The sequence below is a fragment of the Cololabis saira genome, chromosome 7 (assembly GCF_033807715.1).
Source record: "Cololabis saira isolate AMF1-May2022 chromosome 7, fColSai1.1, whole genome shotgun sequence".
NCBI lineage: Eukaryota > Metazoa > Chordata > Actinopteri > Beloniformes > Belonidae > Cololabis > Cololabis saira.
Genome location: NC_084593.1, coordinates 41,770,588 through 42,041,210, shown reverse-complemented (window position 1 = coordinate 42,041,210; position 270,623 = coordinate 41,770,588). Strand labels below are relative to the sequence as shown.

Sequence of the window (270,623 nt, the reverse complement as noted above, 5' to 3'; positions counted from 1 at the left end):
AGACCCGGAGCCACCCAGAGACCCGGCTCACCGTGTGAACCCGGGGATCTGCTGTTAAGCTCCCCCCCCACCAGCCACCGGAGTGAAAGAGCCAGCCCGCAGAAAGCCACTCACCAACCCGGCTCACCACCCCGCTGCTCAGCAACTCACCTTTGACTCACCGTCCAGACCTGGAGCCACCCAAAGTATTAGGGCCATGCAGGAGAAAAAATATTTGAGAGGGCAAGATTTCTTTTTATTGTGCACTTCGAGAAAAAAGTCCAAATGTCGAGATTAATGTTGAAATACAATTTCAAGAATAAAGTGTTAATGTCTCTTCTGGCCCATCAAATCCAGTTAGCAGAGTGACTGACAGCTCTGCAGCAGCAACCGTAACTAACTAACTAACTAACTAACTAACTTACATCCTTGGAGGGTCTATAGGCCTACATTTTGGAAAGACAGTCACATGCGCCGTTTTCTACGTATAGTCTCAGAAGGTTGACTTTATTCTCGAAATTTTGCTCAACATTTCAACATTATTCTCGACATTCCGACTTTTTTCTTGAAATTGTACATGGACATTAATCTCAGTGCATAATGAAAAAAGAATCTTCCTCCTCTAAAATATTATTTACATTTTTCTCCTGCTTGGCCCTAATACTATTTCGTACTCCAGAGATTTGTTCCTGGTGTCTTTATATGTGAAGAAAACTACATTTATTCTTCTTTGAAGAATAAGACATTTAAAAAATGCTAAAGTTGAATCTGAATGTTCACATAAAATCTTGCTGGAGTGTTTTGGATCAGCTGGATATTTCTTTGTTGAGACGTCCTGATAATACATTTAATGCAGAGCAGACGTTTATTAGTAGAAACATTATTTACTGAATGAACCTGATGGACATGTAATGATGTTGTTGACTGTCAAGGTATCGTGTGTGAAAACGAGACTTACCTGGTAACCAATCAGGGGACATGTTGAACGTGTATGCGGAAGTAACTAGGCACATGTGAGAGCAGTCGGATAAGCCATGCTCGGTTAAACTCCTGATGTTAACTGAATAAATAAAACAGTTGTTGAGCACAAATAACAGAAGCGGACATCAGTTATTTGACATGGTGTCAGAAGTGGTCTGAGGGAGACCTACGGCCGACACAATGGCGAAGTTTAACCCGCCGGAGCACTTCAACTTTGAGCGACCTGGAGACTGGCCGGTATGGCGACAGAGATTCACCCGGTACAGGTCGGCGGTGAAGTTGGGAGAAGAAGGCGGTGTGGTTCAGGTCAGCACGCTAATCGCGATGGGCCATAAAGCTGAAAACATTTTCAAGTCAGTCATTTTACGTTCAGACGAGCAGCGGACAGTGACGACTACGATACGGTACTGGCTAAATATGATGCATACTTTATGCCACAGAAAAACACAATACACAAGAGAGCGTGTTTCTACCAACGAGCGCAGAAGCCGGAGGAAATGGCTGAGACGTTTATAAGAGCCCTCTATGAACTGAGTGAAAATTGTGACTTAGGAGACAACAAAAACGAACACATCAGGGACAGGCTGGTTGTTGGCATACGGGACAGAGAGCTCTCAAAAAGACTGCAGCTTATGCCAACACTCACTTTGGAAACGGCAGTGCAGATGATACGGCAAGCTGAGGATGTGGAACAACAGATAAACCAGCAGGAGCGACAGACGGCTACCGTGCAGGAGGTGACACATCGGCGACCATCAAAGAGAGGCGGTACACCGTCATGGAGGCAATCTGCAGGCGAGAGAAGTGGCGGACAAGGAAATCGCCAGCGGGACTATACGTGCAACCGGTGCGGTAAAGAGAAGCACAAAGACACTGCTAAATGCCCAGCATCAGACACAGTATGTAGAAATTTTGTGGGAAAAAGGGCCATTGGGAGAGAAAATGTTTCTCTAGGTCAGTAAGAGAAGTCATACACAGTGAAGATACTGAGGAGGGAAGCTTTTACTTGGGTGCAGTGAGTAAGGCAAACCAGAGCAGTGCTGAATACTGGACTGAGAAGATAGCTGTAGGATACACTCCTGTTAAATTTCGTATTGATACAGGTGCTGATGTTACAGTGATGAACCTTAAAACATTTAAGGCACTTAAGCCAAAAAGAAAGCTAGTTAAATCTATTATTCCTCTCGATAGCCCAGGTGGAGCGCTTAGCATTGTGGGACAGTTTACTGCTAGTACACTCCATAAGCAGAGAAAGTACATATTTACAGTGCAGGTAGCAAGAGGGTCTACAGTCAGCAACCTACTAGGAAGAGAGACGGCGGTAGAGATGGGGCTTGTAAAAAGAGTAGAGCATGTTAAAGCAACAGCAGGACAGGAAGGGACATTTAAAACAGAGCCAGTGCAGATCCACCTGAAAGAAGATGCTGTGCCCTACGCTGTACATACAGCCAGAAGAGTTCCTCTACCTCTCCTTCCTAAAGTAAAAGCTGAGTTGCAACGCATGGAGGAGCAAGGCGTGATAGAGAGAGTTACCCAGCCAACAGACTGGTGCGCACCGATGGTGCCAGTCATGAAGCCGACAGGAGCAGTAAGGATCTGGGTCGGGCTGCAAAAGCTGAACGACAACATAAAAAGGGAGCGATACCAATTACCGACTACAGAAGAGACACTGGCTAAGCTGTCAGGGTCCACAGTCTTCACCTCCCTGGATGCAGCTTCAGGCTTTTGGCAGGTGCCGTTACATGAAGACTGCAGCCTGCTGACTACATTCATCACTCCTTATGGGAGGTTTTGTTTCAAGCGACTGCCCTTCATATATCCCTTCGGGATAAACATTGCCCCAGAAATATTTCAACGCAAGATGAATGAACTGTTGGAGGGGTTGGAGGGTGTAGCCGTGTACATGGATGATGTCATTGTCCATGGGAAGGACATGAAGGAACACGACACACACCTGCAACGCACGTTGGAGAGAATGGAGCACACTGGACTCAGGCTCAACAAAGAGAAGTGTGTGTACAGACAGTCAGAGCTGCGCTTCCTGGGTCACATAGTGGACGCCACCGGAGTCAGAGCAGACCCAGCTAAAGTGTGTGCTATCAATAACTTACAGGAGCCCAGAGATGTTCATGAGCTTAAGAGAGCACTGGGCATGGTCAACTACATGAGTAAATACATACCGGACTTGGCAACAGCAGCAGCTCCTCTATATGACCTGCTGAAAGGAGATACAACGTGGACATGGGATCAGCCACAGCAATACTCGTTCAGACGTATAAAGGAAGCCCTCAGCACCTCACCTGTATTAGCTCACTATGATGCACAACGACAGACTGCAGTCTCAGCCGATGCGAGCAGTTATGGCATAGGAGGTGTTCTTCTCCAGCTACACAATGACAGCTGGAAGCCAGTTGCATATTGTTCCAGGAAGCTGTCAGACGCGGAAACCAGGTAAGCGCAAATTGAGAAGGAATGCCTGGCAGGAGTGTGGACCTGTGAGAGGTTCCAAAAGTACCTGGTGGGCATGGACAGATTCCGACTCATTACAGATCACAAACCGCTGGTGCCACTGATAAACAGCAAGGATCTGGATATGGTACCAGTGCGATGTCAAAGGCTACTAATGCAGCTGATGCGGTTCAACGCCAAAGCAGAATACGCTCCAGGAAAGACACTAGTTATTGCTGATGCTCTGTCACGCAGCCCTGTAGGAGAGAGCGGGGGACAAAGATAACAATACAGAGAAGATCATTGCTAGTCATGTTGATGCTGTCATCCACAGTTGGCCTGTATCAGAGCACAAGCTAGACATGATAAGGTCGGCTACACGAGAGGATGAGCAGCTGCAGACCGTACTCAAGCTGATCAAAGATGGATGGCCTACACGTGTAAGCAGCGTTCCAAACAGTGCAAAGGACTATTATACATTCAAGGACTCATTGTCAACATCTGAAGGCCTCATCATAGTGGGCTGTCGAATTGCAATTCCACAGACAATGAGACAGGAAATGCTGGAGCGTCTACATCAGTGATTCTTAACCATAGGGCCCCCTAGTGGGCCGCGAAAAAAATTCTGTATTCTACGTTTGGGCCGCGGGGGCCGCGGGACTGCATCCCGACCATGTGGTGGCGCTGTTACTGACTGCCAGCCGGTGGAGGAGGGAACCCAGAGGAAGAAGACGGGGAGCTCTATAAAAGAGGAGAATAATGCTGGGGCACGTTCTATTTACCTCGGACACTCATCTAGCTGCTTTATCCTTTATTATTTTAAGATCCTTTATTTTGAACAAAATAAGTTTAAATCTGCCAGGATAAGGGATCGTTTACTTGGTCTGCGCTCAGAGTCGTTCTGGATATGCCAAGATCAAGGATTGATTACTGGTCTGCGCCCAGCAACGGGGGAGAGCAGTGTGATCCTTTATTTTCCAGGTATGTTTTAAATTAGTTTAACTGTGGAACTGGTACTCAATAATTTCTTAATATGTTTTAGCTTTGAGGAGAATATTTTTGTGATGTTTTATTAAGTTAAAAAGTATATTTTCTTTGTGTTCAAGAGTAAACATGTGCGTTTGCCGCCATCTTGTGGAATTACTCAATACTGACATGCGTTGTGCATGAGTGAATGTATTTTATTACATTTCGTTAAGGCAAAGACCATATTTGTTCATGTTAATTGTTTAGTTACTATGTATGTAGCAATTTTTGTATTAAAAAGGTGAATTTCCCTGAGATAAAGTTAATTTTCACAAGACTTATTGAAGGTAATGAGCTAATAAGAAATTGTTTGATGCTTGTAGGCTATATTATTTTGTAGCTTTATTAAGATTTTGGTTTGAATGTATTTTACCATTACAACTGGCTCTGCGCCTTCGGCCAGACCAAGGATCCAGTGGCCCCAATCCTCAAAGAGAACCGAGTGGCAGCAGTTTGATGAGGATGTAGATCGGATCCTGGTGTTGTGCGTCTCGGGTAGCTTGGCTGTCCAGTTATCAAGGCTAATGATAATTCTATTAAAGAATTATTAATAATTAATAAAGTGGACTATTTATCAAATCATATTATCAAAATGATAATTCTCGGGGCACCACCGCCGGGCCTTACTTCCGGTGGGATTCGATAACTAAAACAGCAGAAAATCAGTCTCATATGATTATGGTTTATCCTGCAGAACAGCAAATCTTACAGAATAACAGTGAAGGCGTGATGTCCGAACACTAGGCTCTGCTTAAACAAATCAATTTGTGACCAAATCTTGCATGAAACAACAACCACTCATAAAGAAATCAATCAGAGTTTATTTACATACGGGTATCAAAAGAGATGTAAATAAATACCTGAATAAATCTGATGGCACACGACATTATTATAAAACCATTAACTAACAAGAAAAACAACAATCAATAAAATGAAACATAAACGTTAAATGCATGGAATGAAAACAAAAAAAGAAATCAAGCAATAATAACGAAGATACAGAACATCTACAGTTCAAACGGGGCTCCTGTGGTCTTTTAAAGATGGACGCGCCCTCTGGGCCACGTGCAATCGGACCGGATGGCGAACGCAGCATTTAAAACGTGCCTACGGCAGAAAACAACGACTACCAAATAATCAAACATGATAATGATAACAATGATGATGTAATCTCAGCTCTGAACACAGATTTAGCTCTGTAACACTCTTAAGTTACTGATAACCCAGGTCTCACAATCTCACACACAGTTCTGAACACTCTTAAATCCTACTGATCACTGCTACGCGGGCTCACGTCTCCTCTGGGATCCGGATTCGGGTGCCTGCGGGTTTGTCGACTGGGTTCGCGGTCCTGCTGGGGTTTCGCAGTCAGGCTATCGCGTCCCGTCCCTTCCCCTGAAACGGATTAGACAGCGGCGGGGCCGCCTCGTGCCGGGCCGTGGTTCCGGACCAAAACGGAGGCTCACACGCATTCCTAGGCGCGGCGGGGGGACCGGTCTCTCCGCCGTGCTTCCCTCTCTGCGCCGGTCGCCGACGCGCGGCCGTCCGGGCCCCGGGAGAGCTCACGCCGGGCGAGACGCCGGCCGTCCGTCCCCGATCCCTGCGCCGGTTCGCAGACAGGGGCTCGGAGCGGGGAGGGGGGGTTCAGTCTGAGCACTCAATCGCAGCTGTGTCCCGATCTGGTTGCCGGGAGCGCGTGGGCGTCGGAAGCTCGGATCTGCAGAAACTTAAAGAGGAACAGAGTTTAGTGAGAAATCGGAGCCTCCCGGGGGACCGCGGCTTCAACGGCCGGACCCCGCAGGGCCCGGTCCGGTGCGGGCCTCCTGCCTCCCAGCCCGGGGGGAGAGAGAGGAGATGGGATCCTTTGGCCTGGCCAAAGATCCAGCGCCGATGAGATGAAGTTGAGAAGCGAGTTAGAGGAGGAGCAGCGGCAGGGGTTTTGATCCTACGCGCGCTGCGGTGACGTCATCGGTGCCTCGTTTGTGATTGGATGCGCGCCGCTTGTGGGCGCCGCCCCATCCCGCAAGGCATGCTGGGGGGTTGCTGGTAGGTTTTGTGTCTGTCCAAAGAGGCCTGGTTTTAGGGCTCCGCTGCGTCCCGACCCCTGCTTAGGTGTCATAAAACCCCAAGGAAGTCTGTTTTCCCTGGCAGAAACCCTGCTGGGTCCTTGTTTTGATCTCCGGCCATGCAGTGGGGGTCGTAAACGGACTATCTCGACCCAGGCCGAGATAACCAGGAGTTAGCAGCAGGGGGTCGCAGGACTTCAGGAAGAAGGGGCAAAGTCTGGTTTTACAGGTCCTCATAATCACAAAAATATACATTTATAAAAGTCCACATGATCACTGGGTGCGGCCCAACACTGGAAGTGACAGCCAAAGGGGATGTGGACCGTCGGCTTGAAACGATGACCACCCTCATAGTTAACATCGCGGCTGAGCGCTTCGGAACAGAGGCACCCAAGCCCACGCCATTGGCCTATGCTCCAAACCACAGAGCAAGGAGAATCCAGAGTCTTCGGGAAGAGCTAAAGCTGCTGAAGAGGCAGTACAAGACAGCAGGGGAAGTTGAAAGAGCTGGCCTAGCGGATCTGAGAGCAATTCTAAGGAAGCAACTCCTGACCCTGCGGAGGGCGGAGTTCCACAGGAGGAGGCGGAAAGAGAGGGCCAGGAAGAGAACCGCTTTCCTGGCCAATCCTTTCAAGTTGACCAAGCAGCTTCTTGGTCAAAAGAGGTCTGGCCGCCTTACCTGCTCCAAGGATGACATCAATGACCACCTCAAGGCCACGTACAGTGACCCTATTAGAGAACAGCCGCTGGGTCCATGCGATGCACTGACAATGCCACCAGAGCCTACCTTGGAGTTCAACCTCAAAGAACCCTGCCTTAGTGAAGTGGAGGAAGTGGTGCGGAGAGCACGGTCAAGCTCAGCACCAGGTCCAAGCGGAGTGCCGTATAAGGCATATAAGAACTGCCCAAAGCTACGACATCGGCTTTGGAGGGCTCTGAAGGTGATATGGAGGAGAGGGAAGATCGCCCAGTCATGGAGATATGCTGACGGAGTGTACATACCAAAAGACGAGAAGTCTCAGAACATCGACCAGTTTCGTGTCATCTCCTTGCTCAATGTGGAGAGCAAAATCTTCTTCAGCATCGTAGCTAAGAGACTCTCCAACTTCCTGTTTAGCAACAAGTACATTGACACGTCAGTGCAAAAGGGAGGAATACCAGGAGTTCCTGGTTGCCTGGAACACACAGGCGTGGTAACCCAACTCATCAGGGAGGCGAGAGAAGGCAGAGGGGATCTTGCGGTGCTATGGCTGGATCTCACCAACGCCTATGGGTCGATACCCCACAAGCTGGTTGAAGTGGCACTGGAGAAACACCATGTTCCCCAGAAGGTGAAACACCTCATTCTGGACTACTACAGCAAGTTCAGCTTGAGAGTCTCCTCTGGCGAGATGACATCTGACTGGCACCAGCTGGAAGTTGGCATAATTACTGGGTGCACAATCTCAGTAAGCCTCTTTGCGCTGGCAATGAACATGCTGGTCAAGGCAGCCGAACCAGAATGCAGAGGTCCCCTCAGCAAGTCTGGAGTGAGGCAACCTCCCATCAGAGCCTTCATGGATGACCTCACGGTGACAACAACAGCTGTACCAGGAGCCAGGTGGATCCTCCAGGGGTTGGAGCGCGTCATGTCGTGGGCACGCATGAGCTTCAAACCGGCAAAGTCCCGGTCCTTGGTTCTGAAGAAGGGGAAGGTCACGGACAGATTCCGCTTCAGCCTGGGAGTACATCAGATCCCATCAGTCACTGAGAGGCCAGTGAAGAGCCTTGGAAAGGTCTTCAACTGCAGCCTGAAGGATGCAGATTCCATCAAGGCAACCAGTGCTGACCTGGAAGGCTGGTTAAGGACAGTGGACAAGTCTGGGCTCCCTGGAAGATTCAAGGCCTGGGTCTACCAGCATGGGATCCTCCCAAGAATTCTCTGGCCTCTCCTCATCTACGAGGTCCCCATGACTGTGGTGGAAGGATTTGAGCAGAAGGTGAGCAGCTACCTGCGAAGGTGGCTGGGATTACCGCGCAGCCTAAGTAGCATTGGGCTGTATGGGAACACCAACAAGCTCAGGCTCCCTTTCAGTTCAGTAAGAGAGGAGTTCATCGTGGCACGGGCACGGGAACACTTGCAGTACTCTGGATCCAGAGATGCCAAAGTGTCCGGGGCAGGGATCGTTGTGAGGACAGGGAGAAAGTGGAGGGCAGCCGATGAGGTCCAGCAAGCAGAGTCACGACTGAAGCACAGGGCCATCCTGGGAACAGTGGCGCAAGGCAGAGCCGGACTGGGGAGACAACCAGCAACCCGCTTCGACCGTGCCAGCGGAAGAGAGAGGCAGAGGTTGGTGCAGGAGGAGGTGCGAGCTTCAGTCGAGGAGGAGAGAACCAGCAGAGCAGTGGCCATGCGGCAGCAGGGTGCCTGGATGAAGTGGGAGCAGGCGATGGAGCGGAGCGTCACCTGGAAGGACATCTGGCGGTGGAATCCCCAAAGGATCAAGTTCTTGATCCAGGGGGTTTACGATGTCCTCCCAAGCCCATCCAACCTGTGCATATGGGGCAAAATAGAAACACCTGCTTGCCCCCTGTGTTCCAAAACAGGGACACTGGAACACATCCTGAGCAGCTGCTCCAAGGCGCTGGGTGAGGGCCGGTATCGATGGAGGCACGACCAGGTCCTCAAATCCATCGCTGAAGCAATCAGCAAGGGGATAGAGGGAAGCCGATACACCCAAGCCACAGCTAAGGCCATCCGCTTTGTCAGGGAAGGACAAAGGCCGGAGAAAACACAGAGAAACTGCTCTACTGGTTTGCTCTGCACGGCCCGAGACTGGGTGATGACAGTTGACCTTGAAAGACAACTGAAGATTCCACCACACATCACCCAGTCGAGATTGAGACCTGACATCATCTTGGTCTCAGAGGCAACAAACCAACTCGTCTTGTTGGAGCTGACGGTTCCCTGGGAGGAGAGGATGGAGGAGGCCCATGAACGAAAGAGGGAGAAGTACCAGGAGCTGGTGGAGGACTGTCGGAGAAACGGGTGGAAGACCAAGTTAATGCCAGTGGAGGTGGGCAGTCGGGGGTTTGCCAGCCACTCCCTGAGCAAAGCCTACAGCGCACTAGGCATAACGGGTGCCAACCGTAGAAGGGCCATAGGTAACAACGTGGAGGCAGCAGAAAAAGCCTCCAGATGGCTCTGGTTGAGGAGGGGGGAGCAGTGGTTGTAGTGGGGGTAGCATGCCACTTGGACACAGGCCGAGACTTGATCACCTCGGCCGGGTCGCCTGGATGAGGGTGTCTGTTGCAAGACCCGAAACACCCAGTGAGTCCAGGATACAACACTGATGATGTGTCCAAGATTGTGCATCAGCAGATGTATTGTTAACTACCATTTGTGTACTGCAGGTTAAACCTAAAGTAACTTAAGTGTGCAGTTTACAGATATGATTTAAAATATGGTTTAAACTTAACAGTTTGCACAGAAGTGTTGATGTAAAATGTGATTTAAAAAGATAACTAAAAGCTCTGGTTTGAGGAAACACTGTATCACTGGCCTGATCATTTATCCTTTATTTTTCCAGTGCAACATACGCCAACACGATGGAGAAATACCTAAAACGGAAAAATGAAGACGACAACCCCACCAAAAGTAAATTCATGCGCAAGTACAATCCGGACTTCATCAAGTACGGCTTCGTAAACGGAGGTAGCGCGGCGGTGCCGAGAGCCCAGTGTGTGGAGTGTGGATTAACTCTATCCAACGAAGCAGTGAAGCCCTCAAAACTACAGCGGAATCTAGAGACCAAGCATCCGACGCTTGTGGGAAAGCCGGTGGAATTTTTCAAGAGAAAAGAAGATAGGTTGCAGATGCAGAAAAAATCTATCGTGTCACTGACTGGTACCTCTAAATGTGCATTGAAAGCTAGCTACCTTGTTGCCAGACATGTGGCACAGAGGAAGAAAGCTTTCACCATAGCAGAGGAGTTGGTTCTGCCTGCTGCTGTTGATATGTGCCGTGAGATGATCGGAGAGGCCGCTGCAAAAAAGTTGCTGACCATCACACTCTCAAACGACACTGTGAGTCACCGTATCGTGGACATGGCCTCAGACATACAGCAACAACTCATTGAAAGAGTAAAAAGTAGCCCATTTTTATCTTTGCAACTTGATGAGTCCACTGATGTCACGAATGCTGCACTGCTGCTGTTTTTTTTTCGCCATCGCTGGGACAATAGTTTGCACGAAGACATACTGTTTTTTCGAGAGCTACCAACACGGACTACGGCTCAGGAATGTTTCCGCTGCATGGATAACTTCTTCAGTGAGAACGGCATGGACTGGCAGAACTGTGTCGGGGTGTGCAGTGACGGTGCAGCATCAATGACTGGCAAGCATCGAGGCGTCATCAGACAGATTCTGGATCGTGCACCAGAAGCTAAATGGACACACTGTTTTCTCCACCGTGAAAGCCTCGCAGCAAAAAAGATGTCAAAGTTCCACGAGGTGATGGATGTAAGTGTGAAAACCATCAACTTCATTAAAAACAATGCTGTGAACTTCAGATGTTTTGCTAAACTGTGTAAGGACATGGAAGCAGATCACATCCAGCTGCTCTATCACAGTGAAGTGAGATGGCTCTCAAGAGGACTGGTCCTCAACCGTCTGTTTGAACTGAGGAATGAGGTCTTCTCATTTCTCACTGAGAAAAAATATCATCTTGCACATCACTTTGCAAACAGAAAGTTCACAGCAAAACTTGCCTACTTCAGTGACATTTTTTCACGACTGAACCAGCTGAACATCTCCCTTCAAGGAAGAACCAGCCACATTTTTGTTGTTGCAGACAAAGTTCAAGCGTTCAAGAGGAAACTTGCTTTGTGGACCAAGAGGACCCAGGAAAAGAGAATGGACATGTTTCCACTTTTGTCGGGTATTTTAAAAGACTTCCCCCATGTGAACATCAGTGACTCAGTCTCTCAGCACCTCTCACAACTGGCAGAGAAATGTGATGACTACTTTCCTGAGGATCCCAGAGAGGGACACATGTGGATTGTGGACCCGTTTTCTGTGGATCCCACTGCAAATGATGTTGCTTTGCCTTCACATCTGGCCAATCGGAATCCTGAAAAAAAGGGTCGACAAATGACACGTGTGCAGCCTGAATAATATGGTCCGCGTTAAAGCGACGACGTAGCCTACGTACGGTGCGCGTCGCCACGTACCCTACGCCGTAGGCTCTGCGTTGGTGTAACGCAGAACCATAAATCAGCCTTGACTGCAGTTACTTCCAAGACGGAACGAGAGTCTTTCGTTTGGAGTGACAGAGAAGTGGAGTTACTTAAGTGTGACTTTAGAAAATAAAACAGGTAAAATACAAGAAAATATTTGCGGTGACTAAACAAATTGTAAACACAGGTCGCACAAATGATGCTGGTGACGTTTCTGTGGCATAATGTGACGTTCTGAAGCCTAAATCTCTGTTTCCCTCTGTTTACAAGCAAACATGAAAACGGAGTTTTTGAAAATCTCCACTTTGGCCGGAGTTTTCAGGAATTATGTTTTTTGGTGACTTTGAGCTTCGTTTTCGTGTAAACGAACGGCCAAAACGCATGAAAACGCCACTGTTTTTGCTCCGTGTAAACGGGGCCTCAGTCTTCAAAAACCTGTGGTTGACGTCACCGAGAGCTTGTCCACTTCTTATAACATTTATGCAGAGCAGAGATTTGCGAGGCCCTGTGCAAAATGGCCGGGGAGGGTCCTCGCGCGTGAGTGTAGCACAGGTTTTTCGGGTCGGATCGGGTGTCTATATGCGCAATTTTAAAAATACTGGATACCTTCCCCTGCCTCATCATCATCTCTTGCCTCGACGCGGGGCCCCACGGCTGCTTGAGACCCGGTCGGATCGGTGATTTTTGTAACAAATTTATCAAACGAGCCTTTCAGAGAGGGATTAAACTCTTCCATTTTCTTTAGTTTTTTTCTTTTTTCATTCCCTGATGGAAATTTCCTGAGTCTGTCTGGTTCTCTCGACATTGTGTGACAGTTTGTTCCACACTCCACCCGTCTGGATCAGAGCAGCTTGTGTCTGCGCTTGGTCCGATCAGTTGTATTGAACACGCGTCATCATTGCACATATATTTATTGATACGCACAGACTAGCACACATTTAGGTCTGTAATGGAACATGACTGTTGATATTTATAAGGGTAAAAACGAAAAAAAAAAAATGAAAAAAAATGTTTTTGAAAAAAAAAAGGCCCATAGCGCGAGGCCCCTTGCGGTCGCACGGTTCGCACACCCCTTGCGGCGGCCCTGCATTTATGATCTGATCTCCTTCTCCTGTCTTGTGGCTGAAAACAACTTACATTCATCGTGACGGCGAATGAAACCTGTGGTTTCAAACTGCAACACAGATCTTAAAGGTGACCTATTATGGCATTTAATGTATATTTTAAACAGGCCTTGAATGTCTTAAAAACAATCTAAAGCTTGTTTTTTCTACATAAATCATAAATCCAGCCTGTGGGCCCTGTCACTAGTTTTACCGCTTCTAACCTCTTTTTCTGCGCCTCATTTTTAGGGAAGGGGGGGGTATGATAATGAGGCTCTGTGCTGATTGGCTCCCTGAATGACGTGTAGCAGGGGAGGAGCATAAACCTCGCTCCGCCAGAGCAGCCCGAGCCTGTAAATAAATCCCAACACTGAATTTTCACAAATGGAAACTTTATTGTTAAAAAAATAAAATAGGAGTTGTACATAAATAACATTTATGCACTATTTAAGCCGGATCTACCCGGCGGATGCTGAACGCTGGCCCCGGAGCCACGCCGGGCGCCCGGGAGCAGCGCTGCTAGAGCAGCGCGCATCACCGCGGCTTTAACGGTTCCGACCGGCCGGGACCGCAGGAACCGGCCTGGACTGGTAGCAGGGACTCCCGGGGACCGACCAGCAGAATTTCAGCCGGATCTACGCGGCGGATGCTGCGCGACGGGCGCTGCAACCCCACGGCCACCGCACAGATCCGCTCTGCGGCGCATCCGCAGCGCATCCGCTGCGCATCCGCTGCGCATCGCCCGTTATCGGGGATCAAACCGACAGATTTGCCTGAAAATCTCGGAGGGTGAAGCTGGTCCGACCTGGGACGGACCCCCGAGGACCCAGCTCCCAAACCATCCGGGAACCTGGATGATTTAACCCGGATCCGCTCCGCCGCGGCGCCGCATTCCGAGTGGCTGAAGTAAGCACCGCTCCAGCAGCGGAGAGAGCTGGTTGTGGGCGTGGTTTCAGCAGCGGAGGCTGAACCTCTGGAAATCTGCTCCCGTTGTGACGTCACGACGGGAGCAGATTCTAATCGGCTCAAAAAAAGGTCACGTGACACTGGGGGACTCTGTAAGGCGGGGGTCAGAGACCCTGCAGAAATTCATGGTATTTTGTCTCCCCTGTGCTGGCAGGGTGAGGGGAGACCACTTTATATATGTTAAAACAAGAAAAAAACCTGTTTTTCATAATAGGTCCCCTTTAAAGACACTTCCTGAGTATTTCTTTTTTTTTTTCCTCCAGGGTGAGAGGTCAGAGAACAACGTGACCTACGCCTCTATTGATCACTCTGGAAAGACTTTTGCTAAGAAAAATGTAAGTAAATATAGAACAGGTGATTACACGGGCTGATAAGCAGGATTTCTGATGAATCGTGATGTTTCTGGTTTGTTCATTTCAGGTCAAGGAGGAAGATGTGGTGACTTATTCTGCTGTGAGGATCAACACCAACCAACAGTGACCCCAGCAGTCTCTGCAGCCGCGTCTCCAAACCCAAATAGAGGATAAAATACCTGGAGGACGTCCGGTTGTCCAGCTGCTGACAGGAAGTGGACAGTTGGACTCATGTTCAGTCACATTAGATGTAGTTGTTCAGCAGGAGCACTTGTTGATCACTTTTCTTCTTTCTCTGCTCTACCCTTCATTTGGACTCTGATGGTAGAATCTGGTCTTTTATATCTGGAACTGTTGATTGCATTTTAGGTTGAGTTTTTTAATAAGTCTTATCAGTGTCTCATCAACAGTTGTGTCTGTTTTACAAGCTTCATTTATTCCGTATCAATAAACTGGACTAAACAAGTGTCTCACTCTAATATTTATTTGGACTTCCTTTAGTTGTCATGTGACCGTGTCCTTGTTTCAGTCAGATCATCATGTATCTAAACATTCATTTCCATCCAGAGCTGCATTTCTATTTCCACCAAATGTTGTGTTGATGATGGGGGAGTGGGACTGATGTGTAAAGTCTTCTTCAGCCGTCCTGAAGATCGTCACTGGGTGAAGGTCTGGATTTAGATTTGATTAAAGCAGCAGCGCGAGTGCTGACAGGAACCAGTAAGAGACCATCTCTCTTGTGTTGGCCTCCCTTCATGGGTTCTCCAGAACATCTACAATCAAAGTCAAAACTTTATTGTTATTTGCGTATAAAGTCCTAAACCAGGAGTGTCCAAACCTGGTCCTTGAGAGCTACTGTCCTGCATGTGGACACCGAGGACGGGGCTGGTGTTGGTCACAAAGGGAGCGCTGGTTCAGTTATTAGAAAGTTATTAATAATTGTCTTACGGTAGTTATAATTAAAGAAGACGATGACTTATCAAAATGAATCAATTAAAATGGGCACCAACTGACTTATCAGGAAATAATAACTAAACAGCAAAATCAGTCTCAAAGTAGCTGTTATTCCCTACGTGCCAGCCTGTTGCCCGGGGGGGGCGTTACAGAATAACAGTGAAGGAAGGAGTCTGAGCACAGACCAACCAGCAGCTGTGACAAATATGGATAAAATAAACACAAACAACTTCTCTCATTCAAATTAATCAGAATTTATTTACAAAACTAAACTACACATGAACAACAACTAACTAAACACAAACTTCTTTCAAACTTCTTTGGTGCATTTTAACTCCATCCATCCATTATCTATACCTGCTTTATCCTTTGCAGGGTCATGGGGGTCTGCTGGAGTCTATCCCAGCTATTTTCAGGCGAGAGGCAGAGCCACATATACAGACCAACAACCAGACACACTCACACCTACGGGCAATTTAGAATCACCAATTAACCTAGTATGCATGTTTTTGGCGTGTGGGAGGAAACCCATGCAAGCACGGGGAGAACATGCAAACTCCACACAGAAAGACTCTGCTGGGCCCAGGAGTCGAACTGGGGACCTTCTTGCTGTGAGGCAACAGTGCTTACCACTAAGCCACCGTGCTGCCTAACTGAACTTTAAAAATAAATGATATCAGTACTGATTAGGGCTGAACGATTAATTGCATTCGCGATAATATTGCGATGTGATAAAACAAGACTTTCTAAGCACAAAGGCTGTGATGTGATCTGGTCACGTGATCTGGTCACGTAATGTGCGAGTGAGCAGAGCGGTGCAGCATAACCTAAATCTACCATGGCCTTAGCGTTAGGGCTCGGCTGGTGCTGGGCGGTATGACCAAAAATTTATATCACGGTATTTTTCAAAACTATATCGGTTTCACAGTATATCACGGTATTTTTTTTTTCATGCACAACTGGGTCATATTTTTTAATGATTTGGAAAGGAATTGCTTCAGTAAATTGGCTTAGAATGGCCTATTTTACTGTCATGAGGAGGAAATATTTTAGAAAAACATTAATGTCCACACTAGTATAAATACAGGTTTGCATGGCCTCACAAAATGATGCCGTTTACAATGAGGTGGTGGCACTTATGATTCTAATGAAATGAGAGAATCAGTCAGACAACACTTAAAGACTAAGTGTTGTCTGACTTGACTTTTCTCCCGCACTTCTAGTGTTACCTGTAGACGTGGTGGACGCAGATCTCAGCTTCATGCATTCTTGATATTCTATCACGTTTGCAGCTGAGGTGGTGGAGCAAGTTGCTAGTGTTGCCTCCCGCGGCTACAACTTTATCTTTACAACAGTTGCAGATGATTGTTGTTTGAGGACGTCGTCCACACAGCCGACACGGCTCCTCTTTTCGGAACAAGTTCCCCTGTGTCATGTTCTGGAACAGTTGTGGGACTTTCGTTTTCAGCCATCTTCACCCACATGTGTCCGCTGTAAACAATACAACTGCTAAATAGTGATGCACCGAAATGAAAATTTGTGACCGAAACCAAAAATAATAATAAACACTTGGCCGAATACAGAACATGGTTCTTCGCAGTTTTTCATTTATTTTGCCAATTTTTTCATTGCATAAATCAAATAAATTTGATTTAGGCTTTTCAAAGAAAAAAAATCTTTTACAAAATTACAAGGTAGAAAATATTTATTGAACATAAAAAACTGAAAATTTTTTAATTTCCCAGCATTATGTTGTTTTGGTTCCACCTCCTGGTGAATGTTAGATAAAATTCTTATGTGGTTACTTTTTGGTTGGCCAACGATTTATGTTTGTGGTGCGCAACAGTTACGGGAGCGGCCAGTCTGTTACTGTAGGTAAAATTCTTATGTGGTTACTTTTTGGTTGGCCAACGATTTATGTTTTGGTGCGCAACCGGGTACGGGAGCGGCCAGTCTATTTCCTTACATTACAACGCCGTTATTAATTGTTCGGTTTTTTCCCACTTATTCCACCGAACACCGAAAGTGTTTTTTTGCCATTTTCGGCCGAACAATTTCGGTTACCGAAGAATCGGTGCATCACTACTGCTAAACAGTCCCCTCACAAACAGTGTCCAGCGGCGCTACGTTCCGCCGCGCGGCGTTCCCAACGTTGTGTACGCTACTGTACATACTCACCGGTATTACGGTATATGAAAAATTCATAAGAAAAATAAACACCGGTATTCGGTATGAACCGGTATACCGCCCAGCACTAGGCTCGGCCACGCAGCGCTTTATAAATTTATTAAATATATGAGCGCAGAGTCGGCGCGGCGAGGAGCACGAGCCGGCGGACAGTGAAGCCTGAATTATGGTTCTGCGTTAAATCGACACGTTAAATCGACGCATAGCCTACGCCGTAGTGCACGCGTCGCCGCGTACCCTACGCCGTAGGTTCAGCGTTGTTGTAACGCGGAACCATAAACCAGCCTTGAGTCGTGCTGTGAGCCTGAACCTGCAGCTCGTCAGCTCATCAGGAGGAGAGGTTAGAGAGCGGGGCTGCCAGTTGTTCATTGCTGGTTCGTTTTGTTAACGCTGAGCTTTGTTGGTTTGTTTGTTAGTTTTTTTCTCCCTGTGATTTTTGAGTTATTTGTGAAGAAGTTCTGAGTTCCTTGTGAGGAAGGTTTTTTTGTTCCCTGTGGGAGTTTTTTTATTAAACTACGCCTTGTTTTGGCTAAAGTTTAACCCGGTTTGGTGTCGTGCGATTGGGTTCAGAGAGAACGACCCATAACACTCGTGTGTACAGACGTGTTAAAGAGGTAAAGCCACAGATTTGTTTTCTTTATTGTTGTAATCTGTCCTTTAAATAAATCTGACATTGTTTATTATAAAACAGACTGATTTATTGCTTGTGTAGTTGAAAAATACATGAGAACAGGACCTTGAAAAAAAATAATCGCATATTAAATCGCAATCGCAATATTGAGGAAAAAAAAAATCGCAATTAGATTTTCAAAAATCGTTCAGCCCTAGTACTGATCACAGATGTATGCTTTTTATCCAGTGTGAATACTTTGATGTCGCCTTAGATGACTTGATGTGGCGAAACCTGCTCCACACTGCTCACATCTGTGAGGCTTGTCTCCAGTGTGAATACGTTTGTGTCGCTCTAGCTGACCTTGTTGGACAAAAGCCGCTCCACACTGCTCACACCTGTAAGGCTTGTTTCCAGTGTGAATACGTTGGTGAATCTTTAGAGAACTTTGGTGGGCAAAAGCCGCTCCACACTGCTCACATCTGTAAGGCTTGTCTCCAGTGTGAATACGTTGGTGTATCGTTAGATAACCTAATGTGGCAAAAGCCGCTCCACACTGCTCACATCTGTGAGGCTTGTCTCCAGTGTGAATATGTTGGTGACTCTTTAGAGAACTTTGTCGGGCAAAAGCCGCTCCACATTGCTCACATCTGTGAGGCTTGTCTCCAGTGTGAATATGTTGGTGTTGCTTTAGAGAACTTTGTCGGGCAAAAGCTGCTCCACACTGCTCACATTTGTAAGGCTTGTCTCCAGTGTGAATATGTTGGTGTTGCTTTAGAGAACTTTGGTGGGCAAAAGCCGCTCCACACTGATCACAGCTGTAAGGTTTGTCTCCAGTGTGAATACGTTGGTGACTCTTTAGAGAACTTTGGTGGGCAAAAGCCACTCCACACTGATCACATCTGTGAGGCTTGTCTCCAGTGTGAATACGTTGGTGTTGCTTTAGGTAACTTTTGAGGGCAAAAGCCGCTCCACACTGCTCACATCTGTAAGGTTTGTCTCCAGTGTGAATACGTTGGTGATCCGTTAGGTTACTTTGTCGGGCAAAAGCCGCTCCACACTGATCACAGCTGTAAGGCTTGTCTCCAGTGTGAATACGTCGGTGACTCTTTAGAGAACTTTGCTGGGCAAAAGCCGCTCCACACTGATCACAGCTGTAAGGCTTGTCTCCAGTGTGAATAAGTTGGTGACTGTTAAGGTGACTTTGTCGGGCAAAAGCCGTTCCACACTGATCACAGCTGTAAGGCTTTTCTCCCGAGTGAATAAGCTGGTGTCGCTTTAGGGTACCTTTCTCGGCAAAAGCCGCTCCACACTGATCACAGCTGTACGGTTTATCACCAGTGTGAGTTCTCTTATGGATCTTCAGGTTTGCTGAAGTGGTGAAGACTTGCTTGCAATCATCACAGCAGTGTCTTTTGGGTCTTCCTTTAGGATTCTGTAACAGAGAGAATGACTTACATTACCAAGGATGCATTATCAAAAGCCTTTTCAGTCTCAATCAAGTGCTGCCTCTCAGGTTGTTTTCCGTGAGACAATTAAGTTTATGTTCTGATGAATAATGTTAAACATATTTTGTTACAACTAGTTCTAAACAGTACGACACCTTCAGATGAGACTTCTTATACATCTACGTAATAAGTGTAAAATTTGAGAGCTGCTGAAACACACACTCAAAACCCATTCATGAACTATATATATTAAACATAATATTGAACATGAACTATTGTGTTTATTAGGGCCCGAGCACTGAAGGTTCTGTGGCAGGGTGGAGGTGCAGCCACTCTGGTTGATTGGGTCACAGGTGTGTCCAATCAACCTCTCCACCCTGCCTGCCTTCATAAGGCATGGCTCTGCTGGGAGAAGGGGCTGCTGCTGTTGGAGAGGCTGAAGCTGAAGCACGTGTGTCCTGTGTGTTGGATGAAATAAAAGGTTCCTGCACTGAAACTCCGTGTCCTCTCTATCCTGTCGGTCGGGCCCCGTGGCACTCGCCGTGCTACACTGGCGCCCAAGGTGGGGCTCGACAGGATGGAGAAGGGAGGCACGGAGCGGGCCCTGGAGGCGCCTTTTTGCCACCCTAAACGTGTCCAAAAAGCCACCAAATTTTGCACGCAAGCCAGGCCTGGCGAAAAATTTTATATTTAATGGTTTGCATTAATGGGCGTGGCAAAATGGCTCAACAGCGCCCCCTTGAAAACTGTGCCTCAAGCCCCACAATACGGTTTGACGTACATGCACAAAAATCGGTACACACCTGTATCATGGCCCAACTTAAAGAAAAGTCTCTTGGCGTCATGCCCGAAACCGAACAGGATGTCGGCCATTTTGAATTAGTCGTGTCATTTTGGCAAAATTTATGCCATTCCTTCGGCAGTTAATACGGCCCGAACCGTAACGTGCACCCAGGTGTGTTATACATCAAAATGTGCGTCTCCATCTTGTGACGACGCGCATTACTTTTTCAGTCAAAAGTGTTACTAGACGCCAAAAAGCGCACCCTCTTCATCTGATTGGTCCATATTTGATAGTTCTCCAAAAGTCACCAAATTTTGCATGCAAGCCAGGCCTGGCGATAAATTTGATATTTCATGGTTTGCATTAATGGGCGTTGCCTAACGGCTCAACAGCGCACCCTAGAATACTTTTCTCTGCCATAACTTTTGAAAGGTTTGACATAATGAGTAGTGGGTGGTGTCATCGGACTCTGTATTGAGTCCTTGACCATAATTGGTGAAAATTAGCCCCCCCTTTCTTCTGATTGGTTGTCCCTTTTTTCTGCTAACTTTTGAATGGTTTGACATAGAGGGTCGTGGGTGGTGTCAGGGGACTCTGTAATGAGTCCTTGAGCTTCTTTGGCCTTAATTAGCCCCGCCACTTCTTCTGACTGGTTGTCCCGATTTTCTGCTATAACTTTTGAATGGTTTGGCATAGAGAGTGGTGGGTGGTGTCATCAGATTCTGTATGGAGTCCTTGACCTTCATTGGCCTGAATTAGCCCTGCCCCTTCTTCTGATTGGTTGTCCCTTTTTTCTGCTATAACTTTTGAATGGTTTGATATAGGAAGTCATGGGTGGTGTCATTTCTAATATGCTTATGGGGGCGGTGGCCGTGAGTGCGAGGGCCCGTTCATCGCTGCTTGCAGCTTTAATTATTATTATTATTCTCGCGAGAAATAAATTGCCTTTTTGGAGGCCTTAATATGCTCGAAATCTCACCAAATTTTGCACACGCTTCCAGAGTTGCGAAAAATTACGTATTTTATGGGCGACAGGCATGGGTCGACAAGAATGGCCTCTATAGCGCCACCTATTTTATATTTTTTGAAGAGCCCCACAATATGGTTTGACTTACAGCAATGACCTTTATGTGTCTATTGTATCAGACAAAGCTCTACGAAAAAGTGTGTTGGACCCATGCTCTAAGTTACACAGGAAGTCCAGCATTTTGAACAGAAAATTGCATTTTTCATGAATTCTGGTCATTTCCAGGCCTCGTACTTTAACGAACTCCTCCTAGAGATTTTATCGGATTGGCTCACAACTTGGTTTGTACAATCTAGACACAATGGCCGACGCTAAATTGCGAAGCTTTTACGTTTTCACCAGAGGGCGTGACCGTAGTGATCCGGACGAAGCTTGAGGTCATTTTTAAGGCTCGCCATGAAACATCAATTGGATGTAACTCAGCAATACATGATTGGATGTGGTCGAAAACGTATGTGCACGATTGTAGACTGAGCCTGAAGACATCTATGGTGGAATATTCAGGATCGGTTGTAGCGCGACCTGTTGGCACCAGGAATTGTCATGTCTTCTAGTATGCATCTGTGCTCCAAGAGAGATGAGCGGATGGATCTCAAAGCTGGTCACATAATAGGTAAGACATTGACGATGACTGACAGAGAAAACTAACTTTTTATCAAAGCGCGTCGCCGTTAGAGGTAGTCATTTTTCGGTGTCTCGCCATGAACATCAAAGTTGTTTTAACTTTCAAATACTTTGTTCAATTTGACCCAAAATCTATACATATAATCAGGCTTCCATTCTGAACAAGTGGATATGACAATCTTGGATGAACTCCATAGCGCCAGCTTTTGGTCAGGTATACATTTTTAATCAAATTATGTGCTGTAATTGCAGTTTCGTTCATCCATTCACAATGAAATTAACACATTATTTACATGTACATGTAATAATTATGTACATAAGGGTCCTTATTGACTGCGTATCGTGGCCATAACGAAATTGCCATTTTACGTCACTCTGAATTTCTGGTAAAATAATCATTAAAAATCACAGTTTTTTGTCTTAGGACAATTAAATGTCAGATTCAGATATCTTTCGACAGGACTCAAAAAACATATGCTGGTACATATCGGTTTTGGAGAACTTTGTCACTCACTTTAAAAAAAATATGAAATAATAACTAAATAAATGATAGCTTTGTCATGCCATGTCCAATTAACTTCAAACTTCGTAAAGATATTGTTGACTGTGATATAAAAATATGTCGATTTGAGCAATGTATGTGCAACGGGCAATTTATAATTAATTTTTATGTTAAATCCAATGGACAGCTGGCTCTGAATCTCTCTGTGTCTGTGTCACGCGCAGCGGGAGCACAGGGGGAGGGAGGGGGAGGCTGAGGGGAGGGGGAGGCTGAGGGGGGGGGGGGGGGGGGGGAGGCCGAGGGGGGAGCGGGGGGAACGTTACTGCGCGCGCAGCATGGTGGCGTCACTCGACGTGCACTCGCGGTGGAGAAAGATTCACCTAATGTAAGTATTTTGTGTTATGTGCATAATTGTAGACTTAGTCTGAAGACATCTATGGTGGAATATTCAAGTGGAATAGTTGTCACCAATGTTTTTCGGCCGGTCGGCGCATGTCTGTAAGCCCACAATGCACACTTGCCTTTTTTTTTCCTCTCTACCGAACAGAGAGCCCAGTTAAATAAAACCACACTGATTTTGAGACAAACCCGTCTTTTTAAATTCAATTTTTATACAGAAAATAATTACAGTACATTTATTACACCATATTACACAGCAGCTTTGTAATCATTTTATTATATTTTTTAGGGATGCCCCGATACCGGTATCGGGGCCGATACTGCCCTCATATACTCGTACTCGCAAAAAGTCTCCGATACCACGCACCGATACTTCATTGTTGTTGTAGTTACTGGTTAGTGCCGCTAGGGGGAGATGTTGAGCCGCCCCGCGGGTCCCCGGGTCAATCTGCAGCCTGGCTGAGCAGCAGCAGCAGAGCTGCTGCTCTGTGGTTGTAGCCAGCTGTTCCATGTTTCAGTAGATTCTATCTTCCTTAATTATACAAACTGGACGGTTGAGTATTACCCTTACTCACAGGGAACTTTATCAAACCAGTGTTTCCCCTACCATTATATAGGCCTGGCGGGGCCGCCAGGCCAACGGGACCCCCCGCCAGGCCTAAAAAAAAAAAAATCAATAATCATTTACGTTAAGGAGCCTCTGCAGCGCTGTTCTGCAACGGGAGTCAACCTGCTACGTTGCCTAGTAACGTGCTGAGAGCGCGGGCATATTATCATATATTATGGGATGTATAGAGTTTGTAGCTAGTCAAAAAAAAAAAGAAAAAATTTCGACAGACAACATGATATGAAGAAATCTTTCTGCAGGTCCGTGTGTTTGTGTTTGCATGAGACGCTGCAGGGAAGCATGAAGGAAAACACAGCCTGACGACGCACCATGCGTCCGCCGGGTCCTAGTGCCAGCCATGTATGAGCGTCAAGGCTGATTTATGGTTCTGCGGTACACCAACGGCGTAGGGTACGCGGCGACACGCACCGTACGTGCGCGTCGCCGTGTACCCTACGGCGTAGGCTCTGCGTTGGTGTAACGCGGAACCATAAATCAGCCTTTACCGTCGCTGACACCGGTCCGACTGGTGACCCAGTAAAAAACAACGCATCTAAACACAGAACATCTGGCTGGGATCCCTAATGGCTTAATAACCATAAATACAGCCCTTGGTTGTACCACAGTCCCCATGGTACACTTCCAATTTGTTGTTTAGCTTACATTTTTGTTCTGATTGAGCTTCTTTTTTTGGTAAGCAATAATGATGAAAATAACACAGACAATAGATTGTCTTTCCACTAGAACCACTAAAGGTTCATTTTTTCCCCAGTCAAATGCATGTAACTCTATTATAACAAAACGGGTAAAACAAATCTACAATGTTTAAATTATTTATAACTGATATAATCTCAATTGTGAATAGGGATGTTTGTCTTGTCTCACATGCCGTCAGCACAAGCAGCCGTTAAAAGAGGACCATCCCACAGGGTTTTCATAGAGATCCCTCTGAAATATATAGAAAAGATGTGCTCAATGCTCATATGGGTCAGACCTTTCAGTCCCATGACACTTTGGTTAAAGGTTAGATTAAATCTAATTATTTCATTTAAGTGATATCATTCAGCAATATAGGCATACAATGATGTTTAATGTAAAACTTTTTTATATTGCTACATGTCCAATATGCCGTCCCACGCGCCTCGTCTGTTTAGGATGTTTTCAGTGGGTACCACCGGGCCTGAAAAAAATTCTAGGGGAAACACTGCAAACACTCCACATAACTCACAGTACAACATAAACAATCCCATTGTTACATTCCGGTTAGCCGCGTTAGCCGATTAGCCGCGCCGACAGCCGGCAGTCTGTCTTGCTTCTGTCGTCGTCCCTTATTTTGAAATATGTCCACCCTGCTGACATCCCGCTTACATTAATTGTCACTATCTTGCCTGAAACGGCACTGCCAGTCACACCCACGGGTATCACTCTATATAACCGGACTGTAACAATGTCATTGTTTATGTTCTTCTTCTTCTTCTCTGTTTTATTAGCGGATCGCAACCAACTTTAAGGTGCATACCACCACCTACTGTACAAGAGTGTGTAAAATAATTTCATTTAGCCTGTTTTTTAAAAATTCTATTTGATTGTTTATGTTGTTTCACACGGACGGCTTCAGGTGAAGCACCGCACATGCACAGTTGATGTACCTGCGATGAGACAGCGTGGAGGAATAAAACCTGTCTTCCAATTCATTGCATTTTTAGCCTAGTTATTTTTGTGTTTCAAATATATTTATTGGGAAACCACAAATTTAACAGAGGAATTAACAATCAACAGTTATGTTTCCTTTTTTTTTTTTTTAAACAGAAGGTGAGAAAAGTAATCCCTGACAGAAAGGGACAGATGACAAAAAATGAATAGCAAATAAATAAGCAAAGCCCTGCATCAACAAAGCAGATGAAACAAAAATTGACAGGACAAAAAAAACAAAAAAAACAACAAAACAAAACAAAGAAGGCAACAGTGCGTACCCTAAATCAGAAAGTAAATTACAGGGTTATGTTTAAAACAAGATCTATTGACTGGGACAGGAGATAACACAACAGCTCTAATAGAATGCGGTAGACAGTCTTCTCGTTCCATCTCTAGCCCGTCATAGGGTATCGGGTTGTCGTCTAACCAATATACCATAGAGCGTATTCCAGTGGCCCAGTAATATAAAATAAAATTAGGCAGTGCTAGACCCCCATTAGTTTTGTGTTTACAAAGATGATCCTTCTTTATTCTATGAGACTTGTAATTCCATACAAAGGGGAGAATGATTGAGTCCAATTTAATGAAAAAAGATTTGGCAAGGTAAATAGGTAGGTTTTGAAAAAGATAAAGTAGCTGAGGGAGAAAAATCATCCTAATAGCATTCACTCTGCCCAGCAGAGAAATGGGGAGTGTTTTCCAAAATTGTATATTGTTTTCTAATTTATTTAACAGGGTGGGAAAATTGGCCTTGTAAAGATCATTATACTTCTTGGTAACTACTATCCCCAAATAAGTTAGACTGTCTGATGCTATTCTGAGAGGAAACTGTTTGAGCCAATCTTGATCTGTTACATGTATTGGTAGTAGCTCGCTTTTGCCCCAGTTAATTTTGTACCCTGAGAAACTACCAAACGGTTGAAATGTTTTCAAAATCGAGGGAATTGTAATCCTAGGCTGCGTGACAAATAACAAAATGTCGTCCGCGTACAGCGATATTTTATTCTTAGTGTATTCTGTATTGTAACCATGTATATCTGGATGCAAACGGACAGTCTCGGCCAGCGGTTCTATGGCTAGGGCCATAGTAGTAGAGTAGAGGGCTAAGTGGGCATCCCTGCCTCGTGCCCCTACCTAGCCGGAAAGGATCAGAAAGAGTTCTGTTAGTAAGAATTCTGGCCCGGGGGCTATTGTATAAGAGCTTAGTCCAGGACACAAATTTATCACCACAGTTGAACTTCTGCAAGACCGAAAATAAGTATACCAATTCGACCCGGTCAAACGCTTTTTCGGCATCCAGACTGAGAATAATAAAGTCCTTTTGGGGAAGCCTGGGAGAATGCATGATATTTAAAAGACGTCTGAAGTTATGGAAAGAATTTCTCTGTGGGATAAACCCAGTTTGGTCAGGGTGAATCAGCTTGCACATGAATACGTTAAGTCTTCTGGCCAATGTCTTGGCTAGAATTTTTTGATCCGAGTTTAATAACGAGATTGGCCTATAAGAACCTACTTCTTCCAAATCTTTCCCTTTTTTGGGAAGGAGGGTGATAGTGGCCTCGGTCAGCGTCTGGGGCAGTACTCCATCCCCATACGATTGGATGTACATTTTGCGCAGATAAGGAACCAGCAATCCCCCAAACCTCTTATAAATCTCATTGCTGAGTCCGCCTAGTTATTTTTGTGGTCGAAGTATCGGATCGGTACTCTGTATCGGCAAGTACACAAATTAAAATACTCGTACTCGGTGTGAAAAAAATGGTATCAGGACATCCCTAATATTTATTATTATCGCGCTTTCATCCGAGATCTGGTCAGGAGCGTGCAGCGCCGCGGCCACGCGCAGCCGAGAGAAGGGACGTCCCGATTTCAGCCGCAAAATCTGCCTGCCTTGGCCAGTTTAACAAAACCGTAGCCTTCGCGGACCAAGCGGAGCAGGATGAGATTCATTTAACCGTCGGAATTCTGAAACTGCAGATTATTTCTCCTGGTGCGTTCAGGGACAATTGGAATTTACTGAATTTGGCGAGAATTGACCATTGCTTTATTGTATTGGTTCAAAATTATTTAAAGAGGGATAAACCTCATTTATAGTTAGGAGAACCATGAACATTTTCAATATGTTTTGCAAGACATGGACCCACATTTAAAAAGAAATCATTGAATTTATTAGCAATTTGTGTACATGCTCTGTTATCCTATGTGCCATAAATGTAGACTGGGCTGGAATAGATGATTTTTTTTTCTTGTTGAGTAATTCTTTCAATATTTTCCATAGATTATTTCTTTCTTTCTAATTAGGTGGTTGTATTTATTCCTATAATTTTTGTATGTAGCACAATTTAAAAGGACTAGGACTTTGTAAATACCTTTTTATGAAGCTTGTTATTCTTTAAAGCAGATTTCCTAAATTCTATAGTAAACCATGGTTTGTTAAGGTTTTCAGAGCTTCCTTTATCTTTAGAAATAAGATAAAGCTTGGTGGGAATTTCTTAAAGTAGCTAAAATTTCACTTTTTCCATGTGACCGTACACCCATATGGAACAACCCAGACATCGTGAAAAATGATAAAAAGGTGGTTAACTTCGTTCAATGGAGAGATCAAGGAATACGGTATTTACAGCACGTAATTGTAGGAGGACAGTTTGTACCTTTCAATACACTTATGGTTCAATACGGAGTTAGCAGGAGTAAATTTTTAGAGTATCAACAACTTAAGGCCATAATAAATAAAACATACAAAATTAGACAATTAGACTTACAACTTCCCGCTAAGATAATAGATTTATTGAATCTAAGCACTTTAAAGTTGTTATCAAAACTCTACAGGTTAGTGTCTAAACTGGACGATTCAGTCTCTCCTCCGATCTCCAAGTGGGAGGCGGATCTCTCTCTGAATACCGACCAGTTTTCTTGGTCACAAATATGCTTAAATACGTTTACTATGACTAAAAACCCAAACTTACAACTTATACAGTACAAAGTTCTTCATAGAATACATTATACTGGACAAAGGATGTTCCAGATGGGCTTTGTCACCTCTAATATCTGTTCACAATGCACAGAGAACACCCCAGATAATTATATGCATGCTTTATGGTTCTGTACACCGGTACAGAGGTTCTGGAAGGAGATTTGTGAGGATTTATCCACATGGATCAACCACAGAATCCCAGTGTGCCCCACGGTATGTATATTAGGTGACCTGGGAGACACTCAAATAGAACCTAATTGGACATACCGGGTTCTCACTGCTTTATGTATCGCAAAGAAAACCATTCTAGTAAATTGGAAACAAAAATCCAGTTTATGTATCAACCATTTTAGGAATCTTTTATCAGATCATATTAGTAGTGAGATAATGTCTGCCTCCACTGAACAACATTCGGCTGAATTGCACTCTCTGTGGTCCCCGATTATTGGCTTCGTTACCTAGTGGGGGCGGGGGGGTGGTGATCTCGTAGCCCTTGGGGTTGGGGGTCGGCTTGGGGGGTCTGGGGCGCGGGCCTCTGGTGGCCCCTGGGGGGCGGTGGGTGGGGCCGCGGGGCCCTGTCCCTGGCCGGTGGGGGCCTTGGGGGCCTGTGGGGGGGGTTGCCTCATGGCGGTGGGGGGGGTGGCTGGGGAGGGCCCGGGCGGGGGGCTGTGGCTTGGGCGTCTCCGGGCCTCCCGGGGGGGGCTGGGCCGTGGACGTGGGGGTCCCACCCGGAGGGCCCGGCCCTGCCTGGGTGGGGGGTGGCTGTCTGCGCTGGGGGGGCATTGCTGCCTTGGTCCTCCGTCGCTGGGCGGGGGCCAAGTGCCCCTGCGGATGTGGGGACTCCGTGACCCTTGGGGTGTCCGCCGGGGTGGCCTCGGGGGGGGGGTGGGGCCGGGTCCGGGGATCGGGCCTCCCCTGACCGGGGGGTGCACGGGCGGGCGCGACGGTGGGGTGGCACCATTCCCAGGTATCTATGTCTTATGTTGTCAGTAGGGTTGCACGGTATACCGGTACCAGTATAGTACCGCGGTACTAGAGTTTTGAAAACGGTACTATACCAGCATTTAAAAACAAACTGTACTTTTATTTATTTTTTCTATGCAAACGAATTGGTAAATTGGAGCATGTCTCTTTAAGCACGGCGAGCTCAGCGAGTGTGACGTAGTTGCAGAAGCAGAGCCGCCTCCCCCTCCCACTCGCATGTTTAGACGGAGGAAAAGAGAGAAACGAGAAGTCGCGTGTTAGACAGACAGAGCGGGTTGAAATAAAGTTGAAATAAATAGAGATGGCAGCAGCAGAAAAGCCCGTACTTGTGGACAAAATGGGGGCCCGGAGTACGGTGTGGAAATATTTCGGGTTCAAACCGAGCGATAAGGGCGAACCACTGAACCCAGATGCACCGCAGTCCGAGCGGTGCGACAAAGTGAGTCTCGCAAAAGGAGGCAACACTTCAAACTTGTCCAAACGTTTAAAAGGACAACCACGCGGACTTGTTCCCCGACTTCAGTCAAGAACGACAGCTGATAACTTTGTTCACCAGTTCACTGCACTGTCATGTCAATGAAAGAAGTACAGAGGCTCTCCCAGCCCGTAGTAAACCTACAGCAGCCTACATACAGAGTTAAAACATGTCCATGGTTAATAAATGCAATTCTTAAAATATTTAAATACATTCCACAGACTAGAATATAACTTAAATATATTTGTATATATTTTAATATTATTTAATGTTTAATATATATTATAAACCATTAAAGGGGACCTATTATGAAAAACACGTTTTTTCTTGTTTTAACATATATAAAGTGGTCTCCCCTCACCCTGCCAGCACAGGGGAGACAAAATACCATGAATTTCTGCAAGCTCTCTGACCCCCGCCGGACAGAGTCCCCCAGTGTCACGTATTTTTTTTTTAGCCGATTTTTAGCCGATTAGAATCTGCTCCCGTCGTTGTTGTAGTTAGATTTCCATAGGTTCAGCCTCCGCTGCTGAAACCACGCCCACACCCAGCTCTCTCCGCTGCTGGAGCGGTGCTTTCATTGAGCCAGTCGGACGCGGCGCCGCGGATCCGGGTTAAATCATCCAGTTCCCGGGTGGTTTGGGAGCTGGGTCCTCGGGGGTCTGTCCCAGGCTGGACCAGCTTCACCCTCCGAGATTTTCAGGCAAATCTGTCGGTTTGATCACCGGTAACGGGCGATGCGCTGCGGATGCGCTCCGGAGCGGATCTGAGCGCCGCCGTGGGGATGCGGCGCCCGTCGCGCAGCATCCGCCGGGCAGATCCGGCTGAAATTCCGCTGGTCGGTCCCCGGGAGTCCCTGCTACCAGTCCAGGCCGGTTCCTGCGGTCCCGGGCCGGTCAGATTCCCCCGTTAAAGCCGCGGTGATGCGCGCTGCTCCAGTAGCGCTGCTCCCGGGCGCCCGGCGTGGCTCCGGGGCCAGCGTTCAGCATCCGCTGGGCAGATCCGGCTTAAATAGTGCATAAATCTTATTTATATACAACTCATATTTTATTTTTTTAACAATAAAGTTTCCATTTGTGAAAATTCAGTGTTGTGATAATTTACAGGCTCGGGCTGCTCTGGCGGAGCGAGGGTTTATTCTCCTCCCCTGCTACACGTCATTCAGGGAGCCAATCAGCACAGAGCCTCATTATCATACCACCCCCTTCCCTAAAAATGAGGCGCAGAAAAAGAGGTTAGAAGCGGTAAAACTAGTGACAGGGCCCACAGGCTGGATTTATGATTTATGTAAAAAAACAAGCTTTAGATTGTTTTTAAGACATTCAAGGCCTGTTTAAAATATACATTAAATGCCATAATAGGTCACCTTTAAGGCAATGAATTATTATTATATTGAAACACACTTTGGTAAAACATTCCATTAGCCCAAAATATCTAATCCTATCCTACAGGACTGTCTCAGAAAATTAGAATATTGTGATAAAGTTCTTTATTTTCTGTAATGCAATTAAAAAAAACTAAAATGTCATACATTCTGGATTCATTACAAATCAACTGAAATATTTCAAGCCTTTTATTCTTTTAATATTGCTGATTATAGCTTACAGTTTAAGATTAGATTCCCAGAATATATTTGAGTTTTCTTAAACTGTAAGCCATGATCAGCAATATTAAAATAATAAAAGGCTTGCAATATTTCAGTTGATTTGTAATGAATCCAGAATGTATGACATTTTAGTTTTTGTAATTGCATTACAGAAAATCACAATATTAAAATTTTCTGAGACAGTCCTGTAGATGATAGAATGAGCCTCAATTTATTTTTCTAGTTATGCCCATTTAATGTTTCATGTGGCCTATACTTTCAAAACAAAAACCTTTTGAACAATGAGAACAAGTAAAATAAAGCAATGGCATTCAAATTAAAATGACCATGTTAATTAAAATACTGTACCCCCTCCCTCCCCCAATTACAGAAGTCTAGTGCTCCTTGCAGTATCTGTGTATTCCAGCATCAAGCTGTGCATCTGAACGTGTCTTCAGCACATCTGGGAATATCTGCAGTCCAAGGCGTTCTAGACTGACCGAGGAAAATGTAGACATTCTTGTTTTCTTGGCTAGGAACCTGAAAAATGAAAAACAGTGATAGCCCGCCAGCCACCCTAGGAGGACTTTTCGCTGCTACAGTATTTTATTTAACATGGTGACTTTAATTTGAATGGCATTGCTTTATTTAACTTGTTCTCACTGTTCTAAAGGTTTGAAAATTGTAATATACCATCCCAATTATTTATTTTATTCATTGTTGTTATTGTTCCCAAAGTCTGCTTTAAGATAAAGGAAAATATTGACATTTGAGAGTGTTCCACCTTTTTACAAATAGTATCGAAAAGTATCGAAATAGATATTGGTATCGGTATCGAAACAGAAATTTGGTATCGTGACAACCCTAGTTGTCAGTATGAATGGGAGGATGTTGGACCGTTTCCCCCTCCGTCTGGGGGCTCCGGCGGCGCCGGGGGCGCCCGTGGAGGTACGGTGGGGCCCTGGCCCGGCTCGGAGGGCCGGCCCCCGTCTACTGGATGGCCGGTGGGGGGACGCGGGTGTCTTATCAGGGCCGGCTTTGCTGGTCCTGCCTCCTGGCTTCGGCCTCCGCTCCCCCTTCTTCCCCCCCTACACGATTCATACGCACATAGGCGAAGGGCGGGGGGTCCGGGTCGTGGGGGGCACTGTCCCGCGTGGCCCGGCACTCCCCGCCTCACGGTTTTAACAGCAAAATAGACACTGCACATTCAACACTTAATAAATACATTTGACAAGGACACGTAGTTCGGGAGGGGGGGGGGGTCGGTGTCAATCGATACTTGGCCCTCCCCCCTCCCCCCTCCCTGTTTTTATGGCATTAATCACATGCACTCAACACCAGGGGCGGGAGGGGGTCCCACATCACCCGCGTTCCCTCACCGGCCTGGGACAGGTGGGTCGGGTTACCCGGGCCTGGCGGGGCTCGCCGTGCAGCCTGTGGTGCCTTCTGGCGGTGCTGGACCCCCCCGGGGAGGGGGAAACGGTGCGTGATTGTATGTCTGTGTCGGTGAGAATGCGGTATGGAAGGGTCCTGCCATGGAGGATTTGAGCCTCCATTGGCAGGACATCAAAACTTAATAATTTATGAATATTATATTATACAAAGATGGTTATTATTATTATGTATAGTATATTATATTATTATTAGTATAGGTATCGGATAGGTGAATGGATGAATGAATGGGATGCCTGGGTCTGGGGCCCTCAGTTGTCGGGCCTGCACGGGTGTCGCCTTGTTGGGGGGGTTCCCTCTCTCCGGGCCCGGCTCCGGTCCCCCCCGCTGCCTCTGCGTTTTGTTGCAGATTTCTAGTGCTTGACGTGTCTGTCCGTGTGTTCCTGCTTCCTGGATTGGCAGTGGATGTCGTCTCAATCCTGCGATGACGCGCATTACTTTTTCTCAGTCAAAAGCGTTACCGTGGCGACAATAGATGCCAAAAAGCACGCCCACCCTTCCTCTGATTGGTCCATATTTGATAGTTCCTACTTTCTGGCATAAATTTTGAATAGTTTGACATAGAGAGTCGTGGGTGGTGTCATCGGACTCGGTTTTGACTCCTTCACCTTAATTGGTGCAAATTAACCCCGCCCCTTCATCTGATTGGTTGATATCTAATAGTTCCTACTTTCTGCCATAACTTTTGAATAGTTTTGTATAGAGAGTCGTGGGTGATGTCATCCGCTAAATGTCCAGGCCTGAATACATGTATGCAAGTCATACAAGCGCTTCCACTGCAGCGCGCCTGAACGTACACAAGGGTGCGAGGGCCCATTCATTCACTATCAAACCTCACCTTGCTCTCAATCGAGAGGAACTTCGCCATTGATGAGAGCAAGTTTATTGTGACCAAAAAGATGATTCATTAAGAAATCCAGTGCTGCGGTTGAGGTTGCCAGATCTGACAGGTTCCGGCCCAAATGCAACGTAAAACCCCCGGAAATAATTAAAAATCAGCCCGAATCTTACATTCTCTCTTAAAACCATAAATTATTAAATGCATAATACATTTCATCTTCACATTACTAAATAACCTAAAAAAATTCAGGCTCCAAACAAAAACTGCAATAAAATTGAGTAGATTAAAGCAAATACATTATCAGTGAGTTTATTGTGTAAGTTTCTACTTTCCTCTGCCATAATGTAAACTTTTTTTGTTAGTAATTCCTCCTAAATATTTAGTAAAAACCAGGAAAAGCAGCCCAAATATATATTTTTCAGCCCAATTGGGCTGAAACCTGCCCAACCTGGCAACACAGATTTAGGACATCCGCAGGAGATTCTCCTCAAAACGATGAAATAAACTCTTTAATGATTAAAATGAAGACCCTTGGATTGAGACTTAAGACAAATTAAGACATTTAAATGCCTTATTTTAGCAAAAATGGAATTTGAGACTTTTTAAGGGTGAGGCAGCATGGATGAGGATTTGATGACTATGAAACTCCACCTTGCTCTCACAATCGAGAGAGACTTCGCCATTGATGAGACTCGAGAGCAAAGTGATTGAAAGGTTTGCGGCGATGAAGGACCGGCTGATGGTTCGGAAATAGTTCGGATTTGAAAAAGTTTTAAAATGAAAGTTTTAGCATTTTGGGTCGTTCAATGTGCTACCCCCCACCCCAGATGGAAATATGTTCTGTTGTGGTTCTCCGTCCACCGCTGGATGAAACCATCATTGGTAAGGCTGTCATAATATTAATTATTTCTGATAACATTGTCATAATGCTGAATATATGGCCTTTCATATATTGTTTGTTACTGTTTGACCGCTGTGTCTGATTGTGTTGAATAGCCTACATGTCATTGCACATTGTAACTGTTGTCGTGTTGAACACGTGTGTCTGAATTGTGCAACTTGGTCGAATCCGACATCTATGGCTAAGATGAAAACTTAGCCTTAAAAATAAATATATCCCCACGATAAGTCATAATTATGAGATAAAAAGTCGAAATTATGAGATAGAAAGTTGAAATGATGACTTTTTATGTCATAATTACCGTGACTTACCGTGGGGATATTTTTATATTTAAGGCTAAGATTTCATCTTATTTTTTTCTTTTACTGGTGGAAATGAGCTTCCATAGACATCACTGGATGTCATTTGATTTTTATCTCCAGTTTGATAGTTATATCTACGTCTGCATTAAGCTTATAATTAGGTTTGACATAATGACTGGTAAATCCCTGGCGCTGAAACCTCAAGTGATGGTTCTGACCGTGTCGCCTGCTGCTGTGGTTGTGTGTCAGAGACGCTGATCTGTGGCATTCTTTTAGCGATTATGTTTTAACGGGGATGTTTAGGCCACAAGGGCCCATCTAGAATGCTTCGCCCCCCCTAGGCTGGGACCCCTTCTCCGCCCCTGATTGTTATACTGGGTGAAATGGTCCTTCCATCCTGAGAGTAGCCAGTGAATACTGTGTTCAGAAAAAGAAAAGAAAAATATCTGACCTCCCTGACAGTTTTAATCCTGTAAAAACTCTGACCAATCTGTTTTTGCGCTCCGAATGGCACGGATTGTGTTACCAGTGTTACTTTTAACGGCTCGCCCTGCTAAAAAGGCTAAAAAAAGAAAGCCAAAGTGCGATTCTGCGGCACAGGTTGTCGGCTACCTGGGGTCTGCCACGGACCAAGGACGCAAGAGAAAGGCCTGACGATCCGCGTCAAAATGGGGTTCTGTCAGGTGTCCCTGCCCCATCAATGCAGGAGCTTTTGCAGAGTCAACTCAGCAGAGGTCTAGGTGAGTTTTCTTACAGTATTGTAGCTTGATCATGAAGTGCTAACATACTTATGTGGAAAAGGTAATTTGAAAAATCCATATCATAACTTATGATCTAAAATACAGGTGCATATCCAAACATTTGAATATTGTGGAAAAGTTCAATATTTTTTTGTAAGATATTTCAGGAAATGAAAAAATAAAATATGTATACATATTTTCAGACACCATGAAAATATTTATATTTTTGTTTTCTGTACTTTCTAAAATATCTTACAAAAATATTGAACTTTTCCATGATATTCTAATTTTTTGAGATGTACCTGTAGTTATCTAAACAAAGCCAAGGATAAACCACTTAGAAAACTGTCATGAATGTTTGTTACTGTGTGAAATGGAAACATAGTTGAAGTGTTGTCATTCATTGTGTCTTTGAAATGCAGTAATTGTTGTCAGATGTCTAATTGTGATATTTCCCCTAAAGGTAAATCACTGCCCAAGGACTAGATGGCCACAGCTCACAATGACACCTCATGCAAAGCCTGATCTGTCAGCCGTCTCTGGACATGGCTTTTCTTGTGTAAATACAGATTGTTTGACACCCAGAGGTGGCAAAACTATGGATACTTGTGTAAAAATAGTATTTGATTGTTCTATTTTGTATTTTTTTAAATAAAAGAAAGTGTTATACCACATTCGTTGTCATTATTCATTTAGCATGTAAGAAGGTAAGAAATGTAATAGCTTGTTTATGCTGAAATAGTAAAGGAAAGGCATTTATCGTTTTCTATTTTTTATTCAAATATGACAAAATATAAATAACAATAAACATGAAATGTGCTGTCCAAAATGTCCTGGAAAACTCGCTCTCCTCTGCTCTGTTGACTCCTGCAAATGCGCATTCCCCAAAGTTTGTGGGGGCGTGGCTTTGGACGGAGCGCTGACGGGAGGGGGAGGAGGGGGCGGGGCTTAGAGGAGGTGCCACTTTCAAATCTTGCTAGCTCTCCAACATTACTGAATATACCTTTAAATGCTGTTATTAAAATGCATGTAAAATATACTTGAGATTTACGTTATGATGCTGAACAACTTAACAAGCTTTTTCTTATGTGATTAAAGAAATTATCTGACAAAAACTGAAATAAATATAATCAGATGCGAAGACAGCTTAAAGTGAGCCTCATTGTGATGTCAAAGAAGTGAGATAGGAAACAGGCCTTAATTTGCTTCTCAGGAGAAAAAAATAAAAGATTTTTGCTACTGAGAAGAAGCCTAGATAATTACGAGGGCAATCTGTCATGTGGAGGTGGTTCTTTATGGGACAATGTCCAAAACGTGGGTGACAAGCAGCTGGGCCCCTGGTATTTTCATTAGGCATCCTGGTTCCACAACCAGCAGAATACTTTGTATGACATTGTTGAAGCTGTCCTATTACTACAATCTTTCACAGTAAAATTAAAAAAGAAAGAGCAAAATTACAGTCACAGAAAAACAGCCAAACAAGCATGATAATTACCCGTCTTGGGTTGTCCTCCTTAGCAAGAACCTGCTGTGAGGCCTTGCTTGGTGAATGAACTGCCTCCATTGTGGGTGTAATCTTTGGAAAACTACCTGCAATAAAGAAAAACATCCATTAAAGACAAAACGTAAACACACGGCCATGGAACTTCAAAATAAAATAGGACGTAAATACAAAAACCATGACAAAACCCGTAGACATGGATGGGACATGGACGTCAACAGGTTTAAAAACATTCAACGTAAGAGTTTTGGGGAGATTTTAGTTAAGGATCTGCGCTGTCATTGTTAGTAATTTAAAACGGCAAAATTAGGACGATATTTCAACCGTTTTAACACTTAACTTTATACTAAGCAATATTTTCAATGACTGATGTGTGTATACGTGTACATATTATAGATAGGACTAACGTGGAACCGGCTCATCCCTCAGTAGTTTGTGTCCAGTTTGTTGGGGACTCCCCTACTGGATGGCTGGTTGCCTTAAATGGGCTGAACAATGCACAAAGGTGATAGTTACTGCAAACATTAAAACGTCGAGTCTCAAATACCACTAGCAGCCAAACACACGACCGATGCGCAGCCGCCCCCCCCGTCAAAAGCAGACACCGCTGGATAGATGTGAGGGAAGGAGGTTCCTCACCTGGATACATTAGATGAGCAAAGAGAGATCTGTTCCAAAGAATCTGAAGTATTAGCTTATTATAGCCTAACTGCACTTTATAGGTTGAGTTACACTCGCTGCTGTTACATGTGCACTTTATTTTTTTTATCCCCCTGTTTTGATCCCACTGAGGAGAAGGGGATATTTTTTGAGCCCTTTATTTTCCTCCATATGAGGTTAGACATAGTTACATGGAAAATGTAACTGACCAATGCACTTCTTGTACAATGTGTGTGATGCATATGGTTCATTGTTTTACATTGAGCTGCTTAAAAAAAAAACAAGGAATCTTAAGTTAGTCTTTACAAGTAAAGTTGGGGACTACATTGTGTTTGTATTTATGAAGGAATGTTACATTCAGGTTTAAAGCTTTTTTTGTGGAAAGTTGAATAAACATTGGCATAAAGCAGCATATTTGCCCTTTCTCATGTTGTTAACAGTATTAAAAACATAAAAAAAATACCTTAAGGTAATTTAGAACAGCAAAACAATGTGTGAATAAATGTGCGATTAATATGCGAGTTAACTATGGACAACATGTGATTAATCGCGATTTAAAAAATTAATTGTTTGACAGCCCTAATTTTATATATATATATATATATATATATATATATATATATATCAGGTTCAGGTTACTTTATTGATACCCAAGGGTAAACTGGTTTTGCAGTCGAGAGTTAAAACAAGCAACAGAAAACATACAATCAGTTCAGGAACAAGACATTTAAGAAGAACACATACACATAAAACAAGAGACAGCTTCGGCTCGACAAAAAGTGCTGCAGCATATATATATATATATATATATATATATATATATATATATATATATATATATATATATATATATATATATATATATACACACACAGGGCTGCACATAAGTGGGCCGCCAGAGCGCATGCGCCGTCAAAATCCACAGTGCGCTGTCAATCTTGTGCTGCGAAGCGCTTTTGCGTACCAACAGCTGGGGCTCATATTATTGGTTGTGGCCAGACCAGAATACTAATATTAAAAAATCTATTGGGAGAGCTTTTCCCCAAAACTGCCGCTCAAAGTTTGTACTGGCCAATCACAGCGCGTCCTTACTCCCCCTCCATGCTCGTTGCAGCGGTAGGTTGGGGAGGAAGAAAGGTAAGGATCAGCTTTACTGAACAAACCCCGACACGTCTCGTCAAAATGTCCAAGAAGAAAGCGCCATTAAGTAATTATTTTGGCGTTCCACCACCACCAACTACAAAGAGACGCCAAACTAAATCACTACCCGAACAGAAAACATGTGTTCGCCGAGAAGTGGCTGCATGATGTTACGCGGCGACGCGTACCGTACGTTCGCGGTCCCGCGTATCCTACCCCGTAAGCTCTGCGTTGGTGCAACGCGGAACCATAAATCAGCCAGTGTCCGTCACTGCATGCAGCAGCAAGACGCTGCTCTCTGATTATGGCTCACAGTTTATGAAAACCCCAAATAAAAAATAAATTAGAGAATATTTTATGAAATCAATAAACAAATCCATCATCAAAATTGTAACAAATAAAGGTTCAACATATCTTGCTTTGCATGTACAGTAAGACTAGGTAATATATTAGTTTCACCTTTTAAGTTATTATTATTGAAATAGATTAACTTTTACACCATATTCTAGTTGAATTATTGAAATAAATTAACTTTTACACCAAATTCTAGTTGAATTATTGAAATAAATTAACTTTACACCATATTCTAGTTGAATTATTGAAATAAATTAACTTTTACACCATATTCTAGTTGAATTATTGAAATAAGTTAACTTTTACACCATATTCTTCACCTGAAGCAATATTCTACACCTTGGCTGATGTGGACATACAGAGCATAGGCGGCTATTTCAGCTGCTATATGGTTGGCTGTCTGTACAGTCATGCAAGTTAGTTTAGAAGTTTTAGGGCTTTTTTTTGGCTCCTGCGCTGCTGAAATCGGGGCGTCCTTTATTTCTATTTCTGAAAGTTGGCAACCCTAGGTGCAAAATATGCCGTGAGCATCCCAATCTGGCCGATAAAAACTGTAACTTACTTATACTGACTCTACAGACTAACACGCACCATAATTTGTTACTTCATCTTTATAAGTGAATAAATATCGTTTTGCCTATAACTTATTCCTGCATCCCTCTTTTATCGATCCAGCGAGACGGGTCACCGCATTTTTGGAGGCCCAAGTCACATATCCAGGGGCTCCTCTGAGCACCATACCAAAATAATTATGTGCAGCCCTGTATATATATATATATATATTGTTGGGTCCAAATCAACATTACATAAATTCATAACGAGGAAAGACACAGAGACTACCTTGGAATGGGCTTCTAGCGCACTCCTGCAGGAGGGGGATAGCAGAGGAGTGCAGGGCAACGTGGCCCTCATTGAGAACTCCTGAGCTTCCCCCAGATCCTCCTCCCAGAAGATGCTTTTATTAAGAAACTTTGACAGGAAATTATCATATAAGGACAATGAACAGTAAACAATTAGACAGTAGACAATGGGGTGGAAGTGATAACGTGTGATTGAGTCCTGACATTACTGTGGTCAGCTGTCACCAGGACAGTCCAAGCATGTGACAGTTTCATAATGACAAAACAAGTTCAAAAGGTTGATTAACCTCACAATATATATTCAATTCAATTTTATTTATATAGCGTCTAATACAACAGATGTTGTCTCTAGACGCTTTCCAGAGATCCAGAACATGAACATAAACCCCGAGCAATTATTATATAAACAATGGCAGGTAAAAACTCCCATAGTGGGAGGAAAGCCTTAAGCCAAACAGTGGCAAGGAAAAACTCCCCTTTAGGAGGGAAGAAACCTTGAGCAGGACCAGGCTCATAAGGGAGGACCCTCCGGCCGAAGGCCAGACTGGGGGAGTCAGGGACGTCAGCAGCACACAGCAGGCAGGTGGAAGCAGCAGCGGGATGACCATATACACATATATATATATATATATATATATATATATATATATAGGGGAGCACTTAAAGCGCATATGTCAAAGTCAAGGCCTGCGGGCCGGATCCGGCCCGCGAATGAATTATCTATGGCCCCCGGGATGATATTTGATTAGTATTAGAACCGGCCCGCTGGCTGTAGCTGCCCGCTGGTGTTTTGCACGCACCAATACTACATTTCCCACAATGCAACAGTAACCCGCAAACTCACTACAGCGCAACAATGTAACAAAATCACTGCAGCGCAACAATGTATCGGTAACCCGCGAAATCACTGCAGCGCAGCAAGCGGCTTCACCATTCATTAGCAGTCAGAGCAGATTTAAACTTTCAGCTATATACCTCCTCCCTAAAAAATGGCTAAATGGAAGGTGGACGCTGAGAACAGGGGGTTTCAAGGTAGGTGGGAGGCAGAGTACATGTTCACTGAGGTACATGGCAAACCTGCGTGTCTTCTGTGCGGAGAAAGTGTAGCCGTAATGAGAGAATACAATCCAAGAAGGCACCATGAAACGTCTAAGAAACACACAGACAAAGACAAGAATATGGACACGGAACAAAGGCTACAGAAGGTGGAAGAATTAAAACGAGGTCTTAAGTCCCAGCAGGCTCTGTTCACAAAAGCAAAATCACAAAGCGAAGCTGCAGTAAAGGCGAGTTTTATTGTGGCAGAAGAGGTCGCAAAATCCGCGCGGCCATTTACAGAGGGAGAGTTTATAAAAAACTGTATGCTTTAAGTTTGTGACGCAGTGTGCCCAGACAAAAGGCAACTAATTTCAAACGTGAGCCTGAGCAGAAACACTGTTGCTGAACGTATAGACCAGCTTTCCACCAATATAAAAGAACAGCTTGTGGGAAAGGGAAAAGATTTCATAGCATATTCCCTTGCTGTGGATGAGAGCACCAACACATCTGACATTGCCCAGCTGTCAATTTTCATTCGTGGAGTGGACTCCAGCCTGAGCATAAACTTTTGGCATTACATCCTATGCATGGCACAACTGCAGGACAAGATCTGTATGAAGAGGTATCCAGATGTGTAGATGAGATGGGCCTGCCTTGGGAAAAACTCGTGGGATTGACAACAGACGGAGCACCCGCGATGTGTGGGCACAGGAGTGGATTGCTGGCAAGGATGCGTGAGAGGATGCGGGAGGAAAACGTGACAGGTGAGCTGACAGCTTATCACTGCATAATACACCAGGGGCCTCATGTACAAAGACTTGTGTGGATTTCCTACTGAAACATGGCTTACGCTTAAATCCAGAAAACGTCCTACGCACAAATAAATCCAGATGTATGAAACTGTGCGTAGGCATGAATCCAAGCACATTTCCTTTGTACATCCCATTTAAATAGGCCCTCGAGGGCCGGTTTCCCTGTTTAATTGCACCATGATACAAGGAGCTGTGTCATCAACAGAACTATCCAGACTTTGATGACAAGCTGGTGACGATCATTACCGTATTTTCGCGACCATAAGGCGCACATTTTTTTTTTTTTTTTTTTTTTAAATGTGCCGGGCGCCTTATGAAACGGTGCGCCGTGTCTGTAAGGCCGCCCACCATGAGAACGGTAAAAAGAGAAGGGGGCGGGTGAAGCCCCATTGAGTTGCGACGTGAATGAGACCATCCACTGAGCTTTTTAATGCAAAACAGATGATGAAGACTTTTAAGGATTTGCTTGATGTGTAAAGTGAAATAAAATACAATCAAACTAAGTTTTGCTCCCGCTATATTTTTAAATAAGCACACTTGTTCTGCAGCGCGTGTGTTTTGCATGTCGGGAACCGAAGATGCAGCTGCCGTCGGGTTGCGGGTCCGATCGCCGCATCCCCGGGGCAGATCCGGCTGAAATGCCGGTGCTCTTTCCCCGGGAGCCCCTGCTACCAGTCCATGTGGGCTCCTCCGGTCCCGGCCGGTCGGAACCGGTCACGTTCTCCGGTTAAAGCCGCGGTGATGCGCGCTGCTCCTCCCGACTTCCTGGTTCCCAAAGCGGGTCCGACCGACCTGGTTCCCGCCCGCTTTGGGAGCAGAGATTTCTGGGGTACGTCTCAAGTCGGATCAGCTTCCCCCTCCGAGATTTCCAGCGAAATCTGTCGGTTACAAACCCGGTACCGGATCTCCGACATGCGTGTGTGTGTTTTTCGCGGCGCGAAACACACACATTCTCATTTATGTGGCGTTTGGCTGCCGCGCTGATGGACAGAAACCTATGGTGATTTTTAAAAGAAAAACTTTGCCTAAGACGTTTCCAGCCGGAGTCATAAGAACGAATGAAAAGAGGTGGCTGGATGAAGGGATGATGATAGAGTGGCTGAGACAGGTCTGGAAATTCGGACTGGCGCAGCTGAATTACCAGAGCGGAGCTCCGCGGATACAAACCCCGGTCCCGACATGCGTGTGTGTGAGCGGGACCAGCGCGGGTGTCCCGGGTACCGGGACCCGGGACCCCCGCGGGGGAGCGGAGCGGGACCCGGGAGCCGGAGCGGGACCCGGTCCAGCGCGGGGGAGCGGACCCGGTCCAGCATGGGGGGGGGAGCGGAGCGGGACCCGGGACCATCACAACGGGGTATGAAAAGTTTATTTAGTCTTGTGCTTGCCTGCCACGCTGATGGACAGAAACTGCAGGCTATGGTGATTTTTAAAAGAAAAGCGTTTCCTAAACAGACTTTTCCAGCCAGAGTGAAATGAAAAGGGCTGGTGGCTGAGACAGGTTTATGTGCGGCGCCCCGGTGTTTTTTTTTAATTCTTTAATGCAGAAACAGAAGATGAACCTTTGAAGGGTTTGATTGATGTGAAAAGTGAAATAAAATATCAAACTAAGTTTTGCTTCTGCTCTATTTTTAGCGCGTGTGTGTTTTGCAGCGCGCGTGTGTGCAGCTCCGTCTCTGTAGACGGCGCCTTTTGGGTCGGTGCGCCGTATGTGTGTTTTAAAACCAAAAATGACACACAAAACTGAGGGTGCGCCTTTCCACACGGTGCGCCGTATGGTCGTGAAAATACGGTAATTAGAATCAGGTGTGTTAAAGCAGTGAAACATCTAAAACATGCAAGACACCGGCCCTTCTGGGATTCAGTTTGACACCTGTGACATATTTTTTTATTTTTTTTAAATATTTTTTATTTCATTCAAAAAATTAAAATAATTCAATACAAATAAAAATGTTCTTAACTCGTGAATGAAAGCAAGCAGAAAGAAGAAGAATCTTATCTGATCTGCCACTTTTTCCAACAAATAACTTCACAAATAACATAAATTAATCATATAATCTGTACATTAATGGAATGAAAATGCTTCCTGTTAACGTACACATATTCATCCAGTGATGGTGCTTTTATAGCAATGTGTGTGCAGTCGATAGCTCCCATTACATTAGGAAAACCGGCTAAATATTCTTTCTCTTCTTACTGCGCCATTTGCGATATCTTCTAACACTGCCAAAGCTGCCATTGTTGTTAACGGTATTTCTGCACCACTTTGCTTTTATATCCACTCGTGTAATTGCAGACAGTTGAATGTGTTAATTGTTCATCAGTGTGTCTCTGATGTGCACATCACTCTGAGGGCTAATTGTTTTCACATTATTAACAGTTTCCCAGCATCGCCACTAAGTGTCGCAAACGGACCAATAGCTGTGGAAACGTGCGTATGCCAGCCATGAAGTTGGCGTCGGGCACCGCACATTTCCACGGTCATTTCACTCTTGATACATCTGAACGTTTGCGTGGAAAAGGGCGTACGCCATGTTTTTGTGCGTACGCACCCTTTGTACATGAGGCCCCAGGAGTCTGTGTGGCAAAGCCTTGAAAATGGAGCATGTAATGGGCACGATAACGCGGGCAGTTAACTTCATCAGAGCAAGAGGTTTAAATCACCGCCAGTTCAAGGCATTTCTGGGCGAGTTAGATGCACATTATGGTGACTTGCCCTATCACACAGACGTGCGATGGCTAAGCCAGGGAAAGGTGCTGCAAAGGTGTTTCGAGCTGCGTGAGGAGATCTGTCTGTTCATGGAAAGCAAAGGGAAAGACACAACAGAGCTCCGAGATGAAACCTTTCTGTGTGAAATGGCATTTCTGTGCGACATCACGAGCCATCTGAATGTGGTGAACCTGCAGCTGCAGGGACGGGGGCGTGTCATCTCTGATATGTACCGTACAGTGCAAATGTCCCAAGCTGAGTCTGTGGGAGACGCAGGTGCGGAAAGAAAACTTGAGCCACTTTCCCAGTTGCCAGACCATGAAAGAGAAGCTCTCTACCGCTGTGTTCCCGAGTGCACGGTTGGCTGACAAACTCAGCATACTTGCCGCCGATTTCCGACGCCGATTTGCTGACTTTGAAGCCCAAAAATGCAGGTTTCAACTGCTCGGCAATCCTTTTGCAGTTGCCGTGGAAAGCGCACCACCAAACCTACAAATGGAGTTGATTGAGCTTCAGTGCAATGACACACTGAAGGAAAAGTATGAGAGAGTGGGTGCTGCTGAGTTTGCACGTTTCATCCCCGACACAATGGCCGAGCTGCGCATCCAAGCTGCTCGGATGCTCTCTATGTTTGGCAGCACATACCTGTGCGAACGAATGTTCTCTTTGATGAAGCTAAACAAAACAGCACACAGGAGTTGTCTTACTGATCAGCACCTTCACTCAATCCTGAGTATTTCCTCAGCTCAGAGCCTTACCCCAAACATTGATGAACTTGTACAAAAGATGAGACACCACCAAGTATCGGGCACATCCTTAGACAAGTGAGCATCGCAGAGCATTAACATATTTTTAGTTTTTTTAATTCAGTTAAATTTTTACATTTGTTTCTACAAGACATGTGATTTTTCTTTGAAGGAAGTATTGTTCTGTCTGTGTGCCATATAGTTTTGCATTTTATTATATTTTATTTATTTATATTTATTTTTCAGTTAATGGACTCGGGGGAAATTGCAGATAAGAGCTATGAGAAAGAATACAACTGATTTGATTTATTCTTTATTTTCTCATTTTACTATTTGAAGCAGTAATTGGTTGGATAATAGAGTATGGGCTCAAATTAATGCCATAAATATTTTGTATCTGTAAATAAACTTTGTACTTGTAGAAATATTTTGTGCTTGTGAAAAAAAATATTTGTACTTGTAGAAATATTTTGTGCCTGTGCAAAAAATATTTGCACTGGCAAAAAATATTTGTACTTGTAGAAATATTTTGTGCGTGTGCAAAAAATATTTGTACTTGTAAATACAAAGCTACAAACTTTTTTACAAAGCTACAAACTTTTTTACAAAAAGTACAAACTTTTTTTCAATATAGCTGATATAACATGAATTACTCCTATGTGGGATCAATAAAGTTCTTATTTTTGCCATCTGAGAAAATTAAATATATTTGGTGCCTAACTGTTTCCCAAGTATATTAGTGCATGTGTGAATGAATAAATGAGACGTAAAATGTAAATGTCTTTGTAGAAAGGTGCTTTATGAAAATAAGTCCATTTACTATTAGTTTACAGCGCAGTCATTGGGCAATGTAATGACTGCGCTGTAAACTAACCAAATATAATATATTTAATTTTCTCAGATGGCAAAAATAAGAACTCTCCAGAAACGCTTTGAAACCCGTGCCAAAGATCGCTGATTGGCTCTTATTATTGGCACGTCAAAACAGTGCCATAATTTGCCATAATTCGTAGTTGTAAAAAAAGTTTGTAGCTTTTGAAAAAAAGTTTGTAGCTTTTGTAAAAAGGTTTTTAGCTTTTGTAAAAAAGTCTGTAGCTTTGTAAAAAGTTTGTAGCTTTTGTAAAAAAGTTTGTAGCTTTGTATCTACAAGTACAAATATTTTTTGCAAGTACAAATATTTTTTGCGCACGCACAAAATATTTCTACAAGTACAAATATTTTTTGCACGCGCACAAAATATTTCTACAAGTACAAAGTTTATTTACAGATACAAAATATATATGGCATTAATTTGAGCCCATAATAGAGCAGCATAATCAGGGCTGCACATAATTATTTTGGTCTGGTGCTCAGAGGAGCCCCTGGATATGTGACTTGGGGCTCCAAAAACGCGGTGACCCGTCTCGCCGGATCAATAAAAGAGGGATGCAGGAATAAGTTATAGGCAAAACGATATTTATTCACTTATAAAGATGAATTAACAAATTATGGTGCGTGTTAGTCTGTAGAGTCAGTATAAAAGTTACAGTTTTTTTTTTTTTTTTTTTTTTTTTTTAAATCGGCCAGATTGGGATGCTCACGGCATATTTTGCACCTAGGGTTGCCAACTTTCAGAAATAGAAATAAAGGACGCCCGATTTCAGCAGCGCAGGAGCCAAAAAAAAGCCCCAAAACTTCTAAACTGCATAAAAATGTGTTTATTTTATATGAAAAAACGTGTTCTTTAATAGCATTGAACTTGCATGACTGTACAGACAGCCAACCATATAGCAGCTGAAATAGCCTCCTATGCTATGTATGTCCACATCAGCCAAGGTGTAGAATATTGCTTCAGGTGAAGAATATGGTGTAAAAGTTAATTTATTTCAATAATTCAACTAGAATATGGTGTAAAAGTTAACTTATTTCAATAATTCAACTAGAATATGGTGTAAAAGTTAATTTATTTCAATAATTCAACTAGAATATGGTGTAAAAGTTAATCTATTTCAATAATTCAACTAGAATTTGGTGTAAAAGTAAATCTATTTCAATAATTCAACTTAAAAGCTGAAACTAATATATTACCTAGTCTTATATTACATGCAAAGCATGATATGTTTAACCTTTATTTGTTATAATTTTGATGATGGAATTGTTTATTGATTTCATAAAATATTCTCTAATTTATTTTTTATTTGTGGTTTTCATAAACTGTGAGCCATAATCAGAGAGCAGCGTCTTGCTGGTGCAGGTAACTGCTGCACGCAGTGACGGACACTGGCTGATTTATGGTCCGCGTTGCACCAACGCAGAGCCCACGGGGTAGGATACGCGGGGACGCGAACGTACGGTGCGCGTCGCCGCGTACCCTACGCCGCCGATTTTACGCGGAACCCTAAATCAGGCTTAACGCGGGCGCATTGTCAGTTTTCTTTTCGTCTTTTCAACTGAGCACGCAAACACAAACTGAGGGTGCAATGCTTGCTTATGCACCCTCGTGGAACCGGGCCTGGAATAATATATGTCCGTATTGGTTCAATACGGAACTTTTAATTCCCAATTCCCAACTCCTACCTGGAAGTGAAGCCCGAGTCCTCCCCGCAGCGCTGTCTGGCACATAGAAAGATCTGGGCACAGACGCAGCAGGTCCTGTTGTCCCGCCACTAAGATTTTGCTGGCCTTAATATGGCGATTAATTTCCTGTGTTTTATTTTGTTATTATTGATCAATTTAGTGTTGATGTGTGTGTGAGGAGGAGTAAGAACGCGCTGTGATTGGCCAGTAGCAACTTTGAGTGGCAGTTTTGGGGAAAAGCTCTCGCAATAGATTTTTTAATATTAGTATTCTGGTCTGGCCACAACCAATAATATGAGCCCCAGCTGTTGGTACGCAAAAGCGCTTCGCAGCACAAGATTGACAGCGCACTGTGGATTTTGACGGCGCATGCGCTCTGGCGGCCCACTTATGTGCAGCCCTGAGCATAATATTGCATTTTCAGTTTATAATGCATGCAGTTTCATTTATGCATTTATCTTGATATAAGGAACATATTTTGTTTTTGAAGGAAAATTGCTTTTTTGCTGTTTGCCTGTTGAAAATGTTTTCTCTTTAACTTACTGACAGAGCCATAAGAAAATATTAATTTATTTATTTATTTATTTAATGTACAGGACATGTGATTTTTCTTTGAAGGAAGTATTGTTCTGTCTGTGTGCCATATAGTTTGCCTTTTATTTATTTTATTTATATTTATTTTTCAGTTAATAGACTCAGGGGAAATTGCAGATAAGAGCCATGAGAAAGAATACGACTGATTTGATTTATTCTTTATTTTCTCATTTTACTATTTGAAGCAGTAATTGATTGGATAATAGAGCAGCATAATATTGCATTTTCAGTTTATAATACATGCAGTTTCATTTATGCATTTATCTTGATATAAGGAACATATTTTGTTTTTGAAATAAAATAGCTTTTTTGCTGTTTGCATGTTGAAAATGTTTTCTCTTTAACTTACTGACAGAGCCATAAGAAAATATTACTTTATTAATTTAATGTACAGGACATGTGATTTTTCTTTGAAGGCAGTTTGTTCTTGTCTGTGTGCCTGCTGAAAGTGTTTTCCTGATTATTAATTTAATCATTAAATAATACACTGTATTAGGTCTTGGTTCAATAGGCTACGTGCAATAATTTCAATATGTTTTAATAAACTTTGAACCAGTCCGGCCCTCGGCTTATAGACAATTTGTTTTTTTGGCCCTCTGTGTATTTGACTTTGACATCCCTGACTTAAAGCTATAGAGGATGGGTAAGGGTCTGACATATAATAGCTGTAGTGTCACTAACCTGATTTCTTCAATCAGTGATGATGTAGGGAGTGACAGAGGGGTGGAAGCCTCAAAACCAGCTGAATCTTGGATCGTATCTTCTGCTTGTTTTTTAGTGCTGGAGGTAGAAACAGAGGATGGTGAGACTCCAGCAAAGACACGGCTCTAAGGTCAAACACCAGGGACTTCTGCACATCCAAGCCAGCACCACACCTGCTTCCAGTACAATCCCTCATTTCAAACAGGAGAAATACACATCTGAGACATTGATCCGCAGAAGAATAAAAGAGTAAGTGAGTGAGTGAGAAACAGCCACTGCAGGGAAGTTGCTTGTTGCAGCTCAGGACAGTCCCTGTCTGTCTCATGTCCGAGACAGGGACTTAGTGATACCACTTCAGCTGCTGCAGAGACTACACCCGCTACCTGGACACAAACTACACTCACAAAACACAAAGAAACTTCCATGAAAATGGAGACCAGTATTAGTGTGAAGCTGATTGAAGAGAAGCTGTTAGAAAAACGAGAGGCAACACCAGACTCATGCAGCTCCTGCAGCCAAATACAGCAGGATTCAACCATTTACGGTGTTTACACCCTATGTAGGTGAATAACGGTATATTATTTCATTCTAGACAACTATCTAATGAGAAAAACCGTTAGATACAGGCGAACCTGGACTTCCCTTCCCCCGCATGAAGCTACCTAGCGAGCTAGCTGGAAAAGATAACTCCATCTTTACACCAACTAAACGTCGTCATACGTTAGAACAAAATGTACCAAAAACAAGTTGCAGAACTATTATTTTCCAATAACATTAATACTTACCCTCAAACGTCGAGCGGTGCTGCCGATGGGGTCGAGAAACGAGCTCAGTCGTTTCTTCTTCTTCTTCTTCTCTCAGTTTATTGGCGGATCGCAAGCAACTTTCAGGTGCATACCGCCACCTACTGTACAAGAGTGTGTGAAATTATTTCATTTAGCCCGGTTTAAATTCTGTTTATCAGCCTAGTGTTTTTTAGGAAATAAATTAGTGCCTTTCTGGTGATTTCACCCCCTCTCCCTCTGTTCCCAGTATCCCCTTCAAATTCCACTCACGTCCTGCCTCTCTCACTTTTTCCTGTAGCCGCTCTCTTTCTATGTTATACCTGTTACAGTGCATTAGGATATGTTCACCGTTTTCTTTTATTCCACAGTTCTCACACTTATTACTGTCCCTTTTTCCCATTACATGCAAGGTGCCATTTAGTCCTGTGTGGTCCAGTCTGAGTCTTGTTATGACCGTTTCCTCCCTTCTGTTCCTTTCAGTATAATTCTTTGTTATTAGGCTATAGTCTTTTGTATTTTGTGATATCCCTGTCCTTTCTGATCTTCCTCCCACCTTTTCTGCCATATTTCCATTCCTTTCTTCTTTATTATTGCTTTACCTTCTCCTTTTCCTAGTGGAACTGGTAATGTTATTTCCTTATGTAGAGCCATTTTTGCTAGTTTATCAGCACCCTCGTTCCCTGTTACTCCCTCATGTGCTGGTACCCAACAGAACTGAACATCTATGCCACATCTGTGTAATCTTAATAAACTGTGAGAAATATCGATGAGTAAGTCTTCTCTGCACGTTGTTGTTGATTTTATACTTTCTAATACCGCTATTGAATCTGTGCATACCACCACCTTATCAGGACTAACCTCTTCCACCCACTGTAACCCAATATAGACTGCCACCATTTCTGCTGTGTATACTGATAGTTGGTTGGATAATCTTTTAGAGATATTCACATCAAACTCAGGGATATATACACCTATTCCCACACAATCCTTTTGATTTTTTGACCCATCTGTGTAAATTTCCAGGTAGTTGTAGTAACTATTTCTCAAGTAAATACTCGCTTTACCTCCTACTTCGTTCATTCTCCATTCTTTTTTCCGTTCCAGTATGTTCATGTCTACTTTTGCTTCTGGGAATAGCCAAGGAGGTACGTTACTCATAGGTGTGTATTTAGTGAATTTTAATGTCTCCATTGCATATCTTCTCAACCTTTCATCCCTTGACCACCCAAACCCATGTCTCTGGAGTATTCCCAACAGTCCTTTATTGTCCTCGTTGTAAGGTTTTCTTCCCCACTCCCTTTTAATCTTATCCAGTATGTAAGTGCCAGTTTATCCCTTCTTAAATCCAGTGGTGTCTCTCCTGCTTCTATTAATATTGCGTTTATGGGTGTTGACCTAATGGCTCCTATGCAAATTCTCAGTGCTCTATACCCGTGATTCCCAACCCCCGGTCCCCGGACCGGTACCGGTCCGTAGAGCCATTACTACCGGGCCGTGGAATGGCTTGTGTTCCGATCATAATTAGGGCTGCAACGACGTTGTCGACAAAAAGCGATAATCAAAATTGTCGGCAATTGTCACCAGACGGTTTTTTCCCAATGGAGTGAGGCATCTCCCTTCACTTCACCTCATACAATCTCTGCCCAGAGCCGCGTGTCAGCGCAGCTTTTTTGTTTTTTTTTCTTTTTTGCGTCTCCCCGCACCAGACGACTGCGCTCACTGATCAATACTGCAGATGCTGATCAATGATGAGCAGGGGTCCGTTTCACAAAGCAGGTTTAGTGAAAACTCTGAGTCTGTTAACCCTGAAATGAGGGAAACTGAGTTTTCCGTTTCACAAAGGGAGGTAACTCAAACCAGAGAAAGAGAGGTAACTCTAGCCTGTTTCACAAAGAGAGGTAACTTAAGCTCTCGGTCAGTTACTGCAGTAACAGACTCTCTGAACCTAACCTGGACCAGGTTTATATCAATGAACCTGGAGTTTCTCTGCGTCTCCGCCTCTTTCAGAGACACACGCACATTTGATTTCCTCATTCATTCAGTCAGCAGGCGAGTTTTGGCGAAGTTCTGCCGTCTGTCATTAAACAGAGTCAGTATTTTAGAAGTCCATTGTCACGAACATGGCGTGTCCTTTTGATGAAGACACAATTGATGAAGGTGCAGAATGAATGCGCAGAGAATTAAATATTCGTCGGGATATGGTTATCAGACCACGTAATACATGTACATTACAGTACATAGTCTCATTACAGGCAAAGCAATATGTGTTAATCCTTTATTTGTTATAATTTTGATGATTGAATTGTTTAATGATTTCATAATATATTCACATTTTTTGAGATTTTTTATTTGGGGTTTCATAAACTGTGAGCCATAATCACCAAAATTATAACAAAGGCTTGAAATATCTCACTTTGCATGTAGTGGGAAATCATATTTGTTTCACCTTAAGTTGAATTTACTACGAATGAAGTTTTGCAATATATTCAAATTTTCCGACCTCCACCTGTATATTATTACATGAATAAATAAGAGCATAATACAGGGGTCTCCAACTCCGGTCCTGGATCCACCTATCCAGCATGTTTTAGGTGTCTCCCTGCATGAATGACAGCAGCAAAGTTGAATAAAATATCTATTTTTCATTGAAGTACCCATCTTTCTCGTGTTTTGCCACATAATTAAAGCAACCTCATACTAAATTTAAGAAAACAATTTTTGCATTTTTTTGTCATATCATTTCATCCAAAACTTGTCGAAATGTGTTTCTTTGAGTGGCAGCCCTGTCATGGCTTGGCGGACAATAAGTTCTGGTACCCGACCGGACTGAACAGCGCCATGCACAGGTGCTGTATGCAGGTTAGGTACAGTCTGCTGCAGAGATGAGCGGACCTCAGCAAACCTCCATGAGCCGTTTCTTTACTAGTTGTTCGAGTAAAAGAAATAGTGATGAACAAGTGGAAAATCCTACCAAAAAGAAAAGCAAAAGCTTTAATCGCAAGTACGACATTATGTATATAAAATACGGATATGTTGCAACGGGCGATTTGGAGGCGCCAAACCCACTATGTATTTAATGTGGAGAAACGCTCCCCAACGAAGCAAAAGAAGCCATCCAAGCTTCAAAGACACTTAAATATAAAACATCCTTCTCTCAAAGACAAACCAGTGGAAGGAAAAAACGTGACTTAGATTTGCAGAAGCAAGTTTTAAAGGCCACAACATCAGCTAACGTCGCTGATGATAGCCTGCATTTTAAAATGCATTGTTTTTTTCTAAAATGTTTATTAAAATTGACATAAATTGTCAACCGGTCCCTGAGCTTTTTGTTTATACTTCTGCTGGTCCTTGGCACAAAAAAGGTTGGGAACCCCTGCTCTATACTGTAGTCTGTCTACTTTTTGTAATGAAGTTTTAGCTGCTGCTCCGTAAACTATACTGCCATAATCTATTGTTGACCTCATAACTGCCCTGTATATGTCAATTAATGATTTTTTATCTGCCCCCCAGTCACAGCCTGCTACAGCCCGTAGTAAATTAATAACCTTTTTGCACTTTGTTGCCAAATGTTCAATGTGTGCTTTCCATGTATATTTGTGATCTAAATATAGGCCCAGGTACTTGAACTCATTCACCCTCTCCATCGGCTGATCATAAAGTGTTAGCTTCTCAATGTCTATCTTACGCTTGTTTGTAAAGATCATGTAACATGACTTGCTGGTTGACATTTTGAACCCCCATTCATACGACCACTTTTCCACTTTTTCTATTGCTTTCCTGATATTCCTGAAGACATGTGACACATTTTTTCCCCTCATCCATATGGCCCCATCATCTGCGTATAGCGCTGATTCGATGCATCCATCTAACTTTGTAAAAATGTCATTGATCATTACATTAAACAGAACAGGGCTGATTGCACTTCCCTGGGGAATACCATTTTCAATTTTATAATCTTTAGAAACTTTTGTTCCAACCTTGACATTAAATTTCCTGCCTGTTAAGAAGTCCATAACCCAGTTATATAATCTCCCTCCAATACCCATTCTACTTAGTTTGATAAGCAACCCATCCCTCCACATGGAGTCATATGCTTTTTCTATATCAAAATATACAATTATCATTAACTCTTTCATTTTCATTGTCTTTTCTACTTCATTACTAACTCTAACTAGAGCATCCATTGTGGATCGTCCTTTCCTAAATCCACTCTGAGAATTATTAAATAGCCCTCTCTGTTCCAGAACATATGACAGCCTCATAACAATTATCTTCTCCATCCATTTACATAAGTGAGACGTCAAGGCTATGGGTCTATAGTTACTAGGATTATTAGGATTCTTCCCTGGTTTATTAAATGGCAATATTATTGCTCTTTTCCAGCCACTGGGCAGCGTTCCCTCCCTCCATATTTTATTAAACAGTCTCAATACCATTTTTAAAGATTCCTCTGGTAGCTGCCGGAACATGGCATAACATAACTGGTCCTGTCCTGGTGCTGTATACCCTGTACCTTGTAAGGCTATTTTAAGTTCTGGACTTGTTAGGTCCATATTCAACGTTGACATGTCATCTTCTTTCTTCTCTCTCACTTTCTCATTTTCTCTGAATATGCAGTCTTTCTGCTGCCTGTGTAATTCACCAATGTGCTCCCCATTATGAACTGCAGCAAATGCTGTACCTAATACAGCCTTCTCTTTGTCTGACACTGCCATTTTCTCCCCATCTACTAGTGCTGGTATTACAGCTGACTTCCTTTTCCCACTCATTCGCTTGAGCATAGACCATACATCCCCCAGCTTGACCCCTCTGCCTATGGTGGCACAAAAATCTCTCCATGTACTCTTTTTAGTGTATTTAATGATCCTACGAGCCACTGCCTTTTTCCTTTGATAATCTATAACATTCTCTTGTGATACAATTTTCTTCAGTGCTCTGAATGCTTTGTTTCGTTCTTTAATTGCTCTGCTGCATTCCTCGTTCCACCACGGTACCACTTTCTTCCTGCCCTTTGTAGTTCTTTTTGGTATGCTCAGGTTTGCTGCATTTAGAATATGTTCTGTAATCTGATCCGTGCACTCCTCTATGTCTCCTTCTAGTGTAATCAAATGTACTGACTCTTTACAACACATCTTACATTTTTCCCAGTCTGCCTTAACAAAGCACCACCTGGTGAACGTATTCCCTTCCTGAAGGCATACACTTGTATTTACAATAGTTAGCACAGGGAAGTGATCACTTCCTACGGTTGAATTATTCTTAACATACCCAGGGCTCCAGACTGCGACCAAATGCTCGCATTTTGCGACCAAAATTTGAGTATGTGCGACTGAATTTCATGTCCACTCGCACACGTGCGACCAGTAAATTTGCCAGTGTTTTTTGCCAGCGTTACACCAACGCAGAGCCTGCTGTAGGCTCTGCGTTGGTGTAACGCGGAACCATAAATCAGCCGTTAGACTATCCAATTAAATCATGTTGGACATTAAACTGACGCTGTTGTAAACCAATAAAGCTAGCCAGAGCCTTGGTATTATCCAATCAGAACCAGAGGAGGGCGGGTTCGCCCCCGTCCCTCAGGGAAGACTGACTTGTCAGAGACTGGGGGACCAGTAGTCACGTCATTTAATTCACACATGCGCGTGGTGTGAAACTATCAAACAATGAACACGGCGTCAAAGAGCAGCGGTAGCGTTAACAAAGCGCTGGTTTTTAAAACTCGAACTAAATTAAGTTTTCTTTTGAAAAAATGCTGAAAAAAAGGGTCACTAAGAGCTGGGGACACTGCGCTTCTCTGCCCCGCCCGCCCCCGCTGCCCTCGTGAACAAAACAAACATGTCGAAGCGTCCGCCTGAGAAACCAGCGCAGAAAATACAGAACCCCACTTTACTCCGTACAGACAGCGGGCTGAGCAGGACTGTTAATGCTGGAAATTACTTGCTGTTTGAGCCGGTGTTAATGCTGCCATATGCGTTAATATCCGCTCACACAGACAACCAGCTGCGTTAAGAAACAGACCCCGCTCTCGCGCTCCACGCGAGGAGAGCGCGTCGTACTGTAATACAAAATTATGATTATTACACCTACTACAGACGTCGCCGTTAAAGTACATGATCTTTTTTCGCATGTATCTTTTCGTGTCCAGTCAACTGTGTGCGGGCAAAACGTGCAGATCATTGAATCGCCAGGCACGTTACGTTACACACGGACAAGTACACACTCAGACACACCCCCACCCGTGCAAAACCAGTGTTCAGTGTTTTGGATATTTCAGCTTAAATGTCAAAATGTTATATAAGTTCAATGAAGTTCATAGCTTGTTTGTTTTTTTCTGTTATTGGACACACAGTTTGTCATGAAATACCTGAAAAATCCCCGATGCTTCATTGCAAGCTGTGTGTCTGGTGACAGAATAAATTAGACAAGCTAAAATTATTTGTTTACTGCATGAGCTGTTGATATTTCCTTCTTTTTTGCACTTTAAATGGATATTGAAAGACCCATTTGAGTTATTTATTTTTTAGTTATTTCACAATAATTATTGTGAAATTATTATTTCACTAGTTATTTTACAGTCGTATAATTCAGGCAACAGCTCAAAAAACATTTTTAATAACACTAACCCACATTAATATCGGATCGGATCGAATCAAATCGTGATAAAAAAAACAGAAAACAGAAGGGCTAATACAGCATTTAACTTTTTTACTTGAAACCTTTGGGAAACGACCGCACGGCAAAAAAGGGGCCATTCTTAAAGTGTGGTGCAGCGCATAGATGGAGGGGGAATACATTTTTTCAGTCAAAAATATTTTTTTTGCTTTAATCCCTGAATTCATTAATCTATTATGAAATACGTATTACTAATACACTGAAACGTAGTAGAAATGTAAAAATTTGGTTAGCGTGTCGATAAACGATGTGCGCTCCTAAAATTTCTGATTGTGCCCCTAAAAATTTTCAGTTAGGGGCTACTGTGCTCCTAGTGAAAAAAGTTAGTCTGGAGCCCTGATACCACTCACACGCATTCACCAGTCTATCTGACACCATTGTCAGATCCAAACATGACATTCTACCCCTGTTCACATCCACTCTTGTACCTATTCCACTGTTAATGTCAGGCACACAAGGAATGGACACAAATGCAGACAAAGGGAAAACGGTTCAAAAGATTTATTTGAGTAAATCTGAGCAGGCAAGGGTCAGGCAAAAATCCATCCAGGGGCAGGCAAAGGTCAAGGTCCAAAAAGGCTGTCAGCGAAGGCAGAGGTACCGGCAAGGGCTAGGCAAAAATGTGGTCTGGGGGCAGAAAAAGATCAAAAGGTCAAAAACTTGAAAACTCACTTGGCTTGGTAAACGGCTTGAAGGCTTGGAGAACACAAGACAATCTGGCATGGGCTGAAGAGGGACTGAGGCTTAAATGCTGTGGGCATGATTGCACCAGAGTGATTGCAGGTGTTGTCAGGTAGGGGGGAAGGAGCCAGACACACCCACTCAACCTCAGGCCGTGACAGGACCCCCTCTCCGACGGACGCCCCCTGGCGTCCCATCCAAGGCCCCAGGATTGTCACGGTGAAAGTCCTTAATGAGGGAACGAGCCAGGATGAACCTGGAAGGGACCCAACACCGCTCCTCAGGCCCATAGCCCTCCCAGTCGACAAGGTACTGGAGGCCCCTGCCCCTGCGGCGAACCTTCAACAACTTCCGGACAGTAAACACCTCACCACCACCAACGACCCTGGGAGGCGGAGGGGGCTTGGAGGGAGGGGACAAAGGGCTGAGAACCACAGGCTTGACTTGGGAGACATGAAAGGCAGGGTGAACACGTTGCATGGGCCGAGGCAGTGAGAGTCGTACGGTAGAAGGATTGATGACCTTAGAAATTGGGAAGGGTCCAACAAACCTGGGCGCCAGCTTCCGGGACAGGACCCTCAGAGGTAGATTCCTGGTGGAAAGCAGGACCTTCTGTCCAACACTGTAGAGGGGGGCTGCTGAGCGACGTTTGTCAGCCTGCTTCTTAAAGTAGGTCACTGACCTTAGCATACGAGCTCTGGCCTGCACCCAGGTTCGCCGACATCGCCTAATAAACCCCTGAACCGAGGGAACTGCCACTTCCTCCTCCTGTGCCGGAAACAGTGGAGGCTGGTAACCCAGGCAGCACTGAAAAGGGGAAAGACCAGTAGCATTAGTGGGAAGGGAGTTATGCGAGTACTCCACCCAGGGAAGCATCTTACTCCACGATGCTGAGTTGGCGGAGGTCATGCACCGGAGAACCACCTCCAGGTCCTGGTTGGCGCGCTCCGTCTGGCCGTTGGTCTGTGGATGAAAACCAGATGACAGGCTGGCAGTGGCACCGATTAGTTTGCAGAATGCCTTCCAAAATTGAGCAGAGAACTGTGGACCTCTGTCTGACACAATATCCTGGGGTAAACCATGAAGTCGGAAAACGTGGGTGATCAGTAGCTCCGCTGTCTCTTTGGCTGTGGGTAATTTGGTCAAAGGAATGAAATGAACTGCCTTAGAAAATCTGTCAACAACGGTGAGAATACAGGTGTTTCCTTCGGACACCTCCAGACCAGTGACAAAATCGATGGCAATGTGGGACCAGGGTCGATGTGGGACAGGAAGGGGTCTGAGAAGGCCAGCTGGGGGTCGGTTACTGTGCTTGTTCCGGGCGCACGTATCACAGGCCGCCACAAACTGCTGCACATCTGTCCTCATAGATGGCCACCAGAAGCGTCGTCTTATGAAGGCCAGAGTCCGCTTCGTACCCGGGTGACACGCCAACTTAGAATCATGTCCCCAGGTCAGTACCGCAGGGCGAACAGCTGTGGGGACAAACAAGCAGCCAGTAGGCCCATTACCTGGGTCGGGTTCCTGATGCTGGGCCCTCCGAACCTGGGACTCGATGTCAAAACTTGCAGCTCCGACTATCAGCTCGGGAGACAAAATGGGCTTAGGAGCTACAGACTCCTTCTCTGGTGAATAAATCCTGGACAAGGCATCAGGCTTAGTGTTCTTAGAACCAGGGCGATAAGAGAGGGTAAAATTGAAGCGTGAAAAGAACAGAGACCATCTAGCTTGGCGGGAATTGAGGCGTTTAGCTGACCTGATGTACTCAAGATTCTTATGATCCGTCCAAACGAGGAAGGGCAAGACTGCACCCTCGAGGTAGTGCCGCCACTCTTCAAGGGCCAGCCTCACAGCCAACAGTTCGCGGTCCCCTATGGTGTAGTTGCGCTCTGTAGGAGACAGGCGATGAGAGTAATAGGCACAGGGGTGCAGTTTGTTGTCCTTGAGGGACCTCTGGGACAGCACTGCACCGACTCCGGTCTCTGAGGCATCCACTTCGACTACGAACTGCAGAGAGGGATCAGGGACAGTTAACACAGGTGCAGTAGTGAAACAATTCCTGAGTTTAGAGAAAGCATTCTCCGCCTGGGAATTCCAGAGGAAAGGCACCTTGGGAGAGGTCAGCGCTGTGAGTGGGGCCGCAACCGTGCTAAAATTGCGTACAAACTTGCGGTAAAAATTGGCAAAACCTAAAAAGCCTTGGAGGCCACGCCTCGTGGTTGGGGTGGCCCAATCAGCGACTGCCTTAACCTTGGAGGGATCCACATGGACTTGGCCTGCACTCACAATGTGTCCCAAAAATGACATTTTGCTTTTGTGGAACTCGCATTTCTCTGCCTTCACAAAGAGACGGTTCTCCAGGAGTCGTTGGAGGACCTGCCTGACATGATGTCTGTGTTGTTCGAGGGAGGAAGAGAAAATCAAAATGTCATCTATATAAACGAAAACAAAACGATTGACCATGTCTCTCAGCACATCGTTGACCAAGGCCTGAAAAACAGCAGGGGCATTAGTCAAACCAAAAGGCAAAACAAGATATTCATAATGCCCTGTGGGAGTGTTGAAGGCTGTTTTCCATTCATCCCCCTCCTTTATCCTCACCAGGTGGTAGGCGTTACGCAGGTCAAGTTTCGTGAAGATTTTAGCACCTTGTAATAATTCGAAGGCTGTGGACATGAGTGGCAATGGGTAACGATTCTTCACAGTGATATCATTTAAACCTCTGAAATCGATGCATGGCCTGAGTCCTCCATCCTTCTTTCCAATGAAGAAGAACCCTGCACCAGCTGGGGAAGACGAGGGGCGGATTATGCCAGCGGCCAGGGACTCTGAGATGTACTTGTTCATCGCCTCCGTTTCTGTAGGGGAAAGAGAATAGAGGCGCCCCTTGGGGGGCATGGCTCCCTCCAGGAGGTCAATCGAACAGTCATAAGGCCTGTGAGGAGGAAGGGAGACAGCACGGGACTTACTAAAGACAGTCTTTAAGTCCAGGTACTCAGGAGGGACCGATGACAAGTCTGGGAACTCCTCAGTCCTATCTGGCTCCAGGGAGAGAGAGGTGGCAGCAGAGGTTAAGCAGTGAGAATGGCAAAATGGACTCCAACTCATCATTGTGTTATCAGCCCAGTTAACATGAGGATTGTGAACTGACAGCCATGGGAAGCCTAGGACAATGGGGACATGAAGGTTATCCATTACATGAAAAGATATGTGTTCATTGTGATTACCCGAAATCCGCAATGCAACAGGCTCTGTGACATGAGTGATATGCATGAGACTCCGTCCATCAATTGCACGAGTCAACACGGGCTGCTTCAAGGGAAGCACAGGGATCTTTAACTGACGAGCTGTGGCAGCACAGATGAAACTTTCATCAGCGCCAGAGTCTATGAGAGCTGTGAGGGGATGAGCACCATCCGACAGCAGCAGCAAAACAGGCAAAAAAGAACGATTAACAGGGAGAATTACCTTGAGCAGTGCCCATCAGAAGCCCTGTTTCTACTGATGGGCGTTGGCTTTTAACGGACATTTGAGGCAGAGATGACCCGTCTGGCCACAGTAGAAACAGGCATTCCGGAGGCGGCGGCGCATGCGTTCCTCAGGAGACAGCTTAGCATGATCAAGCTGCATGGGTTCTGGAGGAGGGGCTGCCTCTAGAGGTGCTGGTAATGAGGGGGCAGCGGTAAGCCAGGGACGAGGGCGGGATGAACCTCTCTCAGAGCGCCATTCCCTTAGTCGAGCATCAATCCTGCCAGCCAGCTTCACCAGCTCCTTGAAGTCGTCAGGCAGGTCCTGAGACACCAGTTCATCCTTTACAGTGTCAGAGAGTCCATTCAAAAAAGCATCAAACAATGCAGTATGCCCCCAGCCACACGAGGCCGCCAAAGTACGGAAATCAATGGCATAATCAAAAACAGACCTGCTGCCTTGCTTAAGTTGGAGTAGCTGCCTGGCAGCATCTCTGCCCGAGAATCAAAAAACACTGGACGAGATGTTAATGTCCCTTGTGCCAATAGGTGGTGAGCACTCATTAAAGATATGCCATGTTGTTGGGAGTGGTATGTAGTCAACAGGTCAGGGTTCTCCAAGTTGTGTGGGAGGGGAGTCTTGGTCAGGGTAGAATTTCAGGACAGCCGGGCAAGAGACACATCTTCAGTAGTGTATGCCCTTGCATCATTGGGTGTTTCGGCCTTCCAACACTATACACCCTCCACAAGGGTGGCCCGCCGCAGGATGATCAGTCCTCAGCTTGTGTCCCATGCTCAGCCGCCACCGAAATCCATCCTGTTAATCTGATGTTGGGGCCCAGCACGAGTCCTTCCGCTTGAGCCAAATCCACTGGCTGCTTCTTTCAGCCGCCTCTGAGACTGCTCTGATGGTCCTCCGAAGAGCCTGGCCGTGGCTTCCGAGTTCCTTCAACAGTCTGATGGTAGACGATGCCACAAATCCTCTGCATCCCACTTCAACTGGATAGACTTTGGTGTTCCAGCCACGCTGCCTCGCATCTGCTGCTAGCTCTGAGTAGCGCAGCATCTTACGCTCATAGGCCTCCTCAACAGAGTTCTCCCACGGGACTGTGAGCTCTATGATGTACGCAGTCTTCAGTGAAGGGGACCAGAGCACCAGGTCTGGTCTGAGGTTGGTGGCGGCAATCTCAGGTGGGAAGATTAGTTTTTTGCCGATGTCTGCCAGCATCTTCCAGTCGCGGGCCATGTGTAGGTGTCCTGCTTCTGGCTTGGTGGAAGGATGTTTGGGTGTTTTCTGTCCCTCTCGGACAAACCTTGTTGTCTTCGGGGGATTGGTTGCTCTTGGTGGCAAGGCGTTGGTCACACTCCGCATGCTCTCCAGGGCTGATGCCAGGCTTTTGAGGACCTGATTGTGCCGCCAGGTGTATCTCCCTTGCGTGAGGCTAGTCTTGCAGCCTGTCATGATGTGTCTGAGGGTGGCTGGAGTTGGACAGAGGGCGCAGGTTGGATCCTCGCCGTACCATTGATGGAGGTTCTTTGGTGATGGGAGCATGTCATAGGTTGCTCTGATGATAAAGCTGATCTTATTTGCTTCCATTTCCCAGAGGTCCCTCCAGCTGATCTTTCTCCTCTCCACACCTTCCCACTGCATCCATTGACCCTGTTTGGCAAGAGAGACAGCCTTCGCACTCCTCAAGACCTCCTCCTGTCGACGCACCTCCTCGACCACCAGTGCCCTCTGCTCTGATGTTGTAGCCTTTTTCCAGGTTGGTCCTCTTGTGGTCAGGCCTAAGCCTCCTCTCCCCTGCTGGACTTGTCCCACAATGTCTTTGTGCCTCAGGGCTGATGTAACTTGCTGCACTGCATCGGATGGTGTCCACTTCCGTCCAGTTGCTAGGGGCGGTGCAGCAGTACTGATGGTCTTGTCTCTGGAGTCCTTCAGTGTCATCTGGAGTCTCACTTTAGAACACTTGTATTCCTCAGTTAGACTAGTGAGAGGTAGCTCCAGGATCCCTTTGCCATAGAGGCCGATGTTACTGAGACATCGTGGGACGCCAAGCCACTTTTTTGCATATGAAGTGATGGTTCGCTCCATCTTCTCCACAGTTGTTATTGGGACTTCATACATGGTGAGTGGCCACATTGTTCGGGGGAGGAGTCCAAACTGTAGGCACCAGAGCTTCAGTTTCCCGGGCAAAAGAGTCTTGTTGATGTTCTCCAGGCCATTAGCGATCTCTTGCCTTAGTTGTTGCACCTGCTCTTTGTCCTTGAGGCTTGCGTTGTACCACCTGCCCAGGCTTTTGACAGGCTGTTCAGACACTGTTGGTATTGGGTCTTCATCAATGTAGAACCTTGTGTCTCTAAGCACCCCCTTGACTATGGAGATGCTTCGAGATTTGGTTGGTTTTATTTTCATTCGGGCCCACTTGATGTTCTCCTGAAGCTTTCCAAGTAGACGCTTGGTGCATGCTGCAGTAGTGGTCAGTGTTGTCATGTCATCCATGTAAGCCCTGATAGGTGGAAGACGGAGCCCAGCCCTGGTCCGTTCACCGCCTACCACCCACTTTGAGGCCCTCATGATGACTTCCATGGCCATTGTGAAAACCAAGGGTGAGACTGTGCAGCCTGCCATGATCCCTACTTCCAAGCGCTGCCATGTTGTAGTGAAGTCGGCTGTTGTGAAGCACAGTTGCAGGTCTTGGAAGTAGTTCTTGACCAGTGTGGTGATGAGTTCTGGTACATGGAAGAAGCTGAAAGATTCCCAGAGAAGTTCATGGGGAACTGAGCCAAATGCATTGGCCAGGTCGAGGAAGATCACATGTAGGTCTCGCTTGTCCTTCTTGGCTGCTTGGATCTGATGCCAGATCATGCTTGTATGCTCCAAGCAACCAGAGAATCCTGGAATTCCAGCTTTCTGTACAGATGTATCGATGTACTTGTTTCTTTCCAGGTAGGTGGACAGCCTCTGTGCTACTATGCTAAAAAAGATTTTCCCCTCGACGTTGAGAAGGCAGATTGGCCGGAATTGGCTGATGTCTGATGCATCCTTTTCTTTTGGTATTAGCACGCCACCAGCCCTTCGCCAAGCCTTGGGTATTCCTTGCTTCTGCCACACTACCCTCATGAGTCTCCACAGAAAGCGTAGCACATCCGGTGCGTTTTTATAGAGCTTATATGGTACTCCGTTAGGTCCCGGAGCCGATGCTGCTCTTGCTCGCCGGACTGTGTTCTCCACTTCTTTCCATTTTGGAGGGCTAGTGTCCAGGTTGGATACAGGTGGATGTAACAGAACGGTCAAAAACCTCCTTCATTTCATCAGCAAATCTGTTGTAGTCATCACAAACAGGGTCTTCAGAATCCCACATAGCTGTTCCCCACTCCCTTGCCTTGCCAGTGAGTAACGTGATTACATAGGCTACACGTGAGCGCTCAGTAGGAAAAGCAGAGGCCTGCAGCTCAAAAATCAGTGAACACTGAGACAAAAAGGAACGACAGGTTCCGGGCTCACCATTGTAAGGTTGAGGTGGGGGTAGCTTGGGCTCTCTGGCAGCAGGCTGACGTACATAATGCTGACTGGAAGGGGCGTGAGCAGCAGCAGCAGAAGACGAGGAAGCCTGCAGTTGTTGTATCTGAGTGTTGAGAGTTTGAACTGAATTAGCCAAAGAAGTCAGGTTGTGGTCTACCTTACGTAGGGTTTGTTGTTGGGATCCCAGAATGGCTCCATGTTCGGAAACCGCTGCTTGCAGGGTGTTCATGTCTGCTGTGTCCATGGTGGCCAGATTGTTCTGTCAGGCACACAAGGAATGGACACAAATGCAGACAAAGGGAAAACGGTTCAAAAGATTTATTTGAGTAAATCTGAGCAGGCAAGGGTCAGGCAAAAATCCATCCAGGGGCAGGCAAAGGTCAAGGTCCAAAAAGGCTGTCAGCGAAGGCAGAGGTACCGGCAAGGGCTAGGCAAAAACGTGGTCTGGGGGCAGAAAAAGATCAAAAGGTCAAAAACTTGAAAACTCACTTGGCTTGGTAAACGGCTTGAAGGCTTGGAGAACACAAGACAATCTGGCATGGGCTGAAGAGGGACTGAGGCTTAAATGCTGTGGGCATGATTGCACCAGAGTGATTGCAGGTGTTGTCAGGTAGGGGGGAAGGAGCCAGACACACCCACTCAACCTCAGGCCGTGACAGTTAAGACATACTAAAGACCTTTCATCCATCATTTCTTCCACTACATCCCCATTGTTATCCGTGTGAGTACTACCCCATAAACTGCTGTGTGCATTGAAGTCTCCACACCATATTTCTCTCTTAGCTACGATCCCTGCCAATTCCTTGAAGCTTTCAACAGTTAAGTTTCTACATGGATTATAAAAGTTAATTAACTTAATGTTTCCTTCTTCTCTTGGGCTATACATTTCTGCTACAGTACATTCAATATCCTCAGGGGAGGGAATCTCCCTATAGGCCAGTCCATCTTTGAAAAAAGTAGCACACCCTCCTCCATGTTGGTTATTTCTATCATGTCTTATGGAACTGAACCCAGGAATTATAAAATCTAGCTGGGGCTGTAGCCAAGTTTCCTGTACACATATAATATCTGGAACTGTATCTAAATCATGTATGAACTTTTCAAATTCTTGTCCGTTTGCTATAAGACTTCTTGCATTCCACTGAAGTATGTGTAGAACCATCATCAATATATTAACCCTCCACATGTGTATTTCCTGCAGCTTCATTTTCTTTTAGTAGTGCATGTATCTGGTCTGCTTTCACATCTTTCATATCCAGAAATGTTTCTGCTGCTTCCACAATGGCCTTGATCCTGTCACTTTTCCTTTTCAGTTTTGTTGTAACATTAATGGTGTGGCAGATGAAGACCACAAAGTTCACTTTGTTCACCACTAGTGTTTCATCATTAACTTTACATTTGTGCGTGCAGACATTTTGGGCCATCACTGGGGTTTGGGTTTTGTCCTGATTATCTGTTGTTTTACTGTCCCTCTGAACTACATGTCTTTGTGTCATTCCACTAAATCTTTCATCATTTGTTCCTGTCCCCCTAACTTTCTTCAGTGCTTCTGCATATGAAACTTTTTCAGTTATTTTAATTCTCTGGGCCTCTCTGGCTTCCCTCTGCACTACACATCCTCCATAGGCAGCACTGTGCTCTCCTCCACAGTTACAACATTGTATCTTGGAATCTTTGTCACATTTTCCATACTCATGTGGCCCTCCACATTTTGCACACCTTAGTTTACCTTTGCACTGTTGCGCTGTTTGTCCCATTCTCTGGCAGGCATAACACCTGAGTGGCTTTGGTATATATTCCCTCACTGGGTAATTCACATATCCCATCTGTACTGTATTTGGTACATCTTTTTCAAACTGAAGTACTACTGACAGGGTTTCCTTCAGTGTGCCATCCCTTTTACTTTTGAGCCTTGTGGCCTCAGTCACTTTTCCTCCTTTTATCTCTTTTTTCACATCTTCCATTGTCATGCTTAGTGGGACTCCTGAGATAACTCCTCTCACGCTTGCCATTGCTCCAGGTATATGAGCCTTCATCCTTTCTCCTTTAAGTGTTGACATTCTAAGTATTTTTTCTTGTTGTTGTTTACTGGTTGCATGTATCAGCACTCGTTTGTTGTTCATAAACCTGGCGAATTTTATTCTACCAATTTCTTCAGCTCAGTCGTTTCATCAGCTGGTCCTGAAGATGGAGCTCAGAGAGCTGCATGGCGCATGCGCCACCTATGGCTGCTGCCGGAAAGCGGTTTTCCAAACTTTATTGAACAAAATTCTGTAGGGTTTACAATAAAAGGAACATGAAACAAAACAATAAATTATCTACAGATATTCAACATTTGGGGGGTTGAGAGCAAAAAGAAGAAAAGATACATTTACTGACAAGCTATGGGAAGTGTAATAATAAAAATTAAGAAACAGACATCGTTTCATATAAGCTTTTGGCAATATCGTTTTTTTCACACATCAGTTTAAGAGACTCTAAGTACAGTTTACATTCATTTTTCAGATGTACAATCAGGGTCGGACAGGGAAACCTTTTCAGGCCAGGAGTCAGTCATGTAACCAGGCCACCTTGGCCTTGCCCACATGCACGCACACACACACACGCACACAGTAGTATGTTTTTGGCTGATTTCAAACAAAATGCACTCCAATATAAGAATAATAGCCACTAAAACACTCACCCTAACGTCACATGGACATTTTCAGGCCAGGACTCAATTGTGGAGGTGTTGACCCATCAAATATTTTGAAGCAAAATATGAAATAGACTGTCATTACAATGTAAAAAATAGGTTGGAATATACAGTAACTTTACTGCTGTATTTACGATGGTACTACTTTAAGACAAGAGAATAAAGGTTTTATATAATACGTAATGTCAAGGTTAAAGCTATACATAAATAGCCATGACATGTAGAATATCAACTGCCTCAGTGGCACATCGTCATACTAATGAACCCCAACCTACAGTAAATCCAAGGTTTCATGTTTGTGCTGGGATACATGACAGCAAGTCAGCAACAGACAGAAAAATTCAAAAACACAATCGCTTAATAGAATAATGCTGTAGTGCCAAGAAAGCTATTATTACAAATGAGAGCTGTTTATGTCAAAAGGCCGTGTCTGGTGGTGTTCATATGTCTGCAACTTTTGCATGTTGTTGCTTTACTGTAGAAATGCTTCTGTACCTTCTGCCAATTGCTCTGCACTGACTTCTCCTGAAGCAGCAGCAGGACTGGTGTCATCACCATCACCATCACCATCACCAGCAGGACTGGTGTCATCACCATCACCAGCAGCAGGACTGGTGTCATCACCATCACCATCACCAGCAGCAGGACTGGTGTCACCACCATCACCATCACCAGCAGCAGGACTGGTGTCATCACCATCACCATCACCAGCAGCAGGACTGGTGTCACCACCATCACCAGCAGCAGGACTGGTGTCATCACCATCACCAGCAGCAGGACTGGTGTCATCACCATCACCAGCAGCAGGACTGGTGTCATCACCATCACCAGCAGCAGGACTGCTGTCACCACCATCACTAACACCAGCAGCAGGACTGGTGTCACCACCATCACTAACACCAGCAGCAGGACTGGTGTCACCACCATCACCAGCAGCAGGACTGGTGTCACCACCATCACCAGCAGCAGGACTGGTGTCACCACCATCACTAACACCAGCAGCAGGACTGGTGTCATCACCATCACCAGCAGCAGGACTGGTGTCATCACCATCAACATCACCAGCAGCAGGACTGATGTCATCACCATCACCAGCAGCAGGACTGGTGTCATCACCATCACCAGCAGCAGGACTGGTGTTACCACCATCACCAGCAGCAGGACTGGTGTCATCACCATCACCAGCAGCAGGACTAGTGTCACCACCATCACCAGCAGCAGGACTGGTGTCACCACCATCACTAACACCAGCAGCAGGACTGGTGTCATCACCATCACCAGCAGCAGGATTGGTGTCATCACCATCACCAGCAGCAGGACTGGTGTCACCACCATCACTAACACCAGCAGCAGGACTGGTGTCACCACCATCACTAACACCAGCAGCAGGACTGGTGTCATCACCATCACCATCACCAGCAGCAGGACTGGTGTCATCACCATCACCAGCACCATCACCAGGACTGGTGTCATCACCATCACCATCACCAGCAGCAGGACTGGTGTCATCACCATCACCAGCACCATCACCAGGACTGGTGTCATCACCATCACCAGCAGCAGGACTGGTGTCATCACCATCACCAGCAGCAGGACTGGTGTCACCACCATCACCAGCAGCAGGACTGGTGTCACCACCATCACTAACACCAGCAGCAGGACTGGTGTCATCACCATCACCAGCAGCAGGACTGGTGTCATCACCATCAACATCACCAGCAGCAGGACTGGTGTCATCACCATCACCAGCAGCAGGACTGGTGTCATCACCATCAACATCACCAGCAGCAGGACTGGTGTCATCACCATCACCAGCAGCAGGACTGGTGTCACCACCATCACCAGCAGCAGGACTGGTGTCATCACCATCACCAGCAGCAGGACTAGTGTCACCACCATCACCAGCAGCAGGACTGGTGTCACCACCATCACTAACACCAGCAGCAGGACTGGTGTCATCACCATCACCAGCAGCAGGATTGGTGTCATCACCATCACCAGCAGCAGGACTGGTGTCACCACCATCACTAACACCAGCAGCAGGACTGGTGTCATCACCATCACCATCACCAGCAGCAGGACTGGTGTCATCACCATCACCAGCACCATCACCAGGACTGGTGTCATCACCATCACCATCACCAGCAGCAGGACTGGTGTCATCACCATCACCAGCACCATCACCAGGACTGGTGTCATCACCATCACCAGCAGCAGGACTGGTGTCACCACCATCACCAGCAGCAGGACTGGTGTCATCACCATCACCAGCAGCAGGACTGGTGTCATCACCATCACCATCACCATCACCAGGACTGGTGTCATCACCATCACCAGCAGCAGGACTGGTGTCATCACCATCACCAGCAGCAGGACTGGTGTCATCACCATCACCAGCAGCAGGACTGGTGTCACCACCATCACCAGCAGCAGGACTGGTGTCACCACCATCACTAACACCAGCAGCAGGACTGGTGTCATCACCATCACCAGCAGCAGGACTGGTGTCATCACCATCAACATCACCAGCAGCAGGACTGGTGTCACCACCATCACTAACACCAGCAGCAGGACTGGTGTCATCACCATCACCAGCAGCAGGACTGGTGTCATCACCATCAACATCACCAGCAGCAGGACTGATGTCATCACCATCACCAGCAGCAGGACTGGTGTCACCACCATCACTAACACCAGCAGCAGGACTGGTGTCACCACCATCACCATCACCATCACCAGCAGCAGGACTAGTGTCACCACCATCACCAGCAGCAGGACTGGTGTCACCACCATCACTAACACCAGCAGCAGGACTGGTGTCATCACCATCACCATCACCAGCAGCAGGACTGGTGTCATCACCATCACCAGCAGCAGGACTGGTGTCACCACCATCACTAACACCAGCAGCAGGACTGGTGTCATCACCATCACCAGCAGCAGGACTGGTGTCACCACCATCACTAACACCAGCAGCAGGACTGGTGTCACCACCATCACTAACACCAGCAGCAGGACTGGTGTCATCACCATCACCATCACCAGCAGCAGGACTGGTGTCATCACCATCACCAGCACCATCACCAGGACTGGTGTCATCACCATCACCATCACCAGCAGCAGGACTGGTGTCATCACCATCACCAGCACCATCACCAGGACTGGTGTCATCACCATCACCAGCACCATCACCAGGACTGGTGTCACCACCATCACCAGCAGCAGGACTGGTGTCACCACCATCACCAGCAGCAGGACTGGTGTCATCACCATCACCAGCAGCAGGACTGGTGTCATCACCATCACCATCACCATCACCAGGACTGGTGTCATCACCATCACCAGCAGCAGGACTGGTGTCACCACCATCACCAGCACCAGCAGCAGGACTGGTGTCATCACCATCACCATCACCAGCAGCAGGACTGGTGTCATCACCATCACCAGCAGCAGGACTGGTGTCATCACCATCACCAGCAGCAGGACTGGTGTCATCACCATCACCAGCAGCAGGACTGCTGTCACCACCATCACTAACACCAGCAGCAGGACTGGTGTCACCACCATCACTAACACCAGCAGCAGGACTGGTGTCACCACCATCACCAGCAGCAGGACTGGTGTCACCACCATCACCAGCAGCAGGACTGGTGTCACCACCATCACTAACACCAGCAGCAGGACTGGTGTCATCACCATCACCAGCAGCAGGACTGGTGTCATCACCATCAACATCACCAGCAGCAGGACTGATGTCATCACCATCACCAGCAGCAGGACTGGTGTCATCACCATCACCAGCAGCAGGACTGGTGTCACCACCATCACCAGCAGCAGGACTGGTGTCACCACCATCACTAACACCAGCAGCAGGACTGGTGTCATCACCATCACCAGCAGCAGGATTGGTGTCATCACCATCACCAGCAGCAGGACTGGTGTCACCACCATCACTAACACCAGCAGCAGGACTGGTGTCACCACCATCACTAACACCAGCAGCAGGACTGGTGTCATCACCATCACCATCACCAGCAGCAGGACTGGTGTCATCACCATCACCAGCACCATCACCAGGACTGGTGTCATCACCATCACCATCACCAGCAGCAGGACTGGTGTCATCACCATCACCAGCACCATCACCAGGACTGGTGTCATCACCATCACCAGCAGCAGGACTGGTGTCACCACCATCACCAGCAGCAGGACTGGTGTCATCACCATCACCAGCAGCAGGACTGGTGTCATCACCATCACCATCACCATCACCAGGACTGGTGTCATCACCATCACCAGCAGCAGGACTGGTGTCATCACCATCACCATCACCAGCAGCAGGACTGGTGTCATCACCATCACCAGCAGCAGGACTGGTGTCACCACCATCACCAGCAGCAGGACTGGTGTCACCACCATCACTAACACCAGCAGCAGGACTGGTGTCATCACCATCACCAGCAGCAGGACTGGTGTCATCACCATCAACATCACCAGCAGCAGGACTGGTGTCACCACCATCACTAACACCAGCAGCAGGACTGGTGTCATCACCATCACCAGCAGCAGGACTGGTGTCATCACCATCAACATCACCAGCAGCAGGACTGATGTCATCACCATCACCAGCAGCAGGACTGGTGTCACCACCATCACTAACACCAGCAGCAGGACTGGTGTCACCACCATCACCATCACCATCACCAGCAGCAGGACTGGTGTCACCACCATCACTAACACCAGCAGCAGGACTGGTGTCATCACCATCACCATCACCAGCAGCAGGACTGGTGTCATCACCATCACCAGCAGCAGGACTGGTGTCACCACCATCACTAACACCAGCAGCAGGACTGGTGTCACCACCATCACTAACACCAGCAGCAGGACTGGTGTCATCACCATCACCATCACCAGCAGCAGGACTGGTGTCATCACCATCACCAGCACCATCACCAGGACTGGTGTCATCACCATCACCATCACCAGCAGCAGGACTGGTGTCATCACCATCACCAGCACCATCACCAGGACTGGTGTCATCACCATCACCAGCACCATCACCAGGACTGGTGTCACCACCATCACCAGCAGCAGGACTGGTGTCATCACCATCACCAGCAGCAGGACTGGTGTCATCACCATCACCATCACCATCACCAGGACTGGTGTCATCACCATCACCAGCAGCAGGACTGGTGTCACCACCATCACCAGCACCAGCAGCAGGACTGGTGTCATCACCATCACCATCACCAGCAGCAGGACTGGTGTCATCACCATCACCAGCAGCAGGACTGGTGTCATCACCATCACCAGCAGCAGGACTGGTGTCATCACCATCACCAGCAGCAGGACTGGTGTCATCACCATCACCATCACCAGCAGCAGGACTGGTGTCATCACCATCACCATCACCAGCAGCAGGACTGGTGTCACCACCATCACCACCTTTGAATAGCAAACATGTGCCAGTGATTTTCATACACTATAGTTCTTACAGGAAGATAGTGTAGCCTATGTCTCACTTGATTTGGCCTTGTATTCATGTATATAATGGAATGATTATATCCCATTTGTTGCACAAATAAATAATTTCAAAATCAGTAAATAATAATTATAATTATAATTATATCTTGTAAATCAGTAATTTTAAAATGTCAATCCTTATTTTAATTTCAAGGCCAGGGCTTATAGGCTACATATTTACACTGTGTAGCCTGAACTCCCGGTTCTCCCTAATTGATTGATTTGTTTCATGTGTCTTTTATTGTAAACCCTTGTTCAATAAAGTTTGGAAAACAAAAACTCTTTACGGCAACAGGCACTAGGTGCGCATGCGCCGTGCAGCTTTCTGAGCTCCATCTTCAGGACCAGCTGATGAAACGACTGAGCTCGTTTCTCGACCCCATCGGCAGCTCCGCTCGACGTTTGAGGGTAAGTATTAATGTTATTGGAAAATAATAGTTCTGCAACTTGTTTTTGGTACATTTTGTTCTAACGTATGACGACGTTTAGTTGGTGTAAAGATGGAGTTATCTCTTCTAGCTAGCTCGCTAGGTAGTTTCATGCGGGGGAAGGGAAGTCCAGGTTCGCCTGTATCTAACGGTCTTTCTCATTAGATAGTTGTCTAGAATGATATAATATACCGTTATTCACCTACATAGGGTGTAAACACCGTAAATGGTTGAATCCTGCTGTATTTGGCTGCAGGAGCTGCATGAGTCTGGTGTTGCCTCTCGTTTTTCTAACAGCTTCTCTTCAATCAGCTTCACACTAATGCTCAGGGCTGCCAAGTTTCAGAAAATGACAAGAGTGAGACTTTAGTGTCATGATGCGTTCGGCCGCGAAAAAAAAAATTGGCCTTTTTTTTTTAACATCGATTTCGCCCGTTTTAACGACAACCAAGACTGATGTCCTCACCTCCATGCCAGCTGCTCCCCCTGCACTGTGGCCTCCTAATGCTAATCTCAATTAACCAGAAATTAGAAATGAAAATCGTAACAAGAATTTTGACAAAAATAGATTTATTTGTCAAGATTTCATATGCTGCATCCTTTAGCTGTTATGTTTTTTGTTGTAAGTGTTGGTCGCTGATTTGGAAGATGTGATGATGGAGGAAGAAACCTGCCAACAGGCAAAAGAGCTGCAGGGCTAATGTTTTTTTTTTGTTTTGTTTTGTTTATAAAAATTGTTCTCCCATTTTTTTTTCCCACAAAGTTCAGGTTATAATGTTTAAATAAATAGTTCTATGTTCAACACTGAATGCTTCCTTTTTTCAGGCATGTGGTAACAGCAAATATAATTTATTTTAGTCAATACAGCACCTGAGTAATGGAAGAGTGAGTAAATTAATTAATGAGACAATATAAGCATGTAGAAGACAAAATGTTCCGTACATAGCTGTGATAATAATCTTGTAAACACAAATAGGAAAATATGCTGCTTAGTTTAATGTGGTTGGTTCTTAAAAGAACCTTTGGTGGAAGATCATTTCCTGGGCTGCCACGCTACTGCACCCTCAGCTGAAAAGTAGGAAGCGTAGACCTCCCTCACGCGGATGGCCTCCCGCGCAGCATTGTTGCTCCCTGCTCTTCTCAATCCCTGCAGCACTGACACGGGTTCCCTCCTGGTCCTGCTGTTTCTCCTGATGAAATTAGGAAGAATACAGGTAGCCTTCACACATGCCTCCACATTTTCAGGGCTCATATTGATGACCCGCCGGTACATGCGCCACTGAGAGGACAGAATACCAAAGGTATTCTCCACAATCATCCTTGCTCGAGACAGCCTGTAGTTGAAGACCCTTTTCCTGGGACAGAGGTTGGCTCCGGGAAAAGGCCTCATCAGGTCCCTGCGGAGGGGAAAGGCTTCATCTACCACAAACACATGGGGTTGCTGTTCCAAGTGCTCAGCTCCTGGAAGCAGGGCGTCTTCAGGGATTTGAAGAGTACCATCGATCAGTGCCTGACCAAAGGTGGAGTTTGCCAGGATCCCGCCATCACTGGTCCTCCCATAACCACCGACATCGATAACACGGAAGCAGTATTTAGCATCCACAACTGCCAAGAGGACAATAGAGAATGTCCCCTTGTAGTTGTAGAAGACTGATCCAGAGTTATCTGGAGACTGGATCACTACATGCTTTCTGTCTATCGACCCCAGACAGTTTGGAAAGTTCCAGCGTTGGAAGAAGTCAGCTGAAATGGCCCTCCAATCTTCAGTGGATGGAACAGGCATGTAGTCTTCCACCAGGCAGTAGGGCTGAACGATATGGACAAAATTTCATATCTCGATATTCATGCCAGATATCTCGATATCGATACGATACGATATGACTTTGGTTCGGTGAAAACCAAGCATTTTTCAGAAAAATAAAAACATCAGAAATCAAGAGTCCAGTTTTATTGATTAGAATTCACTGCCAGTCATCAACATTAACATAAAGTCACTCAATAATAAATAATAATCAAAATATTTTACTGTAGCTCCGCTTTAACAATAAATAACCAATGCAGTTAGAGTTAGAGTTCAGTACATGTTATTGATTATTGATTGGACGCTGCAGCTGAACGGACTGTCACAACATCACTGCAGTTTCATGACGGAGTGAAGACAGATTACAGATTAAACTCATGTTTCACTCCCAGGTTTCATATTTGATTTATTTTCTGTTTCAACAATTAAATATCTAAAAATGTTAACTTTCAATCTGATGAACAAAAGAACCAGAAACAACTTTCTTAATGTATTACTGCGCATGTGCAATCCCCCCATTTGTCCAATCCTTGTTTTTCAGTATCCTCCAACGAATAGGAAATAGAGAAAAGAGTTTTCCACTCGCTGTTTTAATTCCCAATTTCGATTTTCAAACACATCAATGAATTTTTTATTATCAAAACAAAAGATGGGGAACGGATTATTTTGGTTTATTTCTCTATTTTTATTTTGTAATTTCAAAACTAAAAACGGATGGCCGCGAAATACACGTCGCAATTTTCACCAAGCACGACTTGCACAACACCTCGCTCTGGTCGACATCATCCTTTCTAAATCCAAAATACCTCCAAATAATGGAGGATGATTTATGTTTTGGCACAAAATTAGATTCAGCACCGCCACCGGCCGCATTATCCTCCGCACTCATGTCTCCTTTCTTCCGTTTGGATTTCTCCGCTCTTCTCCGGTGTGGCTGTGTGCGTCTCAGTCTCCCTCCCTCCCACCCTCCTATGTTTGTCATTGGTTGGCTTCAGCTGTCGATCAACAGCAAGCATGAAATAAGCTTTGTGGTTGGCTGGCCGTAGTGGTGCGTTCAAGGGCAATCTTAAAAGTAGTGTTTATGGAGACTGCTCGCGCTGTACAAGCAGGGCGAGCGGAAATATATCGTTTATATCGTTGCTTTTCCGTTATTAATGTCTTGAATGTTCATATCTCGATATAGATACGATAACGGTATATCGTTCAGCCCTACCAGGCAGTCCCATATTGCCCTCGATACTTCTGCCACAATACTGCACACTGTGGAAGGCCCCACACGGTAGCTGCATGCTATTGTGCGAAACAAATCCCCAGTTGCAAGGTATCTGTTGAATGAGAATATATTGATTATGTAACATGCCATACTCAGGCAGACTTGTATTATTATATTATTTATTAATATTATTTTATTATTACTTTATTTTTTTATTACTATTATTATCTTTTATTTTCAATCCCATACATACTGTCTGGTCTACAGATTAGATTCATCATCAATGCATTCATTTTACTAATGTCAACAAACTCATTCACATGCATACACGGGCATAGCTGTGCACTAAAGTTTTTTTTTCCAGGAATTCCAGCAAACGGACATTTTTGCAGATTTAACTGCCGTTTTTACCTGAACTGTTCATGTGAAACACCGTGCTTAATAATCAGAAAACACAGTTTAAATAATATGAGTCTAAGTTTACTTTATAATGAGAGTATGAGTTTACCTACCGTCCGTCTCTCTAGCAAGCAGGAGGTTTTGAATGTCGGCGCGGTGGTGTGTGAAAATAAAGGCTGATTTATGGTTCCGCGTTACACCAACGCAGAGCCTACGGCGTACCGTACGCGGCGACGCAGACCGTACCGTGCGCGTCGCCGCGTACCCTACGCCGTGTGCTACGCCGTTGATTTAACGCAGAACCATAATTCAAGCTTAAGACGCAAAGATCTGGCCCGTTGCGTCTGATTGGCTTATATGGCGTGGTGCCTCTTCCGTGGTTGGTTAGATGTCGGCACCAAGGACTGATGGATTGGTTATGTCGGTCTGTCAATCAAGAGTCTTGAACTACGGCAAGCCGCGAGGACGAAAGTTTATGATCATGAAAAAAAATATATATATATATATATAGTAGTGAATGGGGAAATAAGCGTGAGGAATGTCAAGTGTGGCGTGTGGTGTGAGAATGGGTCAAATTGTGTGACTGTCACACTCAAAGCGTGAGACTTGGCAGCCCTGCTAATACTGGTCTCCATTTTCATGGAAGTTTCTTTGTGTTTTGTGAGTGTCTTTGCTGGAGTCTCACCATCCTCTGTTTCTACCTCCAGCACTAAAAAACAAGCAGAAGATACGATCCAAGATTCAGCTTGTTTTGAGGCTTCCACCCCTCTGTCACTCCCTACATCATCACTGATTGAAGAAATCAGGTTAGTGACACTACAGTTATTATATGTCAGACCCTTACCCATCCTCTATAGCTTTAAGTGATCCCCATATACAGGGCTGCACATAATTATTTTGGTCTGGTGCTCAGAGGAGCCCCTGGATATGTGACTTGGGGCTCCAAAAACGCGGTGACCCGTCTCGCCGGATCAATAAAAGAGGGATGCAGGAATAAGTTATAGGCAAAACGATATTTATTCACTTATAAAGATGAATTAACAAATTATGGTGCGTGTTAGTCTGTAGAGTCAGTATAAAAGCCTATTTTGCACCTAGGGTTGCCAACTTTCAGAAATAGAAATAAAGGACGCCCCGATTTCAGCAGCGCAGGAGCCAAAAAAAAGCCCCAAAACTTCTAAACTGGATAAAATTAATAATAAATAGCTATGCTATGTATGTCCACATCAGCCAAGGTGTAGAATATTGCTACAGGTGAAGAATATGGTGTAAAAGTTAACTTATTTCAATAATTCAAATAGAATATGGTGTAAAAATTAACTTATTTCAATAATTCAACTAGAATTTGGTGTAAAAGTTAATTTATTTCAATAATTCAACTTAAAAGGTGAAACTAATATATTACCTAGTCTTATTACATGCAAAGCAAGATATATTGAACCTTTTCAGGGCTCCAGACTAACTTTTTTCATTAGGAGCACAGTAGCCCCTAACTGAAAATTTTTAGGGGCACAATCAGAAGTTTTAGGAGCGCACATCGTTTATCGACACGCTAACCAAATGTTTACATTTCTACTACATTTCAGTGTATTAGTAATACGTATTTCATAATAGATTAATGAATTACCACAATGTGCTGTTTCAAATGCAGTGTTACATTTTATTGTGCATTTTTAAAGATGCCGCAACATAAAGTAAACTGACAGCACCATTGCTGTCATTATATATAAAAAAAACATACATTCACATGATAAAAAAGTGCTTGGTAACAAAGTGCTTAGTAACCTTTCAGCCATGAATGTAACTGTTAAACACAGTACTTAACAAATGTACAAATATTGGGGGTACTGGCCAATAACATTTCCCTACTTGTGTCTTTACTAAAACCCTGAACTTACACCAGTTGACCAAATTCACTGCCTTCACTCAAATAACTAAGGATCTTATCAAGAAATATTCTTATTTCTAACCTAAAAATGCCATTACACCTGATAACACACATCACTTAAAAGGTTAGGTGTTTTTCCCACGTGTTCAAATTTAACTTTCATTTGTGTCAAGCAAATTTTAAGCAGTGTTCAAAATAAAATGATGAGCCCTGCTGTATTGGAGCACATTTTCTTTTAGTTAAAACTGTAGCGGGGACAGATGTTTAGAGAAACCTATGTATGTACCGGGTGAAGGCTGATTTATGGTTCCGCGTTACAACGACGCAGAGCTCTGCGTCGATTTAAGGCGGAACCATAAATCAGGCTTTAGAGGGGGGAAATATCGGAGAACAACCAGAAGAATATAGAGTGGATTAAAAATAAAAGTTAAGCACTGAGCTACATGTGTCTCCCGTCTGGGCCATTGCAGACTCATTGCCTGAGCATGATGTTACTAAAACCAAACATACCCGCCGCCTCTTTCTTCTAACTTTATGTGCGCGCCGCGGCGGCAGCGAGTTGTGTCGCATTAAATATGGTCCGGGCGTAATACCTGCTTTGAGCTGGTGGAATTAAATGAAAAAAATAAATAAATAAACAAATAGATCCCCCAATTCATTCCCTTTCACACTCATTGGCCTGCAAATATGGGGGTTCATTGAGGCACTCCTTCCACGTTTAACGTGTAAAAAAAAAAAAAACACTGGCAAATTTACTGGTCGCACGTGTGCGAGTGGACATGAAATTCAGTCGCACATACTCAAATTTTGGTCGCAAAATGCGAGCATTTGGTCGCAGTCTGGAGCCCTGCTTTTACTTTTTATAAATTTGATGATGGAATTGTTTATTGATTTCATAAAATATTCTCTAATTTATTTTTTATTTGGGGTTTTCATAAACTGTGAGCCATAATCAGAGAGCAGCGTCTTGCTGGTGCAGGTAACTGCTGCATGCAGTGACGGACACTGGCTGATTTATGGTTCCGCGTTGCACCAACGCAGAGCTTACGGGGTAGGATACGCGGGAACGCGACATACGGTACGCGTCGCCGCGTAACATCATGCAGCCACTTTTCGGCGAACACACGTTTTCTGTTCGATTCGGGTAGTGGTTCAGTTTTGCATCTCTTTGTAGTTGGTGGTGGTGGAACGCCAAAATAATTACTTAATGGCGCTTGCTTCTTGGACATTTTGACGAGACGTGTCGGGGTTTGTTCAGTAAAGCCTCAAGTATGGTTCCGCGTTAAATCGACGCAGAGGCGACGGCGTACCTACGGCGTAGGTTACGCGGCGACGCACACCGTAACCTACGCCGTAGGCTTTGCGTTGGTGTAACGCGGGACCATAAATCAGCCTTAGAACTGATCCTTACCTCTCTTCCTGCTCAACCCACCGCTGCAACGAGCATGGAGGGGGAGTAAGGACGCGCTGTGATTGGCCAGTACCAACTTTGAGTGGCAGTTCTGGGGAAAAGCTCCCGCAATAGATTTTTTAATATTAGTATTCTGGTCTGGCCACAACCAATAATATGAGCCCCAGCTGTTGGTACGCAAAAGCGCTTCGCAGCACAAGATTGACAGCGCACTGTGGATTTTGACAGCGCATGCGCTCTGGCGGCCCACTTATGTGCAGCCCTGCCCATATATATATATATATATATATATATATATATATATATATATATATATATATTAGGGCTTTCAAACGATTAATTTTGTATTAATCGCGATTAATCACGTTTTCCATAGTTAACTCGCATATTAATTGCACATTTATTCACACATTTTTTTGCTGTTCTAAATTACCTTAAGGTGTTTTTTTATGTTTTTAATACTGTTAACAACATGATAAAGGGCAAATATGCTGCTTTATGCCAATGTTTATTCAACTTTCCACAAAAAAAGCTTTTTACCTGAATGTAACGTTCATTCATAAATACAAACACAATGTAGTCCCCATCTTTACTTGTAAAGACTCTAAGATTCCTTGTTTTTTTTTAAGCAGCTCAATGTAAAACAATGAACCATATGCATCACAAACATTGTACAAGAAGTGCATTGGTCAGTGACATTTTCCATGTAACTATGTCTAACCTCATATGGAGGAAAATAAAAGGCTCAAAAAATATCCCCTTCTCCTAAGTGGGATCAAAACGGGGGGATTAAAAAAAATAAAGTGCACATGTAACAGCAGCGAGTGTAACTCAACCTATAACGTGCAGTTAGGCTATAATAAGCTAATACTTCAGATTCTTTGGAACAGATCTCTCTTTGCTCATCTAATGTATCCAGGTGAGGAACCTCCTTCCCTCACATCTATCCAGCGGTGTCTGCTTTTGACGGGGGGGCGGCTGCGCATCGGTCGTGTGTTTGGCTGCTAGTGGTATTTGAGACTCGACATACTTCGATGGCAATTAATTTCAAATCAACATGTAAATAACTTTAGTCTTGTCCAGTGAACCCTCTGGCATCTTTTTGAAAGTGAACTAGCCGTTCAAAAGTCCCTTTTTTGGCCTCAGTGTTAGGGCTCGGCCAGGCAGGGCTTTATAAATATATGGGCTTTATAAATGTATTAAATATATGAACGCGGAGTCGGCGTGGCGAGGAGCTGCACGCGGCGCCGAGCACGAGCCGGGCAGACAGTCGCGCTGTGAAGCCTGATTTATGGTTCCGCGTTAAATCGACGCAGAGCTTACGCCGTAGGTTACGCGGAGACGCGCGCGGTACAATGCGCGTACCGCGTACTTTTCGGTGTAGGCCCTGCGTTGGTGTAACGCTCAACCATAAATCAGGCTTAAACCACCTGCAGCCCGTCAGCTCATCAGGAGAAGTTAAAGAGCGGCTGCGAGTTGTTCATTGCTGGTTCGTTTTGTTAACTCTGTGAGCTTTATTGGTTTGTTTGTTAGTTTGCTGGTGGTTTTTTTTTCTCTCTGTGACTTTTGAGTTATTTATGAAGAAGTTCTGAGTTCCCTGTGAGCAGTACTCGAGTTGAGGGGGGATGAAATATAAAAAACGGTCAAAATCATCCCCCCTGAAATAAAAACGGTCCAAATCTTCCCGCCCTGTAAAACTGCCATCCCCCCTTTCCATCCCTTATGTGATTTCATCAATGAATGTGGTTTTACTGCTATTTCAACATTTAGAGTCATCACCAGAAAAATAACTTATTTGACAATTTTCACCTGTTTCAAGTACATTTTCACTTGAAATAAGTAGGAAAATCTGCCAGTGGAACAAGATTTATCTTCTTATTACAAGCAAAAAAAATCTCAAGTGTAATGAGATTTCTTTTTACTAAAATTAGACATTTTAACTAGAAGTAAGACAAATATTCTTATTGTTGAGATTTTGAGTTTTTGCAGTGATCCATGTTACTTATCCTGTGAAGGACAGAGTCATATTGATAAGTTCAGAAAACTTTTTTTTATTGTTGTGTTTTGATGTATTTGATGTAAGCCCAGTGGATATTTAAAGCTTACAGAACTGCTGCTATGTCATTCCTGCAGTATTTCTGCAGGTCAGTGCTATTATTTGTTATATATTTTATTATTTGTAATCAGCACAAATTATCTGTCCCCATATGATAAAATCCACCATCCCCCCTGATTTTGTTTTTTACAACTCGAGTACTGCCTGTGAGAAAGGTTTTTTGTTCCCTGTGGGAGTTTTTCTGTGTTTTTCTATTAAACTACGCCTCGTTTTGGCTAAAGTTTAACCCGGTTTGGTGTCGTGCGATTGGGTTCAGAGAGAACGACCCATGTGTAGACGTGTTAAAGAGGTAAAGGCACAGATTTGTTTTCTTTATTGTTGTAATCTGTGCTTTAAATAAATCTGGCATTGTTTATTATAAAACAGACTGATTTATTGCTTGTGTAGTTGAAAAATACATGAGAACAGGACCTTGAAAAAAATAATCGCATATTAAATCGCAATCGCAATATTGAGGACAAAAATCGCAATTAGATTATTTTCAAAAATCGTTCAGCCCTAGTGATTGTGCGCCTTTGTCGGTGAGAATGCGGTATGAAAGGGTCCTGCCATGGAGGATTTGGGCCTCCATTGGCAGGACAACAAAATGTAATAATGTATTAATATTATGCTATACAAAGATGGTTATTAATATTATTATTATTATATTATTATCATTATTTTTGTTATCATTATTGTGTTTAGTATATTTTATTATTGGATATCGGATATCGGGAGTCGTTGGCCTGGAGGGTGAGGGCCTCCTGGCCACGTGCCCGGTCCGGGTGGCACACACACACTCCCATACCCACACACATACATACACATACCGTAGATGACCAAATAGTCGCCTGCGCGCAAATACGCGGCTGTGCTCTAATAGCCGCCGGGGTCCGAGCCCATTTGGCATAATAAACGCCGGTTCAATTAAAATTCAACCAAAATATCTGTACCGTTTCTGATTGGGTGGGCACTGCGAATCATTTTTAGACACAACAAAGAACGCATACCGCAAAAGTTGTGTCTCGGCGGAGGAACCCGACGTCCCAGCAAAATGAGAAGAGAAAAAAGAGGTTTTCTGAAGAGCAGACAGCGCACACACTGAAGGCTGATTTATGGTTCCGCGTTACACCAACGCAGAGCCTACGGTGCAAGGTACGCCGTAAGGCTGATTTATGGTTCCGCGTTACACCAACGCAGAGACTACGGCGTAGGGTACGTGGGGACCCGCACCATACATGGAAATGCGCTCTTTTTTTTTTTGCTATTAAAACATGATTTGTAATGTGAATTTGCAAAACTTAAACTACAAATAATAGTTTTTGACGTAACATTAGAGATTGCGCATGCTCTCTGTGAAAGGATGAGGCAAATCGGGTCGCAGCTGCTTCAACTGTGATTCCTTCACGAGGAGCGACCAGGATTTCAAACACGCTTGATTTTCTTGCGACCTCACGATTTGTGATCGGGAGCTCGTCGTGAGGTGTTGTGTACAGTGTGTACAATTTTAGTTCCAGTGGTACTATGGTGATCTCATATGTTCTTTGTAAGTAATGGTCTGGTGCTGCTCATTGCAAAAATAAATAGTAGCCTGGTGCAAATACCCGCCTGGTTCTTATAAACGCCTGGGGTCCATGTGGATTTAGCATATTAAACGCCCGGGCTACTAAATGGTCATCTACAGTAGCCACATATACACACACACACTCACTCACGCACACATATATATATACATACATACATACATACATACATACATACATACATACATACATCCGGCAGGCCTGCCTGCCTGCCTTTTATGTTACAGCCCTATTGATAATAGGAATAAATTCATTTTTTTCTCAGAATTCTACACAAAATACCCCATAATGACAACATGAAAGAAGTTTTGTTATGATTTTTGTAAATTTATAAAAAATAAAAAACTATAATTTATATATATTGCCATGAAGCTCAAAATTGAGCTCTGGTTCATTCTGTTTCCACTGATCTCTCAAGTTGTTTCTACAGCTTAATCGGAGTCCACCTGTGGTGAATTCAGTTGATTGGACTTGATTTGGAAAGAGACACACCTGTATAAGCTCTCACAGTTGGCAGTGCATGTTGCAACACAAACCAAACATGTCAAAAGAATTGTCTTCAGACCTCCGAAACAGGATTGTTTCGAGGCACAAATCTAGGGATGGGTACAGAAACATTTCTGCTGCTTTGAAGGTCCCAGTGAGCACTGTGGCCTGCATCATCGTTAAATGGAAGAAGTTTGGAACCACCAGGAATCTCCCTAGAGCTGGCCGCCCGCCTAAGCTGAGCAATCTGGGAAGAAAGGGTCTTAGTCAGAGAGGTGACCAAGGACCCGACGGTCACTCTGTCAGAACTCCAGTGTTCCTCTGTGGAGAGAGGAGAAACTTCAAGAAGGACAACCATCTCTGCAGCAATCCACCAATCAGGCTTGTATGGTAGAGTGGCCAGGCGCAAGCCCCTCCTTACTAAAAAGCACATGGCAGCCCGACTGGAGTTTGCCAAAAGGCACCTGGAGGACTCTCAGACCATGACAAAAAAAATCCTCTGGTCTGATGAGACAAAGATTGAACTATTTGGCATGAATTCCACGTGTCGTGTTTGGAGGAGACCAGGCACCGCTCATCACCTGGAGAACACCATCCCTACAGTGAAGCATGGTGGTAGCAGCATCATGCTGTGGGGGTGTTTTTCATCAGCAGGACCTGGGCGACTAGTCAGGATTGACGGAAAGATGAATGCAGCCATGTACAGAGACATCTTGGATGAAAACTGATCCAGAGTGCTGTTGACCTCAGACTAGGACGACGCTTCATCTTTCAGCAGGACAACGACCCAAAGCACACAGCCAAAATATCAAAGGAGTGGCTTCAGAACAACCATGTCAATGTCCTTGAGTGGCCCAGCCAGAGCCCAGACCTGAATCCCATCGAACATCTCTGGAGAGATCTGAAAATGGCTGTACACCGACGCTCCCCATCCAACCTGATGGAGCTTGAGAGGGTCTGTAAGCAAGAATGGGCAAAACTGCCCAAGAATAGTTGTGCCAAACTTGTAGCAACCTATTCAAAAAGACTTGAGGCTGTAATTGCTGCCAGAGGAGCTTCTACAAAGTATTAAGCAAACGTCATGAATACTTATGCTCATATGATTTCTTGTTATTTTTATTTTTAATAAATTTACAAAAGTCTCATCAAAACTTCTTTCATGTTGTCATTATGGGGTGTTTTGTGTAGAATTCTGAGAAAAAAAATGAATTTATTCCTATTATCAATAGGGCTGTAACATAAAAGAATGTGGGAAAAGTGAAGCGTTCTGAATACTTTCCGGACTGTGTGTGTGTATGTATGTATGTATGTATGTATATATATATATATATATATATATATATATATATATATATATATATACACGCACACATAGCTACACATTTGCACGCGCACACACGCTTAGCCACACATACACTTAGCCACACATACATATACACGCGTACGCACACACATACAGCCACTTAGTCATATACATACACACACACACACATAGCCACACAGACATGTGTACACACACACACACACACACATAGTCATATACATACACACACACATAGATATTGTTAGGTTCCTAAATCATCACAACATAAATAACTTGGAAAACGACACCAGAGACTGTTAGAAATGATTTTTCAGGCGCTCCTGCAGGAGGGAGAAGCATACTGACAGAGGCAGACCCCCTGACAGCAAATGCTTCCCAAAGACCCTCCCCTTGCAGGAAGCTATTCATTCGTAAACTGACAGGAAACATGACCATATTTGGAACAGTGAATGTATAGATGGACAATGGACAAAAACAGGAAACAGATGGTCAAACAGATCAGATGATGGTTGAAAAGTCATACCTATGACTTTTCAGTTAATAAGTAACTTATCTGTGGTGTGCAGAGCAACAGACATCCTTTTAAGAAATGGTCTTGTCATCAGATGGTCCAACTAACCCTTAGAGACAATGAGATGGCTGTCAGTCGACCCCCCCCCTGACAAAAACAGATAACAGGCTTCCCTGTTATCTGTTAGAGCATGTGATTGGGGTCTTGAAACAGATGTGTCTAAAGACAATGGTTAATTTACCAACGAGGAAATCAGCAGTTTTAACCTCCTGCGTGTGTCAAAGAATGTCACAAACACAGTCAGCTCTCTGACTTGACTTGATTCTGATTCTCATAAGAACAAACTTAATTCAGACTTTTGATTAATCTGACAGATATATATACACTGGCTTGTTCACCTGCATGCTTGCTCTGTAGTTTTTGGGGTTAGTTAGCAGTAGCATAGCTCAGACCGTGTTCGGATCTCGAGATTTGGGTCAATCGGTGCTCGTGTTTTGGTCGGCTCCGTGTAAGTTTTGTGTTTTGTTTGTGGTTTTTGTTGCAGATTTCCAGTGCTTGATGTGTGCCTCCGTGTGTTCCTGCTTCCTGGATTGGCAGTGGATGTCACCAAACTAGACTAAAAACCAAACTAAAAATGTATTTTCTTGAATCGAAATAAAACATATTTCAGAAGGTAGGAACCAGGAGACATTTGAGTACAATAATAGTTTTATTGCAAACAAAAGAACAAAAAAAAAGAGAATATACCACCCGCTTATCTCTGATTCCTGAACAACATACAAAATAACTGGACACAAACTGTCAAGAACAAATATAAAATGCAGTGAAAATAGAACCGCTGTCTACTTTATCTCTCCTTTTTAATGATATTAATATCCTTTACATGAATGTTTGCAGTAACTCTCACCTTTGTTCATTGTTCAGCCCATTTAAGGCAACCAGCCATCCAGTAGGGGAGTCCCCAACAAACTGGACACAAACTACTGAGGGATGAGCCGGTTCCACGTTAGTCCTATCCATAATATGTACATGTATACACATCAGTCATTGAAAATATTGCTTAGTATAAAGTTTAGTGTTAAAACGGTTGAAATATCGTCCTAATTTTGCCGTTTTAAATGACTAACAATGACAGCACGGATCCTTAACTAAAATCTCCCCTTAACTCTTACGTTGAATGTTTTTAAACCTGTTGACGTCCATGTCCCATCCATGTCTACGGGTTTTGTCATGGTTTTTGTATTTATGTCCTATTTTATTTTGATGTCCCATGGCCATGTGTTTACGTTTGTTCTTTTTCTTTATCACAGGTAGTTTTCCAAAGATTACATCCACAATGGAGGCAGTTCATTCACCAAGCAAGGCCTCACGGCAGGTTCTTGCTAAGGAGGACAACCCAAGACAGGTAATTATCATGCTTGTTTGGCTGTTTTTCTGTGACTGGAATTTTGCTCTTTCTTTTTTAATTTTACTGTGAAAGATTGTAGTAATAGGACAGCTTCAACGATGTCATACAAAGTATTCTGCTGGTTGTGGAACCAGGATGCCTAATGAAAATAACAGGGGCCCAGCTGCTTGTGACCCATGTTTTGGATATTGTCCCATAAAGAACCACCTCCACATGACAGATTGCCCTCGTAATTATCTAGGCTTCTTCTTAGGAGCAAAAATCTTTTATTTTTTTCTCCTGAGAAGCACATTAAGGCCTGTTTCCTATCTCACTTCTTTGAGATCACAATGAGGCTCACTTTAAGCTGTCTTTGCATCTGATTATATTTATTTCAATTTTTGTCAGATAATTTCTTTAATCACATAAGAAAAAGCTTGTTAAGTTGTTCAGCATCATAATGTAAATCTCAAGTATATTTTACATGCATTTTAATAACAGCATTTAAAGGTATAGTCAGTAATGTTGGAGAGCTAGCAAGATTTGAAAGTGGCACCTCCTCTAAGCCCCGCCCCCTCCTCCCCCTTCCGTCAGCGCTCCGTCCAAAGCCACGCCCCCACAAACTTTGGGGAATGCGCATTTGCAGGAGTCAGCAGAGGAGAGCGAGTTTTCCAGGACATTTTGGACAGCACATTTTCATGTTTATTATTTATATTTTGTCATATTTGAATAAAAAATAGAAAACAATCAATGCCTTTCCTTTACTATTTCAGCATAAACAAGCTATTACATTTCTCACCTTCTTACATGCTAAATGAATAATGACAACGAATGTGGTATAACACTTTCTTTTATTTAAAAAAATACAAAATAGAACAATCAAATACTATTTTTACACAAGTATCTATAGCGTTGCCACCTCTGGGTGTCAAACAATCTGTATTTACACAAGAAAAGCCATGTCCAGAGACGGCTGACAGATCAGGCTTTGCATGAGGTGTCATTGTGAGCTGTGGCCAATGGCCATCTAGTCCTTGGGCAGTGATTTACCTTTTAGGGGGAATATCACAATTAGACATCTGACAACAATTACTGCATTTCAAAGACACAATGAATGACAACACTTCAACTATGTTTCCATTTCACACAGTAACAAACATTCATGACAGTTTTCTAAGGGCCTGATTTACTAAAGGTTTGCGTGTGTTAAAACGTGTGCAAACTTGACAGCACGCGCAAACCAAAGTGCCAGCTGATCTACTAACAGCGTGCAAAGACGTCTGCGTCTCTGAAATGCGCAAAATTGCACACACAATTCAGTTAGTACTTTTGCCCTGATGAATAATCAATATGGGGCGTACCCGGCAGAAATCCTAAATACTGGGAGGGGACAATGCAAATATGTCCATTTACCACGCGCAATGAGATTTACCAAGCCTGAAAGTAATTGCGCGTATTGTGATTGCGTCTGTATTTAATACGTTCGAAAGGAAGGTGCTAATCGGCTGCTGCTGTTATTGTGGCAAGGAGGCGACATCCAAAATCAAAGAATATGCAGAGAGAGAGTCTTTATTCTGCTGCATGCTATTTTAAAAATGGTTGCACAAGTTTTATTAAAGGCCACTTTGTCTTTAGTTCTCCGCCTTATATCTTGCCACCTTCTTTTATTGTGCCCCCCTCCACTCGCCCACAAGCAGGCCAAGCCTTTGTGCCAAAACTTTGTATTTTATTGATTACTTATCTTATTGAACGTGAAATCATCCTTCGTAAATTACATTTAATTAAAACCCGTGCTTATTAATCACAAAACACAGGTTAAACATCATGACCAAATCCGCTCCGACCCGGTGTGTAGTGATCAGCGCAGAGACTGCAGCTTCGCCTGAATTATGGTTCTGCGTTAAATCGACGGCCATGGTCCCGTCTGTCACACATTTACTGTCAGTGTTTGCTATATAATATATAATATTTGCAATATACTGTGGACATCTGAATAAAAACTTAACTCATAAATATATTGAATCAAAGCGCTCTCCAGCTCTGTGTCTGATTGTCTTTTTCTCCTCAGATCATGCCGAGCACCGCGGGGTCACGCAAACCCGACCAATTCAATATTAAAATCAAATTCGGTCCTGTGGCCCGTTTTTCTATTTCGTATTTTTGATCTGTGCCTAAAATTGAAATATGAAAAACCAGACGTTTTTCCGTTTTTTGTGTTACCAACTGCATTTATTCTATCGCAGGTTTTCTCCGATATTGCGTTTCTTTTGGTAATGTTTAAATTTCTTTGCTGTAGTTCATGAATGTGTTTATTTGCCTCTTCCACTAATATCTCTAACTCCAACTCGTCAAATTTCATTTTGCGCTTGTGACTTGTGACTGTGCATTCCATCCAGACTCTCCATGGCGTAGAGTTTGCGCTCGCAAACCTTAAGACACGCAACACCTCATTTAAATACTGCTGTTTGCACCTGTTATCAATTGCGCACGCAATCTTAGTTGATAACCCGCAAACCACACGCAAACAGCACGCGCAAACTTTTTCAGTGCACACGCAATTTAGATAACTAAAGGTGCATCTCAAAAAATTAAAATATATCATGGAAAAGTTCAATATTTTTGTAAGATATTTTAGAAAGTACAGAAAACAAAAATATAAATATTTTCATGGTGTCTGAAAATATGTATACATATTTTATTCATTTTTCATTTCCTGAAATATCTTACAAAAAATATTGAACTTTTCCACGATATTCAAATTTTTGGATATGCACCTGTATTTTAGATCATAAGTTATGATATGGATTTTTCAAATTACCTTTTCCACATAAGTATGTTAGCACTTCATGATCAAGCTACAATACTGTAAGAAAACTCACCTAGACCTCTGCTGAGTTGACTCTGCAAAAGCTCCTGCATTGATGGGGCAGGGACACCTGACAGAACCCCATGTTGACGCGGATCGTCAGGCCTCTTTCTTGCGGTCCGTGGCAGACCCCAGGTAGCCGACAACCTGCGCCGCAGAATCGCACTTTGGCTTTCTTTTTTTAGCTTTTTTAGCAGGACGAGCCATTACAAGTAACACTGGAGGTGGTATTTTTGGCTGCGTTCTCTCTGCCATTCTTCAGCAAATGTGACTCGAGTGTGTGAAGTTTTCCGGCAAGATTTTCGACGTGACGAGTGCGCGCATGGGACAGAGGGGGGCGTGGGCAGGACTTAAAATGAAGACATTTGATTGGTTCTTTCCCCCTTGCCAATCCTCTGGTCCTCTGACCAATCCGTGCCATTCGGAGCGCAAAAACAGATTGGTCAGAGTTTTTACAGGATTAAAGCTGTCAGGAAGGTCAGATTTTTTTCTTTTCTTTTTCTGAACACAGTATTCACTGGCTACTCTCAGGATGGAAGGACCATTTCACCCAGTATAACAATACATGTTTTTGAATACGATTACAGACTATACCTTTAACGTTTTATTCAATCTAAAATAAAACTGTTTCCACTAGTTTCTGTGGTACTATAACTTAGTTTAGCAGTTTATTTCCAGATCTGTGGGCTACTTTCAGACAATGTTCTATGAACACGTCATTTTGGATTATTATTAGGGCTCGAGCACTGACAGTGCGAAGGCCCTATTGTATCTGTAGGAATTGTTGTTTATGAATCAAGTGTGATGATGCAAGGAAACATCTAAAACATGCAGGACAGGTTTTCCCGAGGACCAGGGTTGGAGACCCTGCTGTATATTATCATGTATTGTCCTAGTGGCTTTTCAACTTTACTCAGAGGCTGTAAATCTCCAACAATGTGGTCCCCTATCAGTGTTTCTACCTGTTACTGGGAAATCAACCCCCTGAAGCTGCAGCAGTGGGACTGGGGTCGTTTGGGGCTGTTGGGTCTTCTTGCTCTTTCCTGATGACTTTTTTTGATTGTCGAGGACTCGCAGATATTTTCTCACATGGATGCTTTAACTCCACATGACGTTTCAAATTTGAAGTTGACGAGGCAGACGCTCAGACTTGTTTTCTCAGCGCAGGTGGACATAATTTGCACAGAAAGGTTAGATTTTTACCATTGGACTCTTTGGGAGACGGTGTGTAAAATTCCTGCAGTTCATGTTCAATATATAATAAACACAATAGTTCGTGTCAACTCAGCAGAGGGCTAGGTGAGTTTTCTTACAGTATTGTAGCTTGATCATGAAGTGCTAACATACTTATGTGGAAAAATCCATATCATAAATTGTGCTACATACAAAAATTATAGGAATAAATACAACCACCTAATTAGAAAGAAATCTATGGAAAATATTGAAAGAATTACTCAACAAGAAAAGAAAATCATCTATTCCAGCCCAGTCTACATTTATGGCGCATAGGATAACAGAGCATATACATAAATTGCTAATAAATTCAATGATTTCTTTATAAATGTGATTCCACGTCTTGCAAAACATATTGAAAGTGTTCATGGTTCTCCTTCTAACTATAAATGAAGTTTATCCCTCTTTAAATAATATTGAACCAATACAATAAAGCAATGGTCAATTCTCGCCAAATTCATTAAATTCCAATTGTCCCTGAACGCACCAGGAGAAATAATCGGCAGTTTCAGAATTCCGACGGTTAAATGCATCTCCTCCTGGTCCGCGAAGGCTGCAGTTCTGTTAAACTGGCCAATAGAGGCAGATTTTGCGGCTGAAATCGGGACGTCCCTTCTCTCGGCTCTCTGCTGCGCGTGGCCGCAGCGCTGCGCGCTCCTGACCAGATCTCGGATGAAAGCGCGATAATAATAAATATGATGAAATGATTACAAAGCTGCTGTGAAATATGGTGTAATACATGTACTGTAATTTTCTGTAGAAAAATTGAATTTAAAAAGACGGGTTTGTCTCAAAATCAGTGGTTTTATTTTTCTGTTCGGTAGAGAGGAGAAAAAAAGCAAGTGTGCATTGTGGGCTTACAGACGTGCGCCGACCGGCCGAAAAACATCGGTGACAACTATTCCACTTGAATATTCCACCATAGATGTCTTCAGACTAAGGCTGCGTCCCAATACTCCCCCTCGCCCTCGTTTTCTTCACTAACCCTAACTTTTGCGCGTTCCCGTGAAGGTAGTGGTGTCCCAATTCCTCTTTTCACCTAGGGGGAGGGGGCATAACGAGGGCTAGGGGCTGAGAATAGCCCCTTCAAATCGAGGGATTTCAGATGCTCACTTGGCGAGCGAGGGGGTAAGAAAATTTCCCAGAATGCTTTTGCCGCAGGCTCTGCGTCGATTTGACTCGCCGACCGAAGGCAAACAGGCAGACTCGTCTCAGAGAAATAGAGAGAAATAATCCTGTGACTCGTCAGATTTATTTTGGATGTTTCTGATATAATAGTCTTCAGAAACCACAAAGTAATCCAGCTGTTATCTGGGTAATTTACACACTTTCAGATAAAGTTGCGGAAGATCACGCCAGAATAAAGGGATTTATGGTCCGCGTTACACCAACGCAGAGCCTATGGCGTAGGTTACGTAATCTACGCCGTAAGCCCTGCGTCGATGTACGCGGCGACGCGCGCCGTACGCCGTACCCTACGCCGTAGGCTCTGCGTCGATTTAACGCGGACCCAAACTCCGGAGCCGGCAGACAGAAATCTCTAAATTTCGGAGCAAATTTCTTAACAGGCGTAGCTACAACTGTTAGATTTAATCTATTAAACCAACATCTTCCTAAATGATTTATTTCAGCCAGCATAATTCTCAACAGAGCTGCGTCCCGGGAGAGAGTTTCTCTCCCGGGACGACGGAGCAGCCTGACCCGGCGGACATGTCTGATCTCGGGCTGTGAGCTGCTGCTGCTCCCCGGGGGCGGTGGCTCTTCTCATCTCCGAAAACATCGGAGTTATTTGGATAAACTGAGCCCAGGTTGCGGATCTTAAGGTTACCTTTATGCCTGAAAAAATATTAAAACTTAATACAGTGCCATATTAACAGCGCTACAGCTGAAATTAAAACAGCTTTTGGCTCTCTGCTTCCTGATCAAGTTGGGGATGAAAACGAGGGGTAGGGGGAGAATTGGGACAGGCACCTGGGCCAAGTGCCCTAGATTTCAAGTGCCCTAAAATATCCCCCTTCTTTTTTAGGGGTTAGGGAAGAAAAGAAGTTCGAGTGGAGAAAAGAAGGGCGAGTGAAGTTGAATTGGGATTGGCCCTAAGGCTGCGTCCCAATACTCCCCCTCGCCCTCGTTTTCTTCACTAACCCTAACTTTTGCGCGTTCCCGTGAAGGTAGTGGTGTCCCAATTCCTCTTTTCACCTAGGGGGAGGGGGCATAACGAGGGCGAGGGGCTGAGAATAGCCCCTTCAAATCGAGGAATTTCAGATGCTCACTTGGCGAGCGAGGGGGTATGAAAATTTCCCAGAATGCTTTTGCCGTACTCTGCGTCGGGACAGGCACCTGGGCCAAGTGCCCTAGATCTCAAGTGCCCTAAAATCTCCCCCTTCTTTTTTAGGGTTTAGGGAAGAAAAGAAGTGCGAGTGGAGAAAAGAAGGGCGAGTGAAGGAGAATTGGGATTGGCCCTAAGTCTACAATTATGCACATAACACAAAATACTTACATTAGGTGAATCTTCTGTGAAAACACTGGAGAACTCTTTCTCCACCGCGAGTGCACGTCGATTGACGTCACCATGCTGCGCGCGCAGTAACGTTCCCCCCGCTCCCCCCCTCCCCCTCGGCCTCCGCTCCCGTTTTATAATACATCCATGCTCCGCTCCCGCTGCGTGTGACACAGACAGAGATTCAGAGCCAGCTGTCCATTGGATTTAACATAAAAATTCATTATAAATCGACTGTTGCACATACATTGCTCAAATCGACATTTTTATATCAGTCAACAATATCTTTACGAAGTTTGAAGTTAATTGGACATGGCATGACAAAGCTATCATTTATTTAGTTATTTCATATTTTTTTAAAAGTGAGTGACAAAGTTCTCCAAAACCGATATGTACCAGCATATGATTTTTGAGTCCTGTCAAAAGGTATCTGAATCTGACATTTAATTGTCCTAAGACAAAAAACAGTGATTTTTAATGATTATTTTACCAGAAATTCAGAGGGACGTAAAAAGGCAATTTCGTTCAAGTTATTGCCACGATATGCGACGCAGTCAATAAGGACCCTTATGACAATAATAATTTCATTGTGATTGGATGAACGAAACAGCAATTACAGCACATAATTTGATGAAAAATGTATACCTGACCAAAAGCTGGCGCTATGGAGTTCATCCAAGATTGTCATATCCACTTGTTCAGAATGGAAGCCTGATTATATGTATAGATTTTGGGTCAAATTGAACAAAGTATTTGAAAGTTAAAACAACTTTTATGTTCATGGCGAGACACCGAAAAATGACTACCTCTAACGGCGACGCGTTAGAGATAAAAAGTTAGTTTTCTCTGTCAGTCAATGTCTTACCTATTATGTGACCAGCTTTGAGATCCATCCACTCATCTCGCTTGGAGCACGGATGCATACTAGAAGACATGACAATTCCTGGTGCCAACAGGTGGCGCTACAACCGATCCTGAATATTCCACCATAGATGTCATCAGGCTCAGTCTACAATCGTGCACATACGTTTTCCACATCAAATCATGTATTGCTGAGTTATAGCCAATTGATGTTTCATGGCGAGCCTTAAAAATGACCTCAAACTTCGTCCGGATCAGTACGGTCACGCCCTCTGGTGAAAACTTAAAAGCTTCGCAATTTAGCGTCTGCCATTGTGTCTACATTGTACAAACCAAGTTGTGAGCCAATCCGATAAAATCTCTAGGAAGAGTTCGTTAAAATACGAGGCCTGGAAATGACCAGAATTCATGAAAAATGCAATTTTTTGTTCAAAATGCCGGACTTCCTGTGTAACTTAGAGCATGGGTCCAAGACACTTTTTCGTAGAGCTTTGTCTGATACAATAGACACATAAAGGTCATTGCTGTAAGTCAACCATATTGTGGGGCTCTTCAAAAAACATAAAATAGGTGGTGCTATAGAGCCCATTCTTGTCGACCCATGCCTGTCGCCCATAAAATACGTAATTTTTCGCAACTCTGCAAGCGTGTGCAAAATTTGGTGAGATTTCGAGCATGTTAAGGCCTCCAAAAAGGCAATTCATTTCTCGCGAGAATAATAATAAGAATGATAAACATCACAGATACAATAGGGTCCTCGAACCTTCAGTGCTCAGGCCCTAATAAACACAATAGTTCATGTTCAATATTATGTTTAATATATATAGTTCATGAATGGGTTTTGAGTGTGTGTTTCAGCAGCTCTCAAATTTTACACTTATTACGTAGACGTATAAGAAGTCTCATCTGAAGGTGTCGTACTGTTTAGAACTAGTTGTAACAAAATATGTTTAACATTATTCCTCAGAAGATAAACTTAATTGTCTCACAGGAAACAACCTGAGAGGCAGCACTTGATTGAGACTGAAAAGGCTTTTGATAATGCATCCTTGGTAATGTAAGTCATTCTCTCTGTTACAGAATCCTAAAGGAAGACCCAAAAGACACTGCTGTGATGATTGCAAGCAAGTCTTCACCACTTCAGCAAACCTGAAGATCCATAAGAGAACTCACACTGGTGATAAACCATACAGATGTGATCAGTGTGGATCGGCTTTTGCCGAGAAAGCTACTCTAAAGCGACACCAGCTTATTCACTCGGGAGAAAAGCCTTACAGCTGTGATCAGTGTGGAGCGGCTTTTGCCCGACAAAGTCACCTTAAGAGTCACCAACGTATTCACACTGGAGACAAGCCTTACAGCTGTGATCAGTGTGGAGCGGCTTTTGCCCACCAAAGTTCTGTAAAGATTCACCAACGTATTCACACTGGAGACAAGCCTTACAAATGTGAGCAGTGTGGAGCGGCTTTTGCCCAGCAAAGTGCTTTAAAGAGTCACCAACGTATTCACACTGGAGACAAGCCTTACAGATGTGAGCAGTGTGGAGCGGCTTTTGTCCAACAAGGTCAGCTAACGAGTCACCAACGTATTCACACTGGAGACAAGCCTTACAGATGTGAGCAGTGTGGAGCGGCTTTTGCCCACCAAAGTTCTCTAAAGAGTCACCAACGTATTCACACTGGAGACAAGCCTCACAGATGTGAGCAGTGTGGAGCGGCTTTTACCACATTAGGTTATCTAACGATACACCAACGTATTCACACTGGAGACAAGCCTCACAGATGTGAGCAGTGTGGAGCGGCTTTTGCCCACCAAAGTTCTCTAACGAGTCACCAACGTATTCACACTGGAGACAAGCCTTACAGATGTGAGCAGTGTGGAGCGGCTTTTGCCCACCTAAGTTCTCTAAAGAGTCACCAACGTATTCACACTGGAAACAAGCCTTACAGATGCGAGCAGTGTGGAGCGGCTTTTGTCCAAAAAGGTCAGCTAAAGCGACACCAACGTATTCACACTGGAGACAAGCCTCACAGATGTGAGCAGTGTGGAGCAGGTTTTGCCACATCAAGTCATCTAAGGCGACATCAAAGTATTCACACTGGATAGAAAGTGTACATCTGTGATCAGTACTAGGGCTGAACGATTTTTGAAAATAATCTAATTGCGATTTTTTTTTTTCCTCAATATTGCGATTGCGATTTAATATGCGATTTTTTTTTTCAAGGCCCTGTTCTCATGTATTTTTCAACTACACAAGCAATAAATCAGTCTGTTTTATAATAAACAATATCAGATTTATTTAAAGGACAGATTACAACAATAAAGAAAACAAATCTGTGGCTTCACCTCTTTAACCCGTCTGCACACGTCTGTACACACGAGTGTCATGGGTCGTTCTCTCTGAACCCAATCGCACGACACCAAACCGGGTTAAACTTTAGCCAAAACGAGGCGTAGTTTAATAGAAAAACACAGAAAAACTCCCACGGGGAACAAAAAAACCTTCCTCACAAGGAACTCAGAACTTCTTCACAAATAACTCAAAAATCTTAGGGAGAAAAAAACCACCAGCAAACTAACAAACAAACCAACAAAGCTCAGAGTTAACAAACGACCCAGCAATGAACAACTGGCAGCCCCGCTCTCTAACCTCTCCTCCTGATGAGCTGACGAGCTGCAGGTTCAGGCTCACAGCGCGACTCAAGGCTGATTTATGGTTCCGCGTTACACCAACGTTGAACCTACGGTGTAGGGTACACGGGGACGCGCGCACTACGGCGTAGGCTCTGCGTCGATTTAACGTGTCGATTTAACGTAGAACCATAATTCAGGCTTCACTGTCCACCGGCGCGCGCCTGGCTCTTGCTCATCGCCGCGCCGACTCTGCGCGCATATATTTAATACATTTATAAAGCCCCGCGTGGCCAAGCCCTAACGCTAAGGCCATGGTAGATAGGTTACGCGGCACCGCTCCACTCACTCGCACATTACGTGACCAGATCACATCACAGCCTTTGCGCTTAGAAAATCTCGTTTTATCACATCGCAATATTATCGCAAATGCAATTAATCGTTCAGCCCTAATCAGTACTGATATCATTTATTTTTAAAGTTCAGTTAGGCAGCACGGTGGCTTAGTGGTTAGCACTGTTGCCTCACAGCAAGAAGGTCCCTGGTTCAACTCCCAGGCCCAGCAGAGTCTTTCTGTGTGGAGTTTGCATGTTCTCCCTGTGCTTGCGTGGGTTTCCTCCGGGTACTCCGGTTTCCTCCCACAGTCCAAAAACATGCATGCTAGGTTAATTGGTGATTCTAAATTGCCCGTAGGTGTGAGTGTGTCTGGTTGTTTGTCTGTATATGTGGCCCTGCCTCTCGCCTGAAAATAGCTGGGATAGACTCCAGCAGACCCCCGTGACCCTGCAAAGGATAAAGCGGGAATAGATAATGGATGGAGTTAAAATGCACCAATTTAGTTTGAAAGAAGTTTGTGTTTAGTTAGTTGTTGTTTTATGTGTAGTTTAGTTTTGTAAATAAATTCTGATTAATTTGAATGAGAGAAGTTGTTTGTGTTTATTTTATCTATATTTGTCAGAGCTGCTGGTTGTAAAGGTCTGTGCTCAGACTCCTTCCTTCACTGTTATTCTGTAACGCCCCCCCGGGCAACAGGCCGGCACGTAGGGAATAACAGCTACTTTGAGACCCATTTTGCTGTTTAGTTATTATTTCCTGATAAGTCAGGTGGTGCCCCATTTTAATTGAATCTTTTTGATAAGTCATCGTCTTCATTAGTTATTAATAACTACTGTAAGACAATTATGAATAACTTTCTAATAACTGAACCAGCGCTCCCTTTGTGACCAACACCAGCCCCGTCCTCGGTGTCCACATGCAGGACAGTAGCTCTCAAGGACCAGGTTTGGACACTCCTGGTTTAGGACTTTATACGCAAATAACAATAAAGTTTTGACTTTGATTGTAGATGTTCTGGAGAACCCATGAAGGGAGGCCAACACAAGAGAGATGGTCTCTTACTGGTTCCTGTCAGCACTCGTGCTGCTGCTTTAATCAAATCTAAATCCAGACCTTCACCCAGTGAGGATCTTCAGGACGGGCTGAAGAAGACTTTGCACATCAGTCCCACTCCCCCGTCATCAGCACAACATTTGGTGGAAATAGAAATGCAGCTCTGGATGGAAATGAATGTTTAGATACATGATGATCTGACTGAAACAAGGACACGGTCACATGACAACTAAAGGAAGTTCAAATAAATATTAGAGTGAGACACTTGTTTGGTCCAGTTTATTGATACGGAATAAATAAAGCTTGTAAAACAGACACGACTGTTGATGAGACAGTGAGACAAAATTAAGACTTATTAAAAAACTCAACCTAAAATGCAATCCACAGTTCCAGATATAAAAGACCAGATTCTATTTTGAGCGTGTGGCAAAAAGAGAGCAGAGAGAAAGAAATTGGTCAAATCTGGCCCGCCAAGCAAAATTAGTTTGACACCCCTGCTTTAAGCTTTTCAGCTACATGTAGAACGGGAGAACAGAAAAGAAAATCAAACTTGCCTTTCATGCGTCTTCACGCGTTGCGCAACTCTTGTCTGACTTAACGTGATTTTACGGGACTTTACGAATACACATTTGTGCTGATCTGGGCACTGCAGTAATTAGGTTCCAACTACAGGACTGTCTCATAAAATTAGAATATTGTGATAAAGTTCTTTATTTTCTGTAATGCAATTTAAGATTAAGATTCCCAGAATATTCAAATTTTTTGAGATAGGATATTTGAGTTTTCTTAAGCTGTAAACCATGATCAGCAATATTAAAATAATAAAAGGCTTGCAATATTTCAGTTGATTTGTAATGAATCCAGAATGTATGACATTTTAGTTTTTTGTAATTGCATTACAGAAAATCCCAATATTCTAATTTTCTGAGACAGTCCTGTACATGTTGTTCATTGGCAATCGAGTTCTGGTGCAGCTCAGGTGATATTGCGGAGTAATCCAAAAGTAATGTAACTAGTAATGTAACTAGTTACTTTCAGCAACCAGTAACTAAGTAGTGTATGGGATTACTTTAAAAAAAAGTAACTAGTGTGAGGTTAATCAACCTTTTTGGATTAAGTTTTGTTCTTATGAAAAACAGAATCGGGTCAGCTTGAAGAGCTGACTGTGTGTTAGACAATTGCTTATCACATGTTACCAGTTACAACAGCCACTCCCTAAACTGCTCAGGGGTTTGGGCTGGTCCACAACTGTCTCATTTCAGTTGGATATTCTGTTGGAACACCCTCAACAGAAAGGATGTCTGTTTGTTCTGCAAAACATAGATTAGTTGTTCTTCAACTGAAATGTCCTGTTTATCTGTTTGTTACCTCCCATTGTCCATCCACTGTCTTAACATAGCCGACGCCTGTCAGTTTTTTTCAATAAATACTGCTTGCAAAGAAGGAGCCGGCAAGCATTTGTCGAGAGCGTCGAGAGGGCCAAGTTGCTCTGCAAGCTCCGACGGTGCTTCCCTTCTGGAGAAGGCCTTAAAAATCACACAGGACTGTGTGCATGTTTTTTGTGAGGGTAGCTCACATTGCTACCCAAGGGAACACGGGGAGAACATCCTCTTTTGCCAACCCCACCCATGGTGTGGGCACTGAAGTCATGGGGGAACTAACACGCACTTCAGCGCCCACAGCGTCCCCCCGGCAGGAATCGAACCCAGGACCTTCTTGCTGCGAGACCGCTGCACTACCAGCTGCGCCACCGTGCACCGATCCATCGTGTTGAGGACGATCCCAAACAGACCAGACGTTCATGTCGCTGACAAATCCACACAAGCTTTTAACAGTGTTTAGCTCAGAGTTCATGAGGAGGAATCAAACTGACAGTCTGGATATTAAGTCAAAACACTCACCTGTTAATATATTCAGATACACATATGTGTCATAGTGACCATCAGTAAATCTAATCCTACAGGTGTAACGACCAGCATCTTCAGCAGTGATGTTGTTGATGATCAGAGAGCAGTTACTGCTCACACTCATCCTGTCATCTCCAGGTGACGTCTTAACAGTATTTCCATTATTAATCTCATTTACTGTGTTTGCATTTTGAATGTTGCTGTAAAACCAGTGAGCATCAGAACATGGGTGGATGAAGAATCAACGTTAGACGGTAAAACGACGTAGGGCTGCACGATTCTGGACAAAATGAGAATCACGATTTTTTTGCTTAGAATTGAGATCACGATTCTCTCACGATTTTTTTCCAATATAAAATTTATTGCACTTATTACTTTAAATTTGCAACAGCTGAACAAAAATATAATAACGATAAACATCTCTTGTCTTCTTTACACAAACCTTTGAATAATTTAAACAATAATAACAATTTTGAACAATATTTGTTCCTCCCTGAGTTGAACACCCTTTCAGAAAGGGGACTTGTAACAGATCCTGTAGTTCTGAGGCAACTAATTATTCCTCTGGCTGCTTTTTGCTGTAACAGCTGACATTGAACATAAAAACAATAAACATCTCTCTTGTCTTTAAATAATTTTAACAATAACAATTTTAACAATATTTATGTGCAATATGTGTCAGGTGATGAGAAAGGTAGATGTTTCTCCAAATGTAATCCACAATCATTAACAAAATATAACAAACATGACAACATGATAGTTGACCATGACAGGACTACAACAACCTAGAACATAGGCCTAGTCCTTTTTTTATGCAGCCATCTTTAAAAAAAAAAAAAATAATTTTTTTTTTTTTTTTTTTTAAATCGTCGTCATTTGGAAATGAGATCGCGTTCAAGCATGAATCGAGATCGCGATTTTTTAACGATTAATCGTGCAGCCCTAAAACGACGTCATCTCCAGCTCTGTGATGGAGAACGATTCGTCCATCACTGATTCCTGCTGCAGAGAAAAACACTCTGAGAAAAGTTTTACACTTCACACATCAACCTGACGCTAGAAACATATTTAACCTACATATTTAGGTTTGTGAGCACAGAGAAGAGACTTCAACACATATGATCTCTGGTGAAACATTCAGAGTTATGTAACGTTGTCTTTAAGTGGTCTGATTTTAACAGAGGTGAGTTTTATTAAAGAAAACACATCTAGTGAAACAGCAACGTTCAACGGTAGGAAGTGAAAGGAAGTGAGATAACATTACTGTGTTCATTCAAGGGTTAATAATTGACAATAGTACTGTTGAATTTGTGTATCCACCTTATTCCTAGCCCCCATGAAGCTTTGCGTGAATTATGGGCGCGATTTCCGGCGCGTACCGGAACCAGCGATTGTTTACATGCCAAGTGTACACGCTAATCCTCTTTCTCCGAGCGTTGGGGAAATAAAACATGTGGGAACACCACCTGTCACTGCTCAAACGGGACAATATAATCTTACCTCTGCCTGCTGCTATTGAGGGATGGGAGGACGACCTGAAGAAGTGGCCGCAGATAACTTACACTAGCTTATTCAGCTACTTTAAACTGGGCATACACTGTGCGATATTTTAAATCGTATGAGACTGCCCCATCTCACACTGCACGACTAGATCGCGGAGTTCAAAAGTTCACACCCCACGATTTATGTTCTCACACTGTACGAGCCGATGCTCGGATGCGACCCGTCTGCTCACACTATACGATCATAATCCTCCCGTCGTACCTATGAGTACTGGAACTCAAGGCCGGTTTTGGGGCACGGGTAGGCTGTTCCAACCCAAACGTGCGTCCTGCCCACCTGATCAAAGGTTATGGGATCCTTTATTTTTTTATAATTATATATATATATATATATATATATATATATATATATATATATATATACATATATATTAAAAAAATCCCCAAATATCTGTACCGTTTCTGATTGGGTGGGCACTGCGCATCATTTTTAGACACAACAAAGAACGCATACCGCAAAAGTTTTGTCTCTGCGGAGGAACCCGACGTCCCAGCAAAATGAGAAGAGAAAAAAGAGTTGTTCAGAACAGCAGACAGCGCACACACTAAAGGCTGATTTATGGTTCCGCGTTACACCAACGCAGAGCCTATGGCGCAGGGTACGCGGCGACCCGCACCGTACGTGAAAATGCAGTATTTTTTTGCTATTAAAACATGATTTGTAATGTGAATTTGCAACACTTAAACTACAAATAATAGTTTTTGACGTGACGTGACATGCGCATGCTCTCTGTGAAAGGATTAGGCAAATCGGGTCGCAGCACTGCTTCAACTGTGCGATTCCTTCACGAGGAGCGACCAGGATTTCAAACATGCTTGATTTTCTTGCGACCTCACGATTTGTGATCGGGAGCTCGTCGTGAGCTGTTAATCTCTCGTCGTTACCCCACGTACACTGCACGAAGCACGAGCAACGATTGGGTCAAAATCTGGCCCGATCAAAAAAAAGTTGCACGACTGGAAAATCGGCTCAAAACGAGCCGATAATCGCACAGTGTCTGCCCGGCTTTATTGACTCGGTTGCTTCAGACGGTGACGCGATGAACAATCTGAAAAGCTCTGCGGCGTATCAGTATCTACACAGTAATAAGGTCGGTCGCGTTTTGTTAAAAGAGATGGGACACAATCTTATCTACCTTAAAGCAGACATAGAGCCCAGCCAAAGCCTTAAAGTCCCACATCACCGAGCCTGGGTTTTAGTTTCCACGACAGGTGAAATACAAACAGCAGGGTGTTCATGCATTGCAGGGCAAGGCAAGGACAGGAATAATTATTTACATTTTTCAAGTTATCATCCTCACAGCCTTAAGAAGAGTTTACCCTACAGTCAGTTAGTGAGATTCAAAAGAATCTGCAGCTCTGAGGTGGATTTTCTAGAACAAGCTCATCAGTTATGTGATCCTTTCCGTCAAAAGAAGTATGACCAAAAGTTATTGAATGCTTGTCTTTCCAAGGCTCGTGAAATAGATAGGGAAAGTCTGTTTGAGCCGAAGATCCCTCATTCTAGTCAGAACTCTATTGTTTTATCTACCACTTTTTCGCCTGTTTCTCAGGTTATTAAAGACTGCGTCAGAAAGCACTGGTTTGTTAACCCTCCTTTATTCGCCGACAAGCGATCGAGTAACTTGAGGGATATACTAGTAAAAACAGATTTATATGCTAAACCCACACATTTTTTGAGTTCCTTGCCCCCGGGAAACTTTACCTGTTTGAACTGTGTAAATTGTAATTCAATGATTAAAGGGGACGATTTTACACACCTGCACACAGGTAGGAAAATCAAGGTGAGGGGTAGGATCACATGTAAAACCACACATGTAGTCGTAGTCGTAGATTAAGTGTCCATGCGGTTTCTGTTATGTAGGAAAAACTTAGAGAGAACTAAAAATCAGAATCTCAGAACATAAAAGTAACATCAGAAACCTGGATGAAAAATCACCTATTGCCAGACATTTTAATGCAGCTGGCCATGGCGTCTACAGCCTGAGGTTCATGGGGGTTGAGGTAGTCGAGCCCCTTCTAAGGGGAGGGGACAGAGATAGGAAACTCCTCCAACGAGAGGCCTATTGGATACATTATTTACAGACGGAGCATCCAAAAGGTATGAATGAGGAATGTGTGTTGTCGTGCTTTCTGTAGATGGTGATTGTGAGTGTGGTCCATTTTCATTGTCTGGGTGGTTCTGCATGTTGTTTACAGTTTCACATGCAATTCCAACTTTTTGTACAGACATGGTATGGACCATTTTCACTAATTAGTCTTCATTTTTAATCACAACGAGTGGCAGGAGGAATCGTTCCCCTCTTATGGTCCTCTAATTTCCCCTACTGTAAATAGGTCCACTGTCCCAATAACCAGCTGACCTCTGGTGTTTGCCAACTTCAGCTTAAAAGGGTGTTATGTAAGAGAAGTGAAAGAGGGCATTTGGGGACTGAGCTCTGCTCGCCTCAGTGCGACCGTGCCAGGACAGGTCTTCTTGCTTTTGTGTCACTGAGCTGGTGCAAAAGAAAGAAGAGCAAGTGCAGGGATTGATGCGTCGCATTGATCAGGTGTGATTTCAGCTTTAGAGGAAATTGAAGTACAGGCATGGCACGGCCCCAGCTGCTGGCAGACCTGTGATTGCATTAACACGCACGTGCTCAAGTGACCGCCTGCTCACCTCTGCGCTAAACCTATCAGCTGTATAACATAGAAGAGGCATCACAGTATGTAAAAGAGCAAATTATAGGTATTTGGGATCTAAAACAATTCATACAATTAAGCTAATTTTCACTTAAGAGTTGCATCATTTGATGTCACATATCTACTCCCGATGCCACTATGGATCTATGCATATTATCTTGTATTTTTTATTTTGATTCTTGGGTTTGTGACATGTTTTTTGTGAAGTGGCCTACTTAAATATTTTTCTATTTGTATCGATTTACTATTTTTCTATGATGTACTCATATTTTCTATTTTCTCTATTGTATTTAAATATTTTAATTGCACTTCTTATTCCATGATTGATGTATGGTTTTCATTCTGATTGGTTTAGAGTCGATCAGAGTCAGCTGGCTTCTGTTAAATGGGAGACACCCACTTATTCATTCATCGCTGAGGACGGCTGTAAGCTGAAACGCGTCCGATTCTCTGCTGCTGTGCAGTGATTTAACTATGCATTAAAAGTTTTGTACTTACAGTGAGTGATGTCGGGTTTGGATTTTTTGACATGTTTTTAGGACTGGCACCCGGTGACACACTTTTGGTCTGTTTGAGTGAGCACGCCAAGTGTGCCGATTACAAAACCATACAGCTCATGTAGGCTCAAGGGCACACTGTGGAGCGGAGAGGCCTGGTGGTGTGTCCTGACCATCCCTGGTTTGGAGTAAGCCCAGATGGAATTTTGGACTCGGCACAGCTCCTAGAGATCAAGTGTCCCTTCAAGAGCACTATGTCACTTGCAGAGTTTCTTAGTCGGCCAAACGGTGACATCAGATTCTTGGAAGATAGGAAGTATCTCATTCTTCCCAATGGGAAAAGTGGATACTACCTCCAGGTGGGTAAATATTGTTACTTATAATCTATGAACTAATGTGACAGGTCAGGGCTGTACAGTGCGACAGTTTTCATCGCATTTGCTAATAAAAATCATCCGGTGCGAAGAGAAATATGTATCCACTCGCATTTGTGCGAGTGAAGCCTGAATTATGGTTCCGCGTTAAATTGACGCACAGCCTACGCCGTAGGGTACGCGGCGACGCGCAGGGTACGGTGCGTGTCGCCGCGTACCCTACGCCGTAGACTCTGCGTTGGTGTAACGCGGAACCATAAATCAGCCTTGAGTCGCGCTGGGGGAAAAAAAAAGTGTGAATGAATGAATGTCTCTTGACTTATACAAGTACCCGTCCGTTGTGTGAAAACGCCTTCGTAGGAGTTGTAGTTCTTAAGTGCATTATTTCCATCTCAGTTCAACTACTTTAGAACTACATTTCCTAGTAACACCTCCACCTTCGCTGAATTTAACCGGGAAACCGCAACATTTTACTACAATCTACATTCACAAACTACGCCAGCTAATATAATAACAACATTAATAACGGAGCATTCAAATGAAAAGATACTTTTCGGTAGTTACCATCAACTCAACCAGCCACAATGACGAGATCCAAGAAAAAAGACGTGGTTTGGAGCAGTCATCTGCTGCTACAGCAAGTAGCGTTAAGGAGTCTGAACCTTCAAAACTCATCTCTTCGTCATCAGACGGGGCAGTCTCCTCTGATAACTTTTCAAAAACGTATCGATTCAACCCGCAGTGGTTAAAAGACTTTCCTTGGCTTATTTATGATCGGGCCAAAAATGCAATGTTTTGTAATTACTGTATGAAGGCGGGTGACGCGATGGCAGGGAAGACGCCCTACGTTACAGGGAATACCATATTTAAACGGGATAACGTTTCCAAACATAACATTACAAAACGACACATTGCCTGCAGAGATGCGCACCTCGCCTCAGGGACTGTCCCCGCTGCCGTCAACAAACAACTCAGTAAGATGAACGAGGAAGTACTGAGAGAAATGAAAATAAAGATGAACGTTGCCTACTGTATCGCAAAAGAGGAGCTGCCCTTCACTAAATTCGCCCCATTATTAATGCTCCACAAGAAGAACGGTATAAATATCAGTGCAACATATGACAATCACGTGCGCTGTGCTGAAATGATAGGGCAAATAGCGGACGAAATGAAATGTGAACTTGCTACTAAAGTGAAGCACACGCATTATTTGTCCATTATGATTGATGGAGACACAGACGTTTCTACAAAAGAGTGTGAGGTGGTGTATGTCCGGCTCATTGAAGACGGGAAACCAGTGAATAAACTTGTCGGACAGCAAGAAGTACAGCACGCTCACGCAAAAGGTCGGTAAATATCAGTATTATATTTACATAATTTGTTAACAGACACGCCCCTTGCTGATACTGTACTCCCTTTTGTCACGTATATTTTTTTTCCTGGAGAGTGACACACTACAAAAAAATGGCCGTTTATACATTTTATTATTAAAGACACAGGGGAAATTGATAAATAACAGATGACAGTATTTTCTGATATATGGAGTGATAAAAAATATCCATAATTCCCTCTGTAATATCTCAACACAATGAAACAAGAGTTTTGAACCAGGCTTTATGTTCAGATTTATGTTCTGGAAGTGTATGCTAACTGATGTATATTTAAGTAGACAATGCCTCACTCATTTGCATATAAACAGAATTTCAGAAAATGTTTAATGTTTTTGTTTTATAGTAAACAACTGGGCAAATTTCATGATAATATAAATTAAAAACAATACTCTATTCACCTGTGGTGTCTCTCCTGTAACTGTTCATTTTCACTGTTTATGTTATAAAACCTTGATGGATTTTTAAGGCGTACTGGAGGCCACGAAAGCAGCATTTGATGAACTGGGTGCAGACACCAACAGCTGGATGGAGAAGCTGATTGGATTCGGAGCTGATGGAGCTGCAGTTAATATGGGGCACCAGAGAGGAGTTATTTCTCTTTTAAAAAGAGAAATTGGGGATCATGTGATTCCTTTTCACTGCATGGCTCACAGGTATGTGTAATTCTCTGTGTTAGTCCTATGCTGTTCCAGCCTCCTCATATTATTTTTCCTCACCTTTTCTCTTTATAATTGATATTTAGATTAGAGCTTGCAGCCCTCACCCTCCAGAAAAAGGAGCCTATGGTGGCCAAGGTGTACGAGCTGCTGCACCTTGTGTGGAAGACGTACCACTACAGCCCGAAGTCACGGAGAGAGTTGCAGGCCTTGGGAACAGAACTTGGAGTAAATGTTTGTAACCCATCGAGTGTGAGAGGAACACGCTGGGTTCCACATATTCAGCGAGCTTTGAATGTTCTGCTCAAGCCATCCAAGACAGGGGATCTTGCTGAGGACAGTGGCCAGTATGCTGCAACACTGCAACACATGGACCACCTTGCTGCCTCTGCTACCTCTGCTGATGTGCAAGGGAGGGCAAGAAAAGTAAACTATTTTATTTTTATTATTTCATGTTTTAAATACTGTGTTCACAGACAAATTGTTGTAAAAAATAATTCAATTAAAACTCTTAATTGCTTGCTCTTTAGGTCAAGGGTGAGATGGAACTTGCACACTTTTGTGCATTCAGCCATTTTTTTGGCTGACATGTTCCATGAGCTAGGCAGACTTAGCTGCACTCTTCAAAAAAATGACCTGATTCTCCCAAAAGCCACATCTGAGCTGCAGAGGACAGTGAGTGAGTTGGAGGGCATGAAAGTGAGGCCAAAAAGAGGTGGAATGTTAGAGAGGTTCACTGCATGCACCCAGACAGCGACAGGGAAAGTCATATTTCAGGTTTGTGGGAAAGGAATGGCAGGGCTGTATGATATTCTGACAGTAAATATATTAATATTTAAAATTCATTGCTTCAGTAATAAATCTTTTGCAATATTTTTATATTATTATTGAATGAGGGATTGTATATTATGTTAAAAATGATATTAATATGGATTATATTTGTACTACCGGTACATTTCTCCAGGGAATGGAGCTGAAAGGAGATGGTGCCAACCTTGCCTTGAACAGCAAACATGTTATAACAGCTGTGGATATAGCTGTTGGAGAACTGAAGTCTCGCTTTGGCTGTTTGCTCAGTTCGGATGACAAAGCCTCCAATGCAGTCAAATGCTTCAGGGTGTTCAACCACGATGCCTGGCCTGAAAGTCAAATCCAGCTGCTGGATTATGGCATTGAAGACATTGATGTCCTCCTGAAACATTTCGCTGACATCCTTAAAAAGTGAGAGATTGATTTAAACTTTAAATTTAAACTCACACATTAAGGAACTACTTACCTCAATAACTACCTCTCTTCATACACTTCTCACACTTCTCTATTTTCATAGAGGAGGTTGCAACACTAACAAAGTGCAGGAGGAGTGGCACAATCTCGGGTCCTCGTTGCCAGCACCTTCAGCGACAAGAGCTACCTAGCTTTGTGGCAGACTCTTCTGACAAAAGAGCCATACAAACATGACTTTGAGGTATGTCAATAATAATATCTCTAGAATTAGTATAATATATTCAAACAGAACTTACATATAGTTTCTGTCTTACAGAACATCCTGCACTTGGTTGCAATCATGCTGCTGCTTCCAATCTCCTCTGCCCAATGTGAGAGAGGTTTCTCCGCCCAGAACAGAATTAAAAATTCTGTCCGGAGCAGTCTTCATGTCTCCACCACAGAGGATCTCATGCGGATCAGCACTGAGGGATGTCCGTTAGAAACATTCGACCCAACAAATTCTGCAGTCCATTGGCTTTCCTCATCTAAACGTGCCAGGCGACCAAATTATAAGGAGTGGCCACAGTTTGTGTCTCAAGTTTAAGAACAAGCATGGACTGAACCGGTTTATTTGCTGTTCATCATGTAAATTAAGTTCTGATGAATATAACATGGATTTCACAATAAACAGGTTAACTAACTGTCCACCCGGGTGTGCTAGTAAATTTTTATTTGTGCTACTAAAATTTTTTACTTGCTAGCACCAGTGCTACCATTCAAAAAAGTAAGCGTACAGCCCTGCAGGTACTTGTGAACCTTCATTAAAACAAACTGTAAGCCATATTTTATATTTATTGTTTCAGGTCCAGCTGACAATGATGTGCCTGGGGCTGCAGAGTTGCAAGCTGGTGATCTGGACACCAACTGAGCACATGGAGTTCCAAATTTAATTTGACAAAAGACTTTACAGATACACACATGAAACACCTCCTGAATTTCTACTTTTCACACGCTTCCAACATTGGTAGATGAATTTGTTGCAAAGAAGATGCAGCTCTGCCCCAAATATCTGAATCTCTTGAAAATACAGTAAGCAACTCTTGGAGTAAATCAATAAAATGGTCAATTCACAGGGACCCTCTGTGTACTTTTTAAACCCCTATGAATCACACAACACAAGAATGAAAAGAGAACCAAGTTTATTTCAAGCATGAATATGTAACATGTCAGGAAATAAATCTATATGATCATGACAATTCACAGGGGCCCTCTGGAGGGTCGCCCTCTGGAGAGTTGCCCTCTGGAGGGTCGCCCTCTGGAGCGTCACCCTCTGGAGGGTCGCCCTCTGGAGGGTCGCCCTCTGGAGGGCCGCCCTCTGGAGGGTTGCCCTCTGGAGCGTCGCCCTCTGGAGGGCCGCCCTCTGGAGAGTTGCCCTCTGGAGCGTCGGCTGTACGGCGCCTCGAGAAGTGGCATCTGTCTCCGCTGCAGCTCCAATTTCTCCCTCTTGATGTCCACCATCTGCTGCTGGAGGGCAGTGGACCTCTCGAGGTGGACCTCCATACACCGCAGCACTCCGAGCTTCTCCCTCTCCAGGGCCACCAGCGTGTCGCTGCAGGTGCAGGTGGTGATAGCAGGGCGCTGTGTGCGGCCACCCCGCATGCGGACGCCGGTTCTTGCTGGTGCAGGTTGGAGCTCGGGGATAGCAGGATTGGGTGTAGGGCGACGTATTCCTCGGACTCGGTACTTGGGGCCGGGGAGGTTGGTGGTGCTGGTCTGACCCCGCTCCCAGATGGCTCATCCACCGGTTCCGACGGCCCTCGTTCCCCAGGACATCTACCCCACCCTCAATGCCCTCAGATGCCGTCTTGCCAATTATGGCCATTACCTTCTCCTCATCTGGCGTGAGCTCAGTGTTGGCAGGTGAGCCACCACCCGTGGCCTGGCTCTCTCGCCTGACCCTCCCTGCCTTCTTCTTCGTTTGGCTCTGGAACTCCTGCCACTTCTTCCTCACTGCATCCCACTCACGTAGGCCACATCACTGATGGCTTGCCATATTCGTTTTTAGGCCAATATATTTTTCTTTCCTTTTGTTCCCCCGAAGAGGGTGTCCCGCTGTTGCCACACTTCGTCGACCAGGATGCCCATCTCCTCAGCAGTGAATGCTGGTGACCGCTTGGCCCGCTGCTTCTTGACTTCTGCCATTCTGTCTTAATGTGTGTGTAGCCGGTCTATGTCGCTCTGCGTTGTGTCTGGGTGAAGATGAGGCGCCAAACTGATCTGCTGGGCGGGTTTTTTATTTCTGTGCAACAGGGAAAAAAAACAGTACAGCACGCGTTTCAATCAATCTCTCTGACGAACACCTCTCTTCAGAAAGGCAAAATACCGTCTCGTCCTTATAAATTTAAATGACACAAAATACATCCCATTAAAATAGTCACAGAGCCCACCAGCAGCAATTTTTAGTTTTTTTTAAACTCAAACATAGTACAAACATCAAAAAGAAAACACATACCTTGGCAACAGAAAAAAAAAAACAGTACAGCACGCGTTTCAATCAGTCTCTCTGACGAACACCTTTAAGAGAGAGCCACAAAAGGCTGGATGAGAATCGATCTGAAATGGCGGCTAGCCTCGCTTAAACCACCGATCTCACCAGCAATACTCATCAGTGCTATACAAAGTAAAACACACACACCTAAATGAAAAACATGCTACAATAATATAATACAGCATAACAAACACATAGCACAGGTTTATGTGTCTTTAACGTCCTCTTAATCAAGTTTTTTTACCAGAGCGCACAAGTCTTACCTCTCTTCAGAAAGGCAAAAAGCCGTCTGAAGAAAAGTGCGCGGAAAAGCAGGAAATGACCTCGCGTCACAACAAAACAAAGGAAATTAACAAAATAAAAGCTTCCTTACCAAAATAAAATTGACTTTTGTTGAAAATTAACTAACTTATTTATACATCGGTTACATCCTCCCATGGGCGTCGCACCCGTGGGGAATGGGGGTGTTGTGACACCCCCACTTTTACAGAAAGATGATTTCATCCCCCCCACTTTTTCCCAAGGTAAAACCGTTTTGTGCCCACCCTCGCGATGCATCAGCATACCCAAATGGAGCGCACCTCAGTTCCCCGTACGCTACATGAAAAATCATTGGTCAAATTAGATTGATTGAATGGCCATCCAGCCAATCACAGCCCTTTAACCAAAACCAGCCCGGCTGCCGCTCGGGAAAGTAAACTCGGAGCTACTGTTGGTCGCTGCTGGGCTGGCTGACAGTGAACAGCAGTACACTTTTTTACACACTTTTTGAGAGAGCAAGAGAGAGAAAGAGGAGGCAGAGATGCCTAAAAGAAAGAGACAGCAGCAGAGGATTGACCACTTTTTTAAGTCAAGTTGTCATGTAAGTGAATGCAGACGAAGCCAGCTCTACGACCATGTAGAAATGATTTGCCCCTTCAAATCAAAATTCTAGAAGTTGAGAAAGCACATTTTAACAGATTGCCCACCAAATGAATGTATTTTCACCTTCAGTTTATGTGTTTGCTCAGTTAAAAAGACGAAAAGAAAACTGACAAATGGGCGCGCATTAAGCCTGATTTATGGTTCCGCGTTAAATCGACGGCGTAGCATACGGCGTAGGGTACGCGGCGAGGCGCAAGGTACGTTTGCGTCTCCACGTATCTTACGCCGTAAGCTCTGCGTTGGTGCAACGCGGAACCATAAATCAGCCAGTGTCCGTCACTCATCTGCTTCCAGCCGTTCCTGCACCTGCTCTCTGCTGCTCCGTTAACACAAAGTAACATGGATATTCAGAAGTGGTTCAAGCACAACCACGCAAGCAAGTTTACAGGACTGTCTCTCAGAAAATTTGAATATTGTGATAAAGTCCTTTATTTTCTGTAATGCAATTTAAAAAAAACTAAAATGTCATACATTCTGGATTAATTACAAATCAACTGAAATATTGCAAGCCTTTTATTATTTTAATATTGCTGATCATGGTTTACAGTTTAAGATTAAGATTCCCAGAATATTCTAATTTTTTGAGATAGGATATTTGAGTTTTCTTAAACTGTAAGCCATGATCAGAAATATTAAAATAATAAAAGGCTTGCAATATTTCAGTTGATTTTTAATGAATCCAGAATGTATGACACTTTTGCATTACAGAAAATAAAGGACTTTATCACAATATTCTAATTTTCTGAGACAGTCCTGTATATTTATGGTTATATTTATTTTTGTTGCTATGTTTTATTTTTCTGTTGCTAGATTGTCTGATGGGTGAGGTAGCCCAGACTAAATGTAGAATTTTCTTTGTTCTGCAGCAATATTGCTGCAATAAAGCATTTGAAATACACTTTAAATATTCTTGTTTTGCTAGTATCATTCCGCTTGAAATTATGGGAAAATGCATAATTTAGTGTTGAATAACGTGCCAGGCATGTGCACCCCCTCTGATCTGAGATGCAGCCCTAGTCATCATTTTCTAGAACCGGCCCTGTGTTCAGTCAACTCGGTCATATTTTGTAAATATTGGCTATAATAAGAAGTCTTATTGTTTCAAATATATTTGAGAATTTGGCCATCCAATTAAGATAAATGTTATGTTGTTGGTTGTTTAAAATCTGGGTGAAGGATATTTTATTTGCAATAAAAATATTAAAATCTTCAATAATAAGAGAGAAATAAAAATAACAATATAGAGTGAAATAAAATCTAGGATAAGAGATTAGTTAAAACAGTAAGAGCAATATAATATACGTAAAATAATTCATAAAAAGCAGATAAAAGAAATCAGGTTCTAAGTTTACATAAAAGATTTCAACATTTCCATGTTCAGGAATATTAACACTGAGTTCTTTGTGTAGGATGTTAATGAGGAAGTGTGTCAGAAGGACAAAGGAGAGCATGGAGAAGAAGAGGGAGAGAACATGAGAGAAGAAGAGGGAGAAAACAGAAGAGATGGAGAGGGAGAGAACATGAGAGAAGAAGAGGGAGAAAACAGAAGAGATGGAGAGGGAGAGAACATGAGAGAAGAAGAGGGAGAAAACAGAAGAGATGGAGAGGGAGAGAACATGAGAGAAGAAGAGGGAGAAAACAGAAGAGATGGAGAGGGAGAGAACATGAGAGAAGAAGAGGGAGAGAACAGAGGAGAAGATGGAGAGGAGGGAGAGGGTGTGAACACAGGAGAAGAAGAGGGAAATGGTGAAGATGAAGAAAGAATGGTGTTGGACATGTCTGCATCTAAACCAAATCAACCAGATCCAAAATGTATGTTTAAACAGTCAGTGGGAAAACATGTACTTACATTTCAATCACAGTGGTACACCAGATTCCCGTGGCTCCATTTTAGTCCTGGTGTGGAGGGTGTGCTATGCTTTTACTGTTCGAAAGCATTTGACAAAGACACCTCACCACTGGCAAAGAATGCAGAACCTGCATTTATTTCAGCAGGCTTCAAAAACTGGAGAAAGGCCATTGAGCGATTCAGTAAACATGAGCAGTCTGATTGTCACAAGACAGCAATAACTACATATCTGTATGAGGACAGATCAGTTCAGTGTCAGCTGGCTAGTGTGGCTGCATCAAAACAAGAGGAAGCAAGGGAATGCCTCCTAAAAATAATTGGTGCTGTTCAGTTGTTGGCAAGACAGGGTTTAGCTCTAAGGGGCCATGATTCACGCGAGGGAAATCTTGATCAACTACTCAAGTTTAAAGCGGAAGGAGATCCATGCCTTTCCAGGTGGTTGGCAAATAAAAAGGATGTTTACACATCAGGAACCATTCAAAACGAGTTCCTTAACTTGATGAGCACCTCCATTGTCAGGGAGATTTCTGACAAGATTCGATCCATTCCACACTTGCAGTTCTCCATAATGATGGATGGCACTAGAGATCAGTCAGGAAACGAGCAACAGGCATTATGCTTAAGGTATGTTGACCATGATTTGGTTGTGCATGAGGAATTTATTGGACTGTATGAGGTTTCATTGACCACTGGAGAAAATCTGGCAAGGGTTGCGAAGGATGTGTTGCTACGCCTGAATTTGCCCATCACAGGCTTACGTGGCCAAGCTTATGATGGAGCAGCAAACATGGCTGGTAAATATTCAGGGTCACAGGCCATCATTCAGAGAGAGCAACCGCTTGCTCCATATGTGCACTGTGGTGCACATTGCGTGAACCTTATCACCCAGCAAGCCTGCACTGCCTCAGCTGTTATTCGTAACTCCATGGAATGGGTTCATCAGTTGGGAGTTTTTTTTGGCCAGTCAGGCAAGCTAAAGGATGTCTTCAAGGGAATCGCAAAAACTGAGGAGGGGCCACAGCAGGCTATAAGACCTCTCTGTCCCACACGATGGACAGTTTGCACAAATGCCATACATGCTGTGTTGAACCAATATGAGCATGTATTGCATGCTTTGAGTGAGATGGCAACAGGTCATTCAGATGCAGCAGGCAGGGCTCAGGGATTATATGACAAATTTCAGCAGGGAAATGTTGTTCTTGGTCTTTTGCTTGCCTTAGAGACAACAGAAGAGTTGGAGACTCTCAATGTTTCTCTCCAGCGCCGAACACAGACTATAGATGGCATGCTTTCTGCTGTTGCCTGTGTGAAAGAAACCTTTGCAAAAAAAAGAAACCCAGACAGTTTCCAAACTGTTCACAGCAAAGCATCACAGATGTGTGAAATGCTCGGTCTAACGCCAATTGCATCTCCACGTCACCATAAGCCACCTCAGCGCTTTACCGGCTCTGCTTATGCACATGTGCATGCATCCCCCTCTGAGTACTACAGAACAGAGTACTACAAAGTCCTCGATGTGGTGGATGTCCAGATTAGAGAACGATTTGAGCAGGAAGGAATGAGAACAATCAGAAATTTGGAGCAAGTCCTCTTAACTGGAGAGATACATGATTCTGTGGAAAAGTACCCAGAGCTAAATCCAGGAAGCCTGAAGATACAGCTTGCAATGTTCAGGAACAAGTATAACTTCCAGTCCAGCAGTGATGTTGTTGGCATTTTGCAGAGGATGTGTCCAGAGGTCCGTGGCCTCTTTGATCAAGTTGAGACACTAGTGAGACTGCTAATTGTTGTCCCAGTGTCATCAGCTGAGGCAGAGAGAGGGTTCAGTGGGCTCCGGAGGCTCAAGACATGGCTCAGGAGTACCATGACACAAGCACGTCTGAACAGTGTGGCTGTGTGTCATATTCACAAGGAAAAGCTGGACATGTTGGACAGGAAGGCAATTGCCAAAGAATTTGTGTTATGTAAAGAAAGTAGGAAGACCACTTTTGGATGTTTTGGGTAGGCAATTTAGGCAGTTTTTGCTTTTTGTTAACAAAAAAAGTTATGTGTTCATTGTCAGATTTCACCCCATAATTGTTTTTTTAAGGGGAAATGTTAACTTTTGTTATTTCTGACACTACGTTCTTTGTAATGTTAAAACTGTGTTATTGCCAATTAAACCTCTTTGTTTGCATAAAAACGCATGTTCCTCTCAGTTCATAATTACTGACTCTGTGTTGGAAGAGCCTCTGAATACAGTCTGGGAGCATTGTATTATTTATGTTAAACATTAGTAGCTACATATCTTGGAATAAAGGGCGTGGTGCTATAATGTATATTTTGGCAGCCAGGATGCGGTGCTCATCTGCCACCCCTAGAACACCCCCACTTTTAAAATCACTGCTCCACCCCTGCATCCTCCCCTCCTAAATTTTGCCAAAAGCAAAGCCACACCGCTAACAAGCCTGTTTACAATGAAACACATGGACATCAAACCATACATACACACATGTTTCCTGGGAATGTTTGTCTATGAAGCCGGATGAGACAGAACCGTTGGTTAAACTTCAGGCATGTCTTAGTGACATCAAGGACTGGATGTCCATAAATTTCTTGCTTCTAAATTCAGATAAAACAGAGGTTATCATTCTTGGTCCAGAGCATCTTAGGAAGGGACTAGATGGTGTTGCGATGGCTTCCAGTGCAACTGTGAGAAACCTTGGTGTTGTTTTCAATCAGGATTTGTCGTTTAAACCATATGTTAATCAGGTTTGTAAAATAGCGTTTTTCCATCTCCGTAATATTGCAAAAATTAGAAAAATCCTCTCGCAGAGTGATGCAGAAAAACTACTTCATGCGTTTGTATCTTCTAGACTGGATTACTGTAATGTGTTGTTAGCAGGATGTCCAAGTAATTTGCTGAATAGGCTCCAGCTGATCCAGAATGCAGCAGCACGAGTGCTGACAGGAATCAGCAGGAGAGACCACGTCTCTCCAGTGTTAGCATCGCTCCATTGGCTACCTGTAAAATTCAGAATTCAATTTCAAATTTTATTAGGCCCTCCAGAAAAACGCGATTGCGCGATCGCATAATTCATTGCATAATCAGCCAAATGGCGCAGATTACGCGGGGATAGATTTATTCCTAAAAGGGCGCATATTTCCCGCGATAATTGCATATGTCCGCGCTAAATATGCGATTATGCGGGGATTATGCGGGGCTCGCTTGATTTCCGCACATTTTCGCATAAAGTTTGGAAAAGGGAGAAGTGTTGTGAGTGACATGTTTGGACGCCCGGTCGCAACGTGCGGGACCCGCCCGGGGACCTCCGCACCCCTCACAGAAGCCGCCACCCCCCAAACAGCAGCTCTCACCCGCGGGGGTGAGAGGAAAAAGGAGAGCCGTCTCCGTCCAGCCCCCCGCTTGCTCGGAGGGCGCGGCTGCCGGTGGACCGTGGACTCAGGATCCGCGCTGACCGCGCACCACTGCGCACGCTCCCATCCACTTGGAGATCTTGGCGGCGGACGCGTGGGGTGACGCTCTGGCTCGTCCCCTCACCGCGCCGGTGCGCCCGGCAATCACCCGAGCACCGAGCCGCGGGCTGGAGGGGAGAGACCAGGCGGGGACCGGCCTCCGGGCCGCCACCCCCCCCTCTCCACCTGCGCTCTCCTTTTTTTTTTTTCGTCTACGACCTCACATCAGACGAGACAGCCCGCTGAATTAAGCATTATTACTAAGCGGAGGACAAGAAACTAACAAGGATTCCCTCAGTACAATCAGCATTCTTTTAATCTGTGTTCTTATGTATTGAGTGTTGTATGTTTTTATCATGGACCTCGAGTCTGACTAATAAACGATGATGATGATGATGATGATGATGATGTAGCGGCGAGCGAAGAGGGAAGAGCTCAGCGCCGAATCCGCAACTTCCTGCATATTTTGCATATTTTGCAACTTTCCGCATATTCCACGACTTCCCGCATATTCCGCAACTTCCAGCATATTCCGCAATTTCACCGCATAAAAGCACATAAAAAACCCGCACATTTAATCGCATAATAAATGATTTTAGCCCGCATAATCAATTGTTTTAGCCCGCAGAATCAAGGATTTTTGCCCGCGTTTTTCTGGAGGGTCTATTTTATTACTTGCATATAAAGCCCAAAACGGCTTAGCTCCGCAGTATTTACAAGATTTGATAGTGCCTTATGTTCCTGGCAGAGCTCTCCGCTCCCAGGGTGCAGGTTTACTCGTAGTTCCTAGAGTATCTAAATGTAGATTTGGAGGGCGGGCGTTCTGTTATCAGGCACCATTACTTTGGAACCAACTTCCAATCTGGGTTAAGGAGGCTGACACCACCTCCACCTTTAAAACTAAACTTAAAACCTTTCTGTTTAGTAAAGCCTATAGTTAGTGTTTAGTAAACCTCTAGCTGGTGTTGGTAAATCTCTAGGTAGTGTAAACTCTAGTGTGTTAGAGTCAGTAGTCATAATAATATAATAGTTAGTCTCAAATATAGCTTTGCGGTAGATATGCTGCTATAGGCTTATGCTGCAGGGGGGCACCGACATGATCCGCTGGGCGGTGCCTCTCACCCTTCTTCTCCTCTCCTTTTCCCTGCCTCTCTTCTCCATTACCATTTTTATTTATTATAAATATCTCATAGCTATCATTTTTGTCCATCGTTCCTGTAGTTTCTTGTGCCGGCCCCCCTTTTTTCTCTTTTGTGCATGTTTGCAGGCTGGAGCCTCGGGAGCTGCCCCCCCCAACCCATCCCCCCCCCCCCCCCCCCCCCCCCCCTCTGGTCATCCCGCTGCTGCTTCCACCTGCCTGCTGTGTGCTGCTGACGTCCCTGACTCCCTCAGTCTGGCCTTCGGCAGGAGGGTCCCCCCTTATGAGCCTGGTCCTGCTCAAGGTTTCTTCCCTCCTAAAGGGGAGTTTTTCCTTGCCACTGTTTGGCTTAAGGCTTTTCTCCCACTAGGGGAGTTTTTACCTGCCATTGTTCATGTAATAATTGCTTGGGGGTTTATGTTTATGTTTATGTTCATGTTCTGGATCTCTGGAAAGCGTCTAGAGACAACATCTGTTGTATTAGACGCTATATAAATAAAATTGAATTGAATTGAATTGAATTGAATTGAATTGGAATAACTGTAAAACCTAGTTTTACCATCAGCGTTATGAGCCACCTACTACAGCATAGGTTCAGAAAAGACATAAGGGTGATCAAGCCTTAGCTCCTCTTAGATTATACGATGCCTTTTACACCATACTGACTTCCCACTAGTTTCAAACATGCAGAATACTGCATATCAAACCCTGCATAGTCACAATGTCTAACGGATACATATTCACAAAAGTACAGGCATAAGAAATAAATAAACATGTTCATCCTCTTAAAACAGTGTGAGGAGTGACTGAGACCTCTTGCTAAGTGAACTTGCAAAATCTCCGAAGCCAAAAGGCTTTTGAACCATGGACTCAATGAGTCGATTTACCTTTTTATTGACTCTGCCTACTCGTGTTCTGACCACCTGTTCTGTGTCTGCTGACAGATACATTTGTGCGTCTGTGCCACAACACGCGTCTGTGGGGGGCACTTGAGTAGCTGTGTCGTGAAATGGGCCTTCTGGTTGTGAATGTGACTCAGTGCTGCTTTCTATATCTACTGGAGGGAACTGAGCATTTGGGGGTACTGAAAATACATCTGACATGAGTGGCGAATCTGAGTCAGGCTCTGCTGCTAAACTGTTCAAGTCACTGTCTTCATGAGATAAAGCTCTGTCATTTAAAGGAGACCTATTATGGCATTTAATGTATATTTTAAACAGGCCTTGAATGTCTTAAAAACAATCTAAAGCTTGTTTATTCTACATAAATCAGAAATTCAGCCTCTGGGCCTCTAGTTTTACTGCCTCTAACCTGCTTCTCTATGAGGGATCCTGAGGGGAGGGGAGGTTATGATAATGAGGCTCTGTGCTGATTGGCTGCCTGAATGACGTGTAGCAGGGGAGGGAACAAAGCCTCTCCGAGCAGAAGAGCAGCGGCTCCATACACTATTAAAGCGTGTTCCATGCGATCGAACTTCAGTGACAAAATAAATTCCATGGCTTTATTTTTTTTTGTATTGGACTGTCCTAACTGGCCGCGAGTTTAACGGTTTGTTATGCTTCTGAGATTTTCAATCATTAAGCTGTCACAAATATAATTCTCATTTTTTGCAAGACATTATGAAGTCTGTCACACCAAGGTTTTGTTTCTTTTATGTTTTTTTTTCTTTTTATTTATTTTGTTGCACAGGTTGTGAACTGAAATGACTGATTGTTGTACATTGTTTGTATATTGAAAACCTTCAATAAAACATCAATGGTGGAAAAAAAATTACATGTGTTAGCTTGGTGTTTTCTTTTTTTTATGTATTATTGAAATATACAAAACATCAGGTATACAGTAACAAACAGCACATTGTTGACAGTACATAAAAGTATATCAATTACAGCGGGGTAGTTATATATATTAAATAAAATGTCATTACAAGAGATGGTTTAACAAAAAATAATAATAAATAACTAAATAATACATAAATCGAGAGTAGAAAAAAAATCAAACAGGGGTTTCAGGAAAAAAACTTTTCATAATGGCTCAATAAGGTATTACTTTTTTTGTTATTTAACAAAATCTGAGATTTAAGCAAAGAGTTAATTTCCAGGAGAAAAGGAGCAATCTTAAGTAGGGATTTTGCGAATTTTTGTTTGTGAATAAAACATTTTGCATATAGGATAACAAAGTTTATCAGGTAATCTTCTGAGTTAACATAGTAGCAAATAACATATTTAAGGCTAAGAGAGTATGTAGATTTAGCAACATCAAAAAAACAAGATTCAACATCATTCCAAAACTTTTTAGAGATATCACAATAAAAAAACAGATGTGAAATTGTTTCAGTATTATGATTACAAAAAGTACAGGAATCATCAACATCAGTCAATTTAGAAATAATACTACTAACTGGGTCTATATTATGCAGTCTTTTAAAATGTACTTCTTTAGCCTTATTAGATATGCAATATTTATGGGGTAGAAGCAAAGCTCTTCTCCAATTTATGTCCTCGATTTGGGACCTCCAGTAAAACTTGCCTCTATAGCACAACTCTTTTCATTCTTTGAAAACACTGGCGAATATGTTTATTATTACACTTTCTATCAGAGAGTTCTATTCCACTCAGCATCAGTACAGGTTGACTTGTTTAATATTCTTCACTGTAACTCAAGTGGCTTTTCATAAGTAGAATTAAGTCTATTGGGATAGCACAAGTTAAATTCTGTGGAGGGAACAGGAAAGCTGTGATAGCTGGGTGTTGTGCACGCTCCTGGGTGTTGTGCACGCTCCTGGGTGTTGTGCACGCTCCTGGGTGTTGTGCACGCTCCTGGGTGTTGTGCACGCTCCTGGGTGTTGTGCAGGCTCCTGGGCCTCAAGACGGCTTCCTCAGCTTGTTTTAGAAAAGCAGGCCTGTGTCTCAGAGCGCCAGCTGTCTGCAGCTTCAGCCACGGCTGGGCACTGACATCTTGTGGTTCCTCTGTACATCACATGTGTGATGTGGGCCGGACCCACTCACACCAACACTTCAGAACTTTTTGTTGTATAATACAGCTTCAAATGTATTACCAAATCTATTAATCAAAGTTTGTTTCATGATTTTTGCAGAAGGATAATTCGACAGGATGGTAAATATAAACACATTAAACAAAGCGCATTCCAAATGCATTAAATGGCCTATTTTGCCTAAAGTTATAGAAGTACATTTTAAAATGATGAATAAGGTCTATCCTGTGGCAGAATTTCTTAAAAAAAAAAAAAAATTTGAGGTAGATCAATGTTCCTTCTGCAAAAAGGATGAAGAAATACTGGATCATTTGTTTTATCAATGTTCTTTGTCTCATTGTTTCTGGACAGACATACACAATTGGATATCTCTTAAAATTAATAATGTTCCACTTTTTGAATTAAGCCATATTATTTTCTTCATGGATGATTTGGAATTTTCTGTTTATGATATTATTAATATAATTTTGTTACTGGGTAAGTACCATATTCATTGTGCCAAATGGAGAAATTGTAAACCCTGCTTCCTTCCGGGGTTTTATTAACGATTTTAAGATTTTTTTCACATGTCTCAAAAGAGTAGAAAACAAAAATGCAATTAAAATAAGTCTAGACATTGCTCGTTATTTGTTATTATAATTTAATAGTTCCTCTGCTTTTCTATGCTCCATTATGTGAATTAAAATGCTTAATTTATTTATTTTTTTATTCATATGCACCTTTTAATTCTTAGAGCGCCTTGATTTTAGTTTTTTTGTATTCCTTAGAAGAATCCCCATTTTTTATTTGTATTTTTATTTTCCTTTCTTTTCATATTGCATTTAAATTGATATTTGTCCATTATCCTCTTTGAGAGTTTGTATATTTTCAATAAACACCAACACACACCTGTATTGCAAGCCATTTTAAAAGTTAATGGCTAAGTTTGACTAACCGGAATTAGTGCAGCACAACATAACTTTCAGCTTTTGTTGAGTTTTGCGGCATCTTTTGGACAAAAGCGGTAGTGCTTTACCAGAAAGAACACTACGTTTCCCATGAGCACCAGCGCGTACTGCCGGAAAACTCCTGTCCCGTCGCATGCATTTGTTTTGAGAGAAGACGGGACGCTTTTCTGTTTCACCAAGTGAACAGACGGAACGCAAAAAAAAAGATTTTAAACTGCTGGAAAGGAACTGGAATTTACCGGGATACCTTAAACAAGGAAGCCAGGGAGCGGTATATGGTAATGATTATTAACGGTCTGGATCCATATGAAATCCCTACTAAAGAATGCACTCTTTAGAAGGATTTACTGCCGCAGTTCTGCACAACCCACGTCTTAGGCTACCTTGTTAGGAGTGTTTGGCAGCTGCTTTGGTAAATGTTTGACTCGCCATGTGTTTCAATAAATTAGTATAATAGTACAACATACAGTACATGTTTTGTATTACTCTTACTTTTCTTTTCTTTTTTTTTGACTGCTATATTATGCTGAAGAGGCTCCGAGGCGTGAGCAATATTTTTTTTTCCTCGTGAGATTATTTTTTTCCTCTGCAGCTACAAATCAAATAGTTCATATTTTTTCCTCAACAAAATTAATCGCACCGCAGAGAGCTGGCCAGCAACTGGGTTTAGCTGGAGAAGTGGGGAATAAAACCCGTTTGAATGATCCGACCCCGGTCTGTGAGTGTTTGTTTGTGGTTTAATAAACCCGTGTTTTGATCCGACGCCCGTCTGTGCGTGTGTTTGTTTGTTTACTGAGGAAATTTATGTTTGGTCGGACTCGTTACAGCCGCGATCCAACCGAGCCGACGACTCTTTTACTCTTTTAATTTGTTATCTCAGATAATTGGCCGGTCTCCGTGGTTCTGCCTCCGAGCAGGAAAGCGGTGAAAAGTTAAACCATTAGGATCTTTTCCCCACGTCTGTGTGGAGCTGCTGCAGCCACAACGCAGCAACGGGTTACCAGCTTCTGCGGAGCTGCGCTCCACGCCCCGCCCATTTTCGTCTCGACTACGAATCGGGAAGGAGGGGGAAGTGACGTATGCCATAAAGCAGTCAAAGTCGTAAAGATTTGTAGTTTTTTAGTGTGGCAGGGTTCCTACCATGCACCTCAAAGTTACATAGTGCCAGTGAAGGTGATACAGACCCCTCAGACCATGACAGAGGTTCATCAAACCTGTTGGAAGTTGATGTACCATCACAATGACTCTGGAAATATGATATTAAGGTGGAAAAGTTACATAGTGTCGCTTTAACATTGCAGAAATCTACAACTGCATTTTGACTAGTCGTAATTACATTGTGACTAGTCAGAATTATCATTCAAGATATCTATAACGTCACTTTGACTAGTCAAAACTCTAATTCAAGATATCTGTAATTACATTTTGACTAGGCAGAATGGAAGCTAAACATATCTCCAATTTGAGATATCTCTAATTAAAATTCATTTCAATCAATTCAATTCATTAAATTATAACTATCTGTATTTCCAGTTTGAGATACCTACAACATCATGGATGGGTGGATGGATGGATGGATGGATGGATATGGATGGATATATACATCCATATACATCCATCCATCCATCCATCCATCATCCACCCATCCATCCATCCATCCATCCACCCATCCATCCATCCATCCATCCATCCATCCATCCACCCATCCATCCATCCATCCATCCATCCATCATCCATCCATCCATCCATCCATCCACCCATCCATCCATCCATCCATCCATCCACCCATCCATCCATCCATCCATCCATCCACCCACCCATCCATCCATCCATCCATCCACCCACCCACCCATCCATCCATCCATCCATCATCCATCCATCCATCCATCCATCCTTCCATCCATCCACCCATCCATCCATCCATCCATCCATCCATCATCCATCCATCCATCCATCCATCCATCCACCCATCCATCCATCCATCCATCCATCCATCCATCCATCCATCCATCCATCCATCCATCCATCCATCCATCCATCCATCCATATCCATCCATCCATCCATCCAATGTTTAGCTATTCCTCTGCCTCCTTTAGTGAAGACGGTAAGTGCTTAAAATGTAGTTTATTTACAGGGCTGGAGGCGAGGCTCAGTCAGTTAGAGGTCCGGTTCTGCCAATTTGACCATAGTCCGATAGCCTCCTCAGCTAACCAGGCTAAGCTAGCGGCGGACCGGCCCATAGCAGCTGAGGCTAGCCGCTCCCCTGCAGCTCCCGAGCAGCCGGCCAGTCAGGCCAGTCAGGACCGGTGGGTGACGGTTCGGAGGAAGTGTAGTCTTAAAGGGCTCACGGAACACCACCACCCGCTTCATGTGTCTAACCGATTTTCCCCACTCAGCGACACACCCGTTGAGAAGCCGACCCTGGTGATTGGCGACTCCATAGTCAGACATGTGAAGCCGACTCCAGAGACCATAGTTAGGTGTATCCCGGGGCCAGAGCGGGCGACATAGAAGCAAATTTGAAGCTACTGGCAAAGGGTAATCGTAAATATGGTAAAGTTATCATCCATGTCGGAGCTAACGACTCCCGTCTTCGCCAGTCGGAAGTGAACAGAATGAATATTGTCTCGGTGTGTAACTACGCCAAAGCCATGTCGGACTCTCGTTTCTCTGGCCCCCTCCCCAATCTGACCAGCGATGACATGTTTAGTCGCATGCTCTCGCTCCGTCGCTGGTTGTATCGGTGGTGTTCAGAAAACGACGTGGCCTTTATTGACAATTGGGAAACGTTCTGGGGAAAGCCCGGTCTGATTAGAAGAGACGGCATTCATCCCACCCGGGATGGTGCTGCTCTTGTCTCTAGTAATTTGGCCTGTTTCATTAGACCCTCTCCCTGACATCGCAGGGTCCAGGCCAGGATGCAGAGCTGTAGTTTAACACACTTCTCTGCTGCTTCTCGAGGACCAACGCCTGCCAACAAAACTATAAGATTACATGATGTAACTGGTAACTCTAACCAGGTGCCTAGCAAAATAGAAGTAGTTGCAGTTCCCCGCCCTCCACAAGTTCACCAGGTGCGGCGTTATAGCGGCGTTAACCAAAATAATCTTGTAAAAATTAAAACCAATGCACATTTGGTACCAATAAGAGACCGAAAAATTAGATGCGGACTACTAAATATACGATCGTTAAGCTCCAAGTCTCTGTTAGTAAATTATATAATTACAGAGAGTAGGAGTGATGTTTTCTGCTTAAAATTACAGAGAGTAGGAGTGATGTTTTCTGCTTAACAGAAACATGGTTACAGGAGGAAGAGTATGTTAGTTTGAATGAATCAACTCCGCCCGGCTACTTTAATCATCACATTCCTAGAAACACGGGCCGAGGCGGAGGAGTCGCAGCAATTTATAACTCCAGTCTCCAAACAAAAATTTAACCTAAGTGCAATTATAATACATTTGAAAGCCTCATGCTTGGTCTGAAATTTCCGAGCTGGAAATCAGAGAAGCCAGTTGTGTTAGTGGTAGTGTATCGGCCCCCTGCTGGCGCTTATCTAGAGTTTTTGTCTGAATTTTCAGATTTCCTTTCTGGATTATTGATCAGTACAGATAAATTCATCATAGTGGGTGATTTTAATATTCATATGGATGTTGAAAGCGATAATCTTAAATTAGCTTTCAATTCTCTTCTATAATCAATGGGTAGCTCACAAAAAGTGGACGGGCCGACGCATTGTTTTGATCATACTCTCGATCTCGTTCTCACCTACGGTGTTGAAACTGATGATCTGTCGGTGTCACCTGTAAACTCCCTTTTATCCGACCATTATTTAATAACGTTTGAATTGAATGTTGTTGATGTTGAAGTGCAGGGCAGGAGGTATTATTTTAGCAGATGTTTGTCTGATGAAGCTATTGCTAAATTTAAGGAGACCATTGCTCATCTTGCGACAGTGGAAAATAGTGAAGCCTCTACTGAAGCAATAGAGGCCAGTGACCTGGGTTCTACCTCTGATGTTGATGTTGATTTTCTTGTTAGTAACACTGCTGATCTGTTGCACTCAGCTTTAGATGAAGTTGCTCCTTTGAAAAGGAGGGTTTCTAACCACAGGAGCTTAACTCCCTGGTACAATTCAGATATTCGCATGTTGAAACAAAGCATGCGTAAAATGGAAAGGAAGTGGCACTCTTGTAACTCTGTAGACTTCTATCGTGAATGGAAAGATATTCTAATAGTATATAAAAAAGCCATTCGCAAAGCAAGAACAGCTTATTATTCAACGTTGATAGAGGATAACAAAAGTAACCCACGTTTTCTGTTCAGCACTGTAGCCAGGCTGACAAAGAGTCACAAATCTGTGGAGCTGTGTATTCCTTGCAGCTCTCAGTAGTGAAGACTTTATGGGCTTCTTTAACAGTAAAATCACGAAAATTAGAGAAGAAATCAACCAGCCGGTTGTGGGCGTTTCTTCAGCTTTAGCGACTTCCCTAGGCTCTGACTTGACTCTAGACTGTTTTGATCCGATAGACCTCCCTGAGCTGACCTCACTCGTTAATAAAGCTAAGTCTACCACATGTATGTTAGACCCCATCCCGACTCGACTATTCAAAAATGTTTTTTCTCTTATTGGTGCGACAATACTGGACCAAATCAACCTATCCCTAAGCTTAGGATATGTACCACAGGTTTTCAAAGTGGCAGGTAATTAAACCTTTACTTAAAAAACCTTCTCTTGACCCAGACACCTTAGCTAATTATAGACCAATTTCCAACCTTCCATTCGTATCTAAAATTCTGGAAAAGGCAGTTTCAAGGCAGTTATGTGACTATTTGTATAGAAATGATCTGTTTGAAGTCTTTCAGTCAGGGTTCAGAATGCATCATAGCACAGAGACAGCACTGGTTCGAGTCACGAATGACCTTCTTATGGCCTCAGATAAGGGATTAGTGTCCATATTGGTTCTACTGGACCTCAGTGCGGCTTTTGACACTGTTGATCATGGCATTTTACTGCACAGGTTAGAGCATGTTGTTGGGATTAAAGGGACAGCTCTACGTTGGTTTAAATCATATCTATCTGACAGGTTCCAGTTTGTTCATGTACATGAGGTTTCTTCAGAACAGTCAAGGGTCTGTTATGGTGTTCCGCAGGGTTCAGTGCTAGGGCCAATCTTGTTCAGTTTATACGTGCAGCCATTGGGAAGTATAATCCAGAATCACGGCATACACTTTCATTGTTATGCTGATGATACGCAGCTCTACATACTTTTACACACTTGCTTTTAATTGATCTTTTAAATTATTTTAAAATACTGTCTGTATTTTGATTATTTTAATCGATCTTTTGGGTTATGTGTTGGTTATGTCCTCACTATGCTGCTTTACTGCTATTGTTTTTGCTTCCACTTTGCTGCTTAGATTTTTGTTTTATGCCCTCTATTTCTATGTTATGTCTTATGCCTTAAATTTCTTTTTATGTGAAGCACCTTGCGCTGCATTTTATGTATGAAAGGTGCTATACAAATAAAGTTTATTATTATTATTATTATTTGTCTATGAAGCCGGATGAAACAGAACCATTAGTTAAACTTCAGGCATGTCTTAGGGACATCAAGGACTGGATGTCCAGAAATTTCTTGCTTCTAAATTCAGATAAAACAGAGGTTATCATTCTTGGTCCAGAGCATCTTAGGAAGGGATTAGATGGTGTTGCGATGGCTTCCAGTGCAACTGTGAGAAACCTTGGTGTTGTTTTCGATCAGGATTTGTCGTTTAAACCAGTGATTCTTAACCATAGGGCCGCGGCCCAACGTTGGGCCGCGAGCGCCCTCTAGAGGGCCGCAAAAAAAATTCAGTTTTGTAAGTGTGGGCCGCGAGGGCCGCGGGACTGCATAGCAACTCCCGACCAAATGAGGAGAAGACACTCAGCTAGCTGTACGTGTAATAGTAAGAGAAATGGTGTGTATTTACAGAAAAAATCATTTATTTTGCACAGAGTACGTTTAGATCCACCAGGATCAGGGATTCTACAGCGTAGGCTCTGCGTCGATTTACGCGGAACCATTATTCAGGCTTAAGGCGGACGTAATTGAAGCCACCATGAGAAAGGGGAAGGGGGGCGTGATTTGCCAGTGATTGCCCGGCAGCAGCTCCGTGGCGGACACCTGGGGCGGACGGCGAGACCTGGGGCTCGCAGCCGAGAAGGAGACGAGACTCCCGGGGGAGCTGCCCGCAGAGGCGGGCCGGACAGCGGGAGGAGCCGCCCGGCTGAGCGGGAGCCGACGCGTCCCCGCGGCCGCGGAGCCCGCTGCCGCTCGGGCAGCAGCGGGCTCCGTCGTTACTGCTGAAGGATGGTAGATGCGTGGGTGTCTGCTGGACTGGACTGTTGTTGCAAAAGCATCGGAAAGTGACTGGGCTGCAGCGCGGAGAGCTGTGGGCGCAGCTGATCAGGCTCGGATGAAGCCTGACACGCTGAGACAACTGATTAATTTAATATCTTAAATAAATACAATCTTAAAACACCCATGTTTGAGTCCAGATACAGCTGTGAAGCAGCTTTCTCCACAATGAACATAATTAAAACTAAATATCGTTCCAGGTTCACCAGCACCTTCACATGTGCATGAGAACCTGACACCATCCAGCCCAGATTTAAAGTCCTGGCAGGAGAAATTAGAGCTCAGTTCTCTCACTGAACGACAGAAAGTGGGGGCATAAGATTAAGGGGAAGAAAGACAAACTGCAAAACTGTTCAATTGCTAAAATGTGTTTATATTCATTTATTATAAAAATGTGTTGAGACAATTAACAAAGAAAAGGGGAAATTCAAACTGCTGGTAGAGAAATAAAATAAGATAGCATTTGAAAAATAAAATAAAATCAATTTTATTTTTAAGAGAAAAAAATATGTGTAATTCAAGTTACACATGGCAAATATTTTTGAAATGTACTTTTTTTAATATAACAGTCAGGTGCAGATGTTGATACAACTATGAGGCTACTTGAATATATTATATATATATATATATATATATATATATATATATATATATATATACTAAAACTTTGTATGTATATATATATATATATATATATATATATATATATATAATATATATATATATATATATATATATATATATATATATATATATATATATACATACATACATACAAAGTTTTAGTTGAATACCCCCGCTATACAATTTTAATATTTAACGGGCCCCGGGCCACTCTGTACTGAAGAAATTGGGCCCCAAGGTCAGAAAGGTTAAGAACCCCTGGTTTAAACCATATGTTAATCAGGTTTGTAAAACAGCGTTTTTCCATCTCCGTAATATTGCAAAAATTAGGAAAATCCTCTCGCAGAGTGATGCAGAAAACTAGTTCATGCGTTTGTATCTTCTAGACTGGATTACTGTAATGTGTTGTTAGCAGGATGTCCAAGTAATTTGCTGAATAGGCTCCAGCTGATCCAGAATGCAGCAGCACGAGTGCTGACAGGAATCAGCAGGAGAGACCACGTCTCTCCAGTGTTAGCATCGCTCCATTGGCTACCTGTAAAATTCAGAATTCAATTTAAAATTTTATTACTTGCATATAAAGCCCAAAACGGCTTAGCTCCGCAGTATTTACAAGATTTGATAGTGCCTTATGTTCCTGGCAGAGCTCTCTGCTCCCAGGGTGCAGGTTTACTCGTAGTTCCTAGAGTATCTAAATGTAGATTTGGAGGGCGGGCGTTCTGCTATCAGGCACCATTACTTTGGAACCAACTTCCAATCTGGGTTAAGGAGGCTGACACCACCTCCACCTTTAAAACTAAACTTAAAACCTTTCTGTTTAGTAAAGCCTATAGTTAGTGTTTAGTAAACCTCTAGCTGGTGTTGGTAAATATCTAGGTAGTGTAAACTCTAGTGTGTTAGAATCAGTAGTCATAGTTGCAGCCAGGGCTGGACTGGGACAAAAAATCGGCCCGGGCATTTTGAGCCTAGACCGGCCCACCAGGTATTGATGGAAAGAAAATTAAGCCTATGAATGAAAACAAACGTTCTTGTGACACCGCTTGTACACTGTCTTGTTGGTGTGTATGTTCTTGTCTAATAAACCTAAACCTACACCATCCCCCTGTTGTGCGTCTCGGGTAGCTTGGCTGTCCAGTTATCAAGGCTAATGATAATTCTATTAAAGAATTATTAATAATTAATAAAGTGGACTATTTATCAAATTGAATGACCAATATGATAATAATTCTCGTCGGGGCACCACTCCGATTGCCTTAAATCCGGAGAAATTCGATAACTAAAACAGCAGAAAATCAGTCTCATATGATTTTTGAATTATCCTGCAGAACAGCAAATCTTACAGAATAACAGTGAAGGCGTGATGTCCGAACACTAGGCTCTGCTTAAACAAATCAATTTGTGACCAAATCTTGTATGAAATAACAACCACTCATAAAGAAATCAATCAGAGTTTATTTACCTACGGGTATCAAAAGAGATGTAAATAAATACCCGAATAAATCTGATGGCACACGACATTATTATAAAACCATTAACTAACGAGAAAAACAACAATCAATAAAATGAAACATAAACGTTAAATGCATGGAATGAAAACAAAAAAAGAAATCAAGCAATAATAACGAAGATACAGAACATCTACCGTTCAAACGGGGCTCCTGTGGTCTTTTAAAGATGGACGCGCCCTCTGGGCCACGTGCAATCGGACCGGATGGCGAACGCAGCATTTAAAACGTGCCTACGGCAGAAAACAACGACTACCAAATAATCAAACATGATAATGATAACAATGATGATGTAATCTCAGCTCTGAACACAGATTTAGCTCTGTAACACTCTTAAGTTACTGATAACCCAGGTCTCACAATCTCACACACAGTTCTGAACACTCTTAAATCCTACTGATCACTGCTACGCGGGCTCACGTCTCCTCTGGGATCCGGAATCGGGTGCCTGCGGGTTTGTCGACTGGGTTCGCGGTCCTGCTGGGGTTTCGCAGTCAGGCTATCGCGTCCCGTCCCTTCCCCTGAAACGGATTAGACAGCGGCGGGGCCGCCTCGTGCCGGGCCGTGGTTCCGGACCAAAACGGAGGCTCACACGCATTCCTAGGCGCGGCGGGGGGACCGGTCTCTCCGCCGTGCTTCCCTCTCTGCGCCGGTCGCCGACGCGCGGCCGTCCGGGCCCCGGGAGAGCTCACGCCGGGCGAGACGCCGGCCGTCCGTCCCCGATCCCTGCGCCGGTTCGCAGACAGGGGCTCGGAGCGGGGAGGGGGGGTTCAGTCTGAGCACTCAATCGCAGCTGTGTCCCGATCTGGTTGCCGGGAGCGCGTGGGCGTCGGAGGCTCGGATCTGCAGAAACGTAAAGAGGAACAGAGTTTAGTGAGAAATCGGAGCCTCCCGGGGGACCGCGGCTTCAACGGCCGGACCCCGCAGGGCCCGGTCCGGTGCGGGCCTCCTGCCTCCCCCCAGCCCGGGGGGAGAGAGAGGAGATGGGATGCTTTGGCCTGCGCCGATGAGATGAAGTTGAGAAGAGGACGAAAAGGAGCAGCGGCAGGGGTTTTGATCCTACGCGCGCTGCGGTGACGTCATCGGTGCCTCGTTTGTGATTGGATGCGCGCCGCTTGTAGGCGCCGCCCCATCCCGCAAGGCATGCTGGGGGGGTTGCTGGTAGGTTTTGTGTCTGTCCAAAGAGGCCTGGTTTTAGGGCTCCGCTGCGTCCCGACCCCTGCTTAGGTGTCATAAAACCCCAAGGAAGTCTGTTTTCCCTGGCAGAAACCCTGCTGGGTCCTTGTTTTGATCTCCGGCCATGCAGTGGGGGTCGTAAACGGACTATCTCGACCCAGGCCGAGATAACCAGGAGTTAGCAGCAGGGGGTCGCAGGACTTCAGGAAGAAGGGGCAAAGTCTGGTTTTACAGGTCCTCATAATCACAAAATATTCATACATTTATAAGTCCACATGATCACTGGGTGCGGCCCAACACCCCCCAGTCCCGTTATAGATGTACTTAGTACTGTTTCTGAGTAGACCAGCAAACTTGTATGGCAAGCCGTTTTAACATTTAATAGCTAGACTGGATATGTGTTGCAGATATCTGTAATTCAATTCTTCCTAGTCAAAAAGAACATTTCAGATATCTACAATGATATATTAACCCATTTTAAACAGGGGGAACGCATTCTGACACCGTGAAATACTGCTGTCAGAATGCGTTCCCCCTCTATTTATCATGAAGGGATGCTCACACATCTTTCAAATTCATACTGCTGACTTCTTTCACCACCACAGATAAGTCCTGTGATATTCAGGCTGATATCATCATATTTGACAATTTTAAACAGGGGGAATGCAGCCCTGCCTCTGTTTTTACTAACTAATGACCAGGAATTGCCTAAACAGTGGGTTCTTCCAATATATGTATATATACACGAAGTCTTTGCTGCGATGGCATCACTGTAGGTAAACATTTCTCCAAAAAGATTGATGTATTATTTCACCCACCCACTAATAATCACAGCATTATTAAAATTTAGTGACAATCACGAATCCAAACACCACTGTCCCTGTCAAAAAAGCAACTTAAATTTGGAGTCGCTAATTTAGTTTTATAGAATATATAAGATATTGAATATGAACTCATCATTCTTCAAATAGTAGCCTATCAATAATAATATCAATTAAAGCTGCAAGCAGCGATGAACGGGCCCTCGCACTCACGGCCACCGCCCCCCATAAGCATATCAGAAATGACACCACCCACGTCTTCCTATGTCAAACCATTAAAAAGTTATAGCAGAAAAAAGGGACAACCAATCAGAAGAAGGGGCGGGGCTAATTCAGGCCAATGAAGGTCAAGGACTCCATACAGAATCTGATGACACCACCCATGACTCTCTATGTCAAACCAATCCAAAGTTATAGCAGAAAATCGGGACAACCAATCAGAAGAAGGGGCGGGGCTAATTAAGGCCAACGAAGCTTAAGAACTCATTACAGAATCTGATGGCACCACCCACGACTCTCTATGTAAAACCATTCCAAAGTTTTAGCAGAAAATCGGGACAACCAATCAGAAGAAGGGGCGGGGCTAATTCAGGCCAATGAAGGTCAAGGACTCCATAAAGAATCTGATGACCCCACCCACGACTCCCTATGTCAAACCATTCCAAAGTTATAGCAGAAAATCGGGACAACCAATCAGAAGAAGGGGCGGGGCTAATTAAGGCCAACAAAGCTTAAGAACTCAGCACAAAGTCCCATGACACCACCCACGACTTCCTATGTCAAACCATTAAAAAGTTATAGCAGAAAAAAGGGACAACCAATCAGAAGAAGAGGCGGGGCTAATTCTGGCCAATGAAGGTCAAGGACTCCATAAAGAATCTGATGACACCACCCAGGACTCTCTATGTCAAACCATTCCAATGTTATAGCAGAAAATCGGGACAACCAATCAGAAGAAGGGGCGGGGCTAATTAAGGCCAACGAAGCTTAAGGACTCATTACAGAGTCCCATGACACCACCCACAACTTCCTATGTCAAACCATTCAAAAGTTATGGCAGATAAAAGTATTCTAGGGGGCGCTGTTGAGCCGTTAGGCCACGCCCATTAATGCAAACCATGAAATATCACATTTATTGCGAAGTCTGGCTTGCATGCAAAATTTGGTGACTTTTGGAGAACTATCAAATATGTACCAATCACATGAAGTGGGGGCGCGCCTTTTGGTGTCTAGCGTCGCCACGGTAACACTTTTGAAAGAGAAAAGTAATGCGTGGTGTCGCAGGATGTAGACGCACATTTTGATGTATAACACACCTGGGTGCACGTTACGGTTCGGGCTGAATTAACTGCCGAAGGAATGGCATAAATTTCGCCAAAATGACACAATTTATTCAAAATGGCCGACATCCTGTTCGGTTTCGGCCATGGCTCCAAGAGACTTTTCTTTAAGTTTTGCCATGATACAGGTGTGTAGCGATTTTCGTGCATGTACGTCAAACCGTATTGTGGGGCTTGAGGCACAAAGTTTTCCGGGGGGCGCTGTTGAGCCTTTTTTCCACGCCCATTAATGCAAACCATGAAATATCAAATTTATTGCCAGGCCTGGCTTGCATGCCAAATTTGGTGCCTTTTGGGGAACTATCAAATATGGACCAATCAGATGAAGAGGGGGTGCGCTTGTTGGCGTCTAGCGTCGCCACGGTAACACTTTTGAAAGAGAAAAGTAATGCGTGTAGTCGCAGGATGGAGACGCACATTTTGATGTATAACATATCTGGGTTCACGATACGGTTCGGGCTGAATTAACTCTCGAAGGAATTGCATGTATTGCTCCAAAATTACGCCATTAATTCAGAATGTTCAAAATGGTCGACTTCCTGTTCGGTTTCGGCCATGGCGCCAAGAGACTTTTCTTTTAGTTGCGACATGATACAGGAGTGTACCAATTTTCGTTCATGTACGTCAAACCGTATTATGGGGCTTGAGGCGCAAAGTTTTTTCTGTCTGAACCAACCAGATGAAGGGTGGGCGCGCTTTTTGGCGTCTAGCGTCGCCACGGTAACGCTTTTGAAAGAGAAAAGTAATGCGTGTGGTCGCAGGAGGGAGACGCACATTGTGATGTATAACACACCTGGGTGCACGTTACGGTTCGGGCTGAATTAACTGCCGAAGGAATGGCATAAATTGCGCCAAAGTGACACGATTAATTCAAAATGGCCGACTTCCTGGTCGGTTTCGGCCATGTCGCCAAGAGACTTTTCTTTAAGTTGTTTACTGATACAGGTGTGTACCCATTTTCGTGCATGTACGTCAAACCGTATCGAGGGGCTTGAGGCACAAAGTTTTCAAGGGGGCGCTGTTGAGCCATTTTACCACGCCCATTAATGCAAACCATTAAATATCAAATTTTTCGCCAGGCCTGACTTGGGTGCAAAATTTGGTGACTTTTTGGGCATGTTAAGGGGGGCAAAAAGGCCATCACTTTGTCAGAAGAAAAATAATAATAATAAAAATTCCTGCAAATACAATAGGGCCTTCGCACTGCAAGTGCTCGGGCCCTAATAATAAGCCACGCGCTCTAATGTTGTGACTACTCCAGTCAGAGCTGCCTGGGAGATTTGCGAGGCCCTGTATGGAATGGCCGGGGGGGCCCCGGGTTTTTCGGGGCGGGTCGGGTGTCTATAGACGAATCCGGCGACCGGTTTGTGTGCGCCGCCATCTTGCGGCGGCGCCATTGCTGCGGTGGCAGGTGTCAATCTGCCACCGCAGCGCTGTTATTGTAACCTGACGCTCTACAGCATCATTATAGCTGGATTGATGATGTTAGACAGTGGCCTTCCATAAATAATGAAGGTATCTTAAATTAATGCTGATGTTAATTTATAAATAATGATTTGTTTGAGCGATAAGCAGGAAAGAATAGAGGAATAGGGAGATAAGGGAGTGTATGATTAAACACTGTAATATAGCTCTCTCCACCTCCTCTCCTTACGAGGCATGTCTGCACAATTAAATATTACCTGTGTATGTTTTTTTTAATTTTAGGTATCCAAGAATATTTTATTGATCGCCTGGCGTCCGATGACGAAAAAAAACGCAATTACAGGTCTCTAATTGAAGGGCAGAACTATCTCAGCTCCGGATGATACAGAATACATACATACATAACCCCAATCTGCAGATAAAACTAGTTTGTTGAGGAAAAAATATTAACTCTATTTGTAGCTGCAGAAGAAAAAAATAATCTCACGAGGAAAACAAAAATATTGCTCATGTCTCGGAGCCTCTTCAGCATAAAAAAAAAAGAAAAGAGAAGTAAGAGTAATAAAAAAGATGTACTGTATGTTGTACTATTATACTAATTTATTGAAACACATGGCGAGTCAAACATCTACCAAAGCAGCTGTCAAACACTAAACAAGGTAGTAAGACGTGGGTTGTGCAGAACTGCGGCAGTAAATCCTCATCGGAGCTCCACTAGTAGTGATTTCATATGGATCAAACCGTTAATAATCATTATTTTCTCCATATACCGCTCCCTGGCTTCCTTGTTTAAGGTATCCAGGTAAATTCCAGTTCCTTTCCAGCAGTTTAACATCTTTTTTTTGCGTTCCAGCTGTTCACTTGGTGAAACAGAAAAGTGGTTTTGACAGTCCGTCCCGTCTTCATTCACTATCAAAACAAATGCACGTGACGGGACAGGAGTTTTCCGATGATACAAATACATTAAGAGAGCCTGGCAGGGAGCGGAGTAATAGATCCATACGTATATATGTCTATGGGCTGGAGCGGAGGAGCGGAGCCGCCACCGCAGTAATGGCGGCCCGCTCGACTTCCGGGTTTCGCCGGATTCGTCTATATGTGCAATTTTAACTCTCCAATTAGCAAAATACTGGATACCTTCCCCTGCCTCATCATCATCTGGGCTTGCCTCGATGCGGGGCCCCACGGCTGCTTGAGACCCGGTCGGATCGGTGATTTTTGTAACAAATTTATCAAACGAGCCTTTCAGAGAGACATTAAACTCTTCCATTTTCTTTAGTTTTTTTCTTTTTTCATCCCCTGATGGAAATTTCCTGATCCTGTCTCGTTCTCTCGACATTGTGTGACAGTTTGTTCCAACTCCACCGTCTGGATCAGAGCAGCTTGTGTCTGCGCTTGGTCTGATCAGTTGTGTTGAACAACAGACACGCGCATCATTGCACATATATTTATTGATATGCACAGACTAGTACACATTTAGGTCTGTAATGGAACGTGACTGTTGATATTTATAAGGGAAAAAACGAAAAAAATTTGAAAAAAAATAAATAAATTTGAAAAAAAAAACGGCCCATAGCGCGAGGCCCCCTTGGGGCGCGAGGCCCCGTGTGGTCGCACGGTTCGCACACCCCTTGCGGCGGCCCTGACTCCAGCCCATAACCAATCAAACAAACTCATCATAACCAATCGGCCAGTGGTACCAGTTGTTGTCAGGTAAAAAAACAAAATCAAATGGGCCGATAGGCCTGCCCGGGCCAAAAAAAAAAAAAAAAATATTTTTTTTTTTTTTTTTTTTTTTGGCCCAGCCCGGCCCAACATCCCCATCGGCCCACCGGGCAAATGCCCGGTATGCCCGATGGCCAGTCCACCCCTGGTTGCAGCTATAGAACAAAACTATAATAGTTAGTCTCAAATATAGCTTCGCGGTAGATATGCTGCTATAGGCTTATGCTGCAGGGGGGCACCGACATGATCCGCTGGGCGGTGCCTCTCACCCTTCTTCTCCTCTCCTTTTCCCTGCCTCTCTTCTCCAATTACCATTTTTATTTATTATAAATATCTCATAGCTATCATTTTTGTCCATCGTACCTGTAGTTTCTTGTGCCGGCCCCCCTTTTCTCTTTTGTGCATGTTTGCAGGCTGGAGCCTCGGGAGCTGCGTTCTGGCCTGTGTTCCCAGGCCCCCCCCCTGGTCATCCCGCTGCTGCTTCCACATGACTGTTGTGTGCTGCTGACGTCCCCCCCCCCCCCACCTCTGGTCATCCCGCTGCTGCTTCCACCTGCCTGCTGTGTGCTGCTGACATCCCTGACTCCCCCAGTCTGGCCTTCGGCAGGAGGGTCCCCCCTTATGAGCCTGGTCCTGGGTGGGTGGATGGATGGATGGATGGATGATGGATGGATGGATGGATGGATGGATGGGTGGATGATGGATGGGTGGATGGATGGATGGATGGGTGGATGGATGGATGGATGGATGGATGGATGATGGATGGATGGATGGGTGGATGGATGGATGGATGGATGGATGATGGATGGATGATGGATGGATGGGTGGATGGATGGATGGATGGATGGGTGGACAGTGTTGTGCATGAACGAGTTCAAATAAACGTGTTCATTGAACACGTTCATTTCTGTGAGAACGTTGAACTGAACGCATCACATTTGCAAATAAATAACTTGAACGTGAACTTGTTCATTCTGCAGATCATGAACTAGAATTTGAACTGTTCAGATTATGTGAGTTTCAGCTTCACTGTTTAGGTCCAATTATTACGGAATAATCCTTCTTATTTCACCAGTGGGCGGCGCGCACATTTAAAATACTCCACGAGCCCGGTGCAGCCTATGAAGGCTGCTGCACCTTCAGGGGTCTGATTTCCCAGTAACAGGTAGACAAACTGATAATGGACTACATTGTTGGAGATTTACAGCCTCTGAGTAAAGTTGAAACGCCACTAGGACGATACATGATTGTATTCAGCAGGGTCTCCAACCCTGTCCTGCATTTTTTACATGTTTCCTTGCATCATCACACCTGATTCTAATTAATGGTTGTCATCAGCTTGTCATCCAGGTCTGCACAAGTCTGTTAATGACAGTCATTTATATCAGAGTTCTGAGGGGAAATATCTAAAACATGCAGGACAGGGTCCTGAGGACCACTGGTATACGGTGAACACTTTTAGGGGGGGCGTTTCATTCGTACTTCTCACCTAAAAATATTGAAATGAACTGAATTTGAACTAGTTCAAAATGAAAATGGTGAACTATGACGTGAACTGTTCATTTTTAAACTATGTGAACTGAACTTTGAACTAGTTCATGAGAAGTATGAACTTGCACAACACTGTGGGTGGATAGGTGGAAGGACAGATGGATGGATGGACGGACAGGAGGGACGACAACCACCGTGAACAGAGTTGTTTCCCCTCAACAATCCTGATCTGCTCCTCGCTGTTGATCCATTAAGCTTTTCAAACATTTATTCAGAAATCAAATTGTAAGCAAGAATTTCTCTATAATTAAACTTGACCAAAGCTTAATACCCAACACTTGCGTGTTGATGATTGTTTTTTTCTCTGCTTTTTCCACCACGGCCTCTATTGGACGTGTCCGACCAATAGAGGCCGCAGACGCCGCCACGGGCTCCACCGCGGCGCCATCCCCGACCCGAGCAGCACGCTGGACACGATGAACGGCGGCCAGGGACGCACTCAGGTACCGGCCTCTCCTCCACACTCGCATCGGGTTGTTCAACATGGGTTTGGGGGGTAGACGGAGGCGGGTAGTGGACCTGGGGTCGGTAAAGGGCCCGGCGGCGCGGGAGCCCAGCTGTCGCTCATCACGGTAACTGCTGCTCTCACAGACGCGGGCCCGTTTCTTTACCACAGAAACGGCCCGGTCGGCTGGTAACAAACCGCTTCTCCGTCTGGTGAACTGTTCTACGGCGCAGACGTCACTAATGCGTGTTTGGAAATAGGCTGATGTTTGTAAAACATGGGGTGCAACAACGGTGTTTTCACCGGGCTGAACGAGACCGAACAACAGGTTAAAGTACTCTCCATATGTCAAAGTACTCTCCACTGATCAAAGTACTCTCCATATGTCAAAGTACTCTCCATATTTCAAAGTACTCTCCATATGTCAAAGTACTCTCCATATGTCAAAGTACTCTCCACTGGTCAAAGTACTCTCCATATGTCAAAGTACTCTCCACTGGTCAAAGTACTCTCCATATGTCAAAGTACTCTCCATATGTCAAAGTACTCTCCATATGTCAAAGTACTCTCCATATGTCAAAGTACTCCACTGGTCAAAGTACTGTCTACTGGTCAAAGTACTCTCCATATGTCATAGTACTCTCCATATGTAGGCTACAAGTACTCCCAACTGGTCAAAGTACTCGACATATGTCTACTAGGGGTGGGCAAAAAATATCGATGTGGCAATACTTTGCTGGTCGATTCGATATTCAGAATTTGAATATCGATTTACTTTTTTATTTATTTTTTTGTTTTTTAATAATAAATCATGTTTCAGACAGGTTGTAATTCCACACTTTATTGTAGACATGGGCTTAAATAATATTGTTAGTGTTGATTTCTTATTATATAAACAATATGAAAAAATATGCCAATATGTTGTAACTTTAGCTTGTATTACAATATTATATTATCCTGCACTGACTGAAATGTTTGTTTTTCATATGCAGAGAAATATGTCAGTTTTCATAACAATTTGAATTCTGGTAAAGCAGCACTGATGTGTCCATGTTCACATACAGGACTGTCTCAGAAAATTAGAATATTGTGATAAAGTTCTTTTATTTTCTGTAATGCAATTTAAAAAAAAAAAAAAAAAAAAAAAAAAAAAAAAAAAATGTCATACATTCTGGATTCATTACAAATCAACTGAAATATTGCAAGCCATTATTATTTTAATATTGCTGATTATGGCTTACAGTTTAAGATTAAGATTCACAGAATATTCAAATTTTTTTAGATAGTATATTTGATTTTTATTTAGCTGTAAGCCATGATCAGCAATATTAAAATAATAAAAGGCTTGCAATATTTCAGTTGATTTGTAATGAATCCAGAATGTATGACATTTTTGTTTTTGTAATTGCATTACAGAAAATCACAATATTCTAATTTTCTGAGACAGTCCTGTAGAAGAAGTTGATAATACGAGCTCTGCATTCATTTTGATTTATAAAATTTTCTGTTAATTTGCACGGACAGAAAATATTTTTGTGAAGTGGATCAGTGCAGTCGATAAATTCTGAATTTCTTCAGTGACAGATATTGTAATGTGTCGTGGATGAAATGTCATGCAACGTATCGATTATCGCAGAATAGCTGTATCGTCATTATCGTTGGCAAAATATCTTGATTGTATCGTATCGTGAGGTACTGTACCTGGTGATAACCTGCCCTATAGGACAGGTACATTTTAAAGGGGACCTATTATGGCATCTAATACCTATTTTAATCAGGCCTTGAATGTCTTCAAAACAAGCTTTTGATTGTTTTTGCTAAATAAATTAGAAATTCAGCCTCTGAGCCATGTTTTTATCTTCCAGTCTCTAACCTCATTATCTATGCGGGATTCTGAGTGGGCGGGGCTATGATAATGAGGCTCTGTGCTGATTGGCTGCCTGAATGACGCGATACACCGCTACGAAAAAATGGCGGAAGCTCCGGCCGGTGAAGTTAGTTGTGGGCGTGGTTTCACGCATCGCTCCTGTCGTTACTTAACGATGGGCACAGAATCTGGCTCGAAGAAGCCACATCACACTGGACGGCTCATCCGGGCGGCTGTACAGACACTGCAGAATTTGGTTGCTTTCCTCCTTCTCTGAGTTGGCAGGCTGAGGGGAGACCACTTTATATGTTAAAGCAAGAGAAAACCTTGTTTTTCATAATAGGTCCCCTTAAGTTAAATGTTTAAATGTTCTTCTTAGTGACTTGAATTATTGGATGTTTTGGAGAAGCTTCTCTGGCCCGCCCGCTGCCCTCGTGAACAAAACAAACATGTCGAAGCAGCCGCCTGAGAAACCAGCTCAGAAGCTACAGAAAGTCCGGTTACTCCGTACAGGCAGCGGGCTGAGCAGGACTGTAAGGTTGGAAAATACTTGCTGTTGCGTTAAGAAACGGATCTCGCTCGCGCAGCACGCGAGGAGAGTGCATCGTACTGTAATAAAAAAATTATGATTCCACCTATTACAGACGTCGCCATTAAAGTACATGATCTTTCTTCACACGTATACTTTCGTGTCCAGTCAACCGTGCTGGCAAAACTTGCAGATCATTGAATCACCAGCAACGTTACACACGGACACACTCATACACACCCCCAACCGTGCACAACCAGTGTTCAGTGTTTGGGATATTTCAGCTTAAATTTCAAAATGTTATATTATTACAATGAAGTTCATAGTAGATCTATATTTACTATAGTTTGTTTGGTTTCTTCTGTTATCAGACACACGGTTTGTCATGACATACCTGAAAAATGCCTGGTGCCTCATGGCAAGCTGTGTGTTTTTTTTTATATCACTTTAAATGGATATTGAAAGGCCTACCGTATTTGAGTTATTTATTTCTTAGTTATTATTTCACAATAATTACTGTGAAATTATTATTTCTCTAGTTATTCTACAGTCATATAATTCAGGAAACAGCTCAAAAAACATTTTTAATAACATTAACCCAAATCAATATCGGACCGAATCGGATTGAATCAAATCCTAATAATCGATTCTGAATCTTAAGAATCGGAATGGAATTGGTTCTTGACATTTGAATCGATACCCAGCCCTAATGTTTACTTAACTGTTGGCTAGACGAGCTGCTTCATATGTTCAGTGACAAGCTAAAAAAGCTGTCAAAGAATCTGCTCTGAACGGGCCTCTTGCTTCTCTTTTTAACTCTTTATTGTTCCAGTAATTGTAATACTGCACTTGAATTACTTCAAAGGCTTGTTAACCACAGTTTCAATGAATGGAACTAATTTTCTCAATACATCTTTGATTCATTTTGTCCAGCATTTGCAGGCTGTAGACTCTGTCCAATCAGAGACATGGATATTGTGTAATTGATGTTTTTAGTTTTTTGGTTCAATTAATTCAATCCAAGTAAAAAGTACACTCACAAGATGTCACCAAAACCTCTGTCCCTTTTAAATCTTTCAGAAAATTATAGGGCTGGGTATTGTTAAGAACCTCACAATTCGATTCGATATTGATTTAAATGCATCGATTCAGTAAGACGTAGAAATACACAAATACCTGTTGGCAATTTTTCATTTTTATTTTCATGCCTAATAACACGTGGCATAGAAATGAACTGAGCAATTAAACATAGCAGCACCATAATGGCTCACTTGTGCATTCGTACTGTAGTACAAAAGTTAAAATAAATAAAAAAACACCTGACAGTTCTGTGTCAACATGATGGCGTATCGAGGTTCAAGTGTGTGTACCATCTTCCTAAAACCTTGATTTTCCAACACTGTACGGTCAAAGGTCCTTACAAATGAAGACGGCCACGGACTCCATTATCTCCTGTGACGGACAGATCGCGGCGGAAGTTTGCAGACAAAGTCGAGTTGCATCTGTTTTAGCCGTAGGTTGTTGCAGGGCGTCCGCATGGTGTCGGCTTAAGTGGTTCCGCAGGTTTGTCATGTTGCTGTTGTATTTTAGTGCCTGGCACAACCTGACTTTTGTCCGTTTCTGGTGTTCGTTCTTTAAATGGGAATTCAAAATTAAAACGTCTGATCTGAAAGATTTTCCGCTTGCCATCGTTGCCATCTTATTGTTGTTTGGTCGAGTGCAGCCACCGTCCACAAAACGCGAATCATAAGAAAATGTTGCGCACAGCATCCCCACTGGCCAGGAGGTGAATCCATTCAGAGGCTTTGCTTAATTGATATTGAATTAGGGCAGGGATAATTGCGATGCATAGATTTTTCAATATTTTTACCCACCCCTAGAAAATTATGTAAGTGTATCAGATTATATCGAACCGTATCGTTGGCTTAATATCATGCATCGGATTGTATGGTGAGATCAGTGCATCGTTCACCTTTCACGGTCACGCTGCTTCATGGATTTGCATTATACATCGTGTTCTGCATTCTGATTGGCTAAACAGTCTCCCCGCTTCTTCACTTCCTTTGTGTCAATAACGTTGGTCGCTTAGCAACAATGCAGAGAATGGCCAATGAGCTTCAGCGAGCAACTCAAGAATGAATCTTTCATTGCGGTTCTCAGATATAAATCCATGGTGGCATGTCGGTTTCTAAGAATCTTTTTGCCAAGAAGAAAAAATAGCTACAACGACCCATAACTATGTTCTTCTCTTGAAAAAACACACCTGCACCGTGGGCTTTAGAAGAAAAAGACGATGTGCTCTCACCCTTTTTTTTTCCCTCCACTGTAGGTGTTGAACCTTGAGCGTGTTGAGGCTTTGGATGTCTGGCTCAAAGCAACCAACACAAAAGTGACCCAAGTGAATGGCCAGAGGAAGTATGGAGGACCACCTGAAGGTGAGGGAGACTGAAGCAGAGGAGCTCAAGTACACCCTTTACATATTTTCACTTGTTGTTTTCTATTATTCTTAATTTGTGTCACACATTCAGAACAAAATGTCAGTGTAGTTCTGTAAAGTTATTTCAGTCTTGATTTCAAACACTTGGATTCATCACCAATATAAATTAGATCAAGCTTAAGTTAAAGAAATGTGAAATTTGAACTTTTATTAAAAGTCATGGAAACAAGTAAGCCAGGGATGGCATTTGCCACTGGTTCTGTTCATTACTTTCATGGACAGAATTAGTAGGTGCAGCCGAGGAGCAGAGGGGGTCTGGTTTGGTGGCCTCAGCATTGGGTAGCTGCTTTTTGCAGATGATGCTGATGCTCTGTTAGCTTCATCAGGCCAAGACTTTCAACTCTCCCTGGAGCGGTTTGCAACAGAATGTGAAGCGGCTGGGATTGAGAATCAGCACCTCTAAATCCAAGATCGTGTCCTCTCCAGGTCGGGAATCAGATCCTCCCCCAAGCGGAGGAGTTCAAGTATCTCAGGGTTTTGTTCACAAGGGAGGGAAGAATGGAATATTTCTTCAGAATTGAATATGTGAACAAAAGCAACCAAATGAGTGTATAATTCCCTAAATGAAACCTATTATACTTAGGGATGTTAACAATTATTCGATTTTCGATTAATTGCCGTTATGAAATTACCCGATTTAAAATTAACGATTACAATTAATCTATTTATTTATTTATTTTTTTCGTTTAATTTCACCAGCTGGTATTACGCCCGGACCACATTTAATGCGACACAACGCGCCGCGGCGCGCACATAAAGTTAGAAGAAAGAGGCGGATATGTTTGGTTTTAGTAACATCATGCTCAGGCAATGAGTCTGCAATGGCCCAGACGGGAGACACATGTAGCTATGTGCTTAACTTTTATTTTTAATCCACTCTATATTTTTCTGGTTGTTCTCCGATATGCTCCCCTAAAGCCTGAATTATGGTTCCGCCTTAAATCGACGCAGAGCCGCCGCCGTAGCATACGGCGGCAGCTCTGCGTTGTTGTAACACGGAACCATAAATCAGCCTTCACCCGGTACATACATAGGTTTCTCTAAACATCTGTTCCCGCTACAGTTTTAACTAAAATAAAATGTGCTCCAATACAGCTGGTCTCATAATTTTATTTTAAACACTGCCAAAACTCTAACTTAAAACGTAACTAGAACTTAAAATTTGCTTGACACAAATGACACTATTATGGCTGCTACTACTAATAGCCTTGAAGTGCACTTTATATTATATTCCTTGTGGTACAAAAATGTCTTTTTGTTACTTTTGTATCAAATAAATATTTGATTAAGGAATACATTAAAATGTCCTTTGTATTTTATATAAGCAAAAAAAAATTATGTTTGTATCTCAGATGGGGGAAAAACGCCGCTTATCAACTAATCGATGATCGATCGATAAGGTTATCAACTGTCAATTAATGAAATAATCGATAATTTGCATCCCTAATTATACTTCAAGGAAACGTCCAGCTCTCCCCGTCTCCTGTCGCAGCTGTCATCAGAAAACACCCAAAGTAACTTTGGACTCATGTCCCATTTCTTGCGCCAACTGCGTATGCATCCTGGAAAACCTGGAAAATAAGAAAAAGTCAAATGTCCTGGAAACGGTTAAGTTGTCCTGGAAAAGTATCCTCCCCCTCCCTTTTTAGTGAATGTAAATGGGTTACACAGGAAAACAACTTTAGGATTTCTGTTGTATTAAAATACTGTGTATGTGCACAGATAGATGGGAGAAGAAACTAGTGAGATTAATGACTTTTCATGTAGACTTAAACTCATTAATTTCCAATAAGAGTAGTTGTCAACAGAGTTAGATGCTCACAGAGACCACAGGGAAGAGGAGCACCTTTTCAATAAAATGCCGGCTTAAAATGTCCGGGAAAATAATTTCAGGGAAAGACTGGGAACCCTGCTTGTGTTTTAGGCTCCTTTGTGCCAAAATTGTATAAAGGGGTAGCGATTGTAGCATCCGAAGTTTTTATCATCACATTGCTCTTGATCAGGTTTGCATGATCTCAAAATGCCAGTGTTGTGCTGATGTGCACATCTGGAGAGAAATGACCAGAATATAAAGCTTTTGAAGCTTGCTTGAGCTGATTTTTTTTTTTCCCCCGTTTTTACAAACTTGCCGACGGAAATGCTGACTGATTCAGCTCTTTCATGGCAGACGTGTTACGCAGGACTGAAGTCTTCAAGACAAGCCAGAAGTGGTGTGAGGGAGAACCATATTTCTTTTTCAGCGGCACATATATAACTGACTGTCGTCAGCATAGAAGTGGAAAGGGATGCCATGCTTTCTCAAGATGGAGCCCAGTGGCAGTAAATACCGAGAGAAGAGCCCGGGCCCTAAGATCGACCCCTGTGGAACCCCATACAGCAGTGGAGCAGAGCTGGAGCATGAACGATCAGATGTTCTGAGAGGAAGCAGATATCACAAAGTAAAAAAACCTGTCAGGGTCCTCCTGGAGAGGACCATGTGCAGCCACTGCTTCCTTCTGGTGCTATAACAACCAACATAATAAAGTGTGCAACTTCTATTGGTGACAGTCGGGTAGTCAAAAGCCTGGCGGTATGTTTGTCCAGCAGTGTCTTTAGCATTGTCATAGCCTCTCATGGTATTCAGTTTATACTCATCTCAGTTTTTAAAATTTTTTTTTTTATTTATTCTTTATTTCAGTCATTAAAAGAAAAAAACAAAACAGTTCAATATAATTACAACAAATCTCTTTCCTTGAATGAAAGGGATCAGAAAGAAGACTAATCTTATTAACAAAAACAAATTACAAATTTTGCAATTAAAAAAAACCCTTTCCAATAAAAGTAATAAAAAAAAAACAACAAAAAAACAAACACAAAACTACAACAAAGTTACAAAACAACTGTCGTCAAACACAGATACTTTTAAATGTAATGTTTGATTTGCATTCTTTGGTTTCTGTATCCAGACACAACATTCCATTAATTTTGTCCTGAATTTATGTTTTTTAAAGACCTCTGCTTCTTTTAAGTCATACTTATTTTCTCTTTTTTCAACATTTTTCTGTATATTGATTGGCAACATTTTATTATGAGCTTTCCACATAATTTGCATTAATTTGGTCCACTAATTCAAGAAATGTCAACAGTTTTAACTGAAGGAATAATGGATATGAAGGATGACTATATTGTTTTCTACTAATTATTCTTATGGCTTTTTTTGTAAAATGAAAATAGACTGAGTATATCTTTTGCAAGCATTTCCCCATACTTCAATGCAATAGGTCAGATATGGCACAATCATAGTGTTATATAAAATATACAACGCCTTGCCAAAAAAAAGAATATCTATTGCAGTAGTTCAAACATTAAGAATGTTGTGTACACATAAATTCATATAAAACTTTTAAATTAAGTGATTTCAGCATTTTTTGTCAAGATGAATTGGCACTAGCCTTAAAAAAAAACATCTTGACATCGTTTCTTTTACAAGTTTTCAGTATTATATAAAAATGGTTGTTTTTTTTTTAATGGTCGCGCCACATGATATTTCATAAAATGGACGTCATCAGTCAAACTTTGTTTGTATATTATGATGGAAATATAAATACAAATGTGTTGCAATCTTATACAGGACTAGAAGATACTTAGGAAATCATGCCAGATAGGGCAGAAGATTGATTTAAATACATTTAGAGTGATTTCAAAAAAAGTTTTCAAAACCAGAGTCCTGGTCGGACGGTCGCACCACATGACATTATGATGCTTAAAACAAACAAAAAAATCCCAAATAACTAGTATTTTTCGTAAAATTCAAGTGAGTCCATATGTGGGACAGGTAGTTCATATATATGGTATTTTTTAATCAATTTAAACCTTTTTTGAATTGAAAAAAAAATCTTTTTCAGAAAATATAGGCGTCACGTCATTGACTCATCTACTGTTGCCCAGAGTAGCGGTAGTGAATCCACCGCTGGTGTCTGACTGACGCATTGACTCTGTCTGTCCTGTCTTCCTAGCGTGGGACGGCCCCACCCCAGGAGTTCGTTGTGAGGTTTTCATCAGCCAGATCCCGCGGGACGCCTACGAGGACCTGCTGATCCCTCTGTTCAGCTCCGTGGGGCCGCTCTGGGAGTTCCGGCTCATGATGAACTTCAGCGGTCAGAACCGCGGTTTTGCTTACGCCAAATACGCCACGGCGGCCGTAGCCACCGACGCCATCCGCCTACTGCACGGCCACATGCTGGAGCCGGGGCTGCACCTCTGTGTCCGCCGCAGCACGGAGAAGAGACACGTGTGCATCGGAGACCTGCCGGCCTCCACCAAACAAGGGGACTTGCTGCAGGTAGGACTGATCGCTAAACCTCTTTGTCTGCAACAATGTGGGGTTCTTTTCCACGAATGCTGAGCAGACTGAGATTCTTGGAGAGTCACAGGTATGTTACTGTGGCTGACGATGGCTGTTTCTAGTTACCTCATTAAAAAGTAACTCTGTTAGTAACTCAGTTACTTAGATCAAAAAGTAATGCGTTACTATGAAAAGTAACTATTTAGTTACTTTAAATAAAAAACATTATTTTAAATGCTCCCATTAATGCCCCTCTAGCCTTCACTTCAGCAGGTTCTGTATGGATTTACATTGTGCATCGTGTTCTGCATTCTGATTGGCTAAACAGTCTCCCCGCTTCTTCACATCCTGTGTCAATAACGTTGGTTGCTTAGCAACAAGCTGAGAACGACCAATGAGCTTCAGCAGCAGCTCAAGAACGGGACCTTTGATGAATCGTTCATTACAGTCCTCAAATATAATAACCAATGGTAGCATGTCTGTTTATAAGAATCTTTTTGGCCAGAAGAAAAAAGAGCGAAGACAACGACCCATAACTATTTTCTTCTCTGGAAAAAACACACCTGCCCTGCGGGGTTTAGGAGAAAAAGACGCTGCAGAGTCAGGATGCAGCGGTTCAGAAGAGCAGTGGAATACGTGTGAGGAGGTGCTGATCTCCGCAATTTGAAGCCCTCTATAATAATTGTAAAAAGAATTTCACTTATCACAGGTTTTTTTTTTTAAACGTAACCCCTGCGAAAAATCAGGGATTACTGTAATGACAATATCACCACGTTGCGAAACTTGCCTTCTCTTGGCTCGCCATGACCTTCATGTTTTTGAACGCACACACACACGCCCACTACATTTCCTCCGGTCTCCGCGTGTTGGGGAAAAAAGCTTCACTGTATCCAGAAATAACGGAGTAACGCACCGTTTGGTAACGATAATTGGTAATGCGTTAGAGTATTAGTTACCGCAAAACTAACGGCGTTACTGTAACGCGTTACTAAATAACGCGTTAGTCCCAACACTGTGTATATATATGTTACGGTTAATGTAGAAAAACGGCTAATGTGCAAAATAACCGGCAGGGCGGTGAATGTGTAAAATAGCCGGCCAAACGGCTATTTTGCAAAATATTGCAAATATTACACTCAAACTGACACATGACTGAACACTAAAGCCAGATGCAGGAGTGGAAGAATGCAGTTCTGTTCAGGAGAGCAGGACGTGCACACAAGCCTTACCGTGGATTCACACCAAAACCACCACAGGCGTCCGGCTGCCGTTAATTGTCTATGAAAGCGCTGCGAGAGGCGTTGGAGGTGAGGGAGCAGCGCGATAGAGGCGTTCAGAGTAGGGCTGAACGATTAATTGCATTTGCGATAATATCGCGATGTGATAAAACAAGATTTTCTAACCGCAAAGGCTGCGATTTGACCAGTCACGTGATCTGGTCACGTTGCCGGCAGAGAAAAAAAGTCAACAGTGCCGCGTGTCCGCGTGTCCGCGTGTAACCTACTGTATCTATCATGGCCTCAGGGTTAGGGCTCGGTCAGGCAGGGCTTTATAAATATATGGGCTTTATAAATGTATTAAATGTATGAACGCGGAGTCGGCGAGGAGCTGCGCGGACAGTTGCGCTGTGAAGCCTGATTTATGGTTCCGCGTTAAATCGACGCAGAGCTTACGCCGTAGGTTACGCTGCGACGCGCACCGTACGATGCGCGTACCGCGTACCTTACGGCGTAGGCTCTGCGTTGGTGTAACGCTGAACCATAAATCAGCCTTAAACCAGCTGCAGCCCTTTCAGCTCATCAGGAGAAGTTAAAGAGCGGCTGCGAGTCATTTCTGGTTCGTTTTGTTAACTCTGTGAGCTTTATTGGTTTGTTTGTTAGTTTGCTGGTGTTTTTTTTTCTCTCTGTGATTTTTGAGTTATTTATGAAGAAGTTCTGAGTTCCCTGTGAGCAGTACTCGAGTTGAGGAGGGATGAAATAAAAAACGGTCAAAATCCTCCCCCCCTGAAATAAAAACAGTTCAAATCATCCCCCCTGTAAAACTGCCATCCCTCCTTTCCATCCCTTATGTCATTTCATCAATGAATGTGGTTTTACTGCTATTTCAACATTTAGAGTCATCACCAGAAAAAATAACTTGACAATTTTCACCTGTTTCAAGTAAATTTTCACCTGAAATAAGTAGGAAAATCTGCCAGTGGGACAAGATTTATCTTCTTATTACAAGCAAAAAAATCTTGTTCCACTGGCAGATTTTTCTACTTATTTCAAGTGAAAATCTACTTGAAACGGGTGAAATTTTTGTTTTTCCAGTGATGAGTCTTGTTTTAAGTGAGATTTCTTTTTACTAAAATGAGACATTTTAACTAGAAATAAGACAAATATTCTTGTTAAGATTTTGAGTTTTTGCAGTGATCCATGTTACTTATCCTGTGAAGGACAGAGTCATATTGATAAGTTCAGAAAAGTGTTTTTTATTGTTGTGTTTTGATGTATTTGATGTAAGCCCAGTGGATATTTAAAGCTTACAGAAGGCTGCATTTAACTGCTGCTATGTCATTCCTGCAGTATTTCTACAGGTCACTGCTATTATTTGTTATATATTTTATTATTTGTAATCAGCACAAATTATCTGTCCCCGTATGATAAAATCCACCATCCCCCCTGATTTTTTTTTTTACAACTCAAGTACTGCCTGTGAGGAAGGTTTTTTGTTCCCTGCGGGGGGTTTTCTGTGTTTTTCTATTAAACTACGCCTCGTTTTGGCTAAAGTTTAACCCGGTTTGGTGTCGTGCGATTGGGTTCAGAGAGAACGACCCATGTGTAGACGTGTTAAAGAGGTAAAGGCACAAATTTGTTTTCTTTATTGTTGTAATCTGTGCTTTAAATAAATCTGGCATTGTTTATTATAAAACAGACTGATTTATTGCTTGTGTAGTTGAAAAATACATGAGAACAGGACCTTGAAAAAAATAATCGCATATTAAATCGCAATCGCAATATTGAGGAAAAAAATCGCAATTAGATTATTTTCAAAAATCGTTCAGCCCTAGTTCAGAGTGTCAATTTGAACTTGAGAGAATCTCAACTTTATGCAAATGAGCAGCGGCGATGCAGAGGCAGCGTCCAATCACAGACCGGGATTTCCGAAGCCAGAACTCTCAATGCAGATTGTACTTTCATGTACACACAAACGTACATGAGCAGAGCTGTGCACTAATACATTTATTTTATCAGGAATTAATATATTTCATCCAGCAAACTGACATTTTTGCTGATTTAACTGCCGTTTTTCCTGAACTGCTCATGTGAAACCCATATCTGATGGTTGAGGAGCTGGATGGTCCCAACGATTTTATTTGCTACATTGATTCAACGCAAAAGAATTAAAAACCGTGCTTATTAATCACAAAACACAGTTTAAACATTATAACCAAATCTGCTCCGACCCGGTGTGTCAGTGTTCACCGCAGACAGACTGCAGCTTCACCGGGACCAACGATGATGGTTGATGTTGATCCAGAACCCACCTGGTTAAGGAGCATCAAACTCACTCTTATCTATGTGGAAATAACGCTAAAATATAAAGAAGGCTTCCCAAAGTGTGATCCACGGTGAAATAAGAAACTGAAGATGTGCACGCTATATATACGTTACGGTTAATGTAGAAAAACGGCTATTTTGCAAAATAACCGGCTAATGTGCAAAATAACCGTCAGGGCGGCTAATGTACAAAAAACGTCTATTTTGCAAACTAGCCGGTGAATGTGTAAATTAAAATAAAAGACATCCGCACTCTCGCAGCCTGCCCTGCATAATTAATGCTGTGGATGTGTCAGACCCGACACTTTTTCGGGGAGTGTAACGTTAGGCTCCTTCAACAGCCATAAACAGCCTTGTCAACAACAAGCATGTGCAGCATATGGGCTTCTTCCATTGGCTGCTACGCAGAAACTGCACTGATTGGCTACTGTAAGTGACTGGTTTGAAACACGAATTTCATCCATTCAACTGAACTGTAGGATATTCTGTAGTAACTGGACTCTATCTACCAAATGAATTACGTTTGCTTAGTTTGTTTTGGTTTAATCAATTTGTGCAAATGGAGCTGGAGGAGGAGGAGAGACCTCATCTGATCATGATTCGGGTTTAGGAGCTTCACCTTCCATGAGACAACTGTTTGTCTGTTTTGGAGGTGCAAAGAGAAGGTGGGAATAGATCTTTCCTCACAAACACTGTCACTACTGGATATTTGTGAGTACATTTCCCAGACCTATAAGGCTGGTAGAGGTGAGTGACTCCACTGCGCTTTGCCACCTCTGTGGCAACGCTCTATTCTTGGGTGCCAATGACGTGATCTGTAGTTTGAATTATTCGTTTTGGAATACTCAATTTAGGAATATACTGCATGGGATTTGGACTCAGAATAATTGCAATAATTGCCACGGCATGCTCCGGTCAGCTCGAGACAATTGTCTCAAGCTGACCGGAGCATCGAGACTGGAGAGATGATTAGAAATTATGTCCGAGCTGTCATGTTAGTCTATGTCCAAAATAACACAGAAAAGCTTGTCTGATTACGCTTTTAGTTGTCATCCATCCATTCAATACACGTAACTGACATTGATGTATTCACAGTGATTCATTATCAGCTGTAAATGTACCTGTGTACGGATTATTTTAATATTTACTGTTCAAAAGCGAGCTCACTGCTGTCTGTCCCATAGACTAACATGACAGCAGCTTTGTTTTGGAATTCGCGGGGCTGACATGAACCACGTGACTGCTCTGGTGGCGAGATCAAAAGTTGTCGCCACTCGGTTGTAGCCACTGATTGGCTACTGTAAGTGACCGGTTTAAAGCTCGAATTTCATCCATTCAACTGTGTGTCTGGCAATAGATTCGTCCAAATATCGTTACCGAAACTAGATCGGACAACATGAGCACGACTAAGCGGGACATTTACTATATGAAACTAGAAGTTTCGCTCAGCGGGAAGTCAGTAAACACAGTGGTCATTGATCGGGAGAAGTACGGGCTCATATTGGCATTTCTTCAGCGACTCCAGGAAGGTGGCAAACCCCATTCCACACAGGATTATGCCTGTTGACTGTAATGGTGTGAGTAAAATTGCCAAAAGAGGGCTGAACACACTGCTTATAGCAAAAGAGGATCTGTTTGATGTGATCAGCGAGGCTCACATTAAAACAGGACATGCAGGGCGTAACATATTGATTAAGGAGCTGCATCATATTTCAACGTGACGCAGGAGAACATCATGCTTTTTCTGGAGCTGTGTGAGAACTGCCAGCTCAAACATAAAAAGGTGAGGAAAAACATTGTTGTGAAGCGATGAATGAGGCTTCTTGCTTCGGGAATCCCGGTCTGTGATTGGACGCTGCCTCTGCATCGCCGCTGCTCATTTGCATGAAGTTGAGATTCTCTCAAGTTCAAATTGACACTCTGAACGCCTCTATCGCGCTGCTCGTCCACCTCCAACGCCTCTCGCAGCGCTTTCATAGACAATTAACGGCAGCCGGACGCCTGTGGTGGTTTTGGTGTGAATCCACGGTAAGGCTTGTGTGCACGTCCTGCTCTCCTGAACAGAACTGCATTCTTCCACTCCTGCATCTGGCTTTAGTGTTCAGTCCTGTGTCAGTTTGAGCGTAATATTTGCAGCTATGGAAACATAAAAGGATGTGATGGCAGCCTGGTTCCATAGAGGTGAGAAACAGGCTCTGATTGCTGGTGTTTGCATGCAGGTGGATAAGGATAATTAATAGATCTGTCTATTATGAACCAAATAATAATAATCAAATAACAAATTCTAAAATTCCATGACACAGTAGAGCAGAAAACAGTTTTATTTGCCTTTAAAGCCCAGCAGAAACTGCTTCCAAACTACATTCAGGAATTCTTCCAAATAAAAGAAACCGCTATGAGGGGGAAACTCATGTTTGAGATGACGACAGCAAGAACAAATATTAAAAGAGATGTACGTAAATTAAAGGAGCCGTCTGTAAGAAATGTCCAAAACTGGTACTGCAGTCACTTTCAAAATATTGTTGAGCGGTGTGTACCCTCCCCCTCCTCCCCCCGACCAGAGGTTGCCAGGTAGGCTGCAGAAAGCAGCAGGAACGTAGGCTGCCATGGCTGCCATAATTAGAGCCGAGCTGGCAACCCGGATGCCGAAACAATACTGACTTGGTGATTGGGAGATAGGTGGAGGGTGGAGCTTCAGAAACAATACTGACTTGGTGATTGGGAGATAGGTGGAGGGTGGAGCTTCAGAAACAATACTGACTTGGTGATTGGGAGATAGGTGGAGGGTGGAGCTTCAGAAACAATACTGACTTGGTGATTGGGAGATAGGTGGAGGGTGGAGCTTCAGGCCAAAACAAAAAATGACAACATAAACATCAGTTGAGGGCTGCAACTCCTCTTTTTAAACTGGAATATTCTGGCTTGAGTGCTGTTGTCAGTGACATAAGTATTTGAAATGAACATGATTTTTAAATGTCTGTTGACATATCGGGGTCATTTTATGATTAGTTTTATTATCGCTCTTACATACAGCTCCTTTAAGGCTAGATACATTTGGAACAGTTGTGATAACGACCTAAAAATGTTCAGTTCTATCTTCAAGTTTAAGAAAATGTTTAAAGAAAATATCGTAAATAAATATAAAACACTATAACTATAGAGTATATTATCAAAAACATTCTAGAATATGAAACGTCAATTTTATATTTTTTCTTATTTATTTTTTGTCTTCTTTATGCATTGTTTGTTTCCACGGAGTAATGCTAATGTTTCATATTTAAGCTGATCACAAGAGAAAAAGGGTAGGCACTATACAGGACTGTCTCAGAAATCAGAATATTGTGATAAAGTCCTTTTATCTTCTGTAATGCAAAAATGTCATACATACAAATCAACCAAAATATTGCAAGCCTTTTATTATTTTAATATTGATTATCATGGTTTACAGCTTAAGAAAACTCAAATATCCTATCTCAAAAAATTTGAATATTCTGGGAATCTTAATCTGTAACTGTAAGCCATAATCAGCAATAATAAAATAATGGGCTTGCAATATTTCAGTTGATTTGTAATGAATCCAGAATGTAGGACATTTTAGTTTTTTTAATTGCATTACAGAAAATAAAGGACTTTATCACAATATTCTAATTTTCTGAGACAGTCCTGTAAGCTACGGCTTCAGCCTACACCTTTTCGGCAAAAGCAATGTTTATTTTACTTTTTCATTTTGTTTTGTAAAAAATGTGTACAAGACCGAAATATAGATCATTGATTCATTCATTGATTCATTGATTGATTGATTCCTGCAGGTGCTGCAGGTGCTGGTGGAGGGGGTGGACAGGCTGTCCCTGAAGGCCGGGCCCGGCATCGAGGGGGTGACGGCCATCGTGGCCTTCACGTCCCACCATGCAGCTTCCATGGCCAAGAAGGTGCTGGTGGAAGGTGGGAGACTCACGCTGACTGACCGGGGAATGTGGGGCTGGGGATCCATTTATGGTGCCGCCAGAACCATCCAAATGTCTTATTCTCTCACGCCAGAGAGACCAGGACCACACTGCAAACGTGTCTCTAATGTACAGAAAAGGAGAGAGCTGCTAAACTGTGTCCATGTTTTAAAGAGCGTGTCCAGCTTGTGTCCATGTAGCACCCTATAATGTATAAACGCCTGAAAATGTAATAAAATTTGCACTTAACTCAATCGAAAATGTAATAAAATCCAATAATGTAATAACTTCATCAATAGGTAATAAAATATCCTGACGCATATTGTAATAACATTTTTACTGATAATGTAATACCTTATTACATTATTGGGAATTTATTACATTTTCAGGTGGGTCTTTTTTTTTTTCCAAAACTGATAATGTAATACTTGTAAGATAATGTAATATATATGTTCATTTTCAATCCAGAGTTCTACATTTTGTGTTTTAAGTATCTAAGAATGTTATATACACTGGATTTGAAACACCAGAATGACTATTGGGTTAAATTGCAGACTTTGAGTTCTATGTAATAAATTCTTAATAATGTAATAAGGTATTACATTATCGTAAAATGTTATTACAATATCCGTCAGGATATCTTATTACATTATTGGGGAAGTTATTACATTATCGGATTTTATTACATTTTCGATTGAGTTAAGTGCAAATTTTATTACATTTTCAGGAAATTATTACATTTTAGGGTGCTACAGTCCAGCTTGCGCCCCTTATGCATCCAGAATGTGTCCCTTATGTGTCTAGCACATATCCAGCATGTGTCCAACGTGTGTCCCTTATGTGTCCGTGTGTCCAGCATGCGTCCCTTATGTGTCTAGACCAGCGGTCGGCAACCTAAAATGTTTTAGAGCCATATTGGACCAAAAACACAAAAAACAAATGTGTCTGGAACCGTAAAAAATGAAAAGTCTTGTATAAACCTTAGAATGTAGACAACACATGCTGCATGTATCTATATTAGTTAGAACTGGGGGAAGATTTCTTTTTTCATTATGCGCTTTGAGAAAAAAGTCGAAATGTCGAGATTAATGTTGAAGTACAATCTCGAGAAAAAAGTCGAGAAAAAAGTTGAAATGTTGAGAAAAAAGTCAACATTTCGAGAAAAAAATTTGGTTTAAAAAGGAAAGGAAGAAAAAAAGAAAAAAAAAGGTCAAACATTTTTGAAAAAGCTCCAGGAGCCACTACGGCGGCGCTAAAGAGCCGCATGCGGCTGCGGCTCAACTTAGATAAACAGTACCTCATCAATATGTGTATTGATGTAGAAATAATTGTATTTTTCATTTTATTTTTTTAACCCTTGGGGGGCCCCCTAGTGGCCACAGGGCCCTAAGCAGCTGCTTAGTTCCCTTAAAGGGGACCTATTATGAAAAACACGTTTTTTCTTGTTTTAACATATATAAAGTGGTCTCCCCTCACCCTGCCAGCACAGGGGAGACAAAATACCATGAATTTCTGCAGGGTCTCTGACCCCCGCCGGACAGAGTCCCCCAGTGTCACGTGGTTTTTTTTGAGCCGATTAGAATCTGCTCCCGTCGTTACGTAACGACGGGAGCAGATTTCCAGAGGTTCAGCCTCCGCTGCTGAAACCACGCCCACAACCAGCTCTCTCCGCTGCTGGAGCGGTCCTTTCATTGAGCCAGTCGGACGCGGCGCCGCGGCGGAGCGGATCCGGGTTAAATCATCCAGGTTCCCGGGTGGTTTGGGAGCTGGGTCCTCGGGGGTCTGTCCCATGCTGGACCAGCTTCACCCTCCGAGATTTTCAGGCAAATCTGTCGGTTTAATCACCGGTAACCGACGATGCGCACAGGATGCGCTCCGGAGCCGATCTGTGCGCCCGCCGTGGGGTTGCAGCGCCCGTCGCGCAGCATCCGCCGGGCAGATCCGGCTGAAATTCCGCTGGTCGGTCCCCCGGAGTCCCTGCTATCAGTCCAGGCCGGTTCCTGCGGTCCCGGCCGGTCGGAACCGGTCAGATTCCCCCGTTAAAGCCGCGGTGATGCGCGCTGCTCCAGCAGCGCTGCTCCCGGGCTCCCGCCGTGGCTCCGGGGCCAGCGTTCAGCATCCGCCGGGTAGATCCGGCTTAAATAGTGCATAAATGTTATTTATATACAACTCATATTTTATTTTTTTAACAATAAAGTTTCCATTTGTGAAAATTCAGTGTTGTATTTATTTACAGGCTCGGGCTGCTCTGGCGGAGTGAGGTTTATGCTCCTCCCCTGCTACACGTCATTCAGGGAGCCAATCAGCACAGAGCCTCATTATCATACCCCCCCTTCCCTTAGAATGAGGCGCAGAAAAAGAGGTTAGAAGCGGTAAAACTAGTGACATGGCCCACAGGCTGGATTTATGATTTATGTAGAAAAAACAAGCTTTAGATTGTTTTTAAGACATTCAAGGCCTGTTTAAAATATACATTAAATGCCATAATAGGTCACCTTTAAGGACTGTCTCAGAAAATTAGAATATTGTGATTTTCTGTAATGCAATTTCAAAAACAAAAATGTCATACATTCTGGATTCACTACAAATCAACTGAAATATTGCAAGCCTTTTATTATTTTAATATTGCTGATCATGGTTTACAGCTTAAGAAAACTCAAATATCCTATCTCAAAAAATTAGAATATTCTGTGAATCTTAATCTTAAACTGTAAGCCATAATCAGCAATATTAAAATAATAAAAGGCTTGCAATATTTCAGTTGATTTGTAGTGAATCCAGAATGTGTGACATTTTAGTTTTTTTTTATTGCATTACAGAAAATAAAGAACTTTATCCCAATATTCAAATTTTCTGAGACAGTCCTGTATGCCTCTGGCCGGCTCTGTGCTCCATCCAGCCATGTGACGGTGTTAGAGCAGCGTCCTCACCGCCTCTCCCTCCGTCTGTCTCACTGCAGAGTTCAAGAAGCTGTTCTTCCTCAACGTGTCCATCAAGTGGCACTCGGAGAAACTGCCCCAGGACGAGCCGCGTCCCCAGAAAGCTCCGAGGCTCCAGCCGCTCTCGTCCCCGTCCCCGTCCCCCCAGAGCCAGCACTCCCTGCCCCCACCCCCCGGCCCGTTCCCCTCCGCCCGGCCGCTCTTCTGCCGGGCGGTGGGGGGCCCCATCGCCCCCCAGCAGGCCCGGCCGGCCCGCCCGGCCTCCCCGTCCCCGGTGCTGCTGCTCCGCAGGATGTGCGAGGCCACCGGCCTCGGCCAGCCGCTCTATGAGATCCGCTACAGCCACCCCGGCTCCGACGGCTTCATGCACTTCAACTACAAGGTTCTGATCCGCGGGGCCGGCCCCCCCTTCAAGGGCTGGGTGGCGGTCCTGCCAGAACCCAGCGCCGGGTCCATGATGGACGAGGCGGAGAAGGCTGCGGCCCAGCAGGTCCTCTACAAGATCTACAGCCAGCAGCTGGCAGACTGAACGGCTGCTGCCGCCCCGTCTGTCTGTTATCTATGTTAAACTAAAAATATACAATCATATGTTCGGCACAAAAAAAAAGATAGTTCTTTTATATTTTGTTACTTTCTGCATGTTTTTATTAGAGTTGTAGTTAACGTGTCTCATTTGGGTTTCAGCAGTTTGTTTTATGCATGCCTTTTACTGTGAATGTGTTCTGAGTTCCCCGTTTTAATTAAAATGAGATTCAAGAACTAAATGTGGTGCTGCTGCTTTAGAAACACGCCGAGGGGCTTCTTTTGAGGGATGGTGGATTATGTTTGGAGTCGTCTGGGGAAGGAGACACAACAGCGTCAGAGTAACGTAGGACTCCTGCGGTGCGTCTGAAATGTCATACTAAACAGTATTCACATTCATTACTCAGGTAGAAGTATAGATACTAGAGTTTAAAAATACTCCTGTAGAAGTTGAAGTATCAACTCAAGTTTTTTACTCAAGTATAAAAGTACTGGTTTCAAAACTACTTAAAGTATAAAAGTAATGTAAGGAAGAAAAAAGCCATTGAAAATGAATGCATCTTAGTATAATGCAAATATATTAAAGAAGCATATATGTGTACTATTGAGCATTAACATGTGTTTCAGAGAGCAGGAGATATGATGACTAGTTGCCTATAAGTATTGTAATGGTGCAAAAAGTCAAACTTCAGAGGCATGTTATCATTTATCCTAACCTTTATTGGAATGTACATCCAAGTTTAGTTGCAGGAATCTGAGGGAACGGATGTAAGAACAAAACTGGACAAGAACATCTGAAACAACCACAACCAAATTCACTCTATCCGGATGGAGCAATTTAACTGGATAGTTTTTATTAAAGGCCGAAATGAAATAGAGTAACGAGGCTGTTTTTAAAATGTAAGGAGTAAAAAGTACAGATAATTGCCTGAAAATGTAAGGAGTAAAAGTAAAAAGTCGTGTGAAAAATAATTACTCCAGTGAAGTATAGATAACCAAAATTTCTACTTAAGTAAGGTAATGAAGTATTTGTACTTGGTTACTTGACACCTCTGAACAGTATATACTTAAAAAGTATACTTAAAGGGGACCTATTCTGAAAACCAGGTTTTTTCTTGCTTTAACATATATAAAGTGGTCTCCCCTCAGCCTGCCAACTCAGAGAAGGAGGAAAGCAACCAAATTCTGCAGTGTCTGTACAGCCGCCCGGATGAGCCGTCCAGTGTGATGTGGCTTCTACGAGCCAATAAGATTCTGCTCCTGTCGTTACGTAACGACGGAGTGATTTACATAGGTTAGCCTCCGATGCGTGAAACCACTAACAACTAACTCCGACGGCCGGAGCTTCCGCCATTTCTTCGTAGCGGTGTATCGTGATGGCGTCTGTTTAAGCTAGACATGCAAATTGCTCTGTTGTTGGTTGTAAAAAGTTGCTTTGTACCTCCCCTGCTATGTCAGTCAGGCAGCCAATCAGCACAGAGCCTCATTATCATAGCCCCGCCCACTCGGAATCCTGCATAGATAATGAGGTTAGAGAATGGGAAGATAAAGACATGGATTAGAGGCTGAATTTCTAATTTATTTAGCAAAAAAAAACAATCAAAAGCTTGTTTTTAAGACATTCAAGGCCTGTTTAAAATAGGTATTAGATGCCATAATAGGTCCCCTTTAAGTTCGGCACACTTGAGTAAATACCTGCGCTGTGCTTTTATTTTTACCTCTTCAACTTCTTGGTTGTATCTGTGCAGCACTAAGCAACCAAACAACGCTGCATTGCATTGTGGGAAGTTTCTGCTTAGCTAGTGTTCATCAATCCACACTAATACATTTCTCCAGAATGAGTATGTATAGTACATACTATTGTGTACGTACTAATGTTTGGGACGCACTAAAAAATGTCACACAGTTTTTGCTACTCATTAGGGTGGAAGGATGGGATTTGGGACACAGCTTTAGAGTAGGTAGCTATGGTTCTGCTATCACGCCCAGCCAGAGGCAGGAACCTTTATTTCCACAGAGCTGGCCTGATTCAGGTAGAAACCAGCAGCTTTCCAGCAGAGTAAAGAAGGAAACCAGCGGGTTTGACATGATGGCTTTATTCAGCGTCTAATCTCCAGAGCGCGGCTGAACAACAACATTTAAATAAGCTCCGTGGCTGAAACAGTCCCTCCCTGGCGGCGTGTGCAGCGCCTGCTCTTCCGCCTGCTCTTCACCAGCCCCGTCCACGCGGGGCCACCAGGGCTGCTGGCCTTCATGTATGGACGACCGGCCCGGCCCAGGAGTTCTGGTGGAGGGGCCGCAGAGCCGGTCAGGAGACGGGTATGAAGGAGCGGTCAGGCCTGGGACGTCCTCTTCTTGATCTCAGCCGTGAGCTCGGCTCTGGATATATCCACCTGGAGGAAGACGGGACGGAGGAGAGGTTAGCGTTCACTTCTGCATCTACAAGGTCTGTTTAGTCTCAATCCTCAGGATTAGTGAAGACAGAGCAACAAAGCTGGAAAAAGAAGCATTAGAGCAGTGGTCTCCAACCCCCCGGGCCCCGGCCCGGTACTGGGCCGTGGGTCATCTGGTACTGGGCCGCACAGAGAGAAAAAATAATTTCTGTAGCCCTGACTGATGGTTGACTCTCAAACTGATGGTTCACAATGTTTTTATTCCTTGGATGTAAATACACTGCAAACACACCGTAAGAGCTATAAAGGAATAAAATAGAGTTAGTCTTTCTACATTCATACAAGTTTCATTTAACTTAAATACAGACCGACACAGCTGCTCGGTCGGTAATAACAGCTACCGCTAACCACAATTCATGAGTAACCATGGCAACCAAACTCAATATGTACATAAATACGGCATAACATTTGCAAAGAAAACAAATCCTCATCAGCAGTTGCTTTTTGTGTCAGTTAGGCTCCACTTTAGCATTCCTGACACTCGTTTAGTCTTTCAGACACACTTTCTACTGCCGTTAAACTTTTACCCTTAAAGTCCGAAGCACCGGATGTTTACAAGGTCTCGGCGAGAAGCCTTCAAAATAAAAGCCCTAAATATCAGTCTCCTTAATATATAACAAATAAAATAAAAGCCTGGCTTTAAATAACGTTAATGAGAAAACACACACAAAAACCCATTGATAGAAATACTCATTAAAATGTAATTTACAATTTCCATTTTTATTTTATTTTTTTCGTTTAAAATTACGTTTTATTATTCATTATTATAATTATTATTATAATAGAGAAAATCCCACAGTTTTTAATGCTGATCTTGTCATATTATTTAGTTTTTATCAGCTACACCTTTAGATTGGGCCGTGAAAATATTGTCAGACATTAAACCGGTCCTGGTTCAGAAAAGGTTGGGGACCACTGGACTAGAGCACTTGTGGGTGGGAGGCGGGCGGCCCCTGGACCACCGGCCCCTGGACCACCGAGCCCTGATGCGGGCGGCCCCTGGACCACCGAGCCCTGATGCGGGCGGCCCCTGGACCACCGAGCCCTGTTGCGGGAGGCCCGGGGCCAGAGGCCCGGACTAGAAGAAGTGTTGTGTGCATTCATTTGACTTGAGGCAGGACATGAAAGTGAAACCCACCTCTTCTCTGGTGGCCACCATGCGGAGTTTGACCACGCCGTCCTTCAGCTCCTGCTCCCCCAGAATGGCCACCAGGGGGATCCCAGAGTCCTCGCAGTGCTGCAGCTGACTCAGCAGCTTGGGGTTCTTCTTGTACATGAGCTCAGCCTGGACACATGGACAGACACGTGCACGCTCAGCCGTCACAGAGGTCACGTTACAACACACTATGATGCTATCATGAAACCAGCACAAACCTATTACATAGGGCTGGGGATCCATTCACATGTCAACAATCAATTGGATTACAATTCTTAAGATTCAGAATCAATTATCACAATTTGATTCAATCCGATCTGATTCGGATATTGATTTGTGTGAGTGTTATTAAAACAGTTTTTTCAGCTGTTGCATGAATTATATGACTGTAGTTATGCAAAATATTAATACTGGTATTATATTGAGATTCAACAGCAAGTATTGCAGCTAATGATGCTGTAAGGACCAATCAGCTCCCAGAATGCTGATAGAACTGCTTTCAGAAACATTAGTATTAGCATTAACATTAGCAAATGTAACCCCAAGACAGTATATAAAGCAAAGAAATATAGACAATTTATGTAATTATAACTGAAACCTTTAATGTTTTCATACCTTTAAACATATTTAAAGGCAAAAACATGGCACCAGTTATTCTTGTGTCCAACAAAATATTCCTTTTTTGGGCAGAAACAAAAAAAAAAATCTTTAGACATACAAATCGATTTTTAGGAATTAATATGAGAATCGGAAAATCGATCTTTTCAACACAGACCTACTATTCCAGCAGTTCACTTTAGCGCATGCCACTGTTCCATTTACCATCTTTTCATTGGATTACTGGCTGGAGCAGCATCTGTAGGGAGGCTTCTACTAGCTCAGCTGCACATGAAGCAACTACCGTCCACAGCTGCCTCCAACGACCCCGACTACAGACGACTAGAGATGCACCGATCAGGATTCTGAGGGACGATCACCGATCACCAAAATCAATATCTGCCGATCTCCATATTGCCGATCACAGCGTGAAATCCATAAATTCTTCAATATTGTTGTCTCATGTACAACACTGACATTGTATTATTAGGTATAAAAATTAGGAGATGAGAAAGTATCAGGAATTGACTGTTTTATTGCAGGCTGAGGCAATGAGCAATATTTCACTCTCTAGAGCAGGGGTTTTCAATTCCGGTCCTCAGGCCTCCCTGTCCTGCATGTTTTACATGTTACCCTGCATCAACACACCTGATTCTAATTAATGGTCCTAATTAGCTTGTCACCAAGGTCTGCACAGCTCTGTTGATGACACAGGTACTTTTATCACGGAGTGCTGAAGCAGGGTAGCATCTAAAACATGCAGGACAGGGGGCCTCGAGGACTGGAATTGAAAACCCCTGCTTTAGAGTCTTAGAGACTACTTAGACTCTTACAGAGAGGAAGTGTAGCTAACTAGCTTAAAGGAGACCTATTATGAAAAACAGGTTTTCTCTTGCTTTAACATATATAAAGTGGTCTCCCCTCAGCCTGACGATTGTCCTGCCACGACTGTCGTCCTGCGTGAGGCTTTGGACTGTATATATTCTAGTAAAACTCCGGCGGGCATTCATCAGTGAAATATTAACGACTCAGCAGCGCGTACCGGGATCCAAGCTGCTAACGATGCATTAAACCCGATGTCTGCTACAACAGAAAGCACCTGATGAGCAAAGCTTATGAATCCATTAACTTACGATGTAGTTCTTTATTTTTCTTGCTGTGGTCTCTGTTACGTTCAGCGGAGTTAGCAGCGTTGCTCCTCTGTCTCTGCCTAAAGCCTGATTAAGGTTCTGCGTCAGGCCAACGCAGAGCCTATGCCGTCACTGTGACGCCGTCGTGAACCTTCGGACTTCTCCGTCACTCCATTTCTCCACGGTGCAGTACCCGCCATGACCGCTAATTAGCGATCTTTTCCTGAATGGTTTATCTGACTTTTTCCGGTCACAGTAAATCAAAGAGATAAGGACAACTATCGCAAACTAGTGCAAAAAAACAAAAAAAAATAAAAAAAATTACACATACACGAAGAAAAGAGCGCTGAAATTTCACGACTGCTTCAAACCGGAAATGCGTTGCTACCAAGCGAACCAATCACAGCCCTCTCGTCTGCATTTGGTCTGCGTCGCCTCGACGCGTAGTTACAATTTTCGGGAGGTGACGTCAGTGACGGCGTCAGTGACGGCGTGTGGTCTGCGTCGACGCGTACCACACGCTGTAGGCACGGCGTCGTTTTGACGCAGAACCATAACTCAAGCTTTAGCGGCAGCCAGCTTTGGCAACTCAATATACTCTGTGTGAGAAACTTTCAAATGTCCTATCAGCTTTGAACTATTATTTTGAGAACGCCGATCAAACCGATTGGGGCGTTATCGGCCGATACCGATGGATCGGTGCATCTCTACCGACGCCACAGGAACAGGAAGTGTCCAGAGAAGCGTCAGAAACCCACCTTGATGCCGGCGTCCCAGAGCTCCCGGACCAGCTTCAGTCTTTCCTCCAGCAGGTTCTTCTGAGCCGACGCCACCATGACCTGGACCTCCGTGGTACGAACCCTCTCAGCCGAGGCCTGGACAAGAAGACCCGTCTCAGTCTGGACCAGACTCCCCGTCAGTCTGGACCAGACTCCCCGTCTCAGTCCGGACCAGACTCCCCGTCTCAGTCTGGACCAGACTCCCCGTCTCAGTCTGGACCAGACTCCCCGTCTCAGTCTGGACTAGGGGTGGGCGATATGACCTAAAATTAATATCACGGTATTTTTCATCTTTTGAACGGTGACGGTATAATATCACGGTATTTTTTGGTACGTTTTGGGAGGAGTAGCCTGTCCTGTCCCTTTATGTGAATAAGGTTAATATTTTTATAATATAATAAGTAAATGGTAGTATCCTTATCAAAAAGAGACATGGGAGAGTATTATGCATTCTCAACATATTTATTTGGCAAAAAACCTAAAGATCTTACATATATATATATATATATACATATATATATATATATATATATATATATATATATATATAATATATTTATTTTTATTATATTATATTTTAAATATTTTGTAAACCTGTCTTAAAATGTAATACTGGACCTCGGTTGGGCTGGTTGGACAGCGGGTGGTGGAAAATTTCCCTTAATTTTAAATCCAAAACTTGACAGGTTTATGCCATGAGTATTCATATACAGTAATCCCTTGTTTTTCGAGAGGGTTACGTTCCAAAAAGAACCCGTGATAAGTGATATTCAAATAGTAGCAACCCTTTTTTTTTTACAATTATTATACAAAGCTTCAAATTGCGGAGTTCAACACCGCCTCGCACGTATTTCACTTCTCTTCTGAGCCTGCTGCATCCCGACTCGCGCTGCAGCGTCTTTTTCTTCTAAAGCCCACGGTACAGGTGTGTTTTTTCGAGAGAAGAACATGGTTATGGGTATTTTTTTGTCACTCTTTTTTTCTTCTGGGCAAAAAGATTATTTTAAACCGACATTCATTAATTTTTTCTCCATCTTGAAGTCGGTGATTCTTCCAGCAGGTTGAAACAGCGCTCTGCGCTCCGCTGCCGTCAAAGACCCGCCCAGCTCCACTTGTGATTGGCTAGTGTTAGTTTGGTTGAGAGCCAGAGCTGCTTTCCTCTCATTCCATTGGTAGACGAACTCGGTTGACTCAAACTTTTTTTTCTCTCTCAAACCTTTTTTTTATTTTTTTAAAGCACTCAAACTCGCACGTCGAGGAAAAAAAACTCCTTACGCCGGAGATCCGGCACGGTGCCGGAATACTTTAATACTTTAATAACTTTAAGTATACTTTAATACTTGAAAGCTGTTTAGTCTTGGGACGTGCTCTGCTGGTGCTGCAGCAGCACCAGCAGAGCAGTGGAGCAGCGGTCCCAGCGGGACGAGCTGCTGGTCCCACTTGCGCTCGTTTTGGCCCGGGTTGCCTCTTCATATTCACGGGCGTGCGTGTTTTTTAAGTGATGAAACAGGTTGCTTGTGTTTCAACCTCTAGCTGTCACAACACGGCAGCAAACCTTGCATATCACCGACGTTTTTAATGCCTTATTTAGGCTTATTATTTTATAATTGATTTATTACGGTATTGACGGTATTGCAAAATCCATGTCGTGGCGCAGTGTCACACCGGTGATGACTATGACACCGGTGTACCGCCCACCCCTAGTCTGGACCAGACTCCCCGTCTCAGTCTGGACCAGACTCCCCGTCAGTCTGGACCAGACTCCCCGTCAGTCTGGACCAGACTCCCCGTCAGTCTGGACCAGACTCCCCGTCTCAGTCTGGACCAGACTCCCCGTCAGTCTGGACCAGACTCCCCGTCACCGTGGGCCTCCCCCCCGACGTCTCACCTCGGCCTTCTGCTCCATGATGGAGAAGATCCTCTCGATGCCGATGCTGACGCCCACGCAGGGCACCTTCCTGCCCTTGGGGTCGAACATGCCCACCAGCCCGTCGTATCGCCCCCCTCCGGCCACGCTGCCCACGCTGACGCCTTCCTCTGCCCCGTTCAGGCCGTCGCTGGACGCCGGCGCCACGCCGGCCTGAGTCAGCACCGCCTCGTAAATGATCCCCGTGTAATAGTCCAGACCTCGAGCCAGACTGAGGTCAAACACCACCTGAGGACGGGGAGGACGGGTCCAACCAGAGACACCGCACACACTTCAATAGGGATGTAACAATATATCGTGCCACAAAATTTCGCGATACAAAAACATCAAGATACGTGTCGTGGAGGTGACAAACTGTATCGCGATATTGGATTATGAATATTAATCTTGACTAGTAACGTGCAGTGTATTGGTGCCGACCGCGCCTCGACCCGCGGACCAAAATCTTACTCCGCTCAGAAGAAACTAGTCCCGTTTTGGTCCCGATCACGGGACTCTTGCAGGGTTTTGAGCTCTGAACTTTTACTTATGTAAGCCTGGTGTAGAGTTAAGCCTTACCTTATTAAATTAAACCTTTTTGGGGTCGTGAGTAGGATAAACACGGGGAAACTTCTGCTGAGTTCCAGTGTACTTTAATGTCCCTCAACAGTGTAGGATTTTAGAACATCAACACAGCACCTAGTGCCGTACTGTGGCGTATCACTCCGCCCAATCTAAAACAGACTAATCACTACAGATAAACTGACTAGTGTCATTATAGTCCCTGATTTACATCAGAATATAAAGAATAGATTTATAAAATAATGAAACCTCAATTACCAAAATAACCTTCTTAACAAAAATAAATCTCCTCTTACACGTATAAGGTGAGCATGAATCAATCTTTTTTATGATGTAAAATTGTATGCATTTACTTACTTTTATTTATTTAATTTTAGTTGTTAAATTTCTGGAAAAGAAAAAAGTCAGATCATACATGAGAGAAACTATTCAGTTTGTGGCAAAATATTTGTACTTGTATGAAACTGAAGATGCATAATGTAAACCTGACAATTACTTTTAGTTCAGTTTGTGGAAAATGGTTGGCCTGGCTTTCTCTATAAAACTTAAACAGTTATAAAGCATTACAAACTGTAACAATAAGGCAAACGCACAGCATTGTTTGGTATTTTGTGTCTTTCAAATAAAAGACAATTTTTTCCAGTCATATGTTCCTCATTCAAGGTTGTTAAAAAAATACTGCTATAATATCGTATCGTATCGCTATCGTGACCTCAATATCGTGTATCGTACCGTATCGTGAGATTAGTGTATCGTTACACCCCTACCCTTCAACGATGAGGAAACAATCCCTGCAGAAAGAAGGAACTCTTGCAGAGGACGGCGTGTCTCACCTTGTCTGTGACCTGGAACAGCTCCAGGTAGCTGAAGAGCAGCTTGATGTCCGACAGGCCGGCGCAGGACAGCTTACTCTGGGACATCTTGGGATCCTGGAGGAGGCGCTCTGCTAGATCCTTCCCACCTGCAACCACACAGCACCGTTCACATGTCCTGCTGTCAACCCTGTCCCCAGCGTCCACCTCCGTCTACACCAGCGGTCGGCAACCCAAAATGTTGAAAGAGCCGTATTGGACCAAAAACACAAAAAACAAATATGTCCGGAGCCGCAAAAAATGAAAAGTCTTGTATAAGCCTTAGAATGAAGGCAACAGATGCTGCATGTATCTTTATTAGTTATAACTGGGGGAAGATTTTTATTTTCATTATGCATTTTGAGAAGAAAGTCGAAATGTCGAGAAAAAAGTCGAAATGTCGAGATTAATGTTGAAGTACAATCTTGAGAAAAAAGTCGAAATGTCGAGAAAAAAGTCAAAATGTCGAGAGAAAAGTCAAAATGTCGAGAGAAAAGTCAAAATGTCGAGAAAAAAGTCAAAATGTTGAGAAAAAAGTCAAAATGTCGAGATTAATGTTGAAGTACTATTTTGAGAAAAAAGTCGAAATGTCGAGAAAAAAGTCGAAAAGTCAAGAAAAAAGTCAAAATTTCGAGAAAGAAAGAAAAAGAAAAAAAAGAAAAAGGATAAAAGAGAAAAAAAAGTAAAAAAAGAAAAAGAAGAAAAAAGTCAAACATTTTTGAAAAAGCTCCAGGGAGCCACTAGTGCGGCGCTAAAGACTAGAGTGGCGTGTTGCCGACCCCTGATCTCCACAAGTCCCCGTGGGCCGGGCGTGTCCCGTCACCGCTGAACCCCGAGGAGAATGCAGACCTACGTGTGGACGTGTGGTCAGGACTAAACCAGGTCGGTGCTGCAGGCGGGGTGGACGCCACCGCTGCATCTCCCCAACAAGCTACTGGTACTGGTTCAGTCTGATCTCACCCTTCATGCTGACGTAGTCTCCGATCTGGTCGGCAGCTTCCTCCGACAGGCCCTTCTCTCCCACCATCTCCTTCTTGACGTCCTCCCAGGACATCTGCAGCAGCAGGAGACAAACCCTCAACCTAGTAAGTCTGTCCTCGGGAGAGGGACAGGTCTGGGAGTTCCAAACAACAACTCCACACGCCACTGTTGGTGCTTTTCCACTAATACCTACTCAGCCCGACTCGCCCCAATCGGTTCAGCGCTTTTCCACTAGGGGTCTAACATGCCAAGTAGATACTTTTTCTGTAACTACTCTGCCGAGGTTCTAACAGCCTGTCATAACTGCACACGAGCGTCCGACTATCGCGTCGCACTGCGTTACATCGGACGCTCTCTGTCCACACTGAAAGCGTTATAGCCCCCACATTATTTTGATTGACAGCTGAAACTCGCCTTTTAAGGCTGATTTATGGTTCTGCGTTACACCAACGCAGACCCTACGGCGTAGGTTACGCCGTCGATTTAACGCAGAACCATAAATCAGGCTTTACTCACCGCACTACTAGGGATGTTAACAATTATTCGATTTTCGATTAATTGCCGTTATGAAATTACCCGATTAAAATTAACGATTACAATTAATCTATTTATTTATTTATTTTTTTCGTTTAATTTCACCAGCTGGTATTACGCCCAGACCACATTTAATGCGACACAACTCGCTGCGCCGCGCACATAAAGTAAGAAAGAGACGGCGGATATGTTTGGTTTTAGTAACATCATGCTCAGGCAATGAGTCTGCAATGGCCCAGACGTGAGACACATGTAGCTATGTGCTTAACTTTTATTTTTAATCCACTCTATATTCTTCTGGTTGTTCTCCGATATGCTCCCCTAAAGCCTGAATTATGGTTCCGCCTTAAATCGACGCAGAGCCGCCGCCGTAGCCTACGGCGTAGGCTCTGCGTTGTTGTAACGCGGAACCATAAATCAGCCTTCACCCGGTACATACATAGGTTTCTCTAAACATCTGTCCCCGCTACAGTTTTAACTAAAAGAAAATGTGCTCCAATACAGCAGGTCTCATTTTATTTTGAACACTGCCAAAACTCTAACTTAAAACGTAACTAGAACTTAAAATTTGCTTGACACAAATGACACTAGTATGGCTGCTGCTACTACTAATAGCCTTGAAGTGCACTTTATATTATATTCCTTGTGGTACAAAAATGTCTTTTTGTTACTTTTGTATCAAATAAATATTTGATTAAGGAATACATTAAAATGTCCTTTGTATTTTATATAAGCAAAGAAAATTATGTTTGTATCTCAGATGGGGGAAAAACGCTGCTTATCAACTAATCGATGATCGATCGATAAGGTTATCAACTATCAATTAATGAAATAATCGATAATTTGCATCCCTACGCACTACCCGCCCGTGCGCTCCTGAAAGAAATTCCTAAAATAATTTCTTTCTTTACCAGAAATTACATACAATGTAGCCAGGTATCATAGAGATAACTTCTCATTTCAACTAACTGGATCAGCCGTTCCTCGTCCATGACTGTTTCCTACTGCGCTTTCAACCGGCTTTCAACGCGACAGGAAGAAAATAGCAGGGCGTCCGACAAATGTTCAGCTCAAAACGGCGCGCTGCGCAGCTCGCGGCCAGTTAGGACAGTCCAGTAGAAAATAAAGCAATGGAATGGATTTTGTCGCTGACGCTCGCTCGCATGCAGTTAGGCGATGCCGACCGGGTCACAAGCTAAACCAGTTGGCCATCAACTGTGTAAAGAACCAGATCTGGTCCTGAAGACTCATATTTGACACATGTAGTGAAAATGACAGACGACGTTCTGATATTGTACACGTTTGAGCGTTGGCAGCAGCTGACGGCCGTCCTCACCTTGTCCAGTTTGTCAACCGTTGAACAGATGGTGCGAAACTTGTCGTCGGGAACTCCGCACACGGCAAACATGCCGTCCAGGATGCGTCTGTCGTTGACCTGAGGGAGAGGCCGGGGTTAGGACGGGACGTGCAGCCTCAGTTTGGGCAGCGCCCGACCCGAGAGGCTCACCTTAATGCGGAAGTCTCCCAGCTCCAGCCCGCTGAGGATTTCATGGACCAGTTTCAGACACTCGGCATCCGGGATCATGGCATCGTACTGACCTGCAATGTCAAAATCCTGAAACACACACATTTAAAAAAAAAAAAAACTATTTTTATCGATTCTCATTTGGAAAGAAACAACAACATAAGGTTGATTAGCATCACCAATATAACATTTTAATAATAAATTAAATATTCTTCTTTAAAAATAAATGAAATTGAACATAAATGATGCCGTGGCTGTGTGGTTTTTGTATTAGAAATAAAAATTCCCCATTTTAAAAGGATATATGAACTGAGCACTCAAAAATAAAACACTCAAAAATAAAACTGTCAGCTAGTGACAAATACAATCAAGTCAAATCCAATCAAACTATGCATTTTGCAAATCTGCAAACCTAACACTTTGACGAAACATCCACTTGAAAAGTAAGTTACCCTGCTGTGGTCTTTTTTACTGAAATGTAACCAGACTTTCGAGCGTTTGTATCGCTTGGTCGCCATGTTTACTATTGACTGTTGGTTGCTACGCAACTAGGGCTGCAACAATTCGTCAACATTGTCGACAAAAATCGATAGTCAAAATTGTCGAGAATTAATTCCATTGTTAACAATTGTCGCCAGACGTGTTTTTCCAACGCAGTGAGGGGTCTCACTTCAATACAATCTCTGCTGAGAGTCGCGCATGCACGATAGCGTCTCAGCAGCTGCGGGTAATAAAACTTCAAAAGTTTGGGAGCATTTTAGCCTCGATACGGCGAATAAAAAGATGACTTGCAAAGGTTTGCAAAGCCGACGTTGCTTTTCATGGGAGCACGTCGGTAATGCATTTGAAGAGAAAGCACGTCGGACAGTTGAACGAAACAGACTTGCCTTGGTAAGATATTAAGCCTATTTTCATTTGTTAAATTAATATGTTTCATTTGTTAACTTTGTTTATTTCATGTTATTTATTAGTATTATTTGAGCCACTCACAGCCTCGTTGCTATAACCTCAATCATAATTGATGCGGCGTGAAAGGTGTAATAGCTTGTGTGATGATGAAAATGATGGATTTGCATCTAACTTTCAGTCAGGTGCCTATGAACTGTCAATTATCCATCAAGCTCCACAATGATCATATTAATATTAAATCAGATAGATTTGTCTGGACATTTCTCTTGCGGGACGGGAGAAGACACTAAATCAATGCATCTCTATTATTGTGCGGACATGAATTCTCAGTTTTGCAGAAGTGGGCGGGAACAGAATGAAGAAAACAGTCCCGCTATAGCAGGGCTCTAGTGCCATCTTTCTTGTGTTTATTATCACTTGCCACATAATTAAAGCAACCTCATACTAGTCGACTATTAAAATAGTTATTTTCAGCCCTATACGCAACGTGCGTAAGCTACACAACGTGCCTGATGACGTCATTCGTGGCCACTGCAATTGAAAAGGCAATCATTTGCAAAATTTGCTAACAATTCCAAAGAATTGAAACACTGGGAACCGGTTCTGATTGTCATCCCCACCCATGGGAGCTGGTACCGGAGCAGGACTTACACACTGGTAGAATTCTCTGTAGCGCCCACGAGTCATGGCGGGGTTGTCTCGGCGATACACCTTAGCGATGTGATAGCGCTTGATGTTGGTGATCTTGTTCATGGCCAGGTAGCGCGCGAAGGGAACCTGCAGGAGGGAAGGTCAAGGAGAACACACTGCTCTGGGCTAGGGGGGGGGTTAGCATTCAGGCGCTGGGGCCGGCAGCAGCAGGATACGGTGAGGTCGTATCTGAGCGACAGCAGCTCTCCTCCCTGGTCCTTCAGGTCGTAGATGAGCTTGGAGTCTTCTCCGTACTTCCCTGTCAGCGTTTCCTACACCAGCAGAGACATTTACTTTCACTCTCAGTCTGTGTGAATGGCAGCTCAAGCTCATGTGCAGCCGGCTCCAAATGTACCTTCAGTTCAAAGACCGGCGTGTCGATGGTCTCTGCTCCGTGACGTTTGAAGCAGCTGATGATGGTGTTGAACACCTTCTCTCTGATGGCCATCTGTTTGGGGTTGTAGTCTCTGGTTCCCTGACAAGCAAGCAGAAATCAAATCAAACTTTATTTGTATAGCGCTTTTCAGGCATAAAAATACAACACAAAGTGCTTTACATAAAACAATACACAAACATAAAACTTATTAATGCCCTGCCCTTCAAAACATCAACAGTCTCTGCAGCCCTGAGGTTCTCCGGGAGGCTGTTCCAACAATCGGGGCCATAATAAGTGAATGCCGCCTCCCCGTGAGTCCTGGTTCTAACTTTTGGTATCGTTGAAAGGCCTGAGAACCTCAGGGTCCACGAGGGTCGATGAGGTAAAAGTAGTGCAGACAAATAAGGCGGCCCAAGACCATTAAAACACTTAAAAACAGGGCTGGGGATCCATTCACATGTCAGGAATCCATTCCGAAGATTCAGATTCGACTATCAAGATTACATTCGATCCGATTCCGATATTGATTTGGGTTAGTTTTATTAAAACAGTTTTTTGAGCTGTTACATGAATTATATGACTGTAGTTATGCAACATATTAATACTAGTATTATATTGAGATTCAACAGACAGTATTGCAGCTAATGATGCTGTAAGGACCAATCAGCTCCCAGAATGCTGATAGAACTGCTTTCACAAACATCGTGTGGATCAGAATTACCAAACAGATCCAGGGAGGAAACAGAGACGGATGAAATTGGTTTTATTTTTCCCCACATTCCGTTTTTATTTTTTCAATTTTTTTTCAGTTTTTAATTTTTGAGAATTTGGTTTTTAGCATTTTATGCAAATGTACCCCAAGACAGTATATAAAGCAAAGAAATATAGTAAATGTATGCAATTATAACTGAAAACTTGAATGTTTTCATACCTTTAAACATATTTAAAAGGCAAAAACATGGCACCAGTTATTCTAGTGTCAAACTAAATATTCCTTTTTAGGGCATAAACAAAAAAAATACCAAAAGTTGTAATGTAATGATGAAAAAAATTTAATAAATAAATAAATTTTTTTTTAAAGTTGAATAAAAACAAATGTAAAAAAAAAAAAAAATCGATCTTTAGATATGAATCGATTTTTAGGAATGAATATGAGAATCGATTTAGAATCGGAAAATCGGATTTTTTCAACACAGCAGCAGTACTGCCATCTTACCTTTGCCGTTTTGAGGACAAACTGGTGTTTGCCATCGTCTCCTCCCAACTGGGCCTTCAGCTCCAGCAGTTTGGAAACCTCTTCATCGATCTAGAAAACGCACAGACACAAACAAACACACTAGGCTCGTATGTTGCATCTGCAACCGTCCCGGAGGAAGCTGAGCTCTCCTGAATCCCTAGAGAACTTCACCTACCTGAGCCACCGTGATCCCAGAAACAGCATGCACACGTCGTACACGCGTTAGAGTCCGAGGGGTCACCAGGCCGGAGCAGGTGCGGAGGAAACACAGGGCCAGCATGGTCGTCCAACAGCAGCAACCACAATACGTGAGGGAGAAGAAGAAAAAAAAAAAGCCCCCAAAAAAAGAGGAGCAAAAGTTCAGGAGGGCATGATGGGTGCCGGGATAAATATCCAATGGGTTGTGTCCAGTTCAGGCCAATCAGTCCACAGATGGGGGAACCACGGAGGGATGTGGGACATAGACGGTAGCGATGAAGAGCCCGGCGTCGTCCAGGACCAAGCAGGGAGAACAGGAGAAAAGTGGTAAGCAACCCTAGCACTAGGGGGGCAGACGCATCAGCACCACCACAGCGCCGAGGACAGAACACGAGATGCATGAAGTCAATCAAAACTGCAGGGTCAACACAGCCAACAAACACAAACATGGACTGTATCCATCACAGTTGCTCTAAAACCAAAATATTGAAAAGAAAAACCTGGAATGGAAATGACTCATTCAAAAAAGCTAAACCTTTTTACGCTTTCAGAAGGTGGTATTTCAGTCGTGCTGAGAATCTAGGGAGAGAAAATCGACTCAAAACACTTGTGTGTGCGTATTATCTATTTTGGGTGTAGTACTTGATTTGTACGTATTATTAGATTTGTGCAGTGCGTCACAGTCAAGCGTCATTTCCCTCCATACTTAGTTACCTCTTAATTGTCAAAAATTGCAGGCCTGTGTAATAAAGAATATCTCAGCACCCCGTGGTTATAACACATTCACTTTGTAATATTTATATATTTACTTATATGGACAGATTTGCATTTATGAGCCTTACAAATGTAATTAGATGTTTTAAAGCAACTTGTTCTTTGGCAGGGAAAAACTGACTCAAACTGACTCAAATCAGGAGGCAAGAAGACAGTAATGGCGGGGCATCACGGTGGTCCAAATAAAATAACGCTTGACTCAGATGAAAGTTCAGACGCCCCAGCTTTCCATCAGTACTTAAACGCATCATGTACGGACGAATCTGTGAGGCTTCATGGAGCCGTAAAAAGTCTCAAAACCATTTGTGCGTATCTATAGCTTTGTGTGCGTGTGTGTATCAGTATTAGACCCGGGCTTTGTACGTTTTGACCGTATAGAAACTTAATTCTCGTCAGTTGTGTGAAATAAGACCTGGAAACAGGGATTGTGGCATAGAATTGTCAAATTGGTTTGATTCACAGCACAAATCGGCACTGATTACTTTTGTAATACTGTATTTGACCCAGACTTTGTACGTTTTGACCGTATAGAAACGTAATTCTTGTGTACCTGCTGTACTCTACTGCCCTTACCTTTTAACAACTTGTGCTTTTCATTATTTTAACTCTTTTCTTATCATTGTATTTGTTATTTACTGTTTAATTGTGTCTTGCCGCTTTTAATGTTGATGTAAAGCACTTTGAATTACCTTGTGTTGAAATGTGCTATACAAATAAACTTGCCTTGCCTTTGTCTTGTCAACTTAACTTATATTTATAAATTAAGAGACAGTAGTGCATGTTATGAGCTAAAATATTTTCCCACCGAGTTCTTGGTGTTTACTGAGCCAAAAATAAGGTGTATTTGAACACGGGCAATTCGTGCATGCGTATGTAACGATGAGCTTGTGTGTAGGAGGCTTTTTGAATTCGTGCAAGTTATGCACAAAGTTATTAATACGCACAATTCAAGTAGTACGCACAGACCAAGTAGTACGCACAGACCAAGTAGTACGCACAGACCAAGTAGTACGCACAGACCAAGTAGTACGCACAGACCAAGTAGTACGCACAGATCAAGTAGTACGCACACACAAATGTTTTGAGTGGATTTTCTCCCCATAAGAATCCAGTTTATAGCCAGAGAGTCCTGGAAAGCCTTTGTGCACGTGTGGCAGCGCTGGACGTGACGTAGCCGGTCTATCTACAGTCCTGACGTGGTTTCCAGCTGTTCGTGGCCTTGTTTACAGCCACAGCATCTGGATCCCTGTTACAGCCTCGTGTGAGGGTTCAGTCAGGTTTATGTACTGGTTAAGTAACACGCCATGGAAAGTCCACTTTTCCATTCCTCATGAAGACCACATGTCCTCAGTATGGAGTAGGGTTGCCAAGCTCGTACCGTATTTATAAACTAAAGTATTGAGCTGAAAAGGGACGCACTTTGTCCCGTATTACTGTGAGAGTCAAATAATAGTCATAAAATGCCAATGGAAAATGGCATTGAGCTGTTGAGTTCATAAGTTTTGTTTTTGGTGAATTTTTTTAGCCCATTTGTTTGTGAGTGAAACGATTTTTTAACTATTTGACTCAAACCTGAATTGAATTAGATGCATATTTTTGAATGTCATGAACACATGGAAAACAAATTATTATCCAGCAATTCACTTCAATACAAAATAACAAAATGAACTGAATAAAATAAGTATCTTTCTTTTTTTTTGTCTGCATACATATTAATGGTTAATACCAAGTTGGTAAAAACCTAAAGCATATGTATGCATTTTAATATATATATATATATATATATATATATATATCATATATAATTATTATTTTTTTTACATATATGTATCTTTTTTAAACATAAACCTGTCCTGCTTTACTTAAAATTGTATAAATTAATATAAAACATCGGTCAGAGGATGTAGCCAGTACTGGAGTTGAGGGGGGATGAGGGGGGATGGCATCCCCCCCTGAAATAAAAACTAAACATGTAAAACTTTATTTAGTCATCACCAGAAAAATAACACCAGAAAAATAACTTATTTGACAATTTTCACCTGTTTCAAGTAAATTTTCACTTGAAATAAGTAGAAAAATCTGCCAGTGGGACAAGATTTATCTTCTTATTCTGATTTTTCTACTTATTTCAAGTGAAAATCTACTTGAAACAGGTGAAAATTGTTGTTTTTTCCAGTGATGAGTCTTGTTTTAAGTGTAATTAGATTTTTTTTACTAAAAATAGACATTTTAACTAGAAATAAGACAAATATTCTTGTTAAGATTTTGAGTTTTTGCAGTGATCCATTTTACTTATCCTGTGAAGGACAGAATCATATTGATAAGTTCAGAAAAGTGTTTTTTATTGTTGTGTTTTGATGTATTTGATGTAAGCCCAGTGGATATTTAAAGCTTACAGAAGGCTGCATTTAACTGCTGCTATGTCATTCCTGCAGTATTTCTGCAGGTGTTTTGGTCAGTGCTATTATTTGTAATATATTATATTATTTGTAATCAGCACAAATTATCTGTCCCCATATGATAAAATCCACCATCCCCCCTGATTTTCTTTTAAAACTCGAGTACTGCTAATAAGTATCTTTTTTAAACAGAAAACTGTCCTGCTTAACTTAAAATTGTATAAATGAATATATAACATCGGTCAGAGGATGATAAAGGTTCAGCAGATACAACTGGCGTGTCACTATCATTTATCTCTTTATCTATTAGTGAGTCAGATTGAGGGCAATAATGGCTTTACAGACAGAACTCAATGGAAGAATGCTGTATTATTAGTGTCAGCTCCACATGTGCAGTAACAGTGCTGCCGTCACCGACCTGCTGCTTGCTGGCCTTCTCGGCCTTCAGCCTCCGCACGACCTCCCCCTGGACTTTAACGGCCTCCTGCACCTGAGCCTTGTCTCCCATGGCCCTGATTAAAGGTGTGTTTGTCTAGCCAGAGCCAAAGAGCCGCAGCGTGGACCAGAATCACCGGAATCACCGCAGTGTCGCCGGAACGCAGGGAACAGGAACCGGACACACGCCGCACTTCCGCTGGAGATTTTCAAGTTAAAAGAAGGAGGCGCTGACTTCTGTCATACGGTGCGTCCGAAATGGCATACTAAATAGTATATACTAAAAAGTATGCTTAAATTTGGCACACTTTTGAGTAAATATCAGTAGTGTGCATTAATTCGGACGTACTATTAAGTGCGCACACGTCACTTCCTGCTGTAGGGAGGGGGGAGTTGTTACCATGGTAACCTGTCACGGCAACGGTAGCAGCGCTCCACTCGGCTCCGTTCTATAAACTGTATAGAGTATCTTTGGCTCCGCTCTCGCTTCTCGTTTATCCCGGCCCAAACAAGACGGCATTTCCCCTGCGCAGTGTGGTTTTATTCTCATAGACATGTAATAGACGCCTAATCGACCGCTGCTGCCGTGCGGCCGCCATCTTGGAGCGGGCACCCGCTCCATGACCGCTCCCAGACATGTATCCGTATCCGCCCCATGGAGCTGCTGCGATACGTCAACGTCGCCGCCATATTGGATGTGGCAAGACTGCGCTGTAAACTAATACAAGTAAATTGACTTATTTTCATAAAGCGCCTTTCTACAAAGAAATGTACGTTTTACGTCTCATTTATTCATTCACACACGCACTAATATACTTGGGAAACAGTTAGGCACCAAATATAATATATTAAATTTTCTCAAATGGCAAAAATAAGAACTTTATTGATCCCACATAGGAATAATTCATGTTATATCAGCTATAGAGAACAAGGTAGAGCCGAAAAACAATGTATATCCCCCCTCACAAAAATAAGAAAAATTCTATTCAATTCAATTTTATTTGTATAGCGTCTACTACAACAGATGTTGTCTCTAGACGCTTTCCAGAGACCCAGAACGTGACCCCCGAGCAATTATTACATAAACAAATAGAGAAACATATTTTCTCATGCTAGTCTTATTATAACAGGTTGGTTTGTTATGAACGTCAGAGATGTAGTTATAACACTGCATACTTGTGAACAATTATAAACATTGACAAACGTACTTTTATATGAAAATAACAAGAAACAGATAGCTGTGACATGGTATTTATATTAAATCAATATTTCTATAGTATTCTTAGTAATATTTATATTTACGTTATAACATATATACATATATATATTATTACCTTATAATATATCCGCTGGAGTTTCCTCAACCGTACCGAGGCTGCATTGATCTTGGCCTTTACAGCCTCGGGGCAAGCAGGCAGCGCGTACAGGTGGTCAGGAGCCGCTCGCTTCAGCCTCTTTCTCCTCGCTCCAGTGGCTCTCTGTTGCTTTGGCAAAATATAAAAATATATAAACAATAGTAATATGGAAAACATTTTTTTAACAACTCAATGTTCACGGCTCAATGCTGTAAGCCTAAACATATTTAAATATAATAATATTAATATGCACAATGTTTATTCCAAGTGACATATCACATGCAAATACTCACAACATTAGGCTGAGGTTTCTTTTGAGACAAGTCCAGAGGGAGGTCTTCCTCTCCTCTGGAGGGGGTGCTCCTTCTTTCTGCTTCCGGCTAAAATAAACAGAAGTAAAGAACGTTCGAGTGTCTAAAATGTGCTGTAATAAACAACACGTTAATTATTCCTTAACTTGCAGAAAGAAAAACTAAAGTGTGAAATTTAATCACATATGATATACTACTGATACTGATCTTATACACCTTGGATTCTTGTTGGACAATGATACACATACAGTACCCTTTGAAGATGAGCTGAAAAGCTGAAGATTGACGGCACAACACCATCTCTCAGACGGACAGTCTGCCCCGTCCTGTCAAAGTCTGCACTCTTAAAGTGCTCGCTGCAGATCATCGTCCTGTTATTGGCCGCAAAACCAGCCCTTCTAAGGGCAACTTCCCACTGCCTCCTCCTCTCTCTGGCTTTGGGAAATCTTAAAAACATGACACGTGCCAGATATATAGAGTATCGTCAATATTTTCCACTCTTCTTCCTTTAACATTAAGGGTAAGACCAAAAATAATGAATCATGTATGTATGTGTGTGTGTGTGTGTGTGTGTGTGTGTGTGTGTGTGTGTGTGTGTGTGTGTGTGTGTATGTATGTATGTATGTATGTATGCATGCATGTATGTATGCATGCATGCATGTATCCATGTATGTATGCATGTATGTATGTATGCATGTATGTATGTATGCATGTATGCATGCATGTATGTATGTATGCATGCATGTATGCATGCATGTATGTATGTATGTATGCATGCATGTATGTATGTATGCATGTATGCATGCATGCATGTATGCATGTATATACTTTAAAATCCAGACAACACTAAAATGGTTATAAAAAGTGTCCTAAATAAACATTTCATGATTGTATAGACAGGTGGTAGCAACATATTCTAAAAAGCATGCATGTATGCATGCATGCATGCATGTATCCATGTATGTATGTATGTATGTATGCATGCATGCATGCATGTATGCATGCATGCATGCATGCATACATGTATGTATGTATATACTTTAAAATCCAGACAACACTAAAATGGTTATAAAAAGTGTCCTAAATAAACATTTCATGATTGTATAGACAGGTGGTAGCAACATATTCTAAAAAGCCTTGGGTCAACAACAATCTTGCAATACTATTATCTCATATACCCCTGCTGTTCTTGTGTAGCAGGATCTGTACTGTAACGTTACATACATCCACTAAGTAACTAACGATGATCCTAATTATAGTCATAATATGGTCATCTTACAGGTGAAAGGTGATCCCACGGGCTCTGGTTTGGGTGCTGCGCTCATTGGAGCATCCATAGGCTGCACAGAAGTCAGGCATATTCTGGCAAAAATAGGAGTAGGTACTTCTGTAAACACAAAGCGAGAAATTTCCTATATCATAATGGAAAATGTTTTTAACAAATCAAACCGATCGGAAATAATCTGCTCCTTAAGTTATGTTTAAAATAAAGGACAGTGCCTCTCCCACTGATGTACAGTTGGGTAAACTGTAGTACTAGGTCTCAATCACAGCTTCTGGATATTAATAAATACAACCACATCCACAAAGATTTAGAGAAAAGGTTAGGTTGTCATAAAATCATCATTTTATCGCAGTAGAAGCTCTATAATAATTGAAATTGTGGGCACCCTTGATAACTTTGGCAAGTAACGTTAACGTTAGTTAAGGCTGATTTATGGTCCGCGTTACACCAACGCAGAACTACGCCGTAAGTTACGCGGCGACGCAAACCGTACGCCGTACCCTACGCCGTCGGTTTAACGCGGAACCATAATTCAGGCTTTAGCGGTGATACATTATGCTGCATGATTAAGTCGTTTTTCTAAAAGAAAAGATACAATTTCAACATGTCCAAGCATCCCGAATCATACCCACGTTAATGACGCTTATAATAAACCAAACCGTTTGTAAATCCGTCAAGATTTCAGCAGGTTATGAGTATTTTTGTCTGTACAGACCACTCACCCTCAAACAGCAACAACGATAGTGCGCCAAAGAGTGTCCTGACTCCTGTGGTAAGATGGCCGCTGGTGAACGACGCTGGAGCATGGATGTATTATGCGCTGGAGTTAATATTATAGATCCATGCTGGGGACTAGGGCGGAGATTGGGTTTCCGCCTTGAGTCATCTAGCCTTTTTAAATATCTATACCCCCTCCATTCAGCGGGGCCGCCATCTTGGAGCGGGCACCCGCTCCGCTCAGCGGAGCCGCCATCTTGGACCATAGTCTGGGGCCCCGGGGATATTTTGGTTCAGATTCTCGCAAATTCGCCAAATTTGGCACAGATGTTGTCCATACCATACTTAATCATTTTAAGATGGGTGCCAAGATTGGCGCCCCATGGTGCTGCCATATTGCGCAATCCAATATGGCTGCCACCCCCAAAAAACGGAAAGGCCTAGAATCATAAATGATACCACTTTTTATGTGTTTTCTGGATCGTAGAATCTGATTCTGGTGTTATTTCAATGATTTGAGGTCCAGATTACCACTCAAGGTCAATTTTACTCATCAAAGTTGGTATATAAAAGGCAATATAGGGGTAAAATCCAGTATTTCTGGTGTGCCATGCTAGATGCTACGCCCAAAACTTTTTTTTTTTTTTTTTTTTTTTTTTTTTTCCATTATAAGCTATACTTGTATGTATGTATCAATGTTTCACAACTCAAAACAGTAGATTGTTTATTATAAACAATAAATGAATAACAAACAATTTTCAATTAAAATGTATATGTGCCAACAGAAAAAGACAAACAAAATGTGTTTAGGGGCACAGCCTTTTTTTTTTTTCTTTTTTTTCCACAAGTCCACAAGTACAACTTCAACTTTAACTAAACAACTGACAGTAGGGGACAATGTAATCAAAATAGTTATTCCGTAAAACTTCAAAATGTCATTTACATTCTTTATTGTGTCTCCATTCCTTGCAAAGCGGGGAGTTAATGGCTGTCATCTTCGTTATTAAGGCACCCACCTTCGCATTTGCAGAGGATTGTGCATCGGACACCGATAAGATTGCATTTGCACCTTCCCATGCATCCCTTGAGGCAGCCACAGCGTACAAGAAGGTCACATGCTGCTGATGCATCATTAAGAGTGGTCCACAGTGGTTGCCATGTGCCAGTGCCATCTTTGTGCCAGCCCCACTCACTGAAGTCAGGAATTTCCTGCTGGACCGAGGTTGCCTGATTCCAGTAGAAACTTGCCTGCAGTAGCGCTCGCTTGACATGCTGGAACAATGCAGCTTGGGTAGTTGGGAGGTTTTCCAGTGATCTACTTCCAGTGGTGAAGAGGCGATGTCTGGCCTCATTGACACCAGCTGCACCACACCCCTTGCTGTACATGAGGACGACGAAACGCTCAATGTTCTGCATATGCACAGACTCAAGACTGGAGAGGTCAGGGGTGTGTGTGAGAGCAACTAGTGTGTTGGTGAGGTCTGGTATGCTTCTCCAGGCTGCCCAAGCTGTCTTCTTGCCACATCCAAGAAACTGGGAAGTTGTGTCACATCCTGTTAAGCTGTGGAAGAGGGGTAGTGCCAAGGACTTTGATGGACCGAGATCAGAGTAGATGGTATGGACTGGTATGTCACGATATTTTCGACCAGTACCAAAACCCACCCAGAGCTCTGTTAGGCCAAGGGTCTCGAAAAACCGGATTGCCAAAATGACAACATCGCTGTCTACGGTGCGAACATAGTACACAAACACAAATGTCATTATGTTGTCTATCAGAAAAATGCATGCACTTTGCTATAATATTACAACTTACCTGTCTTTTGTATGTGCACCATGAATCATGCACCATGTATGTGCACCTGTATATCCTCATTAGGGTACCTTCATCTTGGTTAACTGGCAGGCTGATTCAGCAAACACATCAGATGTGTTTGTTGTTACTGTTTGACTCCTGACTTGTCTCTGACAAGTTTGAAAATAGGTTAAATGGCAAATATTATTTAAATAATGATAAGATTTTTTTAATGATCCCAAAATTACCTTTATGTTAACTTGGGTAAACTTGAGGGGTTAACTTGACCTAATATCATTGAGATGACATAATCTGATTGTTTTGACTTTTGAGTATAGCTTATAATGAGAAAAAAAAACTTTTGGGGGTAGAAGCTGGCATGGCGACCCAGAAATACTGGATTTTATCCCGATATTACCTTTATATACCAACTTTGATGAGTAACCTTGACCTTGAGGGGTAATCTTGACCTCAAATCATTGAAATAACACCAGAATCAGATTCTACGATCCAGAAAACACATAAAAAGTGGTATCATTTATGATTCTAGGCCTTTCCGTTTTTTGGGGGTGGCAGCCATATTGGATTGCGAAATATGGCAGCACCATGGGGCGCCAATCTTGGCACCCATCTTAAAATGATTAAGTATGGTATGGACAACATCTGTGCCAAATTTGGCGAATTTGCGAGAATCTGAACCCAACGGTCCTTATTTTGCCCCGGGGCCCCCGACTACCAGGCAACCGCTCTCTGATCCCCGAGTTTGCGGAAGATAAACGACGACGGACAGGATGTCACACTTGTAAAATGTGGGGAAAATGTTTTGTACTCATTAGCAACTTTATTGGAATCAATTAAATTGATTCCAATAAAGTTGCTAATGAGTACAAAATAGAATTAAAAAGTTACATGTTTATGTTACATCCACAGAGGTACAATAACTGATGACGCTGTTACTTGTAAAGACAGTGCTGGGTCGTACAATAAAGATGTTTCTTTTCATGTATGCAGGTAAGTTTTTTGTTTTTAATTGGCATTTTTAACGATTTGATAATTTTCTTAGAGGAATAATCCTACATAGATCGTGTACTTGCATGTTTGCGTGTCATATTGAAACCGTAACAAAAAGGTCCACGTCCCTGAATGACCTAGCAGTCTTTGCCGGTCGTATGAGTCTTTGCGCAGTGGCAATATCGTAACCAATGAGGTTTATCCGAGGTGTGATTGTTGCTGGTTGAAAACTTTACCCAATACCCCGCCTAGACGACTTGAAATATAGTCGGCAAAGGCAATTTTTGACAGTCTCCAAGGAGACTTATTCACTTGTCTAATATTAACCAAGTTAGTTTTTAACAGTTGGATACATTGGTTGGATATTTAATAAAGGCAAATCTTGACTCTTGGTGCCATTTTCTCAATATACGTCTCTAAGGAGACTTATTCTATTGTCCAATATTAGTAAGTTATTTTTTTTAAGTGTTAGTTTTGATTATTTGAACTAAACTCAGACAGAGGATTAATGCCATTTTCACAATAAACGAAATTCATAATATAATAGAATATAAAGTTAATAAAATAACTTTAAATGTCATAAAATAAGGCAAATTATTTTTCACATGTAAAGAGATATATATATACTGCTCATTAAAATAAAATAAACACTTAAACCAGTGTTTCCCAACCCTGGTCCTCGGGCCTCACTGTCCTGCATGTTTTATGTTTCCCTTCCTCCTCACACCTGATTCTAATTAATGGTCCTAATTAGCTTGTCACCAAGGTCTGAACAGCTCTGTTGATGACACAGGTACTTGTATCACGGAGTGCTGAAGCAGGGAAACATCTAAACGTGCAGGACAGTGTGCCTCGAGGACCAGGGTTGGGAAACACTGGGTTAAAGACAGATATCGAGGGCCGAAGAACATAACCTCCTATCTGCAAAATTGTCAGACTGGTGTTTTTCACTTTAGATGACATCACAAGGTGGGCTGCACCTAATCAGCCTGTCTGTACGTTATTTCCACCCATATAGGTATCCTTAAAGGAGCATGAGGCTCCTTTTAAGAAATTAGACTCTCTAGCGCCACCCTTCACCACGACGGCCGTTGGGGGTACTGCAGCCAACAGTGAAGCCGGCACGGGAGAACGGGGAGAACGCACATGCAGCGTCATGTGACGTCACATCCGCAGGACAGCGCGGGAAATTCGGGACCGAATTGCAGCACATTTTGCAGCACACAGCCTGTTCAAGGCAACGGATAGATACACTAGAGGAATCATTCTTTTGGGTTTGGAACGCTTCATCTGACATTATTACTAGAAAACTTAAAATGTATACGGATTTTTTTCATAAATCTTGCCACAATCCGGCCTCTAGCTCCTTTAAAACCAAATAACAGTTTTTTGTGTTTTCCCAAAAAAGTGAAATTTTCAGGTAGGAGGTGATGTTCTTCGGCCCTCGATATTCTTTTCTTTCTGTTCATTTGTGGGCTGCTTTTGTGTGTTTGTGTCCTGGTTGAAATAGGTATAGTCAATAGATGTAAGGATGACTGGATAAATAACAAAACAAAATAACAAAATAACAAAAAATAAACGTCATCATATTCCCACAATGCACCACGCGTGGAGCGGTATAATTCTTCAGAGAAATGTGTTATCTTCAATTAATCTGATCTTTTTTCACTAGTGTCATATTTACGGAGCTTTATTGTGAAATTGTTTAACATTGCTGATTAATAAATACAATAAATAGTTACGCTACGTACGCTACGTAGCCTACGGCATAGGTTACGTAGCCTACGGCGTAACCTAACAGCCTTTATTCCAGCGGGATCTTCGCGCACAACGGACAAAAAAGGGATTATGTACATTCACTGAGTGAATATTATGAAAGTAAAATATATATTTCTCGCTAGAAATGTAATCAAAACGCATTTTTATGCAGAAACTAACTCAAAATATTGATTTTATTCACCAAAAAATAAGAAAATGTCCGCCATGTTTTTTTTTTTTTGATTCAGTCCGCAAATGATGACGAAAAGCATTCTGGGAAATTTTTATAACCCCTCGCTCGCAAAGTCAGCATGTGAAATCCCTCGATGTGAAGGGGCTATTTTAAGCCCCTAGCCCTCGTTTTGCCCACTCCCCCTAGGTGAAAAGAGGAATTATGACACCACTACCCTCACGGGAACGCGCAAAATTTAGGGGTAGTGAAGAAAACGAGGGCGAGGGGGAGAATTGGGACGGGGCCTTACTGTAACTGCGAGACAGAACTATGTTCACAGATGGTTCTAAAGACCAAGAGACAGGTGCTACAGGTGCAGCTTTTACCGTGCACAGGCAGAGTCTGAAATCATACATGAGAACTTCTAATTTTTTGAATGTATATACCGTTGAATTATATGTGATTTTAATGGCAGTGAGGTGCAAAACAGCTGATGAATGGTAGAGTGTTGATCTGTTGTGATTCTGTGTCTGCGGTGAAGAGTGTTGGGATGGGGATGTCCAAGGGGCGGAACGATCTGGTGTATGAGATTCTGATCTGAATCAGATGGTGAAAAGGAGGGGTGTTGAAGTGGTGCTGATGTGGGTTCCAGCGCACTCAGGTATCCAGGACAATGAAAGAGCAGACATGTTGGCTAAGAAAGCAGTGGAAAAGGAGGGGGTGGATGTCAACATAAGCTTATCTAAGGGTGAAGGGAAAAGTATTGTGTGGAAACAGATCATTCTGGAGTGGCAGAAGGAGTGGGAGGAAGGAAATAAAGGGAGGCATCTGTTTTCAATAACTGGGAAAGTGACAGTTTCAGTAAACATCGGAGGAGGAGGGAGGAGAAAGGAAGATGTCATTATTTCCAGGTTAAGGATTGGGCATACTGCTCTTAAAAGTTATGGGTAAACATCAAGATGGACTATGTTCTGAATGTCAGGAGCCTGAGACAGTGCAACATGTACTGATTTGCTGCAGGAGGTACCACAGAGAAAGAACTGAACTAGTGGCAGAGCTGCAAGAAATGGGCATGAAAGGAATAACAGTCAGAAGTATTTTGGAAGTGGGATCGAGTGGAAGAGGGAGGCAGAGTTTATTTAAATTTTTATATGATACTGGGCTGATGAGGAGAATATAGTGTGAGTTCCTGAAAGATCCAGAAGGTGGCAGCAGTGCAACTAATTGAATGCAAGCTGCCGTAAAACTCCAAAGAAGAAGAAGAAGAGACGGAACTCTCCGTAGAACCGTGAGCTCCGCCGGAACTCCAGATTGGAACACCCGGCGGAAGAGCGGAGGTTTTGAGCGAACGGAACACGTGAGCAGTGATTCCTTTGAGGAGGTTCTGTTGTTTCCTTTCTTTTTCCTCTTCAACAATGTCTAAGGTGAATCATCTGAGAGAGTTTCTCTGTCAGCGACTAACAGCAGCTGCTGTAGAAATATTCTCCGAGTTTGAAAAAACCATGTTGGAGTTTGAAGAAGAGCTGGACCGTCAGCGCAGACTGTTGGACCTCGCCCTGAAACCTGAAATCAGACTCCACAGAGTCGGTACGGACCTGGAGACATGAATGGATGAACACATGAACACATGAGGACATGAACACACATATTCTGCTGGATCTACTTAAAAAAAAAAAAAAAAGTAATTTTTTGCATGAGATTATTATGTAGATCAAGAAAGACTAGTCTTTGTATAAACGACTTAATCTTTTGTATGTAAATAATACATTTTGCAAGTACAGTCACTTAATTGTGTTAAATTGACTTTATTTACCAAAATTAAGTTGACTTTATTTACCAAAATTAAGTTGACTTTACTTGCAAATGAATTTTGTACATTCTAAATATTAATTTCTTTTATTAGGGCCCGAGCACCTTCAGTGCGAAGGCCCTATTGTATCTGTAGGAATTTTTAGGGCCCGAGCACTTGCAGTGCGAAGGCCCTATTGTATTTGCAGGAATTTTTATTATTATTATTATTATTATTATTATTATTATTTTCCTGACAAAGTGATGGCCTTTTTGCCCCCCTTAACATGCCCAAAAAGTCACCAAATTTTGCACCCAAGTCAGGCCTGGCGAAAAATTTGATATTTAATGGTTTGCATTAATGGGCGTGGTAAAATGGCTCAACAGCGCCCCCTTGAAATCTTTGTGCCTCAAGCCCCACGATACGGTTTGACGTACATGCACGAAAATCGGTACACACCTGTATCATGGGACAACTTAAAGAAAAGTCTCTTGGCGTCATGCCCGAAACCGAACAGGAAGTCGGCCATTTTGAATTAATCGTGTGACTTTGGCGCAATTTATGCCATTCCTTCGGCAGTTAATTCAGCCCGAACCGTAACGTGCACCCAGGTGTGTTATACATCAAAATTTGCATCTCCCTCCTGCGACTACACGCATTACTTTTCTCTTTCAAAAGTGTTACCGTGGCGACGCTAGAGGCCAACAAGCGCACCCCCCCTTCATCTGATTGGTCCATTTTTGATAGTTCCCAAAAAGGCACCAAATTTGGCATGCAAACCAGGCCTGGCGATAAATTTGATATTTCATGGTTTGCATTAATGGGCGTGGCAAAATGGCTCAACAGCGCCCCCCGGAAAACTTTGTGCCTCAAGCCCCACAATACGGTTTGACGTACATGCACGAAAGTCGCTACACACCTGTATCATGGCACAACTTAAAGAAAAGTCTCTTGGAGCCATGGCTGAAACCGAACAGGATGTCGGCCATTTTGAATAAATTGTGTCATTTTAGCGAAATTTATGCCATTCCTTCGGCAGTTAATTCAGCCCGAACCATAACGTGCACCCAAGTGTGTTATACATCAAAATGTGCGTCTACATCCTGCGACACCACGCATTACTTTTCTCTTTCAAAAGTGTTACCGTGGCGATGCTAGACGCCAAAAGGCGCGCCCCGCCTTCATGTGATTGGTCCATATTTGATAGTTCTCCAAAAGTCACCAAATTTTGCATGCAAGCCAGACTTTGCGATAAATTCGATATTTCATGGTTTGCATTAATGGGCGTGGCCTAACGGCTCAACAGCGCCCCCTAGAATACTTTTATCTGCCATAACTTTTGAATGGTTTGACATAGGAAATTGTGGGTGGTGTCATGGGACTCTGTAATGAGTCCTTAAGCTTCGTTGGCCTTAATTAGCCCCGCCCCTTCTTCTGATTGGTTGTCCCGATTTTCTGCTATAACATTGGAATGGTTTGACATAGAGAGTCCTGGGTGGTGTCATCAGATTCTTTATGGAGTCCTTGACCTTCATTGGCCAGAATTAGCCCAGCCCCTTCTTCTGATTGGTTGTCCCTTTTTTCTGCTATAACTTTTGAATGGTTTGACATTGGAAGTCTTGGGTGGTGTCATGGGACTCTGTAATGAGTTCTTAAGCATCGTTGGCCTTAATTAGCCCCGCCCCTTCTTCTGATTGGTTGTCCCGATTTTCTGCTATAACTTTGGAATGGTTTGACATAGAGAGTCGTGGGTGGTGTCATCATATTCTGTATGGAGTCCTTGACCTTCATTGGCCTGAATTAGCCCCGCCCCTTCTTCTGATTGGTTGTCCCTCTTTTCTGCTATAACTTTTGAATGGTTTGACATAGGAAGTCGTGGGTGGTATCGTTTCTGATATGCTTTTGGGGGGCGGTGGCCGTGAGTGCGAGGGCCCGTTCATCGCTGCTTGCAGCTTTAATTTTTCTTTTTCTTTTTCTTTTTCTTTTTCTTCTGACGAAAGGACGGCCTTTTTGCCTCCCTAAACGTGCCCAAAAAGTCACCAAATTTTGCATGCAAGTCAGGCCTGGCGAAAAATTTGATATTTAATGGTTTACATTAATGGGTGTGGCAAAATGGCTCAACAGCGCCCCCCAGAAAACTTTGTGACTCAAGCCCCACAATACGGTTTGACGTACATGCACGAAAATCGCTACACACCTGTATCAGAACACAACTTAAAGAAAAGACTCTTGGCGACATGGCCGAAACCGAACAGGAAGTCAGCCATTTTGAATTAATCGTGTCACTTTGGCGCAATTTATGCCATTCCTTCGGCAGTTAATACGGCCCGAACCGTAACGTGCACCCAGGTGTGTTATACATCAAAATGTGCGTCTACATCCTGCAACAACACGCATTACTTTTCTCTTTCAAAAGCGTTACCGTGGCGACGCTAGACGCCAAAAAGCGTGCCCACCCTTCATCTGGTTGGTTCAGACCGAAAAAACTTTGCGCCTCAAGCCCCAGAATACGGTGTGACGTACATGAATGAAAATCGGTACACACCTGTATCATGTGGCAACTTAAAGAAAAGTCTCTTGGCGCCATGGCCGAAAACGAACAGGAAGTCGGCCATTTTAAACATTCTGAATTAATCGTGTAATTTTGGAGCAATATGAGCCATTCCTTCGAGAATTAATACGGCCCGAACCATAATGTGCACCCAGGTGTGTTATACATCAAAATGTGCGTCTCTATCCTGCGACTACGCGCATTACTTTTCTCTTTCAAAAGTGTTACCGTGGCGACGCTAGACGCGAAAAAGTGCGCGTCCCCTTCATCTGATTGGCCCATATTTGATAGTTCTCCAAAAGTCACCAAATTTTACATGCAAGCCAGGCTTGGCGATAAATTTGATATTTCATGGTTTGAATTAATGGGCGTGGCCTAACGGCTCAACAGCGCCCCCTAGAATACTTTTCTCTGCCATAACTTTTGAATGGTTTGACATAAAGAGTCGTGGGTGGTGTCATGGGACTCGGTATAGAGTCCTTGACCATAATTGGTGAAAATTTGCCCCGCCCCTTCTTCTGATTGGTTGTCCCTATTTCCTGCTATAACATTTGAATGTTTTGACATAGAGAGTCGTGGGTGGTGTCATGGGACTCTGTAATGAGTCCTTGAGCTTCGTTGGCCTGAATTAGCCCCGCCCCTTCTTCTGATTGGTTGTCCCTTTTTTCTGCTATAACTTTTGAATGGTTTGACCTAGGAAGTCGTGGGTGGTGTCATCAGATTCTGTATGGGGTCCTTGACCTTCATTGGCCTGAATTAGCCCCGCCCCTTCTTCTGATTGGTTGTCCCTTTTTTCTGCTATAACTTTTTAAGGGTTTAACATAGGAAGTCGTGGGTGGTGTCATTTCTGATATGCTTATGGGGGGCGGTGGACGTGAGTGCGAGGGCCCGTTCATCGCTGCTTGCAGCTTTAATTATTTTTTTATTTTGTTAGTTTATTAAAAAATAAAAAAAATAAGTAGTTTATACAAAGACTAGTCTTTCTTAATCTACATAAAAATTTCATGTGAAAAAGTTGCCTTAATTTTTTAAAAGTAGATCAAGCAAGATATTTATAACTGTGGTGTTCTACTTGAATTAATGAATTAATGAATTAATGAATTAATGAATGAATGAATCTTTATTTCGGCTTGTACACACTTTTTTTTTTTTTACAATACAAGATGAAAAGGTCAAATAAACATTTCTTTTGCTGAAACATTAACTTTACTCCGTGGAAACAAACAATACATAAAGAAGACAAAAATAAGTAACAAAATATAAAATTGACGTTTCACATTCTAGAATGTTTTTGATAATATACTTTATAATTATAGTGTTTTATATTTATTTACAGTATTTTCTTTAAACATTTCCTTAAACTTAAGATAGAACTGCACATTTTTAGGTCGTTGTCACAACTATTCCAAATTTCTCTAGCCTTAATTGATGTAAATCTCTTTTTAATATTAGTTCTAACTGTCGTCATCTCAAACATGAGTTTCCCCCTCAGGTCAGAGCGGTTTCTTTTATTTGGAACAAATCCTGAATGCAGTTTGGAAGCAGTTTCTGCTGGGCTTTAAAGGCAAATAAAACAGTTTTCTGCTCTGCTATATCATGGAATTTTAGAGTATTATATTTAATAAAGAGATCATTTGTTGGTTGATAATAGTCAGATCTATTAATTATCCTTAAAATAATTATCGTCAGCAAACAAGACATATTTTATAATACTTAAACAAATAAAGCATGTTTCATCTAAACCGGGGGTCAATCTGCCCAATAGATTAAAATTGTTAAAAGAAAAGTAAATACAACAAGATAATTTCTTGTTGTTTGTGTGTAAATGAAAAGATTGCCTGGGATTACAGAAATACTGCTTGTTAGGGAAAAAATGCACAATGTCTTGTTTTTTGAACAAATTCAGATTAAGTTCAAAACTAGATGTATTCATGTAAAGCAACAAACTTCATTTTTAATTGTTAATATCACAGATTTAAATATGTTATATTTACATGAGCTTAGATTAATTTTTTTCAGTGTGTGACTCCTACAAGATCCCTTTGTTTGGAGTTAAAAGCCGTGGTGATGAAGCAAATGAACTAAATGTGACTCCCCAGCTCAAGCAGCTGCTGATGTGGATTAGAAACATCCCCAACTAACTTGTTGTTCTGTTTACTTGCTGCTGCCTTTCATGGTCCATTCAGACTCTGGACCAGACTGTTATTTCAGACTTTACACTTAATCCTTTATTTTGTAGAAAAGATGCAGATCACAGTGGCTCCGTGTAGATTTATTTCTTTTAGATTTATTTATTCAGCACAGTATAAAAAACAGAACCAGTAACATACAAATGTAAAAGAGAGATTGGTAATGTGCTAGGCTGAGGCAAAAAGCCCAAGGGGCTTATACGAGGCCTCTACCTGTAAAATACAGCAAAAGATTGTACAAAGAATTAAAATACGCAGAATACATGATTGCAGTCTAAAAACAAAGACAAAGCAAATAAACAGCAGTATGAATAGAATACATGGTATCTACATGATTAAAGAAAAAATAACACATCTATAAATATCATTAGGTAATCTGATCAATTAAATGTGTCCTGAGCTTCTGTTTAAAATGATTTAATGAAGTAGAGGTAGACGAGATTGCTGTATAGGTGTTCCATAACTGGGCAGTAGTACCAGTTGTAGTACCAGTTGTAGTACCAGTTGTAGTACCAGTTGTTGCTGTATAGGTGTTCCATAACTGGGCAGTAGTACCAGTTGTAGTACCAGTTATAGTACCAGTTGTAGTACCAGTTATTGCTGTAGGTGTTCCATAACTGTATCTGATGGACAACTGACACAAACCAGTAGGAACTTGGGGAGATTTCAATGATTAGCCTGTCTTGTATTAAAATGGTGCATATCACTGTTGAACTGAAAAAAATCTTTACATGGCAAAGAAAATGAAACTGGCAGGAACAATACTTTGAAAATAAAATTGCAGGTTTGATATGTATTTAACTTAAAGATGGGTAAAATATTGAGTTGTTTGAAAAGAGGGGCAGAATGAGCAGACCAATTACTGTGTGTGGCAATCCTGCAGAATCTTTTTTACAACATATGAAGTTTATGAAGATGTGTGTTGTAGGTAGCTCCCCAAATAATATTACAGTAAATAAGATATGGATATATCAAGCTGTACTAAAGAGCTGGGAGACTTTTTTTTTTCTCACCAAACTACGGAATTTGCCAGTAATACCAATAGATTTAGATATTTCTTTACAGACATGGTTGATGTGGTTTTTCCAGCTTAAACTTTCATGGATAATTACACCAAGGAAGGTTGTTAACCTGAGTGAGCGGGTCGTCTCCTATAGACTGACCGGTGTTAGATTTACAATATATTTTATTTTTTAATGTAAATATAATAAAATTAGATTTTTTTATATTCAGTGATAGTTTGTTAATTTTAAACAATTTTTAAATGTTTTTTTTAAATCATGTTTAGCCTTTCCCATTAGAGATGAAAAATCATTATGTGAAATAAATAAGTTTGTATCATCGACAAAAAGTACAGGAAACGAGGAGGACAAGACTGCGGCCAAATCATTTATATAAATCAAAAATAACAGGGGCCCTAGTATAGACCCCTGGGGGACCCCGCATTTTAAGGCGGCCCTCTCTGATGATTTACCATCAATGATAACAAATTGATGACGGTTATGAATATAATTGAAAAGCCACACATGAGTGATTCCAGCAAATCCATACTGTAATAATTTTTTAAGAAGAATATCAAAATTAACTGTGTCAAAAGCTTTGGATAAATCAAGAAAGATTCCCAAAGCGTATTCATTATTATTGATTGCATTGTGAATTTTATCAACCAATTGAAGTATAGCCATTTCTGTAGAATGATTTTTCCTAAATCCATATTGGTGTTTATACAGTATATTACAGTCCTGCAAATGTTTCATCATTCTGTTATAGACCAATTTCTCCAGGATCTTTGAGAAACATGGGAGAACAGAAATGGGCCGGTAGTTACTAAATACACTATGGTCTCCAGATTTGTAAACAGGAACTACTTTGGCAATTTTGAGGTCATTGGGTATTATTCCAGTTCTAGAGATTTGGTGAAAATATGGGTCAAAGGCTTAGCAATTGAATGTCTAATTTTCATAATTACCGGTGAGTTAGATCTGACCTCATCATGACCAGCAGCTGAGTCTTTCAGGCACATAATTATGTCCAAGATTTCTTCTCTGTAGGAGGCTTGAAGCTCTGAATAGAAGGATAGGAACCTGTCAGGAACTCAGATGGAGACCCGGCTATAGGAGTTATCCTTTCTGAAAGAACTGTACCAATATTAGCAAAATAATTGTTAAAAACATATGCAATGTCAGCTGGGTCAGAGTAGACTTGATTTTCATCACCAAATTGAGATGGAAGAGTGGCTGTAGACTTATTCATATTTAGAAGCTGGTTGATGACTCCCCAGGTAGTTTTTATGTTATTAGAAGCCTCATTGAATTTGTCGGAAAAGTACATTTTCTTGGCAGTTCTAACAAGATGATTATAATTGTTCCGAAATGTCTTATAATTTGCTATATTAATTGGGGATGGATTACTGATGAATTTCTTATACAATCTATTCTTAGCTTTCAGAGACTTATGGAGAATTTGTGTAAACCAGGGTTTTCTAAATGCAGAGACCTTGTTTGCTTTTTTGTTGACAAGAGGAAAGCACCTGTTGAATACAGAGTTGAAAGACTTGAAAAATGACTGATATGCTTGTTCAACATCATCATGGGTGTATCCATCATCCCATCGGATGCCATCAACCTGCTTCTCAAACCGGTCAACATTTCTTCTGTTATACCCTCTATACCTTAGAACTAGAACTTGTAAGATGTGAGATGACACTGGCAAAAAACCCTATCGTTGGAGGATGTTCATATAAGTGTTCATATGCAGTACTTGTAGTTAGATCGTTATATATGACGCGGAAGAAGCCATTTGTAGAACAACAACTTTATTCTTCAACTGTCTCGATACCAACACAGTAACACAAGAGTACAGTCACAGTGCCGCCTAATGGTCACACAGAGTAATGCACTTGTTTTCAAATATACTACATAGATCAGTGATTCTTAACCATAGGGCCGCGGCCCACACTTGGGCCGCGAGCGCCATCTAGTGGGCCGCCAAAAAAAATTCAGTTTTGTATGTTTGGGCCGCGAGGGCCGCGGGACTGCATAGCAACTCCCAACCAAATGAATAGAAGAAGACACTCAGCTAGCTGTACGTGTAATAGTAAGAGAAATGGTGTGTATTTACAGAGTAAATCCTTCATTTTGCACAGAGTAGGTTTAGATCCGCCAAGATTAGGGATCGATTAATTGGGTCTGCGCCCTGAGCGAGCGAGCGCGGCGAGATCATTTATCTTGACGCGTCCCCGCGGCCGGGGAGGTCGGCTGAGGCTGCCGCTCGGGCGGTGGGCTCCGTCGTTACTGGTGAAGGATGGTAGATGTAGATGCGTGGGCTGTCGTGTCTGCTGGAGTGGACTGTTCGGGCTTTCGAAAAAGCATCGGAAAGTAACTGCTGCAGCGCGACCAGAGAGCTGCGGTCCTGGCTCTGCCTGTCTCAGATGATCAGGCTCGGATGAAACCCGACACACTGAGTCCTGACAACGTATTAGTGTAAATAACTTAAAGTAAAATCAAATTAAGTTTTGTCCTCGCTGTATTTTTAAATATGCAACCCGGAATGGACAAATTCATCATGTTCAGTCTTCCCACTGGGACAAAACCAGTGTCTCATACGTTCAGAGACCGTGGCGTTCAAAGTGCGAAAGTGAAACGCCACTGAAACAAAACACAAAGTTTTTCATCAAACATATCCACTCAAGTCTGAACTGAAGTCACAGAAAAATAAACTGACCATCCTGCCCATGTTTGGGTCCAGATACAGCTGTGAAGCAACTTTCTCCACAGTGAACATAATTAAAACTAAATATCGTTCCAGGCTCAACAATGAGCACCTCCACATGCATATGAGAACCTGACACCATCCAGCCCAGATTTAAAGTCCTGACAGAAGAAATTAGAGCTCAGTTCTCTCACTGAACAACAGAAAGTGGGGGCATAAGATTATAAGAGGGGAAGAAAGAGAAACTGCAAAACTGTTAAATTGTTAAGATGTGTTTATATTAATTTAGTATAAAAATGTTTTGAGACAATTAACAAAGAAAAGGGGAAATTCAAACTGCTGGTAGAGAAATAAAATAAAATTTGAAAAATAAAATAAAATCTACTTTATTTTTAAGAGAAAAAAATATGTTTAATTCAAGTTAAACATGTTAATTGGCAAATATGTACTTTTTTTAATATAACAGTCAGATGCAGATGTTGATACAACTATGAGGCTACTTGAATATACACACACACACACACACACATATATACATATATATATATATATATATATATATATATATATATATATATATATATATATATATATATATATATATATAATTATGATGTTCTACCCCTGCTATACAGTGTTAATATTTAATGGGCCCCGGGCAACTCTGTACTGAAAAAATTGGGCCCCAAGGTCAGAAAGGTTAAGAACCCCTGACATAGATGAAGGGGAAGACCGAAGGTTCAGGACAAACTTTAAACCTCACACACAACCAAACAATCAACACTGGGAAGCACTTTTGACTTGTTAAAATCCTATCTTTTTGTCCCTTTTTGTAATTCCAGAACTCCCACAAGAAAATGTTTGTAAGGTGGAGGAGGACGGGGTTTTCAGTGACCGGCACCTCGATAACCTGGAGAGGAGCTGCAGCCCGGACCAGGAGGAACCAGAGAGGAGCTGCAGCCCGGACCAGGAGGAACCAGAGAGGAGCTGCAGCCCGGACCAGGAGGAACCAGAGAGGAGCTGCAGCCCAGACCAGGAGGAACCAGAGAGGAGCTGCAGCCCGGACCAGGAGGAACCAGGGCATTCACAGACTACAGAACTGGAGGAAGACTCCAGCGGTCAGGAGATGAAGCACGAGGACGTAGAGGTGGATGTCTCATTGGTCAATGTCGCTGATGTGAAAGTTGAAAATGGTGAACCAGGACCAAACTGTGGCCAGCTGCTGTTGCACACTTCTCCTGAAGCTCAAAACAAAGATGAAGAAGGGACTGAAAGTTTATGCTCAGACTCCAGTAAAACTCCAGATCCGGAGCCAATGAGACGACACGGTGACCACGAAGATGCTGCTGTCCCGTCAGACAGCAACTGTGAATCAAAGCTGACCAGGACCCACACGGGGAAGAAGGCGTTTTCTTGCAGCACATGCAGGAAAGAGTTCAGTACAAGTCGTATTTTAATGGATCACATGAAGATCCACACTGGCGAAAGGCCGTACCTGTGCAACACCTGCGGAAAATCGTTTAGAAAATCATCAACATTCAAGAAGCATAAAATGATCCACATGGGCGAGAAGCCCTACGTCTGCAAAACATGTGGAAAGAGTTACAAGCAACGTTCCACCCTGGTGGTTCACTCGAGGACCCACACTGGTGAAAGGCCGTACCTGTGCAACACCTGCGGCAAAACCTTTACTCAATTATCAGGTCTTATACAGCACATAACCACGCACACGGGCGAGAAGCCCTACATCTGCAAAACATGTGGAAAGAGTTACGGGCAACGTGCCAACCTGGTGATTCACTCGAGGATCCACACCGGCGAAAAGCCGTACCTGTGCAACACCTGCAACAAAACCTTTACTCAATCATCAAATCTTAAACAGCACATAACCACACACACGGGCGAGAAGCCCTACATCTGCAAAACATGTGGAAAGAGTTACAGGCTACGTTCCCACCTGGTGGTTCACACGAGGGTTCACACCGGCGAAAGGCCGTACCTGTGCAACACCTGCGGAAAAACCTTTACTGAATCATCATCTCTTAAACGGCACAAAACCACGCACACGGGCGAGAAGTGATATTTGTGCAAGACGTGCAACAAAGGTTTTAGCCGCAGAATTGATTTGCTGGGTCACACGAAAAAACACCCGGAGGAGAAGTCTGGTGACTCGTGACAAATGAAGCTCTTGTTGTCGTCCTCCGGGGGCAGCTGTCCACTCCTGTCTGACCCACAGAAGAAGAACCTGCAGAAGTCCAACCACCACCTGCTGTGGCTGATGAGCCTAATCCCCTCCCCACAAGGGTTGCAGGTTCAACCCGGATTTATGCTTCTCCGTCAACTTGACGCAGAGGGAACGATGTGGTCGTGTACTTTTTTTTTTTTTTAAGTTCTGCATTGAGGTTGTTTTGAATCCCTGTTCCTCCTTAAAATCGTTATTTGTTTTTGTTGGTAACTTGCCGTCTCCACGGTGCAAATAAAGAGCTGTTAGTTTGTGCTGAAGTTTCTTTTAACGTTTATTTCGTTCATCTACAAAGCCTCTCTCACACGTCCTTTTTCCCGTCTGTTTCTTCTTCACTCACATTCTCTTTGTAAAGTTAATCTGCAGCTCAATGTTGTTAAACTCTCTCCATCTACTCCGTTCAGAGGTTAGTCCAAGTTTGATATTTCCACATGTTCAGTTTTTACAACTGTATGGGGCAATGATACGTTTTCTTTTGGTTTTGTAATTACAGTAGATTTATATTGTTTATGTTGTAATTTGGATCTCAAATTTGCATATTTATTAGTAATCATTTTGGATTGATGCTAATTGAATGTGTTTAGGTTAACCATAGAACTGGAATACACTGTTTGGTTTGTGTTTATTTAGTGACGCTGTACCTTTAAGAGCTGCTGCTGAGCTCTCCCGTCAGTTAAGAGTTTTTCAGCTACAGAGTCAGTACAGGGTTGAGCAGCAGTGGAGCGACACGGTTTCTTACCCGTAGCCTGTCGTAAACTGTTTTGAATGTTCTTGTGGATGTAAATACATTTATTTTGTTTTTCATAACTTGGATTCCATTGGATTTTTTAAGAACAACAGAGTTTGGGACTCGGACCGCAGTAAAACCATAGCCTACTGCTAACTAGAATCTGCCTGTACGTATGGAAGGGTCCTGCCATGGAGGATTTGAGCCTCCATTGGCAGGACATCAAAAACTTAATAATTTATCAATATTATATTATACAAAGATGGTTATTATTATTATTATTATTAGTATTATTATTAGTATTATTATTATTATTATGTATAGTATATTATATTATTATTAGTATAGGTATCGGATAGGTGAATGGATGAATGAATGGGATGCCTGGGTCTGGGGCCCTCCGTTGTCGGGCCTGCGCGGGTGTCGCCTTGTTGGGGGGTTCCCTCTCTCCGGGCCCGTCTCCGGTCCCCCCCGCTGCCTCTACGGCGGGGCGCCCCTCTGGTCTTGGAGGGCCACTTTCGTGGGGGACGGGTGCGCCTGCCCGCGTCGGCGGCCGGGGCGGCTCTGTCTCTCCGGGCGGGCTGGCCCCCTGCCGGGTGGGGGTCGTTGGCCTGAAGGGTGAGGGCCTCCTGGCCGCGTGTCCGGCCCGGACCGGGTGGCCGGGGATTGCCTGGGTCGCGGTCCGCCGCCGCGGGATCCCTGGCTGCTTCTTTCCGCGCCGTGGGGGCCCCGCCCGCGGGCCCCCTCGGCCGCCGCCGGGTGGGGGGGGGGCCTCGCAGGCGGTGGGTTGCCTCCCTCCTACTTCTCCCCTCTGTGGGGTTGCCGGTGGCCTGGGTTCCGGGCTCTTCCTTGTCGGCCTCTGGTCTCGCGGGTGGCGGGGTTGCTCCCCCCCGTCCCCCACTATAGATACACTTCAGGTGGAGCTTTGTTTGGTTTATTACACACACACACACACACACACACACACACATACACACATATAGTCATTTAGTCACATACACACACACACACACACACACACACACACACACACACATGCATGATCATATACATACACACACACACACATAGACATACACACTGGCTTGTTCACCTGCATGCTGGCTCTCTAGTTTTTGGGTTTAGGTAGCGGTAGCGATAGCTTAGCTCAGACTGCGATCAGATCTCAAGATTTAGGTCGATTGCTGTTCGTGTTTTGGATGGCTCCGTGCCGGTTTCGTGCTTTGTTTGTGGTTTTTTGTTGCAGATTTCCAGTGCTTGACGTGTGTCTCCGTGTGTTCCTGCTTCCTGGATTGGCAGTGGATGTCGTCACCCACCCCCCCCCCCCACCCCCTCCCCCCCCCCCAAAAAAAAAAAAAAAAAAAAAACACTGGGTTTGTATGTGTATATTTATGTATGTGTACGCATATGTGTGCGTATATATATATGTATATATTACATATAGTAATAATGCACATATATACACTTTTGGTTTCTACCGTCATGGTATCAATCAATAATATGTGTGCAGACAAGGTAAAAAAAAAATAAAAAATAGAATCTGCCTGTACATTAGTAAAAAACCCTTCTCCCTGTGGTTTTGCCTGTGGATTGAGAAGATATTGGAGTTGTGGATTCAGGAAAGGAAAGAAAAACACGGCTCAAGTAAGTGCTGTTGCTGCTGGATAAAGCTGAGATGTGGTTGGAGAGTCTGATATGTGATGACATTAAAAGTATGACATGAATCTGTCTTCATCTCACCTCCTGCGTCGCCAGTTCCCCATATCTTCAAAATGTTCGTGCGCAAGGGTCAGGGTTGGCTTAAAGATACACACATTTTTGGGTTAGTTTTTTTTTTTAATCCCAGAAGGTGGCGTGCGCATCTTTCAAGCCCTGTTTTGTGCGCAAGGCAAGCTTTTTCTAAATGAGGCCCCAGATTTTTAATGTGTGCTTTAAATGTAAGCTCCCCATCAATAGTTAATCCCAGGTATTTGTAGCTAGTGACCAGCTCAAGAGCTTTACCATGGACAGTTTTAATTGATGGGGTATTCTCCGGGAGAAGTGATGAATTTGGAAAAAACATAACTGGATTTTTCAGCATTTAAAACCAGTTTTTAACCAGAGACTGTGGTCCACAGTGTCAAATGTCTTGGACAGGTCAATGAACAGGGCAGCACAAAACCTTTTGGTATCCAATGCCTCAAACACATCATTAAGAACTTTTAGGGCAGCAGTAACAGTACTGTGCTGCTTCCTAAAACCTGACTGAAGGGGGTGGACTCTTTATGTCAAACCATTCAAAAGTTATGGCAGAAAGTAGGAACTATCAAATATGGACCAATCAGATGAAGGGGGGACGCGCTTTTTAGCGTCTATCGTCGCCACGGTAACGCTTTTGACTAAGAAAAGTAATGCCCATTGTCGCAGGATGGAGACGCACATTTTGATGTATAACACACCTGGGTGCACGTTACGGTTCCGGCCGCATTAACGGCCGAAGAAATGGCATAAATTGCGCCAAAATTACACGATTAATTCAAAATGTTCAAAACGGCCGACTTCCTGTTCTGTTTCGGCCATGGCGCCAAGAGACTTTTATTTAAGTTGTGACATGATACAGGTGTGTACCGATTTTCATGCATATACGTCAAACCGTATTGTGGGGCTTGAGGCACAAAGTTTTCTAGGGGGCGCTGTTGAGCCATTAGGCCACGCCCATTAATGCAAACCATTAAATATAACATTTTTCGCCAGGTCTGGCTTACGTGCAAAATTTGGTGACTTTTGGGGCACGTTTAGGGGGAAAAAAGGGCCTCATTTCGTCGGAAGAAAAATGAAAAGGAGGATAATAAAAACAATTCCTACAGATACAATAGAGCCTTCACACTGTCAGTACTCGGGCCCTAATAATAAAAATAATAATATGATAATGGAGGGAGGACTTTGCTGTTTCAGGGCCGAGACCACTTGCCTTCATGGAGAGGGACATGAATTCCTTCATGAATAAGGACTAAAAATAACGTTAAAGGTATTTGGAATATATTGAACGATGCCATTAGGAAAGGTTCAAGACAGACTAATTATCCACAATATTTAACCAATAACCATGAAGTCATTAATGATATGAATGAGGTGGTTAATCATTTCAGCAGGTATTTTGTGAGTGTTGGACCAAAGCAGAAAAATGTGTGATCCTGGATCAGCTGATGGATGGAAGGAAACATGAATAAGTAGAAATCCAGATTCAATGTTTCTCACAGCTGTGGAGGAGAGAGAAATCATAGATATTGTAAGTAAATGTAAAAACAAGGTGTCAACTGATTGTGGTGATATGACAATAGTCAAAAAGGTTATTGATGGATTGTTAACTGACATACAGCTGTAATCAGTCGCTCAGAACTGGGACATTTCCAAAAAAACAAGAAAACTGCAAAAGTCCTCCCACTGTTCAGAACTGGAGACAGACACCAATTCACTAATTACAGGCCTGATTCTTTACTCCCAACATTTTCTTAGAAAAAGTATTTATTTACAGATTGGACAAATTAATGCCAATCAAAAGGCCACACCCCTAATTACGCATTAAACTTCTTGTTTTATATAATTCCAACCTGCCACAATAGGAGGAAAAAGAGGCTTCAAACCCCTGCAGAAAACCTGTGGGTGATTCATGCATGAATGAACCGTCATTCTGAGTTTGGGGGTTAGTTTGGGATCTTTATTCCCTCTAGTGGTTAAATGTTGGAAACTGCAGCTTTAAATGTGTCTTGTATATCTATATATTTCACACCAAAATCATGTTAATTGATCCTCATTTCCTTCCCTGTGTTCCCTCTGGTCGTACCATCTGAAGTTTACCTTCCCTCTGACTTAACTTGCTTTTTTATTTTAATGCCAAACGGTGACTCATGAGTCCTGCATGTGCACGTCAATAATAAATCCACCGACTGGAAGCGCTGAACTAAACTAAGTTGGATATTTAAATGTTTGAATGTCTCAAAAGACTTACCATATGTATTATTTTTAGGCCCATTGCAATAAACGTTTCTTAACAACATAAATGTTTTATGACAAATAATAAAGTACACATGAATTAAAAAATATTTGTCTTTTATTTATTGATATTAACAATCAGAAGCTTATCATATAAATTGCGTCAGATCTCATTGTGTCTGAAAAAATAAAACTCTGTCTAAACCTTGTTGCTTGTGTTGTTTTCTCAGATGTAAGTCACTTTGGATAAAAGCGTCTGCTAAATGACAAAAGTAGTAGTAAACCAGTGATGAAAATGTTGTATGCATTTTGTTCTAATTATTTTGGTTGGTAAATGAAATACTTACTGTAACTGCGAGACAGAACCATGTTGGATGTAAATATCTCCAAAAGATGATCTAATCAACTATCAGTATATCCAGCAGAAATGGTGTCAGTCTTTATTGGTTACAGTGGGTGGAAGAGCTCAGTCCTGATAAGGTGCTGGTTGCACAGATTCAATAGCTGTATTGGAAAGTATACAATCAACAAGACTTACTCATAGATATTGATCATAGTTTACTAAGAATACACAGATGTGGCATAGACGTACAGTTCTGTTGGTACCAGCACATGAGGGAGTAACAGGGAATGAGGGTGCTGATAAATGAGCAAAAATGGCTCTGCAAAAGGAAATAACAATACCAGTTCCACTAGGAAAAGGAGAGGGTAAAGCAGTAATAAAGAAGAAAGGAATGGAAATATGGCAGAAAAGGTGGGAGGAAGATCAGAAAGGACAGGGATATCACAAAATACAAAAGTCTATCAGAACAAAGAATCAGAGGTGTCAAAAATATTCACATTTATTACTCAGAAGTATAGATACTAGAGTTTAAAAATACTCCTGTAGAAGTTGAAGTATCAACTCAAGTTTTTTAACCAAGTAAAAGTATAAAAGTACTGGTTTCAAAACTGCTCAAAGGGAAAGTTCGGTTTTTTACAACCTGGACCTTATTTCTGGCATTTTTTATGGTCGTATACTCACCCAGAGGTGTTTGGTGTCATTTGGAGTCCTTCGGAAGATATTAGGAGGTTTTTTGCGAGCCGCTTCTCCATATAACGGTAGTGAACGGGGCACAGCGGGATACAGACGATGCAGCGTCTAAATAACACATGATTGCCGCGAAACTCGTCATTTCTTTTATGAATCACTAGATCTGCTTCCAGGACCTGTTGTCTTCATCCGGGGTTCTCTGTGTAACAAATAAATCAGTTTGTAAACAAGACCTCTGAACTCATGACGTCATCTCTGTGCGCGCGTCCCAGACACAGCTCCGTGTACAGCTGGATTTCGCTACTGTTAGTTTACTGATAGTTATTTGAAACATGTCTGAATATTTGTCAAATTCTGAGGTTGTGGACGACGACTTTGAATATGATGGACGTCCTTACCGTTTTTAGCCAGAGTATACGGCTGAAGAGCTCACTGAACGGAGGACAGAGTGCGCGCACAGAGATGACGTCATGAGTTCAGAGGTCTTGTTTACAAACTGATTTATTTGTTACACAGAGAACCCCGGATGTAGACAACAGGTCCTGGAAGCAGATCTAGTGATTCATAAAAGAAATGAAGAGTTTCGCGGCAATCATGTGTTATTTAGACGCTGCATCGTCTGTGTCCCGCTGTGCCCTCATGCGCTACCGTTATATGGAGAAGCGGCTCGCAAAAAAAAACCCTAATATCTTCCGAAGGACTCCAAATGACACCAAACATGCCTGGGTGAGTATACGACCATAAAAAATGCCAGAAATTAGGTCCAGGTTGTAAAAAACGAAACTTTCCCTTTAAAGTATAAAAGTAAAAGTAATGTAAGGGGGAAAAGGCCATTAAGGACAAAAGCCATTGAAAATGAATGTATCTTAGTATAATGCAAATATATTAAAGAACCATATATGTGTACTATTGAGCATTAACATGTGTTTCAGAGAGCAGAAGATATGATGACTAGTTGCCTATAAGTATTGTAATGGTGCAAAAAGTCAAACTTCAGAGGCATGTTATCATTTATCCTAACCTTTATTGGAATGTACATCCAAGTTTAGTTGCAGGAATCTGAGGGAACGGATGTAAGAACAAAACTGGACAAGAACATCTGAAACAACCACAACCAAATTCACTCTATCCGGATGGAGCAATTTAAAGGAGCTTGAGGCTCCTTTTAAGAAATGAGACTCTCTAGCACCACCCTTCACCACGACGGCCGTCGGGGGTACTGCAGCCGACAGTGAAGCCGGCACGGGAGAACGGGGAGAACGTGCATGCAGCGTCATGTGACGTCACATCCGCAGCCCAGCGCGGGAAATTCGGGACCGAATTGCAGCACATTTTGCAGCACACAACCTGTTCAAGGCAACGGAGAGATACACTAGAGGAATCATTCTTTTGGGTTTGGAACGCTTCATCTGACATTATTACTAGAAAACTTAAAATGTGTACGGATTTTTTTCATAAATCTTGCCACAATCCGGCCTCAAGCTCCTTTAACTGGATAGTTTTTATTTAAAGGCCAAAATGAAATAGAGTAACGAGGCTGTTTTTAAAGTGTATTAAAAAGTACAGATAATTGCGTGAAAATGTAAGGAGTAAAAGTAAAAAGTCGAAAAATAATTATTCCGGAGAAGTATAGATAACCAAAATGTCTACTTAAGTAAGGTAACAAAGTATTTGTACTTCGTTACTTGACACCTCTGCAAAGAATGATACAGGAAGGAAGAGAAGGAGGAAATAGTCATAACAAGACTCAGACTGGACCACACAGGATTAAATGTACTTTGTATGTTATGGGAAAAAGGGACAGTGATAAGTGTGAGAATTGTGGAGTAAAAGAAAACAGTGAACATATTCTAATGTATTGTAACAGATATGAAATAGAAAGAGAAAGGCTACAGGAAAAAGTGAGAGAGGCAGGACGTGAGTGGAATTTGAGGGGGATACTGGGAACAGAGGGAGAGGGGGTGAAATCACCAGAAAGGAACTCATTCATTTCTTAAAAGACACTAGGCTGATAAATAGAATTGAAACAGGCTAAATGAAATGATTTTACACACTCTTGTACAGTAGGTGGCGGTATGCACCTTAAAGTTGTTTGCGACCCGCCAATGAAACAGAGAAGAGACGGAACTCTCCTTGAACCGTGAGCTCCGCCGGAACTCCAGATTGTAACACCCGGCGGAAGAGCGGAGGTTTTGAGCGAACGGAACACGTGAGCAGTGATTCCTTTGAGGAGGTTCTGTTGTTTCCTTTCTTTTTCCTCTTCAACAATGTCTAAGGTGAATCATCTGAGAGAGTTTCTCTGTCAGCGACTAACAGCAGCTGCTGTAGAAATATTCTCTGAGTTTGAAAAAACCATGTTGGAGTTTGAAGAAGAGCTGGACCGTCAGCGCAGACAGATGGACCTCGCCCTGAAACCTGAAATCAGACTCCACAGAGTCGGTACGGACCTGGAGACATGAATGGATGAACACATGAACACATGAGGACATGAACACACATATTCTGCTGGATCTACTTAAAAAAAATAAGTCCATTTTTTGCATGAGATTATTATGTAGATCAAGAAAGACTAGTCTTTAAACGACTTAATTTTTTGTATGTAAATAATACATTTTGCAAGTACAGTCAACTTAATTGTGTTAAGTTGACTTTATTTACCAAGATTAAGTTGACTTTATTTACAAAATTAAGTTGACTTTACTTGCAAATTAATTTTTTACATTCTAAAAATTAAGTCGTTTTTTTATTATTTTATTATTTTTTCATTTTATTATTTTATAAAAAATAAAAATTAAGTAGTTCATACAAAGACTAGTCTTTCTTAATCTACATAAAAAATCTCATGCGAAAAAGTTGCCTTAATTTTTTTAAAGTATATATAAATAATATAAATAATACATTTAGCAAGTACAGTCAACTTAATTGTGTTAAGTTGACTTTATTTTTCCAAAATTAAGTTGACTTTATTTACCAAAATTAAGTTGACTTTACTTGTAAATGAATTTTGTACATTCTAAAAAAAAATTTTTTTCATTATTTTTTTATTTTATTAGTTTATAAAAAAAATAAGTAGTTCATACAAATACTAGTCTTTCTTAATCTACATAAAAATATGCAAAAAAGTTGCCTTAAAGCGACACTACGTAACTTTTACACCTTAATATCATATTTCCAGAGTCATTGTGATGGTACATCAACTTCCAACAGGTTTAATGAACCTCTGTCATGGTCTGAGGGGTCTGTATCACCTTCACTGGCACTATGTAACTTTGAGGAGCATGGTAGGAACCCTGCCACACTAAAAAACTACAAATCGTTACGACTTTGACTGCTTTACGGCATACGTCACTTCCCCCTCCTTCCCGATTCGCAGTCAAGACGAAAATGGGCGGGGCTTGGAGCTCAGAGCTCCGCAGAAGCTGTTGCTGCGTTGCGGCTGCAGCAGCTCCACACAATAGACGTGGGGAAAAGATCCTTATGGTTTAACTTTTCAACGGTTTCCTGCTCGGAGGCAGAACCACGCAGGCCAAGTATCTGAGATAACAAAGTAAAAGAGTGAAAGAGTCGTCGGCTCACTTTGGATCGCGGCTGTAACGACCAAACACCGGCTTCCACACAGTAAAGCCTGAATTATGGTTCTGCGTTAAATCGACGCAGACCTACGGCGTAGGGTACGTGGCGACACGCAACGTACGGTGCGTGTCGCCGCGTACCTTACGCCGTAGAACCAGAACCAGAACCTTAAACCACAAACACACACACAGACGGGCGTCGGATCAAAACACGGGTTTTATTCCCCACTTCTCCAGCTAAACGCTGCTGGCCAGCTCTCTGCGGTGCAATTAACCCCAATATTCAGATAAAACTAGTTTGTTGAGGGAAAAATATTAACTCTTATTTGTAGCTGCAGAGGAAAAAAATAATCTCACGAGGAAAACAAAAATATTGCTCACGCCTCGGAGCCTCTTCACCATAATATAGCAGTCAAAAAAAAAGAAAAGAGAAGTAAGAGGGATACAAAACATGTACTGTATGTTGTACTATTATACAAATTTATTGAAACACATGGCTCTTCAGAAGGGATTTCATATGGATCCAGACCGTTAATAATCATTATTTTCTCCATATACCGCTCCCTGGCTTCCTTGTTTAAGGTATCCCGGTAAATTCCAGTTCCTTTCCAGCAGTTTAACATCTTTTTTTTTGCGTTCTGTCTGTTCACTTGGTGAAACAGAAAAGCGTCCCGTCTCATCAAAACAAATGCAGCGATGGGACAGGATCTTTCCGGCAGTACGCGCTGGTGCTCATGGGAAACGTAGTGTTCTTTCTGGTAAAACGCTACCGCTTTTGTCCAAAAGATGCCGCCAAACTCAGAAAAGCTGAAAGTTACGTTGTGCTGCTTTAATTTTTTTAAAGTAGATCAAGCAAGATATTTATAACTGTGGTGTTTTACTTAAACAAATAAAGCATGTTTCATCTAAACCGGGGGTCAATCTGCCCAATAGATTAAAATTGTTAAAAGAAAAGTAAATACAACAAGATAATTTCTTGTTGTTTGTGTGTAAATGAAAAGATTGCCTGGGATTACAGAAATACTGCTTGTTAGGGAAAAAATGCACAATGTCTTGTTTTTTGAACAAATTCAGATTAAGTTCAAAACTAGATGTATTCATGTAAAGCAACAAACATCATTTTTAATTGTTAACATCACAGATCTAAATATGTTATATTTACATGCGCTTAGATTTATTTCTTTCAGTGTGTGACTCGTACATACGGAAGAGTATTAGGGCCAGGCAAGAGAAAAAAATTTGAGAGTGGAAGATTTTTTTTGATTGTGCACTTTGAGAAAAAAGACGAAATGTCGAGATTAATGTTGAAATACAATTTTGAGAAAAGTCAAAATTTCGTGAATAAAGTCGAAATGTCGCCTTTTTTCTCAAAATTATACTTCAAGAATATTCTCGACATTTTGACTTTTTTTCTCGAAATTGTACTTCAACATTAATCTTGATTTTTCGACTTTTGTCTTGACATTTTGACTTTTCTCAACATTTAGACTTTTTTCTCGACATTTCTACTTTTTTCCCAACATTTCGACTTTATTCACGAAATTTTGACTTTTTTCCCAACATTTAAACTTTTTTCTCAACATTTCGACTTTTTTCTCAACATTTCGACTTTTTTCCTCAAAATTGTACTTCAACATTAATCTCGACATTTCGACTTTTTTCTCGAAGTGCATAATGAAAAAAAAATCTTCCTCCTCTAAAATATAATTTAAATTTTTCTCCTGCCTGGCCATAATACTCTTCCGTACCTACAAGTAGGGCTGCAACGATTCGTCGACGTTGTCGACAAAGATCGATAATCAAAATTGTCGATAATGAATTCCATTATCGACAATAGCCGCCAGACGTGTTTTTCCAACGGAGTGAGGCGTCTCACTTCAATACGTTCTCTGCCGAGAGTCGCGCATGCGCGATAGCGTCTCTGCCGAGCGGTAGTGGGTAAACAATAATGACGGCGTCCCGTCCTGTAGAGCAGCTGCGCGGAACAAAACTTCTAAAGTTTTGGAGCCTTTTAGTACGGAGCCCTGGAGGTGACATCGAAATTATTATTTTTATCTCGTGCGCACGACTTTTTATCTCACGCCATTCACTTCAACATATACAGCTATTGATGCCAAGCATTTATCTAGTCGTCGAAGTCCGATCTCGGGAAACTGGCTTCACAAACGACGTTTTAAAAGTGGAACTATTTCCAGAGGCGGAGTTGACACAAAGTGCTTCGACATTGTCACGTGAGCGTGCTGGACCAATCAGAGTGGCCGCTGGTCCAAGATCGCTGCCTACAGTGCTGATTTTATTTGTAGAAATAAGCTTTAAATTGCACTAAAATGACTACAAACAATGTTATATGTAAACGAAAATTAATCTGAATTATAAACCTAAGAGACCTGCTGAAACAGTGATAATTCTGTCATCGTGATAATTCTGTCATCTGTCATCGCTGTCATCTGTCAGCGATCTTGGACCAGCAGCCACTCTGATTGGTCCAGCTCGGACTTCGACGACTAGATAAATGCTTGGCACGTTGAAGTGAATGCCTAATTATTCAATCCCAGTGTTCTGTTCTCACTGACCGCCTTCCTAAGTCATGCGAGATAAAAAGTTGTGCGCACGAGATAAAAAGTCGTGCGCACGAGATAAAAATAATCATTTCCATGTCACCTCCAGGGGTCCGTATTTTAGCCTCGATACGGTAAATAAAAAGATGACTTGCAAGGTTTGCAAAGCAGACCTTGCTTATCACGGGAGCACGTTGGTAATGCGCAAGCATTTGAAGAGAAAGCACGTCGGGTCTGGGTGACGAGTTTCAACAAATGATACACCAGTTCAACCCAGAGAACGTCCTGCCATCCATAACCGATTTCACCCACTTGATACAGAAAAAATATGAGACGTTTTATTTGATTTTTTATATAACACATTTGGCTGTTCTTAAAAAATGAAAAATTATGGATAGATGTTTATTTATTCATGGATTTATGTCTGACTGATCACTGTGCCTGTCTTATGTTTTAAATAGGACATTTTATTAACTTTTTGTATGAACAGCGGCAAAGTTGAATAAAATATCTACAGGACTGTCTCAGAAAATTAGAATATTGTGTTCTTTATTTTATTTTTTCTGTAATGCAATTAAAACAACAAAAATGTCATACATTCTGGATTCATTACAAATCAACTGAAATATTGCAAGCCTTTTATTATTTTAATATTGCTGATTATGGCTTACAGTTTAAGATTAAGATTCCCAGAATATTCTAATTTTTTGAGATAGGATATTTGAGTTTTCTTAAGCTGTAAGCCATGATCAGCAATATTAAAATAATAAAAGGCTTGCAATATTTCAGTTGATTTGTAATGAATCCAGAATGTATGACATTTTTGCATTACAGAAAATAAAGGACTTTATCACAATGTTCAAATTTTCTGAGACAGTCCTGTATTTTTCGTGTTTATTATCATTTGCCACATAATTAAAGCGACATACTAAATTTAAGAAAAAATTACTAATTATCCGATTAGTCGACTAATCGTTTCAATAGTCGGTGACTAGTCGACTATTAAAATAGTCGTTAGTTGCAGCCCTATATAGAAATAACTAAAATGTGACTAAAACTAATAAGCATTTTCGTCCAAAAGACTAAGACTAAATCAAAGAATTAAAATACGCAGAATACATGATTGCAGTCTAAAAACAAAGACAAAGCAAATAAACAGCAGCATGAATAGAATACATGGAATCTACATGATTAAAGAAAAAATAACACATCTAGAAATATCATAAGGTAATCTGATCAATAAAATGTGTCCTGAGCTTCTGTTTAAAATGATTGAATGAAGTAGAGGTGGACGAGATTGCTGTATAGGTGTTCCATAACTGGGCAGTAGTACCAGTTGTAGTACCAGTTGTAGTACCAGTTGTAGTACCAGTTATTGCTGTGTAGGTGTTCCATAACTGTATCTGATGGAGAACTGACACAAACCAGTAGGAACTTGGGGAGATTTCAATGATTAGCCTGTCTTGTATTAAAATGGTGCATATCACTGTTGAACTGAAAAAAATCTTTACATGGCAAAGAAAATGAAACTGGCTGGAACAATACTTTGAAAATAAAATTGCAGGTTTGATATGTATTTAACTTAAAGATGGGTAAAATATTGAGTTGTTTGAAAAGAGGGGCAGAATGAGCAGACCAATTACTGTGATTCCCAAAGCGTATTCATTATTATTGATTGCAGTGTGAATTTTATCAACCAATTGAAGTATAGCCATTTCTGCAGAATGATTTTTCCTAAATCCATATTGGTGTTTATACAGTATATTACAGTCCTGCAAATGTTTCATCATTCTGTTATAGACCAATTTCTCCAGGATCTTTGAGAAACATGGGAGAACAGAAATGGGCCGGTAGTTACTAAATACACTATGGTCTCCAGATTTGTAAACAGGGACTACTTTGGCAATTTTGAGGTCATTGGGTATTATTCCAGTTTCTAGAGATTTGGTGAAAATATGGGTCAAAGGCTTAGCAATTGAATGTCTAGTTTTCATAATTACCGGTAAGTTAGATCTGACCTCATCATGACTAACAGCTGAGTCTTTCAGGCACATAATTATGTCCAAGATTTCCTTCTCTGTAGGGGGCTTTAAAGCAGCACAACGTAACTTTCAGCTTTTCTGAGTTTGGCGGCATCTTTTGGACAAAAGCGGTATTGTTTTACCAGAAAGAACACTACGTTTCCCATGAGCACCAGCGCGTACTGCCTGAAAACTCCTGTCCCGTCGCTGCATTTGTTTTGATGAGAGGAGACGGGACGCTTTTCTGTTTCACCAAGTGAACAAAAAAAAGCAAAAAAAAAGATCTTAAACTGCTGGAAAGGAACTGGAATTTACCGGGATACCTTAAACAAGGAAGCCAGGGAGCGGCATATGGAGAAAATAATGATTATTAACGGTTTGGATCCACATGAAATCCCTACTGAAGACCCATGTGTTTCAATAAATTTGTATAATAGTACAACATACAGTACATGTTTTGTATCCCTCTTACTTCTCTTTTCTTTTTTTTTGACCGCTATATTATGCTGAAGAGGCTCTGAGGCGTGAGCAATATTTATGTTTTCCTCGTGAGATTATTTTTTTCCTCTGCAGCTACAAATAAGAGTTAATATTTTTTCCTCAACAAACTAGTTTTATCTGAAGATTGGGGTTAAATGCACCGCAGAGAGCTGGCCAGCAACTGCGTTTAGCTGGAGAAGTGGGGAATAAAACCTGTATTTTGATCCGACCCGTCTGTGTGAGTGTTTGTGGTTTAAGGCTGATTTATGGTTCTGCGTTAAATCGACGCAGAGCCTACGGCGTAAGGTACGCGGCGACACGCACCGTACGTTGCGCGTCGCCACGTACCCTACACCGTAAGTCTGCGTCGATTTAACGCAGAACCATAATTCAGGCTTTACTGTGTGGAAGGTGTTTGGTCGTTACAGCCGCGATCCAAAGCGAGCCGACGACTCTTTCACTCTTTTACTTTGTTATGTCAGATACTTGGTCTCCGTGGTTCTGCCTCCGAGCAGGAAACCGATGAAAAGTTAAAACCATTAGGATCTTTTCCCCACGTCTGTTATGTGGAGCTGCTGCAGCCACAACACAGCAACAGGTTCTGCGGAGCTGCACTCCACGCCCCGCCCATTTTCGTCTCGACTGCGAATCGGGAAGGAGGGGGAAGTGACGTATGCCGTAAAGCAGTCAAAGTCGTAACGATTTGTAGTTTTTTAGTGTGGCAGGGTTCCTACCATGCTCCTCAAAGTTACATAGTGCCAGTGAAGGCGATACAGACCCCTCAGACCATGACAGAGGTTCATTAAACCTGTTGGAAGTTGATGTACCATCACAATGACTCTGGAAATATGATATTAAGGTGGAAGAGTTACGTAGTGTCGCTTTAAGCTCTGAATAGAAGGATAGGAACCTGTCAGAAACTCAGATGGAGACCCAGCTATAGGAGTTATCCTTTCTGAAAGAACTGTACACATATTAACAAAATAATTGTTAAAAACATATGCAATGTCAGCTGGGTCAGATAGAAGAGTGGCTGTAGACTTATTCATATTTAGAAGCTGGTGGATGACTCCCCAGGTAGTTTTTATGTTATTAGAAGCCTCATTGAATTTGTCGGAAAAGTACATTTTCTTGGCAGTTCTAACAAGATGATTATAATTGTTACGAAATGTCTTATAATTTGCTATATTAATTGGGGATGGATTACTGATGAATTTCTTATACAATCTATTCTTAGCTTTCAGAGACTTATGGAGAATTTGTGTAAACCAGGGTTTTCTAAATGCAGAGACCTTGTTTGCTTTTTTGCTGACAAGAGGAAAGCACCTGTTGAATACAGAGTTGAAAGACTTGAAAAATGACTGACATGCTTGTTCAACATCATCATGGGTGTATCCATCATCCCATCGGATGTCATCAACCTGCTTCTCAAACCGGTCAACATTTCTTTTGTTATACACTCTATACCTTAGAACTAGAACTTGTAAGATGTGAGATGACACTGGCAAAAAACCTGATCGTTGGAGGATGCTCATATAAGTGTTCATATGCAGTACTTGTAGTTAGATCGTTATATATGACGCGGAAGAACCCATTTCTAGAACAAAAACTTTATTCTTCAACTGTCTCGATACCAACGCAGTAACACAAGAGTACAGTCACAGTGCCGCCTAATGGCCACACAGAGTAATGCACTTGTTTTCAAATATACTACATAGATGAAGGGGAAGACCGAATGTTCAGGACAAACTTTAAACCTCACACATACAACCAAACAATCAACACTGGGAAGCACTTTTGACTTGTTAAAATCCTATCTTTTTGTCCCTTTTTGTAATTCCAGACCTCCCGCAAGAAAATGTTTGTAAGGTGGAGGAGGACGGGGTTTTCAGTGACCAGGACCTCCATAACCTGGAGAGGAGCTGCAGCCCGGACCAGGAGGAACCAGGGCATCCACAGACTACAGAACTGGAGGAAGACTCCAGCGGTCAGGAGATGAAGCACGAGGACGTAGAGGTGGATGTCTCATTGGTCAATGTTGCTGATGTGAAAGTTGAAAATGGTGAACCAGGACCAAACTGTGACCAGCTGCTGTTGCACACTTCTCCTGAAGCTCAAAACAAAGATGAGGAAGGGACTGAAAGTTTACGCTCAGACTCCAGTAAAACTGCAGATCCGGAGCCAATGAGACGACACGGTGACCACGAAGATGCTGCTGTCCCGTCAGACAGCAACTGTAAATCAAAGCTGACCAGGACCCACACGGGGAAGAAGGCGTTTTCTTGCAGCACTTGCAGGAAAGAGTTCAGTACAAGTCGTATTTTAATGGATCACATGAAGATCCACACTGGCAAAAGGCCGTACCTGTGCAACACCTGCGGAAAATCGTTTAGAAAATCATCAACATTCAAGAAGCATAAAATGATCCACATGGGCGAGAAGCCCTACGTCTGCAAAACATGTGGAAAGAGTTACAAGCAACGTTCCGACCTGGTGATTCACTCGAGGATCCACACTGGTGAAAGGCCGTACCTGTGCAACACCTGCGGAAAAACCTTTACTGAATCATCATCTCTTAAACGGCACATAACCACGCACACGGGCGAGAAGCCCTATATCTGCAAAACATGTGGAAAGAGTTGCAGGCTACGTTCCCACCTGGTGATTCACTCGAGGATCCACACTGGCGAAAGGCCGTACCTGTGCAACACCTGCAACAAAACCTTTACTAATTTATCAAATCTTAAAAGCCACATAACCACGCACACGGGCGAGAAGCCCTACATCTGCAAAACATGTGGAAAAAGTTACAGGCTACGTTCCCACCTGGTGGTTCACTCGAGGATCCACACTGGCGAAAGGCCGTACCTGTGCAACACCTGCGGAAAAACCTTTACTGAATCATCATCTCTTAAACGGCACATAACCACGCACACGGGCGAGAAGCCCTATATCTGCAAAACATGTGGAAAGAGTTGCAGGCTACGTTCCCACCTGGTGATTCACTCGAGGATCCACACTGGCGAAAGGCCGTACCTGTGCAACACCTGCAACAAAACCTTTACTAATTTATCAAATCTTAAAAGCCACATAACCACGCACACGGGCGAGAAGCCCTACATCTGCAAAACATGTGGAAAGAGTTACAGGCTAAGTTCCCACCTGGTGATTCACTCGAGGATCCACACCGGCGAAAAGCCGTACCTGTGCAACACCTGCGGAAAAACCTTTACTGAATCAACATCTCTTAAACGGCACATAACCACGCACACGGGCGAGAAGCGGTATTTGTGCAAGACGTGCAACAAAGGTTTTAGCCGCAGAATTGATTTGCTGAGTCACACGAAAAGTCACCCGGAGGAGAAGTCTGGTGACCCGTGACAAATGAAGCTCATGTTGTCGTCCTCCGGGGGCAGCTGTCCACTCCTGTCTGACCCACAGAAGAAGAACCCGCAGAAGTCCAACCACCACCTGCTGTGGCTGATGAGCCTAATCCCCTCCCCACAAGGGTTGCAGGTTCAACCCGGATTTATGCTTCTCCGTCAACTTGACGCAGAGGGAACGATGTGGTCGTGTACTTTTTTTCTTTTTAAAGTTCTGCATTGAGGTTGTTTTGAATCCCTGTTCCTTCTTAAAATCGTTATTATTTGTTGTTGGTAACTTGCTGTCTCCACGGCGCAAATAAAGAGCTGTTAGTTTGTGCTGAAGTTTCTTTAAATGTTTATTTCGTTCATCTACAAAGCCTCTGTCACACGTCCTTTTTCCCGTCTGTTTCTTCTTCACTCACATTCTCTTTGTAAAGTTAATCTGCAGCTCAATGTTGTTAAACTCTCTCCATCTACTCCGTTTAGAGGTTAGTCCAAGTTTGATATATTTACATGTTCAGTTTTTACAACGTTCCTCTGAAAAACATGAAACTTCAGAGAAACGAGGACAAAAGAAGAAACGCAACCATCAACACGTCAGAAACAGAACAGCCAACCATCTGTCATTATTTTATAAACCTTGATGTCTGCAGCATTAAACAAAAAACCTTGAAGATTTCAGAAGTCAGTGCAGTCAGATACGGTTTGCTTTTATTCCCCCTTTAAAATGTTTTATTGATTTAGAAAACAAGAACATTTGGTTTTCAAATGAATGAGGAAATGAGTGTGATGTGGGAAACGCATCACGATACTTGAGTCACGATCAGAGCTGGGTAGAGGAGCCAAAAATTGTACTCAAGTAAAAGTACTGTTACTTCAGAATAATATGACTCCAGTAGAAGTAAAAAGTAGTCATCCAAATAATTACTTGAGTAAAAGTAAAAAAGTACTTGGTGAAAAAAGTACTGACTAACTGTTGAGTAACATCTGATTTATTTTTTACAACCATTCAAACAAAAGTGCAAAATAATCATCTTCAGGCAAATTAAATCAATAAAATAATAAAATAAATTAAAATAGATAAAAAATGTAAAATAGCTTAAATTTAAATCATCTTAAAGTAAATTCAAGTACTTTAATAAATAATAAAATAACAGAATAAATAAAAAAATAAATTAAGCACAAGTAGCACAAAATTCCAAGCCTTTGTACTTTTCTTTATTAACCATGCAGAACTAGAACCATGAACTCATAAACTGTGTGTCTGCGTGCGTGCGTGCGTGCGTGCGTGCGTGCGTGTTTGAGTCTGTGTTTATGTGACAAAACATGCAAAAACAAACATTTTTCCCAAAGATTTCCCAATTCTTCACAAATCTACTCAAGTAAAAGTAAAAAGTATAGTAATTTTGCGGTATATTGTGATGTTATACAAAGTTTGCTGAAAACTGTAAAAGGGTTTATGCGTTTTAAAACCTGAGCTGCACGTACATCAGATTATCGTGATAATTCATGGGACAAACTAAGTCAAAACAATGCAATTCAAATGATCCATGCTGTGTTATTGTAACTATACAAGCTAAAGTTACAACATATTTGTGTACGTTTTTCACAGTATTTACATAATATGAAATTAACAATATTAATGAATCACATGTATACAATCAAGTTGTACTAGATTTCCAACTCTGACACAGGATTTCTTGTAAAGCTGTAAAGCTTTTTTTTTTTCTCCTTGTCTGCACACATATTAATGATTGATACCATGACGGTAGAAACCAAAAGTATATATATGTGCATTATTATTAATATACAAACCCAGTGAATTTTTTTTTTTTTTTTTGGGGGGGGGGGGGGGGGGGGGGTGACGACATCCACTGCCAATCCAGGAAGCAGGAACACACGGAGACACACGTCAAGCACTGGAAATCTGCAACAAAAAACCACAAACAAAGCACGAAACCGGCACGGAGCCAACCAAAACAATAACAGCAATCGACCTAAATCTTGAGATCTGATCGCAGTCTGAGCTAAGCTATCGCTACCGCTACCTAAACCCAAAAACTAGAGAGCCAGCATGCAGGTGAACAAGCCAGTGTGTATGTCTATGTGTGTGTGTGTGTGTGTGTGTGTGTGTGTGTGTGTGTGTGTGTGTGTGTGTGTGTGTGTGTGTATATGCATGTGACTAAGTGACTATGTGTGTGTGTGTGTGTGTGTGTGCAAGTGTGTAATAAACCAAACAAAGTTCCACCTGAAGTGTATCTATAGTGGGGGAGGGGGGGAGCAACCCCCGCCACCCGCGAGACCAGAGGCCGACACGGAAGCTGATGTTGAGATCCGTGTTGAAGCTGCAGATCTGCAGGTTGGAGAGCAGGAAGAAGAGGGAGGATCATCGGGATCAGATTCCAGGAAGAGGACACACTTTGGTTTTAACCCTTTTATATCACACATCCGTTTAGAAGTAAATGTCTTTTTACCTCAACTCATATTTACTCAGAAATAATCATGAAAAATGTCATTAAGTTTTCATTTTAGATGGATGAATCATTTTATTGTTTATAATTCTGGAATATTACACTCTCCATATGTAGAAAGAGCAGCAGTGCCCCCTGGTGGTGAGTTATAAAAGCTAACATTCAGAGAAGGCAAGCCAGCTTTAGCGTACAGTTCCCAGTGGTGAGTGAGATGCTACAACCAGTTATGAACCTTAGAGCTCAGTGGTAGACCGGAGTCAAAGACTGTAGACAGCTGTCTGACGCACACATGTACACAACATCACCGTAATCAAGAACAGGCAGAAAAGAAGCTGATATCAGAAACTTTTGTGCTCTGAGGGAAAAACATGCCTTGTTTCTGTAATAGAAACCGAGTTTCACCCTTAGTTTAGAGACCAGGGGCCTCATCTATAAAGCTTGCTTGCGCACAAAAAGGGCCTGAAAGATGCGCAAGCCACCTTCTACGCAAAGGTTGGGATCTAAAAAAAACTAACCGAAAAATCTGCGTATCCCTACGGCAACCCTGACCCTCCCGTAGGAACTTACTTAAGACATGGGGAACTGGTAACGCAGGCTGTGAGGTGAAATGAAGCCAGATTCATGTCATACTCTTAATAATGTCATCACATATCAGACTTATAATATAATAGCGCTGATCGTGTCCCTCTGTGTTTGAAGCACAGCGTCAGTCAGGACGCTCAGCTGCTGCTGGAGCTGCAGCCGCGGTGAGTGGGCGTGCCACCCGTCCCTTGAAATACGGAATTGTTACGTAATTGGGAATTAAAATTTATATAAAAACAGTTTATTCCGTATTTCACAATCGCCCCATGCACGTCTGTCACACACGCACACACTAGTTAAGCGTAATTATGCCTAAATAATGGTCCGCGTTAAATCGACGCAGAGCCTACGCCGTATGTTATGCAGCGACGCGCCCTGTACGGTGCGCGTGCCGCGTAACCTACGCCGTATTCTGCGTCGATTAAACGCAGAACCATAAATCAGCCTTGAGCAGCACTGAGGAGAGGAGGGGGAGCGGGACCGTCCCGTCTTCGCACAGTGTCTTGATGATTTGCAATTACAGGCTGAGCCTACCGTTAGTTCTTAAACTATAAAAAAAAAGGGGGGGGGGAGAGAGACAAAAACATGAGTTTGAAAAGTGGGGGGACATGTCCCCCCTGTTCCCAGTGGAAATTGCGCCCTTGCGCCTCATGGCGTTTTATTTTCACTCGCTTTATTTTATACTATTTATTTACTATTTATACTTTTACTGTGACCACCAAATAATGTCGTTTTCCTGTCCTCCACCTCATCCTCAAAATTTCGATCTCAGTCTCCGTGAAATGTAGTGGCACGGTGGCTCGACACGTCTCATCATGCGTCTCATTCATTCTGACGCCAAACAGGCTGCAAGAAGCCAGTGCGCATGCTCAGCAGGCTCATTCATATGCAAATACTACTTTGCATTACCCTTTGCATTACCCTTTCCGTGTACAGGGCGGGGTATGAGCCGAATTCACGTGCGCAACCTTCCAGATGGACTGGGATTTATAAAGCGAACATTGCGTGCAGATGTGCGTGCACATGGTTTTATAGATCCGGATTTTTTTTTGCGCCCGCCATTTTCGGCTTTTGGGTGTACATAAATGAGGCCCCAGGGGCCTCATTTATAAAAGAGTGTGTAGGATTCATACTAAAAGTGCACGTGCGCCCAAAAGCGGAAAATGGCGTGCACACAAAAAAATCTGGAATTATAAAACCGTGTGCACGCACATCTGCATGCAATGTTCTCTTTATAAATCCCAGTCCATCTGGAAGGTTGCGCACGTGAATTCGGCTCATATCCCGCCCTCTACACGCCCACGTTTTACCATAAATGGTCAATGCAAAGCACCTGGCGACTGTATTTGCATATAAATGAACCTGCCGATCAATGGTGTTTAACACTCAAAAATCATGGCAGGGAAGACCAGAAAGTGAAATTTCGCGGAGACGGAGATGGAGATGTTGTGGATGAGGTGGAGGCAGGAAAACCACATTATTTGGTGGTCACAGTAATGGCCAGTAATGGCCTACCAGAATCTGATTTCTGGCCGCGGGAGCGCGCACAGCAGCCCATTGAGAGATAGCGCTGAAAGGTCAGATTTTCAGATTATGAAGCTCAAGAATGAGATGAAATCATATTTAGGTAGAAACAACCTTTCATTAACTGTATTTGGCCTTCAATCAATTTTTGGCAGGTAAAAAGACCCATTTTCAGGGGAGAAATCAGATTCTGGTAGGCAATCACTTTTTGGCACAACACCGGCCCGGCGTGTCCTGCACTGCGGACACACCGGGCCGGTAGGATGATTTGACAGATGAAAATACCCCGTCAGATCACGCTTCCACATAGACATCAACATTTATCTATGTGGAAGCGTGATCTGACGAGGTATTTTCATCTGTCAAATCATCCTACCTGCCAATATCTATGTGGAAGCGTGATCTGACGTTTTTTTTCTCCCCGCCGAAGCGTCGTACACATAGATCTATGTGAAGCACATTCTGACTTCCTGCTGTTAAATCATCTATTTGCTTGAAAAAGCCTTTGAAAGAAAAGAAACTGAGATAAAAGAAACGGGGATCATACGGTAGTATTTTCTGCCGAGGTAGGACACCTCGGCAGAACACCGGCTTGGGTGTACATGGATCTATAAGTCTGATATGTGATGACATTAAAAGTATGACATGAATCTGGCTTCATTTCACCACCTCACCGCCTGCGTCGCCAGTTCCCCATATCTTCAAAATGTTCGTGCGCGAGGGTCAGGGTTGGCGTAAAGATACACACTTTTTTCGGTTATTTATTTATTTTTTTAAATCCCAACCTTTGCGTAGAAGGTGGCGTGCGCATCTTTCAAGCCCTGTTTTGTGCACAAGCAAGCTTTATAAATGAGTTTTTCATTTATTTTTTTTCAGCATTTAAAACCAGTTTCAGTTTCTCCAGACGAGACTGCACTACATCAAATGCAGACTGCAGAAATTCAAAAGCTTGTGCAATTAAGGGTGAGCAGCAGTAGATTACACAATCATCCGCATAAAAGTGATATTTATGTAATTTATCATTTATGTAAATTGTGAACAGAATGGGCCCTAACACTGAGCCTTGAGGTACACCTTTTTTGACCTCAAGAAAGTTAGAGCTAGCCCCACCCAACTGAACACATTGCATTCTACATGCCAAGTAATCTGCAAACCAAGTGGTGGCTTGTTTGGAGATTCCAATCTTAAGGAGTTTTTAACAAGAGACTGTGGTCCACAGTGTCAAATGCCTTGGACAGGTCAATGAACAGGGCAGCACAAAACTTTTTGGTATCCAATGCCTCAAACACATCATTAAGAACTTTTAGGGCAGCAGTAACAGTACTGTGCTGCTTCCTAAAACCTGACTGAAGGGGGTTGACTCTTTATGTCAAACCATTCAAAAGTTATGGCAGAAAGTAGGAACTATCAAATATCGACCAATCAGAACAGGGGGGGGGGCGCGCGCTTTTTTCCGTCTATCGTCGCCACGGTAACGCTTTTGACTGAGAAAAAGTAATGCCCATTGTCGCAGGATACAGGTGTGTACCGATTTTCTTGCATGTACGTCAAACCGTATTGTGGGGCTTGAGGCACAAAGTTTTCTAGGGGGCGCTGTTGAGCCATTAGGCCACGCCCATTAATGCAAACCATTAAATATCAAATCTTTCGCCAGGCCTGGCTTACGTGCAAAATTTGGTGACTTTTGGGGCACGTTTAGGGGGAAAAAAGGCCCTCATTTCGTCTGAAGAAAAATAAAAAGGAGGATAATAAAAACAGTTCCTACAGATACAATAGGGCCTTCACACTGTCAGTGCTCGGGCCCTAATAATAAAAATAATAATATGATAATGGAGGGAGGACTTTGCTGTTTCAGGGCCGAGACCACTTGCCTTCATGGAGAGGGACATGAATTCCTTCATGAATAAGGACTAAAAATAACGTTAAAGGTATTTGGAATATATTGAACGATGCCATTAGGAAAAGTTCAAGACAGACTAATTATCCACAATATTTAACCAATAACCATGAAGTCATTAATGATATGAATGAGGTGGTTAATCATTTTAGCAGGTATTTTGTGAGTGTTGGACCAAAGCTGGCAGAAAAATGTGTGATCCTGGATCAGCTGATGGATGGAAGGAAACATGAATAAGTAGAAATCCAGATTCAATGTTTCTCACAGCTGTGGAGGAGAGAGAAATCATAGATATTGTAAGTAAATGTAAAAACAAGGTGTCAACTGATTGTGGTGATATGACAATAGTCAAAAAGGTTATTGATGGATTGTTAACTGACATACAGCTGTAATCAGTCGCTCAGAACTGGGACATTTCCAAAAAAATAAAAGAAAACTGCAAAAGTCATCCCACTGTACAGAACTGGAGACAGACACCAATTCACTAATTACAGGCCTGATTCTTTACTCCCAACATTTTCTTAGAAAAAGTATTTATTTACAGATTGGACAAATTAATGCCAATCAAAAGGCCACGCCCCTAATTACGCATTAAACTTCTTGTTTTATATAATTCCAACCTGCCACAAATACGAGGAAAAAGAGGCTTCAAACCCCTGCAGAAAACCTGTGGGTGATTCATGCATGAATGAACCGTCATTCTGAGTTTGGGGGTTAGTTTGGGATCTTTATTCCCTCTAGTGGTTAAATGTTGGAAACTGCAGCTTTAAATGTGTCTTGTATATCTATATATTTCACACCAAAATCATGTTCATTGATCCTCATTTCCTTCCCTGTGTTCCCTCTGGTCGTACCATCTGAAGTTTACCTTCCCTCTGACTTAACTTACTTTTTTATTTTAATGCCAAACGGTGACTCATGAGTCCTGCATGTGCACGTCAATAATAAATCCACCGACTGGAAGCGCTGAACTAAACTAAGTTGGATATTTAAATGTTTTAATGTCTCAAAAGACTTACCATATGTATTATTTTGAGGCCCATTGAAATAAAAGTTTCTTAACAACATAAATGTTTTATGACAAATAATAAAGTACACATGAATTAAAAAATATTTTTCTTTTATTTATTGATATTAACAATCAGAAGCTTATCATATAAATTGCGTCAGCTCTCATTGTGTCTGAAAAAATAAAACTCCGTCTAAACCTTGTTGCTTGTGTTGTTTTCTCAGATGTAAGTCACTTTGGATAAAAGCGTCTGCTAAATGACAAAAGTAGTAGTAAACCAGTGATGAAAATGTTGTATGCATTTTGTTCTAATTGTTTTGGTTGGTAAATGAAATACTTACTGTAACTGCGAGACGGAACTATGTTGGATGTAAATATCTCCAAAAGATGATCTAATCAACTATCAGTATATCCAGCAGAAATGGTGTCAGTCTTTATTGGTTACAGTGGGTGGAAGAGCTCAGTCCTGATAAGGTGCTGGTTGCACAGATTCAATAGCTGTATTGGAAAGTATACAATCAACAAGACTTACTCATAGATATGTATCATAGTTTACTAAGAATACACAGATGTGGCATAGACGTACAGTTCTGTTGGTACCAGCACATGAGGGAGTAACAGGGAATGAGGGTGCTGATAAATGAGCAAAAATGGCTCTGCAAAAGGAAATAACAATACCAGTTCCACTAGGAAAAGGAGAGGGTAAAGCAGTAATAAAGAAGAAAGGAATGGAAATATGGCAGAAAAGGTGGGAGGAAGATCAGAAAGGACAGGGATATCACAAAATACAAAAGTCTATCAGAACAAAGAATCAGAGGTGTCTTCAGTATTCACATTCATTACTCAGGTAGAAGTATAGATACTAGAGTTTAAAAATACTCCTGTAGAAGTTGAAGTATCAACTCAAGTTTTTTACTCAAGTAAAAGTATAAAAGTACTGGTTTCAAAACTACTTAAAGTATAAAAGTAAAAGTAATGTAAGGGGGAAAAAAGACATTAAGGACAAAAGCCATTGAAAATGAATGTATCTTAGTATAATGCAAATATATTAAAGAAGCATATATGTGTACTATTGAGCATTAACATGTGTTTCAGAGAGCAGGAGATATGATGACTAGTTGTCTATAAGTATTGTAATGGTGCAAAAAGTCAAACTTCAGAGGCATGTTATCATTTATCCTAACCTTTATTGGAATGTACATCCAAGTTTAGTTGCAGGAATCTGAGGGAACGGATGTAAGAACAAAACTGGACAAGAACATCTGAAACAACCACAACCAAATTCACTCTACCCGGATGGAGCAATTTAACTGGATAGTTTTTTTTTAAAGGCTGAAATGAAATAGAGTAACAAGGCTGTTTTTAAAATGTAAGGAGTAAAAAGTACAGATAATTGTGTGAAAATGTAAGGAGTAAAAGTAAAAAGTCGTGTGAAAAATAATTACTCCGGTGAAGTATAGATAACCAAAATTTCTACTTAAGTAAGGTAACAAAGTATTTGTACTTCGTTACTTGACACCTCTGCAAAGAATGATACAGAAAGGAAGAGAAGGAGGAAATAGTCATAACAAGACTCAGACTGGACCACACAGGATTAAATGGCACTTTGTATGTTATGGGAAAAAGGGACAGTGATAAGTGTGAGAACTGTGGAGTCAAAGAAAACAGTGAACATATTCTAATGTATTGTAACAGATATGAAATAGAAAGAGAAAGGCTACAGGAAAAAGTGAGAGAGGCAGGACGTGAGTGGAATTTGAGGGGGATACTGGGAACAGAGGGAGAGGGGGTGAAATCACCAGAAAGGAACTCATTCATTTCTTAAAAGACACTAGGCTGATAAATAGAATTGAAACAGGCTAAATGAAATGATTTTACACACTCTTGTACAGTAGGTGGCGGTATGCACCTTAAAGTTGTTTGCGACCCGCCAATGAAACAGAGAAGAGACGGAACTCTCCTTGAACCGTGAGCTCCGCCGGAACTCCAGATTGTAACACCCGGCGGAAGAGCGGAGGTTTTGAGCGAACGGAACACGTGAGCAGTGATTCCTTTGAGGAGGTTCTGTTGTTTCCTTTCTTTTTCCTCTTCAACAATGTCTAAGGTGAATCATCTGAGAGAGTTTCTCTGTCAGCGACTAACAGCAGCTGCTGTAGAAATATTCTCCGAGTTTGAAAAAACCATGTTGGAGTTTGAAGAAGAGCTGGACCGTCAGCGCAGACTGTTGGACCTCGCCCTGAAACCTGAAATCAGACTCCACAGAGTCGGTACGGACCTGGAGACATGAATGGATGAACACATGAACACATGAGGACATGAACACACATATTCTGCTGGATCTACTTAAAAAAAATAAGTAATTTTTTGCATGAGATTATTATGTAGATCAAGAAAGACTAGTCTTTGTATAAACTACTTAATCTTTTGTATGTAAATAATACATTTTGCAAGTAGAGTCACTTAATTGTGTTAAGTTGACTTTATTTACCAAAATTAAGTCGACTTTATTTACCAAAATTAAGTTGACTTTATTTACCAAAATTAAGTTGACTTTACTTGCAAACGAATTTTGTACATTCTAAATATTAATTTCTTTTATTATTTTATTTTTTTTAATTTTGTTAGTTTATTCAAAAATAAAAAAATTAAGTAGTTTATACAAAGACTAGTCTTTCTTAATCTATATAAAAATCTCATGTGAAAAAGTTGCCTTAATTTTTTAAAAGTAGATCAAGCAAGATATTTATAACTGGTGTTCTACTTGAATGAATGAATGAATGAATGAATGAATCTTTATTTCGGCTTGTACACACTTTTTTTTTTTTTTTACAATACAAGATGAAAAGGTAAAATAAACATTTCTTTTGCTGAAAAGGTGTAGCTGAAGCCGTAGCTTATAGTGCCGACCCTTTTTATCTTATGATCAGCTTAAATATGAAACATTAACTTTACTCCGTGGAAACAAACAATACATAAAGAAAACAAAAATAAGTAAGACAAAATATAAAATTGACGTTTCACATTCTAGAATGTTTTTGATAATATACTTTATAATTATAGTGTTTTATATTTATTTACAGTATTTTCTTTAAACATTTCCTTAAACTTAAGATAGAACTGCACATTTTTAGGTCGTTGTCACAACTATTCCATATTTCTCTAGCCTTAATTGATGTCCATCTCTTTTTAATATTTGTTCTAACTGTCGTCATCTCAAACATGAGTTTCCCCCTCAGGTCAGAGCGGTTTCTTTTATTTGGAACAAATCCTGAATGCAGTTTGGAAGCAGTTTCTGCTGGACTTTAAAGGCAAATAAAACAGTTTTCTGCTCTGCTATATCATGGAATTTTAGAGTATTATATTTAATAAAGACATAATTTGTTGGTAATAGTCAGATCTATTAATTATCCTTAAAGCTCTTTTCTGAAACAGGAAAATAGGGTTTGTATTTGTTTTATAGGTGTTACCCCAAACCTCCACACAATAAGTCATGTATGGAACTATGAGTGAGTTCTACATCAAAAACTGTGCTCTTTGACAGAAAAAATAATGTTTTATTTAATATTACTAGGGTTTTAGACATTTTTGATTTTACACTATTTATATGTGATTTCCAGCTAAGTTTATCATCAATTATTACCCCCAGGAACTTATTTTCATATATATTTTTTTTCTAGTGCCAAAAATGATGAACTTAGTTTTAGTTAGCAAGTGAAGAGAAAATCCGAAGTGCTCAGGGAATTGTTCAGAAAAAATCTTGAAGGTGCTCTTTGGTGTTGGGGAAAAAAACAATATCTAGTCAAAAAAGGGAGTCCAAGGCACTCTTCTTGTGGAAAAATATTAAAAAGCCTTTATTGAAACATGGCTAATAAGTATAAAAACATGGGAGCAGAGACTCACGCGTAGGCGCAAGCCTTCTTCAGGGTACTGCTCAAACAGGAATTCCTAATGATATACACCTGCCCTGCACAGGTAGGAAGTCACATGAACCATTTCCCAGGTAAACATTACATGCAAGGGCCACTAGGTGGCCATACAGGTGTCACAAGCCAGTGAATGGCCAGGTAGAGGGTTAGTTTTAGTTAGGTTTAATGATAACTTATTGATATCAAACCATGCCTTCACATTTTTCACTTCTCCTTCCACCACATTCAGCAGCTGTTCCAAATTCTTCCCTGAACAATAAAGGTTTGTATCGTCAGCAAACAAGACATATTTTATAATACTTAAACAAATAAAGCATGTTTCATCTAAACCGGGGGTTAATCTGCCCAATAGATTAAAATTGTTAAAAGAAAAGTAAATGCAACAAGATAATTTCTTGTTGTTTGTGTGTAAATGAAAAGATTGCCTGGGATTACAGAAATACTGCTTGTTAGGGACAAAATGCACAATGTCTTGTTTTTTGAACAAATTCAGATTAAGTTAAAAACTAGATGTATTTATGTAAAGCAACAAACTTCATTTTTAATTGTTAATATCACAGATTTAAATATGTTATATTTACATGAGCTTAGATTAATTTTTTTCAGTGTGTGACTCCTACAAGATCCCTTTGTTTGGAGTTAAGAGCCGTGGTGATGAAGCAAACGAACTAAATGTGACTCCCCAGCTCAAGCAGCTGCTGATGTGGATTAGAAACATTCCCAACTAACTTGTTGTTCTGTTTACTTGCTGCTGCCTTTCATGGTCCATTCACACTCTGGACCAGACTGTTATTTCAGACTTTACACTTAATCCTTTATTTTGTAGAAAAGATGCAGATCACAGTGGCTCCGTGTAGATTTATTTCTTTTAGATGTATTTATTCAGCACAGTATAAAAAACAGAACCAGTAACATACAAATGTAAAAGAGAGATTGGTAATGTGCTAGGCTGAGGCAAAAAGCCCAAGGGGCTTATACGAGGCCTCTACCTGTAAAATACAGCAAAAGATTGTACAAAGAATTAAAATACGCAGAATACATGATTGCAGTCTAAAAACAAAGACAAAGCAAATAAACAGCAGCATGAATAGAATACATGGTATCTACATGATTAAAGAAAAAATAACAAATCTAGAAATATCATTAGGTAATCTGATCAATTAAATGTGTCCTGAGCTTCTGTTTAAAATGATTGAATGAAGTAGAGGTAGACGAGATTGCTGTATAGGTGTTCCATAACTGGACAGTAGTACCAGTTGTAGTACCAGTTGTAGTACCAGTTATTGCTGTAGGTGTTCCACAACTGGGCAGTAGTACCAGTTGTAGTACCAGTTGTAGTACCAGTTATTGCTGTATAGGTGTTCCATAACTGGGCAGTAGTACCAGTTGTAGTACCAGTTGTAGTACCAGTTATTGCTGTATAGGTGTTCCATAACTGTATCTGATGGAGAACTGACACAAACCAGTAGGAACTTCAGGAGATTTAAATGATTAGCCTGTCTCGTATTAAAATGGTGCATATAACTGTTGAACTGAAATAAATCTTTACATGGCACAGAAAATGAAACTGGCAGGAACAAAACTTTGAAAATAAAATTGCAGGTTTGATATGTATTTAACTTAAAGATGGGTAAAATATTGAGTTGTTTGAAAAGAGGGGCAGAATGAGCAGACCAATTACTGTGTGTGGCAATCCTGCAGAATCTTTTTTACAACATATGAAGTTTATGAAGATGTGTGTTGTAGGTAGCTCCCCAAATAATATTACAGTAAATGAGATATGGATATATCAAGTTATAATAAAGATTTTTTTTATTTAAATATAATAAAATTTGATTTGTTTCATATTCAGTGATAGTTTGTTATTTTTAAACCATTTTGAAATGTTTTGTAAATCATGTTTAGCCTTTCCCATTAGAGATGAAAAATCATTATGTGAAATAAATAAGTTTGTATCATCTGCAAAAAATACAGGAAACGAGGAGGACAAGACTGCGGCCAAATCATTTATATAAATCAAAAATAACAGGGGCCCTTGTATAGACCCCTGGGGGACCCCGCATTTTAAGGCGGCACTCTCTGATGATTTACCATCAATGATAACAAATTGCTGACGGTTATGAAAGTAATTGAAAAGCCACACATGAGTGATTCCAGCAAATCCATACTGTAATAATTTTTGAAGAAGAATATCAAAATTAACTGTGTCAAAAGCTTTGGATAAATCGAGAAAGATTCCCAAAGCGTATTCATTATTATTGATTGCAGTGTGAATTTTATCAACCAATTGAAGTATAGCCATTTCTGTAGAATGATTTTTCCTAAATCCATATTGATGTTTATACAGTATATTACAGTCCTGCAAATGTTTCATCATTCTGTTATAGACCAATTTCTCCAGGATCTTTGAGAAACATGGGAGAACAGAAATGGGCCGGTAGTTACTAAATACACTATGGTCTCCAGATTTGTAAACAGGGACTACTTTGGCAATTTTGAGGTCATTGGGTATTATTCCAGTTTCTAGAGATTTGGTGAAAATATGGGTCAAAGGCTCAGCAATTGAATGTTTAGTTTTCATAATTACCGGTAAGTTAGATCTGACCTCATCATGACCAGCAGCTGAGTCTTTCAGGCACATCATTATGTCCAAGATTTCCTTCTCTGTAGGAGGCTTGAAGCTCTGAATAGAAGGATAGGAACCTGTCAGAAACTCAGATGGAGACCCGGCTATAGGAGTTATCCTTTCTGAAAGAACTGTACCAATATTAACAAAATAATTTTAAAAAAAATATGCAATGTTAGCTTGGTCAGAGTAGACTTGATTTTCATCACCAAATTGAGATGGAAGAGTGGCTGTAGACTTATTCATATTTAGAAGCTGGTTGATGACTCCACAGGTAGTTTTTATGTTATTAGAAGCCTCATTGAATTTGTCGGAAAAGTACATTTTCTTGGCAGTTCTAACAAGATAATTATAATTGTTACGAAATGTCTTATAATTTGCTATATTAATTGGGGATGGATTACTGATGAATTTCTTATACAATCTATTTTTAGCTTTCAGAGACTTATGGAGAATTTGTGTAAACCAGGGTTTTCTAAATGCAGAGACGTTTGCTTTTTTGCTGACAAGAGGAAAGCACCTGTTGAATACAGAGTTGAAAGACTTGAAAAATGACTGATATGCTTGTTCAACATCATCATGGGTGTATCCATCATCCCATCGGATGTCATCAACCTGCTTCTCAAACCGGTCAACATTTCTTTTGTTATGCACTCTATACCTTAGAACTTGTAAGATGTGAGATGACACTGGCAAAAAACCCGATCGTTGGAGGATGCTCATATAAGTGTTCATATGCAGTACTTGTAGTTAGATCGTTATATATGACGCGGAAGAAGCCATTTCTGGAACAACAACTTTATTCTTCAACTGTCTCGATACCAACGCAGTAACACAAGAGTACAGTCACAGTGCCGCCTAATGGTCACAAGGAGTAATGCACTTGTTTTCAAATATACTACATAGATGAAGGGGAAGACCGAAGGTTCAGGACAAACTTTAAACCTCACACATACAACCAAACAATCAATCAACACTCGGAAGCACTTTTAACTTGTTAAAATCCTATCTTTTTGTCCCTTTTTGTAATTCCAGAACTCCCGCAAGAAAATGTTTGTAAGGTGGAGGAGGACGGGGTTTTCAGTGACCAGCACCTCGATAACCTGGAGAGGAGCTGCAGCCCGGACCAGGAGGAACCAGGGCATCCACAGACTACAGAACTGGAGGAAGACTCCAGCGGTAAGGAGATGAAGCACGAGGACGTAGAGGTGGATATCTCATTGGTCAATGTCGCTGATGTGAAAGTTGAAAATGGTGAACCAGGACCAAACTGTGGCCAAACTGTGCACACTTCTCCTGAAGCTCAAAACAAAGATGAGGAAGGGACTGAAAATTTACGCTTGGACTCCAGTAAAACTACAGATCCGGAGCCAATGAGACGACACGGTGACCACGAATATGCCGCTGTCCCGTCAGACAGCAACTGTGAATCAAAGCTGACCAGGACCCACACGGGGAAGAACGCGTTTTCTTGCAGCACTTGCAGGAAAGAGTTCAGTACAAGTCGTATTTTAATGGATCACATGAAGATCCACACTGACGAAAGGCCGTACCTGTGCAACACCTGCGGAAAATCGTTTAGTAAATCATCAACTCTTAAAAGCCACATAACCACACACACGGGCGAGAAGCCCTACATCTGCAAAACCTGTGGAAAGAGTTACAGGCTACGTTCCAACCTGGTGGTTCACTCAAGGATCCACACCGGGGAAAGACCGTACCTGTGCAACACCTGCAACAAAACCTTTACTCAATTATCAGGTCTTAAACAGCACATAACCACGCACACGGGCGAGAAGCCCTACATCTGCAAAACATGTGGTAAGAGTTACAGGCTACGTTCCCAACTGGTGAGTCACTCGAGGATCCACACCGGCGAAAGGCCGTACGTGTGCAACACCTGCGGAAAAACCTTTACTGAATCATCACATCTTAAACAGCACATAACCACGCACACGGGCGAGAAGCCCTACATCTGCAAAACATGTGGAAAGAGTTACAAGCTACGTTCCCACCTGGTGATTCACTCGAGGATCCACACCGGCGAAAGGCCGTACGTGTGCAACACCTGCGGAAAAACCTTTACTGTATCATCATCTCTTAAACAGCACATAACCACACACACGGGCGAGAAGCCCTACATCTGCAAAACATGTGGAAATAGTTACAGGCTACGTTCCCACCTGGTGATTCACTCGAGAATCCACACCGGCGAAAGGCCGTACGTGTGCAACACCTGCGGAAAAACCTTTACCGCATCATCACATCTTAAACGGCACATAACCACGCACACGGGCGAGAAGCGGTATTTGTGCAAGACGTGCAACAAAGGTTTTAGCCGCAGAATTGATTTGCTGAGTCACATGAAAAGTCACCAGGAGGAGAAGTCTGGTGACTCGTGACAAATGAAGCTCATGTTGTCGTCCTCCGGGGGCAGCTGTCCACTCCTGTCTGACCCACAGAAGAAGAACCTGCAGAAGTCCAACCACCACCAGCTGTGGCTGATGAGCCTAATCCCCTCCCCACAAGGGTTGCAGGTTCAACCTGGATTTATGCTTCTCCATCAACTTGACGCAGAGGTAACGATGTGGTCGTGTACCTTTTTTTTAAAGTTCTGCATTGAGGTTGTTTGAATCCCTGTTCCGTCTTAAAATCGTTATTATTTGTTGTTGGTAACTTGCCATCTCCACGGTGCAAATAAAGAGCTGTTAGTATGTGCTGAAGTTTCTTTAAACTTGACGGTTTATTTCGTTCATCTACAAAACCTCTCTCACACGTCCTTTTTCCTGTCTGTTTCTTCTTCTTAAAAGGTCGCTAATGGTTTAACTTTTCACCGCTTTCCTGCTCGGAGACAGAACCACGGAGGCCGAGTATCTGATATAACAGAGTAAAAGAGTTGTCTGCTCGCTTGGATCGCGGCTGTAACGACCAAACATAACCTTCCACAGTATAGCACAAACAAACACTCACACAGACCGGGGTCGGATCATTCACACGGGTTTTATTCCCACTTCTCCAGCTAAACGCAGTTGCTGGCCAGCTCTCTGCGGTGCAATTAACTCCAATCTTCAGATAAAACTAGTTTGTTGAGGAAAAAATATGAACTCTATTTGTAGCTGCAGAGGAAAAAAATAATCCCACGAGGAAAACAAAAATATTGCTCACGCCTCGGAGCCTCTTCAGCATAATATAGCAGTCATAAAAAAAGAAAAGAGAAGTAAGAGTAATACAAAACATGTACTGCATGTTGTACTATTATACTAATTTATTGAAACACATGGCGAGTCAAACATTTACCAAAGCAGCTGCCAAACACTCGCAAACAAGGTAGCCTAAGACGTGGGTTGTGCAAAACTGCAGCAGTAAATCCTCGTCGGAGCTCCACTCTGGAGTAGGGATTTCATATGAATGAATGAATGAATGATTTCATTTTTTTTGCGTTCCGTCTGTTCACTTGGTGCTACTCACTGCTACTACACTGCTGTTTGTTTACACTAACGAGGCATCCAACATGGCCGCCGCATCCCAGAATGCACCTTGGTGACCAAGCCCTATAGTGGATGTTGTTCTGAAGTAAGTGATCTGAAATTCTGGAATAAATACGTTTTTTCAAGAATTTTAGAAAAACGGAAGAATTGATATAGGACGATAATTAGGTTGTTTAGCGCCTACGTCACACGCGGCGCTGCGCATCCTCGTCAGTCATTTCTGGGGCCCGACAGTTGTTGTGACTATGCCGCAGTGCTGCGTACCTCTCTGTTTCAACAGATCTGAGACTAAAGCAGCGAGTAAAGTTTCATTTTACCGCTTTCCTGCCGATGAGAAAAAGAAAAGGAAATGGCTGCAGTTAATAAGGTCAGTTGCAATTTGAAGAAATGCATAGCTCCTAAGTTTAGCGCTGATGTTAGCGCAGGCTAGCTAACCCCGTTCTTAACCTGTGGCCAAAGTAGACATAATTCAGTTTTTAGTTCACAAGTACAATCCGCCTCAAGGATTGATGTATGTGCATTTCTAGCAGACGCTTTTATCCAAAGGTACGTACATTTAGAGTTCATACAACAGCTACACAACCAGACAATCTGTATTATCTTATGCATTGCTAGCCCATCGTGATCTAAAACGAGATTACGCATCTCAATCCTTAAGCAGAGGTGGACGTTACACATATTCCTAATGAATGTGCTTAGTTTCTTACTGTATTTTATTACAATAGTTTAACTTCTGCACTCCTGTATAATTCCATACATATCAAATAAACAAATGACATCTCCACTACATTACATCTTCACTACACAAAAGTTTTTTCACTATGTAAGCTTTTTTATGAATAAAATTGAATTTGTCCAATTTTTTCAGCATCTGATTGCGTCATTATATAGATCGGTGGATGATCAGGATTGCCATCCTTCCCCCTCTTTCTTCTCTGATAGCTAAAAAACAAAAATTTTATAGACTGGCACAGAAAAGGATTCACATCCATTAAATGTTAGTAGTCTATTAATAGTAGGCTATAAAATGATAAAAAGTTAAATCAACTCCCTCTTCCATTCTCTCTTAAACATTTTTTGTTACTATTTCATTGCTAATGTCAATAATAATCACTTTACTAGGATTTGGTCTATGGCAACACTTTATGTTGCATTAAGTTGCATTATTACACAATTATTGCACGATAGTTAACGTTGTAGTTAACGTAAAATGGTACTGGTAAATTTCTATCCAATGCAAGTACTCAAATGCAATCTATAATTCATAATTAACCTAACCCAAAGCTGTGTGTGTGTGTGTGTGTGTGTGTGTGTGTGTGTGTGTGTGTGTGTGTGTGTGTGTGTGTGTGTGTGTGTGTGTGTGTGTGTGTGTGTGTGTGTGTGTGTGTGTGTGTGTGTGTGTGTGTGATATTATATTAACTGATATAATCCATCACTCATACCTTAACTGCAGTGCAATAAAATATTAACTACAGTGTAATAGTGCAACTTAATTTTAAGTGTTATCCACCCAGCTTTATATCCCAGTACTGTATATTCTATTCTGTTGCTGACACCATAAAACCACGAAAACAATACCTTGCTCTTCTTCTGCGCAAGACTGTTTATTATTAACTCATAACTTACTTTAGAACCTTCTTTGAGGTTGTACTGGCCAAGCAGGGTTTTGAAAAGGGAAGGAGGGTACGAGTTGCGCTTGACTGCTGCCAGGACCAAACCAAAGTTGCTAGCTGTGATCCGTCTCTTGCGATAAGCCATCCTGTTATAAAAGCACCCAAAATAAGATACAGTTCACCTAGAAAAGCATCCTATGTGTATGATGTAACATACTTATGAAGGATTAGTATGTATAACACATATTATATAACACAGTATAATTACACACAGTACACAGTATAATTATAAGCACTCAAATATTCAACAGCTAAACTACTAGACAGCTTTTAGAAAGGATCATAGTGTATGATAATTATCATAGTGTCTGTAAAAAAAAAAAATAAGCTGACTGACCCTCTAGTTTATTTACAAAGTTTAAGAAAGTGAGGGGTTTAGTGTAGTATTGTTATTTTTAAGTCATTCTTTGCTTGCAAAACTGTGGCTTTCTCAATCTGCTGCTTCTCCTCATCAGTGACAGCAAGCGATGACAACACGTACAGAGCCTTGTCCTCAGCTTCTGCAAAACCTGGACTGGACACTAGTCCGTCCCATGTCTTGACAGGGAATGTCTAGATTTAAAGTTAAGCACCTGTGTGCTTAACTTTAAATCTAGACATTCCCTATCAAGACACTGACACAAGACACTGTTGTCAGAGATGTGTTATTCAGTAAAAAAAACAAAACATTTGAATTAAAACATGCTATCTGATCTCTGTGAATGACATGGTACGTTTACATTGTGTCAAACTGAATTGGTCATGGGCCTATACTATTTAATGTTTGATTGTAATTACAGATTACACCAATTTAGACACCCCTGGTTCAAGGTACACTGTACAGAATTATTGAGTGTGGTGGGATGATTTCAACCAAGGTGAATTTTCACTGGGGGCCAAATCAAGGTACAAAAAACAGAAGTCCTACCTGAGGTGTTTCTGGACTCAAGATCCACCCCATCCCAGTGAAACGGTTAAGCTTTGACAATGATTCCAATGTCCATTCCTTGACCTCTTGGGTTACAGGTGTTTTGATTCCAGCTGAAATAATAGAATACATGCATAGTGAAATTAATACTTAAGTAATTGAGACTGATTCAAGTCAGAATACACTGCAGATGATGCAAATTATTTAAAATTAATTACTTACCTCGTGATGTGGCTGGTGTCATCTCAGACACTCTCTTGGCAACAATATCTGCAGAATTTGGTGACTTTGCCCTCTTCCACACACATTCCACGTCTGTGCGGGACACATTTTTCTCCACCCAAATAAGCAAAGCTGCCATATGATGGCACTTGTCTCTGCCGATTGGGCACTCACAGGTGCTGTACCTCACTGGCTGACCTTCCACATGCACCTGTAAAAACAACTAAACCCTCACACCAACCCTAACATGTCTAACACATCGCAGCAGAGGTGTCAAGTAACCAAGTACAAATACTTCGTTACCTTACTTAAGTAGAAATTTTGGTTATCTATACTTCACTGGAGTAATTATTTTTCACACGACTTTTTACTTTTACTCCTTACATTTTCACACAATTATCTGTACTTTTTACTCCTTACATTTTAAAAACAGCCTCGTTACTCTATTTCATTTCGGCCTTTAAAAAAAAACTATCCAGTTAAATTGCTCCATCCAGATAGAGTGAATTTGGTTGTGGTTGTTTCACATGTTCTTGTCCAGTTTTGTTCTTACATCCGTTCCCTCAGATTCCTGCAACTAAACTTGGATGTACATTCCAATAAAGGTTAGGATAAATGATAACATGCCTCTGAAGTTTGACTTTTTGCACCATTACAATACTTATAGACAACTAGTCATCATATCTCCTGCTCTCTGAAACACATGTTAATGCTCAATAGTACACATATATGCTTCTTTAATATATTTGCATTATACTAAGATGCATTCATTTTCAATGGCATTTGTCCTTAATGGCTTTTTTCCCCCTTACATTACTTTTACTTTTATACTTTAAGTAGTTTTGAAACCAGTACTTTTATACTTTTACTTGAGTAAAAAACTTGAGTTGATACTTCAACTTCTACAGGAGTATTTTTAAACTCTAGTATCTATACTTCTACCGGAGTAATGAATGTGAATACTGAAGACACCTCTGCATCGCAGGGCTGCTAACAGCCCTGACACATGGAAAGCTTGCCTTGGATCAAGACTGTCATAGCTTTCTCTTATCGAGTCAAATGTCAGATAAAATGTATGTATCAATAAAAATAAATATATGACAGTCTTTAGCCAGTATCTTTATCCAGAGTGATAACATTGCCTACGTATCCTAGGCTAACTCACCTCGACCTGATAGGATTTCTTTTTCATTGAAGCTTGGATTTTACCTTTAATTATGCCCCCTAGGAGAACACTTACATTAATAACTCTATTAGAGTTAAAAGCGTTAAGACCCTTTTTAACCCTCAATGGTTCCTTTCTGAAAAAGGAGGTTATAGTGAAGAGATTACGGGTTCAGACATGCTGTTTGCAATGTTGTTTACGATGCCTGTAAGCCGGGTCAGACCCGGACGTGACGTCAGCCTAGAAATGACGTCACGCTAAACAACCTAATTGCTAAAGTGATTAGAATTAAGAATAGGTCCACACCCTCCAGGCCCACGACCCCCACCTGGTGAGAGGCCAGCCTGCCCGGTGTGACGGGGCCACCCGGACTGTCGACGCCAGAGGACTGGCACCCGCCCCACAAGAGCGGGAACCCCAGAGCCAGAGGCGCGCCCCGCTGCAAGGGCAGTGAAGGGACGCCTTTGGCTGAGACGGGCACGGAGCACGGGAACCACCCCGACAAGGAGCCACCAAGACACGCCCAACAGCATTTTCTATACCCGCCTTATCCTGAGCCCGCCCCAGCTAACTACAGCGAGAGGCAGGGGTGCACTCTGGACAGGCCGCCAGTCCACCGCAGGACACCCACCCCCACAGACACAAACATACACTCACTGACATGGACAATTATTCTCTCACCACTGCCATCTCCCCCTGGAGGCCGGTACAGCCCATGCCTGAGAGAGAGGCCCTCAGATATATGGACACCTGGACACCAGGGAGTTTAAAGAGCTGGGGCCTCATTTATAAAGGAGTGCGTAGGATTCATACTAAAAGTGTGGGCAAGTGAGGAATGACGTGTTAGAGCCTCTCGTAAAACCGGACCCTAAATGCATTTAAACTGTGCCTATAATAAAACAGATAAACGTCATTAACGCTGCAATTAATCAATAACGCTTCCACATAGACATCAACATTTATCTATGTGGAAGCGTGATTTGACAGGTTTTTTTCTTCCGCCGAAGCGTCGTACACATAGATCTATGTGAAGCACTTTCTGACTTCCTGCTGTTAAATTGTCTATTTGCATGAAAAAGCCTTTGAAAAAAAAGAAACTATGTGTTTGTGAGTAGGAGGCTTGTTGAATTCATAATAATTGTTTTGTCCGTAACTTCGAGCAAATTACGCACAAATCTAATAATATGCATAAATCAAGTACTACACACAAATAAGATAATACGCACACACAAATCAAGTACTACACACAAATCAAGAGCTACACACAAATCAAGTACTACACACAAATCAAGAGCTACACACAAATCAAGTACTACACACAAATCAAGTACTACACACAAATCAAGTACTACACACAAATCAAGTACTACACACAAATCAAGAGCTACGCACAAATCAAGTAGTACACACACAAATGTTTTGAGTGGATTTTCTCTACATAGAAAAGAGGATGTGTGTGTGTGTGTGTGTGTGTGAGAGAGAGAGAGAGAGAGAGAGAGAGAGAGAGAGAGAGAGAGAGAGAGTGATGCACGCAGGTCTGTTAGTATTTTTGAATGTCTGTGTTACATGTATACAGTACATGTATAAACATATATCTGAATGTAAACATGCAATCATGCACTTATATACACATAAATATATATATATATATATATATATATATATACTTGTACATATACATATATACACAGAGAGGGAGAGGTACATATAAATACACACTGATAATGATAATCATTAGTTATTCTGTCTGTGGTTACTGACACCTGTTATATGGTAAAATACTGCCACCCAGTTCCCCAGATCTTCAAAATGTTTGTGCGCTAGGGTCAGGGATGGTGTAGCGATACACACATTTTTCGGTTAGTTTATTTCTTTTAAATCCCAACCTTTGCGTGGAAGGTGGCATGCATATCTTTTAAACCCTGTTTTGTGCGCAAGCAAGCTTTATAAATGAGGCCCCTGCACCTTTTTCCACACACATGGTGCAGAGAGGGGACAGGCCCTCCTCCTGAAGCCCAACACCATGTGATCAGGGTCACCAGCCTGGCAGTCTCTGAATGTCGTCCCTGTGCGCTGTCGGGTCACCACCAGGGATCAACCCAACAGGAATAACACGCTTGATTCTTACTTTAAAATCTGAAATTTAAACTTGCTCAATTTAAGTTTTAGCAACGTGAGTTTGAGTGAAGATGAAGCCACTTCTGAACTATGGCGTAGCATGACCAAACCAGTTTACAGACTGTATTTAACCCCATACTAAACTGTCAACTTGGGGGAAATGGCATAAAATATCTATCTCTGATAGGTCACATACTGCTCAAATTGCTGATTAGATCTGATGTCAATGAAAGTGTTAGCAAAACCTCTGAATTTCCATCTGGGACTTTAAACTCTGAACCGAAACAAATATTTTCCTGTTCAAACCAAGCTCCAGCGAGAGTAAACATTCAAAGTCCACATCCGTGGCGTGATCCGACGTGTCTTCAGTACTTTTGTGAGTATCCTTCTACACTTAATTCTGCAGCTAAACTGAACTTTAACTGCGGCAGTCTTGTGTTGTCTTGTGAAGGCGTTGAGGACCGTTGCTCACCGGACTTTGAACACTTTTACCAGCTTCAGTGTCAGAGATGTCTGACGTGTTCCTGCAGAAAGCTGCCAGCAAGGTGTCTCCTGTAGAGCTCCAGCAATCCATCACATAATCAGCCAGTGAGTGGAGAGAAAAGGATTTAGCAGCTGTTTAGTAAATAAGTCCACACTTATTAGTTGTGTGTGGGTTTGTGTCTTATTAAGCTCTTATTGGGCTTTTATTAGCCTGTTATGTGTGCAGGTTGCTGCTATGTTGGGTTCAATCGGGGGAAGTAACGCTTGACTGAGAGGAAAGTTCAGATGACCCAGCTTTCCACCAGTCCTTAAATGCACCATGAACGGATGAATCTGTGAGGCTTCTTGGAGAAAACATTCTCAAAACCATTTGTGCGTATCTATAGCTTTGAAAGCGTGTGTCAGGCAATTCATGCATGCGTATGTAACGATGTGTTTGTGTGTAGGAGGCTTTTTGAATTCATAATAATCGTTTTGTCTGTAACTTCGAACAAATTACGCACAAATCTAATAATATGCATAAATCAAGTACTACACACAAATAAGATAATACGCACACACAAATCAAGAGCTACGCACAAAGAGAGAGAGAGAGAAAGAGAGAGAGAGAGAGATGCACGCAGGTCTGTTAGTATTGTTGAATGTCTGTGTTACATGTATACAGTACATGTATAAACATATATCTGAATGTAAACATGCAATCATGCACTTACATACACATAAATATATATATATATATATATATATATATATATATATATATATATATATATATATATATATATATATATATACTTGTACATATACATATATACACAGAGAGGGAGAGGTACATATACCACTAAATACACACTGATAATAATAATAATTAAAGCTGCAAGCAGCGATGAACGGGCCCTCGCACCCTTGTGCACGTTCAGGCTGTAGTGGAAGCTTGTATGACTTTATGTGGATTCTTCAGGCCTGGACATTTAGCGGATGACACCACCCACGGCTCTCTGCACCAAAGTGCACCAATTATGTTCAAGGACTCAAAACCATGTCCGATGACACCACCCACGAGTCTTTATGTCAAACCATTCAAAAGTTATTGCAGAAAAACGGAACTATCACATATCGACCAATCAGAAGAAGGGGCGGGGCTAATTTGCACCAATTAAGGTGAAGGAGTCAAAACCGAGTCAAATGACACCACCCACGACTCTTTATGTCAAACCATTCAAAAGTTATGGAAGAAAGTAGTGACTATCAAATATTGACCAATCAGATGAAGGGGAGGCGCGCTTTTTGGCGTCTATCGCTTTTGACTGAGAAAAGTAATGCGCGTCGTCGCAGGATGGAGACGTATAACACACCTGGGTGCACGTTACGGTTCGGGCGAAAAAGCGGCTGAAGAAATGGCATAAATTGCGCCAAAATTACACGATTAATTCAAAATGGCCGACTTCCTGTTGGGTTTCAGCCATGGCGCCAAGAGACTTTTCTTTAAGTTGCGACATGATACAGATGTGTACCGATTTTCGTTTACGTACGTCAAACCGTATTGTGGGGCTTGAGGCACGAAGTTTTCTAGGGGGCGCTGTTGAGCCATTAGGCCCCGCCCCATTAATGCAAACCATTAAATATAACATTTTTCGCCAGGCCTGGCTTGGTGAAAAATGTGGTGACTTTTGGGGCACGTTTAGGGAGAAAAAAGGCCCTCCTTTCGTCGGAAGAAAAAGGAGAACGAGAACGAGGATAACATCTCCTACAGATACAATAGGACCTTCGTCAGTGCTCGGGCCCTAATAATAACACAATCATATGCTATGACAATGCACCTTCCAATAATCATGTCTACCTCATACTGCTGCACCTTTCACTTTTTAAAAATGGTATATATGTCAATAAGATCTGTCATTTCTCTATTACCTTTTTTACTGTACAGTGAGTGAAAATAGTCAAATACCATGTCTTGTCTGACCTGACCTGGCCAAATAAACATGATTGTGATTGTGATTCTGATTTCCTGTTTGATGAATTTTTATTCTCAGAGTCCAATCATCATGGAGCTGTCCCCCCCTCCTTCCGGCCTAGAAGCAGAACATGCAGCACTGTTCACCACTGCTTCTCTCCACTTCCTGCATGAGCTCATCTCCACATTCGATGACGAGGTGGATCAGGTACGCTATATTCCAAGCCTCGTTACTAAATGTAGAGGTGCACTGCGCTTTTTTAATCTCACCTAAAAATTGCTGAGAAAAAGCCTCAACTTGAGGTGTTTTCCGCTTTAAATTCATTACATTATTGTGGCAGATCAAACGATTGATATATAACAACAAAAAAAGTGTTTTTATAAAGTAATTTATAATTTTTTTAACAGACTTGAACAGATGCAGTCCTAGCCGTTTACATCCACTTGGCAAGAACATACAGAAAAAGTAAAGTAAGAGATTAAAAAATAGATTAAGCGATGAAAAAGCAGAACGCGCTAAATATGCCTGTAATTAATTAATTGCAATTAACGCGCTAATTTGCCACCCCTAATTTTACTGACCCCCCCAACAAGTTACACATCACAGGGCTTTGTAAATGATGCAATTATCGTTAATAATAATAAAAGTAATAAAAACAGGGCTGTCTCCTGGAAATGTTAGTGTGGAGCCTTGTGGAGCAATACACGTGCTCTACAATGAGGATGGAAATCACCTGTGAGCCAGATGAGCCAGCTAGACTGGATATTGTTGCAGATATCCACAATTCAATTCTTCCTAGTCAAAAAGAGCATTTCAGATATCTACAATTACATTCTTCCTGTCCACAATTGTCCTTTCAGATATCCACAACGTCATTCTGCCGAGGACAAATGACGTCACTTTTTCCATTCATGTGTGTGGGGTTTCTAATTACAGATATCTACAATTCAGTTGCAGATATCCGCAATGTGAATTACAGATATCTGTAACTGAATTACAACTAGCTGTAATTCCAGTTTCAGATATCTGCAATGTAATTCTGACTAGTCATAATTGTTGTAGATATCTCAAAATGGAATTACGCATAGTCATAATTTAATTATAGATATCTATGATCAAGTTATAGATATCTTGAAATGAATTTTAATTAGAGATATCTCAAATTGGAGATATGTTTAGCTTCCATTCTGCCTAGTCAAAATGTAATTACAGATATCCTGAATTAGAGTTTTGACTAGTCAAAGTGACGTTATAGATATCTTGAATGATAATTCTGACTAGTCACAATGTAATTACGACTAGTCAAAATGCAGTTGTAGATATCTGCAATGTTAATTCCAGTTAGGCAAACTTAGCCAGTAAATGTTAAAACAGCTTTCCATACCTCGTCCTACAGTAGAACTGAACTGAGACCACGGTTAAGACCCAGTCAGTCCAAAACAAGAAGCTGATCAGTCGGTGCAGAGATGAACTGTCGTTTATCTTCTTCTTTCCTCAGATCCTGGGGTTGAGAGTGTCCAGAAAGGTCCACCTGGATCTCTCAGGTGACCTGCCAGATTTCCTGGAAAGCACCGCTCATATCAGGACAGACCCCACATGGAAGGTGCTCCCTGTCCCCCAGAGGCTTCGGAAAAGACACGTAGATATTGGAGACATGGCCCCTTGTGACACTCAGCGTTTCATTAGGGCCCTCCAGTCCTCAGCGCAAGGAATACAGGTGGCTCACATTTACATTTTTCTATCAACTCACCCAAAAGCGCACAGATATAAATAATTAGGGAAGCACCAACTTGTCAGCCGCAGATTAAATCCATTAGGATAGCCTGTGAGGTTCGGGGGAGGATGCTAGTGTTTGAATTACTGTAATCAAACCTAAGCTTGAACTGGGTTAAAAGCTGGGGTCTGGAGAGTTAGGGCCAAAACGGCTTAGCTCCGCATTATTTGCAAGACCTGATAGTGCCTTATGTTCCTGTCAGAGCTCTCCGTTCTCAGAGTGCAGGTTTACTCGTAGTTCCTAGAGTATCTAAATGTAGATTTGGAGGGCGGGCGTTCTGCTATCAGGCACCACTACTATGGAACCAACTTCCAATCTGGGTTAAGGAGGCTGACACCACCTCCACCTTTAAAACTAAACTTAAAACCTTTCTGTTTAGTAAAGCCTATAGTTAGTGTTTAGTAAACCTCTAGCTGGTGTTGGTAAATCTCTAGGTAGTGTAAACTTTAGTGTGTCAGAGTCGCTCCTGTAGTTTCTTGTGCTGGCCCCCCCTTCTCCTCCCTTTTCTCTCTTTTGTCCATGTTGCAGCATCCTTTGCCGGACACCGGAACCTGCAGGTGGTCGTGGGTGGCTTGTAGCTTGCATTACGGAGCACAAGTCTTTCCCTGACCCTGCACCCCAACCTGGGACTTGCGATTGGGCCGGAGCTTCGGGAGCTGCGTGCTGGCCTGCGGTCCCCACCCCTGGTCATCCCGTTGCTGGCCCCCCTTCTCCTCCCTTTTCTCTCTCTGCAGGTGGTCGTGGGTGGCTTGTAGCTTGCATTACGGAGCACAAGTCTTTCCCTGACCCTGCACCCCAACCTGGGACTTGCTGATTGGGCCGGAGCTTCGGGAGCTGCATGCTGGCCTGCGGTCCCCACCCCTGGTCATCCCGTTGCTGGCCCCCCTTCTCCTCCCTAGGGAATGGCGTAGGGAACGGCGTAGGGAACGGCGTAGGGAACGGCGTAGGGTACGGCGTAGGGTACTGTGTAGGGAACGGCGTAGGGAACGGCGTAGGGTACGGCGTAGGGAACGGCGTAGGGTACGGCGTAGGGAACGGCGTAGGGAACGGCGTAGGGAACGGCGTAGGGAACGGCGTAGGGAACGGCGTAGGGTACGGCGTAGGGTACGGCGTAGGGTACGGCGTAGGGTACGGCGTAGGGTACGGCGTAGGGAACGGCGTAGGGAACGGCGTAGGGAACGGCGTAGGGAACGGCGTAGGGAGCCGTAGGCTCTGCGTTGGTGTAACGCGGAAACATAAATCAGCCTTTATTCTGGCGAGGTTTGAAAAAGACTTCGCAACAACGGGCAAACTAGTGATTATGTACATTCACTGAGTGAATATTATGAAAGTAAAATATATATTTCTCACTAGAAATGTAATCAAAACGCATTTTTATGCAGAAACTAACTCAAAATATTGATTTTATTCACTAAGAAATAAGAAATGTCCGCCATGTTTTTTTTTTTGATTCAGTCCGCAAATGACGACGAAAAGCATTCTGGGAAATTTTTCTGGCCCTAGTTCACCTAGTCAGCATCCAAAATCCCTCGCTCCGTAGGGACAATTCATAGCCACTACACTCGTTTTCTCCACTCCCCCTAGGTGAAAAGAGGAATTGGGACACCACTACCCTCATGGGAACGCGCAAAATTTAGGGGTAGGGCTGAAAAGTAGGGGAAGTGGGAGTATTGGGACAGGGCCTTAGTTTGCACTTGCCTTTAGGAACTGATGAACTCCTCAAATTATTTTTGTGAGATGGATTTGTGGGTCAAAGGCAGAAGGGTGAGGGAAAGAGGACACATGGAAATACAAACAGGACAAACAAAACTATGCTCTTGTCTCTTCTTTTTTACTCTGTGAGTCTGTCTGTTCACCTGACAAGCCCCCAGTTCCAGTTTATCTGGAACACACAAGCGTTCCTTGTGTGTTCCTTTTGTGTTTTGTCCACCTAGCACCAATAACAATAAGTTGTTGAAGAAATCAGGAAAAACATTTCAGGTGGCTCCAATCAAACATGTGAGGTCAGCCAAGACGACAGCGTTATGCAGAGAACGGACGGAGAGGCGGACCAACAAGCCACGCTCCAAAAGACTGTCATTTAGAGAGAACAGAAAACACAGCTCCCACTCATCCTTCCTGTGTACCTTAACCACAATTTTTTTTAAATAAACAAATAAATAAAACCAAAGTTGAGGCCCAAATTTCCCCGACAGACCTCATCAACATCTGCAAAACTGTTAGAACATTGCCCCTCAGCCGACGACTAGAAGCTCTCTTTTTGAGTGTGCAGTGTTTAAACATTTCATTTACGTAAATCTCTCCAAATGTGAGTAATCTTTATGATGTCCTGAACATCTGTGGGGAGGGAGGTGGTACATGGGGGTACCACCTCCCTCTAGAGAATGTTTTTGGGTCAGTTATCACTCGGCCTCTGGTGCCACCGTGAAGAGCTGCTACCAAGCCCCAAGATCCTTGTTGTTCAAAAAAAGAACTGTCTACAAGTCTGAGTACACGGTTTGATTCCCTCACTTAACCACAGCGAGGTGTACACCACCCATTTGAAACCCCCTCCTTGTTTTCTCAGGTGGACTTTGATGATGGGAACTGCCCAACATTTTACAACCAGATTAAAGGCATTCACAATGTCATCCAGGCAGTGAACAACCAGATCCCTGGTGAGTGCTGTACTTCTTTTTCCTTTTTTTTCCAATACTCAGAGGTACCAGCAACAACAGGCCAGAAGCCTATACGCCAGTTTTCTCATCATTGTATGAACTCTGTGGTGGGATGGGGATAGGGGTGGCATCTGCTGCAAGTCTGACATCTGTAGCAGAAATAAAAAAGAAGTGGTGCAATCTGAAGGTGGAGGCCAAGAGGACAGGGGCCCGGCACTTATTTATGTCCTCAGTCACACTCCAGTTGTCCTGGTGGGTGAAGGAGGTTCCCGGCGTGTCCTGCACCGCGGCTGCAGCAGCACCAGAGTCCTGACTGACGCTGTGCTTCAAACACAGAGGAACACGATCAGCGCTATTATATTATAAGTCTGATAGGGGATGACATTAAACATAGGACATGAATCTGTCTTCATTTCACCACTTCACCGCCTGCGTCGCCAGTTCCCCATATCTTCAAAATGTTTGTGCGCTAGGATCAAAGTTTGCGTAAAGATACGCACATTTTCCCATTCGTTTTTTTTTTTAAATCCCAACCTTTGCGTAGAAAGTGGAATGTGCATCTTTCAAGCCCTGTTTTGTGCACACGCAAGCTTCATAAATGAGGCCCCAGGTCTCTAAAACTAAAAATGTCTATGTAACTGTGTGTGTGCAAAGTGAAAACAAGGCTTTACCTGAACTGCAACCAGCAGCCACACGGAGGACCAGAAGAGGGACAGGAGGAAACCCCCGTCAGCAAGCCCCGCCCCCTCCCAGCGGGCAACAGAGGGAAGCCCCGGACGGAGCCACCATTACCATGGCAGGGGGAAGCCAGGAAACCCACGGTGACGGACTAGGACCCAGCCGAGCACCAGCCACCCGGCATGGGCCGATCGTGGGGCCAAGAGGTCCCGGCTCTCCAGGGCCACAACCCCCACCCAGAGAAAGGACAGCCTGTACCCGTCCTGATGAAAGAGGGAACCCCACAGCCAAAGCCGTGCCCAGCTGCAAGGGCAGCGGGGGGAACAGAGGCACAGAGCACAGGAACCCCCCAACAAGGAGCCACCCAGACAAGCCCAACAGCAAAGAATCCCAAACCCGGGCTAGACAACGGACACCCATTCACACAGATACACCAACACACACTCACTGACAAAAGACATGGACAATCCTTCTCTCACCACTCCCGTCCCCCCCGGAGACCCGGCACAAGGCCCCTGGTGATGTGTGGGTGTGACTAATGTGGTTAAAAGTGGGAGGGGGAGGTCAGGCCACCATGTGGCTATGCCGGTAACCACATTGTGAGTGCCGTACTTCAGTGTTTCCCAACCCTCGTCCTCGAGGGTCGGTGTCTTGAATGTTTTAGATTCCTCCCTGCCTCAGCACACACTGCTAGACATGGCTGTGTCATTAACAGGCTTGTCCAGACCTTGATAAGAAGCTGATGATGACCATTTATTAGAATCAGGTGTTTTGAGAGAGGGAAACATCTAAAACCTGCAGGACAGTGGGGACTCGAGGACCAGGTCTGGGAACACTTCTGTACTTTCATGCTCAGAATACAGGACATCATTTTTTCGTGAACCGCGCTGTTCTTTTGTCTCCTTTCATGTGGGATCAGGTGTTCCGGACATATCTCAGGCTCCGGTGCTGATGCTGCGTCCTCGGGCCCTGAACATGGTGGAAGACAACATGATGGTAATGTGCTGCTCTGAGTTTCAATCATATTACTGCCTCACTTGATTCAAACCAGTTTGATAAAAGTTGACTGATTGTAACTTACTAGATTAGAGCAGTGTTTCCCAGCCCTGGCCCTCGGGGCCCTCGGGGCCCTCGGGGCCCTCGGGGCCCTCGGGGCCCTCGGGGCCCACTGTGCTGCTGGTTGTAGATGTTTCCCTGCTTTAGCCGTCCCTGATACTAATGACGGTGTGATGACTGGTGAAAACCTTTCATTCGAACCAGGTGTGTCAATGCAAGACAACATAAAGCATGCAGCACAGCGTGGCGAGGACCAGGCCTGGGAAACGCTGGCCACCCTTAATACACACGAGAATGAAGATAAAGATGTCTGTGGTTCTCCTTGCAGACTTCAGTGACAGAGTTATACTGTAGATTAGAGCAGCAATATAAAGCGCTTCGTTCAATTCAATTCCAAAATACTTAATTAATTCCTGAAGGGAAATTAACTGTATACTTTCTAACCTAATCTAGTACTTTATCCCGACGCTCCACAGGAGCATAATATCACCAAGAACTGTCAAACCCTGAAATGCCCAGAGCTAGATGCACCAGGTGACTGGACTGAGTTCAGAACATGTGAACGTCATTGTGAGAGCAAATGTGGCCCTTGAGCCAAAAGTATGAACTCAACATCTGAAGTCCTTCACTACTACTACTACTACTACTACTACTACTACTACTACTACTACTACTACTACTACTACTACTACTACTACTACTACTACTACTACTACTACTACTACTACTACTACTACTACTACTACTACTACTACTACTACTACTACTACTACTACTACTACTACTACTACTACTACTACTACTACTACTACTACTACTACTACTACTACTACTACTACTACTACTACTACTACTACTACTACTACTACTACTACTACTACTACTACTACTACTACTACTACTACTACTACTACTACTACTACTACTGTCATTTAGCAGACGCTTTTGTCCAAAGCGACTTACATCTGAGAGAACAAGCCATAAATCCCATAGGAAGGTCCAGCTGGATCAGTGCTGGTCAGACTGCTGTTGGACACAGCTGCTGCCATGCTGGTGCTAGAATGTATATATTTTAGATTTTTTCTTTTTTTTTGCCCAACCCAACAGTCCCTTTTATAGACATGATAGCTGCATACACCCCCACAGCATGCATCCCTACCTAAATTAATTTTAAGAAAAGAGGACTTGGCCCCATCGTACTTTGACCTGATCACGGTGATTTCATCGCTTCAGTGGAAACACTGGCAGTTTTTGTGTATCGGTGAGAACCGAAACCAAATGTGGAGACTATAGATCCTGAAAAGATGGTAAATTAACCTGTCAGCCAAAACCCCCAAGCTCAGATAAAACATTCATTGGTCTGGACTCGCATGCCTGCTCCTTACCGTGCAGCTGCTCCTGATTTGAATCAAACGTGGCCTTTTGCACGAGTAACTTCCACTGGCGAGTTAAACAGGTGACTCGGAGGAATTGTTTTTATCTCAAAAAGGAAACATTGATGCAAAGAAGACGTTCTGAACTGTTTGTAAAGTCATCTGATTTTCTCTCATCAGGTGGAGGGAAAAGAGACTCCTGGTCCACTCTTTGATTTTGGACTCCTCATGTTTCACTGTGGAAAGAAACTGTTTGAACACAAGAGTGGGCCTTTCTTCTACCTCTCAAAAGTGATTGACACGTGCACACAAACACGGCAGTTAAAAGAATGTCATTAGTCTATAATCACCTAGATTTCCTTCCGAAGACCAGGATCAGTTTCAGCTTGGATTCACTTCAGTTCATATTTATTTCGAGCGGTACAACATTTTTACAACATAAGTGAAGATTAAGCAAATACCTTTAACAGTAGATCTGCAGGTTCAATATTCAAATTAATTCATTAACACTCGAAAGGGAGTGGGAAGAAGAAAACTTCCATTCCACCGCTGTTTCTCATCAATAACTTCACAGTTTTAAGTCTTCCTCCTGTCTTAACATTTAAACCAGAACAATGAACAAAAGACCTATATCAAATTATAATAAAATTATTCTACAGTATTTGCATTTCATAAACACAATGGCCGGGTTTCCCAGATCAGTTAAGTAGTTCTTAACAGCGAAAGACTTCTTTCAAACCTTCTTAAGGAGCCTGTGAAAGAAAATCGCGTTTCCCAGAGTCGCTCTTAGCTTAAGTATCTCTTTCATTAAGAAGGAAATGAAAGATGCTGCTGACCCAGTCTTTACAACCATCTTAGTGAGCAAAGACTCACAGATCCAGCCGCGTCAGGCAAATCAATATTACACCAAGCAATGAAATATTAAAACAATTCACCCCGCACAAATTTTGATCTATTTTATACTTTAGATTTATATTGTTGGGGGAAAAAAAGAAAAATAAGGAATAACAAGTGTGTTCCTGTATATGCTTTATGCATTACGCACAAATAAAACGATCATCATGAATATCATTTATTTGATAATTTGGCTGCTATACAGCATGTTCTCTCTGCAAATCAACCGCGTCGCCGTGCGCGAAGCAGAACTGTTTTTATGAATGCATTTGTGCGTCAGCACTTCAGTCCCCTGGACGTGCTGTCGGACCGGGCTGTCCAGGCAGCCGGGACACCGATCCTCCTGCCCGAGCCCGAGCCCGAGCGCACCTATGTGATGACAGGGAAGCAGCAGCTGAAGAACAGGAGCCTTTGATGAATCGTTCATTACAGTCTCAAATATAATCAATGGAGTCGGTTAATATTAAAGAATCTTTTTGCCCAGAAGAAAAAAGAGCGAAGACAACGACCCATAACTATTTTCTTCTCTTGAAAAAACCCACCTGCACCGCTGGGTTTAGGAGAAAAAGACGCAAGTCGGGATGCAGCATCATTCAGAAGAGCAGGAATACGTGCGAGGCGGGGCTGATCTCCGCAATCTGAAGCCCTCTATAATTGTAAAAAGAATTTCACTTATCACGGGTTCTTTTTGGAACATAACCCCTGCGAAAAACCAGGGATTGCTGTAATTCCACGTTGCGATTTGCGAAACTCGCCTTCTCTTGGCTCATGTTTTTGAACGCACACACACGCCCACCACGTTTCCTCCCGGTCTCTGCGTGTGGGGAAAAAAAGCCTCACTGTAGCCAGAAATAACGGAGTAACGCACCGTTTAGATGAAAAAGGGTCATTGAATTATATTTATCATCTTAATTTTTCATTATAACGCACAGGCAGCAGGGAATTAGTGCGTTAGGCAGCAGTGCTGCATGTGAAAATGCGCTGATAGTGACCGGTGATCGATTTGCCTGGCATCGATTGATTTGGTTTCAGAACCGGATAGCTGCTCCAAAGAGCGTCTGAAAGAGCGAAACTAAAGGACGGTGTTAAGAAGTCATCTGGGAAACACCCATATCTTAGGGTTCTCTCTTAAGTGAAACCTTCTTTGAACCTCTCTTAAATCCTTAAGAGAGGTCGGATCTGGGAAACCCGGCCAATGTGTGTAAAATTAGGAACAATGTATATTGTCACCATGGGTGACAGTTAACTGTTAACTTACATTTATAATATTGTACAAACAACAGTACCAGAAGGTAATGGACAACACATACCAACCTAATGAGGAACATCAAGTACACATCAACATTTCAAGACCAAAGTGTATTTAACATCGTGTTCCAACCCACTCTCTTTATACTTTGACCAGACCATATGTTTATAAAGCAATTTAAATCTGTGGATATTTTGGCATTGCTTGTGTTGGATATCCAGACTGTTCCAAAGTCTCACACCACATACAGGACTGTCTCAGAAAATTTGAATATTGTGATTTTCTGTAATGCAATTTAAAAAACAAAAATGTCATACATTCTGGATTCATTACAAATCAACTGAAATATTGCAAGCCTTTTATTATTTTAATATTGCTGATTATGGCTTACAGCTTAAGATTAAGATTCCCAGAATATTCTATTTTTTTGAGATAGGATATTTGAGTTTTCTTAAGCTGTAAACCATGATCAGACATTTTTGTTTTTGTAATTGCATTATAGAAAATCACAATATTCAAATTTTCTGAGACAGTCCTGTACAGACACACAAAAACTTTTACGAGTGGTTCCAACTTTAGGTATTTTAAAATCTCCATATCCTCTCAAATGATGAGTTCTCTCCCAAATTGTGAAAGAATGTGTATTAGTACTGTGGTCTTGATCTGCAGGTGGAGAGCTTCATGGAGGCCAGACTGTGGAACAAGATCTTTGTGTGGACACAACAGAAGGTCTGCCAGCACGTGCATGTCCCCCGTCTGGTTTTACCTGGATGTAACACTCCGTCAGGTCTCAGCTCTCTCAGACCCTGATCTGTCAGAGACGTGATGCTGTAGCTCTGTCATGTCTGAGGACGAGCAGCCGTCGCCCAGACGGACGTTAGACAGTCCCGGAGTCCAGGGGGGGGGGATGAGTTAGTGAATAAAGGCTTTATTTTAACCAATTATAACATATATATTATATATTGTATTTAAATAACTGTAACATACACACACATAAGTACACGATCATTGAGGTGCTTAATTTCTACCACACACATGATGAGCCTATCCATCCATTTATCTATTACACATTATTGTATATGTGTACAGTATTATACTACACATATACTGTAAACACACACATTTAGCTCTTCTTTCTCCTTGTACCGTGTGAAAATCACTGTTTGTACCACTTTTTGAACTGGCTCCTTTTTGGATATTGGTTTAACTCTTTTTAAGGCTATTTAATGCTATCTATTTTACAGCTTAACTCCACACAGAGAAAAACCCTTTAATGTCTTGTGAATTTGAACTCCCCCGTCCATCTGTAACCTCCATCTCAGTTTGCAGACAGTTTGTGATTATTGTTTGATAGTAGAATGTTTCTTCATACACGATCAACACAATCAGTGAAAGTTCTTGATTTGATTTGTTTTGTTATTTTATCCCTTGTGCTGTCTTTGGGTCAAGGGGGGGTGAAGGGAGAAAAGAAGGAATGAAGGAAGAGAGAAAAGATGGAAGGAAGGAAAGAAGGAAGTAAGGATGAATGGAGAAAAGAAGGAAGGAAGTAGGGAAGGGAGCAAGGAAGGGAGAAAAGATTGCAGGGGGGAAGAAGGGAGAAAAGATGGAAGGAAGGGAGAAAGGAAGGAAAGAAAGGAGAAAAGGAAAGAAGGGAGGGAGGGAGGAATTGAGAAAAGGAAAGAAAGGAGGGAAGAAGGGAGGGAAGAAGGAAGGAAAAGCAAAGAAGGTAATTCAATTCAATTCAATTTTATTTATATAGCGTCTAATACAACAGATTTTGTCTCTAGACGCTTTACAGAGACCCAGAACATGAACATAAACATAAACATAAACATAAACATAAACCTCCGAGCAATTATTACATAAACAATGGCAGGTAAAAACTCCCCTAGTGGGAGAAAAACCTTAAGCCAAACAGTGGCAAGGAAAACTCCCCTTTAGGAGGGAAGAAACCTTGAGCAGGACCAGGCTCATAAGGGGGGACCCTCCTGCTGAAGGCCAGACTGGGGGAGTCAGGGACGTCGGCAGCACACAACAGGCAGGTGGAAGCAGCAGCGGGATGACCAGAGGGGGGGGGGGGGGGGCGCAGGCAGGTGGAAGCAGCAACGAAGGGATATAAAGGGTAATAAAGGAATTAATGACAGAAGGGAGGTAGGAAGAACAAGGAGTAAAGGAGGGTAAAAAAGGAGGAAAAGAGGAGAGGAAGAAGGAAGGAGAGAGCATGGCAGGAGGAAAGAAGGATAGAAGAATTGGGTCATTTTGACCCAAAGACAGCACAAGGGTTAAATTAGGAAATATCCCTGTAGCTCCTTTATGTAATACAGTTGGTGCTGATAACGACCGTGTGTGTGTGTGTGTGTGTGTGTGTGTGTGTGTGTGTGTGTGTGTGTGTGTGTGTGTGTGTGTGTGTGTGTGTGTGTGTGTGTGTGTGTGTGTGTGTGTGTGTGTGTGTGTGTGTGTGTGTGTGTGTGTGTGTGTGTGTGTGTGTGTGTGTGTGTGTGTGTGTGTGTGTGTGTGTGCAGCTGGGTCTTCCACTGGGCAGCATCAAGGCAACAGTGCTGATTGAGAACGTGTTGGCATCATTTGAGATGGAGGAGATTGTGTACGAGCTGCGGGAACATTCAGCAGGACTCAACTGTGGCATATGGGATTACTCAGCTTCCTTTGTCAATAAGTTTGGTGAGAAACATTTCTGGCCGTCAGCCGCTGAACCCCGTTTTTAAACAAGCCACATTCAGCTTCAAATGGAAGAGTATTAGGGCCATGCAAGAGGGAAAAAAATTGAGAGTGGAAGATTTTTTTTCATTGTGCACTTCGAGAAAAAAGTCGAAATGTCGAGATTAATGTTGAAATACAATATCGAGAAAAAAGTCGAAATTTCGTGAAAAAGTCGAAATTTCGCATTTTTTCTCCACTTTTCAACTTTATTCACGAAATTTTGACTTTTTTCTCAACATTTCAAATTTTTTCTCGACATTTCGACTTTTTTCTTGAAATTATACTTCAACAATATTCTCGACATTTCGACTTTTTTCTCAACATTTCGAGTTTATCCACAAAATATTTACTTGTTTCTAGACATTTCGACATTAATCTCGACTTTTCAACTTTTTTGTCAACATTTCGACTTTATTGACGAAATATTGACTTTTTTCTCGGCATTTCGACTTTTTTCTCGAAGTGCATAATGGAAAAAAAATCTTTCTCCTCTAAAATATTATTTTTATTTTTCTCCTGCCTGGCCCTAATACTCTTCCGTAGCTTCATAATGATCCCTATTGCGATGACAGAAAGCTAACCCCAACGCTGTATTGTGTGTTCCACGTGCAGGTCACCGGCAGGCCTTCCTGCTGCCTGACCGCAGCAAGTACGTGAACATGGAGAAGCGTTTCCTGCACAGCTACATGGACCTGCTGGTGCAGACGTGTCACCGGCGGGGAGCCCTGGCCACGGGGGGCATGGCTGCTGCGCTGCTGCCGCAGGACATGCACGCTGACGCGCGCACAAAGGTCCTGGCCAACGTGACAAGGTAGCTGGTCACGCCTGCTGAGAACAGCCCAGACACTCACATGTATTTACTGGTCAAACGAGCACGGGAGAACAGCTGTGCAAATGTGTTTCACTGCAAACTGCAATCAGCATGAATTTACTGGTAATATAACACAAATTATAGGTTATCAATACAGAAGAAAGGGCTCTATTAAAATTGTTGTAATAGAAATGGAATAAAATGGTGAAAATCTTTATAAAGTTACTAGAAAATACTAGAAATTGAGTGCAACTATATACAGGACTGTCTCAGAAAATTAGTATATTGTGATAAAGTCCTTTATTTTCTGTAATGCAAAAATGTCATACATTCTGGATTCATTACAAATCAACTGAAATATTGCAAGCCTTTTATTATTTTAATATTGCTGATCATGGCTTACAGCTTAAGAAAACTCCAATATCCTATCTCAAAAAATTTGAATATTCTGGGAATCTTAATCTTAAACTGTAAACCATAATCAGCAATATTAAAATAATAAAAGGCTTGCAATATTTCAGTTGATTTGTAATGAATCCAGAATGTATGACATCTTTGTTTTTTTAATTGCATTACAGAAAATAAAGAACTTTATCACAATATTCTAATTTTCTGAGACAGTCCTGTATGCCGTTTTCATATATATATATATATATATATATATATATATATATATATATATATATATATATATATATATATGTGTGTGTGTGTGTGTTATCTGTAGGATTTTGAGGGGTAACCCCTTGACCTGGAAATGACTACATGTCAGCCTCATTTACTTCATTTGTACAATGTCACATTTATTAACCTGGGTAACAAACAGCAACCTGGGTAATAAAATGTTGACTTTCTTCCATCCATCAGACTGAAGTTGTTGGAGATTGCGGCAGGTGTGGACGGGTTCATGGTGTACGACCTGAACCTGCTCAAACCCATGCAAGACGTAAGTCAGATCACCGCAGCTCGTCAACCCCTAACACCATAATGCACTTATCTTTTCATTATTATTATTTATTTCAACTTTAAATCATGCTTTTGAATGTCTTTGTAAAGCACTGTGAACCCCCCTGTTGTTGAATCGTGCTCTATGAATAAACCTGCCTTTCTTTGCCTTGGCCACACTCTCAGCCAGTCTGGGTTAATATAGATGTTTTCTTCTCCTCCAGCTGTTCCAGAAACACACTGATGGTGATAACCAGCTCCACGTGCTGCGAGATGATGTCAAAGTGACTCCCAAGGACTTGCTGGTCATGCCTTCAGTCAGTCAGCTGTTTACTCCACATCATTACACATCATCACACTTACTTAACAGTCTCAACAGTTTCATTATGCACTTTGAGAAAAAAGTCGAAATGTTGAGGAAAAAAGTCAAAATGTCGAGAGAGAAAAGTTGAAATGTTGAGATATTGATTTGAAACACCTATCACACATATGCAGTTGCTTAACTTCAGAAATGTACCCTTGACGTTCCACTCCAAGGATGTAAGTTAGTTAGTTAGTTACGGCTGCTGCTGCAGAGCTGTCAGTCACTCTGCTAACTGGATTTGATGGACCAGAGGAGACATTTACACTTTATTCACAAAATTTCAGCTTTATTCTTGAAATAATCTCTCGACTTTTTTCTCGAAGTGCATAATAAAAAAAATCTTCCCCTCTCAAATATTTTTTCTCCTGCATGGCCCTAATACTCTTCCGTACATGCAGGGTTGAAAGCCAAGGAATAAAAATGAGTGGTAAGACGAGTTTCTGGTGAAAAGAACCCCGGGGTTGGTAGAGGGAGCAAAGCCCAAGACTGACTTTGGTAGAAGCATTGGGTAATAAAAATGTGAAAAAAACTGGGGATAAAAAATCAGTATTGTATTATACTGATTCTCCAATCTAGCAACGTGGAGTAGCTGTTCCTAAATGTCCTGCAGTCCTTTATTTCCTGCTGGGATGATGGTGCTGTGACGACACCAATCTTAGCAGCTAAATGTGAAAGAACAAAGTGTGGACCAGTTTCCAAAACTAAAGTAGGGCTTGTATTTTTCCCCAGGGAGGAGTCACTCTCCACGGTCTGAAGTATAACATAGCAGTTGGAGTCCTCTTCATCAGCGCGTGGCTCTCAGGTACTTACAGGAGACCCACCGTTATTACTTATCTGAGCAGCGACTGGTAAAGCTGCATCGTTCCTCCATTTCTCAGGTAAAGGCCACTTCTTCTACAGAGGCCAGGTGGAAGATTCAGCCACTGCAGAGATTTCCAGATCACAGGTGGGAAAACTATTGTGTTTCAACAGTTTACAGAGAGAGTGGATAGGTTAGATACAAGTCCAACAAAAATATTACCCACCGGTTCTAATTAAAGGACATGTACTTTGATATGAAACATTTGACATTAATTCCTTGAGGTCCTGGTCCAGGTTTCTTCCTCCTAAAGGATAGTTTTCCTTCCCCACTGTTTGGTTTAAGGTTTTTCAAAGGTACCTGCTTCAAGAAAAAACACAAAGTTCACTGCACATTTTCACAATGATTGATGGAGAAAATTAAGGTGTCATTCTGAATGAGAATTTGTGTTGGAAATCTCATATACAAAAGGTAAAAATATCAAAAACAATAGCTCTGTTACACAAAGTAAAAGATTCACTGGATAACAAGGCGTTGTATATTTTATATAACACTAACATTGTGCCATATCTGACCTATTGCATTGAAGTATGGGGAAATGCTTGCAAAAGATATACTCAGTCTATTTTCATTTTACAGAAAGAAGCCATAAGAATAATAAGGAACAGAGATCTTTAAAAAACGTAAATTCAGATCCAAGGTTTTGATTAGTGGTGACCACAGCAGCTCCAGACCATGAGCCTCCAGGACTGACGTTAAACAGACAGAAAAGGTCTAAAAGGAGCACGTTTTCCAACAGCCTGAATAACTTGACAAATAAACATATTTTGTGTGCACGTGTGTCAGGTGTGGCAGTGGATCCGTCACCAGGCTCACCTGGAGGACGACGGCTCGCTGGTGAGCAGGAGGCTGGTGACAGAGCTCACCCAGGAGCTGAGGAGAGAACTGAGGAGGAGCTGTAGCTCTGCCAGGTACACACACACTCCAACATCCAGGTACACACACACTCCTAACATCCAGGTACACACACACTCCTAACATCCAGGTACACACACGCTCCTCACATCCAGGTACACACACACACTCCTAACATCCAGGTACACACACGCTCCTCACATCCAGGTACACACACACACTCCTAACATCCAGGTACACACACGCTCCTAACATCCAGGTACACACACACTCCTAACATCCAGGTACACACACGCTCCTAACATCCAGGTACACACACGCTCCTAACATCCAGGTACACACACGCTCCTAACATCCAGGTACACACACACTCCTAACATCCAGGTACACACACACTCCTAACATCCAGGTACACACACACTCCTAACATCCAGGTACACACACACTCCTAACATCCAGGTACACACACACTCCTCACATCCAGGTACACACACACTCCTAACATCCAGGTACACACACACTCTTAACATCCAGGTACACACACGCTCCTCACATCCAGGTACACACACACACTCCTAACATCCAGGTACACACACACGCTCCTCACATCCAGGTACACACACTCCTAACATCCAGGTACACACACACTCCTAACATCCAGGTACACACACGCTCCTCACATCCAGGTACACACACACTCCTAACATCCAGGTACACACACACTCTTAACATCCAGGTACACACACGCTCCTCACATCCAGGTACACACACGCTCCTCACATCCAGGTACACACACGCTCCTCACATCCAGGTACACACACGCTCCTCACATCCAGGTACACACACACACTCCTAACATCCAGGTACACACACGCTCCTAACATCCAGGTACACACACTCCTAACATCCAGGTACACACACACTCCTAACATCCAGGTACACACACGCTCCTCACATCCAGGTACACACACACTCCTAACATCCAGGTACACACACACTCCTAACATCCAGGTACACACACACTCTTAACATCCAGGTACACACACGCTCCTCACATCCAGGTACACACACGCTCCTCACATCCAGGTACACACACTCCTAACATCCAGGTACACACACACTCTTAACATCCAGGTACACACACGCTCCTCACATCCAGGTACACACACGCTCCTCACATCCAGGTACACACACGCTCCTCACATCCAGGTACACACACGCTCCTCACATCCAGGTACACACACGCTCCTAACATCCAGGTACACACACGCTCCTAACATCCAGGTACACACACGCTCCTAACATCCAGGTACACACACGCTCCTAACATCCAGGTACACACACTCCTAACATCCAGGTACACACACTCCTAACATCCAGGTACACACACGCTCCTAACATCCAGGTACACACACGCTCCTAACATCCAGGTACACACACGCTCCTAACATCCAGGTACACACACGCTCCTAACATCCAGGTACACACACTCCTAACATCCAGGTACACACACGCTCCTAACATCCAGGTACACACACGCTCCTAACATCCAGGTACACACACTCCTAACATCCAGGTACACACACGCTCCTAACATCCAGGTACACACACTCCTAACATCCAGGTACACACACGCTCCTAACATCCAGGTACACACACGCTCCTAACATCCAGGTACACACACGCTCCTAACATCCAGGTACACACACGCTCCTAACATCCAGGTACACACACGCTCCTAACATCCAGGTACACACACTCCTAACATCCAGGTACACACACGCTCCTAACATCCAGGTACACACACGCTCCTCACATCCAGGTACACACACACTCCTAACATCCAGGTACACACACACTCCTAACATCCAGGTACACACACTCCTAACATCCAGGTACACACACTCCTAACATCCAGGTACACACACTCCTAACATCCAGGTACACACACGCTCCTAACATCCAGGTACACACACACTCCTAACATCCAGGTACACACACACTCCTAACATCCAGGTACACACACACTCCTAACATCCAGGTACACACACACTCCTAACATCCAGGTACACACACACTCCTAACATCCAGGTACACACACTCCTCAACATCCAGGTACACACACACTCCTCAACATCCAGGTACACACACTCCTCAACATCCAGGTACACACACACTCCTCAACATCCAGGTACACACACTCCTCAACATCCAGGTACACACACTCCTCAACATCCAGGTACACACACTCCTCAACATCCAGGTACACACACACTCCTCAACATCCAGGTACACACACACTCCTCAACATCCAGGTACACACACACTCCTCAACATCCAGGTACACACACACTCCTAACATCCAGGTACACACACACTCCTCAACATCCAGGTACACACACTCCTCAACATCCAGGTACACACACACTCCTCAACATCCAGGTACACACACACTCCTCAACATCCAGGTACACACACTCCTCAACATCCAGGTACACACACTCCTCAACATCCAGGTACACACACACTCCTCAACATCCAGGTACACACACTCCTAACATCCAGGTACACACACACTCCTCAACATCCAGGTACACACACTCCTCAACATCCAGGTACACACACACTCCTCAACATCCAGGTACACACACACTCCTCAACATCCAGGTACACACACTCCTCAACATCCAGGTACACACACTCCTCAACATCCAGGTACACACACACTCCTAACATCCAGGTACACACACACTCCTCAACATCCAGGTACACACACACTCCTAACATCCAGGTACACACATACTCCTAACATCCAGGTACACACACTCCTCAACATCCAGGTACACACACACTCCTAACATCCAGGTACACACACACTCCTAACATCCAGGTACACACACACTCCTAACATCCAGGTACACACACACTCCTAACATCCAGGTACACACACACTCCTAACATCCAGGTACACACACACTCCTAACATCCAGGTACACACACACTCCTAACATCCAGGTACACACATACTCCTAACATCCAGGTACACACACTCCTCAACATCCAGGTACACACACACTCCTAACATCCAGGTACACACACACTCCTAACATCCAGGTACACACACACTCCTAACATCCAGGTACACACACACTCCTAACATCCAGGTACACACATACTCCTAACATCCAGGTACACACATACTCCTAACATCCAGGTACACACACACTCCTAACATCCAGGTACACACACACTCCTAACATCCAGGTACACACGCTCCTCAACATCCACGTAAGAACCATTCTGATGACGACAACGATGGACCGGTCCTACCAACATCTGATGACGTTTCACAAGCAGCAGAAACTGGGGGAACGATGTCCGCTCTGCCACGTGTTCCCTGGAGCTACTCGGACCCGAGACCAGCTCAGAGCAGACACTGAGGCCGGAGCTCAGCTTTCACCCACACTGCTCTGCTCAGGGCAGTTTAGCTCCGCACTGCAAAAACTCTAAATCTTACCAGGAATATTTGTCTTATTTCTAGTTAAAATGTCTCATTTTTAGTCAAACAATCTCATTACACTTAAAACAAGAGTCATTACCGGAAGAAATAACTTGTTATTTGACAATTTTCACCTGTTTCAAGTAAATTTTCACTTGAAATAAGTAGAAAAATCTGCCAGTGGAACAAGATTTATCTTCTCATTACAAGCAAAAAAATATTGTTCCACTGGCAGATTTTTCTACTTATTTTAAGTGAAAATCTACTTGAAACAGGTGAAAATTGTTGTTTTTTCCAGTGATGAGTCTTGTTTTAAGTGTAATGAGATTTTTTTTACTAAAATGAGACATTTTAACTAGAAATAAGACAAATATTCTTGTTAAGATTTTGAGTTTTTGCAGTGCGACAGACATAGTTTAGCTCCGACAAACGTAGTTTAGCTCCGACAGACATAGCTTAGCTCCGACAGATGTAGTTAGATTTAGCCCAATACTTTTTAACTTATACATGCTTCCGCTTGGGGATGTCATCAGGAGGCACGGCATCAATTTTCATAGTTATGCTGACGATACACAGCTGTATATCGCTGTGTCTCCTGAAGACACAAAACCAATTGATTCCCTTCTTCACTGTATTTTAGATATAAAGTCATGGATGCCAGATAACTTTCTACAGCTAAACCAGGACAAAACAGAAGTTTTAATTATTGGTCCTGAAGCCAAGAGAGAGAAACTTTTACCAAAACTACAAGATTTTAAACCGTCACATTGTGTAAAGAACCTGGGTGTTATTTTTGACTCTGAGCATAGCCAGAGTCCGCCCATTCCTCTCTCGGGCAAACACGGAGGTGCTGATGCTTTTATCTCCAGTCGCATTGATTATTGTAATGCCCTGCATTCTGGTCTTCCTAAAAAGAGCATTTCTAATCTCCAATTATTACAAAACTCAGCTGCACGTGTGCTGATGAAGACCAGAAGGCGGGCTCACATTACACCAGTTTTAGAATCGCTGCGTTGGCTCCCTGTGTGCTTCAGGATCCATTTTAAGGTTCTCTTATTAGTTTTTAAATCTCTTAACGGTCTCGGGCCTTCTTATCTGTCTGATCTGCTTTTACCCTCTAAACCCTTGCGGACCCTGCGGACCCTGCGGTCCTCCGGCACCGGCCTTTTAATTATTCCCAAAGTTAGAACTATAACCCGATGAAATGATGCCGGTGAGGCATCATTTCATTACTACGGCCCACGTCTGTGGAACAGCCTGCTGGAGAACCTGAGGGCCACAGAGACCATTGATGCTTTTAAAAGCTCAAGACTCACCTTTTTAATGTGGATTTTATCTGATTCCCAACCACATTGTTTTGCTGAGGCTCTGGTGTTGGTGTGTCCATGTTCTCCAGGACTGAGCAGACGTTAGATACGGCAGCAGACATGTTCCTGGAGGTGGTCCTGAAGAGACGCTTCCCAGAGTTCATCACCTCCTACCTGAGCCAGGACCACACGTTTCTGAACGCTCAGCGTGCCGGACAAGAGGAAACACGCCCACAGCCCGCCAAACTGTGAACGCAGCTGGGCCGCAGCTCCGTGTTCTTGCTTGAACACTTTAAACAAATATATTATCCTGGAAAATAAATAATCTGCGTTGGCCTTGAGTGGTTTCTTTTGGGGGGGGGGCACATTTTCTATACCTTTCAAGTTAAATTATGGCAAGGCTCAGCCTGAGAAAAAGAGAAATAACATTACACCAGAAAAGGTTGAAGGAAAACAACTGTTTTATACAGAAAAGTATTAGGGCCATGCAGGAAAAATATTTGGGAGGAGGAAGATTTTTTTTTTTATTGTGCATTTCAAGAAAAAAGTCGAAATGTCGACATTAATGTTGAAATACAATTTCAAGAATAAAGTTGAAATACGATTTGGTGAATAAAGTGTAAATGTCTCCTCTGGTCCATCAAATCCAGTTAGCAGAGCGACTGACAGCTCTGCAGCAGCAGCTGTAACTAACTAACTAACTTACATCCTTGGAGTGGAACGTTAAGGGGGCGTTTCTGAAGTTATGCAACTGCATATGTGTGATAGGTGTTTCAAATCAATATCGTCATCAAATTTGGACTTTTCTCTCAACATTTCTACTTTTTTCTCGAAATTGTACTTCAACATTAATCTCGACATTTCAACTTTTTTCTTGACATTTCGACTTTTTCTCAAAGTGCATAATAAAAAAAAAAAATCTTCCTTCTCTAAAATATTATTTTTATTTTTCTCCTGCCTGGCCCTAATACTCTTCCGTAGTTTTACTTATGATGGGAATATATAAGATGAGGAAGATGTTGCGGAACAGGGTTTAGCCCAGACGCAGACAGCAGGTAAGCAAATGATAAATGAAACTTATTAACTAGAAGGAAAAGCAGCAGAGCAGCACATTGAAAACCTGGAAAATGATTGGTGATTTGAACACAGAGGTGAAATGTATTATGGGACACAGCGTGAGGTAGAAAGACATACAAGACATTTTCCCAGAGCAGAACATCAGGGTCTTTATTTGTATCCGGTTTCCATACTATGTTTTTGCAAAATCCGAACACACTAGAGGCACGGTTTATGATCTGGGCAGGAACAACGGAAACAGGCCAGTCTCTCTGACCCAAAAAGGAAATACTTCAAAGTGCATTGGTGGTAAAATAACCTGGTGATGTTGGTGAGAATATCCGTTCAAAGGGGAGGGATTTCTGTGCAGGTTATTTCAACTTCAAGTACAGTAACAGTAACATAAACAACCGTTTTATTATTTTCGAGTTGCAAGACCTGTTGCGGCTCAATATTGATCCATATATAAGGCGCACCGTAAGGCGCATGGTCAGCTTTTGAAAAAATTGAAGGCTTTTAGGTGCGCCTTATAGTAAGGAAAATACGGTAATTGTTACGTAATTGGGAATTAAAAGTTGCGTTCCGTATTGGTTCAATACGGAACTGTATTTCACAATTGTCCCATGATGCACGTCTGTCACACACGCACACACATGAACAACAAACTAATAATAATGAACAAAATAAAGGACAGGATATATTAAAGACAGCAACATATGTTGGTGCGCTCTCTGTTATTGACGTCATGTCACTTCATTCGTTTCAGTAAATTCAACTAAGGTGAAACAAATATATTAAATATATTATTTCCCACTACATGCAAAGTGAGATATTTCAAGCCTTTATTTGTTGTAATTTTGATGATTATGGCTCACAGTTTATGAAAACCCCAAATAAAAAAAAAAAAAAAGAATTTGAATATTTTATGAAATCAATAAACAATTCAATCATCAAAATTATAACAGATAAAGGCTTAATATATCTTGATTTGCATGTAATGAGAATATGTAATATATTAGTTTCACCTTTTAAGTTAATTATTGAAATAAATTAACTTTTACACCATATTCTAATTTTCCAACCTTCACCGGAGGGGTATTCCAGGAAGCGGGTTTAGTGAAAATCCTGAGTTTGTTAAGCCTGAGATGAGGGAAATCCAGAGTTTTCAGTTCCAGAAAGCGATTTAACTCAAGCTCTGAGTCAGTTACTATGGCAACTGAGCCTGTGAACCTAACCTGCTTGCTAGCAGGTTTACTTCAATAAAGCCTGAGTTTCTCTCTGTCTCCTCCCTCAGTGGCGTCAATTCAGCCAATGGGCCTTTACGCATCTGTTTTCTGCACCACGGACAGTAAGCTGCAGAGAGAGCAGAAAAAGCGTGTCTGACAAACGCAACATATTTTATTCACTATGTCAGTGCAACAATATCACAGGGACATCCGAGTTTAACTTCAAACAGTTAAAGTCCAAATGCAAAAAGCAGAGGGAGGGAGCAGAAGAGAAAGAGAGAGAGAGTAAAAAAAAAAGTCAAATATTTCCCTTAAACAAATTTATAAGAGGGTAGGGTGATTTGATATCTTACCTTAAAATGAACTTGCATAATTTAAGACCCCGTCCACATGTAGCCGGGTATTTTTAAAACCGAATATTTACCCCCTCTGTTTATAAAAAAATTTGCATCCACATTACATCGTTTTTAAAAAAAACCCTTCCACACGTAACCGAAGATCTGCGTTTTCGACCACATTCATAAGCATTCTAACCTGTAGATAATCTGCGGCTCCTGGGGAAGCTGCACCTCCGCGGCTCCGCTTCCCCGGCAGGCGCGTCTCCTTCTCGGCTGCCACGTTATCGACGCAGCCCTACGCCGTAGCCTACGCCGTAGGGTACGGCGTAGGGTGCGCGTCGCCGCGTACCCTACGGCGTAGGCTCTGCGTCGGTGTAACGCAGTAAGTGGTGGTCAAGACCAGAGACCATTTATTTAATAAATAGCTTGGAGAACAGATGCTGGATCAGCTGTAGTTCTGTAGTAAACAAAAGTCGCACGTCAGAGCAGATTTGTTGTTGTTTTGGGGCATAATGTGACGTTCGAAAACGCAAAACTCCGGTTGTCTCTGTCTACACGCATCTACATAAACTGAGTTTTCAAAAATCTTCACTTTGCCCGGAGTTTTTTTAAACATTCGTTTATTTGCGTTTTCATGTGGATGACAGGTCAAAACGTAGGAAAATATCTCTGGTTTAGCAGATATCCACAGATATCCGGCTACGTGTGGATGGGCCTTAACAGCCTCGTTAATATCTCCTGCTGCTGGGGAAACATTGGACCATCACTTGCCTTCTTTCTTTTTTTTTTTAATTACGTGGTTGTCTGCTTTCTTTTCATTTCGCTAAAAAAAACCAGATTGATAGCGACCGCTATCAGGGACGCTGGGACATCACATTTCAAGATATGAGGGGGGTACAAGTGTTGGGAAAGATAAACCTAGTGAAATCCATCATGTTGTTCTGATATGCATTTGTAGTTATTTTATATGTATTAAGTAATAGAATAAATCAATACAAATAGACAGAGTAATTCCATAAATGTATAAAAAAAAATAAAAACCTTTACATTTTCCCCTGAAGCCGAGGTGTGGCGGCTGCCCCTGATCTAAATGACAATACCATTTCATTCAATACCGTTCCACCACTGTTTTCATCTGTAATATTATAAGACAGTGTGCTTAAATGTTAAATGAATACTGCATTCAAACTTACACATTGGCTGCAGCAACTTTCCCCCACGCCAATTCTCTCCTTCGCTGCTGCAGCTGTTCTTTTTTTTCTGAAATATGCTCTCATACTCGCCATACGCACGTATTAACACTTCTAACTCCAGTGGCGTGAAGTATGTGGATCTTCAGATGCAAACTAATGTTTCCTCAAAGGGATTTTGTAAATTGAAATGTTAAATAAAGTTAAAAAAAAAAAAAAGTATGTTGCTCTTTTGTTGTCGCCGGTTGCCATGGTGAATCGTTGAATCAGGGCTCTACTGATGATGGCTTTTTATATCCCTCACGCACGCGCTTACCTCGAGCTTAACAAACTCAGAGTTGATTGAACTAATTCATATCAGCTGTTCTGGAACCGAAACTCTTAAGTTTTCTATCTCAGGTTAAGTCAACTCAGTGTTCAGGTTTAAACTCGGAGTTTGTTGAAGCTGCTTCCTGGAATACCCCTCTGTAGCTATATTTATATTTACCTGTACATCTTGGCTGATGTGGACGTACGTAGCATTTCAGTTGCTATATGGTTGGCTGTCTGTACAGTCATGCAAGTTCAATGCTATTAAAGCACTTTAAACTTTATATCAAATAATTTTGTTCTTTCATATAAAATAAATACATTTCTATGCATTTTAGAATTTTTGGGGGTGTTCCCTTTTTTTGTCGCCTGCGCTGCTGAAATCGGGGCGTCCCTTATTTCTATTTCTGAAAGGTGGCAACCCTAGTTAGATAGCGATCATGGAAAGAAGCAATTATTTGTTCTTCCTAGAGAAGGCAAAGACAAGGAAGAGTGTAAAAATTATAGATCGATTTCCCTCATAAATGTAGACTAGAAATTATTTACATCAATTAGATCAAAGACTTGAGGCCTACATACCAGATTTGATTGCTGAAGATCAAACAGGTTTTATCAAGGGTTGCAAAACACACGATAATATCAGAAGAACTCTACACATTCTAGATAATGCTCAAAAAAGTGGTAAAAGTATACGTTTGGTTAGTTTAGATGCTGAAAAAGCATTTGATAGTGTTAGTTGGCTATTTTTGTATGGGGTGTTAAAGAGATTTGGCTTTAATGAAAAGGTAATCCGATGTATTAAAACCATGTATCAAGAGCCCACAGCTAAGATCAGAGTGATCAGAGCAAAGTGGCCAAAGGCCAAAGTGGAGATTTGCAAGAACTCCGTCTTCACGTTTGCAGTCACATTATGTAACAGAAATGTCACCAGCGTCATGTGTGCGACCTGTGTTTACAATAGGGCTTGGTCGCCAAGTTGCATTCTGGGACGCGGCGGCCATTTCGGTAGCGTTGTGAGTGTAAACAAACAGCAGTGTAGTAGCACCAAGTGAACAGACGGAACGCAAAAAAAACATGTTAAAATGCCGGAAAGGAACTGGAATTTACCGGGATACCTTAAACAAGGAAGCCAGGGACCGGTATATGGAGGAAATAATAATAGTTAGCTGAGGTACCAGACATGCAGATCTGGAGTTTAAACCCTGGAAAAGAACAACGGACACACTTTTCCTTTAACTGAAGTAGAGCTGATAGTTCCTCCGTGTTACCATGGTTACCCGTCTGACCTTCAGTCTGATATCAGAATCACTAAAACACCAACAAGCTCCGTCTACACGTCTGCTGACAACTGGATCTCAGGGACAATAATCCTGACCTTATTTAGAAATGGGTTGAATCCTGACAGGTTTCTGCTTACAGTGTGTTAACGCTGGGTGCCGGTGACCCCTGAGAAACCTCAGGGTAACAGTAAACCGGTGGGGGGGGACACATCCAGTCCCGTCCCCCAGTCCCGTCCCCCAGTCCCGGCTCCAGGGGACACGTCACCGACGCCCCCCAGTCCTGGCTCCCAGTCCCGTCTCCAGCTTGGACCTGCTCCATTTTTAAACTCACAACATCACCACCACTTTCACAAAGGGACCGTTTGGTTTTGCAAACATTGTTTTATTAATCCATTTGTCAGTTTGTAATATATAAATTACTTTTAAAAACGTGAGAAGCAGATGCACCTACAAGA

The 270,623-nt window shown here is 42.7% G+C and overlaps 8 protein-coding genes and 1 non-coding gene across 14 annotated transcripts; 7 read left to right on the top strand and 2 right to left on the bottom strand.

Annotated features, from left to right (window-relative positions):
• Positions 1 to 6,823: 6,823 nt before the first annotated feature.
• LOC133447287 (uncharacterized) lies at positions 6,824 to 9,715 on the top strand. The gene has a single exon (XM_061725918.1). It carries the CDS (start codon positions 6,839 to 6,841, stop codon positions 9,713 to 9,715), a length of 2,877 nt encoding a protein of 958 aa, XP_061581902.1. The 5' UTR covers positions 6,824 to 6,838.
• Positions 9,716 to 15,373: 5,658 nt separating this feature from the next.
• Positions 15,374 to 49,751, bottom strand: LOC133447291 (zinc finger protein 431-like). Its single transcript, XM_061725926.1, has 4 exons — positions 49,685 to 49,751; positions 48,879 to 48,977; positions 36,725 to 36,819; positions 15,374 to 19,324 (listed from the first exon to the last, which is right to left on the bottom strand). Exons 3-4 carry the CDS (start codon positions 36,791 to 36,793, stop codon positions 18,131 to 18,133), a joined length of 1,263 nt encoding a protein of 420 aa, XP_061581910.1. The 5' UTR covers positions 36,794 to 36,819; positions 48,879 to 48,977; positions 49,685 to 49,751; the 3' UTR covers positions 15,374 to 18,130.
• Positions 49,752 to 72,601: 22,850 nt separating this feature from the next.
• LOC133447289 (zinc finger protein 420-like) lies at positions 72,602 to 199,764 on the top strand (the record flags this gene model as incomplete). The annotated part of the gene is made up of 7 exons (XM_061725924.1): positions 72,602 to 72,662; positions 76,803 to 76,901; positions 85,938 to 86,066; positions 86,318 to 86,398; positions 86,704 to 86,798; positions 95,318 to 96,290; positions 199,148 to 199,764. Coding segments are annotated over exons 5-7 (1,659 nt in total), but the record flags the coding sequence as incomplete, so codon positions are not given.
• dnd1 (DND microRNA-mediated repression inhibitor 1) lies at positions 139,369 to 159,568 on the top strand. Its single transcript, XM_061726466.1, has 7 exons — positions 139,369 to 139,395; positions 139,453 to 139,524; positions 141,726 to 141,758; positions 144,123 to 144,228; positions 148,286 to 148,611; positions 155,966 to 156,098; positions 159,060 to 159,568. The coding sequence occupies exons 1-7, from the start codon at positions 139,369 to 139,371 to the stop codon at positions 159,566 to 159,568; spliced, it is 1,206 nt and encodes a 401-aa protein (XP_061582450.1).
• Positions 161,642 to 182,126, bottom strand: hars (histidyl-tRNA synthetase). Of its 4 annotated transcripts, none has more exons than XM_061725920.1 (16): positions 182,019 to 182,126; positions 180,993 to 181,185; positions 180,722 to 180,808; positions 180,408 to 180,557; positions 175,247 to 175,336; positions 174,010 to 174,129; positions 173,831 to 173,926; positions 173,616 to 173,741; positions 172,038 to 172,145; positions 171,867 to 171,965; positions 169,976 to 170,069; positions 168,998 to 169,125; positions 167,565 to 167,831; positions 165,656 to 165,772; positions 163,153 to 163,299; positions 161,642 to 161,954 (listed from the first exon to the last, which is right to left on the bottom strand). In XM_061725920.1, the coding sequence occupies exons 1-16, from the start codon at positions 182,096 to 182,098 to the stop codon at positions 161,895 to 161,897; spliced, it is 1,962 nt and encodes a 653-aa protein (XP_061581904.1). In that variant the 5' UTR covers positions 182,099 to 182,126; the 3' UTR covers positions 161,642 to 161,894. The 4 variants fall into 4 exon arrangements, with proteins under 4 accessions (XP_061581904.1, XP_061581905.1, XP_061581906.1 ...); XM_061725921.1 differs by having other exon boundaries at positions 180,408 to 180,551; XM_061725922.1 differs by lacking the exons at positions 180,408 to 180,557; positions 180,722 to 180,808; positions 180,993 to 181,185; positions 182,019 to 182,126 and adding exons at positions 175,443 to 175,808; positions 179,057 to 179,210.
• LOC133447778 (U4 spliceosomal RNA) lies at positions 185,707 to 185,847 on the top strand. The gene has a single exon (XR_009782940.1). It is a non-coding gene; the product is annotated as a U4 spliceosomal RNA (small nuclear RNA).
• A 16,407-nt stretch (positions 199,765 to 216,171) lies between the features above and the next one.
• Positions 216,172 to 217,888, top strand: LOC133447695 (gastrula zinc finger protein XlCGF57.1-like). The gene has a single exon (XM_061726429.1). The coding sequence runs from the start codon at positions 216,315 to 216,317 to the stop codon at positions 217,698 to 217,700; it is 1,386 nt and encodes a 461-aa protein (XP_061582413.1). The 5' UTR covers positions 216,172 to 216,314; the 3' UTR covers positions 217,701 to 217,888.
• A 15,154-nt stretch (positions 217,889 to 233,042) lies between these two features.
• On the top strand, positions 233,043 to 234,324 carry LOC133447696 (zinc finger protein OZF-like). Its single transcript, XM_061726430.1, has one exon. The coding sequence runs from the start codon at positions 233,093 to 233,095 to the stop codon at positions 234,119 to 234,121; it is 1,029 nt and encodes a 342-aa protein (XP_061582414.1). The 5' UTR covers positions 233,043 to 233,092; the 3' UTR covers positions 234,122 to 234,324.
• Positions 234,325 to 241,520: 7,196 nt separating this feature from the next.
• On the top strand, positions 241,521 to 265,099 carry ugl (ureidoglycolate lyase). 3 transcript variants are annotated; one of them, XM_061726425.1, is made up of 15 exons: positions 241,521 to 241,668; positions 243,809 to 243,937; positions 245,229 to 245,447; positions 248,071 to 248,161; positions 249,759 to 249,835; positions 251,449 to 251,559; positions 254,081 to 254,140; positions 255,934 to 256,090; positions 256,742 to 256,940; positions 257,808 to 257,886; positions 258,110 to 258,202; positions 258,979 to 259,051; positions 259,128 to 259,195; positions 259,895 to 260,019; positions 264,859 to 265,099. In XM_061726425.1, the coding sequence occupies exons 2-15, from the start codon at positions 243,821 to 243,823 to the stop codon at positions 265,019 to 265,021; spliced, it is 1,632 nt and encodes a 543-aa protein (XP_061582409.1). In that variant the 5' UTR covers positions 241,521 to 241,668; positions 243,809 to 243,820; the 3' UTR covers positions 265,022 to 265,099. The 3 variants fall into 3 exon arrangements, with proteins under 3 accessions (XP_061582409.1, XP_061582410.1, XP_061582411.1); XM_061726426.1 differs by lacking the exon at positions 241,521 to 241,668 and adding an exon at positions 241,795 to 241,880; XM_061726427.1 differs by lacking the exon at positions 241,521 to 241,668 and adding an exon at positions 242,129 to 242,147.
• Positions 265,100 to 270,623: the final 5,524 nt, after the last annotated feature.

Bases quoted from the DNA above. Each gene is read 5' to 3' on its own strand.
- LOC133447287 (XM_061725918.1), top strand. From the start codon at position 6,839: ATGACCACCCTCATAGTTAACATCGCGGCTGAGCGCTTCGGAACAGAG.
- LOC133447291 (XM_061725926.1), bottom strand. From the start codon at position 36,793: ATGGAGGCAGTTCATTCACCAAGCAAGGCCTCACAGCAGGTTCTTGCT. The intron at 19,325-36,724 runs GTAATTATCATG...TCTCTGTTACAG, and splicing joins AGGAGGACAACCCAAGACGG to AATCCTAAAGGAAGACCCAA.
- dnd1 (XM_061726466.1), top strand. From the start codon at position 139,369: ATGAACGGCGGCCAGGGACGCACTCAG. The intron at 144,229-148,285 runs GTGAGGGAGACT...CTGTCTTCCTAG, and splicing joins GTATGGAGGACCACCTGAAG to CGTGGGACGGCCCCACCCCA. The intron at 148,612-155,965 runs GTAGGACTGATC...TGATTCCTGCAG, and splicing joins AACAAGGGGACTTGCTGCAG to GTGCTGCAGGTGCTGGTGGA.
- hars (XM_061725920.1), bottom strand. From the start codon at position 182,098: ATGCCTGACTTCTGTGCAGCCTATGGATGCTCCAATGAGCGCAGCACC. The intron at 175,337-180,407 runs GTAATAATATAT...TGCGTTTTCTAG, and splicing joins TCCAGCGGATATATTATAAG to ATCGATGAAGAGGTTTCCAA. The intron at 171,966-172,037 runs GTGAGCCTCTCG...CCTCTCCCTCAG, and splicing joins TGGGAGACTTCCGCATTAAG to GTCAACGACAGACGCATCCT.
- LOC133447695 (XM_061726429.1), top strand. From the start codon at position 216,315: ATGAAGCACGAGGACGTAGAGGTGGATGTCTCATTGGTCAATGTTGCT.
- LOC133447696 (XM_061726430.1), top strand. From the start codon at position 233,093: ATGAGACGACACGGTGACCACGAATATGCCGCTGTCCCGTCAGACAGC.
- ugl (XM_061726425.1), top strand. From the start codon at position 243,821: ATGGAGCTGTCCCCCCCTCCTTCCGGCCTAGAAGCAGAACATGCAGCA. The intron at 243,938-245,228 runs GTACGCTATATT...TTCTTTCCTCAG, and splicing joins TCGATGACGAGGTGGATCAG to ATCCTGGGGTTGAGAGTGTC. The intron at 260,020-264,858 runs GTACACACACAC...CATGTTCTCCAG, and splicing joins AGGAGCTGTAGCTCTGCCAG to GACTGAGCAGACGTTAGATA.